A 288,358-nucleotide genomic window follows, 5' to 3' on the forward strand; every position below is an offset into this window, starting at 1 on the left:
CAAATAGATTACTATTGGTAATTTACATATCTTTAATTTTTCTTGGAGCCATTCCCTTAATACAAGCCAAATATTCACAAGTGATAGTTAATAAGATTTTATAACTGGGTTATTGATATGTGAGGGAATCTTAATTCTGGAGATACTTAAAAAATTAGAATCAAAGATAAGTTCTGCTAATTAGTTTCTTTTTGCAAATGTTTTAATGCAGAGTCCCACTACAAACATGTTGATATTCCCAGCAATTACTTGCTTTGAAAGAATGCGTAGTTAATAGAAACTGATAGGAAATAAAGATAACTTTCAGTCATTCCTCCTATGTGGTAAGCTTAAAGAGTAAACTCAAACTTTTGTACGAGAACTAGAAATAAAATCTGTGAAAACTTTAAAATGAAGCTATTGATACTGGTAAAAAGGTCAAGCATTTGATCAGTTTACGTGACCATCCGATACTACCACATTTTGGTTAACAGTACTTCCTGAAATACAATAATCGGATAAGTGATAGATACAGGGGAAAAGACAATTCTCTAGAAGATCATTTAAGTTCAAAACAAAACAGCTACTGGGGGGGGTCTTTTCTAGTTCCAAAAACTGAGGGGAAAACTCTCATTTGATAATTTCATTTTACTAATTTTCTTTTCCATTCAGCATAGACCTTGCTTTTACTTAATTTCTCAGCATTCTGTTATAACTTCTATTAGCATTAAAATACAAAATCTTACAGAGCAGCTGGAATGATAGGAAAGTCTCCAAGGATTTGTCCATATAAGAAAGTTACAAACACAGCTGTCCCAATATAGCTGCACAAACCAGCTCCCCAGAGGGGGCATTTTGATTTCTTATTTAGTATCTCAACAGAAAAAGCTAAAGTGGGAAGGCACTCATTCCAAAATAGATATTCATACAAGGAACTAGTGAGTGCGTCTATTTTTGTACAAAAGGTATTAAGTGAATACTAGGTTTAACAGGTATAAAACAAATAAATTCTAGTGCCTTAGAGGGAAAAGTCCTGTGGCAAAAATCTCCGTACTCAGTGGGCTAGAGCTGGGTATGGAAAGCTTAAAAATGCCATCAGAGAAAGGTCTTGATTTTTTTTTGCCTTTCTAGAAACGAGTTTCTAAAAATCCCTCTGTTACATCATAAATGTGTCCAGCCCATGGAGATTTTCTTCTTTTGGTTCCATAAAATCTGTAAGGGCTTTATCCATGCTTTTCTAAATTCTTTGAAAAATAAACACTTTTATTGCTGACCTCAGCTAGCCTTCCCTAACCAGCTATAATTTGTTTTCATGCTGAAAAGTCAATAGAGGGTTTAAACAATTATGATGTACTTAAATTCTCATGCTTCTTCCTCAAGACCAACTGCCTATGAAATTAGACCAATATAAGTTGCCACTACTGACTAGACTTTATCGGTCTGTTCTTGTGCTCTTTTTAGACACATCATTATCTTGCATGAGCTTACAGGTTTGTACTATGTGCACAGTTCAAATTGAAAATTAGGAGAAGCTCCATAGAGACAATTCAAATTATTACCACAAAAATCCTCAACATTCTTACCAAGTAATCTTTATGATGCAGACTACAGAAGCTGTGGAGATAGTAAGCAATTGTTCTGACTGAGGTAGTTCCTGTGGAGATGTTGTTACTGAAAAGCTTCTTGGTCATCAGAGCAGACAGGGGCAATCATATTTTATATGAGATACTAGGAATGTATATTATAACATGAACTTAAAAAAAAAAGTCCCTGCTGTTTTATTAAACAAACTAAAGTCCATACCATAGAGAAACCAGCAAGTTTGCAAAATCAGTTTTTCCCTCTTGTAAAATAAGTGGCCTGCTAACACAAAAAAGCCATCCCCTTTTCTTACGAAGCATGTGCATTTTCATTTGTAACAGGGTTCTTGGGACTTGTCAACACCTTTTCCAGCATATGCATTACGCCACTTATCAACTTGAACAGTGGGTCGGTTTTGAACATTGTTTTATGAAGCCTGAATATTCTGGCCCAGTCCTCACCTGATGCAGTGTAGAATAGCTCCACAGATGTCCTACTCAGGATCCGGTAGGATGCATTCCAAGACATGCATTTTCAATTACTTCTTGTTCAATATAGTTACATATTTCTTAATGGTTCAATGTGTTAACCATATTTTACTTCTGAACTTCATTGTTGTTCTCTTCTGCCCTGTCTCTAAGTTCAGGTTCCTTACATCCGCCTTGGAAGATTCAGTGGGTCAACTTCTTTTCCATTAAACAATTATCTCACTATTTCAATAGCATGTAGTTTTAGAGTAAACTTAATAGTATTCATTACTGAAAGATGACATTATTTTGATGCTTAATTATAGCTCTCAGGTGATTCTTTAAAAATAACGTAATAAAAACATCAGCAAAACACCTTCAATAAAAAATAATTATAAAACATTTTACTATTGTTTTCAATTTGACCCTATCATCAAAGATGCAGAAGAAAATGGACCAGCTGGTTGTCACTTGCAGTATCTATCCGCTTTCACTTTTGCTCTCCTATATGGAAAGAGTAATGAAACAAGATTTAGATTAATACCAAATATGATTACACCTGCGTGTTTTATCTGCCTTGAAGTGTTAAGGAAGCATTGAAAGCAATTTTTCTTAAACTTTACTTCAAAGCACATATAAAAGCCTAAGAACATTTTGGATTTATTAATTAACTTTGTTTTCTTAAGGAGCTAGAACTGCGATGTCTAAAGTTAACCTTGTCTTTCCCTTCAAATCACCATGAATTGCTTTTTGTCCACTCTGAGGAATGGAATTCAGATTCAGTGTGATTTCAAACTGACACTGAATCTGTGATGGCCCAGGAGTGTTCTCACATCACTTGCAATTATCAGAAATCGTCTTCTGCATTCCACCCACTGAATTAATGCAAATATTTATACTGTATACCAACACAAGAAATTTCAAAAATTGAAGACAGTTTCTATAGTCTCAGCTCGGGGGGGGTCGGGGTGGGGGGGTGGGATACATTTATTCCCACTAGACAACATGAAGACTGTTCCTAATAAATGCTATTTCTCTTTAAAACTCAGCTTTCCCCTCTCAAAAATGTTCCGGTGCCATAGGTATTGAAAATGTTAATTAGCTTAATTTTTGTGATTAAAAAGATTCATCCCTCAACTCCTCTGTACTAAAGAAACTGAACAATCTAGTTAAAGATTTCCAAAAGAATTCGTTTCTGGGTAAATCCAAACCTGCAAACTTCATCTAAAGAAGTGAAAATTCAGAACCAAAAAAAAGCCAACCCCAGAACTCAGGCAGAACACCGACCAAAGAGGAAATGCTCAACACCCCATCATCCTGAAATCTAGCTCTCTTTTGTACCCCAGGTTTACTGTAATTCCATCTTCCAGTAGTTTTTAAATCAGTATATTATTTCTTGTACTTTTAAGTACCTGTCAAGCAGCATTTCATGAAAAGTGCCTTCTTTCCTGGCTTTTCTAAGGGCTTTTGTATCTTCTTTGCTTATTTTAAGCTTTTTGTCTTGAAAACTTTGGAATTTCTTTCTGTAAGGGAGGGAAAAAATGTAAAAAAGTGTAACTCTTTTAAAGTTTTGTGTTTCAATAAAACAACAGCTATGACAAGAATCTTAACTTCTATTACACAGTAGATGACTGGCCTAATAAAATCCAGCAGACCATCATGGTATCAAATATTGCACCAAGACTTCTGTAGGTGAAAACTACTCTGGGTTTTTTTGGTAGTCTAAGTGGGAATAAGCCCCTACATGATTAGCATGACATGATTTACAAGTTCTAAAGAGTCCCTTCTTCAACTACTAGCATGATGAGTCAGGGGGTGAAAGTGTACTGGGTATAGGTGGCAAGGTGCTGGTAGTGGGGGAGCTGCAGGAGTGGCCTCTGTGAGAAAAGGCCCGGGGATGCCCTGTGCTGGACATAGTTGGCTTCACAACAGACCCACTGCAGGACACAGCCGAGTCCATCAGCAAAGCTGGTGGCACCTCTGTGAAAACATATTTAAGAAAGGGCAAAATGCCACACAGGCAGAAGAGAAGGGGGAGGGAGGGAATGAAGTGCAAAATGGCAGCATGACATCAAGGACAGACAAGGAGAGGGAGGAGGTTCTTAAGGCGTTGGAGCAGATATTCTCTTCCAGCCTGTGGAGAGAACCATGCCAAAGCAGGGGAAAAGTGGGAGACAAAGAGTGGCAGAGAGAAACCACTATGTATTGACCCATACCTCCATCCTGCTTGAGGGAGCAGGTGGAGGAGTCTGGAGTGAAGCTGAGCTTGGGACATTGGGGAAGGAAAGGTGTTGTTTTTAGTTTTTGTCTTTGTTTCTCACTACCCAAATCTACTTTAATGGGCAATATATTTAATTAATTTTTTACAAGTTGAGTCTGTTTTGCCTGTGACAGTAACTGGTACACAATCTCCCCATCTTTATCTCAACCCACAAGCTTTCTCATGCTATTTTCTTCCCTTGTTCTGCTGAGGAGAAAGCAAGTGAAAGGCTAGGTGGGAGTTTTGCCCCTCCACGAAAGGCGGCCCCAAACAGAAGTGAAAAAGGGTACTTGAGCCTGTTAACAGCTCTAAACTACGTACACATAATTGATTTCACACTGTTTAACATTTCCTTTGTCTTCTTGTGGAACATCATCTTTCTTCTTAGCTTCTCTTTCAGCACAAGTACGAATCTAGTCATTGAGAGAGAAAAAAAACCCACCAAAACCCCAAATCAGAAAATGCCAATTTTTTTAAAACCAGAAGTTACAGGTTAAAGACAACAACATATGCTTCATAACAGAATGAGAGTCATGGTGACTTTTTAAGTTCACAGCTTTCAAATTGGTTAATTCACAACTGGACACAACTGCAATTAAAAACAAGAGCTGCCTGAAGCATGGGAAATATTGATTGTAATCCTTGATACTACTGTAAGACATAATCCCCTCATCTCAAAGAAGCACCATTACAGATCTTAGTTTTAGCAGGGGTAAAATGCCTTTTTTCAGAGACTGACTTAAAAGTACTGCTCTGACTAGTAGACACCTATCTCTATTTGGAGGCACACATGTATTTTCCACATCCAGATAAAGTCAAGATAGTTTTTTTATATTCTCATACTTAAAAGATCTCTCCTTCTGCATCATTCTGGTAAACCTTTCTCTGTTCCTGCTTCAGTCATCATTCATCTCTTCTGTTCCAAGTTGTTCAGAACTATCTGGAATATGACATAGACTGTCTTGCCCCCCCAGTATCTTGCCCTTCTGTAGTGGTAAAATACCTCCCTATCACTTGACAGCTTATAGAAAGCTATTGTAACTGTATTAACAAGAAATGTAGCACACAGACATCTGGTTGTTTGAATATCCATGACAAGCCTGTATTAATTGTAGAAGTTATAATTACCTTTATCATTTCTTCTTCCCCTGCTGTTTTGCTTTTGGCTTCTATGTCTCCCTCTTCATTGCATCTAATAAAACGGCTATTTGCTGCTAGTAATGCCATTTTCTTCTGCAGAAACAATATAACATGTTGTTAGTACAAAGAGTTTGTATATAATCCTTGATTCATAACATTTATCCTTGACAATACACCAAAAAGCTCTATAAATGTGTTTTATTCTTTTATATATGGACACTTCAATAGCTAGCCAGCAGACTTGCTGGCTCCTTCATTCTTAAGATGCTTATAGCTGCCAAAATGCAGTAACTTCAAGTATTTTAAGAACTTCCAATTATAGTAAATGCAGAGTTGTGAAAACAGAAGATTAAAAGTTACAACATGAAAGAGACTGCAAAAGGCTTTTACTCCACAAACAAAGAACATCAACGTAGATTAACTCAAAATACAGTCAAATGCTAGAAACATCAAATGAACTATTACGAAGAGCTTACATCTTGGAAGACAGGTTCCCATTGCTCTCTTGATCCTATTGCATCTGAACGTCCAACAACAAGTCCATCTGAATTTATACCAAGGTATTTGCCATAACCAGACTTCAGAGCAATCCTCAAAGAGAAAATGCAAGAAAACAAAGAATGCTTTTAATTCAAGTAATTCACAGTATCCAACACATCACAAAGACATTATTAGTAGACAATGTATTTCAAGATAATATCAAAACAGGTATTCACATCAGAAACAAAGATAACAAGTATCAAAGCTTGTAGCATTGTTACAGTAATTACCTTGTATCAGACAACTTTACTGCTGTAAACTGTTCAGGAGGACTAGGGCCTTCATCATCTGAGGAATGATTTTTACATTAATTAGGTATGAAGTATTAAACATACAATATTTTAGCCTGTTAGTACTGCAATTTCAAAAACAATTAAACACCGGCCATTGCTAAATGCTATGGAAAGCTGCAACACTATTTCTTTAAAAATTCCTCATGTGCTCATTTACATTCATATATTTAGAGTGCTTAAAAGAAGACATAAAATAAAGACAAACCTTGTGTAAAGAAATTTATAGTTCAGAATGTTTTCTAATTCTCCAGGTGGCTTTGAAAACCTTAATCTCCTTGTAATGTTATTTTTTCTATAACAAAATATATTATGGTTCAGCTATGGTAACATAACTCAGTATCCTAAAAGCTACTAGCCTCTCCCTCCCTCAAAACCAAAATAAGATAATATTGCCATCATTGCTTTGATCTCATGCTGGAGGTGAAACACACTCTCAGTGGTCTGGAACAGTCCTTTTCTGACTGATGGCTCTCAAATCCAAAGTAAGGACAAGCTAATTATCCCACTGAGTTAGTAGCCCACTTAAGCAGCAACAAAACAAGCATGTTAAGATGAGGATGCAGCAGTAAGCCTTTAAACTCATCTGCCTTCAGTTTCACTCTTCAACTGACACCATAAAGACTTTATAGGATTTAATAAAAGTTATACTGCTTTTTATCCAGTAAGTGGTACAGCCTTTAACAGGTGATCATCTCCAATGCAGTTCAATTTATTGTACACATAAACCAGCATGAAATTAGGTAAGTGAAACTGATTGGTAGTCATTAGGTTTAAGTCATCTGCATGCTACGGCTAGGATTATTGCATTATTTGTAATAAACACCTTTTAGCTGTAAAACTGTTTGCCTTTAAGTGATGCTAGTTTTATGCCTTTTGTTACTAAAACTGCTTATTTCCAAATTTCCTGAAACAAACCTTTATGTGGTGCTCCAAGCGTAAACAAGCCGTTGTCAAGGGCATGGATGTAAGCACCTTTATCCATTTCTATAGCTATAGTTCCTGTAATTTCACCGAAATTACTGATAGCCCACCAGTTTCCTAAAATATAAAACCATGACAGTTAATAGAGTAATTACAACTTCTGATTACAGTAGTTCAAGAAATGATATTTCTGTGTCTTCTCCGAGATTTGAAATTCTAAAGATACAATTGCTATCTCAAGATCTTTGTGCGTTATTTTATAGTACAGAGCTAATTTAACGGCGTTGCTGCTGAATCAGGAAGTCCTGCTGTTCTACCCACCCTTCCATCCCTAGTTATGGGCTCCTGCGCTTCATCCCTTCTTTGTGTTAGTCCATAGAGAAAGTTGATCCATTCAGCTGATGCAGCAAAGACACATCTTGCAAGGAAGTTTTTTTTTTTTTCCCCCTCTCTGGACCAGCCTCCTGCAGTTTTGGGGTCATATCCAATTATTAGATTCTCCAACACAACAGAAACCGATAAATTATCTCATCTTGCTGTTAAATTACTTCATGTGAGCTGTAATCTTTAGACTTCAGTTGTTCAAGCCAATCTGTGTTTGAATATTTGAACCCCACAGAATTCTACCACAGTTAAAGTAGCCCTACTCACACGCATGAATTAGAATTATGACATTTATATTTTTTAAACAGTAAAATTTTCTCCTGGTATATTGTTTTGCAAATATTTTCTACCTGATTAAGACAATAACCATTTTTAATTAATCTGAATATGATGTCTTTTTTCCACATGGTAAATCTGGCAAGTCAATCTGCCTTGAGCAGAAATATCTTCCCTTATCTTTATACAACACATGGAGCTAATTGACTTGTCCTATACAGTCAGGGCTCACAGATCCATGTATGAATTTTCCAAACCTCTCCCACTTTTTGGAAATCTGGCTAAACTGAAGAATATAAAACATCTGTAACATTCTTCTAGTGTAGGACACAACAGCCCATTTTCTCATATATCATAATTTGTTTTCACACAGGAACAACAATAACTTCCCCTTGCACTGCTTTAGCTTATGCCTATATACACATAATAGAAAATGACATTTATCTGGTAATGTGCGCTGTGCTACACTATACATCTACGTCTCTCATGACTTTGTTGTTATTTTTTAGCTATTTTTGTTTGTGAAGTGAACTGTGATCAGTCGAGGACATGACAGTACTGAAGGGCAACAGTCTGTCAAGTTACCGCTCATGACCATAAATACCACGATCCTTCTATTTTATGAAAAAGGAAAAAGTAAAATTATATTTTCTTACTGGTTAATGTTTGTGTCTTCAGTTTCAATTAACAGTAGCAAATTTATAATGTGAACACACCACAGCAGTCAGGCAAGTATGTCAAACTAAAAACAAGTAAACAAACTAACGAAGAGTCTTCTCATTTTGAAAGGATCGAAGGTTTGCATGAACTAAAGAACCCAGTCAGCAAGTAACTAGTGGCAGAGTAAGAACAGGAAGCACAGGTGATCCAACCACTAATTTTCAAAACAATAGTAACAGAAGACTTAAGTTATTTACATAGAAATGCACTCATTAAATAACAGCATTGCAGCGCTAAAAAGATAGTCTCTCCTCCTGAAGCAAATATCACTGGGGAAGAAGAAAAAAAAAAAAAAAAAAGATATATTCAAGCTGATAAGTAGCTTGAGATTATATATGAGCATAGTTTAGCTAAAAAGGCGAGTGGAAAACCCATCCCATTGGTATTAGAAGTTCCATTTGGAAGATCCCTGCATACAAGCAACATGTTGGGAGAAACAGTTATAAATCTCTACAGGGACTACACTTAGTTTACAAGGCCCTATAGCAGTCTCTTCAGCTTCTGCTATCCCCTACAGTTTCCACACTGTCACATAATTCCTGGAAGGCGGCTCACCAACAATATCAAGTTGCTCTGCCGCATCCTCTTCCCTTTTCCTTTTCTTTTCCTTGTGCTTCTTCTTGCTGCAAAGGGAGACGCAAACAAGTTAGGTCGTGCTTCCGAGCCGGCCCTTCCACAGCGCGCTCTCACACGGCCTCGCTCCCGAGCCCCACCGCAGCGCGGCACTGACACCAGCCGGGAGAAAGGGGCTGACAACCGAAAACCCCTGCCCTCGCCGGCGTGCCCAAGCATACTCGCAGCCGGAGGGACGGGACGGACGGGACGGACGGGACGGACGGGACGGCCTGGCCTGGCCTGACCCCAAACAAACCAGCCGCCGACGCGACCCCAAGGCAGCGGAGGGAGCCCAGCAAGGGCGCCGGCCCCGAGCGGCCGCCGCAGACGGAGAGGCCGGGGCAGGGGTGGTAGCAGCAGGCAGCCCGCTCCTCACCTTTTCTCTTTCGCCCCTTTCAGGACGAGCTTGGTGGATTTAACGCAGGAATACTCCGCCATGTCGGGCTACGGCAAACGCGGAAGGACACACGCGGCTCGGCTCCGCCCCGCCGCCCGGACGGAAGCCCTGGAGCGACAAGCTTCTCCCGCCCTCGTTCCGTTATTTGCTGCGCATGCGCCCACCGCCCGGCTGCGGGGAGTGTAGGGGGCTGCGGCAGGGCGCGCGCGCGCTGTGGGCCGCGTGCCGCGTGACCCGCTGGGAGCGGCGTTCCCTCATCTCACGTAGCGGGCCCTGGACGCAGAATTTGAGGGGAAAAGTAAAACAAGGCAAGCTTAAAACTACGTTTAAGAGCATGTCCCCCTGCACCTTCCCCTTCTCGGTCTGGCTTTGCTCCACTGGTTGCTCTAGCGCTTTGCGGGACTGCGGACCCCTAGCACTAAAGAATGAAGAGCCTACAGCATCCTCTTGGCACGTGGTAGGAACCTGCTCGTGTGTGTACTTAAAAGCATATCTAATGGACACAGAGCAGAGCCCTTCGACCTGTGCCCTCTGCCACGGGCAGCAGGCCTTGCCTGAGTGGCTCAGTGGCGGTGTTGCACGACGGCCAGGCGCCAGGCCGTGCTGATGCAGCAGTGAAAGCTTCAAGGGAAGCCCATGAAGACAAGCTGGGGAAGCGAAGCTCGTAAGTCAAGCCAGTGCACCAAACTGGGCACAAATGAGGTTTATGACAATTTTTTCCATCTTGTTAGCCACTTGGTATTCCACAGAGTAACACCTACCTCAGGCTTTCCCCTGGAGGTATAACCACCTTTCTCTCATGCAGTTAACCTACAACCTTCTCAACAGGTACCACTACTGCTTCTTCTTTCGGGAACAGCCTTACTAATACATGTGTGATTAGACTCCCAATTGCAGCAGTAATTTGTATTTAGTCTTTTAGACTGTTGTTTCTACTTCACACTAATGAAGGGGTTTTGTGCCCAAAAGGTTGTCTGCTGATTATATTAGCTGGTCAAATGAAAGATACCATCCCTATCAATCTTGCCTTACACGTACACATACAGAGATGTTTGCATTGGATTGCTTCCTTTTGGTTTCTGATTTCATTACCTATCTATGTTTGCGAGTTTTCAGCACATCAAAGGTATCTTCTACAAGTAAGAAATGAGAGTCTTATACATGATTAAGTCAAGGCCTTTAAAATTGCTGAAATCATGGCCAGGTGATAAAACTGTGTTTGTAATGCCCCAGTGAATGACCCTGGAGTCTGTGGATGACTGCAGGTGTCTTCCACAGATACTTTGGATCCAGGACCCGACCACTTTTCAACAAAATGCTTTCAAATTCTATCTACATGCCTAACATGACTAACCCCATATTTTTATCTGTGAAGCTGGGGTGGTTACACCTGCTGTGTAAAATGCAAACAACAGTAATGGACTTTCAGGAGTTTTTGGCAAGTCCCCCATTTTGGAGCTTTGGGGAGAAGGCGGTTGGAAGGAGGCATGGGCTTGTCAGCAAAAGCAGTACTTGAATCAAGCTGCTGGTGTGTGTAAATTGAGAATACTTTTCTTGTGTGTTTGGCATGCTGCTTTCCTGCCAGTGTCTTCATCTGTTGCAGTTGTCAGTGAAAGTCTCCTTGATCAGTATTTGGGAAGTGGATAACTTGAAGCAGTGTGTTGCTGTAGTAGACAGTATGTGACTTTATTGATTTATTGACTTACCAGTCCCAGGAACTTGCATCTTGCAATTAGTTCTTCCAGTAAAAGCTGAAAAAATAGGCAGTACAGAAAGCTGCAGGCAATGATGGACAGCTTGCTGACCACTTCTGATCTCTGCATGGAGCTGCAGTCAGGGGAGTATTGTGTTAGCAGTCTTGTATCCAGTAAGGTTGTGAAGGTCCTGGGCATCGTACTGTTTGTGAAGGACCACAGAAGATCCAGATTTCCAAATAGAAGATTGAGATACCTCGCCAGACTACTAGCAAGTCACCCGTTGATTTCAGCCTCACCCTCAAGGACATTCTGTTTTCTGTTTTCCCATTTCTAGACACTATTGCCAGACTTCTTCTAGAAACCTTTTGATACTGTCTTCAAATTTTCCAACCAATAACAGAATGGTTGTTCCTTATTTTGCTTCCTTGTTTTTGGTGGTAGATACAAGGGCTTGTTCCCTGTTAAAACATTTTAATCGACTTATTCATATTTTGTTCTACATTCTCATGTCTCCAGCCCTTTGGAAATTAACTGAAGCTAACCTCAGCATCAAGCAATTTTAGCAAATATCGTTATAATTGTATTTGACTCTCATTTTATCATTAAATACTTTTTTGCTGGTTCTAGAGGTATGCCTGTAAGGCAGAAATTTTAGTAAAGGGAATATGAAAAATGAGAGAGCAATTATGTAGGAATTAGAAGAAAGCATGGAGGAAATAAGTGAGGCAAAAAGAATGTCTGTCAGCATACTGATTACTCAGCTTCATCCTTGCATGCTAAATTGTCCTCCAGTGTTTTTTTGGTTATTTTTTGATTTTATTTTGATTTCTTTCAGGCTTTGAGTCTATGGAGAGCAAATCTACAGAGGTTTTCTTAACTTTATTGTTTTCTTTATTGTTTTCTTAACTCTAACTTTAGAACTTTATTTGTGTTAGATCTTATTTTTTGACTGCTTAACTGTGCAACCTTAGCATTTGTGGGGTATTTGTATACTCTTGTCAAAGTGGGCCAGTGTACATTGATACACCATTACCAGCACTTCAAAGTATACAAGCACTTGCCTGAGAGGGAGGATGGGAGAGAAAAAGGTAATATTTTAGTATGCTATGAAATGAAGATGCCTTAACCACTTTTGGTTAAGAATATAAAGCATTTTCTAAGAAACATAATAACTTTGAAGTTATTAAGAATTATCCAAGTTAAATTGTTGGGTTTTCTTGTTAAGTTTTAAAAAACAGAAGCAAGTAAAAACAGTTTGTATTTTAAAATACATACATTTATATCATATGATGGAAGTGCACAGGCTTTATATTTTGCTGTTTGTCCACCAGATGTTGCTATAGCCACAAAAATAAATGCAGATTAAGAAATTTGAAAAAAAATGAGTAGTTTTATTTTCATTACAGATCACCCTTACATATCGTGATCCTGGAAAGAATTACACACATGCTTACATTTTTGCATTGGGAATAGTCCCAGTGAGTTCAATTAAGCAACTCATTCTGTGTAAAGTTAAGCATGTTTATAAGCTTTCTTAGGATGGGGCTGTATCAATTATGTTTGCTATTTTCTTTATTTGCTGTTTTGTTTTCTTCATTATGAAGAGAAAGAGGGAAAGACAGAAGGACAGAGACCATAAATTTCTAATTTTAAAGAAATGTAGACTTCTTTCAGGGTCCCATAATGTAAAATATAATTTCTTGTTAATGAATATAATTTTATTTAAAATTCACAGTTTAGATTTCTTCTTTAATTTAGAGACTCCAGCAACAAACAGGCATCACTACAGTATATACAGAAGACAGTAAAACCTTTTCCCGCAGGGTAAAGCGATGCCATCAATCAGAAAACTGTATCTAAAATGGTACCACTTTAGAAAAGCTATTTAAACTCTAATTTGCTAGTTAGTATTTTTGAAATTAAAACATTTCCAAAATGTGCTGGCTATGATTGTTTAAAAAAATAAAACAGTTCATTTTCTTTATGGCAATGGAAATAAATGGAGCCTTTGTGTTTGCAAATGTAAAAAACAAATCACTTTTTTAATGACTGGATTTTCCTGCCAGCTTGGAATTTGCCGCATGTGCACTTTATTTTGAATGCCTGAAGAGTGAAATCATTTGCCGTCTCTCATGCAGATGGGGCAGATTGGCTGAGGTGTCATTTGCAAAATGTGCACTTTCATCATTTGAGTTTGAAGGGAATCATTACAAACAACATTTCCTATAGACACTCAGGATTGATAAAAGTGGAGAGCTGAAACTGAGTGTCCATGAATATAGCCTAGTGTCTTAAGAGCCTGGACCAAAACTTGGGCACTGGAGTTTTCTTCTGTCTTGTTTATTTATGTTAGGAAATATAAAAATACCTCCCCAAACCAGAGAAACTTGAATTAGCTCTCTTGATAGCAGACTTGACAGATAGTTTATATGCTTTTTTTGCTTTCATTTATAAGTATGGGGCCCTTGTGAAATATCTAAGCTGCTGACTGATGTAACAGCCAAGATTGATATAGTTTTGTTTACTCATTTACAGAAGGAGTGAAATCTGATGTGAGTTAGAACCAGAACAACTATATTTTAAATTTTCCTCAGTGGGACAAAGTACATACACTGGAATGTTGTGGTGGTTTCTCATAATGTTCAGAAGCAGTTGTGTGAGAGTGTTGAAGCATCCCCAGGACATGATGGTGCATACCACAGTGATGTGACAGAAGTAAATAAAAAGCTAATTTGATTCATGGCATTTCTAATACTGCATGCTGAAAATTCTTTTATTGTAACTTCTAAATTTTAAATGTGACCTGAAATTACCTTTTTTAAAACCTAAAATGTTAGTTTTAGATTTTTAGGACAGGTAAGTAAATATTCTCAAAATGGCATTTCTACTATTCAGCTTATGGTATAGTAGTTAGAGTATTTGGAAAATAGGAAGGGTTTCTCAGCCTCTCAGGGGCAGGAGGGAGCCCCATCTCAGACTTGCTAGTCCTCAGCATCTGTTGTTCAGAGACCCTGTGTTGCTTGTGGCTTCTCAACTTCTTCTGCATTGCCTGATTACTCCCTCACTTTCCTCCTCTGTCATTCTGTAAAGTTATTGTGGCTAGGTTTTTGTAGCTGGCCAGACCTTCTCAGTGTCTGCTTCTCCAGATATTGAGACACTGCTCTATAGTTTGACAATGGAGGACAAAGCACACACCAAAATCCCTTTCTGTGGGACACTGAGGGAATGCAAGAGAAATGAAAAGGCAGCCATGAATGTACAGGGGTCTCACGCAGATGCCAACTCCATATGGTGTTTACTTGGGCTCAGGCCTTCTCGTTTCTGCTTGTCATCCCAAATGCCTTATCATGTGTACTTCTTCCTATTATATTATTCTTTTCCACTAATTGGTCTGATTTTTATCCTGATATACTAAGGAGGTTTTTTGTATGTATATGAACATGTTTGTGTCTCTGCCTACCAGTCTATGTTTCTTTATCAATATTTTTTAACTGGCTAGTTTTGTTCCAATTTAACAGGCAGATGGAGGTCACAACAATAATTGAGCTCTGGTGAGTTCTGAAACTGTTGTTAGGTAAGTAGGAAAAAGACCTATAACTTCCCTGATGGAGGGAGGGGTTGCAATATGAACTCCCATCTTACTAGAGATGGGAGAGAACCCTCACACAGAAAGGAGTCTGTGGGGAAAAACTCCTAGTAAATCATAGGACACTAATGAGTGAAAAATCAAACTGCATTATTTGATTCTGTAAGTTGAGTGTATTTGATGTTTTTTGACATTTCCTGACAAATAGCTAGCATGTTCAATGCAAATGTAGTTGAAAACTCCTTTTCTTATTCACTGGTACTGTATGGCAAATGCGGACTCAACTATAAATTAAACACAACAGGATTTTTGTGGCAAGTTACCTGCTTTGTACTATGTGTTCATACGCAGACTTCTCTCTCTGGGACACGCTTTTTTCTTGTCTCCAGTGAGCCTTGTTTCCCTTGTTATATGTGGTTGATTTTGTTTATCTCATTAGGAAAGCCACAGGATCCATGGGGAAAGATTTGCCGTTTCATGTATATGTAGCACTGTTGCAGTTGTTCTCTGTTAGCCTATAATCAAGTTTAATTTAAATACAGTTTCTAACTAGTGCTGTATTTTTTATTGAGTGTTTCAAAAAAGGTTTCTTCCTTTTTGTATTTCTTTTGTGACTTAGTAAGAAATAAACAGGTGGTTTTGCATGGTCTTGGAAGGGCGTACTCAGCTTCACAGCATTCCTTCCAAGAAGTGGCCTACCAAGGGTACACCCCCCCAACCACCCCTACCCTCCCGCCAAGAGTTTGTGACTTCCTGTTGGGCTATATATTCTTCTTACTCCATGTCCTCTGAGACTACATGGGTGTCCTTTATAATTTCAATGAGATATGAATTGGCAGGACTTAAAAGGAGAATGAATCCATGGCAGGGTGTTCATTTTCAGTGCTGCTGTCCTCCTGGCCATAAAACTGTACACTTTTTCTTTGTAAATTATGTTTCCTCTCCCCCAGGACTGTCATATCATTTCTTTCTGCATTTTTTTTTCTAACAGGACCGGAGCATTTACCTGCTATGATTGTTTTCATTGCCCATTTGAATTTGAAGAGCTCTTCTAAATGATTTTCCTCTCTTACCGTCCATAGCTCCTGATTCTGTGTAATTTGTCCTGAATGCAGATGCTCTTCCACAAAAAGGCATTTTTTCCTAATGCAGTGGCAGTGAATGTCTTGTAAAAAATGCTTTTGAATGGACTTAGCAATTGTGGAGGTGGAAGGGAGACCTGTAGACTATTACATATCGAATAGGTGTAGTCTAGGCAAAGACAGAAAAAGCTTTTTGCTCTGGAGGGAATTCTGAGCTGTTCATTATCCCTGTCCACTCACTTCCTTGTAAATGTGTAAAATGTAAGTGCCAGTGGTTCCACTTGTGGATTTTTTTTCCCCTTCTTAGGCCAAATATAGAAGAGAAATACACTTAACTCCTGCTCATTTGTGAGGATCTCACTCAGACTGTCCTACTTGTTTTTTCATCGAGAGAGCTTCCAAATAATGACAATATTTATTAGATTTAGAGATAGTTAAAGACATGAAAGACAAATGTAGAACTTCCTGATCTTCACCTTAATCAGGACTACCATCAGTATCTCATTGTACTTTTGTTTTTAATTTTGACCATCACCTATCTAGTAAGTCTGGTTTTCCCAGCTTTTTGTGTTATGCTTTCTAAAAGCAGCACAAGCAGAACAAAACAGGTTCTGAGTTTACAATCATCCCCTCCTTCTTGACATTAGGAAATAAAGTTTCTAACCCATAGCACAGTATATGGAGACTCTTTTGAAATATGGCAGCCAGAGATGGCAGCATTCACCATCCTAATGCAGCTTGACTTTTTTTTAAAGCTTCAGTAACTTGAATGAATGAATGACATCAGATTTTTAGCTTCCCCTGAAAAAATACAATGCAATCCAGAATTCCTGTCCCTCATGGTTATGAAGAGGACACATAAAGCCTGATTGTAAGGGTTTAAATATTTGAAAGGTAGAACAAAAGAAGACCATATCTATTGTTTTTTAAAATACTGCTTTTAAAGCCATTGTTGTGTTTTTTAGCCTGACTAATGATTGTTGAGTGCTTCGAGTTGGCAACATCTGTTGGCTTGTGTCCTGTCACAGCAGGTAAGTGCGTGGGAGTTGAAACTGCTGATCTTCCCATATTCTGATCCTGAGAGAAAAGGAGAGGGAACATTTCAGTATGTATCAGCTGCTTTCAGGCTGTTTTCCCCACAACATACTCTCAATGTACGTCAGTGCTTTTCTTACAGTCTAGGTGCAACATGAACTATTTTTTCACAATTAAGCTTTATTTTGCTGAAGGGGTCTTTCCTGCTCCTGAAAATCCCAAATCTAATTTGCCAAAGATAAAAATAGTCTTTTTGCTGTTACAGCTTCATGAAACTATGATGTGACAAGGCATGATCTGGTTTAGATCTTAAAAGGTGAAGTCTGTGGGACTGGCTAAGGTGTTTCAGTGCATCCCAGGATACTGGGTGGCTGGAGTGGAGTCCTAGGGAATAATGCAGGCACAATTCCTGGCATGTGCAATAGACGGGGTGTAATTTATACAATTAACTTCTTAATGGAGCACTGAGCCATATCCATACTGTTCTTTGGCCTGTTTTGGGGGTTTACTGCCTAGGGGTGTATATGAGGATCTGCTGTAACAGGTCCAGAGCGCTTGACCTGAAATTCTCCCAGACCTACTTCAGGTGTTTAGTCCTGTGGTGGGTAGGAATCATTCTCAGATCTAGTTACGCTGGGCTCCAGGGGAATAATTCAGCATTGGTAAGGTCCATTGTTGCTGTTGTCTTTGTTGCAGATGTCCAAGATCTAGCTCAGGTTTCATCGCTGCCTGAGGTATCAAGAATTGCCATATCTAGGAGGTACAAAATATCTAGCTCTGCTGAATCCATGAATGGGACATGCATTTTTCTCCAGTATCCAGTGGAAAGCCACAAGTAGTCTAGTTGAAAGAAATACCATACTGCCCAGGGCCACAGCAGTAGCAATGGACAATCTATGGATCTATGGTCAGATACATAGGCTATGCACACCATAGCCATGCACCTCATTTTCCCCTGGAGACAGATAGATTCACTCTGTTCTAAGCAAAGCAAGCAGTCTGTCCCAGCAAGTTCAGAGGCCCCCTCACGCAGGGACCAGACGCGAGAAGATGGCAAGTGCAGCTGCCTGAAGTTAGAGTGAAAAAAGAACAGAGCGATGTTTTTGAGTTGTGGGGTTTTTTTTCCCAAATGGCATGAAATTCAGGGAATAGGTTCATGTTGTTTAAATAGATCAGGTTTTTTAGTGTAAAAATAATTTTGGTAGTCTTGTGGTATGAGGCAAGAAGTGAGTCCTGGAAGCCAGGCCACTCTTAATAGTCCTTCAGTGCTCCTCTGCTGTGCTGGGACATTAAAAGAAGAGCGGATGTGTATGCATAGGTCAGGCTTCTTCTCGGGGGCTGATGGAGCATGTAAAGGACAGCCCTTTTTGGTAGCAGTGTATAATTTTCAAGGTCCACAACCACATAATATTTTCAAATATTGTTTGAAACTATTCACAGTAGTTTACTGCAGCAGTCTGGAAAGCTTCAACATCAGTTCAGACTTGCTGTACTCCTATGTCATACTTGGGTTATGGCCTAAGACAGATTACTCACAGGAAGACAACAAACATAAACACTGACCACATTGTGACCTGACTGTTAAAGGCAATGAGAAACAAAAGCACCCCGTGGAATCAACATGAGTCCAAGGCAATACAGTCATTAAAAATCAAGGGTTTGTAGCAGTGTAAGAGCCAGCTTACCCGTACCCATGCAAACAAATAAAGCATTTGTCCACCAAGTGACAGTGACAACTCTAAAAAGGGAAAAAAGGAAAGAGAGCTGTCAGGCTTTTGGATGCTATGGGATTGCTTCCTTGCTTTACCTAGCAACTATCTCATCCTTCAGACCTGAATGTGGCAGGTCTTTTCTCCCTCTGCTTCTTGGGGTGTGAGTGCTGATAAGACATGCTAAGAATATTTGGAGGTGCCATCTCTTGTTTCCTCTCCTGCATGTGGAGGCATGTGACAAGACTCCCCAGACTTGGTGCCAGTGATGTGTATTTTTGAAAGAACATCTAAAAAGCAGCTATGGCTTCAAATGTGATGCTAGATTGAGAAGCAGTCATCCATTTGATCAGTTCTGCTCTCTCCAGCACACAGATACATACTAAGACTGGATATCAAATCTACATTGGCTGTGGTGATCCTGGGTTTGTCCGTGTCAGATTTGCTGCCATGACTACAACTTCTAAAAGGCTGACTGCTTGAGTGTTTACCAGCTTTAGCACCTTACTCTGCTCTCCTCTGAAGTTGGTGAACTTCAGGGTAAATTAAGTTTAAGCCTTGGTACCAGTGATACCTTCACAGAGGGGCATGTCCATGTGGGAGTGCAATGCAGAGGAAAGTCATCTGGAGGTGATGTGGTTTCCTAAAGGTTGCCTGTGAGTCTCTTGGTAGTGGAAAGAGGAAGAGCAGCTGGAGGCATCTGTTTTTTCAAATGCCCCCTTTGATGTTCTTTACAGAGTGCTTGTTTTATCTGGATGCATAGTACTGTCTTATGCCTCCACAAAGCATCTCCCTTTAGAGAGGCTAGGGAAGAATCCTGGCTGAATTGGTGACATGGTTTTGGCTACTGCTGGGGTTGTGGTCTGCTCTTGCAGGAGAAATGAAATGTAGCCATCCTCTCGGGTGATGTCTGAAGGGTCAGATCCTTGGTCTCCTGTTTCTTCCTCCTCCTGAAGGGTAGTAAGATTCCCTACACAGGCTGCATGCTGTATGGTGCCTTCATTCATCCCTGAAGCATACTCAGCCCACAAAAGTTTTGCCTTTTATCTCTTCCCATCTCCCATAAAAGAGCTACAGGCATATCTCCGTTTTATTTTTTAACATTAATTTGGCATGGCTTTTAAATCTGTTACAATCCTGAGAACTGAACCAGGCAGTTTCTTCAGTTGTGTGCCAGTTTTTGGACACTATGACGTGTCCACCTGGCTCAGAGACAGATCCCTAGTGCTGGGATCACGCAGTGCCTCAGGCTGTTGTCTCAGAACTGTTAAATGGTATTGTGAATTTCTTTTTGAGAGGTTGTGTACTTTGCATGTACCATAGGATGTGATGGGCAGGTGGAGATGGAAACAGAGTGTCAAAAGTGAATCCATGCCCCAGCTCCGATTTGTAGGGAAGATATTGGCAGACTTTAAATGCTGAAGTCAGTGAGCAGGTGGAGAATGGAGTCATGAGAATACTAATGAAGGTACGTTTATGGGGCTGTTTAGGTTCCAGTGAAATACCGGTAATTTAACTAGAACATTACATGGAGAGGATTCAGCCCTTTAGTCATACCAGTAGAAATGACGTGGATCTTGAGGCAAAACGTTTCAACCTAGAATAGAAACAAGGAAAAGGACAGTATGTGATTGGATTAGTATTGCTCATATTTATGAGCTGCAGCTAGCAGCAGAGAAGTCCTCATGTAGATTCGTATTTTCTCTTAAAGAGAAGTTGTAAAGGCGAAGAAGTGTTTCTGAAGTGTTTTGAAAGTTCATGCAGAAGACTCGTTCGCCTACTGTATAGCTAACTTTCTAGCTCTATAATTTTATGCATCACATCATGATTAAACAGGGTAATGCAGACCTATGAATCAGCCCTATTTGTCTTTTCCTTTATTTCATTGACTGCACAGAGAGTGTATGTATTATGGAAAGTTCAGATCGAAAACCTATTCTGTAGCCTAGTTAGAACCCAGCCCCCTGGCAAGCACTCAGTATTTTGCCACAGGTGGTGCATGCAGTTGATAGTGGGCTGAATGGTTTGTAGTTCCTTGCATCTTCTCTTACCTCCCTTAGAAGACCAGTAAGGGCATTATTCTGTTTTTCCAGTGTTGTGCAAAGCAAAACAATGAATGTTGAATCAATAAAATAGTCCACGGTTTAACTGCTCTAAGGCAAAAAGAGGCAATTTAGAACTATAAATTATTTATTTTTCTTAAAGCATTTTAGTGGCATCATCTTTTGTGTTTTACTTGAAATATCATTTGGATCCCCTTTATGTGAAATGCTTTATTTGAAGCTTTTTTCAGATTGTTTAATAGATTAGTTTTAGTAGTGAGCCAGTTGGAGTTAATCAATTGAGAACAACTGTACAGAGGTTCTCTAAGCTAGGCTGGATTTGGAGGGTTTAATTTTAATCATAGTCTGAGCACTACAGCTGCTTCGTGTTTGTTTAGTAATAGAGTTGATGAGCGGCTAATTTGAAAGGAAAGCTCAGGCACAGGTGTGAAATTCCTCACAAGTATAACAGAACTGGCCCTGAATGTAGGAAGATGGTGCTGAACATACTGTTCTGCAGTAAGTCAAAGACTTGGGTTTTGTTTTTTTTTTTTTAAATATTTCTAAACTAGCACACTTGACATAAATTCTTTGACCCAAACGTCCTTCACCTTTTTATCATACCACTTAAGTGATCATCCAGTATGTCAGAGACCAGGATTTGATACCCTGCTCTGTCTGGTTTTGAATCTGTATCTCCTGGTTCCAGGATTTGAGGCCTAGTGACACCAGTGCTCTGAGTAGGGCTTTCATTTTTTCCATATGATGTTATTACAGTTTGCCTAGAAAAACTAATATCAATTTGATTTGAGGAGCACCAGTTATTACTGTCCATTCTATATACATATAGAGGATGCAGAGGTGTGAATCCTCACCAGGGCTGGTTGCCTCCATGGACCTTGGGGGAGGATGTAACTTCTGAAGAAAGTCAGAATTGAAAACATCTTCTCTGGCATTTCCGATGCACCAGGTTATGAGCTCTGTGGGCAGTGTGTTTAGTCCTAGTAAATTCTACTCTTAGGTTAGTAAAGGTTCTGATTTGTGATCCCTGTCATGCTTGCTGTGATCACTCTAGTGCTCCTTTAGCAGTTACTGCAAGTCATAGCTCACAGGTGAGGATATTGACTTTAACAACCATCTTAACATTACATGAGCATACAGGCTACCAAGTTGTGGAAGCTGAGGAGATAACACATGATTTGCTCTGTTCCCTATACTACAAGGTTGGTAAGCTCTGGTAGAGGTAGCTGTGGCAGATGAAGGGGCTGCTGTTCACAGATGTTGCTGTCAGCATTGACCACTTCTGCAGTTAGGCCTCGGATGCTTTCCATGGGGCAGGATTCTCTAGGAAGGCAGGATGTGTGAGACAAGTGTAACACAATTGCTGTTGCAATGTGGGAGTTCTTTTGTGCAGCCAGTCCCAAAGCTCCAATTTACAGCAAGCTAACATGGAGGAAAGAGCTGGATGAGATTCAAGAAAACGTCAGGAGAAGTTTAAAATAGTCCTAGCAGATTTTGACCAGGGTATATAAAAAACAGAGCTGGTTCTCTAGTTCTGAAGCCTGGGGACAAACCCATATAGGTGAAGTATTCTTCAAATTCACACAGAAAGCAGAAAAACACCTTAAAACTTTAGTTATTTTAATGACCTCTGCATTTTCTTTGTAAGACCACAAGCAGAAGTACAGTGCATTGCTATTCTAATAAGAATTTCCATGTGCTCCAAAAAGATGGGCCCAGTCTTGGAGGTTCAAAACCATCACCAGACTGTGTGGATAATAAATCAGTTCTCTGGCTTCTTTGAATGAATTAAAACTGAAGTTCTTAAAATGGTTTATTATTAATGGGGAATGTTACTTACATTTCTGTTAGGTGCATTAGATGTTAGTATCCATCTTACTACAAATGGTACACAAGATGAAGGTATACAGGGATACACGGTTATTTTGAGACTATGCAAGTCAGTGACAAGGTGAGGAAGGGATGCAAAAAAAAAATCTTGATTTTAGTATTCGAAATAATGAGATTCACTGTATTTCCCATTGCAAAGTCATGCAAGTTTGGAGTTCACTGAACATTAATATTAACTGTATTTGAGATGAAGAAGAATGAGGAGAAAGATATACTTTTTCAATTATAGGAACCTGAGTTGCTGCTGCTGCTAATTGATTTGGTTAAAAAATACTTGTCTGCTCTGTAAGAGCTGCTTCTGTGATTTGAAACAATGTGTTCAGATACTTTTCTAGCTGTGGGTTAACAAGGTGAATCATGGATTCCATAGTGCCTTCATATTGTCCAACACTGATAGAAGAGGGAAAAAATAATAATTTTTTTCCAGCTCTCTTGATACTGCTGGTTGTTACGGTTTTTGTGCTGGCACAGAATTGATTTAATTTCACAGAATTTCCTTCATTTTACAAAAATGGAGAAACTGATTTTGCTGACATTTTAGTTTCACAATGCCTGCTTTTCTTAGAGAAAACCACTGTGTTGTGAAAGGCATTGGATGCAGTAGGAAGAATAACATCCTGTGCCTGGAAGGCATTGTAAGCCACCGGAATCAATCCAAGAACCTTATCAAGTACAAGTAAACAATAAAATGAAACCCATTTATCTGAACCTGCAGTACAAATGTACGATATGAGGAGTGCTCATTTAACCCTGTCAAAGCCAGCACAGCAGCAGGAGAAAGTTGGTTTTTTTTTCCCTCCCAGTTTCTCTTGTATTCTTGTATGATGCTAGGCTTGCGGGGAGGGAAGGAGTGTGTGCATGTGTGTATGTCTGTGCACAGACACACATATAGGTGAACGTACAAACCATCTTCTGTTTCAAATAGAAAAATCAAAATCTTGTTTTTAATTAAGGTTTAGAGAACTAATGCACCAACACACACACAAAAAGGATTGTTTTTCACGTGATTTCTGACTGCTAGTATAAAAATAAAAAAAAACAATTTTGGGTGCTTTCTTAAATAACCTTGTCTGTGTGACTTCCTTTACAATAAGAAAGACTAGATGGAGCCTGTGTATTTTTGAATTAATATCTGAAAAGCAGCTATGGCTTCAAATGTGATGCTAGATTGAGAAGCAGTCATCCATTTGATCAGTTGTGCTCTCTCCAGCAGATAGATACATAGTAAGTCTGGATATCAAGTCTACATTGTCTGTGTTGATCCTGGGTTTGTCTTTATCAGACTTACTGCCATGACTACAACTTCTAACAGGTTGACTGCCTGAGTGTTTACCAGCTTTTGCACCTTACTTTGCTCTCCTATGTTGCTGAACTTGAGTCTAAATTAAGTTAGTTTAGATATGACTTGCAGTGACTGTGCTTTTACAAAGCCCCAAACATAGTGATAGGTTTTTAGATGCAGCACAGATGCTTTTCAGTATGCTGTTGGTAGAGTGGCTGTTTGGCTAGAGACTCTAGGGTCTGGAAATTTTTTTAGTTATGACTAATACTAGTAAACAACATTAATAAAAGTGAGTTTTACAGTATCTTTTATTAGTACTTGCATTCCAGGATGTTTTTTCTGCCTGATGGCACTGAAACAATAAGACATTGTGTTATTTTATCTTAATTTCATTGAGTAAGAGGGCATTGTGGTCCTGGGCAACCTGCTCTAGCTGGCCCTGCTTGAGCATGGGTATTGGACTCAGAGGGCTGGATCTCGAGAGATTCCTTCTGACTTAAACGATTCTGTGACTATAAAACAGGAGATCAGAGAAAGTAACTATGGATTAAGTGATCATTAGTAAATTTAGTTTAAATTCAATGGAAGAGTAATAGTTGTTTTTTCACTTTCAAACAGAAAATACATAGTACATTTAGCTATCCTGAAGAACTGAGGAACTTGAATATAGAGAACGCCTGTAATTGCTGAATGTATTGGGAAAATTTATCCCAACTAAGAGGAAAAAACTAAGACATTTAGCTGGATGAATAAGCACCTTGGAGAGAACTTAGAAATTAAGGGGAAGAAGATGAAGACTTACACAGGTGAAGATAAAGGATCCTGTACGTTTAGCACCCCAGAACTAACTGTGTGCTTTCTCAGTAAAAATAGTGACATTGAGGTGAGAGGGATAATTGAAGGAGAGCATGTAAATTGCAGTGCCTGTAAACAGGCTAGAAATTTAAGTTGTTAGTACACTCAAGTGGGATTGATGAGGTAATTTCCATCTCAGAATTCTCAGAACTGTTGTAGCTTCAATAGCAAATATTTTAAACAAAGCAAAGGGGTGTTCCAGAGGTCAGCAGAGTTAAAAATGAAGAATTATTTGAGAAGCAGGCAAAAGTCATCATGAAAACTGCAGGTCATTAAAACTGTCCATGATGGCCTTCAAGCCTACAGACAGAAATGCAGTTTAAAGATGTGGATTAAAATGCTACAGTGGTTTTTGAAAGGTAGATCGCATAAAATTAATGTTACTACTTTCTTTGACTTGGTACCAGATTTTCTAAATGAAGGTGATATATCAGATCTCATCTATTTGGATTTCATTACAGAATTTAATATAGTAACACGTAATAAATGATGGCTTAAATTAGAGAAGGAAGTGGTTAACCTGAAAAGTGTTGCTAATGTAAAAAAAGAAAGAAAGAAAGAAAAAAAAAGATAAATATCGGGAAGGATGACTATCACTGTGGAATTCCTGAAAAGGCCTTACCTGAAACACTGTGTGCAGTTCTGGTCACTCGTATTCAATAAAGAGAAAGTGAAAATTGAAAAAGTGCAAAGAATTGCTCTTAGAATAATGAGGAAAATGGAGGACATATAAGAAGAAAAGTGAAAGGGCTTGACTTGTTTAGCCTAGTAAAATGAAGGCTGAAAGGGGGATTTTACGGTTTTCTGTTAATATATCAGGTGGTAAGCAGAAAAGAGGAATTAGAAAAGGTAAAGTTATGATGAGAGTACGTGGTGATAAGGTGATCAGTAATAAATGTAAGTGGAAAGTAGAAGACCAACTAACTGCTTTTAGTACGGAGTTTGGAAAGTTTCTAAAAGACATTCCTGGTGGGATACCCATGGTATCAAGGGAATGAACTTAATGACCCTGGGTAAGTTTTTCCCCATTTGTGTTTACATACATGATTCTGATGAGAATTTTGACAGAGAAATACCTCCTTTTGTTTTCCAAATCAGTACCAGAAGGCAGGTAGGCTGTTGGGCATTACACGTTTGTTCTATCATTTTCACAGTTTAATCAGCAATATAATTTTGATCTGGTAACATCTAAATGTATGATTTTGAATATGCTATAACATTTGACTTCTTCAGAAAGCAAAATAGGTATAGCAGAAATTTAATTGTCCCAGCTCTAGTAGTTATTATTTAAAATGACATATCTTACTGTGTAATAAATTTTGAATAGACAATGGGAAGATGAGATTTTCTGGTTTTGTTTCTTGGTTATAACCAAGTCATAAACACTTGGAATGGGGATTTGGTACAAATAAAACAGCTTGTAAAATTTTTGATGCAGATGAGAAAAATAGTATATATCCATAGATCATCTGTATCCAATTACAGAAATTACTTAAAGATTTGGATGAAATGTTAGATGCTCGCTATTTTGTCCCCTCAAAGTAAGCAGTAAATGTAACAAACGTTCATTGATGATGCAGCTGTGAGTAGCATATGTATAATTATAGGTAAAGCTATATGGGAAAAATAGTTGTCAAATGATATAAATCAAGGTAAATGCTGAATATGTTCCAAATAGAAGTATCTAATGAATGGAAGAATATGGTGTGTCTAAGGAATATACAGTAAGTGCCATTTTTGTGGTTAATCTCTACTGCAAATGGAAAAGAAGGATCCATGATGGTGAAGTGTCCCAAGAAACCCAGTCTGTAAAAGTACTTAAGGACCTGTGGCAGGTTGACCTTGGCGACTGCCAGTTGCCCACCCAGCCACTCTTTCACTCCACCTTCTCAACAGGACAGGGGAAGAAAATAAGATGGAAAAACCTGTGGGTTGAGATAAAGACAGGGAGATCACCCGTTACTATCATGGGCAAAATAGATTTGACTTGGAAAAAGTTTATTTAATTTATTGCCAATTAAAAATAGAGTGGGATGGTGAGACACAAAGACAAAACTAAAAACACTTCCCCCACCACCCCCCTCTCCTTGCCAGGCTCAACTTCACTCCTTCATTCCCAACTCTTCTACCTCCTCCCCACCCTGAGTGATGCAGAGGGATGGAGAATTGTGGCATTGCGGTCAGTCCAACAGAGTTTGTCTCTGCTGCTCCTTCCTCCTCACGCTTTTCTGTCCCATGGGCTACAGTCCTTCGGGAAGAGATTGCTCCAGCCTGGGTCCCTCATGGGCCGCAGTTCCTGCCAGGAGCGTCCTTCAGTGTAGGTTCTCTGTGGGCTGCAGCTTCATTCAGGGCACATCCACCTGCTGCAGTGTGGGGTCTTCCACGGGCTGCAGTGTGGTCCTCCATGGGCTGCAGGGGCTACCTGCTTCACTGTGGTGCCTTTCATGGGCTGCAGGGAAATTCTGCTTCACCATGGTCTTCAGCACAGGCTACTGCGGAATCTTTGCTCCCTCCTTCTCCGCTGACCTTGGTGTCTATGGGAGTTTTTATCACTCCTCTGTCTCACAATGACTGTGCATTGTTTTTCATCCTTTCTGAAATATGTTATCATGGAGGTGCCACCAGCTTGGCTGATGTCCTCGGCTATGTCCTGCAGTGGGTCTGGTTTAGAGCTGGTTCTGTCCACAACAGGGGCAGCCTCTGGTTTCTCCTCACAAAGGCCACACCTTGCCATGTAAAACCAGTACAGGAACACCTCCTTAGGCCTCTGACACCTGAAAAAAACCCAAAAGCAACTTGGAATAATAGCCTGAAAACAAAACCAAACAAAAAAGACAACTGACATATGCAGGTGTCTTCTCTAGAGCTCCCAGCATTTTGTTGATGCTATCAATGTGAAAACCAAGAATTAAAATAATTTTGCTCTTAATATGGTCCTCTGTCTTAAACTTTGCCATCCATCCCTATTTTCTATACTGGCAATGAAGCTACAATACCTGCTATTGGGAATGTTATGGTAGAAAAGAATCTGGCATAAATTGAAGTAGTCCCCTTAACAGCAAAGAAAACATGCCACATTAGAGTAGCTCTAGAAAAAGGTGTTAAAAAGGCAATACACTGGATTACTGAACATTATTAGAGAAGTAAGAAAATTAAATACTTTCCCTGGTGCTTGTTTCTACAAACAATTTTTGGCATTAATCAGTCTCCATTCTTTTCTTTCCTGGCAAAAATTGTAGGTGATTTTTGTTTGTTTGTACACAGGAGTAGTTGTGAAGAGCTGTTTTATGTAACACTGTCAGAAATTGCTTCACAATTTGTAGTCTTTTCAAGTCTAGGATCTTCTCTTTCTCTATGGTGCTATTAGAATGTGTGGCACTTAAACATATAGCAATAATAATAAAATGAAGGGCTTGAGTTCTCTTCATTTGAAAGCTATTACTTTGCAAATGAAGTTCCATTCTCCTCCTGGTAACTTATTTTGTAGATGGGGAACAGCTGAGACCGCTGCAAGTGTGCACACAAACACTGTATGTAATATGTATTTTCCCAAACATATTGCAAATGGAAGAAATTTTATTTTTGTCCTTTTGGAATTATGTGTTTTGAAGACAGTTGGTATTAGAAGGCACTTAAAACTAATACGGGCAAACAGTGAGGATTTCACACTGTCATTTGGATAAACTGTATTTGATAAGTAAGTCAGTTATCATACTTAGTGAGTCCTAACAGTTTGAAACACATGGCTTTGGTCTCTTATCTACTTTAAGTAAACTCTAGTTTAAAAATTGCTTTGCATGCAGCAGTACTAAGTATACAAATTCTGAGTTAAAGGGAATAGTTGGTATTCTCGGGAGGGTTACCCCCAAAAGCTGTTAAAACTCTCTGCTATCTTGTGACACATCTGTTTTTTCAGTTCTGGGAATAAACTGAAATGTTTGGGCAACAGTTTATTTTTCAGAATGATTTGTGAACCTGAACTATAGAGTTCAAGTATAATTTTTATCTTTCATGCTTTTGTTGTGCTTAGGTACCAAACCAACAAAAATCACTGCTTTCTTTTCTCTCTGACCTTCAGGTGAAATAACTGAAGACATACAGAGATACATTAAGAGACTTTTAACAGATGTTTTAAAGTATTATTTTGCAGATTTTTTTCCCCTAACAAGTCAGTTTTCCCCAAGTTGAATGGTTGAGACAGAGGTATTTCCTTTCCTCTCTTATCAAGGTAGGTGGAAGTGATTAGAGCAAATTCTGTCATCAATTCCTAGTGTTATACTTTTATCTTCAGTCCCTAATAGGTTGGTCATGTCAGCACACACTCTAGGTCAGCCCTTGATCTCTTCAGGCAGCCATAGGCCACCCATGTGCTCAGAGAGATGAGGTGAGGTAGAAAGGTTTTTTGAGACTGATACAGCATTTCTAAATCTTACCATATCGGGTATTTTTCCTAAATTTCCAGCTTTAGGAGTCATTACTGTCTAAGCTTTAATTGTAAGTGAAACTTCTAGTCCCAGGAAGGAAAACTAATATTAGCTTTTTTATTTTTTTTATTTTTTTAAAATTTAATTGTGTTTTCTCGAACCTGATCCTAAGTTAATTCAGTGTGTTGAGACTACTACTGACCACAGTCCTCTCTGATAGCTGGGACACCTTTTCAAAGGTAAATAATTTGCCATGTCTTCTATCTCTCTAGAGAATAAGGATTTATGTAGTACTCCAGAGGATTCCTGGAAAGGAAAACAATTTAATATATACCCTCTTCTCTTAGAATTTCTTTATTAGCTTCAAATAACTTACTTACCAGGGTGCTCGTCTGGGATGATATTATGAGACATCTAACTTTCTCCTTGTGATGTATAGGCAACCTAGCAAACAACCAACGAAACTATTTATGTAACTCCCAGTTAAATCAAGGGAAGTCAGGCACTCCTTTGGTTCAGACTTTTGTATGGGGGATTCAGTACCAAATACTGCTGCACTGAAGTTCCTTTCTGATATCACTCTTTTAGGAAGCCAGTTTAATAGGGGCTTTATCATTAGTTTGTCATCAACTCAACACATTATTGCTATATTTGTGTTGAAAATGAAGTTGCAAATTTTGAGGCTGCCCTGAGACACAGCTTAGACATTTGCTGAAAGTGAAGATTTTGTTAGGGGGGAAAGGATTTTTTTGATGGAATTAAAACCTCCAGGTGAAATAGCTGCAAAATACAATAATTGTGCAGTGTATTTTAACACAGTGACAGATATTTGAAAGTGTTTTCAACAGATGATTATAAAAGGTCCATTATGTACTAATTACTGCATACAGTTGTGTCATACTTTTAAAAACATATTCCACAAATGATTGCAGGGAATTACAAATATCTGTAAAATACTAGTTTTAGAACTCTGATTTCAGTATAGAAAACTTAGAGCATCTGGGAACAGATTAGGCATTAATTTACATTGGTGATTGTAGAATGCACGTCACTGCTGCAGCTAAAATGCACAAGAAGTGGAGTTCACGTGCCACCATTTGCATTAGCACAGGCATGGATCTGTGTGAATGATGAGTTGCAAAGGAACCTGGTATTTGTTTTCTCCTTTTTGGTGCAAATTTTGCAGTTTTGCCTAAAAGTTCTGGAAATAGTGTTGCGAGATATAATATAGAAATAGAAATAATTTTAAATCTGCTAAGATTAAAAAGGAATTTTCACAGTTTGGAATAGTTCTTTATCATTTTAGATCCCAGTTATACATAGCCATGTGTGCATACACATGCACACATGAATTTCTACCATACCAGGAAAATTAAAATTATACTGATGATGGTAATGCCATCGGACATTATAGGGGCCCTCAGACTGGGTAACTTATGACATACATGCATGTTCCTTTTTCGCAAATATTTCTGCAGTTGCTGTTACCAGGCCGATGTACCTGATGACGATTAGAAAAAGAGGTGAAATACTGTTTACCCTATTCTATATGTATTTATAATTTATTCCATGTTATTTTACCTTCTTCAGCTTAGTGATCTCCAAGTGTAGGTGTGATTGTATTTGTGAAGAGAAATGCATGTGAATTACTTTGTGAGGTAACTTTGGAAATATATCTGATGCCTGCGCTGGAGATTCAGAGTAAACAAATATAGCTTTTTGGAGCATGTTAGGAGTAAGCCAGAATTGATTAAAACAGTTATGCAGGAAGGGCAGAAATAGTAAGAAGGCCAAGAGAGAAGAACCATAATTTGTTCAATTGCTTTGAAAGTTCAGTGTGTGTACTATAAAAGTAATATTTGTGAGTTCTTGGGCAATTCTCAACTAATCTATATGGTTTTACAGTTGACTTGCCAGCAGAGATATCTCGCAGCTACTTGGCAGTATATTAGTGGGTTTTGTCGCTCCAAGGAAAGGGCTCGGCACTGTACTGCTTCATCTGTAGAAGCAAGAGAAAAGGAGCTTGGGTGGAAACTGACTTGGGTCTTCAAATTTAGAATTTGAATAACTTTATTCAAAAAATCAAACCTTTTAAAGTGGTTTTAAGGAAAGCCTGTATTTTATTTAGCCTGAAACAATTATCTTTCAGATTTTCAGTTTGATAAATTTTTGCATTTTTAAAAAATTCCATTCAGATTCAGGAGCCATGATAAAGCTGACATCCTCAAAACCTTGATAGAATGGGAAAGCCATTTCACACTGTGTCTCTAGTAACTGAATAGTTGTTTTCACTTTTAAGAGAAAATATAGTTCTTCTAGTGTCACTGGCAAAAGACTTCAAGCTCTTGGGAAAGTCACGTTTCCTCTTGTGTTAGGAGGCACCTTGTGGAACTTAAAAGTGATGGGAGTTTGGCTTCAGGTTACACTGGGAGGTGGGAAGGCTTGAACAAATCTTGTAATGTCAAAACAGATGTTCTTTTGGTTTTGGGGGTAAGAAGATAAATTAATGAGAGTTTGGATATAATAACTGAGAGTAGTTCATGACAAATAGGATGATATACACCCTATAGAGAAATATGTAGGCACAAGAACAGTTAAAGATAGGGATTACTATTATGAATACATTGAGCAGGACATTAAAGTTGGAAAGAAATATAGCTAGAAATAATGGAATTTGGAAAATGAAGCTACTGCAGCTGAGAAGTATAAAAATAGGGTATGATCTGTGAAGATCAGATGATGCTTTGGTCCCATGCAAGATGAGCTAGAAATACAGATGTGCCTTACAGCTGTACATACTGTCACATGATGGTTTCTGAGCAGGTGTCCTGGACAAGACAAGATGCATTATTTGCATTTATTGCAAATTTTTTCTTCAGTGGGCACTAAATCTTGAATATAAATTGAAAAAAAGTCATTATGTTGGAATATTCCTGAAAGCAATTAAAGGCAAGAAAAGAAAATGCTAAAAAAGAATGGAAAAGGAGCCTGTGCAAAAGGCTTGTCTTTGAAATTGCATTTACAGTAGAAATCCTGCAGCTCAGTATTCTGCTGCTGTCTACTCCAGCTTTACTTTTCTATTAACCTACGGGTAACTTCTGTCAGAAAATTAAATGGGGAAGAATGAGCATTTAGAAATAAATCAATTTTAAAGATTGAATGTTTGTACTCATCAGAAGTTAAGTAAATAGACCATCCATTTCCAAGTCAGTATTTTGGGGACTTGCATTTAGGTAAACATTAGTTACAGGTTATTGTTATTAATAGTTGAAAGCCAACACTGTACAAAGTGCTTTAGTGAAAAGGACAAAAAAGTTTTTTTGAAACGCTTACTGTGTAGTTAGACAGTATAGAGTGAGAGGATGAATGAGTTACATTGAGAAGCATTGTAAATGAAATTGAGCGGATATTGCTTTAGAATTTTATGATTTGCTTTAGACTTTTATGTCTTTTTTAGTGTTGGTGGCTTTCATTTGTCTGCTGGTTCAGTCTTAACTTTTTTCTGCTCTGGAGTGCTATGAGGTGCAGAAAAGAGGGTAGGTGTTTCTGTGAACTTGTGAAAGATAAATATGAAGGAGGAGGTTTTATTTGTCGGGGTTATTGTTCATAACTTCCATCTAGTTGCAGCTTACTTTGTCAAATATACATAAATTTGCTACACTTCAGCATTCCTGGACCAATTTCAGCAAATCTGTTATAGGAGGCGATTTAAACAAATGGAGACAAGCAAGCCGCAGTAAACATGATATAGATTCAGCTTCTCTTCCGAGCTCCTGATTTACAGCCAGTACCAGCAGATACTTACGTGATAAGGTGAGGAAGGTTCAGTCTTTAATAGTAAAGTGATCCAGGACTCTGGATGGAAGGAGATTTCCTTTAAAGACTAAATATTTCAGTTCAGAGCTAATTCTTGCAACGAATCTGAGAAATTGTCTCTTGCTGATTTCTATTTGATAAGGATTTATCTTTTGACAATGAATCATCCTCAGAACAACCGTCTTGTAGTGCTGTAGCTATCCTTCGGAGTACAGTTAGAGCTTCTAAAATAAACAAATGTGGAATTTCTAAATCTTTGGTTACTTAAACACTGGCACTTTATTTTCTGCCAGGGATTTGGACAGTCCCATAGCATATGTAACAGAGCATCCCTGTCAGATTTAAACATTGCCAACATTTTCTTATGCTGGTAATCCCAGCTGTGTACTTTCAAAATGGAGCACACTGTGGGCCAAATCCTGATTGCTTTGTTTGATGATCAGCTCTGGGCCAACAGACAGGAATTGATAAAAGTCTTTCCAGAGTTAAATGCATGAACTGCTGCATCTTGATCACCAGGCTACAATTCTGCTAGTGCTACGGGGGCCTGTATGAACTCATCTTTGGATGTGACTGATGTGAATCAGGCACAAAAGGGCCTGGAAAATACACTTTCACCACTCATTCAGTAACAAGTATTCTAAACTGTTTGAGTAATACAAACAGGATTTTGTCTGTTGTTTACTTTTGTAGAACAATTTGAGTTAATTGATGTTAAAATGTCCCAAGGGTACATAATTAAGCTATTTGAGGAAGCCACATAGGCGATGCAATAGGGCGCAGGAGGGCTATGGACTCTCTGCTTCCACAGCTGAGTGTGTCTGAAAACAAAGAAGAAAAGGGGCAATACTTTGTAAGTGTAGGCACACAGACAAGCTGTTATGATTTTACCTTGAAGCTTGTATAAAGTGACTTTATTTTGTCACTAGGAGATCAGCTGTATAGCATGGATCTTGAAGTACAACTGCGTTAATAATGGGCAGATACTACGTAGCTGCTGTTGCCCGCGTTAAGTTTGCACACCAATTTATCCTGTGGTAATTAGAGTATGAACAGTACCTATATAAAGGGTAATGGTATGGATCACAGCCTGATAACAACTAGCTCTGTGAAGGCCGCCTCCCCTTTACCCCAAGTGCTCCACACCTCCTTTTGGTACATTGAAGAATTTCTGCTACTTAAGCTTTGTGCAAAGTAGTCTGACCTTCATCCCCTGTGGTCAGAGAAGGGCTATTCAGCCTATCCAAGTCTTTCAAAGATCACTTAAAAAGCAGCACTTTAGAAAGCAAGCTAAAGCAGTGATTGCTTCCGATTTATTCATTTTCACAGCAGCCTACTGCTATGCCCTGTTATTTTTTTCTTAGGCATAATTTGCTACTTGACTCAGGAAGCAAACAAAAGACAAGTTCTCTCATTTAACTTGAGGCACTGCTTTCAGGTGTATAGTACAGTGATGTGCATATGCCTGTAAGTGCATGCATACATCCACATCCTGCAAATATGTACAGGGGGTGGTTTGATACAAACTCTTTACCTGTTTAAGGTTACACATGAGTAACATGGAGGGGGAGACAGTTTTATTTAACTATTTATTTATTTAACTGGAGCAAAAGGGCCCTTTTCTTTGCCTAGTGTAACTCCTTTCCAAACTGTGCTTGACTTAGAGAAGAAAAAGCTGCAGAGAGAGAAGCTGGAAAAGGGGAAAAGCATGATGAGATCTGCTCCTTGAAATATGAACAGAATAGAATAGTTCAGTTGGAAAGGACCTTGTCCTGGTTTTGGCTGGGATAGAGTTAATTTTCTTTCTAGTAGCTGGTACAGTGCTATGTCTTGGATTCAGTATGTGAAGAATGTTGATAACACACTGATGTTTTCAGTTGTTGCTAAGTCATGTTTAGACTAAGTCAAGGATTTTTCAGCTTCTCGTGCCCAGCCAGCAAGAAGGCTGGAGGGGCACAAGAAGTTGTGAAGGGACACAGCCAGGGCACCTGACCCAAACTGGCCAAAGGGATATTCCATACCATGTGATGTCATGTCTAGTATATAAACTGGGAGGGGGTGTGTGTCAGCCTAGGGGGGATTGCTGCTCGGGAACTAACTGGGCATCAGGTGGTGAGTGGTGAGCAATTGCATTGTGCATCACTTGTTCTGTATATTCCAATCCATTTATTATTATTGCCATTTTATTATTGTTATTATTTTCTTGCTTTCTGTTCTATTAAACTTCTTATCTCAACCCACAAGTTTTACATTTTTCCTTCTGATTCTCTCCCCCATCCCACTGGGTGGGGGGGAGTGACTAAGCGGCTGCGTGGTGCTTAGTTGCTGGCTGGGGTTAAACCATGACAGACCTACAATGACCATGTAGTCCAACTGCCTGACCACTTCAGGGCTAACCAAAAGTTAAAGCTTATTATTAAGGGTGTTGTCCAAATGCATCTTAAACTCTGATAGGCTTGAGGCACTGACCACCTCTCCAGGAAGTCTATTCTAGTGTTTGGCTACCCTCTTGGTAAAGAAATGTTTCCTAACATATGAAGATGTTCCTTCCTAACATACAAAGATGTATTTCCTATATGAAGATATAGGGTGATAATGACTGGATACCCAGTGCTTCCACTGGGCGTTTTTATAGAAGTGGAAATTGTCAGGGAAGCTGGTGTGACTGCTGGTTCCATGTGGAGCCCTTGAAGAGCTTTGTATTCTGTGAACACATGAACAATAGCTACAGTTTAAATGAGCATAAGCTAGCATGTGGAGAGCAGGTGAAGGAATCAGTATAATGGTATTTATCACACTGAAAACATGTCCCAGTATTTTGCAAGAAATAAGAGGTATTAAGAACACTCTGCACCAAAATCCTGCACTTGTGTTCACCTAAACAACTTTGGTTTTCTTTTTTTTCCTGTGAAAATTTGTTCAAACAAATTCTCAGTTTAAAAAAGATTGGAAAGGAGGTCTGTTCATATAATCCCCAAGCATCTTTGCTGGAAGGCTTCTGGAAAGAAAGTGTGTGGAGGTTAATACTGAAATAGCAGCGGGTAGATGGCTCTAGTGCTTCAGTTGTAAAAAAAGCAAGATGGAGAAAGTTCTGAGTAATAGTGTGTGTGAGTGTTACACATACCATATATGCACATACAATTACACTTAGTATTTACAGAAATATTTTTTTATTGAAACACTTGTTAAAAAATTACACTGCTATAGGAATATCTGTACTTGTAGCATAGCAGGTATCCACATTCACTTGTATAGAAACTAGATGTATATATATGACTCTCTGTTGAGATGTGTTTTATATACTTGTGAGGCACTGTTGCATTCCCAAGTACGAGTACCCTCTTACAGGGTAAGAGCTTTCTTAGCCATGCATGTTCTATTATAGCAGGGTGGTGATGTGTGTGAAATAGGCCATGCCTTGTACAAGTCCTTTAAGAGTTCAGCCCTGTTTGTGCTAGCTATATTACATTCTTTTACATTTCCCCTGGATTAGGAGTGTTTTGAAAGTTAATGAATTCTTGCAAATTGAAGGAATGCTATATACAAAATCCTCAAAACATTTTGTTCTTGGTGGGTACTTGTATCCTTTTTTCATATTTATGCATATTTAGACTTTTTTTTTTTTTTTGTGTGTGTGTGTGTGTGTATGTGAAATCCAACATCTCCATTGATACCAGATTTTCTGAATCTACCTCTGGCTTGATGAGGCTTGAAAACTGAAAGCACTGGGAATGAAGATCACCTATTTATGTACAGAACCAATGTGAGGGAAAGCTGCTTACATGTCTCAGTGGCCTTGTAACTTTGACCATAACTTAAAGCTTCATCCTTTTTAATGTTGAGAAAACTGTTCAGAAAGCTGTAGAGAAACTGACTTATGTAATTGTTTTTGAGATACTTTTTTTCCTCTAAAGTGATAATAGATAATGAAATCCATTTTAGTTTGCTCTGTAGGTGGTACAAATCAGAAGGATAATGGGAATTTACTTGGTGAGCAATGTATAAGTAGAGAAATCTGGTGGTAAATGTGCAGTGTTGTAGTAGATAGAAACATAACACAGGATCTAATTTCAATAGAGCGTAAAGGGATATTGCAGAAGAAAAAAACCAAGAACTTTTATTTCCCCATAATATTCCTAGTTTTCAAAGCAATTTTTACCCTTGGTTTCTTAGCTCCTCCCTGAGTGATTTGTATTGCTTCCCATGTTTTGTTATTCTTCTCACCTGCTTCCCACTACTTTATGGGTGCATAAGGTTTGACAACATGGGAGGGTGCAAAACAGAAGACCAATGCAGCAGCAGACTGTAGGAAAAAAAACCCCAGATATAAATTATGAGAAAGCTCAGCTTTTTATTGTTCACTTGCCTATTCTGAGTCTTCAGTCCATCTGAACAGGGACAGAGCCAGTATTCCCGTCGCAGTCAACAATTCAGTGTTCATCTTTATTTTTGCTTTATAGTCAGTTTTCTTTTGTGGTGAATATGCCAACAATCACACAGTGTCACAAGCCCCTCTGATCTTTAAAAGGGGCAGGATAATGCCACTAGGAATCCAAGCAATCTGTCTTTAAACTGCAGTTTAGTTTTATATGTCAGGGACACTTAAACACTTCTCTTTACTGCTTTTTCTTCCTCAGAACAATGCAAACATCTAGATTTCTCATCTCTGGTACTTTAAACAAGTCCAAAGCTGTTATCTGACAACCCTTGTTGACAAGACCAATTGTTCCCACAGTTATAATCTCTCCTTGTTTTACTTTGGCAAAAGATAATTTTGGAGGGGAAAGGCTTTTATTTACTTTTCCTTTTTTCTCTTCTGCCCCTTTTTTCCCTTTTGCAGCACTTTTCCTTACCCCCTGCTTTTCCCTTCTGTTTGTCTCAAACCACAGGTAGGTCTGGGATTAGAAGTAGAATGGAATGGTTTAATTTCTGTTGAAGATTAAGGCTTGGGTTTGGATGGGAGCTGATAGAAATGGGCCCAGTGCAATTTTTGGTAACAAGTTCAGTAGCTCTTGTGCAGAGGTTATTCTACACCCTGTGCCTGGACAGATGGGCTATAGCTTTCTCTACAATGATGCTAATTTGTTGGGCATTCAAGACAAATTTATTTATGAAATCATCTGTATGGATAAAATACAAAAAATAGATAATATAGATAAATAGATAACAAAATACAAAATAGATTCTAAGACTGAAATAGAGATAGTGAAGAAAGTTTCAGATTTAGGTTAATGTTCCATTCTGTGTATTGATGTGCATGCTTATATGTACAAGAGATTCTTGTCATTGTACTTTTGATAACTGTGGTTAATCTTATTTCCCCAGCAAGTATTTTGAGGTAGTTACCAGCAGCTATAAGTGCCTGCTTGCTCTCTTCCCTGACACGTATGAGAGCAACATAAAACAGAAAGCAGTAGCTGCTTTTGGCATTAGATCTGTATTGTAGGCAGCTCATCCAGTAATGCCAGGAGATGATTTAAGAAGGATGTTCAGAAGCTCAGTATCTAATTTCACTCTGAATGCTCCCGTATCAACACTATACCAGTGTAGATCCATAAGCAGAGGCAGAGATGACAAACAGATGTTTGGTGAAGAAAATAACAGCTCAACCAGATGAAATAAAACCACAGGAGCACAAGTAGCATAGTGTCACTGTGAAGCTACTGCGCCGTCTTTTCACCTTTGCACTGGATCAGTCTGAGTTTAGTTCCAGCTAGCATGTTGCTCAGCATGGTTGGGTGTTTGGCTCAGTGCTAGATGGCGAGGCTATCAAAGGTCTGGCTGTCTGCTCCTACTGCGTCAGTAGCATTCTTTTGTAGTTTGCCCGGCATCTGTTGTCTGCACTATACCTGATTGCAGGTGCTCGCGCTTCATCCTCCTCCTTCCCCCATGAATAAATATTGATGCCTGGTGTTGTAATGTGCTCAGGGAGACAGAAAAAAGCTTTTCTCATACAGAGGTAAGTTGGCTCGACTAGCATTTCTTTGTTGTCTTACAGTCTAACTGCAGTTGCAATAAGAAGTTATGTGTCATCTTGGAGCTCAGAATCTCTAAACCCCTTGCGATCAATGCAGTCTTTAAGAGGCAGCAATTTGAAATGAGAGAATACATCTGCCTTCTCAGTTATGATGAAAATAACTTTGCAGTATTAAGATTTACATACCAGATGCAAAAAATAATAATAAGATATATGCAGAAAGTTGCAGGAAAGACATTAGTTTCTCTAGGTTAGGTGTTATCATGTCTGTACTCTAAACTGATATCTGAGATGGGTTTTGAAATGCTTTGGTTTTTATCTTTAAGGTGGATGACAATGTTCTTTTCCATGGGAGAGATTGCTTCATTGTGCTTCTTTTTTCTGTTCTTCTGCCATGATGGGCACACACAGATCTGTACTTTTGGCCTCTACATAATGAAAGATAGATTCTCTCTATATAGAACATAATACAACAAATGATAGATTTATTAGGTAGCTTTCTACAACAACGTCTTTTAAATTTTCAAACAAAGGAAGTGGTAGAATCATGTAGAAGCACTCAGTTCCCTTCACCTACAACAAGCTTTGTCCTCCACAGGATGCTAGGGGGAGCTTTGAAGTCCTGGGAAACATTATCATGCCAACAACAGAAAGAGAACGGTATTAACCTCCTGCAGAGATGCAATTCTTTAGGTACTAATGAACTGCTTTCGTATTATAATGCAACTAACATACAGAAGGTCTGTCCTTTTGTAAGAGCTATTTTAAGGTTTTAAACCATTACAGTCAGAAAAGATCTTTTATAAACAGTCTTATTTACGTATTAAAAAATAAGCCTCTCTCTACAGAAACAACTTGTTAATAAACGCATGCTATGCAGTCCTTTTTCATATATTTTGTGAAATTTTGAAACACTAGAGGTTGATGGAGTTAGTGCAGAGGGTCTAGTCCCCATAGTGGAAACAACAGATGAAAGAAGAACTTGCTTTTTTGAGCAAGAGGCAATTGGATATTCCATGTACGTTCATTTTGGACTTGGCCTGACAAGCCATGCTGTAACTGTGGAGTGATGTCTTAGTGAAAGACTACTTGCTAATTCACTGACCCATATCCTGTTCATCAGACATGATGCTTAAATGATTGTCTAGATGAGGATTGTTAATGAGCTCCTGGGAGCTTGGCATTATTAACAAAACAAGAGTAAGTACTGCTGCTTGTCGATACAGTTGTAGTTGTAATACCTAATTAATATTTAAAAATGCTATGGTCTTGGATTTGCCCCATGCCAAAAAAATAAGTTAGCCAGGGAAAGTGCTGTTTATGTCTGATATCAAGCACAAAAAAGCAGAAAGGCCAGACTGATGCTGACTGAATCTTCCAATTGTTTATATGCAATTTAACAGTTGCAAGGTTTCTTCAATATGGAAATGCCTATCAAAAGGCTGTTAATATACATAATACTCTCCAGCAAAATACACATGGGGAGTTACTGATACAAGGACAGGGACATGATTCAAGGATCTCAGTACAAGCTTAAGACAAAGGATGTTCTGAGAATTAATGTGTATTCTGAAGCTGAGCCACTTTGTGTCCTGCAGCAAAAGTAGTGATTTTTCATAAAACTCTCCAGAATACAGACTGTCCTGAACAGATGCACGGAATTGGATTCAGTACTTTATACAATGTCTTGAACAGAATTTTTTTTATGGGAATCACAAGAATGGATACTTCTTCGATGATCTTTTTGCCCCTTCTGCTTTTGACTCTTTTTATCCCCCCCCCCCCCCTTTTTTTTTTCCTGTGTGGGTATCCACCCCTACCTTTTTTCTTCATTTCGTCTTTGCAGTTCCACCTTATTTCATCTTGGTTGTCATTTTCCAGGGGAGGGTCTACTTCTATCCATTCCTCTGTCTTTTACCATTCTTAATGATAATACAGAGGGTTTGGACAGATATAAGTTGAAACTGGCAGTGTATAAGGTAGTAAGCTCACACCTTGCTCCCTCTACTGCCTTGGGTAGATTGTACTGTACGTACAATATCTCTGTAATATGCCTAGAGAGAAAACAATGGCAAACGACTGGGATGTATTCTTAACTACTACTCAGTCTTTTACTCTGTATGTGTTTACGAACATGGGGTAATAGAAAATGTGAGAGAAATCTTTGCTCCCCTCAATACTGAGAGACAACAACTAGCAGATAATTAATTAAACTTGGCTAAGGCTGCATTAATTACCACTGACTCTTCTAAAAAGAGTAACTAAAACCTTCATGCTCACATTGCTAGGAATTGTAATCTTTGTTCCATTCTTATCAATACTATTATTATCATGGTCTGTTGTGTTGCTGTGAATGTTATCTCAAACATTACCAAGGATGTTCTAAGTAAAGAAATAAACTAATTTAGGAAATATGAATTTGGATGCTTTAAGAGAGTTGCTAATGCTCCATAAAGCTTGTAGTAATGCAATATATTTGTACACAAGTTTGGGGTGCCTAAGATCTGGCAGATCTTTTCCTGCTTTTGAGGAACAAGTTCAGATACCACAACAGTGATGTATGTTAGTATATAGTGTAGACAATAAAAATCTTTAGTTAATTTTTAAAAGATGTTGTACTTTTAAAGACAACAAAGATCTGTTGCGCTCACTAGAAATAAATGATCTTCATCAGTGATACTGAAAGAGTGAGGAGTTTGTGGTGATTGTTTCTCTTTCTCCTGTGGTGGTTTACAGTGGATCTGTAAAAGTGCTTCTTTCTCCAAAAAGAGTGATTAAGGTTGTAACTAACCTGTGAGAGAAGCTGAAAACCATACTTTTTCCATGATTTCTATATTATGAATGCTTCTAACCTCAACTTCCATGGACACTTCTCAGTTTACATCTGGACCTGCACAGCTGTATATATTAGTTGAATTTGATTTAATTGAGCTATGTATGCTAACAGGGCTTTCCACGAGCATCATATATACTCTGTACAGTATGTTATTGTCACAGGTGTACTAAAAATGACAGGAACCTGATGGAGTCACATCAATCAAATCTGACATTAATATTCTCTATTTTTAGAAGTACATAAGTGTGTGATTTTGCAAACTAGCATGTTCATTCCTGTGTTAACATAACCAGTACTACCATAGGAACACTGTCATGATTTAATGCCAGTATATGTGACCCTGTGCTAAGCCAGAGGGACATGCATACCCCCAATGCCCACTGGTAGTTGCTGTGCTCTGTAATTCAACTCTGTAATTCAGTAACGTTTGAAAAACAACTAAATAGTTACCACATGGTGGAAAATTAGCAATAGGAGACTCAAGTTTTTGTGTGGTATTAAATCTGCACATGGAAAAAGTTAAATATCATCCTCAATGCTATCCATGTGTTTAGTCACATTGAATGAAATGCTTATAAAGCATGACATTATTTAATTTTTATAAGGTTTCCCACATCCAGTAAAATTTATTGCAGCTGCTTTGAAAAGCTTTGTGCAGGTGCCTTTTGAGCTGAGCTCACTCAAGTCAGAACATCACACACACTATGTGCAGCTAGTCAGTGGATACATAGTATGGTATTTAAGTAATCCCACAGTAAATTGATTTTTAGTAATCCAATAGTTTGGTGGGATATTGTGTATATAATTAACATGCAGAAATATTGAAATATAATCTTCAAAAAAGTGTGACTTGAGAATTTGCCATGGTGAAGAGTCTTTTGACAATGTGGAAGGGGGTCTGTTGTTCTCTGTAAGAGTGGTCCCATTTCCTAATTTCTTTTCTCATCTCATAGTCCAGGGAATTAACTTCAGGAATACCAACATCTGCACAGGAAGGTTACTAGACATTTGCTGATCTGGGTTCAGCACTATACCGGTAAGTGCCAGTACTGATACCTCAGGGATATTCATATCAGGAGTCAAGAGGGAATCACTTTTTTTCTGTTGGTTTTGAGAGTGTAGCTGAACTTTCCTTTTCTCTCAAAACTATCTGGTAAACTGAAGTAGCATAGTAATCTGCTGAGTATCCAGGGCTGGGATGGCATGTTAATCTGAATCTTGAAATCTGTTTATCATTCCTTGTATGGGATTTGCATGACTTCCTTGAGTAAGATTCCAGATTTTTCCTGTCACTGATGTGATTAACCATCACATAAAATACAATTCTCTCTCATGTGGGTATTCCTGTACATAGGTGATATTTGGGAACTTCTTCCTGATTTTCAGAGATTGAGAGCAGGGCTGTATGCCTACATGATAGTGTAGTTTAAGTTATTTTCTTCACAAGCAATTTGGGATTTGTTCCCAAACATTAAGCGCGGGGTGCTTCTGGAGCCTCAAACTCAGTTCCACTCGGATTCATATCTGTGACACTCTTTATTTCCCTCAGAACAAAAATAAATAAGGGTACCTGCTAAAGGACATTCTGAAGGTTATTTGCCCCTCTACAACTGAATCCATGGTAGGACACCATGCAAAACTGTCTATAAGGAGAAAAGTGAGGTTCATCTCCAGCCCCTGGATGACCAAACTGACTAGTGCATACTCAGTATTCCAAGTTAGGCTTTTGGTGAGGAATAGGGAAAAAGGCACTTCCAGATATCAGAACAAAGGCAAGTGAGAGTCAGAGCTGACTAAGTAAAAAAATCTTATGCTACTCTCAGTCAGAGTATTTTGCCCCTAATACTGTAATAATGGTTATCATGTCAATGTCTAGCCTGGTTAAGTCATAAGTCCCATGGCAGCTATCAACATTTGGTCAGAATTCTCTGCTTTGCTTTTGAAAGTGAGGACAAACAATATGTTGGAAAGGATGGACGTGGCTATTTAAATAGGTTAATGTATGGTAGACTAGGTGTGAATTTGCAGCGGATCTCTTGTATCATGGCAAGTGTTCATGTGACTTTCTTAGATACCTGAAGTAAATGTAGGTAAATTGCTCATCATTGGAGCACAGGCAAGTTATTTTACATTTGCCATAGGGAGCAAATACTTTCCACTGGGGCCATTACTGCAGAATAACTGATGAGATCCCAGTTCATGCTCTAGCTGACATTTCAGTAATTTGTTTCTCTATCCATTCCCTGAACCCCCACCTGTCCCCACGTCTCATCTTTGCCCACGGAAATTAAACGTTGATCAGTCTTTCCATTGACACCAGTGTGCTTTGGATCAGGATTTTACCCTTTCATCTGTGTTAGTTTGAGCCCTTGTTGCTCTGAAAATTAAGTCTGGTGATCACTTTCCATCAAGTTTTAGTAGCTCTGTATCTTTGTAGATATTCAGCTGCTTGTAGTAACTGGTTTATTTTTTTTCTGATGCTTTCTCTAGTATTTACTTGTAATTCTTTTACTGCAGATCTAGATCTTGGAAATCCCAGTAAAAAAAAAATATCTAAGTTGGCAAAAAGTAATTAAAAACAATGAGGACAGATTTTTACGGTTGTCTGTGTACTGAGGAAGAAAATCTGAAGTCTCAGAGGCACAGTTCAATGCACTGCATTATGATCAATCCCCCTTGCTACTCTTGTAGTGATAATATCTTCTTCCCAGCAACTGCTTTTGGCTGGGAGTGTTTAACCATATATCACCTTCAGGCAGGCGGCAGGTGATCAAAGCCTTGAAAAGCTGCTAAATGTAACCACCTAAGTGTCAGTGGTTTGGATTTTTTTTTTTTTCCCCAACCACAGCACTTTTTTTATTCTGAGTTTCTTTAATGTCAAAATAGAGCCAGAGCAGGAATTGTCAGAAAGCTGCACAGTGCAGTGACTGCACTTTTGAAGCTGTTTCTAAGATTTTTGTAATGCTTCTTGAAAGTCAAGCAACCAGAGATGACTTCACAAGCTAGGCTACAACAGCTGTTCTTCACAGGTAGTGTTTCTGCAGTGTACTGACCTTTTCACTCATTGTAGGCACACATAAATGAGGAGGTTATTTGCAGGGAAGTCTGAAAAGACAAGTGGAGATATAGTGACAATATTTTTTAGACGGTAGAGCACTTTTTCAGTACTCATTTTTTGCTTATTGTGAAAGACTTCCCAGCTTAAAATTTCCCATCTGAAAAAAATACGAAGGTTAGACATAAAAACTGTATAAAAAAGAACACAGTAGAATATGTAAAATATCCTGCATACTCACAACCCTTTACTGAAAATAATAGAAATCACAGACTGGTGGTTTGTTTTTTTTTTTTTTTTTTTTAAATCAAGTGGTCCTTCATGCCCTGGCAGAACAGGATATGGTGAGCTTAGGAAATTGATACATACAATGCAGGTAGAGAGATGACAACATTTGTTAACTACAGTTCCTTGTCATTACAGCAGTAAGTTTAGTTGTACTGTGCATCCTCATTACGAAAGTAATTGAATTGAAATAACTTTTAGAGTCCATCTCAGGGGCCAAAACACTAAAGAAAGTTAAAGACCTATAAAGTATACAGTGTTTGTTTTACAATTACAACACAAAGGTTTTTTTAGAGTAAAGACTTGCAAAAATTGTAACATTTGAATTCCCCTAAAAATCTTGTGAAGGAGACACAGAGGCAGAGATAATCCATCTTCTGGGTGAGTATTCTGTTGGACTGGTTACCACCATATTCACATTATTCATACTAACTGTTACAGTTTGGATTTAAGCCCTGAGGCATATGAATTCTTTTGAAGAGACAGCCTTGTCATACTGGATTTTTTGATCAGTTCCACTAATGCAGCCTTTGACTGAAACAAATGAAAATGAAAAAATTTGTATGACAGGCTGAACACTGTCATGGCTGTCCAGGACTTTGTGCTGGGAGGTTTCGTGTGAGAGCCCCAAGACCAGCATTGTTTTCAGTTGAACACTCCTTTCACACTGGAGTACCGGCTTAGAATAATTCTCCCATTCCTAGCAAATGATAGGAGTGCCTGTTGTCCACAGAGAGAGCACTGACTGCTGAGGAGGTGGCAGGAACAGGTCTGCTGATGTTTTCCACAATGCTGTGCTTATTAGTGTCTCTGAATTGCATATGCTGTGGAAGTTCGCTGAATATCTATTTCCTTTTTTCCTTTGCCCTAGACCCCCGTGGGTACTTGACTGAATAATATCCAAGAATTTGGTTGAAAAGTTCCATGGCAAGTGTTATGGAGGAAGGTGGACAGGCTGGAGCTTTATGAACTCCATGTGAAACTTTGTCTTCACTGAAATCAGTGGACAAAATGATCATGTAGTGGGATTGGAATTTCAACTTGTGCATCTGGGCTTTTTGGATTTCAATTTTCATCCTCTTATTTGTGGAAAAAGATGTTCTGTGAACCAGCAAACAGGTCTTCCTTTGTGGTTGAGCATGTAAGTAAAACTCGACCCTCCCACCCCCACAACTGTTTTTAATTGAGGGAAAAAAAAAAAAAGGTATTATTTCAAGTGTTTTGTGATCATAATGCCCTATTTCTTTAAGCCATATCTGTTGGAGGCTTATGTTTTGTAAGTGCAGCTCTTCAGTGACATATAACATACCCAGATAAATACATAGGGAAAGCGTTAATCCTAAAATCCTAATCCTAAAAGTTTTTCTTTTTTCAGGAAGTTGCCAGTAACACTGAAAAAGCAACACAAGCTGTGCCAAAACTCTGTCTATACTGCCTAATGCAATTGTTCTGAAGTGAAGTAGTTGTCTCTATGGTTCATCTTCTCTCAGCACCTGTAGGAATATTTTACAATGAGACACCTGTTCTGTATAAAAGTAATGCAAAATTGATAACATTTCGTTGCACTTGTGCCCACTGAAGTCTCCATTGAGGTCCAGAGGGACTCCACTCCTTTTAACGGCTGCTTGGAGCTATAAAGCTGTATGCCTTTAGTATTGCATGACTGGCTTCTTTGAAGCGAATCTGGTACTATAAAAAATTAAAGTGATCATTTAGACAAGACATAATTAAGTGAACAGAACTAATGAAACACTGCAGGAGTATCATCAAATTTGAAATTCCAAATGCCCCCCAGTGGACACTTGCGCGATGAATGACTACCCAAAAGCACTGGCCCCATCTTTTGAGAACACGTATTCATTTATTTTATACTTTGGATAACGGGGCATCCATGATACCTTTACATATTTCATTAGCATACATTTCAAGCTCAGAGTTGTTCACTAAGGAATCAAAAGTGGAGTCATTTTAGTACAGACATGATTTGTTCAGTAACTGAAAATCTGCTCTACTATTACAGGCTATTGTAAAGGCAATAGGTGCTACTGAGTATGTAGCTGAGCTCCTTTTGTTCATGTCATTCTACAGGACAATTATTGTCATGCACTGTTAGTAGCTGACTAATCCTCATCTTCTGGAAAAGGACCACTTGAAAGTACTCATCTCACCCACGCTTCTTGTGGAAATTAGTCTTTATTGGTGCACTACGGCTCTGTATCTGAGGAGACCTGGGAAAAAGTAAAGTTTAGATGATTCTGGGCTTTGCTCCACTTACATAAACTGTACCATGTCACAGTCAAGGTCTGTTAAATTGTAGCAGAATAACTATGGCCCAGCATTGGAGTGAAGCTGAGAAATAAATTTTTCAGTATCATTGTGATGGCTAAGTTTTCTAGGGGTTTTGCTTAGAGTTTTTATTCTAATTTACACACAAAACTAAAAAAAGAACCCTCAAATGCAAACGTAAGCAAGTTTCAGTTCAGCTCCTTCATAGCAATGTGATTATTGCACTCATCCATTCATCTTTGGTAAACCTGCTGCCGTGCTTACACTTCTTTCATTCTACCAGTATCATTTCCAACAGGCAAAGACTTTTTTTAAAAACAAAACAAAAATCCCCCAAAAACTTTTGGGAGCCATTTTGACTGTATGCTCTGCCTGTCAATAGGAACGTACAAAAGCATGGCAAAGAGTAGGACAAGCTGCATATGTGAACTGACACTTGGTGGTTTTACTTATGAAGGGAAATGCAAGGGATAAAAATATGAAGATGAACCAATTCATGTCACTCACCTGTATCTATGAATACAACTATTCCAAGAGAGGGCAATAGAATATCTAATGGCTGAGACCTCTTAGGACCTTTTGTTTCCCGAGTGATAGATCACAAGAGGAAGTAAAGGTCATAACAGAAGCCAGTTGGCAGCTATACCATGTATAAGCCTGCTGTGTATTTTAAAATGTTCATCTTATAGACACTATGAAGGTCCGTATGTGGAAATAATGTTAAACAGGACAACAGGAGTTGCATAAATTTTTCAGCATAGAAGCAAAGCCACCTTTGACTTTGTGGTTTGTAGTATAGTGGCATCAAAAGTGTGGAAATAAAGTATGTTTTGGTAGATGAGAACATTCTGTGGAGATGACTGTAGATTTAAGATGCATCTCTTGAGTGCTTATTGATGGTCACTTTTATGCTCTCTTGGTGCAGCTGGAACTACTCTGCATTCCTTATTCAAGCAGAACTGATGTTGTTCTGACATAGGATTTTACTAACCAAAGGGAATTCAGAAGCAGGCCTTTAAAAATCTGAACAGTAGAATTTGGCTGAGGAGTATCAAAAGCTGTAAGCATTTGTATTTAAAACTTGCTTTTCATTTTTAAGTAAGATCTCAGAGCAACATGTTTAAGAAGATTAGTAAGAAGTTTGTGTTCTTAACTTCAGGTCAGTTGCAAAACCACGGATGGAAACTAAGTATGTGGTATTTTTTGCATACATGCAGACACACATGTATACATGAAGAGTACATATAAATACAAAGTTTTCAGAAGTAACTACTGATAGAGGTGCTTCAATGTCTGCACACTCATGTTTTTTTTAAGCCTTGATTTTAAAGAGTGTTGTTAGGCAGTCTGCTTTCTCTAGGAGATTTCAGGTTGGTTTTGGAAGCACAGCATTGTGGGGGCAATATTTAGCACCAACTAATAACATCATACAAGTACAGGAATCTCCAGTATTAAGTCCTTCTGAAACATCAGGATTTACAAATCCTTCCAGATAGCAGGACTTTTCTCCTAAATATTAAATGATGCATGAGTTTTAATTGTTTGTCCACCAGCCCATGTTTGCTCTTGAAAACAGAGGGATTAAGTGCAATCAGCAGTATTTTAGTCTTCTGAAGGACTGAGGAGTCCTCTTCAACACTGCTTTGATGCAAGTGAATTGTTAGCAACACAGTTGACTCAGGGTTCTTATTTATTAGCACTTCGACTGTAGTGATAAATCTGCATGTCTCACCTCAAACATCCATTTTCAAATTCTCCCTCATATGCTCATATAAGCATCATTGTATATATCATGGAGATTTCTGTAATATTTCTGTGAGTATAGAGCTATGCAAACCTGTGAAGAGGTGGTGGGTATTCCTATTGGTAACCTAGGAATCTTTAGAAAAATGTTGCACTTGATTCAAGCAAAGAATCTTGCTTTTCTTTTGCTGAGTTTAACCTTTCTGTTGTGTATGACGTAATCATGGATATACGTAAATTTGACCCAGCAGTGAAACTTTCCTTTTTTAATGCTTGGGGTTTTTTTTTGGTTTTTTTTTTTGTTTGTTTTTTTTTTTTTTAGGAAAAAAGGAAGAGCACAGAGGTAATGAAAGGGCTAGATGGTGGCATTGTATATGAAGGGTGATATGTCTCTAAAATCGTGCAGGATATTGATTTAAAAGTCAGGCAAAACAGTTAGTAGTCCAGATGCTGGATTTTGCTTGTGCTAAAGGAATGTGGCTCTCTTACTGCTGAACACAAACCTCCTGGTCCCTTCATAGAAATAAAAGTAATGTAGTGAGAAAGTTAATTGATTGCTTGTTTTCTAGTTCATTATTACTGACATCAGTTGGCATTGAGAAATCCTTTAGGAAACTCGGTGAAAGATCTCTCTGCCAAAGAAGCTTAGAGACCAAATTAGGTAACGTGAAGTTGACTTAGATAACGTTAATAATGGTTTTCCTTTTATTTAAGTCTAGAGATTCCTGAATACCTAAATTTAATGCAGACAATAAGACAAAGATGGACCTCAGATATGAGTGAGTTGGGAGTATTGTGTATCTCAACATCTATCCAGACATGCAGGAAACTGAGAGCATATAAGAGTAAAAACAGAGCCTCCATCATTTTAGCACTGATTTAGCTGAGGAGGAGAGAAATTTTTCTTACTGTGTTTTCCCCTGAGTGGCAGCAGGAAGCACTAGTGTTCTTTGGGGAAAAGGCAGATGGGTTTTGCAAGAGATTAGTCTAGAGCAGTGCTTGCCAGAAATGTCACTTACAGCAGCAGAAGGGAGCAGCAAAAGGGGATTTGACACCAGCAAAAGAACAGACATTTCTGTCTTAGGATGTTGGGGTGTTGCAGAATGTCCTGTGCGATGTCAAACTGGCAGGTTGAATTGGAATAGCCAGATCAATTAAAATGTGAACAAGTTAGATTGCTTCCTTCCCAATCTTTGCTCTTGGGTCTGAATCCTTTCCTAGATTATATGTGCTATATCCCCTGCTTTATTTTAGAAGATAGGTTTGCATTTTCAAGTATATAAGTAAGAGGTAACAAAAGCAGTAAGTATTGTTCTGTTTTCTGTCCTTTAGAGTCTCACATGTGTGGACATACACCAACTGAATGTCTCCCAGTATGGTGACTTGGAAAACTTCTTTGTTGAAAACAGTCTTTGACAAAAAGAGATTAGTTTTGCTCTTCCCCAAATGCAAATCAAACTGTCGAAAATGTGTGTCTGTCAATGTGCATCTGTATCAGCCTCATTTGTCAGCTGGACTTATAGTAAGAGATTTCTGCAAATCAAATGAAGAAACTGGAATGTGGACAGTGTGAGATTCCAGAGATAGCTCTGGGAGTTGCTGTGTATGAACAGAATAGTTTGTCTTGCTAGTGGAGCCATAAGGAAGGGTTGCAGAAAGAATCAGATGGTTAGATTGACCATTTGATGAAAGAAATACAATGGCCCTGAGAAGACAGTCCTTGAAAGGGATAATGACTGATTATTTCGAAGCAGTGGGAATCAGTCACCTTTGAGCCAAGGACTATTCTTTAAGCCATCAGAGAAGATTGCAGTAAGGCATATATAGTAAGCAGAGGGAGGAGTTCCCACTGACATTTAGCTTAGTTGGAAAAAGCAGCAGTGGAAAGTGAAGAGGTGTGAGGTGTTAAGAGAGATTTGTTAATGTCAGAGTATGGAAAATTTTATTTTTTGTTCTCTCCAAAAGCTGAATTGAAGAAGAGAAGTGTGAAAAAGAAAGGCAGTACGGGAGAGGGGCCTAGGAATGTCAGCGGATTAGAGGAGGCGGTAATGTCTTCAGTGTGTTTTCCCATCTTAAAAATGAGGTGTCTGCAAGTGTCAAGCTTAACCTTTTGCACAAAACAACTGTGACTTATAAAAATGGTAAAGAATACGTGTTACAATGATGATTCCACAGTGGTTCGTGATATTAACAAAGAGTGCTGTAGAAATGAAAAAGTATAGATATTAGCTGTTTGTGTGCTAAACCCAGTACTACTGACTTTAAATGTTCTTCATAAGGCAAAGACAAGCACTAATTTCTTTTTCTTTTCAAGGGGCATGACCAATAGTGCAGTGATTGTAGTTGAAAAGCTAACCAACAATGTCAGTGCTACCAGAGTGGGGGAAATTCTTCCTTCATCACATTAAGGACACTGTATTTTATACTTCGGACAGCACGTGAGATCTGAAAAGAATAAATTACATAGCTTACAGCTGAATAATGGAAAGTTTGTTGACACTAAAGGGTAATTTATGCTTGAAAAATATCTGGGCATACAACATTTGTTTCTGTTGCATTTGTGATTTCAGTTGTAAATATTGCCATCAGAGTAAGGCTAAGTTCCCAGAAATGACAGAGATACCGGCAGAGGAGGTGACAAGAACAAAGAGAAAACAACTACTTGTCCTCAAGATTTAGGATCAACTAAAGAATTTAGACTTTGAACACTGTCTTGTCAAGTCTACTAATAAATGCATTTGAAGCTAGGTCAGGTATCTGTACATATCACTGTGTAGACATGGCGCTAGAAACAGGGAAGTCTTAAAATTTAAAGCTTAGAGCTTGTGACATGTTTATGTCTGTGTCAACAAGGAGTTATGGGCCATCATGAAAGTATGTCTGTCTACTTCTGAAAACAATTCCTCTTTTTCATTAAATGTGCTAGTATCAGTCATTTAGTGAACCACTAATGTCAATAACCTTTATAGAATTATTAAAGGTAGATTAATGGCTTTGAATTCTGTATCAGACACACAGTAATAGGACAGCCACATGTGCCACCGCTATTGCAATGTTAAGAACGTGACAGTCTGTCATGATTTTTTTATATGGTGCTCATCAAAATAGTAGCTGAATATTTCACACAGTTTTGAACTGATACATAGCATTTTTTTAGTCTCTTTTCCTGTATTGCTTGGTTAAAAAAAAACCCTAAACTTTTCTTTGCATGTCAGAGATTTTCCCGCTTAGGAAGTTTTCCCTTGTGCTCACTTAGTTTGTTTTATGAAGTGGGATTCCTTCTACTCCTTTCTTAGTGCCAAATTTCCTGATTAGTGTAGCTCCAAGTGCCAGGAAGAAAAGCTTTCTGGGGCCTCATGTGGTTGGACAGGATCTCAAAAGTTGTGTGTCAGTGTGGCTTTACTGTGGCCCTTTGGATTCAGTAAAGATGAGGGCATTACGGCAAGGCGCTGCCTGAGCACGTTGGCCATTACAGAGACCCCCCATTCTGGCAGTTGTCCTGCAGCCCTGTGAATTGCAATTATAGTTTGGGGATTGGTCTGAATGGAAATTCTGGTTTTGGGGAACATTTGCCTTATCATCCATGTGCCAAGCCTGAAGTTTGATGTGAAGAAAAGGATTTGCCTGTTAGTGTCCTACTTAGACTTGTAAGTAAACAAAATGCTGTCTCAAAAGAAGGCTTATCAAAGCCTGAATTTTGATACTACAGAAGTGCTTTGTGGCTGATGCACAATTTCTTCCTGACCCATTCCTTTTCATTTTGGAAAAAATTCTAAGAAAAGCAGTACAAAGTTTTGAAAACATATTTAGCAATATTTATATGAATTTCATTACCTTGAGCCAAAGCTAATGACTGTGTAGGCATTTGGTGAAAGGGATTAAAAGTGAATGGTACTTTGGTACTTGGTATGAACTTCACTTTGTTTCTTCTTAAACCAGGACTGAACGTGTGAAACAATACCAATGATAAATTACACAGGATTTGTTGGAAGGAGAGTATAACCTTCCAAATCTTCGGGATCTCATAATCTTGATTATAAAGTCTTTCAACACATGAGATCTAGCACTATTCTACAATCAAAGTGTACTAAAGACTTCATAATTTTCTGTGTACAACATGTTCACATTGTAATTAGTAACATTGCAGAAGCATCAAGTAATATGTTGATTAGTGATCTGCTGCAATATTCAGTGCCGAAGATGTTATCATATTGATCTCTGCATGCTTAAATTATAGAATATAGTGTTCCTTCCTGAGCATGTAGATTCTTAGTTAGAATAAATTACAGCCAAATGCAAAATCACTCTCAATCTGAGTGTGTGCTAAATTAATCACTGGAAAGAAAAACACCACAAACAACAAATAAACTTCAAAGACATGGCAACTGTGGGATCTGGTGAAATTAGGAAATTGGGACAGCTTGATAGAAACAAAGGAGATGGAAGTTGCTTTGATCCATTTCAGGTCAACTGTTGGAAAACTTTGGAAAGAAATCAGACTCTCCATTCTACCCTAATCAGATCAAACAAGGTCCTATTTGTATCTCTTTGGCACATTTTGAAAACTCAATTAAAACAGCAAAAGAGAAATGCAGTGACTATAAGATATGTATAAACACATGCACTTGTGGTAATATTGATTGTGGATGGTAAATTCTTTTCTGTAAGTAGCCACATGATAAGCTAGTAAACATAATAAGGCACTATTTTTTTTTCCCTTTTAACTGATTCAGCCTCATCTGCTAATTTTCTTCCTCAGTCACTATATTTGATGTACCAAAGTGATGAACAGACTTAAAGAACAAGTATAAAAAAGTATCTGATTTGAGGAGCCTGACTGCCTGTAATTATTTGCACAACTTGTCTTTGATGGAAATATGAAAGCAATTATATTTTAATCCATTTTAGTCAGTCAGAGGGTCAGAGGGCTTGGTTCAATAAGGAAGCAAAGCATATGCTTAATTTTAAGCACGTGATTAATCCTGCTTATATGCTTAAAGTTAAATGCTTTGCAGGTTAGAGCCTAAAGTAACTAGGCTGCATAGACAGAAATACTGGAAAACATAAACAAAGCAATGAAGGGACTGTGTGCTTGTTTGTTTTTATCCAAATACCTTTGCTTTCTCTAAGTCCCCCCTTTCTATGACCTCTTAACCTTTTCCTCCTCCAAATAGTGACAGAAACCCCTGCAAATTTCATAAGAATGCACCAGAATCAAAACGCCAAGGTCATGTGTAACACAAGTCAAATGCTTGCCACACTTGTGGCCTTGCTACTTATGAGCAAACACACAACTATTCAGAGTTTATGCCAAGAGTGCAATTGTATTTATGATTATTAGAAGAGCATCTGTTATGTGTGCTATTTCCATATTATGTATATATTAGAAGGTGATATGATAATATATGATATCTTACATTTGCATTTCATACCTCATACTCAAAAAATTCAAGGGAGTAAGGCTGTTTTATACTGGCCAAATCCTCCTGCAGATTACTGACTGCAGAATTAGCAGGCTCCGACTCTACATGCTGAGAGTAATCAAGGCAAGGACAAAGTTTTTTAAAAGACAGAGAAGAGTAGTGAAAAGGATGATGACAGAGGGGCAGGGAAGAATAAGGAAGGAGGAAATGTTGAAGAGCAATATAGATAAAGTAAGGTGGAGAGCAAAGTAAATCAGCAAATAAACTAAAGCTGTGAGCCCAAAATACTTGCAAAAAGCCAGAATAAATGTGGGTGACTTAAGGAAAGATGAACAGAAAAGGTGGAACATGTTGTTGCTTAAAATATGAAACTTGGTGCCAGAATACTGCGATGACGTTTGGAGTGTGAATTAGATCTCGGAAGGTGTGGCTGTGTTAGTAGAGGCCACACCTTATTGGATGTTTAATCATGGTTGTCTTGAATTCAATGGACAAGTTTCACAGGATTTTGCTCAAGGTATTACATATAAGAGAGACAAAGTCTTTATGCACAAGGTGTAGTTTGCTGTTACATTTTTATGTGGCTGATGTTTGGATTTTAATATCAAATTCTGAAATGACACAAAAAAGTAAAAGCTCTAATGGCTTTCAAGAAAATTAAAAAGAATAATCCTGGCATTTAAAATACTATAAATCTTAGAATACCTATTTTTAATGAAATTGGGTGAAGTGATGGTTCAGAAATTATTTCAAAGTCGAGTAGTTTGCCATCCACATCAGCCCACGGGATCAGAGAATAAGCAATACTTTGAGAAATATGAGATGACCCACATTTGGAAAAAGTTATGCATATTAGAACTGAAAGAAATAGAGGGACTTAGGCTGTGGAAAAAGTAGTATATGGAAGTTTTTGTTTGGAAAAGGAAATTATGCTACATGAATAAAATTAATATGAAATGTAAACTTTATAAAGAGATGAAAAATGATACATTTTCTAAATGCTTGATTCCAGCTTTCTATCCTTTACAAACACTTCTAAATTATGGAACAGCTGTTTGATATGAATGCTACCAAGTTTCTGCTATTCTGAAAAAGCTTAGGAGCTTGTTTCACTGTGTATCTCTCAATTACTTGCAACTGTGACAGCTTCATATAGTGTATTTCCTAATGAAGCCGTCAAAAAGTTTTTTGGTTTTCATACACCCGTAGATTCACACTCCTTTATCAGCCTAAATCAAACAGCTTCTTTTAGGCAAGATGCACAGATTAAACAAAATATTTCAGCACGGCTCTAAGGAGCTGCTGCATTGAAGAGTAGGTTGTTTAACAAACCCCAAATTAATACGGCCTGAAGAGGGCAGTAAAGATAAGGCTTTATTTTTCTTACCTTTTCACTGTTTTCGTTGTACATTGTATTCTGAAAATGCGTGACTGGACAGCACATATTTACAGGCATTACACATTTCTGGAGCTATGCCGCATAAAATATACTTTCAGGTCAATGAAATCCTTTGTTGGGATTTATCTGAGGATCTAACTCCTTCACATGACAGTGCAGAACTGGAAGACATGTCCATCATTTATGAAAGTAGCTTGCAGATAATGAATTGCATGAGCCAGCCTTACTTCAGCTGGGACATCTCCTTAGAACAAAACAACATTGAGTTCTGCAAGTGGGTTAAAAGAATAATTTTGCAGATTGCCAAAAAATGGGATATTTTTTTCATATTTTGTCTTAACCATTTCGGAGAGGCCAAGCTCCCTTCAGAAATGGACCAGTGGGATTTATAAGAGGAAAAGAGTTTTATACTTTTTCCATTCATCTGTCTTGGGAGCTTCCTGACAGCCAGGCTAATATTGAAACTTAGGTCATTTTCCTTGTGTTAAGAGGCAGTGAATTTTATATGGTAAAAAATTATGTGTGCATTGGGAGGAAACTGCAATTGCAGAACAGCAGATATCTAAATTGTTCTGAATATTCAGTATGGTCATTTCTGACTAGGTATTGTTATTCCTCAGGAGCCTGCTATTTGCTTTAAGCTCAGGAAATAACATACCTTTTTGAAACTGAAAGAAATGTATATGTTTGCATATTTTCTTTGTATGGATATATACATACACACATGGACACCATTATGAAACTTATTTTTAAAGATACTTTGTACATACAGATATAGTGGGCTTGTGTGTGTATATATACCCATACAGATAGAGTATATAATCCATACCCATTAGGAAATGTGTTTGAAGAAATTTAGGCAAGGCTAGGAAGAGAGCTTGTTTTTTCCCTTTGAAGCCAATATTAGGGATGAGAGTGTAGGATTCTTAACATTTGCTGACAGTCTCCCAGACAAGTCTTGCAACTCCCCCAAAAAGTAACAGCTGAGATTTTCCTTGGTTCCCGTCTCTAGACAGCAGTACAGGGACTGCCAAGTACTCTGCCCATTACTGAGTAGAGCTGTGTCAGAGGTGCAGAGGTTCTTTAAAGTCATGGTAGAGAAATAAGGAAGGAAAATACATGGTGAGTGGACAGTACTGAGAGCTGAGAAAGAAATTATTTTCCTGTTTGGCAGAGAATTCTGATTTTTCCTTTCAAAAATAGCAAGCTTAAAATTTAACATTGAAATCCTTTAGTTTGTGAGAAAGTAAATATTTTCTGTTCAGGCCAGTCTTAAAACTTGTAAATAACTGAATTATTTTTAGTTCAAAATTCAAACATTATTTTCTGAAATTACAAGAAAAGAAAAACATTTTGTTTTGGGGAAAGACAGCATTTTCACTAATATGCTGTCCTAACCAAAACTCCCTATCCTGTAGGGCATTTTCCTATGAAACGTAGCTCAGTCGTGTTCAAAGACCTCAATAGATTTTTTTTTTTTTCCCTAGGCTTTAGTAAGTAAGAATCTTCCTAATCAGATGTTGAAGCAGGTACTGAGCTGATACAAACTGGAGTGGCTCCATTGAAATACAAGCATCAGCCGGCTGAGGAAAGAGACCAGTACAGTTAAGCACATTAAATTGTTTGGAATGGCTTCATTGTACTTGAGATTTAGCATTGGAAAAATCATAAGGCAAAAGCTGAAAATAGTCCTTTTTCAGCCACAGTTCAGTGAAACATTTAACCATACACTTCAGTTCATGCCTATTTAATAATATACTTAAGTAATGTATTTAACTTTAGTCACATGCTGAAGTCCATTGCTTTCCAGGGCTTTTAAACAGAGCTTTCACTTTTACCCATATTAAAATGAGAGAGTTGTCCACTTGCCAATATGTAACTAAATGATATTTCTATTTTTAAAATGAAGTACAAAGACATAGGAATCAGTTCCTCTTCTGAGGAAGCATAAAATAACACTTGAGTAATTTCTTCACAACCCAAAGTTTCCATTTACTGTATTTATTGGCTGTACACTTCAGGTGCCAATAAATAGAAACAAGTGAAGATTTGCTTATAGTATTTATAACATACACATGCACCCTAGTAACAAGATAAACTTGTGTGACAGAATGGTATTTCTTCTAATGATAGAGTGTTAAGATGTGTTTTGGAGGAAAGTCTAAAAAGATAGCACATGTTAACCCACTGGAAATGGATTGGTACCTGTGAATAAGTTGACAGGCGTATTTTTTCTGAGTAGTTTAACCTATATGTTGCAATTGGCCTTCTTGGATTCTTTCCTCTTTTCTGAAATCACAGATACCACTTTGTGATGAAGATGTGCCTGGCAACAGTGATGATGGCAACACAACTCATATGTAACTGAGTGTACTAACCCTAGGCACATTGCCAAATTAGCCAAGATCCAATTAATCAAAATAACAGCTTTTTGTCCTGCATGATATGAGCCTGTTGACAATTTCTGTCTTTCACTTATGCTGTGCATAGCCTGTATCCTTCTGGATGGCATCTGCTATAACGTGGATTATTGCCAGACTGAAAATAAAAGTGGTTACTTTTCTTTTTAGCTGAAGTAATTTGCTGTTGATTATACTTGACCCCAGCAAACTTTCACTGTAGCACTTTTATGCTTACTATATGTCTGGTCACAAAACACATCCCTATTCTGTCATTTAGATAAAAAATGCACACATTTGAAACATGGAAAAAAGTATATGGACAGTCAGTCCATAAACTTACAGTTTACTTTATGATGCCATGCTTTTCATCATTTTGACTTGAAGTAATCTCCATTCATTGTTTTCACAGAAAATTATTTTGAAATGTTGTTTTTATGCAGTTTTCATTTAGAGTCTAGACTTTTATACACATTTTGTTAGAGTCATACTGATGATAATAGATACTGATATTTTATTAAAGACTTTCTACATCTAGACAAGTTTGTTTAGAGAAGTTAGGGCAAAGACATCCTAAAAAAAATCAGACCGAGTATCTGTTCTTCACTGTACCTTTCAAGACCTTAATAACAGTATTTCTTTGGTTCTTAGAAGTATAGCCTATACTGCTGTAAACCAAACTGGTCTCTGATGCAGTTTTCTGTCCCTTTTTGCATTGTTTCCTGGAAGACCGGACTTAGATAGCGTTCACCTGGTAAGTGTATACTATGTTAGAAAGTGTGGACTTCAGCATTCTGCTAGAATGTTTTAAAATAGGGCAGTAGGCATTCTTGCGATATGGCAAAGCCCTACCAGGCTTCAGAGAAGCTTTTTTTAAGATTAAAAAATTATGATTTTTTTTAAGCTCTCTTATTAGGAGTGTGATATGTATTTATAGTACCCTCAGGTTCTGCACAATAAAAATGGTTAAACCTTTAGTCCTTTTAGTAGTTCACAGTTTTATTACAGAAGTTATTTTGTAGATTTTATGCTTAGAGCAAGGTCAGTGTATTGCACTGTATAAATTATTCTAAGTAATTGCTCAGTTATTTTATAGCTTAGTCACAGGATTTTTTATTATTAAACATAGTCTTTTCTTTAAGGCTGGGAAGAGAAGGTCACTATAAATCACATGGCAGCTTGCCATTTGGGGTTTCAGCTTTACCTGTGATAAGGATTTAATAACAATCTGGCCCAGACACCAGTTCCCTCTCAATTACCTTTCCACATGGGCATTAGTTCACACTGTTTATTAAAAACTCCCCTTGTAGTTGTTTTAATGGAGTGTTTCAGATTAATGGCCCCTGTGGAGTTTAACTTCATTGCACTTCATTAAAGCTAGATTGTACAAAAGGTTACTTCAATTAAATCCAGAACTCGACCTTAAATCTGTATGGATTTTTTAGAAAATGTGGTAAAATTGCTATGCCAATCCTTTGAGATTAACAGGGCAACATCCTTCTTGGTGACTGAAGTTCAAAATACGTTATATCTGTTCTGAATTTGCTTGCAGATTAATTTTCAGTTTTCAGGAGATTAGAAGATGAAAGCAACTGAATGGTGTATGATCTAGAAATGAATTGGCTAAGCAGTTTTGTTAGAAATAGGACAGCCTAGGGAAACTTGAGTGCTTTTTCTTGTCTGTAAAAGCATTTGCTGGATGTTTCACAAAACTTTTGTGAAGAAATAACTGTTTATCTGCACTGCAGGAGAAGTGCTTCTATTAACAAAACCCTCATATTTTCTAAACACAAGCCCCACAAATGACTGTCTAATACACTACCTCTTTTGCATGAGTAAGCCTTTCAGTGCAAAAATCTTTGCTGTTCTCAATTGCCCATTTTCTTGCCAAATGTCTTTGGAACAGCAGGTGTTGGGAGAGGTGTCCCATAGTGAGGTGGAAAGAAAGCTTGATGCAGAACTTTCCTGGGAGTGAGGTCAGTCGGTTTAGCAGGGAGAGAAGGAACAGTGGAGTGATGCTGAGGCTTTCCTAAACAAGCAGTTAAGCTCACTAGTCTTTCTGAAAAAGACAATGGTTTTGATGTCCTAGGGAACAGGGTAGAGTTACTAAATTTTTTGGGGTGGAGAAATAGAGTAACCTAGGTTAGGGCATTTTAAGAAATCTTAGCTAGTTTTATTGATTTTACCCAAAGTTTAGGTAAGATTATTTTAAAATAAGCTTTATGTGTAGCATAGAACAAAAATATATGTGTATGTGTTCATATATTTTATGGATTTTATAATTTATAATATTGTTACTATGGTGGACTCCAGATACTTCAGTCTAGATCTGGCTCCTATTTTGTTAAGAATAATGCAAACTGTGAAATGATGTGAGATTGGCTTTACATAGTTTATAGAGTAGTTGAAGACAGTGTGCAACACATGTAAGTGGCAGGGAATATTTCTAATTAGTACTATTGGGAACAAGTGGCCTAGCTCTTGTAAACAATTGGTCATGTTGGGCAGTGGATATGGCCTCCTAGTAAATTGGGATAGACTTGATCCCAAGATCTACTGGCAGGTAAGTTAATTTATAAACTTTAAGGCAATCTCTTGGTTAAAGATGCCTGTTAAAGTTTTCTCTTCCAAAAAGTGATTTGGCTTAACCAGTTAGCTAGTGTATGTTAAAATATTTCTGTCCTCTATTGAGATAAATCTGCAAGTCCAGTTTATAATATTCCTATGTATAAAAAGAGATTTATTCTACATCATCTAATCTGGGTTTTCTTGAGTATTAGGAAGATTTGGTGTTGCTATTATTATCAGTTTTCCTTCTGAAATACTTTGTTCTAGTTCTTGTCAATAAGTTGTACAGTAAGTCTCTAGTTCAGCAGTATAAATGATTTTTGTACTAAGAAAGTCTGTAGCAACCTCTTGTTAAAGGAAATAAAGCAACAATTCATACTTCTATCATGATCTAAATGGAAACATTTAGAGTCTTGATATTTGTTTCTGTGTATATACAGAAACAGAGACCCAAGGCCTACGGCATTCCATAGATTCACACATACATCCTGAAATTACTGAGATTAAGCAAAGATCTGAATACTTAGCATTAGACGTTCTGAATTTATTTTTAGATCTGACTCATAGCAGTTATTAAATGTTATAGTTAAAGATATTTCTTCAGGCAATTTTTTTACATTTTAAAGCAACATCTTCTGCCATGATATTTGAGGGCTAGAATCATATGTTCCTTGGTAAGGGGAAGTGTATTTCAGCTGCAAATGATTATTAGACATGGATCTTATATGTATCACAGTTTTAAGACAGAATATTACCCAACCTGCATCTGAAATTGTGGGCACAAGAGAGCCAATGCAATCACATATTTCAGGCTTTCTGTTTCAAGATCATTAGTATTTAGGATGTTCTTTTCAACTAGTCACATCAAACACCTTTTCTCCTAACACTTTTAAGTAAGTTCATGGAACTAAACAGAAGAGCTTTTGGCATTAAATCTAAAGTATTGAGAGATCTCTTGGTCATGACCCCACAATCTGGGGTCAGACCATCCTGGTTAGTATTGTGAATTTTCCCCTGTAATTTTAAAAGAAAGAAATGATAACACATGAACCAACTGGCTTCCACTCCCCTGCCCCATCAAGTCCTCTCTAAGCCATCAAACACTGTCTCTCCTTAAAATAGCTGGTTGAATAAACACATACTATTTTTAATCAGATAATGTAAAAAGCTGTTCATAAAACCCCTAGTATTGTCTATATTCTGAAGCATTCACCTTCTAAATAAGCCAGATGGGCTGAAGGGTGAGCTGGTAGGACAATATGGTAGTATAAAATCATAAATGGTACAGATACAGGAAAGTCAATAAGGGAAAAAAAATAATCTGTTTCTCTCAGTATAGGAAGTAGAGGACATTCTACTGACAATACCAAAGGGCAGGCTTGATACAAATGAAAATAAGATTTTTTTTTCTCATGACCCATAGTTAGGTTTTGCAATGTGCTGAAATGTGAAGAATAAATGCATTTAGAAGGAAATTACACAAGTTCATGAAAGAAAATTTGAAACAACAGTTAGATGAAACTTTCAACTCATAAAATCTTCGAACTGTGATTGCTGGAAGGTAGAATTGCACAATGGGGAAAGTTTGTTCTGTACTTCCCATTTTTATGCTCTTCCCTATAGCTTTTGCTGCTGGCCTTTACCCAAGACAAGCTGCTGCACTGGTTACACTTGTGGCTCTCAAGCTCACTTTGAAGTCAGGGCTTGGCTATGGTTGTGGAGTGGCATTAAGATTATTTCAAGGATGGAATCCCCAGAGAAGAGAGCAGTGGGGTGTGTGGGGGGTTTTGTTTGTTTGTTTGTTTGTTTTAAAATCCTTGATCTTTCTGTGTGCATGTTACCTTTAGTATGGTATTGCTTCTTTCCTTATGTTTTGTTGTGATTACATAAAATGCTGAGGCTGGAGCTGTCATCACATGTAGGTGGTGAATTGACTGGTGTAGCAGCTGTCTTTTTGGCAGGACTACAGTTTTACGTCTGACATGCTTCTGCCAACTCTGTGGCTTCCTGCTGATCTCCATCTCTGCATGGAAGACATCTGCCTTCAGCTGAACACAAGCATGTCTAAAAGAATGCTGGTAAAAACAGGGTCCGGTATGTCCTCTGCAAAATGAATCTATTCCTGTTTGTCAAACTGCTCTGCCAACTAGGAAATTAATCTTTTAAGTCTCAAACCACTACACACAGAGCTCATGACAGAATGAGAAATGCATTTGTTTCACCTACAACTGATCAGAAATTGTTTATCAAATAGGAAATCTATCCTCACTCCCTCTGACTGCTTGAATCTGCAAAAATGAGGGATACTGTGCCAATCCAGCAAAGCTTTTAGGTATATACTTACCTTCAAGCACAACTTAGGCCATTGATGCTAGTAGTACTGTTTATATACTTAAATTAGAAAGTGAGTAAATGCTCACTCTGAACTGCAGTACTTTGGCACTATGCAAACTCTTGTTTGTGAGTGTGTACCTCTGACGAAGACTTGAAACAGTTTTCAAGTATTTTAGAATGTAACATCCTGCTTCTTTCAAAGTGCCAGCCCATTAGGGCACATCATATTGATACTCGCCTCACGATTCTGACTCCACAGGATGCTACGTTAAATTCAAGGTCATGGTGTTAATCTTCAAAGTCCTTCACAGAATTGGTACACGTTACCTCAGAGAATCTCTCTTTGTGACTACAACCTCTCCTGACAGCTGTGTTCCTCAGGAATTATGAAGCTGTCAACCTCAAGGGTGAAGCCTGAGAGGGCAGAAGACAAGGCCTCCTCAGCAACACAGCCAAAGCTTTGGAAATCATTATCAGAGTAGATAAGAATGACCACAAATCTCTCTGTCCTCTATGCAAAGTATAAAACTCACTACAACTTAGCTCCCACGGGTACAACTAAAGACAATAAAGATAGAGGGTGAAAAAAAGTTAACAGTAAGAAAAAGAAGAGCAAGATGGGAAGAGGAGAAAAACTGCTCTCACATTGCCCTCTCAAAATAAAAAAACTTAATTCTGATTTGGGGACAAATCATGGGAGTATTTCAGATATTACAGAGAAGGCATTTATATTTGTTCATTAGACAATATATTTTATTTTAAATTTTAGTATATAGGCATCCATTTGTGTGCACCTAAGCTTATTTCACTCTCCTTTTAATGTAATATTAATACATAGTTAATATATATTAGTAATGGAGTACATGCCACAACACCTGTATAAGGCCAATACAATGATAGGTAGTTCCTTTTAATTATTAAAAATATGGTTTTTGGCAAATCATATAAGAATAGGTCAGATTCCACTAGCTGTCTTACAATGCATAAAGGTCACAAACTGATTCATCAGGATGTGAATGTTTTATGTACTTGTAGGTAATAAACATATCAAACCTACTAACACCTTGTGATCTGCAACCATTATGACAACAGACTGGCCCTTTATCTTTCTCCATGTTTACCTGGGATTGTCTGCCTTTGACTTTAATCAATATGCATGGCTCTTGCAAGTATGAATTAAAGGTGAATCTTTTTTTTTTGTCCCTAATATTGGAGTAGTTCTAATTTAAAAACATATAAAGATGTTTTGTTTTCAAAACTATTAATTACTTAAGTAAATACAGTGAACTGGGCATGCCTCTACTTCTTGCCATACAGGCACACAGGTAAAATGAGGCTAATTGTTGATTAGGGTGCCCTAATCCAGCTACTGTTGACAAAGATATTTATTACTCAGAAAGCTCAGGCTTGTGTTTTTCCCTTCAAAATGGGCTTTCATGTTGTTAGGGTGAAAACATGAATTGTAAACTGATATGCTTCTGGTTTAATTATAGTGATGTTAAATACAGACTACAAAACCTTTTGAAATGATGCTTGGAGATAAGTTTTATCACACTAGAAAAAGAGGAGGGAAAGGCTCAGTCCCACAGACATCACTGGCAGAACATCCACCTGCTGTCTTGGGCATGGGACTTTGTTTACACCTGCACGTTTGCCATTAGTTCAGATGCATATAATTCATTCTTCTTTGCGTTAAAATCCTCCAAATGTTGGAAGTTAACAGAGTTCTCCTTCATCTTGGAGCTCTTCAAGCAGAAAGGTATACGTTCTGTTCTTACTGCCTAGCTGTGAAGTTCCATGTCATTACAGTGTTCTGCAAAAATGGCAACCATAATGTCGTAAATGGGCAGGTGCTTGTTACAATGTTTTAATATTGTGGCTATGCTTTTATGTAAAATAGTCAAATGCGTGACTATGGTTGGCTCTGTGAATAGTAAGGAAATGGTACTTGCTATGCTTTTCAATAATATGAAGTGGGTCACTTCAAAAGCATTTGCTGATTACAATACAACACTGGTACAGTAATTATGTCCTCTACAGCTGGGAAATGTTTGTGTAATTCTAGATAGTTGTGCATAAAATACTTGACTTTTTGCATCTTCATTCTGTGCTAACGCTTGTAAATCTGTAGTGCAACTGTACATCACAGAAAGAGAAAAGAAAAGGAAGCTTTGAATGTTAATGCTGTGACAAGGAGATCTATAGGAACAGGAAAAAATACCCATAAGTAGTATTTTTATGCAAAGGGGATCTAGTGGCAATTATCTGCTCTATATGGCAGTCTTCTGGATGTAAATACTATATATTTACTCTGCAGTCCGACACCTACTGATTAAAATACGCAATCTCTCCCCTCTGGTTCTTGAAACCAGATCTTTAGTCATCCCAATATAAGTGCTTTTAAGATATGCTGTTGCTAGGTCTCAACTTATATAAAACCTATGTTTCTGGTGACTCTTCCTTGTCCTTAAGTGCTGCCTTACTGAGATAAAGGTATGTAGAGTGTCTCTTGGTGCTTTAGTCCAGCTTTTTCCAGACATCACTGCTGCTTTGGACCTGCAGCTCATGCTTCTTATTGGCAGCAGTGCCAGTGCTATCTCTTGTGGTTCAAGGATATTTGCACCCATTTGGCATCCTCTCAAAGGTTATGTTGTAGCCTACTGAGTTGAATGGGAATGCTGCCTCTGACAGTATTTGGCTCATAGGTAATGCTGAACTTGATCCATTATTAAGGAATAACAGAGATAGCAGCATAAATTTAAATTTCTCTTTATGAACACAGAGTAATGCAAATTCCCTGCCTGTTACGATAAAACATAACAGAGTCAACATATTTTTTTTTTCCTAAAATAGCTTTACTGTTGGCACTATAGTTTCTGGAGAAACTGGCTGCTATCTTCTTTCATCTGCAGGCAAAACACCTGCTACTTGTAAGCAGTTGTTAGTTAAACCACTTAAAAAATTGGCATTTGTTTTAAATGGCAATTAAACTATTGCATTGTCACATTTGTTTCTACTGTACTAAAAGTTCAATAACCTAGCGTACCTTGATAAGTACCACATTTCATAGTTGCAAGCTACAGGTCAAATGTAAAGACACTGTAATAACAAGTAATAAAATACAGAAGTAGCTTGGCCTGTCAAGGCCTAGACATGCAAAGCAATGCAGGACTGCTGGGCTTGTGGCTCTTGCATTTCTGTCAGTGTGTTTCTGCCTGTTAGTTGTAGGTATTAAAGGCAGAGCTAGCTGAATAGAGAAACATATTTGTGACCTGCACTCCATTTGGCAGAAAGAAAAAAAATTTCTGAGTAGTTAGTATAATGACTATTTTTTTACCGCTTTCAAAATTGATTAATAGAAGAAAATGTACTTAGGAATAAATAGCTTCGCAAGATGTAGGAAAAATTAGTCAAACTATTCACAAATAATGTTCAACCATCTCAAATTCAGAGTGCTACAAACACTTATGGAGTGCTTTTTGGCTAAGAAGAAAAAGTGGACTTTATTAGGATCGCAGCTCCATATATACCCTTTCATTTTCTATACCTTTTTAAAAGGAACACATCTTGCCCTATAAGAATGCAAGAGTGCAGCTTTCCTGAAATACTTTGCACATCTCAAAGGCGTGTGGTATGAATTCCTTGATGTCAAGGACAGTGAGTGGTACAGAAAGAGTTAAGCATTGAAGAGGAGAATATAGATTACTGTGCTGCAGGCATCTATCACAGCGCTGGGTGAAATAAAGGAAGTTCAGGAAACAGACATTGCTTCCAACAGAAAAACAATCAATTTTGGATCTATATATAACACAGCGTATATATTATTGCACTAAAAAGCATCTGTCTTCCAGTCAATACTTTTATAAAAAATATGCCATAGAAAGGTTTCTGTAAGAGGAGGTGGTTTGTGAATTGCACTGTTGCAACTGGGCAGGGGTCTAAAGTATTTTTAAAATGCAGTTAGTGTTTAAGATGTACTCATTTTGATCAAAGAGGATTTTGGACAGACCATGTGGACACACATCTGTTAAATGTCAGACATTAGGTAGCAGTACCTAATAACTCCCGAAAGAATCATTTTACATTCCCCACAAGTCACAACTCGCATCATATTCAGCTTTCTGTTGCATAAGGATTTGTTCCTAGCAGGTTGTATATATGTGTGTGACAGCAGGGGCAAGAATGATTATGATGACTGTTGCTGTCAAATCATTATTATGCTTACTACCATAAACAGAGGCATACAGCTCTAGCATCTGCCTGATTGCTGGGATCAATTTAAATATATTCTGACAACAAGACCTAGATTAATAATTACTTGTTATAAATGCAGAGTTGTGGCTTGCTTGTCTTTTATGAATGTGGTGCATTAGTGCAAAACTCTTATGTTGGCTAGCAGACTCACTGTAAACAGAGAAAAAAGCCCAGCAGATGAAAATTGGTTTACTCTTTTCTGAGATTGAAACAACATCGAATGAACATTCTAGCAGCTGAGTCTTTCAAGGAGTAGCAAACACCATCGGTTAATTGGCCATTTTTTCTCTGTCACAAAGATTATATCAAATAAGATTAATTAGATACCTAATTCCAAATTACTGCCTGTGTGGGAGATGCAGGTCTGGTAGGTTTTTTCATGTGTTTGCAGGTGAAATACTCTGGGTTTTGTGTGAATGCTTGTGTTTTCAGACTGCAGTGAGCATATTAGTGGTAAAGGTATATCATTTCTCGTGGTATTAGATCTGTTGAGTAGCAATAAAACAGTGGTGAAAATTCTATATCCTGTTTTTTTAAAACTGCAGTTCTTTACATTTTGTTGTGTGACATCAGAACAAAGGCTTTTATAAACTTAATTGCAAAAAGGAAAGAGGAAAAAGGGACTGGGGAAAAGGGACAGTGACAGGTTGTAATTGGTCTTTTTTCTTCTTCTCAGTTTAAGAGACAGTTTCATTTCATGATTCTGTTTATCAGTCTGTGTTTTCCTGCTCTGATCAATCTGCTTTCTCTTATATTTTTATAAAAGAATTTTGTCTCCATTCAAATACTATAATGAATTAATAATTCCCAATGTCCTGTTTTTCTGCATGTATCTGTGATGAGTAGAAAAACTTGGCTGCTGTTGAAATACAAAGTGATACCCATGCACTGTAGTCCCTAGTAAATACGCAGGCACTGCAGTGGCAAACAGCGTGTTCACTATAGGGCAGCCTATGTACACTGTGGTTAACTGGAACCTTTGATTTCCACAAATTATCCTTTAATGTAACATTTTAAAGCTATCCTTTAACATAAATTCTGCTTGTGCTTAGAGGCATGTAATTTTCTTTTTGGGATCTAAGTTTGTTACATGAAAGACATTTGTGATAGTCTGTTGTGTAGATTTACTTTGATTTTTTTCTTGTTAATAAAATAATTGACAAAAAATCATGTTTACTGTTTTTTTCAGAGGAAATCACATGAATGTACTTTTGCAAGCATTTCTGCAGGAAGTAAAGATTTTCTCTTATCCTTTGGGATTAGAACTCTGGATTTGTTCTTCCATGTGGTGAATGTTTTCCACGCCACCTATGATGACTGATGTCTATCAGGGTCACAGTTTTACTGGTTTTTTGGGTTCGGGGAACTCATGGAGTCCATATGTTAGTCCAATCAAGAAGCATAGTGCTTTTATAGAGTCAGATAATTACCTCCTACAGTTCTGTTTTTACTGGCAGAAAGTAATTTTTAAACAATATTACCTGACCCCCCAGTTCTGGTAGTTTTTAGGTTTTCCATCGAAACCAGTCTGTTCCCAATCCCTGCTGCATGTAGTTAATTCCTCGGTTCTAATGACCCACATCTGTCATGGTGAATGTGACAGTAATTCAGAAGTGTTATAAGAGGCAGCAGTCACATTACAACTCACTGAAGATAAAGGAGCTGTTTCTAAAATTAGATCGATTACTTTGGTATTTAACTGTAGGTACCTTTCTGTGGAAAATCTTGCTTTTTAACCCTTTAAAATGAAAACTTATTCTCTTAGTTTTGTGGGATCTCTTTTTACTATTAAGCGCATAACTGACTGAGTATGTAGGGGTTGCAGTGAAAAATAAGATACAAAGAAATCTTACTGAATGGAGGAAGTGCATGAAGTGAGATATAATTAAGGAGAGGTAGTTATATTCCTTCAACCAGAGATTAAAGGGAGACAGATACAGCAATTTTGTTAACTGGTCTGTACATATGTGCTGAGATGTAATTTTTTTAACATTAAAAATTGCACATGGGAAAATTTTTCTTTGGAATGGAAGGAAAATTTCCTCTGCCAGAAACAAGGAAGTCTTGGTGGTAGAAAAAAACATGAAAAAGATTCCCTTGCTCACCAACCTTTCGTTTTTAAGCTGTATTAAGTTTAGATGAAGTACCTGCTGTCACTTTATAGAACCTTATAAATAACAGAAGTTAGGAAACCATTGAACTATTGGATAGGAGAAACAGAGGCTTAAGCAACATAGAAAAGATGTATTGAATCTCTGCCTGAAGACATATTAAGCATCATAGTCATTAATGAAAGATTTTCAGCTATAGATCCATATTGATCCATATTGATTTGAGTAACAAATACCACTTAGAATACCTGTAAGTCTTCTCTTGTCTCCCAAGACATAGTCTTAGCATATTGCTGTGGGTTTGTGGCAGCATGAGACGCTGAAGCCTGAAATGTCTAATTCTCCTCTCGCACTAATGCTACTATATTATTCTGGTAGATACCACTTCTGATTCGAACCAGTTTAAGGTATAAGTGACAGGAGAATGAGGCTCAGTGACTTCAGGAAAAGTTCACAGGCAAGATTACTGTGGTATTTAGTTCAGCCCCAGGATTTCTGCATAGGTCACTTATGTCACTTCAAGCAAGGGAAGTTAAAGTGCAAATGTGGTAATGTTAATTATCGTTCAGTGAGATCTTACTAGATTGTACAGATTGTTAACTTTCCTTACCAGAGAGCACTGCCACTCTTTTCTCTCATTCTAGGAAAAAAGGAAAGCTGTGAGGGCAGAAGACTAATTTCTTCCCAGCAGGTAAAACATCTCTTCAAAATATTTTAACAGGAAGTGATTGTCAAGGGGTGAGATGAGGGTCATGGGGAAAAAATGTAGTATGGAGTGTATTTCTTTGTCATTAAAAAACTATAGTCTCAGTGTTCATTCAGGCAAATGGTTTATCTTCCACAGCAATTTACTCCAGTCTCTGCAAACCTTACTTTTATATTTGGAATAAAAGAAAAAAAGACCAATCCCTCACCATTTAGAGGACATTAGATTTACTGGACATAGGTTTTTATTTTTCATGCTATTGTCTGTCTTACCAAACTTTGCTTTTATGCTAGATTCTGACCTGCTGTAAATGTACAATTTTAATAGAGCTCTGTCAGCATACACAGGATCCAGCTTTGGCTCACTCTTCTCCCAAGTACATCAGTAATTTTTATATATAGTACTAGTAAATTTGTTCATACATTTGCTGACGGCTCAAATTCTTGTCTATACTGAAACTATTTTATCTATTCTCTCAATGGATGGATGAGGCTATAGAAAACAGGCGTGATGTACTGTGATTTTGAAAAACATGGCAATTTTTCAAACTTGGGCTCATAATTTCAAAGTTCATTAGACTGTATAAGCAACTTGGACTATATGTTTACAGAAGATGTCAAGCACCCAAATCCCACCTGTTTGTGCTTCAGGGGCTAATTCAAAGTTGCATTACAAAACCTCTGCTCATCTTTCTTACCTAATCATGGACAAAAGTGCACTGACTATGTTTTTATGTCAAAATTTCCCAGGAGTCTGAATTTTTGCCCATTAGCCTGCCCAGTAACAGCCTGTACTGCTTTGGTCCCTGGAAGAAGCTTTCCTTCTCTATGGTATGTGCTCTGAATGTGCTCTACTAATTGGGAACATTAGAACAGACAGTGAAGAAGGTTTGCAACGTCCTCCTTCCATCATACAGTAGCTCAGTGTTTAGAGCTCTTATTGATTAGATCCTGTCTTGTCAGACAGGATCAATTCCTTCCTCTGCCTTGAAAGGTGTGAAGACAATTCAGGTACCGCTCATGTCCCAGAAATATTCCTTAGTATCTGAGCTTAATCTTTTTTCAAATGGAAATAATATCTTCTTCTCTTTATAAGTGAACATAGAGAACAGTTGACTGCCATTTATTTTGCAACAACCTTCTAAGTATTGAAAACTTCTAATTTTCCTTTTTCTAGAAGAAGTCAAAGAAGGTCAATCTCTTTCAAGATTTAATCCCAAATAACACTTTTTCTAAACCTGTTTGTATTTTTCTTCGTCTCCTTTTGGACTCTTTCGAATTGCTGTATGTCCTTGTTAAAGTCATTATCCAGGACAGGGCACATACTGCTTTGAGCCCTCAGATAAAAAGAAAGTAAAGTGGAAGAATTACCTCCCTAGTACAGATAAAATTACAGTTAATGTATTTGAAGCTGAATTTCACTATTTTACAGTGCGTTTTCCATTGTTAAGTCCTTGCTCAGTTTATGGTTGATTTGCTGCTTCTCCATAGTACCTAACTTAGGCAGATCTTCCCAGTTTCATATTTGGGCATTGGATTTCTTCACCCTAAGTACAGTGTTACCCCTGTCTTCATAAATTTCAGCTTCTAATTTTGAATAATTTTTGCAAATGTTCAGAATTATCCTGAAAATACAGGTGAATTCAAAGTGCTTGCAAGACTTTTAAGCTTTGTTATCTGCAATTTTTTTGTTTTCTATTTTCCTGGTTCTTCATGTTCCATGTTGCTTGTTGTTCAGATCATCAGTGAAAATATTGACTAGAAATAGGTTTTTTTGGTTGTTGTCTGTTTGAAATACTCTCTCACTTTGACACAGAACTGCTGAAAACTCTACTTGGGAGATTTTTTGAGCAGTTGTTCTCCCATGTTACAGGGAATTAATCCAGACCAGATTTTCTTAGCGTACTTATGAGACTGCCATAGAGAATATTACAAAAAAAAAAAAGTAATGTTAATGCTTATCACATCTATTGCTTCCCTGTTATCCATTAGCTCGCAACTCTGTCGAAGAAATAAATTATGCCGGTTTGATACAACTTTTTTTCTTGACAAATCCATGTCATATGTTTTTTATCATCTTATTGTTCTTGAGGTGCTTATAAATTGCTCAATAATATGTTCCAGAATCTTTTCAGGAATCAGTTAGGCTGTCTCCAATTCCCCAGTCCCTTCTTTCTCTCCTTCTTAAAGATGGTACCATGATTATTCTTCTCCAGTCCCCTGACACTTTCCAGTCCACTGTGAATTTTAGAAAAATTCATTAAAGTTTGAGAGACTGTTTCATCTGGTTCACTGGGTCCTCAAGACTGAATTTAATCAAGCCTTGCAAACTAGCATACATGTAATTTATCTAAATATTCCTTAACCTATTGTTTCCCTAACTTGGCCAACACTCCTGTTCACTCTTTAAATTTCTGGTTACAATTTACCTTAATTGTAAAGAATAAAGCTATTTGATATGTCAACCTTTTCCTTATCATCAACTTACCTGCCTTCCCTGTGAAACAGTCAACCTGTATTTTCCTCTGGTTTTGTCTTTTAGGATATTTATAGGATCTTCTCCTGCTCCTTTGTTAGTTGGTTGGTATCTCAGCCTTTTTATTTCAGCTCTGTGTGCTTGTGCTTTATAGTCATAGTACATTTTGTATAGTTCTTTTTGACTTTCAAAGTTCTTAAAAAGGTCTTGAAGTAACCATTAAAGTCTTCAGTATTTTTTCTTCTTATTGAATTAGTTGGAAAATGTGATTTTAATATAATGTCTTTCAGAGATTTCCATTGCTCTCGGTACAGTGGATGCAGTCCTTGTGAAGGACCAAACACAGCTTTTACTTTAAATTTTGCTGTGGAGAAATGTTATTTAATTGCATTTGAAAGCTTGAAGCCATGAGCTGTGTTATGAAGTGATAGCTTCAAACTGTCTTCCACTTTCTCCCATCAAAAACCTCAAATTAAGTTTTGATTAGATATGGGCCTTTTTTCCTCCTCTGCATTCTGTATGCAATTTCTGTATAAAAAATCTTGGGTTGAAGTAATGACTTGTGTGGCTTTTTCTGCATTAAGGAATGTAAAAAGATATATTTTCCTCAGTCTGTGTAAAATGAATCAACTGTAATACTTGGCCTTTACACAGTATCCAGGATTCACCTAAATTCCCGGCTTATGCTGAATCATCCAGTACTGGTTTGTTTTTTTTTTGTGGTTTTGGTTATCTGTAATTGCTTTTAGATCTATTGCAGAGCTCATTCAAGGCTTCTTAACAAGACAATCAAATTGAAATGTGCTGTCTCCAAACATGAAAGTTTTCGTTGGGACAATTCCTACTTGGGAAGTGGAGAAAGTAAGAAGTGGAGGTAGGGTGGGATTCTGTTTGAAAAGCCCTAAAAATGGTGTCCTTGCCTTTCCTGCTTCCAGGGAGTTCCCTTTTTATAGGGAATACAAAGGATGGAGGGGGTTCTTCATTGGTTACCGACACAAGGAATTCCCTCAAATGCTTTCCTTGCAAGTGGTATCTACTACCCTACATCCTGAGGCAGAAAGAGCTCTAGACAAAGTAGAAGGGTATAATTTTACTTCCTTTTGGCAATTGATTGTGTCGTGGTTTAACCCCAGCCAGCAACTAAGCACCACGCAGCTGCTCACTCCCTGCCCTCCCGCCCCCCCAGTGGGATGGGGGAGAAAATCAGGAAAAGAAGTAAAACTCATGGGTTGAGATAAGAATAGTTTAATAGAACAGAAAAGAAGAAAATAATAATGATAACAGTAATAAAATGACAACAGCAATAATAAAAGGATTGGAATGTACAAATGATGCGCAGTGCAATTGCTCACCACCTGCCGATTGACACCCAGCTAGTCCTTGAGTGGCGATCCCCCCGCCCCCAGTCCCCCCAGTTCCTATACTAGATGGGACGTCCCATGGTATGGAATACCCCGTTGGCCAGTTTGGGTCAGCTGCCCTGGCTGTGTCCTGTGCCAGCTTCTTGTGCCCCTCCAGCCTTCTTGCTGGCTGGGCATGAGAAGCTGCAAAATCCCTGATTTAGTCTAAACACTACTTAGCAACAACTGAAAACTTCAGTGTTATCAACATTCTTCTCATACCTAACTCAAAACATAGCACTGTACCAGCTACTAGGAAGACAATTAACTCTATCCCAGCTGAAACCAGGACAACTGTTTTAGGTAGTTTTCTGCTTGGCATACACCTGGTGTGGATTCAGCTTAGTCAGAAATATGTAGGTTATTTTCTTGTTACTTTAGATGTGCTGCAAGAGATTTCTCTGCAGAAATAACTATGGCATGGAGTCAGCCAAGCATATGAACACGAGTGTGACACTTGTTTACTACAAATAAGTGCTTTTTTGAAACTGGAGCCTGAATTTGTGTGCTTACCTTTTTGCAAACTGAGTCTATACCAATGACCATGGTAAATTGGATGAATCATAAATTTTCTTATGTTTATGCTTGCTGCCATTTTCTAAATCGAATAACCCAATACTTCTCTTGTTCTCACATTTCATTGTTAGACTGGCATTGTACACTACCTTTGCATTTTATTTTTTTTGTACATCTTCTTTAAAAGTGTCCTGAGTTTTCTTGGCTTGAAAAAGTGCTATACATCTTGAACTTGTTGTTGGGAAAACCTTGTGCCATAAAATTGATGTAGGGGTTCACTGTTTCTAAAGATTTAATTTCAAAGGGGTTTTTTTTGAAGATAAGAGGATATTAATACACTAGATTATGTTTATTGAAATTCAGCAACTATTAGAATGGCTAAATTTTCTTGGACATGATGATAGATTTATTATATCACCTTTACAGTGATTTCTCTTGCCTGCATTAAACTTAGATTTTAAACATTCATTTTGGGAAGAATAGGCAACTGTCCTTAGTTCCTCTTCACTACTGGGTGGAAAATTGCTGTGCTTATCCATTTTGCAGCTAAGGTCAACAAACTGTAAGGAAATTGTTAACTGATTAAGTAATTATCTTATGTGCATTTAAAAAAACCTAGACAGACATCTAAAATAGTGTGAGAGTTGGTGCTGACCAGATTCTTTTCTAAAATACTTTATTTGATATAGCATTAGAAGAACTCTTATATGTAAATGGAGACAGAGAGAAAGATCTGCCTGGGCAGATCAGCTTGAAGGGCTGAGGTCTGTAGTTCAGAACTTCAGTGACATTTTGGTTTTGTTAATTCAACTCCGCCAAGTCCACAAATAGTCTTCACAGACTGATAATCAACAAAACAAGACTATGCCCTTTTCCTAGGATTCTTCTCATGCTTTTACCAGTGGACACTGGATGATAAAACAAAACAAATGATCCAGTGTGAAAGTACTGAGAGAAGAATCAGATCTTTTCTGGTTCTTGTCTAAGACTATTCATGCAGTTTTATTTGGGTCATTACCTAGTAAGGACCAACATGTCAGAAATAGGAAATGTACTTCAGAAAAATTATCCAGCAAGACAGATGGAGACCTGAGAGAGCATGGTGAGAAGCAGGATCTCCCAGTAGTATCAACAGATATTGCACTTGTGTCAGCAATACTATGCATGTCCAGCTTTGATGGATTTTGCTCTTGCTGTTCCTGCCACCAATGGAGGTTGTGGTTGTTGTTTTATAGGAGAAAAATAAGTTTCTTTGTACAACTGTCAGCCTAATGCTTCTTGACACATCTATGATTTGCTTGTACTGAAGTATTAGAGGCTTTGCATGTTATATGTTGATATGCTCTTTGTCACTGTGCTTAGAATCTGGCAATTAACTGTCAGTTTGCAGCATCTTCATTTTTGCAGTTTAAACTGAAGGGAAGAGCAAAAGTAAAGACACTGTTAATAAAATAACTAGGTGAATTAAATATAGGGAAAGCATAGAAGAAAAGGGGGCAAGAGACATTAAATATTTCTGAACTCTTGCTTTATACTGCTTATTTTGAGGTGAGTTCTTTATTCTACATGAGTAGGCCACACACCATCCAAAGAATTTCACTTACACTAGTAGGTTTTGATTTTCGTTTTATTTAAGTAGTTTTTTTCAAGGACATCTGGGCTTTGTAATTTTTATACATCTAGGAGAGTGTGTAGTATGAATGGTTGTTTCTTCTTTTTTTGAAAGAAACTTACAGTAGTAAAAACAGGTGCAGATGTGGTATGCAGAATATTTAAACCATGTGTCTTATCCTGATTAATAAAAGAGTTCTATCTGTCAGTTTACCAAACTTCAGATTTTGTGTGGTGCATAGCTTTTGAGCAGTTTTTCTATTTTGCCTACATGCTAAGTGAGCTAAACTTGCACCTTCTTCAATGAGACCTGCAGGATAAGCTTTCAACCTCAAGTTGTCCTTTGCTTATACTGGTAAGAACTTGAAGTCAATTTGTCCAACACAAAATGTGAAGAGCCGATAAACAAATAGTTATATAGGCTTTTATTCCCCACAGCTCATTGTTGTAGATGCAGTTTTTATCAGGTAAGTATTCTGCTTCATGGTAGCTAATGAAAAGTCTGTATCCCATTGGGTAGAGATATAATCAGGAGCTCCATGAGGAGCTTATAACTAAAATAAATCTTTAATATACCAAAGGTAAGTTAACAAAGTTTGGAGGAAAGATTTTTAGAGCAAGAGAAAGATCTATAAGGTTCTCACTTAGGATACCACCTAAGTTATCTGATAATTGGCTGAGCTGCTTGAGGTTTTTTTTGCTGTTGCATTTCAGCTCAAGCCTTGCAGATTGGATGCAGGATTACTTGAATGCTTAATTGCAGGTACTATATTGCGTGGCTTACTGCCTAGTGTAACTCCATTATGGCTGAGACTGGCTTTGCCCTTATTTTACATCCCTGCTTGTCATCATTCCAGGTCTTGCAGCCTTTTAACCACCTCCTCTTTATTTCTAACATTTCCACTGTTTTCATTGCATTAAACTTTCAACAACAACAACAAAAATAACAGTGCCCCTTTGAGTACAAGGCTTTCCTGGGAGGCAGAGCCCAAGCACTACTGAAGCATTGCATCACCTAATCTGCTCAGAACTTCCACCACACCCAGTGCAGGACATGTCCAGAGAGGCACAGCAGCACTATCCTGTGAATGCTTAAAAATCTGGGCACTGTAGGATTACAGGGAGAAGGGACGGAAGGAATAGCATAGGTACAACTCAAATCAAGAAATCTGTAGTTACTAATTTCATCTTCACACTGCATCCTGAGAACTCCTTCCTTACTAGATTTTCACGGCCTCTTTTAAAGTAAATGTAACTTGTCTATAGTCAGGCCTAATAGTACAAAAACTTATCTTCAGTTTCACCTGAGGGCGGGGGGAGCAGCTGAGCTCACAGGATCCCATTTAACCCACACGCATTTGGTTAGTACTGGGTTAACACATCCCATAATGGCATTTGTGGTACTGGGCTGAATTAACAGCATTAACCCATTGCATCTTTCTAAGCATTGGTTTGCCTTATGTTGAGAGTGTCGTGGTTTAACTCCAGCTGGCAACTGAGCATCACGCAGCTGCTCACTCACCTCCCTCACAGTGGGGTGGGGGAGAGAATCGGAAGGGTAAAAGTGAGAAAACTCGTGGGCTGAGGTAAAGACAGTTTAATAGGGAAAGCAAAAGCTGCGCACACAAGCAAAGCAAACCAAGGAATTCCTTCACCACTTCCCATCGGCAGGCAGGTGTTCAGCCATCTCCAGGAAAGCAGGGCTCCATCATACCTAACAGTGACTTGGGAAGACAAACGCCATCACTCTGAATGTTACCCCCTTCCTCCTTCTTCCCCCAGCTTTATATACTGAGCATGACGTCATATGGTCTGGAATATCCCTTTGGTCAGTTGGGGTCAGCTGTCCCAGCTGTGTCCCCTCCCAACTTCTTGTGCCCCCCCAGCCTCCTCGCTGGTGGGGTGGTGGGAGAAGCAGAAAAGGCCTTGGCTCTGTGTAAGTGCTGCTCGGCAGGAATGAAAACAGCCCTGTGTTACCAACACTGTTTTCAGCACAAATCCAAAGCATAGCCCCATAGTAACTACTGTGAAGAAAATTAACTCTATCCCAGCCAAAACCAACACAGAGAGGAAGATGTTGAATGGCTTACAAATATTTTGACTGCAGAGTGACTATTTCAGGGAGCTGAGAATGTAAAGAGAACTGGAATTCCATTTTGAAAGAAACAAGAGAATTCTGCCAATTTTTTAATCAAGAGCTATGTGAAAGATATACAGGTGGATAGGTAAGTGTTACCCAGTAGTATGCTGGAAAAAATGGCATACCTTTCTCCCTCAAAACAGAACTTATTGCAGTAGAAAAAACGTACAATATTTGTCTTTTTTCCCCCTGCTACTTTTTGGTAAACAGAATAAATGGCCTGAATGAGGAAAAGAAAGTCACAAGAAAAAAATTCTCATAAAAATATTTTCAATAAAAATACCTTCACTCAGAAGGTAGGTATGATCACTAGTCTTTATCTAGCTCTAGTTTCATATTTAGGGGTCCCAATCTCTTCTGCTTAACACTTGCTGTAGCTCTTTTCAGTCCCATTCATCACTGTGCTTATATGCAGTAATGGTCTCTCTTCCTCAGATGCCTGAATTTTTTTTATGTCCCTGATCTCTTTCAGATAATCACTTCCAGGGCCACAGGTCTTTTAACAATATACCTTTACAGCATATATTTACTACTTTTCCAAGTGGAAGAGGTTGTCACTAAGCGGGAACATAATACAGTTTGTCAATTTTCAGTAGGTATCTTGGGAAATCCTTTTTTTGCTCTGTAGATAATGTGTGTCTGTTTAAGCAACAGTCTCCACCAGTGAAGCCTATATTCCACCTGATAATTCACTTCAGTGAGAATTGGATGTTCTGAGGAGAATGCAATAGCACATATCAGGCTTTATAAGTCTGCTACCACAGATGCTAGAGCAAGTAATAAAAACAGCAAGATGGAATTAGGGCAGGGTAAGTCCTATAATTTTCAGAATTTTCGGTATATTTTGGATTGATGTAACGGTGACAAAATTGTTCTAGTAAAGAGCATTCTGCTGTGAAATTAAAAAGGATGTTATTTTCTGAATGTGTCAGTGCCTTGTGAAAATGAACCCTCTGGAATGAAGTTGGAGTGTCAGAACTTCTTAGACGTCCTTGTTTTTAACATAAAGAGATCCCACTCTTGCCTCATGTTTAACAAGTGGGATTTTAGATGGACAACAGCTGACTTGCATGTTCTGAGGGGTAAGGAAAAATCTTTCAGAAGGGGAAGGAAAAATTAATTTTTAAGACCTCCCTGGGAATAAGAATTTAAAAATTGTCCTTAGAAGAGCTAACAGCATTGTCTCCTTTTCCTTTTCTTGAAACTTTTTAGAGGTCCCTGCAAGGGATGAAACTGCTGCAGAGACTCTTGGTGTTCTTGGGCTGTGGCACAATTGGAAGCCTGGCTGCATGTCAGTATTAACTCAGCTGGGAACATGCATGTTCATGGGGGTTTGTTGTGGTCTCACCAGAGGGGTGAACAAAGCATCAGAAAACCATATAGATTTGTGACTTTGAAAAACCTACATATTTCTCTAAAGAAATTTTCAAATGGAAAACTTTTTACTACCTTTACGTATGTGGGAATAGGATTGTCCCCTTACTCTAAAATAGGTGGACCAAATGTTACCACATGTGCTGAGCTGGCACAAGTGGCTGTCACTCTGACTAATTTCAGAGTAAAAGGAGAAAGGCTATATTCCTCACTAGTAATATGCCTTCTCTGTTAATTTTTTTTCCTAAAAGTTGTAGTCCCAGTTTTACTACCTTCAATTCTTACTCAGCTGTAATTACACTATATACTGAGCAAATGCAAAAGAAGACAGTGTGTCCTACTTTAATGAATGGCAAGATTAAGTTCTAATTTTACATTGCTTTCTTCAACTCTCTTTCAGGGACCAAATCCCCCTATTTTTGGATTATGGGTGCCCCTGTTTCATACCTCACTTTCAGTATTTTTGCATCTGTATTAACATAGAATGGGATGAGTTTGAGTGTCCTTATATTATCCTGGGTTATAATTAATTTACTAATCTGCCAAATGATTATCTTTTTCATGCTGGTGGGTAGCTTTAGTTCAATACCATATATGATTTAAAGTTTGCTCTGTCTTCTTTGTATTGGATGTACATACTGGCAACTGCTCAAGCTGAGACAGATGAAGGAAATTTCAATTACCTTGAGGGAGTTAAGATTGCTTTTTCAAACATAATAGACTATGACTTAAACTGGGTTGTTAGCCTTTCCATTTTATTTTTCAGAAGGATCAGCTCTGGGTTTTAGAGGATATTCAATTATATATTACACCATTATTATCAAGACTTACATTCTGCAGTTTGCATTCTGTCTTTAAATTTTGGCAGCTGTTTTAGATTTTTTAAAATCACTACTTTTTTATTACTTGATATTGCTGAGCTTGATATTTTCTAGCAGCTTTTGTCAAATACAGAAGGTAATGCCTTTCAGTTTTTTATTATTAACAGCTTTTTTTTTTTGCACATCCATATTGTATAATCTGGTATTTCTTCCAATGTTGGTGTTCAGTGAGAGCATAAGCAAACACCAGTTTTTTTTCTACCTGCCCCCCTGCCCCTCCTTTATTTTTTTCAGGTAGGTGTGTTGAAGAAGAAAACAGTTTTCCTGGCAGTACTATTGTATATGGCAGTAGAAAGGCAAAGATAAAATAATACACACACACCAGTTATTTGAACAATACAAGCAAAGAAACAATGAGTTTCTTTTAGCCGCCAGGGAGCAATGAATTTGTGTGATTTGATTGGAGGTAATATTTCTGATGTAGTCTTGGTTTGAAAAAAGATTTCAACCTTGGTGTCTATGCTCAGAGTTTGAGGTTTTGTGTCTTTCCCACTCAAATCAGCGTAACCTTTTCTTGGATCAAACAGTGCTAACCATAGACAGTTACAAACATGTTTGGAATAAATTAGCTCATAAACATTTTATTCCCATCCCTTAATGGGGAATGCTTCACAATGCACTGTCAAATATGATGAGATTTCTCATTTTATGGCTCACTTTATCTACAGTCTAGTAATTGCACTTTCAACGGCACGGTATTTGCGTGGAGCAATGGTGACATTCAGTGCCCAGATAGACTACAACGTGATTAATCCTCTGCATACGTTGCTTAAGGGTCTTATAATTCATATTCTCTTGTTTTACAATGGCAGGTATGAATTCAAGAGAGAATCTGAATATGCAATAAGTTCATCTACATCAAATATCAAGTTGCTTGAAATACTGAATGTATTTTCCAAAGACCTGACCGCATAACAATGATCTGCAAATATTTTTCCACCTAGCAGTGCTGAGTACTGCACCTGAGGATATGGGAGTTTATACTGGCTTTGGAAAAAATCTGGAAATGAACTGCATTATGTGATACGCAAACTCTTTATAAGCTTTTCTTGGTGAAGGGTTAATTGTAAAAAGCTTTATTGGTGAGCACTTGAGAGCTATCTAGTCTATCAAGAGTCATACACATGTGATAGTTATGAGTGGATTGTATGTTAAACATTATCATACAGAGATATTAAGGAAAGCTACATTTTAGCTGGGGAATCCAGTTCTGTTTCACTTAAACAGAGAAAGCAGTCCAACTCCTCTTACCTCTTGAATTAGCCTGCATAGTTTCTTGGAATTAGGAAGGATAGATGTGTATCACTTAGGCCTTCTTTGTGGATCTTGCATGTGGTAGTCTTCTAGAGCTGAAATCCCTCAGCATTCCAGGTAAATCTAACATACTTTGAAATGACAATACACTTACAAAACAGAGCTATGGGTGCTGCCTTTCTGAAATGCAACTATTGTTGTGTATAATATCCTCTTGGTTAGGATATTTGCTCAGTATTTGGGAAACCAAAGCTTAGTGCTTCATAGGCCCAAAGATACTCAAATCCCAATTTCTTACCAGCGTAGCATCTTTGTCTCAGACTATGTAATCGACGGAGAAGGGAGAACACTTCTTACTATGACAGTGTGCAAAATGTCTACTGGGCAGGAAAAAACCCAAATAACTTAGCTTCAAAAACCAATTTGAGAGCACTGACCTGTGTTTCAGTTAGGCTTGAGGACAAGAAAGGGCTTTGAGGATACTGTTTACCAATTTATTATCACAAAAATAGAGATTTTGATTTCCAGCTCTAAGATATCTCTTAAATGGTGTTTTACATTCCACCTGGGTTACCCTCCCTTCATTAAAACACCTTTGCATCCTTCAATCTTTGCTTACTGAAATATATTCAACATTGTGTACTCAGTAGCACAGCAGCAAAGCTAGAATATATTTACCTCATTAAGACTCTTCTATCAGGCTTCCCCACCCCACCCCACCCCCCCCCAACAGTGCTTGGGATGTATTTTACTTTTATCACACTCCTCTTCAGCTCTGCAGGCTAGGTTGCTTTGTTTCTGCTTTTTTTGCTAACTGAGGGCTTTGTCTTAAAGTCATGGTCTGGTCTGTATACTTGGATGCAAATGTCAATAGCCTATTAATCCCAGGTGTAAATCAATTCAAATCAGTAGAGGTAGACTAGTTTAGGTTTAGCTCCTAGCCCATGTTATTGGAATGAATTATTCTTTTACAACTGAGCAGCCCTGCTGATTTCCGTTAGGCAACTGAGGGCAGAATCTATTTCCTGAAGTCTGTTGGAGAGAGATGCAGCTGAGTGAGGTACCAACACCAGACTGCAAGTAGTGGACTAAACTTTCTCATGGTGTGATATGTGTAAGAAGGTGGGTCAGCCTCTATATTGTTTGGCTGATAGTTTAGTCTGGTCTTGCCGATTAGTTCTATTCTTGCAGTTGCAAAAGGCTTCTGCCAGTTTGCCACCACTTCGACTGCCAGTTTGCAATCACCTGAGTCGCCCATGTCTCACTGTTCAGCACCATCCCTCCTGTGTAGTCTAATTTCCAGTATAGTCCCCAGCTTTGTCTCTCCAGACAAATGCATTGGCCTCTTACTGCTGACTCCACAGCCTAGTGCCTAAATGCTAGTCCAGCCATGTACCCTGTTTCTGGGTCCATATGCAGGCTGCAGCATTTGTTTCATGGGCTGAATGTTATACCTGCCATAGGTGGAGAGTCTAAGTAGCAAGTGCTTTTCTCAGTTGTCTTTGAACTGGTGTTTTACTTTGAACATTCCATTAGTATCAAATTAGTTTACTTTAATAGCATGTGTTAGGATGTGTTGCTGACCTGTGGCTGCTATTGTATTTGCCCTACCCTTTTAAATAGGAGTGTTTATCTAGGGAATGGAAACTTATTGAAGCCTGTAGAAGACTATCAACTTCCTTGTAATTTATCACTTGTCAGTGAGAGAGGTTAATTTTGATGGCAATATGGCAAACATAAACAACAACCAAACAGTATTTGTATATTAGCGTTAACTACCATGATTCAAAGGTAGCAATTAGCTTAACTGACAATTAATAGAAACAAATTGTAACAGTGAAAATATGAACAAAATTCATTCAACCCCTCCAGTTTATTTAATGTAATAAAAATGTACTGACTTAATTGATCTTTAGCTGCTATAAGTAAAAACTAATGACATGAAATGGAGTTTAGATATTGGCTTCAGGGAATGATATTTTCTCCTGTAATAAAATACAGTGAGATGCACATAAGTAAATACTTTATGTTCACCATTAAAGGAATGATGTACATTTCACTGTGGCAGGATAAATACCTATAAACAATTAATATGGGGAAGTCTCCCTGTTTTTTAAAAGCATAATCTCTGGCAGCAAATACAATGGGGACTTATTGCTAAATTAAATGGTTATGGTAAGAATTTGATAGGGGATATTTTGTTTCTTCTCTGTTAACTCATCCTTCAGGGCACACTCAAACTGTCTTTGGTATCACCAAATCAAAGTATCTCTGTCTTGTCTGGATTTGTTGATAATCTGTGTGTCATTATTGATAACATGACCTTTAAAGTGTCTTAAGGGACCACTATTAATGTGATTTTTTTTTAAAGTTTTGTAATTCTATGTAAGAAACACTAACTGCACCAAGAAGACCATTTTAAATAACTTCTGATAAATTTTGTTTATGTCCTGTTTTCTGTTAATAGTTATATTTGTGATGGGGAAAAAGTTATTATTTGGCAACTATAAGAGATTCAGGCAGCCACAACCAACCTGGGCTATGTTTCATCACACAATGGGAAGCTGACTACCAAGGGAGGTGGTTAATTCCCATTAATTCATGTGTGTGTGTCATGAGATGTACTGGCATTTTCAGGAGTGTAAAGGAAGAACAGATTAATTTATTGAAAATTATGTGGCACCTAGATAAATTCAGTAATTTTATTTACACTCACAATTCAAGCACAAGTTGCTGTCAGAAAGAAAATGAGGAAAAAAAAATCCTCCATTCTTTCTGTGGCTTGTAACAAGCAAGTTGAAATTAGAACCAAACATATCATTAAACTAAAATCACTTTGTTTTTCATTAAGCTAACAAGAAATGTAAGTATTTTAAGTATTAACCAGATTCACTGTTAAAATTAAATAAATGAACCAGCAATGATATTAGATTGAATCATCAGGTGGGCAATTTTACCCACTCAATATTGTGGCTAACCACACTATGAGGTAATGACAAGAAATCCTTTTCTAAACTGAAAGTTAACTTGTTTCCCTGTAGTCTAACGTACCAGAAAAGTACAGCCATTAATGTCACTTAGTATATTTTTCACTGGTGCATTTATTTAGTTGATTTTTGAAACCTTTTATATTTAATTTTGTCTGTAATAGCCTGTGGCAATTAGTTTCACAGTTTATGCATTGTGCAATGATTTGATTGTTTGGGGGTTTTTGTTTGATTTTGGGTTGTTTTTTTTGTTTGTTTGTGGTTTTTTTTTTCCAGAACTGGGTGAGCGCTCAACTTGTGAGAAGACTCATAGCTGCTTGGAATCTCCTGGATGTTAGCACACCATCATACCTAATGATTAAAGTTTGAATTTACTCTTGAAAAGGTAATATTCGTTGGTTTTGTTTTAACTGAGGTTGTTATAGCATAATTGTTATGAGAATGGTTATTCCTCCAGTTTCTTCAAGTCTTATCTCTCCATCATAACACTTGTCTCTTTTATATTGAAAGTAGTGCCAGCTTAGTTGGCAGTTTGGTTTCCCACTATACATGTCCGCAAATGCAAATACTCATCTCTTTGGATAGTGGTTCTGCTGTATCTCCTATTGTTTTGTCATGTTATTTGCCAAAGTTTAGTCAAGAATTTTAGGAAGGGAGGTCTTTCTGTGGCCAAAATGTCTTTCATGTAACATGCTTTACTGAGTGGTGTAAATCTCAAAAGGAATCTCTACTGCAAAACTGTTTGGAGTAACACTAACACAAGATAGTTGCATTTTTTTTTTTTTTTCACCTAAAGGATAAAGACAGAATTAAAAACATCCTTGGTTGTTTTTCTGTGGTTTTGTTCTGTGAATGTATATATACTTACATCAGAACGCTCCTGCATAAGATATATTTGGATGAGGGTAACTGTAAAGTTAGGTTCAACTTTTTCTTTGAGCTGCTAATGTGGCATTTCGTCTTGTTGAGATGAAGATACAGGTTAACAGGTTGTCATTGTAAACCAGGAAGCATTGTGTGAAGTTAAGTGAAGCCATTACATTAGGCAGTTACAGCCCTTTCAAAGCTAGAAGCTTCAGTTTTTCCAGATGATGGTGACAATTCGTCTGTGCTCTAGTTAGTTTTATTGCTTCATAGCCAATGTCTCTCTTCTGGGATTGTCTTTGATCCTATTCCTGGAAGAGCTACATGTAGGAAAGTGTCAGTCATAATGAGGATAGACTAAAACCGAGGGCTCTGTCATGGGGGCACTAGTTGCTGGTTTGAAGCTCTCTGGTGTTGTTCAGTCCATATAAGTGATTGGAGCGTTTCAGCCCAGATTATTTTCCTTCCTTTTCTTCAGAAAATTTTGGATCTACTTTTCTATTGTAGAAACTCTGTGAATGGACATCTGATGGAAGACAAATTTAGCTGCTTTTGAGACTTTTTTTCCTTACAATTTCGTAGTTTCTTTCGAAGTACAAGAATAGCAATGTGTTCTGGTTTTGGCTGGGATAGAGTTAATTTTCTTTCTAGTAGCTGGTATGGTGTTATGTCTTTGATTCAGTATGAGAAGAATGTTGATAAACTGATGTTTTCAGTTGTTCCTAAGTAGTGTTTAGACTAAATCAGGGATTTTTCATCTTCTCATGCCCAGCCAGCAAGAAGGCTGGAGGGGCACAAGAAGTTCGGAGGGGACACAGCCAGGGCAGCTGACCCAAAGTGGCCAAAGGGGTATTCCGTACCATGTGACATCATGCCCAGCATATAAACTGGGGGGAGTTGGCCTGGGGGACAGATCACTGCTGGAACTAACTGGGCATCAGTTGGCGAGTGGTGAGCAATTGCATTGTGGATCACTTGTTTTGTATATTCCAATCCTTTTATTATTATTGTCATTTTATTATTGTTATTATTATCATTATTATTTTCTTCCTTTCTGTCCTATTAAACTGTTCTTATCTCAACCCACAAGTTCTACCTTCTTCCTTCTGCTTCTCTCCCCCATCCCACTGGGTGGGGTGGAGCGTGTGAGCGGCTGCGTGGTGCTTAGTCGCTGGTTGGGGTTAAACCACGACACCGTGCTATTATCTGCATTCTTCATCCAACTTCAGCCAAGGGTTATCATTCACAAATAAATTACCTGTCTCTTCAAGAAGTCAGTAAAAAAACTTTAGGTAAAACTGCTGCAGTGCTTTCCTTAGAGTCTCTACATGTTCTTCAAAGGGTTAACATAAGCAGAGGATATTGTGCATATAAAGGTAATTTACCTCATCTGCAGGTTCTCCCGAGCATACACACATTGCTGAAAGCAAGTGTGTGGATTTATATATTTGAATAGGCTTCCTCCTTATTTTGGGCTCTGCAAAAAAGTTTGCATTCTTAGGTTCTTTTGGAAGAGCAATATGGGTCATATGCATATATTTGATACAGACTTCAAGGCAAAATATAGCTGGTCAGAGGTAGATTAAACAGCTCAGAGTAGATGAAGTCACCTTAGATTCAGTGTAACATCAATTTCTAACAACCGAAGCAAATATCCAATTAGCAGGCTCTTGGCTTTTTATTCTAGGTAGATTCTTTCAAACCGTCTGGTTGGAACTGCTCCACTATATATAAATTATATATGTGTTGAAGTTACTACTTTTTTTTCTCATGTCTTTATAGTCAATCTCCTTCATTCTGGTCCAAGGAGCATTGAATTAAATTGTACAAAGTGGAAGAGCTCCAGCATGAGATGTGAAGAGCGTCTATAGAGGCTGGTGGGAAAACTCAGTTTAATGACAAAGCAGAGACTTGAGAATTTAGCAGAGAGAGTAGGAAGAGTATTTCTGTACAGGATTACTTCTGTAGAAAGGTACAGGCATTGCTCAAATATTCTCATTTGTCCATGCAATACCACAGGAATAGTCAAAATGTCATCACCTAAGCTTAATTGAAATGGGAGAAAATGATGTGACTTCCAATAATAGCTTAAAAAAAAGTTGTGTTTATAGTAATTCTCTGAATTTTTCAAAGAATGTCTTTTAGTCATTATTTCTGTGACGTTGACTCCCACACACTTGGAGGCCAGTGCTCTCTAAGTTGGGAATTGTAGAAACATAGTACTATGCAGCAGTTTCCTTTTCAAGTAGTACTAAGCTTTACCCTAGCTGTTGCATGGACACTTGATCATGTATGCAGGGCATTCCTGGTAAATTAGAAGTAGTGCATTTAGTTTCCTCTGTGCTATCTTGTGGTTTCCCTGACAGCACCCTTGCTGATAGTTTCACTGACCTATATCTCATGCAGTCATTGTATAAAATTGTATGTTAGTTGCCATAGTATGTGTTCCCTTTCCCAGCTGAGATTTTCTCCACCTTTTCACTCACAGTGGTGTGTAACTGCTCAAATCAGATCACATTGAAGCCTGAACTCTGTATGTTGTCATTTTGTAATCATGTCAGGCATCAATGGAGGCTTTTTTTTTTCAATAAGAACAGGATGAAATCTCGAGTTAGAATCAACTTACTTGAAACAGTTCTATTTCAGATTAAATTTTGATTGTTACAGCTCTTGTGCTGCTATTTATAGCTGAAAATAAAGTTTGATTTTTGTCAGTTATGTCAACAAGACCTTAAATACTCTCTAGTTTTGGCAAGCTTTGATCAGTGTTTCCCCTACAAATAAGCCGGAGGCTCACTCCTGGGCAAACTTTCCTGTTTTCCTTACTTCTGTTTCCGCGTACCCCTGTTGAAAGCAAATTTCTATTTGATAAACCAAGCTGCTTAAAGCTTATCCAGTTCTTTCTTAGGAAGTTGCCAATTTGCCTCTTATTTGAAAGTCCTTCTTTAAAACCATTTCTGCTTTTCTGGAATAAGATAGCAGATTTTCCACAGGAGTTTGTTTTTTAATCCCTTCCCTGTTTTCCAGCAAGCATATTTCATCAGCTTTAATTTGTCAGTAACCCACTTCTGACTCAGCTCTGCTTTATTTGCTTAAGTTTTCTTTTCTTTTGCTCTAGCATGAAGATGTAGAATCTCTCTCCCTTTAATTATAATAATGCAGATAATTCCCAATCTGCCAACTCCTTTTGCTCTTCACTATCAAAAGAATTTCTGAAAGGGGGTTGATTTAAATATAGCTTTTTGTTGCAATTTAATTGTGACTTTTCATACAATGATTATTAAAAAAGTTCATCATCTTCTATTACATTCTGCCTCCTGCCATGTAAGGCCCCTCTTGAGGGTGTTTTCACCACTGTATCTCCATGGAGGCAGCAGGTGGGAGTGCGTTTATTGCAGTCATGCACTGTGAGTCAGCTGAATCTGAGAGCCAGAAATTTATTTTCACATGGCACTAGACCTGAGCTAAATAAGCCTTGGTGGGTGCAGGATATGTTAGTTTAGGCCCAACATCTTGTTAACATCAGTAAGTAGCTTCTGGACTGCATCATCTCAGTGCCCAGATGAAGAAAACCTCCATCCAAGTGGAGTGAGTGCAACTGCTTGCACCTGGCTCTAGAAATGCACAGTAATTCTTTCAGTGATGGTGCTGGTAGACCACAAACTCTTCCTTTCCAGCTTTTCTCAGAACAATCTAAAGCAATTTCTAGTTATTCTGTTAGAATCCAAATCTTCAAAATTGAGCTGGTTCTGGCTGGCTTAACAAACAAAATTTGTTCAGACCAGGATAATTTTCAAATTGGAATTTCATCAAACTTTATATCAAAACTCAAACACAAGACTTGCTGCTTTGGATTCCTCTTCAGAGTATGAGAAATATTGTGAATACAGGACACCTCGCTCTCATGCCTGTCTCCTTTGAACCTCCTGGCTAGGCTTCTTTACAGAAGCAAGATCAAGCTGAATATGAACTTGAGTGTTCTGGTTTTTAAATTCTAGAAGTATATTTAGCCAGCCCATAACAGTCTCTTACACTTGATTAGACTATTGGGGAAGTCGTCAATTTTGAATTAAAAACTATAGTTTGTGGTCTCTTTCCCTCAAGAATCAAAATGTTTTACATTTTAGCAGCACAACGACCATTTTACAAGTCAGTGCATTTTTTCCAGACTTTGGAAATCTGGCCCTTACTGGCTTTAGCCAGACTCCTGACTCAGTGGAAATATTCCCATTAATTTTAATTAGAATCAATCCCAATAGATTACTGAATTAACACGCAACAAATTGGGAGAATGGGGCAATACTTTTTACCACCTTCTTGTAAGTAAGAACATGTTACATATTAACACTTGATAAAGTAAGAAGTTTTCAGTCACTAATAATAGAGTAATTCTGTTTTAGATGAATATCAGCTATAAGTATGGTATCTGAGATATGAATATGAGAGTGCTATTGGGATCAGCCTTAAGATTTGCAATTTGTTAAGAACCTTGGGGCAAATGTTTTGAATATGTCAACTAAGTTGTCAAAGCATTACTCAGACCTATTTTCTATAACACCTGGAAGGAGAGACAATGAAAATTTTATAACCTCGATACAGCAGGAGCTTAGCTGAAGTTCCTGTCAACCTTGCCCAATAAGTGTGACTGCAGGTTCATGGTACCAGGCTGGAAGAAATCTACTGGGTGATGTTTACTTGCTAAAAATGTCTCCTGACCGTTCTGTACACTGATTGTGATAGTTACAGTTCTCAATAAACATGGGATACCATTATAGCAAGCCTGTTACATATATATATATTAAAATAAGGCTTACCTTTTAAAACCACATTATGAATCCAAATGTTGAGGAATTAATGCTTTTGTAGCACCCTGAGCTCTAAAATTACCTTTCCTGTATATAGAACTTGTAGTGGAGGCTATTCTGTGGTTGCTCAGCACTCACTAGGCTCCTTGAGAGAGGGTGGAGGCTGTCTTGCAGTGAAGGAGAGCATTCCCAAGGTACTAGAAATGTTTTAAGTTATATGCGCTGACTCCACACCTATGGCACATGTGTTTTAATTTTCTTGCACACCCCTGAATTGGCATGATTTAGCTACCTGACAGATGAAAAGGTGGGGTTTTAACTGTGTTAGGGACAGGAGGTTGGAAGATTTGGGTGTTTTAACGCTGAGGCCTGTCATAATACCTGCATAATCCCTTTCAGCTGATTTTTCTGATTGTCCAGTTTTCCTCATATAAGTGAAAAATACATTTGCAGTTGATTCCAGGCTAAATTAATCCTTGTCTATAAATTGCTTTGAGATCTTTTGATAGGAACTATCCTAGAGCTACAATGCCCTTTTCTTGATAATTTAATTTTTATGGTTAATTTTCAGAAGCAAGATAAAACATTGCTTTTACAACATTTTTCTCTACAGTGCTAACAAGAGTAGCTAAGGAGAAAGACCTCAATACTTAATCATTGTTTCAGGATTGCTCTGTTTATAAAAGGAGCTTAACAGCTGAAATTCATCAGTCTTTACAAGTGTCTTAGAGCAATTCAGGTTCTGTGAGTGACATTTCTCTAAGGCAGGCTTTTCAGTGTGAGTCTGCAGATTTCACAGTCTTCTTGTTCTAGTGTCAAGGTCATGCAGCCTTCCTAACTGACATGTAAAGAAATTCTGGCACATACAAAATCAACATAATAGTTGTCTTTGATGCCTTTAGGCATTAGTGGTAGTTGGATATAGTTTTACATAGCTGACAATCGTGCCATTGTGAAGTCTGGGAAGAAAGCCTTTCTTCAGTGCTTCTTCCTTCTTCTTACCATTATTGTTTTAATCTTGTGTTATTGTAGATCGACCTTCTTTTTTACTCCATATAATTATTCTGTCACTTATTGATATTGAAAAACAATCCGTATGAGTACTGAATGGTAGCTTCTACTTTGTTGTGTATGCTCAAGGAGAGCAAATAGTTTTGGACTGTCACTGTGTTCATGATTGCATCTCTTTATCTGAACCATAACCAATCAGGAAAAAAAAAATGTCTTCTTAGTTGCTGCCAGTGTTAATCCATTCATTAGCTGGCAAAGTTGATGAATGAGTGGTCTCTCTAGAAGATGAGCATGCTGCCTTCCCAGTGTAGACAGCGTGACCTGGTTATAACCTGTGTGATTTGAGTGACGGTTCAGCTTGCTGCTGTAGTTCTAGAGTTGGACCAATGCTAATAAAGGGTGGACTGAAGAAATGTTATAGATGCAATAATGATCTCACCAAGGGCTTTCAGGGAGTAAAGAAAAGCACAGTTTTACTTTCATCACTTCTCACATATTAAACTGATAGCTGAGTCACTTTTTCTTTAAACTGGGAATAAACAGTCTCTGTAAGTGCACTAGGTACCTAGTTGGATTTACAATCTTAGCCTTAGTTTCCTAAAGACCAACTCTTAAAAAGACGACTAATCCATCAGTAATCCTCCGAAGTGGTACCTTCGTAATGCCTCAATCAGACACATCTTACGTACAATTAATACCCTAAAGTCAAGGCTATGTTTTACAAGATAAGAGCACTTGTGACAAGTACATGTATGACTTGCTATCTAGAATGCTCAGGGGATGATATATTTGTGCCCTGAAATGTAGGTAGGTTTATAATAAATTGTTATTGCCAGATTCAACAATCCTTACATATACACTGATTTCAATGCAATTATTATACAACACATGCAACAGAGAAAAATAAGGGCTGCTGTTACAGATCTATGCCATGATTAGCAGACTAGATCTAGTTAGGTAACAATTTAGGAGTTTTCTGTGCTATTCAAATTTCATAACAGCTCTTTCAAGGCTGTAACTTCTCCTTGTTGTCAAAATATTTCTATTAATGTGGTTCGAATGAGCTGCTGAGATAATACTTTTAGCGGAGAGAGTATGGTGATACCATAGTTGGTCTTAATTGTCTGCATTAGGTAATTTCCAGTGTGAAACAAGAAAAACATCAATTGGCACAGACTCTAGTAAAAACAGATACATGCCATTTCAGTAATTGTTTCAATTTGTAGAGGTTTATAAGGGTACATTTATTGTGTGACATTCACATCTATTTCATGTTTGCAGTTTAAAAATAAATAGAATCCAATACAATATCCTATTATAAGCACCCTAATGGATTGAAATAAAAAGGCGAAAATAGTTTCCAGCGTAATTACATTGAGTGCCATGGTATTTTACTGGAAATGCTCTGTAGAGTTCGAAGCATACAGAAGGAAATATGCGAAAAGCACAATAATTATGCAATAAATTTCTTAAAATCATCTACATAATTGGTGCTGAGAAGAAAAAAAATAATCTAACCCCTCTGGCACTGTAAGGCCCAGAAATAATGGCTAGTTAAGTTTTCTTTAAAGCCACTTGCATAAGAATTGGGGATTAAGGCACTGGTTTATTGTAGTAACAGTATCACCAATGCTTTTTTCCCACTTTTTTCTTCATTAAAGGTAGGAGAGGAGCAGCTTCTCTGTGTGAATGATAATACATGGGACACTGTCTCTTCTATATATTCCAGAGAAATGTAAACCACATAAGGTTGTGTTTTTAAAGGTAGTAGGATATGGCATTTCATGTATAAAGGAATATATTGAAGAAATCCCTAACTGGGACAAAGGTGCAATGAAAAATAGTTTGCATTCTTGTAATTAAGGACCATTTATAACAAGTACTGACATGAGACTTAATTTGGATTGCCTTGGCAAACTTTATCCTTGCATGTTTTAGCTTCTGATAGCTGTGTTTTGTACTTGTCTCTGTGATCAAAAAACAAACTATGGGAACTGCATGAAATTCTAGTGGTGGAACCAAATGGTACAACAGTGTGAGAGAACTTCTGGATCCAGCAGCTTCATGGACTAGCAATATAATTGTTCTTTTTGTGTCACACTCCCTCAAGTAAGAATAACAGGCACATGTTTTCCCTGGAGTTTCACATGTATTTGCTGAGAGTGAGGAAAACTTGCAAGGAAACTTGCATTATGTTCCAAATCTCAGGAAAATTGGTCTGTGCTAATTATCTAATTTTTGTCCATTTCTTCAAAACTGATCCTGTCTGCCTATGTCCTCTCCATGCTGTCACGCAGATTCCCCTTCTGCTTCTCTCCTCTCTACTTCTGTCTGCATTTCTCCCCCTCTACTTTCTATAGGTACTGCCAGCGAGAACACTGACAATACAAATCTCAGGCCTAGCAAGTCATTACTGTGTACAGTTGACCTATGCTTTTCAGGCATTCTAAGTAGAAGGTCTCATTCAGTCATTCAAGTTCTAGCATGAGCATGTCTGGTAGTGTGGGAGAGCTCAAAAAACCAGAGAATGTAGATTTGCTAATATAATAATTTGAGGGGCATCCAGTTACTAGCAAACTATTTTCCTTTTATTTCTAAAATACAGCCCCAATATAACAAAGGCTTTCTGCAGTGTACCTTTTCTCTGCTTTCTCTAACAAGCAATTTATTACAGGTTTAAAAGGAATGAAAATAGCATTAATTAATTAGCATACCAAGCCCTAAACTGAAACTTTAAATCTCTGTGTGTTTTAAGGTTTTCTCTGTTTTATAGCTCAACAGAATTTGGAAGCATTAGTTAAAACAATACGAAACACATAAAAGTTAGTTATAAAAAGAATTAACAGTTTAATTTAATTGGTTTCACCTTTGCATTTAGAAAGGCCATAGAGTAAAATTGTCACCTGAAATCCAATTTTGTTTACAAGTTAGATCATTTTCAGCTTGTACTACCTGTCAGAAAGGAGAAAAATGGAAGAAGGTAAGCAGCTTTTTAAAAATAAAATTTTATTTGAATGTCTATTTAAACAACATTGTGAATATTTTAATGCCTTCAGGATATATAATGGAATTTATGAGACATTGCAGCGTTTAGTATTAGTACTGGATTTATAGGCCATGGAAGAAAGAGAACAGTGGTTCATTGTTAAGAATGAAAAATACCATTGTATCACATTTCCCACATTTTTTGTGTACCCTTTCCTTCACCATCTCTTACCTTAAAAAAATTCAGTAACAGGACTTGTTAGCAAAAACTATGATAAAACGGATAAAACAGACTCAGAAATTCAATGCACTAATGTAATAATCTTAAAAATTCACTAACCTTGATTTCTTGAATTTTCAGACTTTCTAATGCAGCGCAATTTGGTCATCATCCAGGTTTCCATGTGTACAGTCATATGACCTGAAAAGCTTAAATTAGAATATCCTCTATCAGAAGAAAAAAAAAAGTAAAATCTTGGGAACCTGAACTTTGCCACCCATCTCCTGCTCGAATCTGGATTTAATTGCAATTCGAAGAAGTTTTGGTGGTAAATACTAACAGGTGTTTATTACTAAACAACAGGCAGTTAAGTGTTGGACAACATCACTTTTTGGTCCCAAAGTAAGAAACAGTTGCCGAATTAGTGAAGTTATCATGCTTCAGCAGAGCAAGAGGAAGTTCTTTTGAATTTCCTGTCTGCAACTGTTTCTCACACAAATAGAGTATTGGGTACACTTTAACTTTTGCAAGTACCATCATCATTCATTAGCCATAATGGAGTCAGTCATCAAGCAATATAACCTAAACATACTTCTCATGAGGCTGTGAAATTCTGAAGGAGAGAATATATTGTGCTATTTAGAACATTCTGTCTTCCTGAAACTTCAGACCTATTCATTTCAAAAGCAATGAAAACGATGTTTCTGCTTTTCTCCCATCTGTTCCACCCAATAGATTTTTGAGTGCTGAATGCCATGAAGCCTGGGTAATTACCTGAAAGTCTTCAGCAACCAATTGTTACTATTTGTATTTTCTGTGGTGTTTTAGAGAGTCCTATTTTCTGATGGGTGTGATGCCATGCTCCCTGACATATTTGGGGATATACTGGTATGTGCTAGGTACTGTTTAATAATGAATGAATATGATTGTTTCACACACAAGTCTTGCATGTTACCAGTAAGAACAGAATTTGATTTGTAGATTTTCATGTTCATTCTAATGCAGATTTTTCTGTTTTCATGAATGCTTTTCTCACCTATTGGTGAAAGGGATAGCAAGGAAAGAATGAGTATCTTGGGTAAGAAGATTGGATTTTCTTTTGATTCCTATTTAGAATATAAATTTTACAGAGTCAAGGGCATTTGTTTGTGCCATGGGACAAGTCTTAAATGAGGCAAAATTATTAACCGCTGTTAAATTTGCTGTGCTTTTATGGTAAAATTTTGAAAAGTGTCTGAAGTATAGATCCTTTTAAATTAGAACACATTGTATTGCTAACTATCTGAAGCCTGGAGGAGATTAAGCAGAGACAGGGTACACTTGTAAGCCCATCCTGTTACTATTCTGTACCAAATGTGGATCATGGTTGCACGGTACATAGTCCAAATGTAGTCTTATCCTAGAGATTCACTGTAATGACAGTTTAGATAGTAAAACATTAAAACCCACCTAAGCTCTTCATTATCACCTGGCCTAGTATTTAGCTAACAGGTTTACTCTACCACACCTCCTGTTTCTTCTGCCTCAACTGCATCTTTATACTCTAGCTGGTGTTAATAAGCTGTAATGCTAACATGAGGGAAGAATAGCTAACATGGATGACTGGCTTGCCAGAGAAGCTATATTGTTCTTTGTGAAGCCCTATAAATTCAGTGACTCCTGATGTCCTGATCCAGGGTTTGAAATGCATGTATGCATCTAAAAATTACATGTTACACTAGAGTTCCTTCTAGCCTGGCATATACTTGTACTGTGCTTGCTGCTGTGCTCCGTCAGTGTATTTCACTGGTGCTTGTATCCTGTATTCGCTAGATTTCTTGGGGTACCAAGAAGAAGCAACCGTTTTTAGAGGGTGGAGGTTTAAAGGATTTACATGCTTTGTCTTATACATGCTGCTATTTAAATATTTTGGCCAAAGCTTTTATTGTTCTTTGTTAGTGTTTAAAATAATAAAAAATCTGTTACTTTCATGGAAATGAAAGTTTCATTGCAATACACACTCAAACTGGAGGCATGCCAGCTCTTTATGCCTGAATCCTTGCTTTTGAAACATAAGTACTCTTCCATCTTTTTCCCCTCTCCAAATAAATTACACTGACTGTAGTGCTGTTTGTTAATCAGTTTTAAATTGTACTGGCACTATGTCTTGTGAAACCCTAGCTGTAGATTCTTGCAGTGATACACTGGCAACAAGAAAGCTGACAGCTGGCCCCTTTTCAGGAAAATATAGTCACATTTTCTGATCACTTACTCCTATGGCTGCCTTTCTACATGTAAACAGAGGGACAGATTTGAGTCTCAGCTACACCATTATAAATATGAGAATATCAGTGGGCGTCAAAGGAATTCTTTCGAACTCAGAAGTGTAAATCAATGCACATTCTGGTCATACAGATAGTTTTAACATAAGGGGAACAGTCAGAAAAATTGCTTTTTGTGAAATAATCCTGCAATGATTTTATATTATTTCAAACATAAATGGATGCTTTATCAGATATTTCATGGTTGAAACTGGGATTGAATATCTGATGCAGATTTTAAAGTTTAGTGATAATTCCAATATTGATTTAGGGGAAAAAAGGTTTATCAGAAAACTATGTACCCATTTGTACATTCATTCACACTTTTATCTTTGGATTAACATATAATATCCAGCTGGCTGACATACGATAACGTGGTGCAAAGTAATTTTAAAATATGGCTATATGATTCTTCAGTATTTTAGCGTTTATTTCATTTTCACTGAATGGCAGAAATGCAACTTTTAAGGGAAGCTCAGAACAGGCCGAGTTCATTAAATGGGGCACTGACAGTGAAATGAACTGTTCTTTGCTCCATATGGATTTAATCCATGCTTAGAGGAGAGTTCTTATTTTTTATTTACATTCCGGAACACTGCAACAAAGATGTCTGTTGCATATTCTTTATTCATTCTGCATGCAGAATTTGCATACAATATCAAACCCCAACTATATGTAATAAATTGCAAAACAGTTAGGAGAATGCAAGCCTCAGAGCAGGTTTTGGGGCGCATCATTTGTTTTAGAGCCCTATCTAAGTGCCTAAATAAATGCTTGAGTTTTCAGAGCTTCTGAGCAGACCTAATTTGCTTTGAAGTCATGGGAAACTGCAGAATGGTCTTGGCACACAGAAATTGATAAAGCTGAGCGCAAAACTGACTTCATTTCCTAACTTAATTCAATTCTTCAGCCACAGGACTATCCTTTTGTTTGTACTATCACACAATCAGAACCAAACGTATTAGATGGAAGTGTTGTACTTGAATAAATTAAAAATGAAAGGTGTTTTACAATTCTATTATTTGTGACATTGCCAGCTGCATGTTTTTGTACTTTGCTGTAATTTGCTTGCTTATAAGGCTGATCTGTGACAGCCTTCCTCATACGAATATCACTTTTTTTCTGCAAGAAGTCCTGCTGATTTGTAAAGAAAGGATGGACAGTGTGGGCTCTAGCAGTTTAAAATAAGCAGTGTCACAGAATACTGATGTTAGAGGAGATAGAGGTGAGCCATTTACAGCTAATTCATCAATCTGCTAAATGCGGTATAGAATACTTCCAGTACTTTATGGAGAGTAGTTGTACATGTCTTTTTTATGAAAAGAATTCCATCATTTTCTGTGGAAGTTATCTCACTTGCTGGTCATCTTATAGGCAGAAATAGATTGTAGTCTGTTGAAATAAGGAAATGAGCAAGAGGCATCAAAGTACTTTTTTTAAATGGAGACTTAGAGACAGGGTGAAAGGTCATTGATGATAACCAAATGTTGTTGTGAAATCTGTCTTCATGAGTGGAATAGTGACCCAGGAGTGGCATTAGCAAATGTTACTGTTCCAGAGTATCTTCCTGAATTGAGACAAAAAAGCACTGCTGTTTTGTTATCTTTGTGGATTCTATCTATGGCACTCGGTAATTTAGGGTTAGATGAATTTTGTGCTTTTAATCAGAGATTCAATCTCATGCCTGCTATAGAGCAGAAATTTACATTGATACAAATAGCAAAGATAAATAAGCTTTTTCTCCATGTGGGTTACAAAACAACTGCATTAAAGGGATTATATTAAGGCTGTGAAGTCCACATCTGAAAAGCTAGGAAATGCCAAAGTAAAGACTGCAGGTGCACATATTTGTGTCACTGAAGTGTGGTAATTCTAGAAGGTAACTTTGCAATGAAAAAGGCAGAAGAAATATTGTGGTACAGTATGACATAAAAAGGCTGGGAAATCAGTATTTGTTTGGGATGATGAGATGGATGATTTACAACTTGGACTACAATTTAAACAGCTCCCCAAAAACTGTCTATCATGCATATCTACTTTGAAATTGGAGTTTAAAAATCTATGCTGATTATGTAGCTATATATGTTTCAGGTAAAGTATTTTTTGTGAGTTTAAAACATAAGTAAACCAGCATGAAACTGTGTGACTGAAACTCATTGCATCTTTGCTTATTACATGATTTCTATATCAGTTCATGTTATTTAGACTAAGACAGGCTACAAAATAATATCCCGTGAAGAGTTTCATTGGATCCAGATTAAAAAAAATATTGCAGGCTTGTGCATCATATGTATCAAAGTATACTTCTCCATGGTGTCTCAAGCTGGACATCCAGAAGTTTGAATTCTACTTACTGAAATCTTGATTATTCTTTTTCTTCCCTTTCATTTCATTTTATTAATAATCCTAAAATAAGCATTGCTAAAATAGAAGCTTGGGGTTTGTCTCTGGTTGCTTCATATGTATATGTTCTTACCAGTGAACAATTTTTATTATCCTGTCTGTTGTTTTCATACTCTTCCAAGTGCATGCCTTGCTGGTATGATTTTCTGTTAATTTTCTGCCCTGCTTCTCATATCCCAGAAAAGTATGTTGCACCACTTTTCCCCTTTGCTAACCTAGCCTTCCATTTCACATCTCTGATAGATTTTAATTGCTTTTGGTGATATTTGAGTTCATTCTACAAAGCTTCTTACAAGGGATATTAATTACAATAAAAAAATCCCAGTGTACCAGTTTGACATAATAATCTATAATGCTTGAATGGGTTTATAAAGAATACTGAAAATATGAATACCGGCATGACCTACATGTGAGACAAAAGCTATTCCCTTAGGGAATGGAGATAATTTGCTTTTGTCTCATACATTATGCATTTCTGTTTTTACACCCCATTTCCATGAAAAATATTTTTTGTTATGTATCAAAGAGTTGTTAAAGTTGTGAGTGGAGCATTAGGCTCAGTTTGTTGGGATGTTAACATTCTGCTAGGATTTCTGCAGTCTCGGTTCTTTGTTTCCTATTACCTATTCCTAATTTCTTTTTTTGGTCTTCGATGCTTTTCTCCGAGTAGAGTTTTCAGTTTCCTTCTTTATTCTTTAAAGAGTGAATGCTGCTGATTCCTTTTTGTTGTGGGAGATGCACAGAAGTGGGAAACTTTATAAACAAAAACTATACTGTAAATGTTTCATTGGTGCAACCATGCCAGTGATTAATAACTAGCCACATTATGTTAAAAATGCAAACATTATTTAGTTCTCACTGACCTCTCCAAAACTTATGGATTCCTTGACAGGCAGAGAACAGGGTTGGCCTCTTATAAAGTACTGCATTGTCTCTTCAGACACTCTGCAGGATTTATGAGCAGAACTTGTAGTTAAGGGAATAGTTCAAGGTACAATGGATATTCAACCCTATAAGCAAGAAATCATCTCTGCCACAACACTTAAAGAAATTGTCCCTTTGTGACAACTGAGTTGATAGGGATGGATTTTTCAGCTGCTTTATACTGAGGATAAAAAGATATAGATTAGCACTACGCTAATTTGTTAGTGTCCTCTCCAATTTGTTTCATATTGCCTTCCTTTTTCAGGTTGTAAAATAAAAGAAATTGGGGCAGGGTCTTTGAAAGTCATAAATCTCTAATTCTGCATCCCCTGGTCTTCTGAATAGACATGTATTATGTGGGTTAAATAATAGAGAACTATACAGTTTTCTAGATAGGAACATGCCACTGATCTCTGTAATGGAAGCATAATATGGTAGGTTTCTTGTGTGTCTTTCTGAAGGTACTTATTTATTTAATAGAGACTTTTGCTGAGGTGCCTCCAAATTAAGTTTTTGATTTAAAACGTCACCTATGTCTCACCACCTAGGATACTGGTATGAAAATTAGTGCATGAAAAAAAATATTACGTAACAATTTAATAAGCTCTGCACACAAATGATGTTCAGGTAAGACAACTCCTCCTGAATGTCTATCCAGTTTACTAATTACTGTGTTACATATTTCATGGACAGTAATCTTTTTTTAGACAATTGTGTTTATGGTGTGTTTGTTCTTAGGTTATTTATCATTCATCATTTTGCAGACAAGGATACCAGTATAACTGGTGTATATAACTGTGGACTGAAAGACATTGAGGATTTCATTTCTCTTCTAGTACTATTTGACTATATTAATCTGGATCTCTTATTTGCATATTTACATTTTTGTATTAATAGGCAAGTATTTTTTTTAACTGTCAGCAAAAAGAGGCATTCATGTCACTTTACCTTGTACAACAATATTTATAGCATCTAATTTACCACAGAGGTATTGAGTTTGATCATTATTCAAATCACAGTATGACATGTTTTATAGCAAAGGACCCAAATGGGTTGTTATTACAGTGCCATTGGCTAACATGAATGCTTTAAAATACATCGCTTGTGTATTAACCAGAACATGAGAGAAAACACTGGATCATCGGCTTGCTGTGTGAAAATACAGAAGCAGCAACCTGACAGTGTGAGGAAAGAGCAAAATCAGCAGAGAGTGGCCCGTAAGGTTGTCAGATTCTGAATAATGTTTGAACAAGTGTGAAGCAGGAATATTGTTAGATGATGCATGTGATGTATGGGAGCCTTGGAAATACTGCTTTTCTATCAGATGAGTTACTGTGTGCATCTAAACCCTGAATATCATTCATCTGCACCACACTGTGTTAACTGTGATGTGCTGTATTTCCTGCCTCAGAAATTCTGATTAATATTTTATAGGTTTTTTTTGGTAGCTGAAGTTCAGTGTTTACTTTTTTTTTTTTCTTTTTTTTTTTCTTTTTTTTTTTTTCCTTTTTTTTTTTTTTTTTTTTTTCTTTCAGGCATTGCCTGTTATGGCTAACTTTGTGACTGGGATTATATGAGAAAAGCTAATGGGGGGAACAGCAGCCACTTTTCCTCTTGTGAGAATAAATGCAGTACCTACAGTGGCTAAACACATTATATTAGAAAATTTTTTTTCTTTAAGGGGTAATCCTGATTGGCAATGCTAGCCTCTAACAAGGTGTTAAATGCTACAGATTCCTGTTAATGTCAGTGGGAATAGAATTTAAGCCTTTAAATTGCACTGGAGCACTGGATGCAGAAAATCTGTGGTGTTTATGATCAGGAAGGCATATCACTGCTTTGTCCTTTTTACTGTTGAAGATGTGAAGTTCTTATTGAGGGATGTATTCTGTTCCCAAGTGTATAATTCCAGTGTTGTGGTGTTTTTTTAACTTGTTCAAGATTCTTGTTACTGCATAATCAGTCATTTTAACTGTGTATTTCTGATATATTTGTCTCTTTAGCTGTTGTGTATATCTGTTCCCCTGTGCTTTTTCACACTTCTCCATATTCTTGAACATCCTCTTTCCTTTTATGCCTAGCTTGCTCTCGTTCTTATTAAAACTTGTTGTCTTTGTCAACATTATTACAAGTAATCTATAATCCAGCCCTCTCTTCTTGCTCTTGGCAATTAAAACACAATGGAAAAAGAGACCACATAAAAAAAAAAAGGACACAAAACAAATGATAAGATATACTCACTTGACAAGCAATCACCTCTGAAGAAAAATATCCCCTCTATTGTTATCTCTTGTCCTTTCTTATTCACCACCATGCCTGTTGTGATTATTTATGGTTATTATGACTTTCAAATCCTTCAGCTCCTGTCTACATGAAAATAGGAGAGGTTTTCAAAGGCACAAATGGTGGATACACACCCAGTTCTTATAGAAAAGATTGATTTCTGCTTCTTATGGGTACACAAACAGCATGAGCATGTGCATCTCTTTCTCATTGTGAGGAGGGCTTTTGCTGGTTTGTGATACTAAACTTAAAGAAGATACCAATAGGAGAGGATGCCCCCCCCCATGTCTGTGATCAGTATCCATTGTTAAAGGCAGTTTGTTACTATAGTTAGCCAATAAATATATGCTGTTCTGTTTACGTAGATGCCATGGTTTAACTCCAGCGGGCAACTGAGCATCACGCAGCTGCTCACTCACCTCCCTCACAGTGGGGTGGCGGAGAGAATCAGAAGGGTAAAAGTGAGAAAACTCGTGGGCTGAGGTAAAGACAGTTTAACAGGGAAAGCAAAAGCCACGCACACAAGCAAAGCAAACCAAGGAATTCATTCACCACTTCCCATTGGCAGGCAGGTGTTCAGCCATCTCCAGGAAAGCAGGGCTCCATCACACATGATGGTTACTTGGGAAGACAAACGCCATCACTCTAAATGTCCCCCCTTCCTTCTCCTTCCCCCAGCTTTATATGCTGAGCATGACGTCATATGGTCTGGAATACCCCTTTGGTCAGTTGGGGTCAGCTGTCCCAGCTGTGTCCCCTCCCAACTTCTTGTGCCCCCCAGCCTCCTCGCTGGTGGGGTGGTGGGAGAAGCAGAAAAGGCCTCGGCTCTGTGTAAGCACTGCTCTGCAGTAACGAAAACATCCCTGTGTTACCAACACTGTTTTTAGCACAAATCCAAAACATAGCCCCATGCTAGCTACTGTGAAGAAAATTAACTCTATCCCAGCCAAAACCAGCACCGTAGGCCCTACTGACAACAGTCGTGCGAGAGCAGGAACACAATGTCTACCCATACAACTCTGGTTTTATGAGGTATTACTACTGTATCTGAGTTTTATTTTTAAGCCATTTGAACTACTACTCATATCTATGCTATCTTCCTTTTTTCCATGCTGTGCAGTAGTCTTATGATTTCCCTGGTAAAATGCCTCATTCTAGTAAATCTAGCTCTGAAAATAAAGTCTAATTTGTTGTTGATGACGGTTAATAGGTGTTGTGAAGCATTGCCAGATGTGGAAGCTACAGTCCTAGGGTTTATTTTGTTCAGCTCAGCTTGACTAGCCAAGTAGCACTTAGTGCAGGAGTTAGGAACAGAGTTGGAGAGGTGGAAGGTGACTTTTAGGATACAATTATGTTGTCCTGACCTCGGTTCAGTTAGGACTGGTTTGCTTCCCAGAATTATCTGAAACAGTTTCCAATCCACTTCTGCTCATCCTGTGCTCACAGGATACCTTCTTGGAAAGCCATTAAACTTTCCTCATCAGTACCTTCTTTTCTCTAGTCCTCTTAAATGCAACTGGAAAGAACTCCTGTTAATTTTCAAATTCAAAACCAGAGGTTAATTAGACGAGAAACTGGACAAATGGGAAGAAACATGGTGGAGAGTCACAGAATTGAATGACTGCCACCACCTTACCTTGAAATGATATTTCCATTTAGAGGCATCCATTTCCAGAATGACTGTAGTTGTAAAAGTCATGCAACAGTAGGCACTATTAAAAAGTAGGTGGATTGGAGCTACAACTTCAGCTACAACATTATTCTGAGGAGCAGCATTACAGCCCTATGACTAGGTGTGCTTGAAGGTGGGCCACTGTGTATGTGTGTAAAGAAATGTCAGAGAGGAATAAACTATGTGATATCTGACAGGAAAGGCTAAGAAGAGCTGGAAAGGATTTGAAGTGTTTGAAACCATCTCAGACTGCATTGAAAATAATTAGAAATCATTTATACTAATGCCTTTATGCTGATTTCTTAAATATTTTAGTGTGTTACCATCATAGTTAAAGTGGGAATGCTATTTTTAACATGATAAAACCTGACAGCTCACTTGTTAGCAGCAGTTACCATCTGATTAGGTGGTTATAGTCTAGAGGCAAAATTATGGGTCATTACATTTTTGATGAAAGTCCTCACCTATACTGGTGATCATTGTTTTGGAACCTGTTATTGTTGGTGTTACATTTGTTATGCTGGTTGCAGTGGTGCTGTCATTTGTGTTAGTATAAATCCATCAGTGCAAACCTATGTGTGTCCTTTTTGTGTTTGTTCACAGGTGATCTATTACCTAAAAAGGCTATCATTGTGTTTTTATCTATGTCCAATACTTTTTATGAAGCAGAGGGAGTGCAGTTATAGATTAATGTCAACTATTCAATTCTGACTGAATGAAGAATGGAAGAAACCTGTCCTGTGTAAAATACCTTGCAATATTCAAGCGTGAGTTGCAAAATAATAGCAAAATAACTGTTCTGGAAAATTCGAAATCAGTTGTGTGTGAACATACAACCCTGAAAATTGGACCAGTTTTAAATTTTTAAATACATTTTAAATGCAAAGAAACTGTGGCCTATTTTTATTTATTTTCCATCTGTACAACTTTGAAGACATCCTTAATGTGCTGTGGCGTGGTATGGATTATAGGAGAGAAGAAATCATAAATATGCATACTGCAGAATCTGCTTTGATGGGAATTTTTGCACCTGATACGATCACTGTGTTTCTAGAGCAGGATTTTACTGCTCTGTTGATGTCCTTTGTTCACTAAAGGACATTTAGTTTGTAGTGGTGGGAAGAAACTCAATGAATAGTCCCATTGACTATGTCAACATTACACCTTTGAGTAATGGTTCACCAGCAGGACTGAGACAGTCACAATCTTGTCAAGTTTGAAAAGGCTTGATCAGGGCAAGAACATGCCCATTATAAAACACTCATTTTACCTCATGCTTGTATCCCCTTAAGGAACATTACCTGCTATGTGTAGACTTCATTTTATCTTCCCAGCTTTAACAACCTTTGTAGTCTGCCTCTTTGGCTGAAATGAGATTGTTACAGTTGTATGTGGGAAGAACCTAAGGATGTTGGAACAAATGATCTAATGTCCATTTTAAAGAATCCCCCTTACTTGGAGTGTATTTAATATTAAGAAGTCCTTCCTACGTGCCATGTGACATATGTCATGAGCTGATGATATGCCACTTTCAGTCAACTAATTAGGTGTGTTTTCTCCTGCTCCTCAGGTAGCCTGAGGTAGCCATAAACTAAGTCCTAGTAATTGGTGAAGATGATGCTGACAGCATAAAATACTTAGAAAAAGAATGGTGTTCACACAGGTAGGAAAGCTTAAAAAATTGAGGTTTTCAATGGTTTTATATCAACTCAGTTTAGACAGAGCGCTCCACATTTGTTCAAAGTACTTTTTCACACTAATTGGATACTCTTCAAAGGCTTAATTACCATTTTGAAATTACTTTTGTATCCTGGATAGATACTGAAATGCTAATATCTTCACAACCATATCCTTTGTAGATGGGGATAGTGTTTTCTAATATTACAAATATAAAATACAGGGCAGTAGTTACAGATGTAAAAAAAGAAGGAAAAACAGGTCAGCATGATTTTATTACTGTCATTTCTGGTAATCTCCAGTGTGGTAGGATCTTGCTATAATTTTGACAGCAGTATTCTCACGCATCTCTGAGTGTTTAGAGAGGACATGAGAAAGAGGAAAAATTTTGTTCAGGGGATGTGACTGCTTTTTCACAGTTTCAATCACTGAAGAATGAACTGAAATCAGGAATAATAATAAAAAAGCCCTGTGCATATGTGTGTGTTTTTGGTGAGAGGAGGAACAGCATCATAAACTGTTGACTGTGAATCTGAAATATTTGAGGATCATTTTGACAATGTGCTAAGCATCTGCAGTAAGGCTAGGCATCTCTGTGTTTGAAGGAGTAAGTTTCTACCACTTGAACTGAAAGTTTTGTTTCTCTTAGTCATGACTCTAGCAGCTCAGGGCTGGTTGTAGCTGTAGTATAGCTGGACAAGAGGACTGTGCAGCTGTCATATTGCCCTAAGAGAGGAAAGTGGAGGAAATTATAACCATTTTAGGCCCTCTGTCCTTTCCTGATAAATCTGGCTACAGGCTCCTCCACAACTGATAGGTAGTTTTGCACCTATCAAAAGAGGAGAGGGCACAACAGTGAATAATTATAGGTAGTGTAGATAAAGTATTTGTGCATGACTTTATGTGCTTCTCTGCTTTTGGATCTTAGCACATAGAGTACATATGTTTTAATGCACATTTTTTCTGAAATGATCCACAAATGACGATGCCTGTAGCCAGTCAGAACAGATTACCCTGTGACTGTTTTCACAGATCACTGGTCTCTTTCTTTTAAGATGCCTTTAGAATGATTTTTCATCCAAATTTTGGACTAGTCCCATTCTTCAGCTTTTGAAAATAGTCTGATTTTCCTGCTAATATGTCTTAATTAAGCTTTAAACTTTAAAAAGAGTTCCACTTTATGAAATAGGTGGTAGGTTGCACTGCAGTTGTACTGCAACTACACTGTAGTTAGACAGTGATTTTTTAATCCTGCAGCTATTCTTCCATTTTATTGACAGGTTTACCATAAGACTGACTGTGGACTGCATGTGTTTGTAGGAATGACTCTAATTACCATAGCAAAATGAGGTTTCAAAGTTTTAGCTGGTGGCATCCTCAGTTTCTTTCTGGTAAGCATAACTCCTCCCTGGTTAATATACAGATATATGCAGTTTTGATGAGACATGCTTGTTGGTGGCAATTCAATTTTTAAGGCAACTATATTTTTTTTCCAAATGGAAGAGACAGTAGGCTCTCTAAAGAAGAAGAGGTAATCCAGCAGATCTGGGCTGTTCCTTTCAGGGCTTCACCAGAGCCAGTTAGATCTTAATTGCTTTATTTGCACTGCTTAGCAATTTACTTAACAGGTAGGTTATCCTGACCTTAATTGAAAGTTCTTAGAAAAATTTCCAAATCAAAGGAAATAAGCACGAGAGAAGGAGTCTGAGTGTATAGAATTCCTACACAAACAAAACAGGAAGTCTGGTACTCTTCAGCTTGCTTTTGGGGTCACAAATGGCCATATTCCAATACTTTTATTTCACAATGAGTATTACCTTGCTCAGAAATTGTCACTTTTAGAGGTGGAGTAAGCAAACTTTTGAGATTATTGAAAGTGATGAACTCTGGCAGAAAATGTATATTCAAGTTCTAGGAAATTCAGCTGTTTCATTAACTATTTTCAGCTACTTCATGACCTGTCCTAATTTAAAAAAAAAGTATTTATTAAACATACTTTGCAAACTGGGAAATGAATATTATTTGGCTGTCTAAATATAAATGTATCTAGTCCCCTTCAGTGTCAAATGAAAGTTATAGAACAGGAGGACCTGCAGGAATTGGCATTGCTACAAACCGTTAAAAATAACGTCTTCTCCCTGGAAATACCTTCTGCTGAATAAAGACTTTTTAATGAAGTTTCAGTTGCTTTAGCAGGGGCTGCAGTGAACATATTATACTGTGCCTACTATTTGGTGTGCAAGAGCTATACCTTGTCTGGTTTACATGGGGACCATTCTGTTCAGAGCTGTCAGGTAAGCAGAAGGCTGGGGATAGAATAGGGAATATTGGCTTGCGATTCTTGAGTAGACAGGGGGAAGGGGAAGGAGGAGGGCAGCATGCAACATGCTGCAACAGATGTAGCCCATCACAGGAGATTTTGCTGCAAGGTGGCAGAAGCTTATGCAAATAATGGAAATACTGAGTGGAAAAATAAACACTCACATTGAAGCTCTCTTAACAGACTCTTTGCAATACGCACAGTTTTTCCATAAATTATTGCATACTTCCTGAAGCACATGAAATGACAGAGGATTTTTGGCTGCTTTTTTTCTTGCGCTTCCAAAGATTTCCTTGGAGAATCTATGTAGACTTTCTGCTGAGTTCACATCAGCATTTTTTGCTAATTGTTCCTGATGCTTCTCCATATTGTGAACTTTTTAACAGAAAAGTAGCAGCAGATTGCCTTCCCTAGAGACAAGCAAAGAAGTCTGTTGATGTGATCTAAAAAGAGAAAGGGGAGAAAATACTACTTAAAATAAACGTTTCCATTTCAGTGCATTCAGAATGAGTGGCTAAATGACATCAAAGAACTTAGTAATTGAAAAAAAAGCCACATTTCTTTCACAGTTTCTCCTCTTAACTTGTCTGGCTTTTTGCTAAAACTGGATTACTACTATGAAATTATTTATCAGAGAATCTACTTTTGCAGTGATGCTGACAAATGAACTCTGTTTTTGCATTGGTTAGGGCAGTGACAAGCTATGACACTTATAAAACTCAGGTTGGTTGCCTTCTCCTCTCAATCTGTGCTCACCCGTTCTATCTGTTACAACAATATGTCATGAGGGCTGTAATTTTTCATTAGCAGGTTCTCCTCCTTGTCACATCTCTGTTCTCTATAAAGCATAATGGAGTTGCTAGACACCATTAAACAACAAAAAGTAATGGTCATATATTCAGAAGGAAGAAGAAAATAGGCCTGGAATTGTTCTAAGGCCTGAAAGAGGCTCATTGATCAGTTTCTACAAAAATGCTAAAAGTCTATACCTACTAACTATTCTGGTATTGATTCATAAAGCTGACATTTTATATATTTGGACAACATCAGGTTATGCACACTTTAGGAAAACAACCAAACAATTAGAACTAAGTAGGTGACCTGGTTGCTTCAGCTGAAAGCTGACCATGGGATGGAAGAAACCCTTTCACATCTGGACCAAAAAGAGCAAAACCAAAAGAAAAGCAGAATCCTTGTGACACTTTTAGATAAAATGCATGTAGATATCATGGCCAGAATTCAGGCCTCTGTACACACCATTTGTGAAGATCACTAAGTTTCAGAGACGTGTGGGATTTTGAAGTCCCCCCACCTCTGCCTCATTTCTTAGTGTTTTGAGCTGTAGCAAGGTCTGACAGCATGAGGTGGAGTTTTTGGGTCATCTTCCAAAATGCTTATTTATTGAGAACCTCCTGATTTGGGGTTTTGGTACCATTTCTGTGAGCAGCCAAATGCTTTACTGAATCTAATCCTCCAGTACACGCCTCAGTGGTGGCACGTGCCACTGCGTCAGGGAGCAGAAACTGTATGATACGTGCTACTGTGCAGATAGACCCCCCAGCTGGGTACAAAGCAAATTGCCTAGACCCAGGGCTGGGCATGTAGAATACTATTATGCTTTCGCTTCAGTTTCACTGTGCAGTTACTTTGAAGTGATTTTCCTTCTCAATCTGCTGGGCAGGGCTGCTTGTGCCGCTTTCCTCCTGAACTTATTTTGTGGATAAATTAAGAATTTTCCACTACAGTCTTGTGAAACCTTTCATGACCCCAAACGATATACCAAGTTAAAGCTCACGCAGAGCACAGTTTTATACATGTGTTTGGAGTCTCTTGGAGAACAAGCAATGCTTGCATGTATTTTTCATTTCTCCAGGAATCTCCCTGTGATAGGGTGAGTTGTACTATTTTCCTCTGATATGCCAATTTGCCAATTATTATGTCCCAAGAACAATTTTTCATCATCATGTTGTCAACTTTCATTTTTATGCTGACAGTACAGCTATGACTGTCTTTGAAACATGACATCTCTCGGTCTTTTTTTGTCTGGCAGGCATTAAATCATTAATGTTTCAAAATCAGATACCTCTGAACACTGGCAAAATGGAGCTGCTAGCTGACAGGTTTCTTAAATTTGCTAAGAAATATCAGTTCTGTTTTTCTAACCTTTGATGACCTTCAGTTCTACTTCAAACAGGTAGCTAGTGGTTACCTTTGACTGAGGATTGTTTCTTCTGGTTTTGTATGTATAAGGAACTGTCTTTTATCATTGAAATCTTGCTAGATTGTAGGTATTTCTCTTTATTATGAGACAGAGGCACTTTTCACTCCTAACATTTGTTTCAGTTTAGATTATTGGAATTCTTCATTTGTAGTCTTTCCAGAACCTTGAATATTCTGGCTGCAAAAATTTCCCTAATCGTCTTTCTTGGTTTTTTTTGAATCACGCAATACGTCAGTGCATTAGTTCTTCTTAATTAGTAATGATTGCCTAACTTAGCGTAGATTGATTTTAATATTTTTTTTTACATTTATTGTTTTTAGCTATTTTTCACCTGCAGGGCCTTTAAAAAACTTCCAAATTGTATTTACACTGTCACTTGCTGATGATAAACACAGTTTTTCTCTTCTTAAATCTTTAAGTATAAAATCAACTGCCTTATTCCATTATGATATTCAGAAATTTTATTAAAAGTTTACTTTCTCCATTTACAAAAATAGTTTAGTTAGGCTGGTTATTTGCATAAGACAGGCAAGAAGTGGAAGAGTACTCTCTACCCTTGAATAATCAGGGAGCACCTGCTAGGAATATATATCAGTAGGAATATTACAGCAATCAGATATTCATGTCCTGTGAACTCCACTGAGAAGCTCTCAGCTTTTTGATTAAAATGAAATGGAACATCTGCCTCTTTTTATACTAGTTCTCATCCATTTTTCCTTTCCCATTCTCCCCAAAACCTCAGTTTCCTTGTATCCCAGTAACTAGTTTATCTCTTGCATGTTTTCATTCCTACTAACCAATTTCTTTTCCTTACTTGACTCCTAGTGCTTGTTACCCTTTTGATTAGACCACCTCAGTTTCTTTTCAGTCTGTAAGACCTCTTTTTTTCTTTCTTTTTTTTACCTCTGGTGAGTCCACTTACTCTTGGCATTTGCTCCCAAGGGCATAGTTTTTATCTTTGGGCAAGTATACACAGAACCTTTTCCATACAGCTTACTTTGAGACAGCTTTGCGTCAGCAGCGAGTGACGTGGAAGTAAATCGAAAGGCAATGATGCCAAAATTCAAAGTCTGGTTTTGGCAAATGCTAGAGAATATGAGCTCATGGCTTCAATTTGTGAGAAAATCTCTCTCTGTCTGGCCTCCAGCTAGCAGAAGCTTCCCTATTCCTTCTCTACACATGTTGTAGTTAGCTTTACAGCAGTTTTCAAGTGAGGCCTGACAGTCTTTCATTCTTGCCGACTGATGCAAGGCTGTCGTCTTTAAATGGTTAACATAAAATACAAAATCCTTGTGTTGAAATGAATGACAGGAATTTCTACTGACTTTGCCAGAAGACTGTATAGGGATTGTTGTTCCTTCTGACTTTAGGGAATGCAAAACTGGATTCTGGAATAAAGAGAAAACACTTGTATACATTGTATGCCTTTCAGACCTTTGAAAAGCCAGAGCTTACTGATGTTCTTTTAATTACTGGACGATGTTGTACAGAAGTGTGAATCTGAGGTACTCATAGCCCTGGTGGGAAAGATGCTCAGCCAGCTGAAACTGATTTGTATTGCACTTTGAAAAAGCAGCATCAGAGCCAGCCTGGCTGTTGTTAAATCGCTTTCTAAAGCTACTATTATAAGTAGCTGGCTGTTCAGCTACTGAAGAATCAGTCTGTAACCAGGGATTCACTTTTATTTTCCTGAAACTGGTTCAGACAAACCTCTGTGATTTCCCTAGAGAAATCCTTTATGTTCATATTGTTCACTCCAGGTGCATGGCCACAGCAGTACACCTTACTTCCACACAACAATTTACTATACATGTCAGCATTGGCTTTGCTGCTGTGACTGAGATAATTTGTTTCTCATGAAAGGAAAGTTGAGAATCCAGGATGGTGGAGAGAATCTTTTATTACACTCCAACTAAAACCCATAGGGAGAGCTTAATATTATACAAGACTGTCTAATTCAGATTAAAAAAAATCTGTATCAATTGTAATTTTTCCCCCACAACAGCATCTATGAGCTATCTCACAGAAACAGTGTGATTCTCACTGGGAAGAAGAGGAAGAGATGGATTACTTCTTTTTGTTACTAGCTTTTGTGATTCTCACTGTCTCCTGCAATAATAATGATGGTAATGATGGTGACAAACCCCTGAGCTTTGAAAAGAGGCAGCTATGCTTCTGTATACAACATGGTGACAGCTTTGAAGTAAAACATTTTCCTCATGTTCAGATGGTACATTATGGACAACCTCTTTCTTGTCACTTCTCTTGCCTGGTCGTTAATGGGGTTTTGACACTTATTTTTTTTCATAAGTGAGGAAATATTTAAACATAACTGCACTTTGCCTGAGTGCAGAAGCTTGGACAGATAAAAGGGAGTTCTGCCTTTACAGAAGAGGGGGTTTGAATGTTTCTAGCTTGTTCACATTTATTTTAGCATGATGATAACAATGCTAGCAGAGGTTGTTGCAAGTCAGTATTTCTGGCTTCCAAATACTTTTTTTTTTCCCCAATATTTTTGTTATGTCAAATGTGAGTGGGGGATATGCATATATATACATCTATACATAAAGTCAAAATTTCCTCCAAATAATAAATAAGGAGAAAACTTGTGTTACACTCTGCAGCTCCCAAGTGGGTCCACTAAGAGCCAGATTTCTCCAGTACTTTTCAGATTTTGTGACAAACAGCCTGAAAGCTGGCTCTGGGCACGGGTAACCACGGACACCAGGATTCCATCTTCCTTGGCCCTATAGCAGTCCAGCTGGGCTATCGCCTGTGGCTTTTGAGGTCCTGAAGCACCAAAACTTGGTCCCTCTTCTCATCTCTGATGGCCTGTGATGACTTCATCATGAGTGCCGTGGAAAATGACTCAGAATGATGCTGAACCTGAAACATTTCAGCTGAATGGTTTGGGGTCAACACGGTAACATTTTCTAATCAGGTTTTAATCTGATCTGAGTCTTAGCATTTAAGCACTACGTTTCCTGAAGACTGGCTTTTGTGAAAATAATTAACAGTATCTTCAGGAAACCTGCTGTGTATCCTTTGAAAATTTCTGTTCACTGTGTATGTGCAGTGTAAAATTGAGGATAAAACTTTAAATAGTCATGGGCCCTCTAGTGGTATTCCTGGAGTTGCAGGTTTAGAAAACTGCAAGACTGAAATGTATCACCTGGTTTATGTATTCCAAAAGTAGTTGGTCATACACAGCACCATGTAGTTGTTTGGACTCCATTGTGTCCTCTGATTATTTATATTATGGAAAAAGAACATTATTAATATTTTCTATGTACTATGCCCATACATTCTTCTACAAACTTTATTTTTATTTTTATTACCGTTATTAAGCTCATGAATCTGAAACTTGTTCTGATGTTCCCTAAGTATAAAACCAACAAAAAACCTCTATGCCAAAGATCTTGGAGTCTAGATGTAAGACAAATGTTGTCAGTTGTTTTAGTCCATCAACAGTCAGCAGCCACATTTTAATGATTTTTCACAGCCAGCAATAAACTAGCACCACTGCTGAAAGAAAAAGTCTCACCTTCCCATTGTCCATGATCAATATTTTTATTGCTCTGCCATCATCTCTCTTGTACAGGCACAGTGGACTGGACAAGGAACTGATGCAGCAAAAAAAAAAAAAAAAAAGGACATAATCTTACTATAATCTTCTATAATACACACATCTGCATAAAGAAAGTACATCAACTTAACAAATTAACAGTTCAAAAACTACTCAAAAAGGTTGACAAGAGTGCTAACTGGACCTGAGTCACAGTTAACTTACATTTATAGTACTTTCTTATGAGATGTATGCTTGCAAGCATCCTTTTATGTAGAGATAACAGACTGCTGGCAAAGAATGATGATGTGATTAACCCTGCAGTAGGACTTTTCCATTTGATCACCTACACAAAAAATACCTTTCTTCCTACAATCCCCCCTTTTTTTTCTGATTCTGTTTGCTTTCTCCTCCCTCAAAGAGTTGCTGCCAGAGGAGAGTGCAAGAATGCCAGCTGTAGTAGAAAATTTGATTATGCAAATGGAGTTCAGAGTTTGTACATAGTTACAGAAGATTAACAGTGTGTGGTGTGAGAAATGAATGCAGCTTCTTTTTCAGGATGAATAACTGCAAGCTAATGTAGATCTGTGGATGAAACGTTCAGATAAAATCAGCAGTTGTAGTGTTCTGCCTCCCTCCCTCCAGTTTGCTTGCTTGATTTTTACTGAATACTCTACAAAACTCCCATTTTCCAAGATTCTGGAGGAGATGGTAGAAGAGTATAAAATCACGGGTGGCATAGATATTTGAACAGGGAACAGGGTTCGTTGTCTTTTTTGTACAGGACCTGGAGGGGGTGAAATTGTAACTGCAAGCGGCAGGTTCAAAGCAAGCAAAAAGTGATACTTCACACAGTGCATTGTAAAGCTGTACAGGCTTATTGTCCCAGGATTTTGGGGATACTAAAGGGTTCAAAAATTGATTAGATATGTTTATGAAAAGAAAATCTATGGATGCTGTTGCCTGTGGCACAGAAAGCCTGGAAGCCACAGATCATATGAATCAGAGAAAAGTATTCTAGAGAACTGTTTTTGTATGCTGCTTCTGTCCTTACATTCCTGTCTACATCTGCTACTGGCCACTGTCAGAGACAGGATGCTGGCTAGATGGACTTGGCATGATGTTCTTGCATCCTCAGAGAAAATCATGTTTTGTATGTTATATTTCAGTTTTGTGTTTCTTTCAGATCCCTCCTTCCAGACGAGAGTCAAACCACAAGCACTAGGTTATCCACCAAGGATTTCTTAATATCATTTCCATCATAGCTGAAACCAGAAGGAAGCATAAATTTCAAGGAAAAGTCTTGCCGAGTTCTTTCAGACCAAATTAAAACAACCAGCTTCCTCCCCAGCTCCCTTGCCTTCTGGAAATAACAAACCACTGAACGAAGACAAACACCTTCTCATTGGTCCTTAAAGATTTAAGCTTTTCCCTGAATGAAGATAATGGATCTTCCTTAGACAGGATATCTTTAGGTTTGGGTATTTCAGCAGGCTGCAGGCTTTCTTTGGGTACATGCAGATTGAACGATCTGTGTCCTTCTTGCTTTCATTAAAAATGTTCTGTGCTAAGCACAGTTCTCCACTTCAGCATCATTGTGAAGTATTATCTTTATACTTTTGTAAAGAATCAGTATTGTTTTAGGTGTCATAGTCCTATTATATTGTGCCATTCTTTCGTCTTCAAATCTCATAGGCTTTTACCTTCTCCCTCTCACTTTAAAAAAAGACATGCCTTGTTTTTGTTATCTGATTTTATAGGAAAATCAGGAATATTAGGTCCTGTTATGCCAGGAATGCTATTCATGTGAAAGCTGCTGAATCTTCATAAAAAAGGGTTATGGTCCTTAATGATAACATTTTTCTCAGAACTTGTCAAACAGTTGAGTAATATGAGTTGTAATAAAAACAAATACATGATTTTCAAGCAGTCTGACTAAAGCCCCTTGCTTAGATAGCTGCTGAGGTTTCATTTTTTGGTGTTTGAGATGTATTTGTATGAAGAAGAGACCATTCAAAACTATAATTCTTTTTTTAGAGTATAAAGTTTATGTGTAGTTGGCTTAAATTCCTGCCTAAAGGAGTTATATGATTCAAGGAAGACTGTCAGTGTAGCATGGCCATGGGAACTGTAGAAAGGAACCTTTTTGATTCCTGGTTCTTCACAGCTTTATGACATAGTCTTGAGGAAATGCTTTAATCTCTCGGTGCCTCAGTTCCCATCTGGATAGTAAAGTTTTTGATGATAAACTCCGTAATGATTGGAGATGCCATGCATGCCATGCATTCAGGCACAGAAACACAACGTTTGTTTTCACCTCTCATTGCAGGTTGCAGTTTTTAGTATCTGAATTCCTCCCTCCGTAAGTTCTAGAAACACATTTTTTCTATAGCCAGGAGGAGTACCTGATAGCAAAATTAATACCTGATGGCAAGTGGGACTCTTCATAGGGAAAGATTATTCTTGAATGTATTTGTGTTCATTTTTTAAAAATCCTTGTAGACTAAGTCATTATTTTTTCTGAAGGATTTCTGAAATGACATGAACTAAATCAGCCCTTCTCTGAGTTTTTCCTGCATGGTAACAAAAATTGCTAGTCCTGATATGGATCAGGTCCAGTATCTCCTGGATTTTATGGGATTTTTTGACATTCTTATCTAGTTGGAGAGATAAGCATGATGGTGCCCCTCGCCTGGCGTACGCTTGAGAAAAAAATGGCATGACTTTCACTATCTTGAAATTCATGTTGTCGTTTGAACTTATTGAGAGAGTATGTAGTGTTTTGGATAGGTGGATTTTCAAACATAGCCATATATAAAAGCTCTATGCATTTACAGGTGACCTTACTGTAAATATGGAGACTAGTGCATTCCCTATTCATTGTACTTAAAGCATATCTGCACACACACTCTAAGTTTGTTCATAAAACAGGTAGATCTTCTCCTATAGTGTTTGGGAAGCAGGTTACTGCTAGGATGTCAGTGTGCTGTCCAAATTGATAGGGTGTGTAGGACTGCACGTGTACGCTGTGATCAGTTGATCAGCCAGTAGCTCAGATTCTGTGCAGTGTTCAGTGGAACCGTACCACTTGATCCCAGGTGAGAAATGGCAGTAGTGTGCAGAAGTAGTCACAGCACAAACTGGTAGGGGAGGAGTCCCAAAATATCACATTTCTAGATCTTACTTCCATGACTGTTCCTGAAACAATACAAGCATTTTGCCTCCCAGCTAAACCATGAAAACAGCCCTGTGCAGCTAATTTCTAACCATGGTTGTTGTTTTGTTTCTCTGGGAAGCTTAGGCTATATCTTTGGTGCTCACAATTTAAAAACAATACAAAAAGAAGAACTGTGATAAGGAAACTTGGTGATGGGTTTGTTTTTGAAAATGTTTTAGAAGGACTAATGAAAGTAAAATCTTTACATTAATGTAGCACAGAGGAGTGGGTGAAAAGCTAGCAACATCAAAAGCTAAGAAACAGCTGAATGAGAATGGAAAACACTTGAAGAACTAAGGATTAGACAACTAGCTTTTTATTGTCTGTGAAAATATTTCATTTGGTATTTATGAGAACAGTTTAAATGGTCCCTTCACCATATGGAAGATTTATATGTATAAGGCCAAAGGAAGAGGAGAAAAGGAAGGAGTAAGGGTTTTAGAAAAAGTAGTCAGTAAAGTACAGTATTATGTTCCTCCTGCTGAGATAAGTAGTTGTTAGATTAAGGGGGTGTTAGTGAAATCATAAGAACACCTCCTTTACTGTATATGACCATGAGCACTCTTTTATTGTTACTATGCGTTCCAACAGCTTACACAAACCATTAATAAAAGGTTAAACACTTTAGAGGGCTGTATTTGTACCTCATGACTATCTTGATGATAGGGGGAGCTGTGGTCTGCCTGCCTTGAATAGTAAGAGATCTGATTCTTTCTTTCTTGAACTTAGCCCCTTCGGCTACTATGACAGCTAAATGAGACACTCGTATTAGCTCATCTGAACTCCTAAGTGCCTGCTCCACTGGGGAGCTGGGGCCGTGATAAGATTGGGTCTTAGATCTTCTTATGGCAAAGCATCTAGTCATAGGGTAAAGAATTTCCTGATAATTGCACATTAGGGATCTCATCTCTCCATTTTTCAATCTGTGGCAAACCCCATTTTTGTTTGGAGTAGTAATTTTTAAGGAGCCCTCAAATTGACAAGATTCCCAAATGATAGAAAGCTGATTAGGAATTAAAGGTGATGTTTTGAAAGGTAAAATATTTTGCACTGTAATATGTTTCCTAATGCATGCAAAAGTCAGAAGGTGTTGCCTGCTTTCTCCATTTTTTTCTGTATTTTGATTTTAACTATTTAAGTAGTTAAAAATTCAAATACAAAATACTTTGTTTCTCCTTGTGGATTTTGAATGGTGAGAGAATTTACAGGACTACAAAGTTCTCAGTAGAATTTTTAAATAATCAGTGAATTAATTGACTGAGGAATCAATGAGCAGGGATCAATGAACTGATGAATTTACATTTAACTATGTGGTTGTAAATTTTGGATTACTGTCTTTTTGGTTTTATCCTTTGGCTTGAGTATGTCAAAGATCTTATGCCATACTACTGACTCTCCAAAGGGAAGATTGAATTTGATATGCCCGAGATCTCAAAAGAAAAACTAAAGGGAAGAAAGGAAAAAAAAGTTCTCACCTTTTAATCTCTCTTTTAGGATTAAGCATAACCACAGATCTCAACCCTCCCAAATTTATAGGTTAATACATAACATAAAGGTAGATGGCAACCATTCAGTTCCACTGGCTATAAAATCCCAGCATGATAGGGTTATCTTATTAAATGACATTAACTGACATTGAGAAGTAGAGATTTAAATAAAATGTAGATAGAAACCACTAACTCACTTCACTTGAGCCACTGAAAGATGAACCTTTCTTTTGATCTTCTCAGTTGAAGTTTTATTCATAGATGAGAGTAAACCATGTCCCAATCTTCATACATCTGAACTTGCATTGTAACTAATGTTGTACTACTAACTAGTTTGGTAATAGCCACAAGACAGTTCTTGGCTACTTTTTGTCATGAATACTCTCACAGGAGTGCAGAATTTCATAGGCAATACTTCTTTTGCCAAGTTCCACAACAATCTTTTGCTATAAAACATAAAAATATGTCTGAAGGCTCTTCATTTACCTTATATTCAGAGATATAATGACTGAACCAAATAGTTTGGAAGTAGTGTCCAGGCCATTTTCTAACACATATTCCCTAGTTGTTCTGCCGGATCACTCCTGCAAAATGGAACTTGTGAACTGCTCAGTCTGTAGGCGATGACATCTTTTTTCTTTAATGTATGCTAGCCATACATTAAAGTTGTTCATAGTCTTTTGCAAAGCTTTTTGGAATTCTTTTTTCATAGAATTTTTTTGAGGGGGGGAGGTGGGGGTTGCTAATTGCTTCATGCAGTTGAACTCTTAAGTAAAGTCCACCAACATAATTTGACTTAACAATTACATTTAGCTTAACTTTGTTTTTAATAAATAGTAGTAATTTTAAATTCAGCCCTGCTTTGTTTGTTAGTGCTGCACTGGCAAAATTGATTTTAATTCTAATTATATTTGTGTTAACAGCTGTATGCAAGCTAATGCATATATAATGTGTTCACAAAGTATTATTGCTTATAGGATGCCAATGCTAATTTCTATTATTTATTTTTTATGCCATTTGAGTTGTTTGTCATCTGAGTAATGTGGAATTGTTTATGAATGGAAAGACCTCAAAGGAAGAAAACTGCCTTCCTGTTTGATTTTTCCATCAGTTAATCAAGGACTAAAATTAATTCATTGATAACTGAGAGCTGTTTGGCTAATGCTGACAATAGATAATATAGTCCTACAGAAAGCCATGACTGCATCTTATGAGGAAAGGCTTGCCTAGTCAGGTTGCTTTAGTGCAATCATGACATCCAGTTGCTAGCATTTTGCTAAGGCTACACGTTAACAGAGTCAGATAGGGTGCCCCGGGCTGGAATGTGAGCTGCAGATACACCTATTTTTTAAAATCAATCACATTTTATAAAATTCCTTGATTAACATTAACCTGAGTTTCAAGTCCTCACTATAGACACCAGATCACAGTTTAAATATTCAATGTCCATGTGTTATACAGTCTATGAAGTATTTGTATGTGCTAGTGGGTTTTTTCAGATGTGAGGACCTATTGTATTCAGAACAAAGTGGAAGACTGTTCTTTCACATAGGAGGTTCCATTTTAATAATTAATACAGACTGCCAAAAATGAAACAACTCAAATAATTAACCTATAATTTGTGTTAGAAAATTCCTTTCCATGACAGTGTGTAGAAGAGCGAAATGTTACAGCAAACAGAGATTTAACATTTCCAGTATGTTGGCTCAAAAAGGGTTACCAGGTGCTTGTTAACAATGTCTAGAATCTGGAAAAAAAAAATCATTACAATATCATGGGAACTTGTCATTGAAATAGTTCTGTATAGCACTAAGATAATGGAGATTATCGAATGGCAACATTTTTGGCAGTACATATTGATTAATTATCACCTTATAGTCCTTGCTGATAGTCGTGTTCATTATGATCAAATAGTAAGGTAAGTGACTATGGAATGACTTTGCAAAAAGCGAACGTTTAAGAGATAACGTTACCCAGTAAAATACCAGATTAAATGCCAGATCATACTTGCTAACTCTCTAAGAGTATGATGTCTGTGGTTATTTGGGGAATCTGTCCTTGAACAGAAAATCTTCAGATGTACAAACAGCTGCTTTAGTACTTCAGCTGTAGTAAATGAAACTATGATGACCAACTTACATACTATTTTCTTAGCTACCAGCTCTTGGAAGTTCATAATGATGCTGTGATGGTATCTAAATCAGGTTTTCCTGTAGACTATGTTATTTATCTAACTACAATAAAACCCAGAGGAGTGAGGAACTGAGTTGGTGTGAAATGGCACAGCCATCTTGACGTTAGTGAACGTATGCCCGTCTATTTTGGATGGGTGTGACTTAGGGGTTGCAGCTCCATTCTTTGAAATTTCTTGCACATTTGTTTAGGTATGAGGTGATGACCAAACACTGTCTTTTCAGATTTGGAGAATTTTATATCCATTTTTCATTCATTGTTTCATCCACCTTCCAATTAAAAGAAGTCTGCCTGTTGAATGGATTTGCAGTAGTAAAAGCAGAGAATTTTTTTCAGCAAAAGTGGTCATATTTGCATGACTGTGTTTGGAGAAGCCCAAGAATTACAAGCAAAGAAGCTAGTATGATTTTGCAAAACAAAGCTTTGAAGAAGGTGAAGAGGGATGCCATTTATCCTAGCAAGTTAACCTAGCAACATAATAGACCTGAAGCACTTACTATTCTTCTGCAGCCATTATTTCCTGTTCAGATTGCCCATAACATTGAATTCTTAAATGTGGAGTTAGGTGCAACACAAACTGTCTTACCTATTCTAGAATATTGGATAGTAGATTTGAGTCCTGCATCAGTGAAATCCAAAGAAACATAATTAGGCCAGAAGTCTAAGGTATATTGGATGTTGTTGCAAAATTGCTATAACAAATTCCTGCGCTTCATTTTTTTTCTCCTTTTCTTATGGTGCTAAAACTGTTTGTGGGTCCCCACAGAAAGTCCTGTACAGTTGGCCGCCAGTTGTAACGCTGGAGTCAATCTTCACCTGTGCTGCAACACATCAGACTCACTGCATACGTGCTAGTCATCTGTGCAGGGTACAGGAAGTCACACCGGTGTCTTGGACTTGCCATACCTGTGCTGATGCAATCAGCATTGATCCTTTAATGAGAAAAATGAGGAAAGGTTTGGTATTTGCTTGCTATTACCTGTACATGGCATTGTTGTAATAGTCTTCCATTCAAACAGTCTTAGAAGTAATTAGACAGTATCTACTTCAGAGGCTTCTCCAGTGATTGGTCTAAGTTAAATTCATTCTGTATATATATCAATGCTACATTGTCTGTGGAAATTGCCACTTAAAACAGTTTTCTCATGTCAGTGTATGTTACCAGTTTGCCTCCAAACATAAGTTTACTCTGTATCTGAACCTCAGTTTTATCCTGGACCAAATTAAACTAGAGATTTCTGGATAATAGATGATCATGTTTTATATAGCATTGGACTGCCATGTGTAGCAAAGCCAAAATAAACTATGAATTGTTTGATTACTTGGATTTTTCTCTTTAGTCTCATAAGTTCATTCTGGAAGCAGTGATATTTTAACACAGATTTTGTGGTTCCATAAATCATTGAATTTGATATATAGTTGTGTTTACAAGTTCTGGTCTTAATTTTCTCGTAGTTAACTGTAGATAATGATATGTAGCTCAGAGAGGACTCACTTGATGTTAAAGTTACTTTAATGTGTTGTGAGTTAGTCAAGGAGATACAACATATGTAAGTGTGGCTCTTTCCTGAAAGAAGATGCAGTCAAACTGGAAATGAAAACTGGCAAAATGACTGTGAAGATAAAACCTCTGTTAACATTCATGTTCTGAAAATATAGAACGTGCATTTGTGTAGCTCTAAATTTCATGGAGATGATGACTGTTTAATTACAGGAATTCTCCATTAATGAAATAGAAATCTGATCTTTAAAGGGTAAAAAATCAGTTGCATTTTAGAGACAATATATGTATGCTGTCTCTTGCAGCTAATCTGAAGAGAAGTGTATTGACAAATTCACACACAGAGATCCATTGGATACACAGAATGCAGCAAAGTACCTTTGTTAAACAAAAAATTATTTTCAATTGGCCTACCATATTGGGACTTAGTTTAATTCTTATTTTCACATAAAACACAGTATTTACTTGCTGAATGTATAACTTATTTTCAACTGAGTCATTCTTCATATTGAATGTGTGATTAGTAACCTTTCTGAAGATACTCGGGTTAGTAATTGGCATCTCATTATATACTTTCACCGAAGCCTTCATCGCACCCTGCAATGATGCCTGAAAAACAGGTTAGGTATTTCTGCTAATACAGGTAACTGATTTTGGACAGACATGACAAAGGCTTTTCCCTTGGTTAAGTTGGATGAACTTTCTTCATTGCTACAGTGAGATTTTTTGGATGGTCTCCAAGGATTTGCTTTGCCTGGGATATTCTTTATTTCTGCCTTGTTCCTAGATGTATCTAAAATATTGATTTGGTTATTATTATGCAGTGGTACCTAATAATTATGTACAATTCTTTATAAGTTTGGAAATTATAAATAATACCAGTTGTCAACAGTCCTTATTCAGGATGGATATAGTTATGAATACTTTGTATACTTTATGTCTCCAGAAGCTTTGGTTTCTGTTAGGGTTGTTAGGTTCATTTGAAGAACTTTTGCTTGGCATCTAAGTTCTGGTTAATGGTAAGAGCTTACTTCATTAATGAATACCTAGAAGTATAGTGAGTCAGCTGAGGATTCATGAGGTTCCTAGGATCTGAACATTATCTGGATGTGGTGGTTTGACCTTGGCTGGCTGCCAGACACCCACCCTGCTGCTCCATAGCTCCTCCTGCTCAGCAGGACAGGGGGAGAAAATAAGGAGGAAAAACTCGTGGGCTGAGATAAAGACAGGGAGATCACTCACCAGTTACCGTCACAGGCAAAACAGGCTCGGCTTGGGGAAAGTTAATTGAATTTATTGCCAATTAAAATAGAGGAGGATGGTGAGAAACAAAGACAAAACTAAACCCACCTCTGCCCATGCCCTCCTTCCCAGGCTCAACTTCACTCCTTCATTCCTGACTCATCTACCTCCTACAACCCCTCCCTCAGTGGCACAGGAGGATGGGGAATGGGGGTTGGGGTCAGTCCGTAATAGTTTCTCTGCTGCTTCTTCCTCCTCATGCTTTTCCCCTGCTCCAGCATGGGTCCTCTTCATGGGCTATAGTCCTTCAAGGAAAAACAGCTCCAGCATGTGCTCTCCATGAACTGCATCTTCCTTCAGGGCATGTCCACTTGCTCCAGCATGTGGTGCTCCACAGGCTGCAGTGTAGATATCTGCTCCGATGTGGTGCTCTCCACAGGCTTCACGGTCAACCTGCTTCATTGTGGTCTTCTCCACGGGCAGCTGGGGAATCTCAGCTCTGGTGCCTGGAGCGCCTCCTCCCCCTCCTTCTTCACTGACCTTGGTGTCTGCAGGGTTATTTCTCTCACCTTTTTTCTCACTCCTGTCTCTCGCAGCTGCTGCCCAGCATTTTTTTACCCTTTCTTAAATACGTTATCACAGAGGCATCACCAGATTCACTGACCAACTCAGCTTTCACCAGCGGTGGGTCCATTTTGGAGCTGTCTGGAACTGTCTCTGTCTGACATGGGGACAATCCGTGATCTTTTCTCACAGACGCCACGCCTGCAGCAACCCTGCTGCCAACACCTTGCCACATAAACCCAATACACAGAAAGAATAAAACTGCAGTAGCAGTGTACACTAGTAAACCCAATACACTAGTGAACAAAATTAATCTTAACATCTGGTAAAGAGCATGCTAAGGAATAGGCCTAAGATGAAGGAAAATCTGTTATATCTGATTTGTTGGAGGTGGAATGTAGAGTAGAGCTGGAGTAGCAGTGAGGCAGGTTTAAAAAGTGGAAAAGAAATAGCTGGTAGCAACAGCAGGTGCAACAACAGGAAGACTTCGAAGGGAGAATGAGATCAGGACTAGCTGTAGTTGAAAGAAGCTGTAAAGCTCATGATTCACTGAAGAAGTCTGCAGCTAGGAAGTCTAGTTGAAGGGACACAGTGTTCTGGAAGAAGACTACCTTAAACCCTAAAAAAAAAAAAGACAGAAAATAACATAGAAATGGTTTATTGTTTTGTCCATGCAAGTATATTGCATGTGCTGCCTGAAGAATGATAGGCCTGAGACTTTTTGCAGAACAGGCATACTTCAGGGATGCTTCTCTGAGAAAGTGAAATATGAAAGCTTCCATCCACTAGTCTAAAACTCTGGAAAAAGCTGTGCCTTAGTAACAATGCAACACAAATTTTTATGAATTTCTGAACTTGAACTTGGAAGGACCTATTGAAATCCATTAGAAAGAGTTATTGACTTTTTGTTAGCTTGTGACCTAATTAAATTTTTTAAATAAATTTTTCTTTTTCTTTCTCTGTCTCACTAGGAATATGAAAAAGGTACCAAATAACCCTTTGGCATATGGATTGAGCTGTACTTTTAAAAGCTGACTTGTACTTGCTCTCACTCATATTTTTGGTCTTCAGTCACTCAAGTATAACAACTGCCATTTTTGTGGATCAAAAGCTTTCTGTACCTTGAACTTTGTCTCTGTTGATTTTAATTGTTTTATGCTGCATTTTACAGTTCGTGCCTAGAACACAGATGGTAGATATTTACCATATATATAAAATTATTATTATGCTGCTCACATCATATGCCAGGCACCGCTGATGTAGTAAAGAAGGAATGCCTTGATCTGCATAAATTTGTTACATACATTTTCAGTATCTCTTAATATATTTTTTTTCACATTTTCTTCTTCTCTAGTTTTGTATCGTATTTTATAATAACTCACCCTGGATATTCACTTTTCCAGCTGTATATTAGCCCTTGATTAAATATATGTTGCTTTGACTGGATGCTTCCATTGCCAAAGCTACCTCATTTCAAGCAAACTGTGGTAGCTCAATTCTACATTCCAGTATGTTTGGAGCAGACATATCCTGATAGATATCATCTTGCAAGTACGAGTACTTTCAAAAGTAAAAATTCAGGCTTTATATAGTTTCAGAAAAAAACCTGTTGTAGTGTATGCACTAACCCAATGGCTCATAGGCCCTATATGTACATTTAGAAGTCCTAGCAAAAAAGCTGTTTGTGTTGAAGCCTGTATTCAATATGCATGTCTTATGTCCCCATGTATGTTATATGATGTACTGCTATCGTGTACAGGTCTGTTCCTACCTTCCATATTCTAGGGTGCATTGTATTGCTCCAGTACCTTTCAGCTACATCCATAATGCACCTTCCACCTTGAGTGCGTATTAACAAACATCCTCTCTCATGGTATTAAGTTTTTAGGATATGCACATCTGTCCAACCAGATGTGGAGAGAGACCAAACTACTGTAAATGCAGTCAGCCAAATACCTCATTGTTAGTAGTTTCCAGTAACTAAACGTATTAAGATGAGAAAGGAGAACAATAACAAAATGAAGTTCAGCCTTGTTCGTAGGGCTCATTTCATTTGGAAATAGTATTTCCAAGCAACTCTGGTTATAGCTGTCTGCTAACCAGCAAGTCCTTTTGAATTCCACGTCTCCAAAAGTTCCATATCTTATTGGTGCTGTAACATGATAGTATCACAAGAGTTATTAAAGCTCTGCTCACCACCACAATGTAAGACTTTGAAAAGCCACTGGGCACACAAAGTGTGCACTTTTGCAGTTATTTTATTTGTAGGATTTCTTTTTCGATGTGCAGCTTTACAGATATTGAAAAGTATATTTAAGCTGTTCAGTTGATTGTCTCTTGAGTTGCTGTTCCTATTTAGTGTTGCTACTTGGTTGAGTTTTAAAGCATTCTTTGTTCATGAAGCAGGACCAAAGCATTATGGAGCTAATATGATGTTATGAGCAATAGAAACTCTTTAATACGTGTTCACATTTTGGAAACATTGTAACTTGGATAGATTCTCATGGCCTAATTTTAAACTGGTTTATGTCACATGCTGTTCCATTGACTTGGCAGAATTCAGTTCACTAAATGAAATTATACATGTGTAACTGAAATAGAGTTTTTTCCCCTTTTGTCCTTTTTCTGTTCTCAGTTACTTGTGCATCCCTCATACAGCCACACGAACACAGAAGTAATATTGCCATGAACAGTTCTATTATGTTTTAAGAGTGGCTACTGAATGTTACAAACACAACTTGGTAGCTACATAAAACACATATAGAAATACTTAATGTGTAATGTTATATGTTGGTACATTGCTTTCCTGGACATCTGTGGCTCTATACCAGTTCCCATGGTAGAGAGAATTTTGCCCATTAGTTCCACTGCCATGCTCCTACCTTAGGACTTTTCCACTAGATTGTTCTTTATGCTCTCATGTCAACGCCTACGATATTGTAAAGGAGTTTAATGAGTGAGTGTCCTGGTTTCGGCTAGGACAGAGTTAATTTTCTTCCTAGTACCTGGTACAGTGCTGTATTTTGGATTTAGTGTGAGAATAATGTTGGTAACACACTGATGGTTTAGTTGTTGCTAAGTAGCGCTTACCCTAAGTTAAGGATTTTTCAGCTTCTCATGCTCTGCCAGCGAGCAGGTGTACAAGAAGCTGGGAGGGAGCAGAGCCAGGACAGCCGACCCGAACTAGCCAAAGGGATATTCCATACCATAGAACGTCATGCTCTGGATATAAACTGGGGGGAGTTGGCCGGGAGGGACGGATCGCTGCTCGGGCATCTGTCAGTGGGTGGTGAGCAATTGCATTGTGCATCACTTGTCTTTTCTTGGGTTTTATTTCTCTCTCTCTTTCTTTGCTTATATTCCTTTTAATTACTACTACTACTACTACTACTACTACTACTACTAGTTGTTATTTTATTTTAGTTATTAAACTGTTCTTATCTCAACACACAAGTTTTACTTTTTTTTCTCATTCTCCTCCCCATCCTGCTGGGAGGGGGAGGAGTGAGCGAGCGGCTACGTGGTGCTTAGTTGGCAGCTGGGGTTAAACCGCGACAGTGGGTGAATTATACCCAGGGTGACTAACATTTGTCTTTAAGGTAAGACCCACATATATACATACCTATATATGCATATGGTGGTAAACATTTTTGGTTTAATTTAAACTTACTTTCCATCAAGAAAATAGTAATTTCTTAAAATTTTTTATTTTGTTTGAAAAAAAATGACTGAGAGAAAATTGAGTGTTATTAGAGCTCAGTGCAATTGTGCTTGATTAAACTTTTGACATTCAAATCTGAGCACCTTTGGGAAAAAAACTATCTTAGGTAAAAATGAGTTTTGAAAAGTGAATTTCTTAGCATTTGTGTGGTTTTGTCAAAATAATTCAGCAACAAATATGGGAAATGTCTCAATTACTCCCTTCTCCCATGCTTTCCCGTAACTTACTTTTCATTACATCTACCTGCAGCTGAAGCAGCTGATCTAGGAAGACAACGGTTTTATTGCTAGCAATTTTCTGTTGCAGGCATCCTATTGTTTAGAAATTGCCTGTAGAGGAACCTAACATGTCTGGAGCCTACAACAATGACAGCCATTCAAATAGTAAAGAGTGGGTTGAAAATTTTTACTCCCAATATGTGCTGAGAGTTGTTCCTGTGTTCTAAGCAATATGGATGTGTCTACAAATAATACATTGCTTGAAATCATAAGCAGATCCAAAGTAAATGGACTAGCCTGGATGGTAGTAGTTTTAGTATAGTTAGGGCCTCAGTAGAACTTGAAATATGTAACAAAAGCCACCAAGAGAAGAGTTAGTAACTATTTGGCACCTGACCACGATTACTGCTATGACTGCTGTGACAGGACTGCCTGAGCTACCTCATTTGGATCTGTCTGCAGATCTTCGCCACTTTGGATCTGCCTGCATAAGTTGTGGTGATGTACCTTCAGTGTAGTTAACTGTGCATGATGATCATAGTTTATCATGAGTATATAGCTGTCCTTTATGCTTTTCTCTTTGTAAAGTCTTCCACTCTGCCAGATTACATCATGAGATAATACATGATACAAAATATTCAGTAAATGTTTACTTTTATTTTCACATGAATAGTGTTGATAGGCAGTCCTGTTCTGAAGTGGAAACCTGTCTCTTACTTGAGCAAACATCTATCTTGATGTGCCTTAGATTATCAAAAGAAAACCCTTACACAGTACATGCTGTTCAGGCAACATATAATCTTATCACCTTATTTGAGTACTTTGGCAGGGCTATTTAGTTAACACCATTGCATAGAAGAACAGGTTCTCCATAATTATGAACTTCTCTGATGCTGGCAGAAAGTAATCATTTTATCATGTAAGTGGCAGATAATAAGAAATGGCCAAAAATAAACATAGAACAGAAAGTGGTGCTAACCAAAAATACAATGCTCATTATTTAATATTTCTTCAATGATCACTGTTTTGACAACTCTACAGTGCTGCTACACATTGCAAAAATCAGAGCACATACTTCATGAATCTTATTTTAAAAAAATCCAACATGTAACCTATGCAGCTTCAGTTTTATTTGTGCTGATGCACATATCCAACAATTGGAGGCTTTAGGTGTTTGCAAGGTTGTACATTTTTATAGGGAAATTTAATCGATTTATGAAAGCATTCATTACTTATGGCAACTCTTACAGTCTATTTTAATCTAATTCATAATAGAAAACCCAGTTTCATACTTATATGTATATATGAAGTAATTATTTTTATAATAATTTATTTAAACATGTTTATTAGGAAATAAATTTCATATCTTAAAATATGTAAGAAAATATTGGAAAAAAATGGAATTAAAATAGTATTTACACTTCGTGTATCAGCATGGCAACAGGAGTTTCATTATGTATGATAATGTACACATGTAATTTCTTTCAAGCCTTTAGAAATTTTCCATCTCTGATTTATCAAGTATTCATTGTCAGATTCTGCAAGTTGCAGAAGTGGCTGTGCTAATTATTGGTTCATTTTTCCAGAGTAGAGTCCTTTGTGGAGATTATCTTACATTTAAAATGCAATGATTGAACTATTAAGCAAATTTTATTTAAGAAATCTCCTTTTTCTTTTGCTTTGTCACCTCACCTTTCTTTTTGTTTTAGAGCAATATTATCAACAATTTTTATTGTATTATCAACATCTGCTACAGATTGATACTGCTTTTATAAATAAATAATTGTCTTGGTATGGTGTTTTTCTGTGAAAGAGATCAAGCAGATTAAGAAGTACATTTAGGTTCTTTCTTGTTTAGATATGATTCACTATGTAACAACTTAGTGATTGAAATAAATCTGATGGATATAATATCTGATTCTGCAGTTATTACTCATAAGATAGTCAATGCGTCAAGTCATTTATGTATAACTCTGCTAATTTGAATGAATTTTTCCCTAAGAGACTACAGTGACCATTAATATTTTGTTATTTAATTGATCAGTCATGTTGCTTTATTGCATTTTATATAGACTCTTCTTTGCTCTCATTCTCCCATTAGTACCTTTTATTAATTTGTTGAGATGTTTATTTTCTTCTGTCATTCTCTCCTCTCCATTCTGCAAAACATCCTGGTTTGATAAGACTTTTCATTTTGTTTAGTTATTTATTTTTGCTTACGATGCATATTGCCATATCAAAGAATAACAACTGGCATTTGTAGCAGAATCTTTGTGGGGTACCTTCACCAGCTAGATAAAATCTGTTGGCTCCAATAGTCCTGTCTGCAGTAACTATGAAATTCATGGCAGCTGCAAGCACTTTGCACCCTGAATCATGAAGCCTCAAAGACATAGCAGGGAACAGTTAAAAAGATAGTTGACCAATATCTGTGTGAGAGCATTTGTTTTAGTCTCCTGAAAATAAGTGAGGGAATATATGAACTTCTGCAGCAAATGTGCAAGAAATAGACTGGCAGCTTGAAGTATTACCTCTAGCTTTTCAGCTGTTATAGTAAAATGCACATTTTTTTCATTGTACATTTTACTTAATGATTCTTTGCAGAAATGTCTGTGTAGAGTCTCTGCAAATACAAACTCAGAACAAATTACCTGACAAAAAAAGGCATAGCTTCCTCTATCTTTGGGAAGCCTTTTCTTTCTGGGGTTTATGTTATGTGATGAAAGAATCCTACGTCCCAAGATCTGTAAGTAGCCGTCTTCCACTTAGCTGTTCCAAAAAAGAAAAAAAAAACAAACCCAAGCCCAACACAGTGGGTACTCAGAAATATCTTTTGTAGTAATGATACAATATGTAGTTTAGTACTTTACTAAGGACAAAAGTTTGCCTGAATCACACTCCACATAATGTCAAAAACTATTAATGGTCAAACGACCATAATGTGCACTTTAGATTTGGAATGAATGCCCCAAAAGAAGATGTTTCTCCTTTAACAAGTAGTTAGTCAGGTATGTCATCCCACTCTCCTCTTCATCACAATTTATTTGTTTGGTATGATGGGACCAGGTGTGTTGATGGACACTGGTTTGTATAATAAACAAATAAACTTTGCTATTGGAAAACCCCTCCTCCTTTATTGCAGCCTGTCATCTACTTACCACCTAAAAAAGGTGGTTTCTTATTTTCTGGGGACATGCAAATAATTTTGATATGATTAAAATGGGGAGAATCAGGGTCAAGTACTCATGAAACCATTCAAATTCTGATTGGAAGAAGCATTTTTTTGTGTGTGCACTTCATATTATAGTGGTAAAAGTAAGACTAAAAGTGTGCATATTTTTCCAAGTGTGGGGATCAGAAAAAGGAATGCCGATTTTGGATTTGGAAGGTGAACTGAAAACCATGCATGTCATATTTCTTTTCCACTTTGCCCAAAGATATAACAAAAATAAAGTAGTGTTCTCACAAAATGGTTTAATGAACAAAAGGGTCTGAATTCCTATCTGATAACCATTTACAGATGGATGTACAAAGGCAATACTTCAAAATGTAAAAGATAATCAATGTGAATAAAAATTGGGCTTTGAATACTTTACTGCAATGTTATTACTTCCTCTACATGGTGTGTTTCCAATTTGGAAAAATAAAAACCCAACTGTGAGCAGGAAAAAAATATATCCTTCAATAGTGACTGCATTTGTTGAGAAGATCTAATGGTTTTATTTTCATGCTTAATGCCTGTGAAGTTCCACAGACCATAATTTCTAAATCCATCAGGAATACCACTGTAGTACTGTTGCCCTCAAAACTATCTGTAATGGATTGCTTGCTTTTGATTTGTAGAGTGACATGGCAGCCAGGATTAGCTTTCACCCCTCCCCCTTCAAACATGTATGTATTTTAGACCCCATTAAAAAAATTAAAAGGGGAAGTCATAACTGTTAGATTAGATCATGTTTTTGAATTGTGGACTCCAAGATCCATGCACCCAGGCTGTTAAAACTAGGAGATTGATACTTAATGATGTTTCTTGCCCTTTGTTCCTCTTGTCTAAGCTATAAAGCAGATTTGACAAGCTCTTTTAAAAAGTGCTTGAAGAAAAGGAGAAGACAAATGAGAGAAGGGAGGGAGAAAATAGGTTCTTAAGAGAGGCTTTGGCATCTGAAGACTTGGGGAATGAGTTCTGAATTTGGCAAGTCCACAAAAATATCTTACAATGCATGTATATAGCACACAAAAAAAGTATTCTTTTGATTAAAAGATCAAAGTTTGATGCAGCCTAAGTTTCATACCTAACTGTACACATATTTACTCCTATCAAAACATGTTTTCTTTAGGTGGAATCTTTGAAATTAGTAAATACGGAATATAAGACATCATTTCAGGCATGAGAAATCCTTAATAAAATGAGGAGCTCATCAGAAATAATTGTTTCTAAGTTTAAAAACAGAGTAGTACTGAATAAGATTTGGAGTGTTAGATTGCTTTTGTGCTTGATGCAACACTTATTAGTGTAATACATTCCATTATGATGTTTAAACGTTATTTTAAAAAATGGTTGTGGAGAAGAGTTAGGAAATGGATTAAGGAATTGTAAACAAATGTTTTGTTGTGTTGGATGTAAAGAAATCACAAATGCAGTGTCTTCAGTTTTTCACAAAAGACAATGTAGTGGAAGAATCTTCAGTTTAGCAAGGAAAGTTATAGTAAATCATATGGCTAGAATTTGAAATGAGAAAAATTGAGAATAAACTAAATACAGAGTTTTCATTAGAAATATTACTGTGAGCCACTGTGCATTCTCTGGCAATGAAAATTCCAAAATCAAGGGAGGCTGGGGGGGTAGGGGTTAGGTCATTGGTTTTTTTCTGAGATTTAATTCAAACACAGTTGCTGGACTTGAAATGGATATTAATTTAGGGAAGGTTGTGGTTTGCTTTATGCAGGTTAAAATGAATGATTGCATGAATTCCTTCTTGCCTTAGAATGTGTGATTTGGAGTTGATTCTTCAATCTGCCTCAGGTTTTTATGCTGGCATATCTTCATCAGAGGAGGTATTTCCTGGGAAGAAAGAAAATAAAAGGCAAAGAGGAGAGCAGAAAGTGCAGGTGAATAAATTAATCTATTGAAATGACCTTTTCTTTTGAGTGTGGCCAGGTGGAAGAATAGACTAAATGAAAACTTTTCAAATGGAAAAACTTAGCTATCTGAGCAATCTCTCTCCCTATGCTGAAAAGTCTGTTACCCAAAAATGTTTAAATGCATTAATAGATTTTTTTTCCCCTGCCTTTCCTTGTATGAAACAGCACAAGCTCAAGTCTACTGTCAGCAGCACTTTATTCTGAGAACTTTGGATTTTCCCAGTTGTTTCCAGGGTCTTAAATCTGCAAATCCCAGACTTTGTTCATCTCCGTTTTGTTTAGTTTCTTCTTTTTCTCTTTTCAGGTCAGAAGGCAGTTCTAAATTGCTCACTCAGATTTTGTATTAATTCTAGACTCCTTAATCTTTTCACATGTCCCACAGCTACTTAATATAGTATTTCCAGGCAATATTCCAAATCTTCAAAATGTCATCAAGATATGATTTTTCTCTGGGTTATCTGTCAGGCATGAAAATATAACTTGGTTATCATCCAGTATCAAAAGCTAATCCAGTTGAAATAATCGAAGTAATGGACTAACAGTGCAACATAATTGATTTGCATATATGCTTTTTTTTAAATCAAAAGTGAATGTGTATTTGGCCTAGATGAATTTACATCCCTGGGGCTGCAGACTTGAAAAAATGAGATAACCTTTTCTATACTATTAGTGAATCATTATAATACATCAGATAATTAAAAGTTGCTTTAATAGTTTTCAAGGGAATTTAGTAATGACCTTCTAAAAGGAGAATAATCTCCATCTTTTTTATAGCTTTCAGTGGGGTGTAAAACCTGGGCTACTTGAGTGGCATTTCAGTTTAGCAAAGAAGAGTAAAACTGAAAATAATTTAGGCATGGAAATGAAAAGAATTTTCCATGTTCCTGGCTGTCTGGTCATCGGTTCCCCTTCTGGCTGAAGGATAATTAATATATTAAAACAAGAACCAGAAGGATGAAAGAGATACTAGTAGTATCCCTACAGACGAAAAACCTGCCGTGCAAGCTCAGTCCTTATTAGATGAGAGAAACTTCACACATGATGGTGACTTCTGAATAACTCAGCTACAGGAAAAATTATCAGAGTTCATCCCTTAGCAGGCACCAGAAATTCACTCCTTGGTTGAGTCTTCTCCTTGCAGTTTTTCTGACATGAAATCAGATGGGAAATTCCCTTGTAGTTATGACATTCTTAACAGTATCTTTGATCTGATTTTCTGATGTCTAGAGGAGGATGACCTCATTCTGCATACTTAGTATAAATCAATTAAAATATCATGGAACAATTAAGCATAAATCTACTGGAGATGTGGCATCATTAATTCTGCTGTTTTTGTAACAAATATACCTAATTCAAGAACCACAAACAGCATTTCTTCAGTAACCCAAATCTGTTCCATGAACGCTTGTTGACTTTCTGATGATGTCCAGTCTACATGGGGCCTCTTTTAGTGGCGGTACTGTAAATTAGCCAGCAGTGTTTGGGGTTTTTTCCAGGTTTGTTATGTATAATTGGACAAGGACAAATTAGAATATGTAGAGAAAGAAGTCTAGGAAGGGGAGACTAGAAGGAAGCCATGTACCCCATACACTGATTTACTCCTTCTGGAAACATTCTCAGTGATAGTTTGCAAGTAGTTTTTACTGAAAAGGTTAAAGGCTTAGCCAACGTTGGAGTTTCAAACTCCTATGTGAAAGAATTGCAGAAATATGTTGAGGGTTGAACCCTAGCAAGTGAATCATACCTTTCAATGCCTTTCATTTAGAGACAAAACAAATGCAAAAAGCTCTCAAGATCTGTTTATTTTATATTTACAGATAGGATTGATTTTATTCTGTTTTCTCAGAGATAGGCCCAAATCGAGAACCTCTTTTGATGTATGTTTTAAGAATTCCAGAGCTCATCTCTGTTTGTTTCTTATTCATTTTTGTGCTTCTACCAGTCTTTTTATTAAAAAGAAAGTTTTTCCCCCTCTGGTCCTTAATGTAGACAAAGCCCTTTTATTAAATTTTTAAAATTTAAACCAGCTGCAGTATTAATGTTCTAAATGACAACTGCTGCAGGAGTGGCTTTATCATGCAGGTTGTTACAATATGTTTAAATGGTATTATGTGTGTTAAGATCCAAAGGAGCAACAATGGCATGTTGGATCACAGAGTACATTTTACCCCCCTGCCAAATGCTGCAAAAACCAAACACCCCTCCCCACCCCAGACCCCCAGCTCCATACAGATTTATGGGACTGTCCCAGAGGTCCTGAATTAATAAATGTAGCATGTGCACAAGAATGATAGATGGAACAGGAATGGCTTATGTCTCTGTTAAATACTGCGTTGTAAAAGTTGTACCAATATATGTTTGTGAGACAGGTCCTATTTCTCTTGCTTTCCTGAAGATTGCTAGTCTCTTGGGCAGATAAAGGTGGTAGCTTCTGAGGTTTTGGATTTTAGAACCCTGCAGTGTACTGCATACTTTGAAGGGAAGTCCTAAAGCACCATTAAATTTTAAAATGCAGTTCAGAAGTGTTATGTTTTCTTATATGACTGTATTTCAGATTAAGGAAAACAAAACACCAAAGAACAAAACAAGTGCAAAGCACCCAGGAGTGCGAGTGGGAGATAGGGATCATAGTGAGTCACTCTGTAATATTCTGTAGCTGAACAGAAAAGTGACAGCTGCCTTGTCACAAAGGCTGTTTTGCATTTAAAAGTGAAGATTATATAGACAACACAGGAACAGTCTCCTTTGCCTATTGAGCTCACAGAGAGACTCCTGTAAATGGGGAGGAACAAATTTGGGAAAGACTTCAAGTTTTTTACATTCCTCTTCATGGCAGGTAAGATAAAAAATTGTAAAATTTTGAATGGTGAAATGAGTACAGAACAAATAACTTCAGGCTGACTTAATTTCAATTTTACCTCTTCAAAATTGTAATCGTATATATTCTACAAAGTCACATCAAATGGCAAGGCACTATGAAATGGGGCAATTGTAATGTTTATTCCTAGAATGTCAAGATGGGATGTTTTAACATTGTTACAATAGTATTTATTTATTACTAAATGCTACTTAAACCTCACTGTGCAGTAAGGACAATAAACACAGATCACTTGGGGGACCAGGCAACCTGAAGAGTGTCTTTACCAGGAAAGTATGATAAGACTAAACTGCCTGACTATTCAGTATCTTGAAGGTAATTCCTAAATCAGTCTTCAGTCTCTGACTTAATTTGAATAGGGATTCTCAAGGTGCTGTTTCATCAAAACCTTCATGTGTGGCAGAAATCATTCAGCAGGATGGACTTGTGTTTGAAAAGAAGTTGCATTATTAATCAGCTACTGAAAACAGTAGGGTTTTGTAGCCTATTTTGGAGAGGTTGAGCTATTCTAAGACATGAAGACCTCAGGATCTCAGTCAAGCTGTCATATAGATGGAAACCTGAAAACACAGGGAGCAGGCGGCTCTTGGTGCTGTAGAATGGGACATGAAGGCATAAACCCCCCTCTGCTCAAACAGGCTTGTAAAGTCACATTCTAAAAACCATCCAGAGCAGTTAAGTGAATCTTCCTGGATTCAAACAATACAGGGGCTGAGTCACAGTAGCCGTTTGCTGGGTTTCCCTGCAGAAAGGTGGATGAATTGAAAGAATAATTTTTCTTTCCTGGAGAATGTGGTATTTTTTTCCAAGTGTCAGAGCTTTCTGGTAATGTGGCAGCTTGATCAGTTCTGTCATTTGGTATCAGTCCGCTAATGAATATCTTGATTGTGTATTTAAGACCAACCTTCAAGCAAACATGTTTCTGATGGCACAGGTAACAAGCTGAGATGTACAGAAGCTAGACATGTAGAACAGAGACACGTCTGTAACAGCAGTTTGTCATTTGTACGTAAGAAATGTAGAAAGTGATAGTGTTTTATGATAGGTCCTCACAGTCCATATTGAATGGTACTTTGTGCTGAGCAAGAGCTGCTGGAAATTGGCTAGTAGATTTTTCTTGCTCAGTATGACCAAATCTATTTTTGCTGAAGATCAATATGGGAAAGCAATGCCAGCAGGCATTAAAGTGTAATACATGGCAAGAGTGAACCACCCTTCAGACTTGCAGACAATGAATTAATGCATACTGATATAAGCCATGTAGTTCTCCTGAGCTCATCTACAAGCTGAGACTGTGTAGCTTGTACAACAGGTTGTAAGTGTCTTTCTAATTACATTTTTATAGTCTCACATGCTGTATCAGTTTAGCTTGAAATTCAGTATTCCCTTTGTTTTCCCTTTTCCATCCTTTAAACTGTTATCTCCCACACTACTGAAGTACTGGGCTTCCTAGGAGAACTGAATTACCTGCAAAGGCAGATGTGCTAAATGGCAATGCAAGGAGGATTTGTCGAAGCAGATTTGAAAGCTGACATCTGATACTACCTGCGGCACTGTCAAGAGAGGAGCATTGTCAACAAGCTGTTAAAAATGACTTCTAATAGCCTAACAAAGTAGATGAAACATCAAGAAAATCTCCTTGTTCTTACTGATTGCCTAATTTAATTGGCACAGTTTTATTGAATTTTTTAATAGAACAAAATGAGATTTTAATGTAATCTCACTGAGGTTGTTTTTAATTAGATATATTAATTTATTATGACTTTCTTGGTTAGAAGAACTCAAACAACTCATTAATTTCTTTTGTACAAAGTTATTTTAGACAAAGTCCCAGAACCTTCCAGCTATATGTAAATTCTTGGTCACATTGGTGGATACTTAGTTGTGAAACTATAGACTGTGGAAAGACCAAATAACTTACTTTACTTATTCTGCTGAAATTCAAACTCTAAAATGAAGTAAAAGTATTGAAAACTTCTGATGTTTTGTAGATACAATTCTGTAAGCTTCTCAGCCATTGATAACATCAGTGGTATCAGCCTCTTCGATTGTTGCAATGAGTGAGACAGGGCTGACTAGATTTCTTTACTTACATAGCTATTTAAAGGCCTAATCAGCTTCCAGTTTCATGTTGATTCTTGGTGACTTAAAAACCCGGATGAGAATAGAAGATGTTAGTTTAATTTTTTTGGATGACATGTTGAGGGAAGCGCAATACAGTGCATTTTTGCTTTCAGGCAAGCTGCTTGAAATATGGTTTTGTACATTTAACTTGGTTACTACAAGACATTTTGGATCACGAATAATCTTGAAGTTCTGTTGTATCATCTAAATTTGATCATTTCCTTCCAGGGTTTATGCATTGACTGCATAGACTTTATTGGACTTGAGGATTGGGGTGGAAAGTTCATATAGATTCAAAGGGGCTGTTCTATACTGAGTCTAGAAAGGACTTTGCTACCTGCTATTTGGTGTCAATTGTGGCATGGAATGTACTGGTTAGGAAATGCAAAGCTTTGGTAAAACTGGATATTTTTGGATTCCCAGTTTAAAATTAGAAATATCGCAGTGTTTTTTTATGTATTCATTCAACCTTAAAACTTTACACAGTGGCTAAACACCTCAAATAACAGTTGCTAGATAACTCTTGATTTTGGTGTTTTCTCCTGAACAGTGATTGTTATACAATATTGCAAAGTGCTGCAAATGTCTCTATTACATTTTGTAAATAAATTTGCTTCTTGTGAAAGGGAAATTACAAAAGTACCTGTTCCGACCAAGAGTCACACTGATACCATGCTATGGTACTTGAAAAGGCCTGAAGAAGGTTTTCCTTCACTTTATCTATGAAAATATAGCAATAAACATTAGCTCTCCGGTTTCTTTGTTCGTAGTATGGTATGAAACATCCACCGTAGACCATCCTAAGGCAAAAGAGAAGTATTTTAATCAGCATTTTGAGCCTCAGTTTTCAAAGTTAATTAACACAGAAGTCTAAAGTGGAAGTTATTCTATTTTGCAGTCTATCCTCAAACATCACTCTAAATATAAGTCCATTGTAATGCAACTGACAATAACCATATTTTCACAACAGTAACCTCCATCTCACATGGAAAGTATGGGACATACCAGTGAGTATTCAGATAACTCACACGATTAAATTGCCCACACCCCTCTGATCAAGAGACAAAAGAGCTGTTGAAAGAGAATAAATGAGGAATAAACTTTTTTCTTGTCTAGATTGGATAGAACGCCACCGTCTGAATGTAAGTGGTAGTTATTTTTTTTTTACAGAAAAGTTGAGTTTTTTATATGTAAAATTTCTGTGGTTAGTACAGCTTTGTTCATTTAGCAAGACATATAAAATGGCATTTTTATTGCCTTTTGGTCCTTTTTGAATGGAGCCAAATGGCTTAAGCAGAATTTCATGTTCAGGTATATAATTGTTCAGAAACAATTTCTCTAGAAGTTTAATGCAACAGAGGCATAGGCAAGGAATCAGATGTCTCTACCTAAATACCTGCTATGTAATTCAATTTCTGGAAATGGGAAATAGATTGGGAAAGAGAAAGGAACATTCTCTCTCTATGAGAGACAATTAACTTATTGTGAATGCTTGTTCTCCACATTCACTTTTGGAATGGCTGTTAGTGCACTGATAGAGAAATTACTGTTGACCAACGTATGTTAGAGAGGAGGATGGCCAGCTGGGGAGGTCATTAATTTGGAGCAATGTTTAAGGTATTTTTGTTGCCTGTTACAGAGCCGGTGCACAGACCTCAAGGAGGGTTCATAATTCCCACTCCCAAGCACTGTGTTAACTCTCCAAATCAGTAAACACCTGAGTGTTGAGGGTCAGACTGCTGTATCAACCAAAGCAGAGACATGTGTCTGTGCTGTGACATGCCATGCATAAGTAGCAAAGGAGAGAACTTGGCTCCAACTTTGTCTGAATCATTTTGGTACGCCTACAGCTAGTGTTAGGTATTGAGTAACACTGAGGTGGTTAAAGGACGTTGTGTAGATAAGGGTCTTAGTTAGCTTCTTTTGGATCAATTCCTGAAATGTAAAATACCAATAATAATAGCGGGCTAATTCCAAGTTTCATAGAGAGGTTGTCAGGATAATATGTTTAATAAGTCTGTGGGTATGCTAAACACATTAGTGTCCTAATAAGATGTTAGTAAGACTACAGCAGTGATCTGTTACATCTTTTTCTTTCTTGAATCTTAATTGCTTTATTTCTCAGCCTCACATTGATAAGAAAACTATGCTCTTATGATCTTCATTTCTCAAGTCAGATTTCATCCACTTTTGCTTGCAGAACATGTACATAGACAGGTAAGACACATAGAGAAATGGTAAGACTTAGAATTTTAGAAAGGAAGATTGTCCATTAACCCTTAAACTTTTTGTAGTCCTCCAAACAAAACTCAGAAAACAACGAAATACAGCTAAATATGAGGACTCTAGTTGGCAGTAGCATTTGTAAGCTGTCATTGCTAACATACCAGGAATGTGTCTAGATTTCTGGTTTGGTAATGTTTCACTGTACTGCACAAGCCCCAGCTGGTGTTTGCTTTTCCTCCTGCTCATGACTCTCTGGCTTTATTGAAACCTTCCTATCCTGGTTTCGGCTGGGATAGAGTTAATTTTCTTCTTAGTAGCTGGTACAGTGCTATGTTTTGGGTTCAGTATGAGAAGAATGTTGACAACACACTGAAGTTTTCGGTTGTTGCTCAGTAGTGTTTGGACTAAGTCAAGCCAGCAAGAAGGCTGGAGGGGCACAAGAAGTTGGGAGGGGACACAGCTGGGGCAGCTGACCCAAATCGGTCAACGGGGTATTCCATAGCATGGGACGTCACATCTAGTATATAAACTGGGGGGAGTGGGGGTGGGGGGATTGCTGCTCAGGGACTAACTGGGTGTCGATTGGCAGGTGGTGAGCAATTGCATTGTGCATCACTTGGTTTGTATATTCCAATCTGTTTTTTTAAATTATTATTGTCATTTTACTATTGTTATTACTATCATTATTAGTTTCTTCCTTTCTGTTCTATTAAACTGTTCTTACCTCAACCCACAAGTTTTACCTTTTTCCTTTTGATTCTCTCCCCCATCCCACTGGGTGGGGGGGGGAGTGAGTGAGCAGCTGCGTGGTGCTTAGTTGCTGGCTGGGGTTAAACCACAACACCGCCTCACTGTCTTTAATAGGTACTATTGGACATTGGTCTTATAGGGCATTGTTCTTGCTGCTTCCTTCTTGCAGTGTTTGGAACACAGTTTAGCCCTTTTTTTCCCCCATGTATTCGACTAGTGAAATGAGCCATATAGGAAGATGGCATGAGAAAGAGTTTGATAGGTAGAATTAGGAAAAAAATAATCCTTGTGGTTAGCCTGAGCTCTTCTTGCATGACACAGAGGCACCTTTCTGCTAAATCAGACTTGACTGAACACTTGCAACAGGCTGTGAATGCCCTGATGTTTGACAGCTCCTGTTTCAGGTTTCCTACATGAGAGCATGGTTCACTATCAACTGATCCACCCCTGAAATTGAATCTTAAAGCTTTCTGCAAGTACTATGCTACACTCTCGTCATGCGGGGGGGAAATAGTCTGTTGCTCATTCTGACTGTGAAATGAGCCAGTGCTATATGATTACCCTTCAGCTTGACTCTGGGAAGTAACTTGAACCTCATCAGATTATGAGTTGTTTGGTTTCCCTGTGTAGGTGTGCACTCTTTTCACAGGCTTTCTGAAGTGTTGCTGTAATTGCTGATTTCTGTTGATTTTTCTTTTCACATAACACCATATGCTGCAGTTGAGAGATATGTTCATAACTTGTTTTCACACAGACTAAGTCCCGAATCACACACACATTGTGTTGCTGCAATTTCCTTTGACAGTCAAGAAAGCCTGTTACAGTTGTGGACTCGTTAAAAAGCAGACTTCTTGTGAAAACCAGTAGACAGAGTCTATGTAGCCTAAATAAAGGTGGAATAATATAACAAATGTGTAAATGAACTTGTGATAGTTTCACATTTGTGTCAGTTCACACAGTGAAATAATGAAGGTTCTCTCAGAGAAGGAATTAAAAAATGCTTTAAGTGAAATGTTTCCATTTTCTTGGGGAAGAAGTGATATAGTAGTGGCAGTGGGAGAAAATAATTGCTTCCATGAAAAAAAATATAAAAAACTCCTAAACCAAAAATAGTTCTCATAAATTTGCAGGAGGATGAGTGTTAAGAATACCCCAAATGATAGGTAAGCCTTAGAAATGTGTTTGGAAATGATTCCAGTTCAAAGTTTTAAGTCAGTTTTAATCGGTAGGGTGAGATTTCTGTGTGTGACAGCTCACCATGTGTCTGTCTCTGCTGGAGCTTTAGAGAAAAATAAAGGACATATCCAAGGCTAGCCACTGTCAGAGATGGGACCTGAGGCTAGAGTTATATCCATGCTGACAATACCCACAATCCTATAGCTCTCCTGCATTCTACCATTCTCTTCATCATTGTGTAGACACAAGCTATTTTCTTTAAGTTGGGTCAATACCTTGGCCATTATCAAAACAACTTGATGAGCCTGAAAGTCATTTTACAATGTTTTTTCAAACTTAGAGAAATAAAGTCAATAAGAGTGCCTCAAATCTTTTGGGAGAAGTGACAGTCTAATCATTTAAGCAACATGTTCATTATGAAACCCCACAACATGTCTCACTGGGGGCAGGAGGAGATATATTTGGTTATTGAGCTTTCTTTTCTTCATGAATTTAGTCAATACCTGTATAGGCAGAATGAAAGTGTCCATTATTGTGAGACTTACTATGTAACCAGGGTGTGCATCATAAGGATACGAGTATACTTAGCAGTGGAAGTGATGTTGATACGATTGCTGTATATGCAGTGGTAATTTTCTCTGCCTGGTGTTTTAGCTTCCTTAAATTCACAAAGCTCAATTAATTCTTCCTGAGGTATGAATAAAAAAATCATTAAGCACAATTGGCTAAGGTCTTTTCAGTTATTTAATATAATTACCATGGTTTTTCCTTTTGAGTATGTCACAGTGATGCGGGTAGAGATGGTGACAAGAAATTCTGTTCCACTGGGGTACAACATTGCTGACCATTGGGAATGACGTATGGATGTGTAAAAGTAAACATAGTGATCGTATTGTTTACTTGTTAGGTTGTTAAGACGATATTTTCCACTGAAAGGAACTTTTTAGGCAGTTTAAAGCTTGGACTCCACTTTGCCAAATTCTTGTTATCTGCTGGTCTGATTCATCTTGTAGGAATGGGTGGTCTTTTAATCTCTGAACCTCCAGCTTGCTCCAGTGTCCTCACTTCTGGAACAGCTGAAAAAGTCAGTGCCAGTCTGAGTCTCCTCTACAGTGTGTGGCTGTAGAGCATAGGACTTATCCCTTGTTCTTTCTCCTTCTCTGAAGAGAGCCTTTTCTTGCATCTCAAGTGCAGTAAGGGAGAGAAAGGGCATTCCATTTCGTGCAGAATTGGGCTACTTCAAATCTTTTTTCCTTCTGATACAGAGTTAAAGCTCCAGCTTCTGAAATTCTCTGTGAAAAAATGAAACTGCTGCCTGTGGCTTGGAGTAGCTCTCAAGGCTCAAATTGTAGGGAGGCGGGGGTCCTGGAGAGTCGGGGAGCTGAGGAGCTGGGTGGGCAATGGAGAAGGCAGGCACTGAAGAGCACCAGAAGTGCCCCTCTTGCAGCAGTCTGCCACAGGGAGGGAGGCACATTTTTGGCATTTCCCATTACTTTCTTAGAAGGATGGTGGGTGCTCGGTGTATGAGGGTTGGAGCAAAGGTGTCTGAGGACATTCTTTGTCCCCTCCTTCTCCTCCACTCCCCTCAGTCCCAAGGGGAGAGTACCCAGATGTCTCAGCTGAAAAGGAGTTGTGATACAAGATTCCCAGTCACAAAGGGAGAGGAAGCCAGAGGCCTGGGGTTAGCACAGCACGTACTGGTCCCACAGCTTTGAGGTAGCATCAGATTCATAGCAGCCATCTTGCATGCGGGTAGTACTACATGGATGCATTTTTATTTCTGCAGAGTGAAACTGTATTCCCAAACTGCCGTTTTCTTCTCATGGTAGGTATTACTTATAGAGATAGTACTTTGCTCTTTATTAATTTCTTGTGATACTGTCCTTTGATACCTTAAGGCCACCTTCCTGAGTAAACCAGTTCATTTTTGACTTCCAAAAGGTGCAGGTAGGGAATGCCTACCGTCTTCCCTTGCCTTGTCCTTTTAGTGAACTTTGTGAAGTGACTAATTTAGCAGTAGCAATATAGCTAGTCATGATGGTGTTGTTTCTGACATGTTTCTGGTGTTTTCTGGCATAAGATAAGAGTTAAGGCCAGGTATGAATTGTCTCCTAAAATAGGAAAAGGCTTTTTAGGCATAATGTCTGGTTAGCTTTTTACTTCCCAGGAATTTATATGATGAAATATCTGTAGATACTGTAGCATACATACCAACTAGCCTATTATCTGTTATAATATCTGATAAATGCAAGGGCATGTAATGCAAAATCACATTCAGTCTGCAAGTTTATTCCAGATATTTTTGAGAAGAAATGCAATTTTACAACAAGATTTAAACAACTGACTTTCAGCTCCCAGTGAAGAATGTTGTTGTGCTTTTGAGAATTTCATATAATGAAAAGCAGAACTTAATTGCATACTAATGTCACATTAAGAAATTCTGATTAAAAATCATAGAAGTTTAGGTGTAGGAAGTGTGGACAGAAGTTGAACGTTTTGCTCACAGGACTTCTGATTTTTAATGCCATTGTACTTCTCATAGCAAATTTATCATCTGCTAGATAATATTGCATTCAGGGCTTTTCTAGTGCTCGATTTATCAAGGAGACTGGCACTGAATTATTTTGTATTTTATACCGAGTACCACGAAGGTAAAAGAGACAAGGTTTCTGTCATGGACTGACTACTGCCAAATCATAATTCATGACTCTGCTAATTTTTTTTTTCTGGAATTTTTTTGTTCTCTCTCTCAGCTTATATATTTTTTAACATTTAAACAGCTCCTTCAGAGGAAAGCCACCATATTTTCTTCTTGGCTTTCTGTATGACCTCTGGCAGTCACTTAGCTCTTCTGTTCCTTGGTTTAATTACATGTAGAAAGTGGAGATAATTACCCCCATTGAGAAATATTTTAAGAATTATCCCTTTACAAATAAAAAAGTTTCAAGGGGTTAGTGAGGTGAGTCAGAAGGGGGCCGGCCTGCTGATTAATGAAAAAACAAAAACCGACCCTGCCGGATTGCCAGCTGTGCAACTTCACTTGTGGTTTACTGAACTTTCCAGTTTGAGCAGAAGGTCATGAACATATGAAACTGTGAATGGATTTTGAATTGTATCTCAGATATTCTTGTCAGCTTCTGCTGAGACTGGATATGAAGGATCTAGTCACTAGTTCCTTCTATGGTATTTTGTACGTTTGTTACAAAAAGGGGACACTTCTGCTTTCTGTTTATTCACTTTACATGAACCAATCAGGAACCATCATAAACCAGTCTGAGCTTATAATTTTCCCTTATATTATGTTTAAGTCAAAGAGTGATTCAGCTGGATTAATTTAGCTTACATTTAATTAGAAGTTATGACTATATTTGAGGCTCTAGGGTAGGCTTGTGTCGAATTTGCAGCCTGAGTTACTGACAGTATAAGAGTAGAAGAGAAATGGAAAGCAACGATGAGTCTGTAATTTGTAGCCTTTTGCCATTTGTGTACCTGGGCAAAAGCAAGACACAATTTATGGCTCTAAAATATTCCTGAGAAAGCAGAGAGCTGTTGACTCTGCAGAAATAAGAGGCTTTTTTTAACATTTAGTTAGTACAGCCGTTAAGAGATTGGCAAAATGTAAATGATTGTTTTAATCCTGCTAAACATTTTCTTTGGATAATCTCATGTATTTCATGCTAAAATTGATTTTAAACATGAATATAAGCAGTCAGCTCCTTCTGGATCACTGCAACCGGTACCTTGTGTAGATGAAGGCATATACAGCAAGGGCTAGAAGAAACTGGGCTAGATACTGATTTTTGACTCTGTCTTTTTTCCTAATAATTGATCAAGAAGAAATGTGTGAAAAATTCTAATTTTAAGTTGTTATTATGAAGTACTTCTCAGGAAAGCACAGGAAGAAAATGCCAAAGAAAGGGTATATTTATTTCTTTATTTTTACAAATAATATAGAACAGCTGCTTTCAGATAGCAACCCAACCTTACAGACTCTTCCCAAGAATAAAATGTGTGTGGTAAGGGGAATATTTTGGGTGACATTTCCAAAATGGGCGTCTACCTTTTGAAATCCAAGGTTCAAGGAGCAGCTATAGTGTTCAAACTTTCCAAAAGCACTATATGACTACTATGCTTAAAGGGTCCAGACGTATGAACTTAAATTGCCTCTCTTGCCCTTGCAAAGTAGATACTGCCAGTATTTGACTGAATGTTCTTCCATCCTTCTTTGTAGACTTTTCAGTAATAGTATTTATTGAAGCTACTCAATGATTCCCCAAAGCCATGAGAAATGAGATGATAACTTTGCTGTGGTTCTAGGACTTTATTTGAGAGGACTTCTTCTGGAGGTCCTAGTGACTATGCTTACTGCTTCAGTTGTACCTCTGCAAAAGTGATTTGGGAAGTGGAGACACCTGTGGCTAGTGATCTGAGAGATGAGGATAGACTTCAAGGTCTCTCCATGTTTCCTAATGTGTAATGAACCTTGTCCAGGAGAAGTCTAGCTAGAACATCTGACAGTCAACTGAATATTCATGGTGTGTGGAGTTTGGTAATCTTCTGGAGTTCCTTGCAAAAATGTGAGTAGTAAGAGGAAAGCCTGCCTAAGGTAGCAGTGTTCAATGAGGCGAAAGTGATCTACTGGTGTTTTCTATTCTGTCTTCCAGAAAATTGAGAGTGACTTGTGGTTTGAAACACAGCCAGAAATGAACAACGTCTTCCTTGTGCTCCTGAGTGCATCTGTCATTTTTGGGGTCTCAAGGAAAACGTGCAGAAAGGTCTGTGCTGTATCTCAGATGTCCAAGGTTGTGTACCTGGCTATGGGGAGAGCTGGTGAGAATCTCCACTGTACTACGCTGTAGAGAAATCGGGAGAAGGCGTAGCTGGCAGTGAAAGACTGCAGCCGTAAGGATAACTGCATGTGGTGACTGGGCCGAGAGAAGAGACCTTCCTCCCGTAATGGCTTGACCACTGCTCATCGACTTAAAGGGGAGGTTGGGTGCATTGGGCGGCCAGGAAGACTGACCTGCTGGCTGGTCATTTTGATTGGTACTATAATGCAGTAGCCACTTAGTTTCATCAAGGCTTATCTCGGTCAGGCTCTGCACCCTATATCTGGCCAAGTACCTTTAGAGTTGTACCAGTTTGTATTAAAATACTGTAGCCTTTTTTTCAGCCAGTAGTTGTGCTTTTGAAGGAATTCCCTCGTAACCACCTCCCTGTGGTATAAGTTAATCCTTTTGAATCCCAAGCAGCCGTTATGACACCATGCCTCTTACTGTGACACAGATTGCTTTCACACACAAATTAAGCAAGTTACACAGAGTGATGAATGGCATGTTTTAATGTGAGTCTCCTGCTATGTTGTCAGACAGCAGTGCAAAATAGTAATTTACAAACTTCAAAAAGATTCTCCAAATCTAAGTAAGGTAATAGTAAGTATAGCTTTCCCACAATAGTTTTGGTCGAAATGTTGTTGGTAATCCACCTGCCGTGGGTGGATTTGAACTTGTAATAAAATGTGATGGTTTCATACTGATATTGAAACTACCACTTCACAGAATAACAAGAAAATGTTTGTCACTATTTTTGTTTATCTAAATAGAAAAATCTGTTTGTCTTGTGTTAGGATGTTGATTTGGTATTTAATGTAATGGAATATTTAAATACCTGATGTTCATTCCTTTACATTTTATTAGTGCCATTATGGTATGTTTTCTGAAACATTTATTTTGACTTATTTTTAATCTACACAAGCATTTACAGGATTTTGGTTATACATTTTAGCAAAACCCCCTGAACTTCAGTAGTACCTCTGAAACAGGCAGTGGATAATTGGTAAATTTAAATTACTTTACCAGTGTGTATTCTATAATGTATCTACACTGATCTTGTTTAAAGTTAGTTCCATGTGGATTTAGACTTATAAGCCCCTGGCAGCTGCTGTATTACCATGATTAATTTTTTCTTCTTTATTACTATAGTTACTATTTTAACATTTTAAGTTCATTAAAAGGCAAGTTTAAATTGCCTGGTGGTTACTGTGGTTGCTGTGCAAATAAACAACCAGGTCTTTTCCCTATCCCCTCCCTCCCTCCCACTCTCTAAGTCCAACTATGTGGACTCCAAGTATCTGTTGTTTCATTCTACTTTCCTGCTTAACATAGAGGATATTTTCCATGCCTAAGTCAACTGAAAAGTTTATGAGTATGACTGGGAGGCTGTACTGCAGTTTTGTCTTCCTATCTGAGTTGCACTTAATGATTTCTTTGGTGGACGAGGGTGTAGGAATCTAAATGCTTTTAATTTTGGAGCTAGATTTACAAAATAAAGAATTGCTTTCCTTTCTTTAGTAATCTGATGATTTAGGGAGTAGGAAACCAAAGGAGTGTCCTAGCTGGTGGTCTGTGGCATCCTTGATTTGGGAAGGCTCTTTCAAGCACTAAAAAGAGAGTTGACAAAAGTTTTTATAAATGTTTATTTATTTATTTTAGGTCACATACCAGGTCCCCAGATCTATAACTCTCCTTGTGAGTGAAGGATTTTGGGTCTCTAGGAGATGAAAAAGCTGATATTTTTAAAGCATTGCAATGGTCTTTGTGAGTGGAAGCTTTCCCTTTGCCGCAGCCATGCTTGGCTTTTAACGCTCATTTCGTGAGCAATTTAATGCTGACAGAGCCAGATTTGATGTGAGCTGCCTGTTTTGCTCTGGTTTAGGGAGTGCACATGTGCCCTGTGTGCTTTCTTGCTTGGAAAGGGCGACATGGCCTTGAGAACTGAAGCACACCAAGAAACTTGCCAAGGAGCAAAGCAGGGCAGACGTGCCATTCAGGTACCCCGCTGGAGACAGCCACACTTGGGCTGTGTTAGAATCATTACAAAGGCTTAGCTGGGAAGTCTGTGGCTTTTAATGCCATTTCATGGTAGTAAAACTTGTTGTCCCACCAGCTAAAAGAGTTGGTGTTTTAATAGAATAAGCATTTGATTAATGAAACAACGTGTACTGTACAGAAGAAATGATCATAAAAAGCTGCTTTTTAACTGCCTAAAGTACCTTTTGCAGCTTGGAACCTTTTATCACCTTGTAAATCGCCCCTTGAGATGAATAGTTGAAGTTAGACAAGGCACACTTCCATTACCAGCATATCCTCCTTCAGATATTATTATAGAGCTTGGGCTGCAGCTGCTTCAAAGCTGCCCTTCTCACCAACACATTTTTACATCTTGCTTTCATTATGCCAAGGGCGCATTCTGTGTTATTGCAGTGGCTTTGCTTTTAATAATCTTCTCGATGCAAACATTCAGACCTGAGGGAGGTCCACTATTTCTCCTTATGGTCACATTCCTTCTCTTAAAAGGTGGTGACCATTTTTTTGCCACTTTTGTTCTGTTTTATAGATAATGTTCAAAGGTGTTAGTTAACAAAGACTTAAACTTACTCAGGAGGAGAGGAAGATGCATAATAAAGCCTACTGTAACCTGAATATAGGAGAGAAAATAAAGTTATGTCATTTTCATTACGGAGGATTGAAAACTTCTCATTGCTTTCAGTGGGAGTATAAGTAGGAAAATAAAAGACATGACCCTAACAACAAACAGATGGCATTCCCTTTTCTGTGATTTTGTACACTTTTGAAGTTGTAGAGGAACCGCATAAGCAGTCATGCTTTCAATTATTTTCCCCACTAACAGAGGCAGACACAAAATTTATTTGTTCTTTCTGACTGATTACTCTTCCATTCCAGTCAGTGTGTCTGAGCTCTAAATTCTCTTCTGTGAAAGAAAGAGAAATAAACTTCAGAAACTTCCTGGCCTCAAAACCAAAGGAAATGTTTGACTAAGTTTAAATTCTCATTTTGCTAACCTCTCTTTTATTTTGCCCTTCTTAGGAATTAAAATGGAGGCTTCAATGATATGACTTCAATTTAATAGAGCTGAGCACTCAGAAACTCTGCTTTTCCATAAGAAGCATCTCTTCATGGTAAGAACGTAAGAGCCTTGCAATTTCTTTTTCTTTGCTTTCTCCATCCTTGCTGAGATATAAAACAAGCAGCCAGATTTAATCCTTTCTCTTCTCCACAATAATTGTAAGAAATCTGTTATCTCATGTTGCTACTAACCTGAAAGCATAGCCTTACAAGTAGAGAATATGGTAAATCCCATCAAGACTCTAAAATGGAAACACAACACAATGTCAAAACAGTCAAAATTAAAATAATATGTTCCCAGTATGGCTTCGAAATACCTATTTTGTTTCATAGTAATGACAAGCTTAGAAACAAGAGTATTGTATGTTTCCCTATACTTTCATGCAATGGTCTCAAAGCACTTTACAGTTGTAAATTAAGCAGTGTTATAGGTGGTGGGGGAAGAAAGTCACCATCTTGCAGACAGAGAAACCAAAATATGGAGGGCGGAATGTAGTGTAACCCATAGTTACAGGCAGAAGTAGGAAGACAAGCACAATTTTTTGATTCATGTTTCTAAATTCTATGAGCTTGACAGTCATCCCTGACAACAGCTATTTTCATGTAGATTCAGAAACTATTCTGCAACTACCTGTGCTGTTATAAATCAGTGGTCATGGGAAAGGAAATGAGATATTTCTCCTGAGTTAGATTTCTGACTCTGCTATTGATTTGCTACGTACCTATGTCTTAACGTAGCTCTGTAGTTTATTTGTCCTTTGTAAACTCATGCACTGATATCTTTGGAAGAACTAGATAAATGCAAACAGGTTTCTTTCTCTACTGAAGATGCTAGCTGATAGCTGTCACATCTCTGTGTGCAGGTTCTTCTCCTATATCATGCTCCAGAGCTGATGATTTAGAGCTGCAAGCTGCATGCTGTTATTTCAGAAACCAATGGGAGTTTTTCAGCAACTTTCGCTGGCTTTTTTTTTCAGAGCCTCAGGGTACAATGAGATAAGAAACGGCTATGGATATACTGTACAGGGCTGTGTGTAAAAAATATTACAGGAAGTCTCTTTGCAGCATGCATAATGATCTGATTATTTTTTTTTTTTGTGGACAGCAGGGATGGTGCTAATCTGCATACATTGATGAATACTTTTACATTTTAGCTAGCTACTATAGGCCTTGGCACAGCACACATCTCATCCTTGTCCTAGAATGTCTAGGTTAGGTCTGATGAATTGAGCCACTTCATGTCATAGAAAGGAAGACTTGGAACAACTGGCTCAGATGTGGTCATGTACACTGCATGTCTCCAAAGTTAGATTACTCCAGCCAGCTCCACTCCTGGATGGGATAGCTTACTTTTGGAAAACTGTTTTATCTATAGGCCTTGGCCAGAGGGAATTAGAATCCTTTTCCCCTCCTTTTAGTGAGTTTACCTGGGCAAAACCTTCAATAAAACATATTAACAGTCTATATCAAACATTGTTTCACACAAAATGCAAAGAAAATTAGTTAAATCTGAACTGAATGACTGTATTCCCTGTGCTTTATAGCATTTATAATTCTGCACTTTCATCAAGCAATGATTTAATAACCCAAGCAGGCCTGGTTTTTTGTTTTTTTTTTTTTTTAATCTCAGCCTTTTGCGTGAAGAGCCACTGAAACCTCCCCTTTCTTTTCTCTTTTTCTGTTCTATTAATTTCCAGGGTATTGCATCCTTGATCTTAGAAATATTTCCAAGAAAAACAATGTAGCAGAATTCCCTGCAGTGAATCTTCGGTGAAACCTTCCTGTCCTAGTCAACCACGGTTCCTAATTAGAAATAAAACAAAGTTTCACTTTCATTAATTTTTCAGTGCAGTGTTCTTGCTCTGCTCTTTATGCATAGTGCACTCTCTGAAGTTTCATGTTTTGATGATGACAAATAATATTTCAGTGAAATGCTTGCAGTTTTTTCTGAAATGTAGCCCTATTCTTCAAGCTTCAAAAATAACTTTTCACATGCTTTTAGACATTCTAGTAATCCGTTTGCTGTGTTAATGATGTTGGATTTAGAAATGGTCCAAAGAGACAAATATCACACATGGATGTAACGAGACTGAAATTTTGAAAGAGAATTTTAATTATTTAATTATCTTCTGAGAGAACTGAGGGACAACTTCTGTGTTAAAAAGGTTTTGCTAGAAAAAGCAGAATCAGAGGTAAGGATGACTAATGCTGCTTGCAAATTCAGTGTGTTCCATTGTTTGACACTCTGCATGTGTCACAGAGGGTGAAGATCTAAGTGATGGGTTTTGATTGTGGTGTTGCAAATGATGTCTTAGTCATAGCATTTCTTTTCAAAGGAATGAGTATAACTTGGCTATATCAAGAGGTAAGGTACCTCTAATAAACTTTTCTTTGTTGCTTTAAAATCCCTTTCATCAAGTACTGGGCATGCCAAGGACATTTGGATTTCTGTATTTGAGGATCAGGAAGAATAAAAAGAGGTAAAGAAATGGTATATATCTATTATGCAACAGTCCAGGTTTTCCCTGTTGCAGCTAGTAAGGTTGACACGAAAACACATGATAGTTGTAATCTAAAAAGCCGATTATCTGTCTAGACATGACAAAATTCATCTTGCACCTCTGAAGTAGCAAGCCACTTCAGAGACCTAAATGGAAGTCTTCCTATTGACTTAAGTGGTCAATGGATCAGGCATTTTGTACATATTCCCCAGTTTCTTTAAATACCAGCAGGGAAAAAAAAAAAAAGAAAAAAAAGTCTCTCTACAGCATGAATAATCTTTGTTGCTTGGAACCAATGAGGAAAATATTGATCTAACAATTTCAGGAATAACAAGAATGGAGAGAAACTTCCACAGTCACTGAGAGATTGATGGCTTTGGCCTCTACTGGGTTCTCTGTATCCTCTTTGGGGCTAGCTCACTCTTTTTGAAGCAGGTTGTGCTTTCTGATTATTCTTATATGGTTCATTCTTTTTTGTCTTTCTGCCCCTTTCTTTTTGGCCCTTGTCTTTTCACACGACCTTCCCCAGCATTGTTAGCTGAGAATTTTAAGGGAGTCGGGTGTTAAATTCAGAGGGGTTTGCACACGAGGCCACTGTGAACATCTCAGTTCATATTGTGTACTGTAGTCTTCCATTTTTTCACACTTCTCTTAACTCATTGCAATTATTGGTATATTTGCCCTTGTATTCAGCAGACACTTTACATATACTGAAGATGCATAAAAATGTTAGAATTCAAATACCTCTTTTTACTACCTCAGGAAATTTGAATGATGTTTAATGTAAGTGTTCAGTAATTGTTGTGTAAAGCAAAAATAATACATATTTCATGGTTTTGCTAGTGTATTTAAAAGCAGATTGCAGTAAACAACTAGCAGCCGGTGAATTAAGTGCTGTGATTTCTTTGGCTTCTCTGAGAACACGTATTTTCTTAGTAGCTGTCAAATGTTCATTTCATGCCCTTCTCTAGATTCTATAAAGAAAAATGGTGGAACCAATTTAAATTAAATTTTTGGGGGAGGAAAAATATATATTGCATTTGAGTTGACAGCTTGTAGAATAAGTTTCAAGCTTATGGGATTCCAAATACTTGCATTTTAATGCCTGTAAAATAGGGAATTTGTACTGGAAACAACCATGGGGCCAGAAATACTGCAGTGATGTTGCTGGTAGGACTGTAACTAACTGAAAGATGTTAGCTAATGCACTGATACATTATCGTAAAAGTACTGTGAACTTGTGACTAGCTTGTGTTTGAAATTCTGTTGTTGAGATCTGACTCTATTTGAGAAAATCATGGAATGTATCTCAAGAGATCTTTTTTTCTCTTGATCTCCTAGTATTTTGGGATGTTCTTTTGAGCTGGAAATGATTGCCCTAGCTCCCCGAATGTCTACAGAAAACCAGACAAATGAGTATGCAGTAGCTTTGGACTTGTAGCTTTCTCGTTAAAAAAAAAAAGTAATCTCTGATAGATACAGCCCTACCAAGGTTGACTGCAGCAGATTTAATTTGATCTTTCAGGCACGGATTAAAAATATTGTTCTTGTTCCAGTTAGAACATTACCACTTAAGTTTCAATACAAAAGAGGCTTTTTCATCATCCCGAAGCATGCACTCTCAAACATTTTAACTGACAGCGTTTTAGTATTTGCATTATCTTTTCCTGCTTGTGCATTTTTCACCAGTGACAGATGATAAGAGTTTATGTGAGGAAAGATCTGCAGTAACATCAAGAAAAGGCTTCATATTCTGTATTACTGGGGACAGCAGAAGAAAATGGTGATGGCTAGAAATTGCATTAAAAATTATTGCATTTTCCATAAGTGAGCATTTTTGCATATTTGGCTGATGCTGCTGTTTTGCAAGAAGGCATGCAGCATCAATCTTGTTTTAACATTAAAGCCAAAGTTGTAGAGAGTTGTAAAAGATTCTCCAAGATTCATGGACCTTAGGGGATGATTTTGCATGGATTAAATGTAGATTTAAAAATTCATCCTGTCTCTCTAAGTAGAAGTAAGTACACAGATGTAAGATCAATTATTTGAAAGGAAATAAGGTGCATAAGGCCAGACCCTAAATTTATTTACACCTCAGGTAGCTCTGCTGACATCCACGGTGGTGCAGAATTCTGGCAGTATCCAAAGAACACAGCAGCATTCTGCAGTGGGCATGGCTTCGTGCTTGAGGAGCTCACATAATAATCCTTGCTTTGATAGTGGGTTCGTACTGTACTGGCTGCCTGAGGGGGCCACTGTGTTCTGTTGTCATGCTCCATGTAAGGCAGACTGATCAAACTGCGAAGGTATTCTCAGCAGGTATTCCACTCCCCTTTCTGTGCGATCAGCTGGACGGGTGGGAAATGCGTGGAAGTGGCCAGCCAGTCTAAATACATCAGCTGTCTAAAGCTTGCATATTGCAGAGCACTGCTATATTTCACAGAATTTATTAGGCATTAAAATTCCAATATCTCATGCCTGTAGAAAAGATTGTACTGAGAACTAAAACAGCACTGTATGAAGATTGCTTTCAGTGTATGAAATGCTAATAATTTACCCCTGCCTAATTGTAATAGATCCCTTTGTCTGTGGGCTGTAATGACTAGTCCCACTAATCAAAAATGGCTTATGGTAGAAGCATCAAATCTGTCAGAGAAGTCATCAGCGTGATTGTATGGCTAAATTGTCAGGCCTGCAGAGAACTTTGTATGCACAAGAGGATGCTTGTGTGCTCTTAGCTTGTAAAGTCTCGATCCAAAATCCATCGTATTCAAGGAAAGAGCCCTTACAGCCTTCTGTGAGCAGTTGAAGAGAATGCTCAATGTGTTTCTGATAAGCTCTGTTCCTGGCAGAGGTGCCTATGACAATGGATCACTGAAAAGATTTGTTTCCTGCCTAGACAGAAAGTTTTCTATACACAAATTAAGGTCAACTGTCTGAAGTTGTTTGCCCATAGTTCTGTCCAGAGTATTACTCTATGTGATTGGGATGGTCTACAGCAACAAGTAAAGCAATGCAACAGAACTAGGTTTATAGAGCAGAAGAATTGATCTTGAGGATCTGACATTTATGCTATACACATTTCAGCAGTCTTAGATTGAATTAACTCATGCCTGTTCCATGGGTGAGAGTGCAGTAGGTGTGCTCCTAGACGTCTGTCTCCTCATTTAGTTCAACTGGAAAGGATCCAAGTGCTCTCTGAGACCACTCCGTTGTACAAACCGAGTTATGATACATAGGGAAAGTGTGAGATACAAATGAAAAGCACATTCCTGATACTGAAATGCTTCTTCAGTGTTGGCTTGATGTGAATTGTTACTTGACTGAACAAGTCAAGCCTCAAGATCAAAATAATTGATAAAAAATGGCAGATAAAAAAATAGCCATTTGCTTTACAGATTATGAAATTTTACTCAGAATTCTCAGAAAATTATTTCTGTAATAGTTTCAGATCCTCTCAGTGGAGAGTGTTCATCTTACTACAGGTGCTGGCAACATGTATTGTAGATGTACGTATTCCCATTTAAATGAGAAATCTGAGGATGATGCCATGTGAGAACACTCGTTAAGGCATGTGAGCTATGAAATCTGCTAAAAAAGGAACTGAGTTTATCTGGATATTGAGAAGAAGTACTTGGGAAAAATTTGGTGTGTTTGTAATGTGAACAAGCGGGCTAAGAAATGTTCAGTACAAAGCTCTCATATGGAAGTATTGGTCATACTATTTATTTGTCTGTCTTCCTGACCTAAAAAATTACGATCCCATTTCTCAGCTTCAATCTAATCTGACAGTAGTGGAGGTGTTTTAAAGGTACTAAGTCCCTACAAGTTCTGTGAAAATGTGATCTTGGGTAGAAGGAAGAGATGCTGTCTGAGCTGGGGGAAGGCTGCAGCTGAGCCCTTATTAAACAACAGAGGATCCACGCCAGAGGACAACAGGAGCTGTTTTGACCTAGGACCTTATCAGGCACAGTAAAATCCAAGCAAGCATAACAAAATGGTCATCAGTTATTTTGTTAAACATGAAAATTTAATTTTCATTAAGGTTTTTTTTTCATCTTTTACTGTGAAAAACTAAAATTAAGAAGCTGGAATTGTATTACCAAGTACCACTAGGCTATCTGTTCTCATTGATTTAAAAGAAAGCAGGATTGTTGCATTTTACTGTTCTATAATTTCTAGCCTATTTGTTTTTGTGGTTCACTGAAGCAAATACACAAGAGAAAGACAACTTAGTTACTGAAGCCATGTGTAAAGCACACTACCAGTAATTAGGAGCTGCAGTGACACTGTAACTGAAATTTACTATTGCTGAGAGATGCTGGATAATGCTATTGCAGGCTTGCTGTTTCTTTTATCTGCCCATAGCAGCAATGTTCTTTTGAAAAGAAGTGTTTAATGTCACCAGCGGTCACTTGACAACCCTGCTCTGCATGAATCTCAAAGTCAGTTTTAGGAACAGCAGGTTAAATGTTCACATTTGCGCAAGTTATTGGATAGTGCCAGCTTTCCAGAACTCCTGCAGTCTGAAGAGGTTTATGTTCTACTTCAACATGAGGATCTTCAGCCACCAGAACAGTTTCCTACATTGATTTCTTTGGGAAATATCTTATTCAGGCACCCTTGTTTCATTTCCCTAACAATTGCTGGCTGCTTTCCCTAACTTCATTAACACATATTCACCAAAAAATTTTAGTGTGGAAATAATCATAAGAATGACTTCTGTCTGGAGTGACATTGCATTTACAACTTGATTTATTAAATGCTCTGAAATGTCAACTTAGAAAGCTGCAAAGAGCATCTTCTGTAATAAAATATGTTCTTACAAGATAGCATTAAAAGTGTCTGCTCAGCTGGGGAAAGTCATACATTTGTAACAATGCAAGGCTGCCTTCCCAAATACATACCTGTGTATTTCCTGTCACAGTACAGGAACAGATGGAGATTTATCTCATTTTGCTTTTAGGCATAGACTCTCAAGATCAAAACTTTCCCACTCATTTATTGGAAGAAGGTACCATCTGTAAAGGAATTAATTTTTCTTGTAAGTATTGTGATTTATAATTTCTCAATGAGCAGGTGGCTAACACTTTATATTACAGTTTGCTTTATTTGCTTTATTTCACTAAAATATGGTTCCTCACTTGGGTACTCATCTGAAAATTATATCCAGGTCTGAATAGATCTATAAATATGAAAAAGTTATAGCACTGCCCAATACTTAGTATTAGTTTAGACTAGTTTGGACTGTGTGTCATAAACCTCTCAATGATAATAAACATCTGGTGGTCCTGATTCTGATCTAACCCGTTCTGGTTTTGCACCAGCTCCCCGACTTGAGTAAAATAACTTCTGATTTATACCATTATCATATCAGATTTAGGGCTTCTGTGGATTATCATAATTTAGTTAAATTAAAATGAAATTAATTATAACCAGTTCTGGCATGTTTTATCAGAACACTACATGCATAGTACTATTCTGTATTATAGAGTAAATTTCTTACCAAAATGAAAGAATGCAGTTTCATTGGTTCTAGCAGAGAAATTTTGCTTACCCTGGAGTTTAATTTGGTTAATGTGGAAAGCAGTGTAAAATTTCAGATACTTTGTGGACATTAGAAATTCTTTCTGGTACAGTGTGTGTGTGTGCAAGGACATGCAGCTCAGCTGACTTAGTCTTATGAAAGTCATAGTGAACAAAATGTATCCTCTTGCTACCAGTTTTCAAGGTTTTATGTATTCAAGTAGTTCTACAGAAGCTAGTGGTGCCATTTTTTATTAAGGACTTCAGAAGTATCCCATTATACTCTCAGTAGATGCAGGCAAGAATCATCATCTTCGTTTTAGAGGAGAAAACTGAGACAGATATTACAATTTTCTGAAGAGCAGAGAAGTCTCTTCTTTAAGAGGAGTCCTTTCTTGATTAAGTAATAAGAGATGTTGCTAAACATCCTCATTCATAGGCTCAGTATGTTTAAAAGTTAAATATTCTTTAAGCGTTGTCTACTGTTTGCAAACATCAAGCCCATCCGTACATAGGAAAAAACCTAAGGGCTGGATTGTACAGGGTGCCGTAAAGAAGATGACTTTCCACAATTCTGCCTTGGGTGGTAGGATGATACCTGCACTGGCAATGGTGCCTCCCTAGCAAACAGCAGAAACTTACAGTTTATATATAGGATATCACAGCAACAGAAGGATAAACTACGCATGCTGACTCATTTTTACTCTCCAATGACAGTCATGGGCTAGAGTGCTAAATGTTGTACTTGGATTTTAGACACTCATATTTACCCAAGTGCTACATTCTCTAAAATCTTCACTGAAACAGTTGAGTTATTCTTTAGTTGAAGAGAGAGAAAGATAGGAATAAATTAGATTTAGAATAGTTAAAACTTGATAGACTTGATAGACATAGACGTCTGTTTACCTTTAATCTATAGGACACTTTTTAGCTGAGAAATATAAAGTATTTTCTTATTCCAGTTTTAAAAATCCTGGTAGTGCTTATGTAAAGATAATTATGTTCACTTCATGGCTTATTCCATTTCATGGGTTGGAATACGCTGGCAGTGGTGGGCCTTTGGTCAAGACACATGTCTACGGGATGGACATTCCCAGACCTGATGTTGATTCGGTGTCTCAGATCTTTCTGTGCCTTATTTCACCCTACATCTATGAAATAAAGATTTTTTTAGAGTTCTGAGAATGATAGAATATGGTACATAGTATATGCAGTAAATACTGTGGTCTTGTGCCAGATGCTGCTGCCCTTACACCTACTGATTATTCTCCAAGGTTTGGAACAGTCATATTCAGATTTTGAGCAATCTAATAAGACTTTTTTCCACTGTAAAACATGTTTTACACTAACAAAGTCTCAGAGTGCTCAACAGTTGGCCAATGATTTTATTTAGTTTAAATCAAGGTTTTAAATGAACAAAACTATTTTGATTTTAAGTTTTGTTTAATTTAAATATGTTTTTCTAAGTCCACAGAGGTTATTCATTTTGTTTGGGTGAATAAAAACTTCTAGTCAGCAAAGTATGAGTGATGACAATTCAAATGCTACACTCTAAAATCCTCAGTGAAACAATGAGTTGTTAAGTAGTTGAAGAAGGAGAATGATAGAGACAAGATTTAAAATAGTTAAAACTTGACAGACATCTGTGATTTGAAATCTCTTGATAAGGGTTCAGATATGAATTTGAATTTTTTACCTGCAAGTATAAATGATAGATAAGCATGTTTTTGTCAGTGAATTTTGCATAATTGCTTTCTGATGTCATCAAATAGTACTGTTTAAACAAATCTGTTCCTATTAAAATAGAGATTGTAATCACAGCATCTCCTCTACTGGCAACTGCCAAAAAAAGACTAGAGATTCTTTAATTTTTGTCTTTGAAATTTTTATTGGAGTAAATAAAGTCCACAGTCATACAGGGGCTATATTTTGAAATTAATTTTTGTTGAATTTAAGATGGAAGATAGCTATAATCCCTGCTGCTATGTATTTATTTAAGAATTTCAATTTTTCTTTTAAAAAATGTTTACAAGTGCTAACTACCACTATGACAAACACAAGAGCACGAATATATTACCTGAGGTTCCAATATGAGTTGGGAGAACTGGAAAAATATTCCAAGTGTACTATATTCTGAGTGTTGAATTACATCAGATAATTACTGTTGCACGTGTAATAGAATATTAAATCAATTAAATCAGACCTGGCATAATTGCAACATTCTGATGGAAATATAAAAATCACAGCTTTCCAAAATTATTTTTTAATATCTACCTGCAGTTTTGTGACTTAAAGAAAACCCAGTTCTAACCAGATGTTTAAGCTGGTAGTGGTTTCCATTCAGGACTGGAGAGCTGGTCAAAGATAAAGCTGATGTTGGCACGAATGGAAGAGTCTTGCCATGTGTATGATATTCCAAGAATAAAAAAGTATGACCAAATGTGCTAGGTAGATGTTGTCCAGAATTTGATGCATCTTTAATAAGAGTTAATTTAAACAATCTTTGTATATGTTAATGAACACTGGTTTTCCTATATTTTGCTTGAATATATCAACTCATATAAAATTTATAGTTTTCTTGTTCTTCCCCCACTAACCCTACATCCTTAGGTAAGTACCACAAAGAGAGAAGGAACTGATGCAGAAGCATTATGCATTTTTGCATGCAGGCAGTGGCTTCTCTTAGCAAGCAGATGTAAGCTTTTGCTGGCACACGGGTGGAAATTCTGTTGTGATTGATGGAATAGCTTCTGGTTGAAAATTTCTTGCTATTTGCAAGATCATACAATTTTTGAATAAACTTTTCTTAGATGCAGTTCTGAGGTTTATTGCAGATTTTCTATTAAAGAAAAAAAGGGCACTAACTATTGCTCTGTTGAGTATTCCAATGGGCAGGATGCTTACATAAAATGCGAGAAAAGCAAGTTTGAATCCTCACCTTGCCTATGCTAGATCAGTGATGACCCTTGTTCTGTGTGTTTTGGGTAAATGTCCTGGCTGTCATGTTCACATCTATGATGTGGTCACTGATGTTCTGTAGTGAAAATCAAATGGTCTGAGTTTCATGCGAAAAGAGAATGGGAAAATCTCTGAGGTCTCAGAAAGCTCCCAGAAGGCCTGCAGGCCTTGAGTACCCAGGGAAGTTCATGGGGTGGTGAATGCCACCCTAATAAGTGATCAGCCCATGGAGCCTGCTCCTTCCCCATCTTTGCTGCAGTTGTTAAAGCTCAGAAGTAAAAGGACCGAGAAAGCGAGAAAGCCTGTGACACTGGAGAATGTTGAAATTCAAAGGAATGGTGAAATCTTTGCTTTTCTCCTTCTATCCTTTCTTCTAAAGCAGAAAGATAGAAAAACCCCTCTGCATTTGTGAAGGCAGCTTGTCCCAGTCATTTATTAATCAACCAGTGGGGAGATCCTTCCTGCTCCTTTGTGTTTTCCAGGGTTGAAACATGCCCTGTGTATATAGAAGACACCAGAATAGTGGGTTTTAATAAAAGGATTCTGGAACTTTATAGGTAAAGTTAGACCCATTTCTCCATAGTGCTATGATTCAGTTAAAAAAGCTAGGACTGGAAATGATGAGCAAGTGGTAAAAATTTCCACTAACTGCCCAATAAAAAGAAAGATCTCTATCATTTTTACATTAGTGAATCTTAGGTTATCATAAAGAAAAAATAATTGCATTAAAATCTCAGCTATTACATTTAGGAAATAATCTTGCAACAGAAGAGGAGGGAACAGTGAAGATTTTGTGAAGCAGGTACAATTTACTATACAGTTCCTGGAAAATAGATTAGGGTTTTTTTTAATATATATTAAGGCACTTTTTTTCAAACCCAGCGTATAATGTAGCAAGAGTATAATGCTAACTAACATCCTGGGCATTATAAAATTTGGAATCTGCTTGCCACTGCATAATTTCACACAGCAAAGAGAAATCAGGAGGGATTAGTTCAGTCCCTTTAACTTAGACTTGTAAGGTTGTTACCAAGGTCCCCTGTCAGCCGACCTCTCCTTATTCTTTACCTATGGGAGATAGCTGCAAGCAAAAAACACCTGGCTACCTTCCTTTCACAAGCCTATAGACTTGATGTGGCACCAATGTGTCCACATAAAATGGCATGTGGTAAGTAAACAAAGTCTAATGTATCAGGAGCTGCTGTTTCTTGTTTTAGGTTATTTATGAGAAACCAGGCTAAAAGAAAAAAAAAGCAGCCAACCAACCTTTCCATTCGTTGAAAGTTTGCTGGTAGCAGGGCTTGATTTGTTAGGTGTCTAATCTCAACCAGCAATATTACACTTGTTATTTCAACTACTTAAAAAAAGATTATTTTTTTTTTTTAAAGAAGACTCATCTAAAATTATATACCTGTAAGTATTCATAGTATCTGTCATCCTTTAGACTTTCATGTCATCATAGTGACAAGAAATGGGCAATCAAGAACTCCAGGGTGAGGTGTAGACATAAAAGGTTTTCCTACTTGTATATTGCCAGGAATGTCTGCTCTATTTTATAAGGACCCAAGTACGGAGGTGAAGAGAATTTCTTCCTTCAGGAGAACAGCCCACAGACTAATACCAGCTCCACGTGTAGGTAAAACAGTGCCCAGAGTGGTAGAAACCTATTTACTCCGTGGTTGATTTACTTCTCAGTTAGGCAGAATCCTGAGTCACAGAGTGACCTGAAAACACTTTTGACTGAAACAGCACATATTTTGCTAAAACAAAAGGCCTATAGGCCCTGGTAGCATCAGTTTTACTGCTTGGCTGTGAGATCTACACAAGTACTCTTCACAGTCTGCAGTTTTGTTTTACTTTTGGAAATAAGCAATTCTTTAGCTGGTTGTCCTATCAAATAGCCACTACAAACCTACATGAGAGTAGGAAAATGAACTCATTTTATATGCATATAATATTCAGGGGGTCTAGTTTTACCAAATAGCTTCATGTAAAATCTCTTTTTTTCCCAATATCCATGACAAAGGCAGTAAAATAATGAAGTCTGTTCTTCATCATTTTTACAGTACACTCATCACCATACTATTTACTATGCACTCAGCTAGCTAATCAGAGTATTGGAAAATTAATTTGGGCAGAGCACCGATTCAACAGACCTTGCTTCTTACATATGCATTTGGTCTGATTACTGAATTTGCAAAAGCAACTAGATTACTGTCTTCATGTGGACAGCAGGAGTTCGTAGAACATGAATATTGCTGTATATTTGCAATCTGTGTGGCATTGCAATGCTACTTTAAAAATGATGGTATGCTATCAGACAACTTAAGCTGTTATGCAGAAAATCAAATTAATAAAGGAGACTTTTCTGCCTTATAGCTGCTGTGTTATTTCAGTTATCCTCTGTGAGAGCCTATTTAATTTTGAAACTTCACACATCTTTTGCACTTGATTATTATATTACTGTAGTACAAAGACATTCCAAGCTAAGATCTGACCTGGCTGCCATCTGCATAGCAAACATGCTAATAGACGTTTTCATCTCCAGAGAGCAAGGTGTAGGTGAGTATTATCCCCATCTTACTGATGAAAACCCGAAGGTGTAGGGGTACGTCTGATAATTGTTCATGATTTCACTGGAAATCTGTTACACAACTGGAAAGGGAATCTGGATTTTCTGAGTCATTGTCCTGTTCCGTATTGACAGAACATGCTTTTTTTGCACATCATTCTGCAGTGATGTTTGTCAGTGTCTCTGGAAATCTCTAGCTTTGCTCTCTCTCTCTGTTACAGCACTGGACCAGATTGGCTGTTTAAAGTCTGTGTTAGCAGACTGGGAAGCAGGAGAAGGATGCTTTCTCTGAAGGTGAGATGCATATCTTGGGCCATGAGGGAACATATGTGAATGAGTCTACATTGGTTATTGCTTCTTGTGAGTCTTTTATGAACAAGATCGAAACATTTGCCTTCTGTTTCCTTGCTTGTTTTTCCACCAAACTTATCAGAATCTGTCCACCCTTCTTTCATCTTCAGCTTTCAAAGAAGGACTTTTTAGTGGTGGCAACAAAAAGTCAAAGTTTCTCTAAGAATCCTGAAATAGTACATAACTATTTCTGCTGAAAGTAATATTTTGCATTTCATTTCAGACATTTTAATGCATAGTCTGTTGTATGAACAGTATAATTTCTCCAGCATTTCTGATTCTGTTCTTGTTTGCCTGGACGATGGGACCCCAAAAAATTTCTGTCAATGGCATTTCATCTTTGTGGACAACCTCAGGAAAATAAGTTAATTGCAAGGCTATATAAAGAACTATAACCTGCGGAAAGGATTATATGTTTATTAATAAAATTATCACTGGTCATTTTTCTACAGTTTTCCCTTAACTTGAACTGATACAGAGCTTGACTAAAAGTCGTGTAGTACCAAAAGGAGATCAAAATGACTTATCCAGGAAAAAAAGTGTCTTTGTTTTTACTTACACATACTTTAACTGGTAATAATGTTGAATCATTTGATTTATTTTATGCAGTTGCCGCTTAAACAACTTCAGAGGCTCCAAGCTTCAATTTGCTGCAGGCAGGCAAGTGGCCTAGAGATCATCTTCAGTGTGATGAAAAATGCTTTTTAATTCCTAAAGCAGTTGGTTAGAAATAATTGTAAAATAGTAAAAATATTTGTAAAATAGTAAAAATATTTGTTAGCAGGTGGTGGACACAGGCTTATTGAAAATATATGTTTTAAGGGTAGTGGAGTTGTGTTTTCTTTTCTGTTCATTCATTCCCTAGTGTGGACTGCACATAAAAATAGTTTGCTTGCACAATTTCAAAGAAACCGTATTCCATAGAGTAGCTTTGTTTTGGCTGTGCATTGTGGCTGTTCTTTTACACTGTTTCCTATTACGCCCTCAAGCATTGTCACTTGCTTCTTATAATGTTAATTACCTCCATGAGATCCCTCTAGCCCTTCTTAAGAATATGACTAATTTCAAATGCATTCAAATTACTTCCATCTTGTGTGCATATATTAAAAATAAATACACTTGACCCAGGAATTAATCAACAAAGAAGTATGGGACAATGAAGCCTTTTTTTTCTTCAAGGCTGCATTGTGTACGTTTTGCTCACAGTGAAATGTTTTTTACAGCAATGGTAGTGCCATACACATGGCAGTAAGGATGTTCTCTTTTGATGGAAATGTAGCAGTTTAGACTGAAGGTTTCTTTTTTCCCCTAAATGTTATGTTTGCTTCATGCAGGAATTCAGGTTAGCCCTCTGACTGTATAATACAGGAGCTCAGAGCAGACCATCACAGAGGTCCTGTCTGATCCCCTAAACTGTACTTTTGTGCAACTGATGGATTTTAAATATAAAGGATGTTATTATGAACTTACTGAAATCAGTGAGTCTACATGTGCAGTCAGTAGTTCTCAGTGAGATGACAAGTGGTCCATGGAGGTTAGATCCTATCTCTTGGACATAAACATTAAGAAAGACCCTTCAAGCTCCTGAAGTCTGAGTCTTTCAAGGCACCCTAGGCCATTTCTTCGTATGTGATGTAGGACCTCCCTTTCTGCATATGGCTGAGCCGTCCACTGCTGCTCCGTTGGACTCTTTCGTAAACATTTTTCTTCAATGACATGAGTTACTGGACCCACCACCCCCTGCCCCTTGCTCCTTTGTTTCTGCAGGGTCTCCCTTACATGGTTCTCCTCACTTGGCTGGTGGCTTGGGTGTCCTCCCTGGCCCTCCCTCCTGCCTCTGCCCTCATTCACGCCTTGGAGTCACATGCGATTTCCTTGCCACCTTGGCAGTAACTGATCTGTACTCTCTCTTCTTTCCTTTGAGGAAATCCTGCCCTCAGGAGAGATTCAAGGATATAAAATAGCCACCTATTGCATAATAATTTAGGTTGTAGTTGTTAATATTGCTTTTGTCAGGACTTGTCCCAGAGCAGAAATTCATTCCTGCTCAGAACAAAATACACCACATAAAGGTTGGACATAGTATCCACAAGTATCAAGTTTGTTTGCCATGCTTAGTTTCAATATTTGATTAGTGTTTAGCAAAACAAATATATGGAAATGAAACTTCTGACTTTAAATTTAAAAATCATAGTACCCCTGACTGTAGACTTTAATGAAACCTCCCGGTGGGACTAGAGTAGACTGATACTCCTAGTGTAAAAGCCAGGTCTGCAGAATTGAACAATTCTGGCAAAGATTTTAAGGAACCAGGATTTCTTTCCATATATGCAAGGGGACAGAAAGAAAGAAACTTTCCTTAATCCTGGGAAGTAGGGGAAGGGCAAGGGGGAGTAAGCATAAACCTATTCTTCCAATATTCTTTACTTAATATTTGTATCGTAGAAGTGTTTTGAGGTCCACCAGGCCAGGTATCTGCTATGCACAAATTCTTCTCAGTTATTTAGACAAAGAAAGTTGGTACCCAAATACCCGCTATCTACAGTGCCTTGATACATTAACTGACTTGTGGGACTACATCTGTAGTATCTTTGTATAAAGAAAAGTCAGGTATTCCTGTTGTATCTTTCTACATGGTGAAGTGACAAGATGCCTAGTCTACTCTTCTTCTTGTGTACTGAATATAGAAGTTTAAATAACACTCCTTTAATTGGTTTACTGGTGAGGTGTACTAGGTCCCTGAGAAATTTTCCTATGTAGTGACACTGAGAAAGCTGGCAAAAGGATTACACACTGGTCTTGTTTCCAGGCTCTGATGTAAGTGGTGCCTGTTTGAATATGTTATGGCATGGAAATGTTCTGCTTAATAGGGAAATGCAGGAAGCAAAAATGAGATCATTTCTTGAAGCTGCTATAAATTACACTGGGGACAGAGGAGATGGTATACAGGGAGTGCACAGCTATTTGAAGTTAAATTTCCCTTGCACTGAACCCCATCCCCTACGTGCCTCCAATAACTGATTAAAGTGAGAAAGATGTGTGTAAATTATGGTTTCCAAAAGACATGTGAGATTTGGGCCAACTTTGGGCCAATTTTTGCCCCTTTTAATGTGTCTCATTTTAAGCATTCAACAGCTTCAAACATTCTTGTCATGGAAGATTGCATGCAGAGTAATTGAAAATCATCCCATTTATTTCCATTTTCAGGTCTCAGCAACAACATTTCCCTTGATTCTCTCCTGCCCACAAGATACCGCTTTCTGGAATAATAATTTTGTGGCTTCCACCAGCAGACACATAGGCTATTGCTTCCAATCTCTCATCTAAAATCACTGACTGACAGGTCTGACAGAAACAAATAGCAGGTGGGTTGATAGATACTGTGTTTGGATTTGCTTTAAAGTACTTTATCTCCCCTTCTCCTCCTTTTTTTTTTCTGGTTCGGCACCTTTTTCTATATAATCATTAGGATCACAACTTCCAGTTTGCTGGGTATGTAGTCATGGGTCACTATACTAATATTATCACAGCTGGGGATATAATTTCATGTTACTTCCTTTGGAATATCACATGCACTTGCTTTTTTTTTATGCCTCTATATCATATTCCTTTAATTCCTTTACACAGGAATGTTTTTCAGTTTTCTTTCTTTTACAGTATTGCAGAATAGACCAGCAGCATGCCAAAGGGCTTCTAGATCTCTTGCTATTTTAATTCTCTTCTCAATAGGTGCACTTTTGTAGATGCCAATAGATCCCATCTGTGCCCCAGCTGAAATATTATGAATGACACAGATTAAGACTATGTGTTAGCAGAAATACCTGGGGAAACCTGGGCAGTACTGCTTTTATAGTCTGCTGGGTTCTCTTCCACCCCAAGAGAAGGGGCAGCTGGGCGGACCACAAAGATCCTTGGCTTCAGAATTTGCCCCCACTGTGCACCAGCGTAGAGTTCAGATTTGGGAAGTGAGTTCACATTTATTAATATTTGTCTACTTTTTATGGCTACTTTGTTCCTGATCATAGGAAAGCTTGCTAGCAACATGATAGCCTTATCTCTAAAATGAACATTTTTTCCATGTATTTGCTGATATCCTTTATTAATGAAGGAAGTTCAATTGTATCAGAGATACTTTATGTTGAAATTAAACTTCAGAGGTAGGTGTGAGGCATAAACCAGTTACTCTAAGGCTGAACTAGGTCAAGAAAATAGACCTTTTTTCTCACAGTTGCCAAAATCCATGTAAGATTATAAAAAGACACAAAATATAAAAGAATTAGTAAGACCTAGTAGTAAAATCAACTAATTAGATAGCACTTTTTTGCAACAGCTGGTGAAAGACCTTACCTGGAATTAAGGATTAGTGTCTCCATTTTGCAGAAGGAATTAAGGCGGAGAGCATTTAACTAGTTTCTTCAACATGACAGAATAAATCTATGACAGGAATTGAATGCGGGTGTCATCCAACACAGACGTCTGGCTCTATGCTACTGGGATTTCTGAGAGTGGAAATCTGCCATAGAATGAAAATGAAATCTTGTAATTTTGTGATGCTTGGAGGTAATCATGGGCTTAGTGCCTCCATGAGAGAGAGAAGAAAGGAATTGGAACATGCATCTTGAGCCAGTACAAGAAGATTCTTTTTACTTGAAGTTTCCTATGTATTCATGGAGAAATTGCAGTTTTCTGACATGAGTGTCCATTTGGGAGTCTGTCTGTATGTTATGTCATGTCCTTTTTCCCCTTGTCGCTCCTTCAGCAAAAGCCAGGAGATGCATGAGGGACATGCTTGTGAGTTGTTTTGGTTCAAATTGCCAGCAATGAGGAAGTTACACTCATGTATTTTTCATTGCTATTACACTGATGGATTACCTTCTGCTCCAAATGTGTGAAAAGGTTATTTCAGAAAGAGACCAGTTTTTTTCTAGATGTTTAACAGTGCCAGGCATACCATATGTAACAAAATAAGTATTCTTCATCATCATCATCAGGATGAATCTGTGGATTTTAGCTTTGTAAGAGAAATAGGCTCGAATTGCGATTCGAAATAGTGCAGTCCTTTGCGTGTGGCAGAGGGGAGGCTGCAGAGGAAGCTCTTGGGGAGCCTTGGTGGTTTGTTTTTCTTTCCTTCCTGCTTTGCTTCTGTTCTAATTGGAAGGCTTGGCATGTCTTTGCTTTTTCAATTTTAAGGATCATTTAGTGCTCAAAGTGTTAGAAGTTTAGTTCTAAAAACTAGAGGCGAGAGGTTAGGGAGATGTAGCAGTGGGTTTATGCTGTCCTGTCAAAATCAGATGGAGGGGGCATGAAATGGAAGAATAAGCCACCAAAACACTTTCCTTGGGGATGGAAAACCTGCTGAAGTAGGGAAGTCTGGCTGCCCCATAGCAGCTTCCTTGTCAGCCTTCTCCCTTTAAGGTGACAGATCCAGGAGGGAGTTAGACAGGTCAGTGTGTGGTAAGGTAACAGGGAATTGTAACTGGGAAGAAAGGAAGACTGAAAGTTTGTTGATGGGGTAAGGAATAAAGAAGCACAAAGTCTAGATAAGGATCAAAGTTAATATACTTATCCAAATCTCTGAATCTGCTGAGAGTTCACCGGCAGTTCATCTGTCAGCATCTGCCTAAATCCCTTTCTAGGAACTTTCATTGGTATAGATAGAAGTTATGTTAACAAACATGGCAACATTTAACACTATGAGTATTTGTAAGAAAGAAAATTCACTCTGGGAAGAAGCTGTGGGAAGCTGTGGGAAACTGTGGGGTACTTGGCTCTGTTGGAGAGTCAAGGGGAACAGGTTGTTTCACTTCACTCAGTTGCTTTGAGACTCCCAGGAGGAACTGCTACATTATTAGTAACCCACTCGCAAAAAATCTGACATTAGAAGAATTTTTTTAAGATAGCAGTGCTGTTTAAAAATAGCTCTGTATAATACCATTCTCCCTGAAGGAGAAGGGAGGATGTGGAATCAGCAATTGCAGAAAGTGAGACCCTTATGCGATCAAATGTTGCTAAGGAGACAAAGGGCATTTGTTTCTTCATTCTTTACACTGACATCTTACTTTATGTCATTTAGAAAACTGTCTGTTATAAACTAACTATATATGGGTTTGTGAATGGAGCTGGCATAGTTTGAATACAGCTATTATTACAAAAAACAGTTGTTGTCATTAAGTCATAAGTATTAATGGACTCAACAGAAAGGTGAAGCATAAGATGGACATACTGAGAGAGACCTACTAAATATTCTGTCCCTTATAACCAATTCCCACAACCTGCTTTGAAAAACACATTGGATACTCCCTCTGCTGTGCTTCCTAAGACAACAGGGTTAAATAGTCAACCACTTCTGTCTTCTTCAAGCAAAACACTTAAGCTCAATGTTTAATGTTATGGAGAAAGTAATACTGAATTGGCTGGATTCACCCCATGATGTGCAGTACCTTGCTGGCCAGAGGATTTCTGTTGTCTGTGTGGTATTCTAGACTTTTCCATGGTGAGTGACATTAAAATAGCACTGTAGAAAGAACTTTGAGGTTTTCTGTTTATTTATTTAAAAAAAAATAAAATTCTTAGGCTGCAGTGTGACTCTGGGAATCTTGTTTGAATGTTTGTTTCCATGATCATTAATCTCAGGATCTGGGAGAGATCGATAATAATGAAAGAATATATTAAATCTATTGTATTGTCATTAGACTGTGAGTGTGTATATACATCTGTGTGTACATGCATGTTTGTGAGTTTAACAATTACTAGACCTTTTAAAAAATGTTAGTGATCAGAGTCTCCCATTTTAGTGTCCTCTTTTGGCACAGAAAATAAAAGATGATACTAACAGGTTCAGAGGATAATAAGGACTCTAGATCATAAACCATCATATTCAAAGCTGAAATAAAACTTCAAACCAGAAACTGCAACATAAAATAGTTAATTATTTTTAAAGTACTTTAGACTCCCATAAAACTGTATAGAAGTTCTCAGGAACAATATAGAAGTTTTTCTTCCTTTGCTAACAAAGATAAACATTTGTATTTAGTTGCTTTGGCATTTTTGCCGGGCAGTTTGGGGCCATCTTATTAACTAAGATTGCAGTCAATTATCTGCTTTATTGAGTATTTGTTTTCATTTGAGTGATCTTTGTACTGCTTGCCGGATAATTTTTATGTGGTGGGGAAACTCATTAGAGCTCTTACTGTACCTGCTTGCTACAGTCTTACTCGTCTGAAACTGAAAAATCCAACTAACGTGATCTGAATTTGATTGGAGCTGTAAACCAGTGCAGCTACCTTTGCTTCATTAAAATGTGGAAAAGCACGTGTGTAGCATTCGCTACATATCAAGGTGCCACGCTTAGATCACTGGTCGGCCCGGACCAGGGAAAGAGACAGATAACACACGCAGTGTGAGCGCCAACTTCCGCCTTTTATTGCGCAGTTAATTCCTTTTATACTAACAAGGGGAGGTGGGGTTACAGGTACATCACAAAGCTGCGACTAACCCTCTAACTTTCCGTGACAACGCGAGATCTTCCGAACGCCGACCCCTACACACGTGCTTGTTTTCATTATAATTTATAATCACTTCTTTTTTTTTGCTGCTTGATGCAAATTGGAACTGGCCTTTATTCTGACTTAGAAGATGCAGCATCAAATCAACAACTTTATTTTATCGCATGAAACAGATGGTGAAGATCACGGAGATTTCCAAGAAAAGACAATGTAATTTCAGTGCTAAATTACACTTGCTGAAGGGCCTTACCTCCAGGAGTTGATAAGGAATACAACTTTATGGTGTATTATTTCTTGTTCAAGTCTAGGCTTAGGTCACCAGAGTCTAGGAAATATTGAATCTTTGCTTCATATTGTTGTTTAAAGTGTCAAAATCAGGCCACGGTGTAATCATTGGGAGTTGCACAGCTGATTTTAGTGGGTCTTCATTCACTCAGTGATTTGTGCAATTTATTACCGTGTATAAAGTAAGTGAAGAAATAAAGTGATCAGATGGAAAATTCGTGAGATATTGAAGCCAGTGACAAACCTTTCCCTGATATGCTAAGGATGATTCAGCCCTCTTCCATGCTGTAGTATGACAATCATTCTGGGTCTTCAAAGGTATTTCTCATTTTAGGAGATAAACAATAGCTGCTTTTCCTTGGGGACAAACAGGAAAGCAGAATGTGTACACCCAGGCTTTAATGACAACAGAATGTAAGTCTTGCATGCTGTGAAGTGCCTAGAATCCTGATCATAGAGTAGATGGAGTTTGTATTTAAGCATGTATTTTTGGAACTGCTAGGAAGGACAGGCTTTAGTGCAGTCTGGCTGTACCTAGGTTCCTTTGTTCCTTTGTTCTGCAAGTCACCTGGAAAAGTTAAAAAAAGGATAAGTGTTTAGACATAAACATCCTGGGAAAGTGAGAATTGCAAACTGTACAGCAGTTGATAGTAGAAACGTATTCTACAGCCTCACAGAAAACCAATCTGGTCCTGGGAAAAAATAAAGTTGCTTTTTAAGGAGAGGACCTAGGTATTGCAAGTCCTCAACTGCTGCAGAGGACATGCAGGCAAAGACCATAAACCAGAAACTAAACATGCACTTTGTTAGATTTGTGCTCAGACAAGGGGCCACTGTGTGCTACAGAAGAATCAGTTCAGAGTCAGGTGGGCACCTGGTCACAAGATGTTTTCTCTTAGGTGCCCACCAGTCAGGCGTGTTTGTCAGTAACTGGTAAGAAACTGTCAAAAACTGTCAGGAAACTTGGAGATACCACAGCATCCAGTGAAGTCAGCCTGTATGCACCAGGCTGGAGTACTGTTTCCAGCTGAGAGTGTCTGCAAATAATTATCCTGAGGAGAGGCCAGGTTGATTTAAAAACTCCTCTGATGGATTACTACTTGTGGTTTGTTATGCATCCTCTCTTAATTGAAGTAGCATGCCATTTTCAGTAAGCCAGAAGCAATATTGGGTCATGTAAATATAAAAATAAGAACGCACCAAAGAACTTCCCAGCGGTCGTTTGTGTGTTGGTGGCTCAGTTTTTGACGCTGTTCCAGCTGAACTTTTTAATCAGAAACCTGCCGGGGCTCCCGCCAGTTCTCCTGCCCGACCTCCCCAGCAGGCTGCCTGTCACCACTTCGGAGCGGAGGATTCCAGGTTTCCAGGTCAATGGTTCTCAGTGGTTTATCCATCACTTTTATATTGAGAGGTTGTAATAAATTGCCACAGATTTATAGACTGACTTAATCAGGATTTTCTGCTTTATACATCATTTTTTGAAACAGAGTGAAAGTTACATTTTTTGTTGCATCTAATTATAATTAAGATTGGCTTTTAGAAGTCTGCTGGGGATCTCTCTACATTTGCTTAAGTGCAACACCTTTAAGTGCATTTATTTTTCTAATTTAGAGAGTGTGTTCATGACTTTCCAAACTTAGTTTGAATTTATCCAACTTAAGTTTAGGCAGCTAATTGAGACACTTAATTTAGGAGTATCTACCCATCTCATCAAGTTACCTTTCTGGTTAGTATAGACAGAGTCCAAATAACATCTTAATTGCCTTCTGTATCTCAACCCCTTTCCTTATAGCAGGGGAGAATCAGATTAAGTGGCTGAAGTTAGGAAGCATGAGACTGTGCCTAAAATCAAGTTCTCGTGTTTAGATTTAGATACCCGATTTGTTAGTTTGATTTTCCACTCTGCTGAGAACTCAGTGGTTCATAGAGGTCTTATTTTTCTGTTCTGACTAAATCGGACAAACTGTTTCATCTAGTTGCTTTGATATTTCTGCAGCAAAGCTGTGAAGAATAGGTGGCAGAATCACCACTTTTGAAAATCAGGCCACTGACCTCTTTTTAAATGGTTTTATAACCTTAGCTTTAGTCATGTTGCTTGGAAAATCTCTGATAAAGTTGCAGTTAGTATGTGTAAAGAGGATCAGATTACATACAGGTGTGTATACAATCACATTGAGTTGAGCAATAGTTTCTTTAACCATTTCTTTCAGTGGCAGGATTTCGTTAAATGAAGTGTGAAGTTGTTCTAAAAAATTATTTCCACCTTTTGCTTGACTTCATGTGATGGAAATAAAAAGATGGCTTGTAGACATTTCTAATACATTAATGTTTTCTGTAGTCTTTGTTCACTTGCAAAGGTGACAGGGTGGCCAGTTACCTTACAAGTACCTGGTCCAGTTTCTGTATCTGTTAATTTGGAAATGGAACAAAGTCAACAACAGGACTGCTGTTGGAACTGCAGGCAAACATAGTATTTAATGCTGTATATGCTCCTGCAATGTTCTTAAATAATATGTAAAGTTTTAGGGAATAGAGGATTGATTTAAAACTCCTGAAGTTGATGGGAGTTTTTCTATTGACTTAACTGCATACAGTTTCAGTGACTGAATGGTAGTGAGTCTGCAGTAATGAAAGAGTATGAACAAGTCTGTCTTAAAACCAATCTGAACTACACCTGCAGTCGTTATTCCACTCCCATTCATCATAGGCAGTTTGCAGTGAGTAACTTTTTTTTGTTTCAGCGGGACTTCTTGTGGAATGGGATGTTTAAATTGTAGAATGATGGCAGCGGTTCTCTCCAAGTTGCTACCAGACAACATGGTTGCATAGTTTCAAGGTTGCTATTTGAAGGAGATTGAAGCTTCACAGAAACTAAAGGGAAGTTTAGCATTAACCTCAGTGGGGTCAGAAGTTTCTACTCCATTCTTTAACTTTTATAACAGCTATTCAGTTTATCAGTGATTTTGATGAAACTAATGACGGACCAGAATTCTAACAACTCTGTAAGCTATTTACATTAATATTGCCCTTTTCTGTCCTCCCTGTGAGGCAAAACGATTAAGTCAACCATTTTTAAATTACTGCAGCTATGGAGTCACTGCAGTTAACTCCAAGGTTGCATGCTATAGACTTAAAATGGCTTGTTAGAAAAAAAGAAAAAACAACTACACCAATCTCTTAAAAGGGACTAATGCATTACACTGTAACCAAGTCCAAATACATGTACTTTTATGGGATAATTTCAACAATAGGTACCATCTGCTTAATGTGTTCATAAAACCAAATATTAATTTCCTGGTAAATCAGTTGTAAACCAGAAAGTATTATTATTGTTGCAATAATTTGTGCATAAGATAAATGTCTCAGTGGCTCAGAAGGTTAAAGTTTAGAATAAGACCTGGCATTTACTTTTCTCTGCAATTTGGCTAAAATTAAATTGCCCGATCATGAATCCAAGTCATATTTTATCTTTCATTAAAATAGAAAAGACCTGGAAACAATCTGTAGACCACCAGGATGTCTGAAAGTTATTTTCCAGTTATAAAAGTAAACTAGCCTTGAATTTATTCACCATCTGTCAGTCTTCTCTTCCTACCAAGGAGCTGAATTTTCAGACGGGTTACTTGCAGGGGTAAGGAACAGCTGTAGGAAGCCAGGATACCAAGATTGCTCTAATCATATTAAAACACAGAGCGGCTTTTGGAAATTTGCAAGAGTTCAGTTACAGTGTCTGGGGAGGGATTTAATGTTTTCAGGATTCTCAAGAATGCACACATTTCCTACTGTGTCTGAACCTCAAAGGGTTCATTCAAAGGTGATGGAAATTAGCAGAGTGACCTTCCCTTGCTTAATTGTCCTCTGCTTCAGAATCTGTGTGCAGGGATGGGACCAGTGCAGGTGAAGCAAGAGACAGTGTTAATCTTATTAAGGTAATGCTCGGTGGCAGGAAGAATGTTACTTTGCCATCATAACCTTTGGGGACCTACTGACTTTGACTCTCTTATTAGTGGTATGCTATTCTGTTTGAGAAAGTGAAGCAGAAGGTGCTTTTTAGTACATGAACGAAGTGATGATGATTGTTTGCAGGTGGGTGTGCAGTGTCACATGTGTGTACGAAGAGTCTCAGATTTAACAGCAAATTCTCTCTCACTCCCTTCAGGACACGTGTGTAACAAGATTAAAGTCACCTCTATTGCAGAGAGGGATGTAATCAACCTGTTTGTATTCTGAGGTTCTTTTTCTGTTATAATTATTGTAAAGATATGTCAGTGTTAACGCACTCAATAAACATAGGGGTAACTGCATTTGAAAAAGCCCAAATCTTATTTTGACTGACTGGGATTTTTATTGACACAGATTGCTTGTTCAAAAGTGGCTTCTCCTCTCAAGAGCGAAACAAGCAAAGAGAGAGCTGAAAGGCACAACAGAAGAAGCATCTCCACCTGTATCCCATAATGAATTTGACTTCAACATAGTAACAAATTAATGAGCCAAAAAACTTTGAGACCAAAACTATCTGACCTTAAGCTGTAAGAACGGTGGGTCAGATCTCCTTGGAAACCATTAGAAGTGTAAATGGAGAGCCTATTCCTGTATCACACACTTACATAACAAACTGAAGAAAATTGCTTTACAGAAGGAATGAAGCACAAGAGTAGTTAAGGAATTATTTGAACAATATTTTCATCTTGAAGATAAATGATTTTTGTATATGTCTTTCATCTTTCTTCTTTTATTTGAACAAAAGCAGCTTAAAATTACCATGACATATTCAGGAAACTACTGAAAGACTTCAGGACTTGCTACACCAGAATATGGAAGGGAAAAAAGGAGACATGAAGTATGAAGCCATGATGTCTGTCAGACTTACAGAAAGACCAGGCTGTGCAGCAGATTTATGAAACAATGCAAATAACTTCCTTACAATAAAATTGGAAGGCTACATCAGATTTTTCCTAAACTTTGTAAGTATGCTCTTTTCCAAAGCCTTGCAGCACAAGGCTGTCAGTTCCACAGCTTCAGGTACTGTGCAATTGAAAATATGTATGAGGAAAGGCTAGATGGCTGGCAAATAATGTATTCTTATAGAGTTCATTTGTGCTACTGCTACTCATGGTTCTGCTATACAGGTTGTCCTGCTCAAAGCAGAGGATTCCTGTGAGTATGCAGGCACAAAGGCTGAAGAACTGGATGCCTGACATTTTATAAAAATCTAAGGAGACAAGTCATTATTAGTACATTAGAACTACATCTCTGTTCTTCAGTCCCCTTGATATTGCTGCTTGGCATGGAAATTCTGACCCTGTTAATACTGGCTGAGTCTGAGGTTTATTTTTGGAAGCTTTTAAAAAACAGCTGGGGAGTATCTTTCACTTTGGCTTCTTTTTCATGTCTTAAAGTTGAAAAAAATCCCAGGGCTCTCCTTGGCCTTATGTGACTTCCATATTAAAACATCTGTGTTCCTAATCTTATCTACTTTTTGTGGGAGATAAAAGTGGCCAAGTGGTACCTCTATTTGATAAATTTCAAAAAAGCTTTGTTCATATCCCAATCCCTCTTAAACTAACCTTTTTCAATTTGAAATTTTGGAGGCTTCACTACAAAATTAAAAATGTGTCCTCAGTCTTCATATTGTGTGCAGTATTTCATGACAAATGTGATGCCATGTTTAGTTTATTGCTCAGTCTTCAGGTGTTTTATTGTGTAAGACTTTGGGGCAAGGCTATCTGAATTTCTGAGTATTGTACTACAGAAATCCACATTAAAATGCAGATATTCTGTGCTAATCCAAAAGATTTTTGCTGCTTCCCCTTAGAATTTCCTTCAGGAAAGAAATAAATCACTATGTTAAAACAGGACCTTTCTTCCTGGAGTCTTATACTCACAATTCAGGTTCATTCTTTCAGCTGCTCTCAAACCTCATCCATACTTGTGTGTCCCGTATTTTATTTTTATTCTTTACATTTATAGAAAAAACAAGTTAGATCAGTTCATGTCTTGTGGTAGGCATGGCTGTCAGGTTTCTGTATCTTCTCAGTTCCTATTCTTGTTCCCTACTTTCTGGAGTGCTGCTTCTAAACTGTTATGCATGGCCAGACTACTGCACGTACAAGTCTTTCCTGAAGTATTAAAAAAATGCATTTTTCTTTTTTTAATAAAAGTGCAAAAATCTTGCTTCAGTAAAGACTGGTCTCAAAGTATTATCAGCTGGTGTGTGCTAATCCTAGAAATTTGAATAACCCTTAGAGTTATCATCTGATTGTATGAAGGTTACCTATTAATAATTAATAAATTTTCTTGGAAATACTTTTAGCAACACTGCTAAATGGGAATTTGTCTTACTAAAAAGAAATAAATAGAACACCACAATCTCAAAGGAACAAAGAGTTCCTGGGGCCAGCTTGCTGGGAAGCAGCTGAGCAGTAGCCAAAATTAATTTGTTCTTTAGATCTGACTACTCTTAAATTCCCTTCCACTCAAGATTTCTTTAGTGATATTTGTTGTCTTTTAACACACCTATGACAACTTCAGATGACATTTTCAGTGATGATAAAAGAAATTAACTGCTCAAACCCCACTAAATTGTAATAGGAGCTTTGGGAATCCAAGTGATTTTTTTCAGAAAACAAGATATTCTTTATGAAAGCTGCCCAGATTGACTTCACTCTTTCGAATTGTTCACTTTTTTTGCCAATAAAAGAATAGGGAAAACCTATGTATTTCAGTTCAGTTTTGTCAAAATGAGATATACCTACTTTGGTTTTAGAATTCAGCTTCATTTGAAATAATCTAAATTTATTTTTTAAAACAGAACGGACAGTTGTAACCCAATATCTCCTCTTTAATTTTAACAAATGTTTCAAAGTGTTTTGTTTTATTTTATGGGATCAGCCAGAAACCTCCCCAGAATAGTTATTCACACAGCTCAAGGAATGTGTGCCCAAGTCCTTTAGACTCACTGCAAATGTTCCTGGACAACAGTAGCTGCTTTTATTGGAAATGAAGTTACTGTGTAAGGAAAACAAAGTTACTGTGTAAGGAATATTTTTGATTTACCTTAATTTGGTTTATGGCCTCACTTTACAGAAGGAAATGAAGAAGAGTATAAAAAAATCTCTATGACATAGCTGGCAAGATCAAAAGACCAGTGACTGGAAGCCTTTCCTTAGAGAAGGAACACATGGATGACAGTGAAAAACAGTATGTTAATGTCATCTGCTTAGAACTTATAATAGAACTTTTGGAAAAGAAGTAGTAGAATTTATGGGATTGAAAGTAAGTCAATCAAGATTAGGCAATGATTTACAGTTGGACCAATAGCTTAAGACTTGATTATCTACAATTAGATACCTAAGTCCATATTTTGGACTTTGGTCACTCTTAAATATGTAACTTGATTTTCTGGAATGCAGAAGACTTGTAGCTGTCATTTAAACTATGCTTTGTAAACTTAGGCTGATACTGTAATTGCAATAGTTTATTATTACTAATGATTTACTTTGATACAGCATTTGTATATGCTCCATTCATGGACACTTGTTTGAAAACAGCTGTAGTGTGCACAGTTACTGAAAAGGAGTAAAGGAGGAGATTTTTGGTAGAACTGCTAAGATACCAGCCATCTGAATATAAAGTGGTAGTAGGATATCTGTAATGGGAATCCATAGAGAGGCTGAATTTTCATCTGGAAACATCCAGACTGAGGTGGTAAATCTGTGGTCTATCAATCAAGGAATTATAAAAATGAATAAGACTATCAAGAAAAAAAAAAAAAAAAGAAAAAATAGGGACTGTGAACAGAGTTTTAAAAAATTGGTTTGAGTATCCTTTATTTTACTTTGTATGATTTTCATCCGATTAAAGCAGCTCAAATCATTACTAGTTAGATTTAATAACCATACATTTAAATAAGATGAGAAATCACAGTGTAAAGATAGAGTTGAAAAAAGTCGACATCTCATTTCAAGAACACAAGTCTGTACCATTCTACTGTTTGCATTTGGTATTTACACATTTCATCATTTTTATCTTGCAAAGTTTTTTGTGAAATAGAACTATGCCACTGTTATGCAAACATTTTTAAAACTCGGATTAATTTTCAATTCATATGGTTTATTCATTATTTTAGAGATCAATGTCATTCTCTAACCTAGCACTCTAATAAAGGTTAATAGCAATAGATCTAGAAGTGATAGTTCAGTGACCGTTTCTGACTTCCTTTTCTACTTTGTTCCTCAGAATTTGAATCATTCTAGAGGAATCATTTTTACCTGTCCTCTGGGGGAAGTATTTCCTTGGGAGTCTAGAGGAGTGGAGGCTGTGGCTACCTCTTGGTTAATTGTAGATAAGTGAATAGACTGTTCTTGAACAATTGTTCATATACTCTGCTGTGGTACAGAATCTGGAATTTCAGAACCTTTCAAAATAAAACCTGACTGCTGGGAAAATAGGAAGAAAAGCAGTGTTATCCATGTGAATCTTTTGAGTATTTTAATCCTCACATTAAACTCATGGAACGAGGATAATGTTCCCAAATCCAAGCCGTAGTGAGGCTTGAATTCTTCTAAAGGACCAGACCTGCGGACAACTGACACACATACGGTATAAATTCTTGAGTGCTCCTTCTGTTTTCTAGTTCAGATATCAAGCTCCTAGCCAACTGGCAATGAAGAAGAATTTTCAGATAAAGCTTTTCTATGAAATCAGTGCTCAGTCAGATGAAAGCAAGGCAGATTTCTGTAATGTTCTGAATCAATAACTTGTTAGATCATGTTGGCCAGCCCTAATTTATTGCAACATTTGATCTGGCGGAGTTTATTGCAAATTTTTTTCTCTACCAGCTCCTTCAAAAACATATTTCTATTGACTGCACCTTTCTTCTGTTTGGGTTACATAGGCCTCCAGCCACACTCCAGGTGAAGTACAATTGGCTGATGTTATAATTTACAGTTGGATTTGACCTCAGCAGCCTTTCTGGTTTGACACTTATAGTCCTAAATCTCACAAGTAGGCATTTTGATGGAAAATAACATGAAGCAGAAGATGGAAAAAAAGGCTAGAGCCTGATACACAGTCCCAGATTTATTCTGAGCTGAGCCAGATAGGATACTATGACTAGTTTGTGCCAAGTATAATTTTATATACTTTGTCAAAAAGTGCTTCCATCAGCAAATGGTGTAGTAAACTCCATATAACCAGGTATTTTGGAAGATTCAGCTTTGCAGCAAGCCTGTAATAATTTTGTGGAGAAGTCTGATTTCACAGTTCACACTGAACTGTGGGTAAAATTCTTTCTGTAGAGTATATTATTACTCACTCAACACTGAGGTCTTTGATAAGCGTGTTGAGAAACCTAGTCAGGATGGGAAAACACATGAAGGAGTATCCTGCTGCTGCAGAATAGAAATTTGTTCAGTCAGAAAAGATTGGCCAGCTAAGCCATTAAAATGAATGCACTCCCATAACTGCCTGGGAAAGGTCTGCTGTTGCTTCATGGCATTAAAGTGTTGTAGGACAGTGGTCTAAATCAAGGGCATAATAAAGTTTTTACTAAGCTTGTTTTAATGAGATATTGTTAGAAGTGAAGTACTTGATTTGTTGCTCTATTTATACTTTATTGGATCCTGTCCTACTACAAGTAACAAATTGACAGTTGCTTTTTCAGAGGAACAAACAGTTAATTTTCTTGTTTCTTCTCACCATCGTTTTTTCTTTGGCCTCCCTGCTCAGTCATTTGGCCTAAGATCAAGAAATGTATGTGGAAGATATTGTTCAAACTGGGACTTTCATAAGAATGGCTTAAGGAGGAAATAAGGTCCTGGCTTACAACTTACACACTTCTTGTGGTTTAACCCCAGCCAGCAACTAAGCACCACACAGCCACTCACTCACTTCCCCCCCATCCAGTGGGATGGGGGAGAAAATCGGGAAAAGAAGTAAAACTCGTGGTTTGAGATAAGAATGGTTTAATAGAACAGAAGGGAAGAAACTAATAATGATAATGATAACACTAATAAAATGACAGCAGTAATAATAAAAAGATTGGAATATACAAATGATGCACAGTGCAATTGCTCACCACCTGCTGATTGATGCCCAGTTAGTCCCCAGGTGGTGATCTCCCCACTCCCATTCCCCCCAGTTTATATACTAGACGTGATGTCACATGGTATGGAATATCCCCTTGGCCAGTTTGGGTCAGGTGCCCTGGCTGTGTCCCCTCCCAACTTCTTGTGCCCCTCCAGCCTTCTCGCTGGCTGGGCATGAGAAGCTGAAAAATCCCTGACTTAGTCTAAACACGAATTAGCAACAACTGAAAACATCAGTGTGTTATCAACATTCTTCTCATACCTAACTCAAAAACGTAGCACTGTACCAGCCACTAGGAAGACAATTAAGTCTATCCCAGCTGAACCCAGGACAACAGTGAACATAATAGTTATAATCCAAAGGAGAGATTCACTGATGCCACTAGTTGATTGCAATCTCCATATATCATCTTTCTGCTCTGAGATACTTTCAAATTTGTCAAAATCAGTATCCCTTGTTTGTCTTTCTCTTGACACTGTACTGCTCCCTGTTAAACTTCCATGAGGAACTGATGTTGGCTTCTGGAGGTGATGCTTTTCCTTTCTTTCCTTCTTTTTTTTATTTTTTAATATATTTAATATTGCTGAGGTGAGGCAGAAAGACTTCCATGCTTTTGGAAGCTGTGATTCAGTTGTGCAATTTTAAAAAAGAAATCAACCAACTGATTTGGACAGGAAGACAATGAGAAATTATTGAGACACAGCAGGTAATTTAATTAAAAATAGGATTTTTATGAGCAGTGTTAATGTGTGCTACCTCAGCTAACCTGACAATAAAGGTTTTGCGAGTTGCAATGACATCTGGCACAGGATCACATGTAGAAATTATGCAGAGGCAATAAAAGGCACTTAATTAGCATTGCAAATAGTATTCCAACATTTATGAGATGTCTGCAAATTTGCATACAGATACGTAATTACATAATTTGCAGCTGTTGTGTTTGTTCCATAAGACCTTGCCACTTTATTAGTAGAATATGTAAATCAGGAATTAATCCCTTTTATCATCTACTTTCTTAGTAGTCCATAAATATGTGGCAAATCACGGGAACTTGCTACAGCTCTTTTATGTGGACTTTCTCGTCTTGCCTCAGAAACAAAACTGTACCCCCTGGCTTATTTAGCTCTAACAGTCTTTTAAGAGGTTTGTAAATGCATCTCATTTATTATCAGTTTTTTACTTCCCATTCATCTCTGAAACCTTAGTTTTCAGGGTCATGCTGCAAATCTTTTTTGATTTATTCTCTTCCAGTTTTAAAGAGATTTAAGTTAATATTTGTTCTCATTAGTACCTTTCTGATAAGGGTAGTTATCTTGTGTTACAAGTAAACAGAGAAGGCTGAGAGGGAAGGATATCTGACCAAACAAGAGTGCTATATAGGTAGCCTATTAAATTCAAGGTGAAGCTGGGCAACTCAGATGCCTAAAAAGCAAAACTGGACCAAATGATTAGCTAGAAAAAATATTGCTCAGTGTAACTACTTATAAATCCCCGGTGTATAAGATTTCTTTGCCCCGATAAGCTTCGACAATTTTCACTTACTTACCAACAGACAAAGACATGAAAAATGTTTATCCAAACCACCTTTCTTAAAATATATTTGAATACTGACTTTTATTGTGTTGGCTACATTAATACTTTTGTAGCACTTTTCTTGTATTTGGCTCAATTAACAAAAGGTAGTTCTGGCTATAGATTTTGAACATACTGTTAAGCCAACTGAAGTAAGGAATAGAGAAGTTGTTCTTTGTTTTTATTTTTTAACATGTTTTCCCTTGTGTGTTTTGAAAGTGCTTTCACTATGTCATGGTTTAACCCCGGCCGGCACCTAAGCACCACACAGCCGTTCACTCACCTCCCTCACAGTGGGGTGGGGGAGAGAATCAGAAGGGTAAAAGTGAGAAAACTCGTGGGCTGAGATAAAGACAGTTTAATAGGTAAAGCAAAAAACGCATATGCAGCAAAGCAAAACAAGGAATTCATTCACCACTTCCCATCGGCAGGAAGGTGCTCAGCCATCTCCAGGAAAGCAGGGCTCCATCATGTGTTTCCCATTACTTCAGAAGACAAACGCCATCGCTCCGAACATGTCCCCCCCTCCCTTCTCCTTCCTCCAGCTTTATACGCTGAGCATGACATCATATGGTCTGGAATATCCCTTTGGTCAGTTGGGGTCAGCTGTCCCAGCTGTGTCCCCTCCCAACTTCTTGTGCCCCCCCAGCCTCCTCGCTGGTGGGGTGGTGGGAGAAGCAGAAAAGGCCTTGGCTCTGTGTAAGCCCTGCTCAGCGGTAATGAAAACATCCCTGTGTTACCAACACTGTTTTCAGTACAAATCCAAAACATAGCCCCATACTAGCTACTATGAGGAAAATTAACTCTGTCCCTGCCAAAACCAGCACACACTATAATCATGCCATTGTGCATTCCACCTCATGTAAACTTCCACTTATGCTTGAGTCCTGTAAAGAAAAAAGATCAAAGCAACAAGGGAGTTCAGAACAAGAGGGAGGAAAAGCATCTTAGAAAACGGCAATTGTGCTTTCCCCTAGGAGGACTTTGTTGTATCTAAGTATAATTTGTGTTTGGAAGTTGACTGGATTGTGGACTGCCAGTTCCTTTAACACTCTTCCAATAGATGAAAGGGGTTTACAGTAATATAGCCTAAAGTATATTTTTGTTTATTGACTATGTAATGCTTTCTCATTATTTTTTCTTGTAATCTAAATGACAAGTGCTAAATGACAATCTGTTTATAGAATAAGTATAATTAACAATGGATATATCTTGAAGAGTTTTGTTGTTGTTTTGTCTGAGTGTGATAATGGGAAGTGCAAATGAAATCTTTCTGCCCAGAATGACTGATCTGCCTTACAGGCATTGCCAGCAATGTTTTTTTATGGAGGGAAGGAAGTTGTAGTAACTGAAAGAATAAAATAATGAACCTGCATAAATGCACAGGACAAAGAAAGGAGCAACAGATGTTTCTTTTTCTTTAGACTGAGTGGGTGAGCACAAGGACGAATGTTGTTCTCCTGCTGACTGCTCCAGCAGAGGGTTGCTGCTGGTAGTAGCTCTACTGAAAACAGAAAGAATGAAAACAAATCTTGCTTCATATTGCTCTAGCTAGACCCGGTTTCCTACAGTTGATCTTTACTTTTTAGAGGGGAGTTCATAAAACAGAGGATAAGCTGGCGTCGGCAGCGCAGATGGTTCTGAGCTTTCTCTGCACCTCTCACTGCAGAATGGGAAGTTGTGGGGCACTCAAATTCAGAAACAAAAAATCCCCATGACTCAAGCCTAGTGCAGCCTAAATAGTCTAGGCTGGCTGCTAGCCGGATGTAGGTGGAGAAGGCGTCTCTTAGCTCAGTGTCTCTTTTGCTTCTGAACACAAGCTGCTAAGGCTGCATGGTGTCCCACTGGGCCCCAGATTTACCTGCTGGGTCTTCAATACTTACACATCTCCAGATGAAACTGAAACCTGGGTGTTGTCATCTCCTCTGTCCTGCTCCATCAGCTGCACCTCCTTACCCGCCTGGAGGTCTAGTGCCCTTTGTGTGGATTCCACGTGCTGGGTCTTGAATCATCTGTAAAACACCTTTTGCCAGAAGAAAAGTGGGGAACGGTGCTCTGTCATGGAGAGAGAGTTGTTGTACAGAAGTGGCAGGGCTTGGGAGTGCTGCAGACTACCCAGGCAGGGCCTGACTCTGTGTTTGCCCGCCGTGCAGGGCTAAGGACACAGGCCTCGATTGTGGACCAGGCCTCCACCCTGCTGCCCTGACACAAAGAAAAGGCCAGAAACATTCCTCGATGAATTTGTGTGGCTGCGAGTCTTTCCCCTTTTTCATGTGAGGTGTGACTCTTCCGTCACCAGATAGATGGTGATTAAGGTTAGTTTTTCATCTAATGGTGCTTCCGCTTTTGTTTTCTGGTTCTTTTAGCTACAGCTACTAGTAGCTACACTCACAGAGGACATTCCCTTGAACTAAAGATCCATGGCATTTTTTCTCCTAATTAAGCTGTGCATTTTTAAGACGTACAGCAGAGCTCTTTCTTTTTAAAATGTAGGGCAGTTCTTAGTGGTTCGATCCATTTTCTGAACTTTTTTACAGCTTGAAAAGGATTCTTCTGAAGATTATAACTGATTTTTTGTCAGTCAGTGCCATGCCACATTCCAGATCTAGGCCAAACCAATTAGAAACATGTATCTTTTGTCAGCTTTTGCCAGCGCAACAGAGTGGAAGCCTGGAAACTCAGACTTTTGCAGGCAGCAGGCTGCCTAGAGAAAGCAGTGATAAAACATCCTCTGCAATGCTGAGGCCAGACAGGAGTTGGCTCACAATCTCTGACCATATCCCTACATTTCTTAGGGCATATTTTGAAATTTCAGCTTGACAGAGGCCTATCCTGTTCTAGCCATGGCTTTTTTCCCCGCTGGATGTTCCTTTGCTATTAATAGTAAAAGAAATAGTATATACGAAGTCACTTTTTATTGAGCTGTTGAAAAGAAACTGTAGTTACATATGTTTCTGCAGCAGCTGGCACAGTGCTGGTCTTGTCTGTCATCTCTAGATACTCTTGTTATATGAAACACTGAACTCAACGTTATGCGAGCCAAAGAAATAATTTCCTTCCTTTCAGTCAGGAATAGATGGTGGAGAAACTCCACTATCAATTTAATTCATCAGCTTCACTGGCTGTATTTCAAATTTAATAGTTTTCAAATATATTTCTAATTTGCTGCTAAGAAAATTAAAATAAAATTCACAAACGCCTTGCCAAAGGCAGCATTCAATACAGACTAATCTGCACCGCAGGAAGGGATTCATTTTTTTTTGTCCATAACTGCACATAATTAGTGTGTCTGCAACAAGCATGTAATTTTTATTATCTGTGAAGAGTTTGGCAGGGGGAATACATCATTACCTGCACATCTAATAATGTGCAGTGCTACAATTCATTTTCTGAGATGCCATGTGTACTGAAGAAAAACATTGACTTTATCTCTCTTTTTGTTTTTTATAGGCATAGCAGAAGCCTAGCAGTCTGAAGCAGATAAAAATAAGGATGGACAATATGTTGGAAAGACATTTATATAAACAGTGAACAGTAGTCAACAACAAAATCCAGTCCCAAGATCCAATGAATGGCTGCATGTTTCTAAGACTCTGGGAATGTCAGGCAACAAAAAAAGTACGTTCTGGTCACCATCCAGCAACCTTGAATATGGATCTGTAAGTATTTTTACATATATGCTTTTAAAATAGCATAAAAAAATGGCAGAAGACTGGGTCATGAGTAAACATACCATTGCTTTTTACTGTTGGCCTTTGGGCCAACATTGTACAATCTCTTAAACATGCAAATTTACTATGAAATAGGTTTAGTTATCTTACTAAATTATGGACGTAACTGTGGACAGAATCATTTAGAAGAAGTAGCTACAGACATAAACCAGCACTGAGAACTGCTCAGATGCATGTAGTTACTTGAAAAAAGGAGCTTTTGATAAGGAGGAAGATATCAGCTTGAACTGGAAAAGGGTTTGTGAAGAGGACAAAAATGAAGAGGACAAAAACTCCTTGAGGAGATGTTTTCTGACAGTAACTAAGAGAAGAACTAGCCTTGTAATTAGAGAGTCCCCCTCTCTCTATTGGGCATGATACTTCAAAACACTGCTTTGAGGGACCAGCAAGCAAGACCTATCTGGCCTTTCAGACCTTCCTGGCACCAGATTTATTTTTCCTGCAGTCAGTGAAGCCTCAGGTCTGTTCCTGAAAGCCCACCCATACTGTGAGAAGCCCCCACATGCAGACTGCTTGTCAGCTGTGAAAAAGCATCTGTACAAACTGGAGGGTAGGTGTGCCAGGAAGCACACCATGAATATGGCTGTTCCTGCATTCCCTTGAATATAACATACATCCACACTTTGAATTTGAGCCATAAATGTAATTTAAGCACAAAAATGCAATTCAAATTGTTCCATTCCTTCTATCTGAAGGGAAAACAGACATTTCTGGTGCTGTTCTTAGTTGATTTTAAGCATTTCTTCCTCACAGTTGCTCTGAATATGAAAAAGAGGAGAGGAAAGAAAATGTTCTGAGAATAAAATGTGTCAACAGGGCACTTCCATAAAAAGGAAGTTCTGTAATTAAATACTTGAGATGAAATACTAAAAACTCTTCAGTTGTTATATATCATGTATTAAACTTCAGAGCTGGAAGTCCCTTCTTCAGGTGAGGAAGTTCAGTAGGTCCAACTGGAGCTTCATGAGACCAGTGGTGGAAACTGATCTTCCTTACTGAGGGGAATGTGGATTTCTCCCATAGACCACGACTGTTCTGCAGGATCTAAGGTAATGTTTTTTGGAGGAACATATATTTTATTCCTTTGGGTTGCTATGACTGTTTTTAGAATATAAACCAAATTCTGCAGTTATCTTACTAAGACTGCAATCAAAGAGTGGGAATTTCCCTTTTCTGTCTTAATGGATGCTAAAATAGTATTTCAGTGTTTATAGGAGTACCAGAAAAAAATCAATTAATAAGTTTATCCTGTCTGCTTAGATGAATTGGCCACTTCCTTCCATGATTTACAATGGGAAGAGCTTGTGACTTTCCAGATGTGTAAATGGTCCCATATTCTCTAAGCACTTCAGACAGAGAATGTAGCTATTCCTCTGTATATGATATACATGATAATGACTGTTAATGTATGTTGGATGTGTATAGTGTAACTTTTTTTGTTTTGGGTAGTTTTTGTAAAATCTGATCACGTAGCAAAAGAGAGACCATATACAATAATATTGTAAGATAAATATCCCCTTTAGCAACTTACACTGAAAGCTTTAAAATAAAAGCATTATGCAAAATTTGTGGTAGAAGAACCATTTTTTCAGGAAAATATCTTTTATGCTCATAAGAAAATATTACCTGATTGTCCAAAATCCTTGATTGCTACTACACGTGTACATTTTTCTTCCCCTATTAAAGCCTCCATTTGCTCTTCATATTCATTTTTTATTATGGGTATCACTTGGGAATAAAAATACAAAGTAATTTTTTTGCTGCAGTTTTTGGGAATTTCAGTTGTGATGCCTAAGCAACTTGATTTTTACGGACTGAATGTTTTACACTGGGAATTAAAAAAATTGCAGTACTCCAAATAATGAGTTGCTATGTAAAATCATTGCCTTAATTCCCATTTCTCTTTACTCTTTCAAATGTTGCTTTTCCTTTTCATTGACAGCAAATGTTTCCCAAGTTTTGTCAGGGATTGAAATTGTGCTTAGGTAATAAAGAAATAAAGAATATTAAAGCTATATTTATTAAAACAAAAAAATCCTAGAGAGCTCTGCCGTTTCACCTTTTTTTTTTTTAATTTGCTCAGCTGATGCAGTAATGAAGAATAGAAAATGAAACATCCTTAACTAAAGGAAACCACTACATATTGAAGTTTTACTAAGGGAAGTTCCATAACATTACAAATGCTAAAGGCTTATCTGTAACTGGTTTTTTCCATAATTAATGGTCATTTATCCATAATTAGGTACTAGATACGTTTCAAGGACTCCAGAAGGTACATTTTAATCTGAACTCTCCGTAGCATTACCTGGAAAGGGAGCAGTTATTTTTAGGTTTTGGACCAAACACAGTGCTTGAAATGAACTGTGTTATTGCAGAAACAGTAACTACTTGTAAAACCTCTCAGTCAAAACTGAAATCCAGGGAACTATGTAGTGAGATAAATACCAATAAACTACAAAATTACAGCCCATTCCTCTGAGATTCTATGCACCAACAGTTAGTCTTAAGTGATTCAATCATGACTAATTATATATTACCGCTCCTGATCTTTAACATTTCAATCAACCTTTAGTTGTGCTGTTTATACATAATTTGTCCCTGTTTATGTTTTATGTGATAACTGTGACAATCTTAATTTTGTTAAAATTGACATGGAGATGGTGGAGGCTTTGCCACATAATTTTTATTTTTTAGATACATTGATATAGAAATTAACTGCAGACTTGAATGTTGAGAAGTGCTGAGAGCTTGACTTCAAGGCACAGTCTGTTTGAAGGTCCTCTGTGGCCAATACAAAGGCTTCCAGTGATCCTATGATGTCACTAAACCCCCTATTTTCTTCAATGACAAAGCCTGGTTAAGATATTCCTCTCTCTTTCTTTGCTCCACTTCCTTGTTTTTGCTCTCCAGCTTCTCCTTCCGACTGCCTCTGTGTAGTTAACTGTCTTTTGTTAAGCTGCTGGGAAGGAGAGGGGAAACCAAACATCTCTGCATTCCAAACATGACCAGTTGGGTTGGGCAACTTGGAATAGTGTGAAGTGCTGAAGTACGTGACGTAGCTGTGACCAGCAGTAGGGCAACTGGACACTGTTCAGCTGTGTCAGCCTCATGCTGCATTTGAGCTTATGAGACATGCTGAGAGGCACGGTTTGTTACCTTGGATGGTATTAAGCCAGTGCTATTGTGACTGTTCTTTCTGGGATCTGGGAAAAGATTGCACTGTGCTTCCCTGTCCTCTGAGACATTCCAGTCTCTTTGTAAACAGCTCTGGGATCAGTGGATCATCTTCACTGTGTGGAGCAGGTATGCCCTTAAGCTGCCAAACCCGTGGCTGTGAATTAAACATGCAGAGTCCTCATACAGTACATGGGAAGAGCTAGATACCACAGAGTGACACCAATAGGAGCCACTAATAGAAGGGGGGTTTGCAAAAACTGGTAACCCAAGATGTGTTATTCATCTGATTCTCTGATTAATGAATCAGAGTTGGGCACCTTCTTGCATGTGGGAGCCCTCAGACAGGGTTGCCCCTCTTGGAGTTAACCTTCTAAAGCATGTCTGCTTTCTTCAGTAGTCCGTGGCCTAGAGATGCCAAATTTTCTGTTTCTTCCTTGTGAGCAGCATCTCTTTTAGTTCACCATTCATTTCTCTAGCTTCTGGCTGTGGTTTGTGCGGGTGGTATATCCTTCTCTTCCTGAACAGTGTCACAACTGCACACTTCTTTGGATGAGGCTGATAGACATCAAGTCCTAAATGTGTTTGGGCCATGCTGACAAGTTCAGACTTTTTCTGATGAGATAGCTGTTGCCAGTCTAGTTAAATGTGGTAGAGGAGCCTCTAGACTGTTGGTTTGTGCTACAGCTCTGCACAGCTTGTTAGGTGTGGAAGGGAAGTTTTAAAAACACCAGACGGTAGAAACAGAGTGGTATAGAAATCCGGGGGTATAACACTGGCAGAAGACACCTGAACTGCAATTTTCTGTTTGACTTCAAGCATGTTTACATTTGTGGGTGCAAAATTGGCTCTTGTTAATTCTGGATGGAAAAGTGCTGAGTGGCCTGGTGTGCCGACTCTGCTCCTGACAGCATGCAAAGCTCATAATGCAAGTAACTCTGCTGCTTAAGCTACTTCTGTGCTGTGCTCTCCCATTCTTCATGAACTTGTGTCTTGGATCTCTGCTAGTTTAGGGAGCACTGTGCTGCACTCGATTTCATGATGTAGAAGTGCTGCCAGGATTGTCTGTCTGTGTAAATCCAGTCCAAGGTTTTTCTTTAAAATATTGAGTCCACATCTAGAGCTAACCTTTTTGTTTTAGACCCCTTTTAGCATCAACTGCATGTTAAGTATAGTCTGAATGAATGGCTCCCAGCTGTGAATGTATCAACTGCAAGATGAACCCTGAAGTAATTTGCTGCAAGTTTCAGGCAGTATCTAAGTTTAGCTGTGGCAAAAAGCCCCCCCAACAAACCAACAAATAAAAAATGTTTTCAGTTTTCTAATGGCAAAGATAACCTCCCACTAGGGGTTGAAGCCATGCTTCTTAATCCATGTTTATGTACTTGAGTCATTGGCCCTGATTTTCAAATATCTTCTAAAAACATCAGCTCTAATGGGAACGGCTGGGTACTGAGCTTTTCCAGACACACTCTGCAATATAGATTTCTGATGATAGGTCAGATATCCTTTAAGAAAAAATGGCCTATATTTTTGCCTTTTCTGACTATGAAGTTACAAAGCACATATACTATTTGAACAACGTAAGTGCAGGCATAAAATAATACCAGATGATTACTGATAGAAACATTTCTGTCAATATTTGGGGCAGGACACAAAATGCTTTCTACTTGGGAGTAACTCACAGTTTCCGAGGTTGTTCTAAAAGCAGTTTGTTTTGACCTCATGAGCTGTTTAAGCCCAGTGGCTCTCATTTTTGAGTTACCAATAGATAGGAAATGATTTCCTTATGTAAAAAAAAGATACCGAATCCTTCAAGGGATGCATTTTGAAGTGTTAAAATAACTTTTGAAAAGCAGTAGTTTGTGCTTTTGCAGCCCTCTATCTCTCAGCTACTACTTTTGTGTGAAGACAGCTTAGGCCAGGTTTGTTTTCCTTTCAGTATGCTTGGCCAAAGCCCTCTGTGCTAAAGAAATGCAGGAAGCATATTGTGGTACTCAATTTCACAAGAAACTTCTGGAGCTTTGTACTGGCCTTTCAAATCATAGCAAAACTGCAACAGGGCAGCCACAATTCGTTCTTCAGCATTTTACAGTTATTAACACTAGATTATACATACGTATTTGTGGAAATAATAGGGACTTGGCTGCTGAAGCAGCCTGTTTGTTTTTAGAAATAACAGAGATGAGTACTAAATGCCAGATTATGCCAGTTCCTAGATTTTTTCTTTTGCTTACCCTATTGAGGAAAGAAATAGTTTATAAAATTAGGATCCTAAACTACATTTTTTTTCCTTAAAAAAAGAGATATTGATACATTATACATGAATGTGAAAAGAGGTGCAACATGTTGTAAACAGTCTGCATTAAACTTCACAGTTAGTCTGTATCAGTTTGCTGGGGTGTAAAGTGATGGAAAAATGAATTTTGTTTGAACTGATTTTAGTTCACTTATGAAATTCCTCTTGGGGTAAGCAAGTGAGTACCTAGAAACTTATGTTTGCAGAGCAAGTGGGAATCTGTTAGAAATTACCTCTAGATAAGGTGTATAAGCTATGTCATGAAATACTTTCAATACTACAGAACATTTGTTTTTAATATAAGAGTAGTTGGACATGAAGATTGTCTCCCTAAAGTAGTGCTTGGGCAGGTGATTTCCTGCCAGTAAAAAATGTTTTCTAAATTTTTATTGAATTGGTTTCCAATTCCTGCAAACTAGTTGTTCTGAGGTACGAAAATCAATTCTGACGTTTCCATTTTTAACATTTACCTTAACATCTATTTTGTAAAAAGACAAGCAGCAATTTGTGCATGCACATCTCTAAAAATTCTAAAAGCCTAGTGTCTTGTCCCTGGATGTGGTGAGTAGTGGATGCTTAGGGGAAAAATATGAGGGGCAAGACAAGTGTGGATTGGCTCTTCCTCTGGCCTAACAACTTCTGGCAAACAGAGAGAGAAGGCAGTGACGCTGTTCTTTTGAATAGCCACCAATAGACCTAATGTTCGTGAAGTTTTTCTACCTTTTTTAGAATGAATGTCTATATTCATCTTCCACAAAGTTCTGTGGCAATGAGGTTCATTATGAAGTGTGAGTGTTGGGTGATAAAAACATACTTCCATTTATTTTTTTTGTTCTTGAGTGTTCTGTACCTTGTCGTATGCTGAAGAGTGAAAGATAGTTCCCTGTTCACTTTCTCTACACTATTCATGCATATGTAAACTTCCTTCATATTCAATCTTCATTAATTTCCTCCCTAATAAATATAAGAGCATTGATCAGAATAGGAAAGGAAAATGAGAAGGCTCAGAACATGCACTGGAGTGTTGTGTGTTTGGAAAAAAACCCCAAACTATAGAGTTTTGTGGCCAGCAGTATCACAACTGCCCCCCCCAATTGACCCTAAAATCTATTTGTGTTGTGTCTAGTGAAGAAAATGTCTCTTCCAACATGAAATTTGACTGCAGCTATACCATAAGTGTATTACCATAGTTTTCTTAATAATTTTAATCACATAGAAAAGGTTTGAGAGACTAGTGAATACAAAATTGAAAATTGTCTCACTTCATATGAGACAGAAAGTTTATCAGCGCTGAGGCTGCCTGTTTAGAATAAAATCTCCAGTAGTTAGGTAGCCTACTAGATGTCACTAGAGAAAAATCCTAGGTCAGATCCAAAAATTCCATAATTGCCCCCAGAAGGTCAGTAAGTAAAAAAGACCAAACTCAAAAAACATTCATTTCTCAGTCCTGCAGGGACTTATCACCAAAAACATTCAATCAGTCTCGCCCAGATCTGAACTAACAAACCTGGAAAGGTTGGAAAATTAAGCACAGTGAAAAGGGTTATTCAGATAAGGACAATATTTTTAACAAGTTCGTTCATTGCCTAAATTAATTTCTTGATGGAAGCTTTACAAAACTAAGATAAAGGGAAAAAATTCCTCAGTCATAAAACTTTAAAATTTAGCATTCAAACTTAAAGCACAGTTTTCTCCCACAATTCATTTATGGCCTTTCCTCTTCACCCAGGAGATGTATGTGACAGAAGGGAGTATCTTTTCTCTTACTGAACTTCAATATCTTAAGCTGGTGACCTAAGTTGGGCTTGTGCTAGCGACCTGTTAAGAAATAAGTTAAGAATCCAGCAGGATTTCTTAACCACCAGTCTCTTTCTGATGGTCAACACAAAACTCTTGACACAGATACAGAGACTTTCAGGCTTGCTTTTCGTATTACAACATGCTCTTATTAAGATGGTGTGGCTCAGAATCTGAATCTTAAATCTTCTGTGTCAACCTGGAGAGCCAGAACTGTGGTCTAGGTCACTGGCCTGATTTTCCAGGAGTGGCAGAGTTTAAACTCTAAAATGAAAACTTCAGGTGAGATAGAGACCTTTATTTATAAAGGCAAATCAATAAAAGTGGCTTGAGTTTTTCACTTAGACATAGCATAGTTTGAAACAAATAATATTTTTCAATTTATTTGCAAGGCTGGCACTTGCAAAGGATCCATTACCACTATAGACCTGATATACATAAAATCAAGTGCAAAGAAGAGAGAAATGTGATTTTCCAGTGTATTTGCCTCCAAAATTCTTGCCAGGAAGACTGAAAAAAGGTCCCCAGTTTCCTGATTCTATCAGACATTCAATGTTGTTCCACCAGCTAACCTAGATGGTTCAACGCTGGTGTGTGTTGAAATCACCAGAGTAATCAATACTTACTAGAAAGCTCCTGTTTTATTTTGTCATATGAATTGGTGTCAGTGCAATAGTGACTTTATGTTTTGAATTCTCATGCAGAAGAACTTAAGAATAGCATATCAGATGGGCTTCTCAGGAGATACGTTTGACAACCAGTCGGATAATCAGTAAAATGCAATTCTATTTATCTCTGCAGATACAAAGAAATATAAAACACTATTCTGATACTGCCTGTTCCCTTCCTTCAGCTCAACAGCTCCCCATTTCAGTCGAGTCTCCAACCACACAAGACCATATGGTGGCAAGCTCTGGAGTATTTTACTACAGGTCCACACAGCTATTTTGGTAGATTTTTATACTTGAACTTTAACCATAGATAATGCTGTCACCAAAGTGGTTAGGAACACAGGAATGGTATGCATCTCCAAGTCATTGAATCCAGTCCTCTGCCGCTTCAACAATAATATAATCTAATTGTACCTGAATTGAAGAGATTTTGTTTAATCCTACTTCCTGCATTAGGAAGTTGTACCGTCAGCTCACTCAGAGGTACAAAGCCTCTGTCTTCCCCTGACCTTTCTGCTATCTCTGCCCTGAGTCTGATTAGTGGTTTGACCATGGATGGTAGAGTGTCACTGATCCTGCCACAGTAGTGCAACTCTTAATTTTTTTCCTCAGTTCTCTCTTGGAAATGTCTCTCTCACACATTCCACATTTGCCTGTTGTCATATACAAATAACGTTGCTGTCTCACAGTCCTCCAATGATTACATAATATACTCAGGTCTTTTTCCTTATTATGTAGTTTCAAATATAAGATGTACCAGCCTCTAATGAATAACAATTTTCATTAGCCCTGAACTGTATAACTTTGCATGTTTTCCTATTACATTTTATCCCATATTTACTGCTCCAGTGCTCAATATCATTCAGTTCTTCCTTTATGCCATTTTGGTATCTTTTTGCATAGGCAAAGTTTTCCTAACATGTTGTCATCAAATTTCATTGGTACATGTCTCTCCTATCCCTTTTTGTACCAAGTTCATTAGTGAAAATATGAAAATAGGAGTGATACTCTGAGAATTCTGTTGATAATCTTCTAGCCCTATATATCTTATTTCACCACTACTTGTTACCTCAATTTTAGTAATTCCTGTCCCCCTGTCTTCCTTAATTATTGTATTAATCACTCTGTTTTCCTGCTAAATTAATAATTATCTGATCTAATTAATAATCTCATCTCTCTGGACTTGGCAGGCATTTGACTTCCTGCTTAATTATTAATTATTAATTAATTGATAGATCTACACAATCTCTGATGGGATATGAGTTAACTTGTCAAAGAAAGTCAACTTATCAAATAAAGCTTTCAGATGAGGATGATATGATCCAATTTCAATAGATTTGCTACCTTTTGTTCATCTAATGCAATTGAAGACAGCTCCTTCAGATCACTTCAATCCAGGGTTTCCAGGTTATGCACAAGCAAGGGGCAATGGAGACGTGAAAAGACTCATCAAAACTAAAGAGACATAAAACTGAATTCCCCTGTTTTGTGTATTATTTAGGAGTTGCAAACATGTCTTTTCCCTCTCTTTTTTTAGTAGTTATTTCATGGACTTTTAGAGAGCTGTTGTTTTGGTCTTATAGAGTAGAGTCCATTCAAATAGAAGTCTTCATATATTTTGCTCAAGGTGATACAGTCAGCGTGTTTTTCTCCTCTATGATTTCTTTGATTTTAAGACATCTGCCCAAGTAGCTGTGAAGCATGCCAGTCCTGAAGGCATCAAAGGCATAGACATTTTCTCACTAACCTTTTAAAAAAGATGATGTTCCTTAGTTTTGGCCTTTCCTTTTCCATCTGGCCTATTTTTGACTTCTGCACCATTATCCTCACATAAAATAATTGGTTTCAGCTGTACTGATCCCTCCTCATACACGAAAAAACTTCCTGGCTACTGTAAATCTTCATCACCACGGCTAATTCCCTTATAAGTATGGAGCTTCTGTTTGGATTAAAGCACTGAACAACAATTAAACCCACTTATATTTATTCATTCTTTTGGCTTCTATATTCCAATCTAGGAGGCAGCTTTGGAAGACTGTGACTATTTTGATAGCCTGTCATTATATTGTTTTGATCCCTCATGTACTTCAATGCTTAACCTGATTATTATTTATGTCAAAACCAGTAAATGAACAGCTTTGCATTCATGCTTTTAGGACAGCTTTTACAGTCTGACAGCTCAGTCAGTATTCATGATTTCCCTCTCCAGAACACTTACTCAAGTGCTTATTGAAGGGAAATTCATGGTAAGTTAGCCAAGAAAATAAATGTAATGATAATGGCATGATTTCTTCTGAGGTAAGTTTTCTGAATATGTAGGTTTAATACTTTAAGGTGTTGGCTCTCTTGACTCCAGTAACTTAAGAGAGATTTAAGACTCAGCTCTCCAAAGAAGAGCCCAGAAACTTGCAGAACTGGAACCTGAGTGAGCATTGTTTGATTTTCTGTGTTAGGCAATTTATTCTCTAACTTTTTGTTTTCTTCATTGTCTTCTTGTCTGGATTACCCCACGTTGTACTCTCAAATCTCTTTTTATTCTAAGCAAGAGTCTGTGTATCTCAGAATATGTCTCCAGAAAATACATCTACTGACATAACCGTGTCAGCTAAGACTCTGAAATTGTGTAATCTCTGAGGCCAACTGGAACTCCTAGTGTAAATGTTGTTACAACAACAGAAGTGAGTTAATTTCACAGATATGTGGGGCTTGTGCTGTGATACAAAGCATAGCTTTCTTGGCATAACTACAGTCATGCTGGATGTGCTCTGGTGGTATAGGGTATTGTTATAATTCCTCACCTATAAAATACAGCACAGTCATTGCTCTGATGGATTCTGCCCAAATCAAATAGTCTGTCTCCATAGTCTGTCAGTAATTATTCCTTCAGTCAAAACAAAAGGTCCAGAGTCATACAGGCCTGGGCCTGTGAAATGCACCACTCTTTTGGAGTGTGGAGACTTAGCAAAAAGTTTACTCCATTCCCTAGCAGGAATCCTAAGTAGATGCCATAAAATTGTTGATACTGGCGTAAGAGACCACAGTGGTTTACCAGCACATTAATTAGTACCAGAAGATACGGGCATGTAAGCTCCTAGGTCTATGATGTGGTTATGGTTTTGCAAAGGTCCCTGTTCAGTGCTGAGCTTCACCACACCTTCGTGATGAGCATCTGTTAAAGAGAAATCTCTGGTAAATTAATATTAATATGTGAATAATAATCTTTTGGGAATGATAATGACACTTCCATGTATTCTCTAGCAAAGTGAGGGTATGTAGCTCAGCTGCTGAGGAACTAGTTAGACCTTTCTGAGCCTTCAGGCAGTTCTCTTTACCAGTGCAGCAGTGGGCTGGGACAGCTCTTTTCTTAGCTCGGTTTATTTCCCCTTATTACTTTCTAGTGAGCCAAACTCCTCTAAGAATGACGCACTGTCATGAAATGGATGGTAGAAGCTTTCAGCAGATGATCCTGATACATGTAATAGATGGTGATCCCCAACCAGCAAGGTATCTCACTCTTCAGAGCCACCTGAGCACCTGCTGTGTGGGTGTGTCACAACTGAACCCTTCCTGATTTTTTCAGCATCCAGTGCATTTTATTATTTTCCTTACGCTTATTTAGATTCTGTGCATAACATAGGCAATAATATTTAGTTGTTGCTTCTTCTGCCTCCATTTCTAATGCATTCCAGTCTGACCTCTCAGAATGAGCAGTGTGAAGTCATGCGTTCCCTAACAGCACCTCACCATCCCGGTTTCTGCTATACCACCACACTAGGTTTGCCTGAAAAACACCTGTCATGTGGAGCTTGAAAGGTTAGTGGCTGAGGTTAAAGTATTTGTTAAGAATTATACTGTTGAAAACTGCTGCCAAATACATTTGCTTTAAGAGGTCCTCAGGAGCTGGACAAAGTTCTTTGATTCAAGTTGCATGTTGTGTTTTCATTGACACCTCATTAAGGTGAAACGAAGGGACATAGTCGATACTTTTGCACATTTGGTGTTAAAGGCTCTGTAAAACTGTCTGACTGCTGCAAGGGTATGTTGACTTATATAAAGAAAGACTCACATAATGCAGGATATACAGGAAATGGGATTACTGGTCTAGTGGCAGCTGAGTACTGATGGACATGTTGTGGAAAAAATTCTGAGATTATTTCACTGTACGTGATGTAGAGTGTAACAGGGGAGGCAAATAGGCCATGGCAGTATTCCAGAGGTGCAAATTTAAGAAGCCTATATCTCATAACAGTGAAATAAATCAAATGAACCATTCTTTAAAAGTAATGCTTCCCATAGTGTTATGAAACTATTAAAAGCTGTCAGTGAATAGAAGATGTGATGCTGCCATGATCTTCCTTTAAGACTTTAAGACAGCATTTACCACTTCTTCCTTCCTTTCTTTCTTTCTTTCTTTCTTTCTTTCTTTCTTTCTTTCTTTCTTTCTTTCTTTCTTTCTTTCTTTCTTTCTTTCTTTCTTTCTTTCTTTCTTTCTTTCTTTCTTTTTAACCTGAGCTTCACTTGTCCTTCTTCATTGCTGAATCCATTGTAGTCTGTGGATAAATATGTGAATGATGCCATAGGAGAGATCTGTGTGAGTAAATAGAATGAGGCCATGGCACCAGCTTAAGCACTGGCCTAAGGCCCTGCTTATTTGTTAACACAATTCCTGGCATGGTTTTTGGCTATGCCATTTAGCATTCTCCTAGATAATGTGTGAATATAATGTGGGCCAGTAGAGTTTTTTCAGTAGGCAGTTTGGATGCAGCCACTCTGTCTTGGAAGAGAAGAGAAGCATGTGCATATCAGCCAGACCACAGTGCTTAGTCTCAGAGACAATGTTCTTTAGCTGATTTTAGTTATTTGTAAATATGCAGACCCTAGTTCCAAGTCAAAATCAGACAGAGATCTGGCTATTTTTGCAGTGCCTCTTCTCTTCTTAATTGCTCTAATCTGTAGTTGGAGATCTTGTCTTTTAAAGTTAGTGGTAGGAGAAGAGAGAGGAGACCAGGTTTACAGAAGAAGAGGCAAGTGATGTATACTTCTCCTCTCATCTATCTTTGTGGAAAGTTCCAGGAAGAAGACAGGAAATAGCACGTGGTTTTTAAAGGATGATGGGATCATACAATACTCCAGATTGTAAGAGACCTCAGGTTCCATCCAAGCAGGACCACATATGAGATCAGACCAGGTTGCTTAACATGACCCTATAGTGCACACTGACAGCTTTATCCAATCAGGTCTTGAAAATCTCCAAGGATGGGAACTGCATAGCCTCTCTGGGCAACCTGCTCCATTGCTGGACTGTCCTCATGGTGAAAAAGATTCTTCTTATATCCAGTCTGAACCTCTCTTGTTTCAATTCATAATTATTGTCTCTCATCTTCCCACTATGCACCACTGTGAAGAACCTGGCTCCATCTTCTTGATAACCTCCCTGTGAGTACTGGGGAGCTGCTCCCCAAAGCCATCATTTCTCCAGGCTGGAAAAGCTCCAGTCCTGCAGCCTCTGCTCCCAGGATGAGTGCTCCAGCCACTGCCCAGCTGAGTGGCCCTGTGCTGAACTCACTCTGGTTTATCAATGTCTTTGTTGCACAGGAGAATCCATAATGACACAATACGTGATGACATCTAATGAGTGCTGAGTACAGTGGAATAAATATTACCCTTGATCTACTTGCTGTGTTCCTGGTAATACAGCCCAGGATGCTGTTGCCCTATTTTGCTGTCAGGGTGCACTATAGGGTCATGTTAAGTTCACTGTGTGCCAGGACCCCCAGGGCCTTTTCTGCAGGACTGCTCTCCAGTCAGAAACCTTGAAGAGGGTTGCTTCTTTCCAGGTGGAGGTTTTTGCATCTGTCCATGTTGAAGAGGCCTTGAGGCCCATTCCTCCAGTCTATGTGGGTTTCACTGAATGGCAGCCCTGACTGTAAGTGTATTGACTGCCCCCCAAGTCAGTGTCATCTGTAAACTTGATAAGAGGATACTCCATCATCTCCTCCACCTCACTGATAAAGACAATGAACATGACATGTCCCAGGAGAGATCCCTGTGGTCCTCCACTTGTCACTGTCCTCCAGTTAGAGTATGACCCATTAGTCTCTGTCCTATGAGTACTATCATCCCAAAGGTACTACAAAATCTCTGTGCAGAGAGAACTAACTTTTTTTTGTGTAATTGCAGGGTTTCTGGGAGACATTTTCCGGTTCAGTTCCAAAAGTTTAAGTGAATAGATGAATGTTAATCCATCATGCCTTCCCCATGGCAGGTGGAAGTGATCAGAATTACAGAACTATGTAGACCTATCATGAAGCTGTTCTGCTTGAATGGGACTTGATTCTGAATAATCACTGGTTGCATTGAGTAGTCTCTAGTGAAAGTCATTGCTTCATAATGTTTTTAAATTTTGCTGTTTATCTCAAGGTGGAATGTAGAAAACTAGATTTCATCCTGCTTTGGAAATAGTATGTGTTTGTAGCTGAAGGATGTTTCAGAGAAATGGTTGCATTGTTCAGTCATTGGCATACATTATGCTGTTCTCTTCAATTTTTGCTTGCCTTCAGGACTTCTGTTTTAGAATTCATATACTTCAGAAGTCTTAATTCCAATCATTATTACAAAACATTCTGTGAAAAAACAAGAATACTTGTTATTTCAGCATGCATGTTATTTTTCACTTACTGCAGCAATGGCTCCGTTCTTCCTTTTAATGATTATCGGAGAGTCTGTTAACAAACAGATCCATCTGCTTCTTCTTGAGATGAATGGCTTGATAACAGCAATTCGATTTGAAACCAGGGCTTGCGTACCATATTTACCTTTTTAATGTTTAGTCCCACTTGTTGATGTAAGTAAATTATGTAATTGAGAGGCAGGCAATCTATGTGTTCTTTGCATAATCTTTTATGAGCACACCATGATGATCACATATTGCATGAACAAAACAAGAATTGTTATTAAACTATAGTAATTTGAGAACCCATGCTTAACTGACTCCCATTTTGCAGCTATCCATGATAACAAACCCATACAAAGCCTTTTGAAAATACATACATTGACTGCTACTTCCCCCCTTTCTAAACTTGTCAAGAGTTTTTCATTTCCATCTATGATTAATAATTCATTCAGTTTCTTGCTGGGTGTTGAAGGAAGCTCATTAGCTGTTCAGAAAGCAGTGCTTAGTATTATAGGGGATGACAATATAGTATTGGTATAACTTTCTAATCCTTAGCTGTCTCTTGGCTACCTCTTTGTGTGTACATAAATACTACTTTCAGGAAGGAGAATAAGAGGAACATATTTGTGTTCAAGAAAGATGGATTAAGACTAGGATAGCTAAGAAAAAGACTACTAGGGAAAAATGGAGAGCACACAATAAGCAAGGAGGCTGAAGAGTTACATTAACCTAAAATGAAGGGAGGAGATTAGAAATGATTTGTCTATCCACATACACGCATATAATATACAGGAAAGATGAAGAAAAACTTAAGATAAATGACAGTGTTGGCACTTGAACAACTACATTATTCCTGGATATTAATACACATTATTTCTGGAACTGTCAGGTGTTCCAGTCAGAGTGGTAGATCAAACTCATGTTTGATAAGACAGAACTTCAAAACAGACTTACCATATTCATATGACATGGTTGTAAGTAAAGTTGAGGGGCTGGACTATTTGCTCTTTTGCATCCTTACAATTGGAAGTTATAAAGTCAAGAATATGAAGGGTGGAAAAGGAACATTTATGTTACCAGGGAAAGCATAATTCAGATCCCTTGTGTGTCCTGAGCATACACAGAATGCCTGAGAAAAAATGAAGGGAAAAGGCAGTAGATTATCTTATTTTCAAAGATAGTGTCATTGTGTATACAGATTAGATGGCCAGGTTAAGTTTTCTCAGGCAACTGTAAATCATCTGGCAGACATAATTTTGCAGCCTAAACCTTTCATTTTTAAATCAAAGTCATCACGCAGTTTTACATTGCTATTTAAAAAAAAAAATAAATCTTTTACAGAGCAATAGCTACTTGTCCCATGTGCTTAAACTTCATCCCCAATTGTGAGGTGATGAAAGAAGACAGACAATCATCATGCTAAGAGCAGAGATGGGGACCAGCTTCTTAGTCTGGGAGGTGTTTGGGGAGCTTGGCATAGCTCAGATTTCACTACTCCCACTTGCATCTTGCCTTCAGAAGAGGTAGTTCTAGGTGGCAAAAACGGGGAAGTAGTGAGGGCACCAAGCACCTCTTTAAAATAGTCTTGTTGTAGACTGTCAAGATTTTTTTCTGGTCTTGCAAGTAAGGGAAGAGGAAATGATCACAGACATACGTATCAGGAATATCACTGGAGAAAAAAAAAGGCATTTCCTAAAACCTAGGAGGTTTCTTCCTCCGAGATAATGAAGGCAGGTGGACTTTGAAAAAGTGTACAAGAAGAAGAAGAATAGCAGGCAACATATATTTTGGAAATGTGCTACCAGTCCCATTTCTAATCACAGAAAATTTTTTAAAAATATACTATGTGCCACTGAATGCCAAATTTTAGGTCAGTTTGCATTTAAGAATGATAATGGAATATGCCTTGTAATTGATGAGAAATATTTTCAAAGCCACAAAAGGAACCTACACCATTTCCACTTCCTGGAAAAAGAATTAAATATTCAAATCCCCTGGAGGGAGTAAAGACCTCAGTTGTTTTGATCTCACCTAAATTGATACATTTTGGACATTTTGTTTGTACATCTCCTTTTGCAAACTGTTTAATTTTAATCTTTAAAATTGGCACTGTATCATTGTCCTATTGCCTTCCTCCTTTTCTGCCTCTCTCTCCCCTTTTGATTGCATACCCTATACTACTCAGGGTAAGCTAGTTTTCTGGGCAGCATTTACCGGGGGAGACTATCCACTGTGGACCTTTTTTTAATATGCATTACGTTCTGGGTGACATGTCAGCTGATAAGTATTGCTTGAGATCAAAGGTGTCTGATTAAAAAAAAAATCTAGTAAGTGACACAGTGCCCTTGACTGTGGGTTAATGGTACTATCTAATCCTTGTCAGTGAAGGCAGTCATAAGGATTTGTAAGAGATGCAGTAGCTGGCCGAGAATGAAGGCCACAACAAAAATGTATGTGGAAAAGCCTGAAAGAGAAATTGTGTTTCTGTCACGGGAAAAGAAACAAGCTTTTTAGAAGCAAATTGAATAAATCTTCCTTAGTGTCCTGAGAGAGCTTCTGAGATGTTTTATTTACAAAAATGCACCAGGTCTGCTCTTTTTGGTTCCCAAGTGTAAAGAAAATTAATGATAGGAAGGCCATTCTATTATCTATAGGAATCTTGATAGGTATATGATCTAAAATAATGATGTATTTAGCTGTTTTGTTCCTTTAATTGTTATAGAATATACAGGGTTCAGCTTGGACCATGTGAATCCTCTGGCATAACATTTCTGTTTGTTCTCCACGTGGAGTAATTGGACATGTCATCCAATGCTGCAAACTATGGCTGTGAGTCACCTAACAACATGGGCCAGCTCTGTCCCTGTAGTAACTCCACTGAAACTAATACAATTAACTGTCGGGTGAGCTTTCCTATTGTGTGTAGCCCATATAATTACTTCACTAGATGATAAGGACTTAATTAACTGACTTTGAATTTCCAGCATAGTTTCTCTTTCACTTCAAATAGCTTTTCTGCTGATCCCTAACACGTGAACATTGACCATGTATTGCTAAACTCCATCTTTCTCTTTTTCTCTTTCTTACATGGCATCCCTTTAAATATCTAAAGCAAAAAAGCATGTATCAGTGCATCTAATGTGACCTCTTTGTCCTTTTGTTCCCTTCCTCACACAATCATTTTGGTACATTCTGTCCTCCAACAAAGAAACGTGAGGCATAAGCATCTCCTTTAGCCTTGATGGGAGAACAAGTAATACCCATTAACATTAAAGGGATTTCAACATATGGCTTGAGGTTTCCCCAGAGATACTATAGAAATTTAGTTGAGGTCATCATTAATTTTGATCCTTTCCTTCAACTGAAACCTCGAGCTAAAACAACAGCTTTCTCTTTGAAATTCCTGATTTCTGCAGATGCATGTATTTCAACTGTCTTTTAATTAATTTTTTTTTTCCCCTGATGAAAAAAAGTATGAATTGGAGGGAATGGGACCATTTAATCAGTGTAAATAAATACATAGCATACTTCTGAGCTTGTGTGAGGACTGTGTGGCACCCTGGATAGTCAGCAGTTAGACTGGTGGATTTAACTGCAGTGATTTGAATCTTTACTGTTCCCAGTTGTCTGCTCTGTCTGTCTGCCAGACATCACCACCTTCTTGGAAGAAGTGGGAGAATGGGACATTTGCCTGTGCTTCAACCAGTCCAGACTACAGTTCAACACTTAACGTTACTGATGGGTGCTGTTGGGCTGGAATGTGCCCTGGGGATGATAAGGTGCAGTAACAACTTCTGCCTTCGTCAGAGTTCAGAGTACTGTAGTTGGAAGCAAGAACAGGTAAGGACTCTACCAGAGTCCTTTAATGTACATTTGCAATAGTAAAGAAAAAGGAGTGTTCTTAATTTGGGTTGGCAAATCTGAGTTAGCTAACGCAAGTAAGAACAGCAGAGTAGATAATAAAGGTAGAAGTGGTAAAATTTATAGGGATGTCTGGGAAAAAAAGTAGGCTGCCAGCTGAAATTAAAGCCAAGTTGACCTAGTTTTCATTGCTTTTTTAGCAATTGCTAGTTTACTTGGGTTAATCAGAGACTGTGAACTAGTTGGGTTAAGACTGAGAATGTTTTGTTTTGGTTTAGTGTACACATACATTTAAAGAAGTGAATTTGCTTAGTTTATGATGAAGATATTTGACTTCCTGTATAAAAAATCTGACTAATGTTGTATAAGTATCTCTTGGGGTAGAAAATGTGTAATAGGAAAAATGTCTTTAAAATAGCAGGTAAAAAGTTTATAGTAGAAAGCTGAAGCAAAACAATTCAAATTAGGAGTATGATTTTAAAGGAAGGGTGTAACTAATGACTGGAACAAAGTGCTGTGAGAATTGATAGATTTTCAGTTTTCATGTCTTCAAATCAAACTGGATGTTTTCCTGGGAGATATGTTTTAGCCCAACAGAAGATGTGTTTTAGTCAAGTGAGAGTTACAGACAAGCTTTTTCAGTAAAAATAAGTTAATTGGGTAAAATTTAAAGGCCTAGTACATAGAGAATGTCACAGCAGATGAGCTAATGGGTTATTCTGACATCAGCATCTATATATGTGTGAAACTACTTAGAAAATAGGGCAAAGAAATGAGAAATTATAGCATTTACACTTTTAGGAATAAACACCTCTGTTTATGTTATGATAAGCCTCTCTGAAGTATGTGCAGCTGGTCTACTTCTAATCTCATTTACACCCATTAAATGAACCTGTTTTACCCTCTGGTGAAACCAGAAGAAACCCTGTTATTCCCTGCTGATTTTAATAAGCATCTCCCACCCTATTGATGTTGATGATATAGTATTGCATATCAGATAGGCAGGGAGCATTTGGTATTAGTAGTTTTCAAGTAACACTTCCAGGAAGGTAATTTCAGTAAAAAATTTAGAGTTTGCATGCCATAAAATGGACAGAGCAATCAATACTTATATGTGTTGGCTGAAGCTGTTTTTCGGTTTATGGGTACTTTCCTCTCCCTGTTCAACATTTCTGAATTTTCATAAGTATCTGACTCATCCAGGATTACACTTATCAGTGATGCCACCACCCCAGACAGTGTTTCATTTCCAGCATTCGAGGGTTGTTGGAGTTGAGGTTTTCTATGTAATTTTTACAAAAGACATATTTCATCTGATTTCATCCACTGTACTGTATAGAGAGCTGCTATTGCCTGGCAAGACACACAGTTGGCTCCTAGACGTGCTCTCTCATCTCCTACAGTGACATTATTGTCATGAACTAAATATCCCTCAGCGGGCAGATCCTTCTAGTTTGAGTTCCAGATTGCCACTAGTTGGTACATCACAGCTATATTAGCTCTGCCTTGGATCCCAGCTTGTGCCAATGCAGGATACTGATGCCCTTGCTTGTGAATTGCGACTGTAACTCTTACAGTATGCTGTACAGCTGTATATACTGTACAGCATACAGCCTAAATGTGTAGTATGTTATTTTTTATTTACAAATAGTAACCAGGCTTGGACATTTAGTATTTTTGATGGAATAGTTCGCTTCTTTCTCCTTGCTTCATTCTTAATTGGGTTAAGTGGGGTAATAAATCTGACACTTGTAATGATTTCTAACCTGTTCGTGTCACATTTTCTGGGCTGAAGTACATGTAAGATTTAACTGTTTAAGAAACAAATCAATCCTGGTATTACACAAATTTCTCCAAATGAATCTCTTATTTTCTTAGATTCTCTCTTGAAAATTTGATGTTCTAGGTTTTATAGTCTCTTGCTTTGTCAACTTATTCTGAAGTTTATGAATGAAGGACATGAAAGACCACGATTACATCTTATCATACAGTTCTATCAAGAGAAGCAGAAGTAATGGATTTGCAAAAGTATCTATGAGCTCACAAAAGCGTGGGCCATGCATCAGGCCAAGGTGGGGCAGCAGTATAGATAAACCTTGATATGATCACAGACATTGGGAAACACTGGCAGGTGAGCTCTGGTCAATGAAAGCTGTGGAACTAAGCATGCTGGGGGTTTGTGCCTGTGTCTGTTCAAACTACGAATAGTGTCTTGTCCAACTGCAGGCTACTTTTCTAACTCAGTCCAAAGCTTTTTTTGGTTTACTTAGCTCTGTACTTGAAACAAAAAAACTGAAAGGGTAAACATTAAGGCACATTTTTAAAATGAATTAGATTAGAAAGGAATTGTACTCGTATTGAACAAAGATATTCTATTTCTGAATCAACAACTAAGTGGAGAGATGTCAGGTAAATATTTCAACCTTCTTTGCCTCAGTTTACCTATAATGTAAAGTATCATAATTTTTTAGAGCAACAGTTAGTTTTAAGGACATTTTTGAAAGCAGTTTTATATGATAAGGTTATTTCTTGTCTACAGTGGATATGTTGTGGATAAAAATAATTAAAAAATACTAAGTGGGAATTACCTAATCTAAAAGAGACTGATCTAAATGGGGCTAATGGATGATGGTAAATTTCAGTCTTGCCTCTCCGATGTAGAGACAAGGATGTTGTGCGGGACAGTGTCAAACGCTTTGCACAAGTCCAGGTAGATGACATTAGTTGCTCTTCCCTTATCCACCAACGCTGTAACCCCATCATAAAAGGCCACCAAAATTATCAGACATGATTTGCCCTTAGTGAAGCCATGTTGGCTGTCACCAATCACCTCCTTATTTTCCATGTGCCTTGGCAGTTTCCAGGAGGATCCACTCCATGATCTTGCTGGGCACAGAGGTGAGACTGACTGGCCTGTAGTTCCCCAGGTCTTCCTTTTTTCCCTTTTTAAAAATGGGGGTTATGTTTCCCCTTTTCCAGTCAGTGGGAACTTCCCTGGACTGCCATAACTTCTCACATATGATGGATAGTGGCTTAACCACTTCATCCGCCAGTTCCCTCAGGACCTGCAGCTGCACCTCCTCAGGTCCCATGGACCTGTGCACCTTCAAGTTCCTTAGATGGTCTTGAACCTGATCTTCTCCTACAGTGGGCGGTTCTTTATTCTTCCAGTCCCTGCCTTTGCCTTCTGTGTCTTGGGTGGTGTGGCTGGAGCACTTGCTGGTGAAGGCTGAAGCAAAAAAATTGTTGAGTACCTCAGCCTTCTCCATGTCCCAGGTAACCAGGTCTCCCGTTTCCTTCTGGAGAGGGCCCACGTTTTCCCGAGTCTTCCTTTTATCACCAACATACCTATATGCTAATAATCAGTTAACTGACTTAACTGTTTTGTCAGCTGATGCACTCAGTCTTCACCAGTGAGCTTCACTCAAGATGAAACCTGTAATAGTGGAAAAAAACAATTTCAGGTTATTTCAACAATTGGCTACAGTGAGTAAAATGGTTTAAAATGTCTGTTCTTGCTTCCTCACACACTGCAGTCTCACAGTAGGACTAAATGAATAGATGTGAAAACACACTGTACTTGTTGTATGAGTGAGTCTGGACAGGCTGCCAAAAAATTTTGGCAGAAAAAGTCTTAGTCTTTCGTATAGGTCAAAAGTCAGTTCTATTGAACATTGTAACACATTGCAAAAAGCTGCTGTCCTTTAAAATTTCTCTTGAATGCTCCTGTAGCCTTAGACGTTTTAATGGTCTGAATAAGTGAGTAATGGCATAATAATTAATTACCTCTTATGTAAGGTATTTCAGCCAGAGATTTCAAAGTCATGGTTATGTCAGAACCCAAGTACATTAAACCCCAGTGTGGATTCTTTCTTTGAGAAGTAAAGTAGCCTGAAATTGCCAAGGCTTAAACTAAGAAGGATTGAACTGTAGAGAATCAAGGCCACTTTATTTCTCTATGAGAGCACTGAGAGAAGGATGTAATGCGCTTTAGCTTGTACTCCTTAACTGCATACCTACAGCGAACATATTTTAACACTCCTGAATGCCTTGTGGGACAAAGAAGCAGAATACTATCTCAAAGTAGGGAGCCTGCTTCTTTTTTATCTGTGAATAATTCTGTAACAATTTGTTGAGCGTAAGCAGTTTGCATTCAATTTTGGTAGATTTTCTTTTTTACAGTCTCATAAGGAGGTTCTATGAGTTAAGAACCATCGATTTCAGTGCTCTAACAGCAGTAGGCTCACAAGGCTTGCACATGACAGATTGATTTAAGGAGTTATTAATGCTTTTGTAGAATCAGAAGCATTGTGATTTAGTAAGATAATATTGAAATGTCCTATTAGTGAGTGAGCGCAACAGAGTGGGATAGACAGTAGTATATGAAATCAAAAGCTTCTGAGAAAGTCAACAGGTTTTTTTGTGTTCATTTCAGTGCTGTTTGCTTTTGTTCAACTTAATAATTTAAATGGAACTGAGATTTTATGTAATTCTTGTAAAATATCCTAACTAAAATAAATAAATGAAGTATTGGAGAAAGACCCTCTAACCTTTAATGGCAAGTGCCAGCATCAAACTAGTACTTTAAGCACCACAGTAAGAGTATACATAATCCATCAAAACTAGGTGAGAATTCAAATCTCATCCCCATATCTTATTCCTACTTCTGTTTTTCCCCCCGAGAGCAGAAATGAGTCAAGTACAACAAACTAAACAGTGTTACATTCTTCAGTTTTCTCAGAAGACTGACTTTACAACCAGGAACTTTCTATTGCAATATAAAAAGTTTATTATCTCCAGAACACAAGAATCTGAATGCCAAACATGCCTTGTGTAATGGAAGTGTATTTTTGAAGAAAACAGATGTTGTTTCGGTGAATATAGGGTTATCCAAACTTCCCCCAGATACTCCTGCAAGACACAGCTTATTTCAGCTTTCTCCATGGAAATTGTCTCCAGCTACTGCCAGTTATCTCTTGGCAGCATTTATGATACTGTGATAACTTTAAAAGGCTGACAGTGTATGTAGTACTATGTTTCTCTCTGTCCTGCTGTAGAGAGACACAATTTTCATGTTTGCAGGGAGGCTTTTAAACATACACATGGAATGGCTGACTTCCTAAAACAGTTTATTTAGCTTGCTTTCTGGCTAAAACAGCAGAATACCTTATTTAATCTTTGAATTTCCATGAAAGCAAAGCCTAAGTATACCTTGAGCACACTTAAGTAGACACAGATGACTAAAACATGATAGTCCCATTCAAGGTTGCTGGTCTATAGCTTATTCTCAAGAATAAGAAGTCCATCTCTTCTGATTTTTTCCACACTAAGATGACTTCATCTCATATGCTGAACAGCTACAGATCCCATTATCCTGGATTATGGATGTTCTGTTTTGAACACCATTTTCCCCAGCCTTGAAGGTCTCCTCAAGAAATGGAAACCCTACATTTGAAGACAGTTACAGCATGCTTTTTCCCAGCTGGCAATGTATTAAAAAGGCAGCCTCCAATATATGTATAGTGCAGAGCTATGAGAATTTATGACAAATGAATTTGCAAGTGCTTCTAAAAGAAGTGCCACAAGAGGTTTCAGATATGATGAGTGTTAAGCCTTTCATTGCTTTGTGTGTAGTCTGCTGTACTGAGGAGAAGAGGATGAAGGGATGAAAATCATATTCATTTGTGTAGTCCTGAATGAAAACCTTTTACCTAAGAATTTGTAGGCAAGAGTATGAACAATTTAAAACTACTTAAAATGCTTTTCCAAGGTTTGCATGACTGAATATCAGTTGCTTAAGAGCAGAAATCAGTATTGTTTGTGAGATGTGTTCACATTCTCTCTATTTTGCTAGTTAAGAAAACACAAATCAATGTGTGTAGTGTCTTACACCAGCAACTCCTGTGAATACTGTATGTGTATTTTGCCTACTTGACTCCATCTCTCTCTTTCCTCTTTCTAAGTGCTAGTAAGGTCATGGTTGTTCCAGGACGCATCTTTCCTGACATATACACCAACAGAATAGAGTGGATAGAGCAGATAGGGAGACATTTGTCATAACTTCTTTTTTTACTGTAAGTATATACAGAATTATGCTATAAAACTTACTGCAAGCACAGACTTCATACTGATGTAGCCATTCTTCCGTAGTTACTTCTAATTTATACTTGTGTGAAGCAGAGCAGAAAGCAAAGCCAATGGTTTAGCTAAAGGATATTCAATTAAACATGAATGTTATTTGGCCTCTGTCAGTCTCTGAGTCGTGAACAAAACTATTTGACCACACAGTACAAAGTTGTTTTCAGACTTTTTGAGAAACCCAGGATTGGTGATGTTTTTCCTGTCTTAGAATCTGAAAACATAGGGGTAAATTATTTATTTAGGTTACAGAGGAGGAGAAAGACACAAACTGATGTTAGTTGTAGGTTTGTTTCTGCTTTAATTCTTCCTTTTACAAATGCAATGCTGGATTAAGTAGCAAGCTACTTGCTTGGGAAGTTCTGCAGTTACTGAAGAAGTACAGCAGAGACAGCAGCAGCAGCATTTTTGCCACAATATTCTGATAATCCCAGCAAGGTTTTGGCAAATAATCTTTGATGTATTAGGTTGAGTAAAAATTTCCATGTTTACAAAACAATTAGATATCTAAGTACTCTGCTGTGGCAGATACTGAGTGCTAGTACCATGTTTTGTTACTCTTCTGGAAGAGCATCGAGGTCTTTTTGATTCCTGTGCTTCAAGTTCTCTAAGTCTTATCTTTATGCTCCAAGTTCTCCACACTTGAAGACCATGTACAACATGTAGCATTATCAAGGAATAAAATAAAGCTTAAAATCATATTAGTAATTTCAGGATAGAGGGCCTTCTTACAAGTTTTTTTTTGTTCAGTCTACTTCCAGTGAGGTCAGTGAGTACAAACCTCATTGCCTTTACAGTGAAAAATCAAACCTTTTTCTTCACCTTGGCATTCCCAAAGCAGCATTGTCAAAACAGAGTAACATAAAGTAAATAAAAAGCTGTTTGGGGAAAGATGTGAGAAATGTATGGGCTTCTTTTTGTGTTCACTTTAATTGGAGTGTGTTGGAACCTTGCATGCTGCAATGATGAACATGTTACAAGACACGGATGTTAGGGGGTTATAGGTTTCCAGTAAATCAGACTTCATTCTGTTCACTGAATTTGTAGCTTTCTTGCTGAGCTGAGTAACAAAAGTATCTGTTAGTGTTAGCAGTAATCATTTTTGTTTTACCAAGACTAAAGATAAAGGCCTGCTTAGGCTAAATCAGGAACCGAACGAAATTGTCAGTGTTGCTTGCCACACATCAATCAAAAGCTTTTTGCGGTTTGTGAAAAAAAGTATTTTTTGTTTTTCTTATAAACGGAGTCATTGTTATTGCTATTCTGTAATTCTTCATTTGTATAGATTTCAGGAATCCTGAAATAACATGTGTAAGGCTAGTCTTGTGATTTTAGTTAACCTCTGGTGGGAAGCAGTAAAAGCCTGATGTAAAGAAAGGGTTCTATTAATTTGAGTCCAGTTTCAAGAGCCCTGGTGAAATATGCAGATGTCTAGTTGTGCAGCGTGCTTACTGACACTTCAGTCCAGCCTGGTCATTGCAGGCTATCATCCTTTAAAAAGAAGCCTGAGGAATGATTACAATCTATAGGCATATGTCTGATCATGAAATTAGTAGACTAAGCATAAAATAGGCAAATAAAAATAGGGGAGCCGTTGGTTTAGTGAGCAGGGTTTGAGGAAAGATAAAGACTGCTTAGGCACCTCTTCACAGAGGAATTTGAAGGAAAGTTAGTCACTGGGTCTTCTCTTGCAGGAGGGAAAATAAAAAGCCGTGACTGAGATCATCTGAGCAGAGGTGTGTGAGGAGTTCTGCAGGCAAAGAGAACAAAGCAATTTTTAAAATTCTCAGACACACGGCAGTGTAGCTCACTCAACAGGGCCTTTTTAAAACTTGAGGAGAAAACTGAACATTCAGTTTGTAGACTTGTAGGAGAAGATAACTAATTTGAGAGTTGAAAGAGGTGATTTCTGATTCCTATCTTCCTGTGATCCAAGTAAGAACAGTTCTCTTGTAAATAGTAAGAGGTATGTGTTTGTGATTGCCAGGAAAAGAAAAACTGTAGGTGATAAGTTGTAGTAATGTCTGTTTAGAGTAGTGTTGTCTCTCTTACACTGTGTTTATTCAGACCAAACTGGATCTGTAGCTATTTGTACTTAATAGTTAACCTTAATTGCTATCCTTTTGTATAGATTGAATCTAAGATAGCTGGCATACCAGACTCATCAAAGAATGGCACAAACCTTTATTTTCTTGAAAACTAGTTTGAACAATAAAACATTAAGTAAGCATTCATCCTTTGGTTTTGTATTGTTTCCTTAGGCTGTAAGATTTGTGAAATCTGTGGGCATGTGCGCATCAGACAAGAGATATTCCAGAGCCATTGGTGATCTGTGCCATTTTAAACTGGTACATCTGCATGACTGCGCTGCTTAGAGAAGGTGCCAGCTCAGATCCCAAACATGAATAAATATATCAAGTCAACACTTTGCCTCCGCTAATAAGCAGGCACATCTTGCTATTCTGGCATGAACCCAACTGCTGTTTGCATGGATGTCTCAGCACTGTGTTCTGTTGTGTGGTTTTGGCATGTCCTTCCTGTTTCTTCAGGCCTGAAAACCATCTTGCTTAGTCAGAAATAAATTTGCATAAACTCCGGTAGAATACAGGGGAGATACAGCATAGCTATTGCTATTTGGTACTTGAAGCACAAATAGGTAAGTTTAGAAATGGTCAAACTCAAAATGAGCAAATTCTGATCGTTGTAAAACAATTTTTGTTGGAAAGTTAGCGTTTGGAGTTGACAGTTGTGAACTGCTCAAGCTAGCCAACTGTGTCAGCTGAAATGAAGGCTGAGGTATTTTACTTGTATCTTGCATTAAAATTTGCCAAAAATAAAAATACCAGGAAGAAACCAGCTGAGCTGTATGACCTATACATCAGGCATGCCTTGTGAACTTGTTTTTTTTTTAAAAGACCTGCACTTAATTTTCTTTTGCTTTGACTTAACCTGCTCATCTCTGGCAAAGCAGTCTGCCCATTTGAAGTATCCTTGCCTTTGATGTACTGAAGGAGCAGACAATGCAACAGAAGATGAGAATTTCAGCGTATTCCATTAATGCACATTACATTAAAACTCAAGGAACTCTTGGGAAACTGCTGAAACCACATGCTTGTCCATGCTGGATCAGAGAACATATGCAGTTTCCCCGTGTCTCTCACCCAATCAAAAGAGCAGCATCAATTTCTACCGACAAGAAACTAGGTACCTTTTGCTACTTTATTATTAGTTTGTTCATGTGAATGGAATGCTTCAGAGTAAATTAGTAGCTACTATTTTGTAAAAACTCTTGAGCATGTTATGTAATAGTGCCAAGACAAAGTAAAATGGTAGTGATTTGTGTGAATGTATTTGGACAAAAGAAGTAGTAACATGAACTATTTTATAAGTATTTGAAAAACTTCAGCTAATTGCTCCTTCATCATATCCTATTGTTTTTCAGTTTTATGGACCTTGTATTCTATGTCTCTAATCAAGATGACTTTCATAGGTGCTGGAAAATGTTGAGAGCACTTGTATTTTGGATCAAATAGGAGGAAGAATATGAAATAATTCTCAAAAGGCTTGTGAAATTTCCAGCTCAATTTTGTAACTTCACTGTTTTCATATGTTTGGATGAATGTTTGGAATTTTGAGTGCCTAGATGGACTAAACTATAGTTCTGAACCTTTCTGAAATTCATTTGCACAGAAACAGTATTTGCCCCATACTGTAAACCATGTTTCAATCTTATAAAAAAATCTGGAAAACTATTCCTTTTCTTTCTAGCCTTAAAAAGATAGCATCAACCCCAGAAAATTATTATGACATTGAGAAAATCTAATGTTTCAGGTGGGAGTTATATGAGGAAGAAGAAGTGGTTTGCAGAGGCACATTGCATAAAGAGTAAATACATGCTTAAGCAAACAAATAAAGCTAACTTTAATGTTTATATAGAGCATCCACATAATAATGGAAACAAAGTGGTATTTTGAATATGTAAGTTTGCCATTTTATTCACACAGCATAACAATGCCATATCATCAGCTCTTCTTATGAATAAGTCTCTTCTACTTTACAGATAAAACACTTATGCGCCATTCACTGTGGAATTGGTCCTTATTTACAAAAAAGCTTTTTATAAAACTATAAAAATGATGCATAGCCTTTCTTTACTGTCCAGTCTGATTTCAGCGAGGTATATTGCTGTTTCCTGGCATTTTAATCACATTAGAGTTCTTCCAGGAATCCTCATCTTATTTTTGTCAATGGCAAAAGGTGCCCATGACTAGAAAAACAACATTGTTAATCTGGCAGTGTCTATTATAGTATCCTAATTTTTGACATTTTCTGCCAGACACATATTTCTGATTCAAGCAGAGATGGTGGAAAGATCATAATCTGCCATTATTTCCTTTATTCCCTTCTGTGACTTTACTACCTTCTGGTTTTTTGTTGTAACCCATGCAGTATATATTTGCCTAACTTTTATTCCCTTCAGGGTTTCCTACATGTCTCAAAATGGTTTGGAGATCAGACCCCCCCATTGCCTTCACGTTAGCATTATCATTTTTGACAGAGGTGCTGTGGAGTCTCAGAGAAGATGACTTCAGTGAATGGAAGCAGGTCCTTATGCCACTGTAGCACAAATAATAATCAAAAAATGAAATTAGAATCTGTCTGAGACTGAAATTGCAGTTGTGCCTCACTCTTATTTACAAGCAATACTTCCATTTCTTATACTTTATGAAATAAGATTTTAGTAATCCACATGTTCTATATGGAACATTACTATATAATCTTCACAGTTGTGACCTGCCCTATACTTCGTATGTTATAAACAGCTCTACTCCTTTCCTATAAATCAGTGAAACTGCAAATAGGGTGGAAGAAAAATGGCCAGCTTGCCTAATTACAGAACACTGGGAAGATGAGAATAGAGTCGCTCTTTAAATGGAAGGACATAGCATTTAAACTCTGATTGTAACAAGGTAGCATGGCACATATTTACCCTTTCCTCTTGACAACCATTGTAAGAGGGATGAGAAATTACAGAAGCATTATCCATTCTCATTAAAATGTGCAAACTTTTATATACTTTCTGTGAGTGCAGTATTCATGTATACTTACAAATCATTACATCAGCCATTTTACAACATTTGAATGACAAGTTCAGCAAAGAGGTAACTTATTTTAATATGACAAGAAGATGATCATTAATGAGCAACTTTAAGGACAAACATTTTCTTATTTCCCCCATTTAAAAATCTGTTTTCCCCAATAACAATGCAGGAATGATCTGTAGTATTGTAGAAGATTTGCTGTTACAGAACTGTGTGGGGAACCATAATTCTGTACTATATAATGCTCAGATTGTGATAAAATAAAGAAAAGGAGTTTAAAATTGAACTATTACTCAATAGTATCAGATTATCCCATGCTCAGGAATTGCTTGTGGATAGAAGTGGCAACCTGAAAATGTGAGACTGTTCTTGGCAAAACCTCCAGGGTAATCCCCAGGTTAGAGCTTCTCACGCTTCCTGGCATGATTCCTTCTGGTGCAGCAGAGTTTGTTTTTTCACCACAGAAAATCAGGTGATCACTTCAATTCCATGAGGGGCCTCACAAAGTTTCCCTTTTTTTTGTAGTCTCAGGATAGCACTGGCTCAGAGTGCTTTTTTCGTCCAACCATAAACCTTTGGCTGCTCTGTATTTGTAAAAACCAGGCAGGTTTGGCTGCACTGTCCAGCTGGCTGCCCCTTCTTCTGTGTATGCAACTGTCTAAGAGCAAGGGCTCCAGTGGGAATGGTGCTGTTTAAGTGTGGGGGTGCTTAAGAGGGCCTACAATGCTCATGTTAAAAAATATTCTTGTGTCATGGTTTAACCCCAGCCAGCAACTAAGCACCACGCAGCCACTCACTCGCTTCCCTCCCACCCAGTGGGATGGGGGAGAGAATCGAAAGGGAAAAGGTAAAACTTGTGGGTTGAGGTAAGAACAGTTTAATAGAACAGAATGGAAAATAATAATAATGATGGTAATAACAATAATAAAATAACAACAACAATAATAAAAAAATTGGAATATACAAACCAAGTGATGCACAATGCAATTGCTCACCACTCACCGATCAATGCCCGGTTAGTTCCCGAGCAGTGATCCACTCCCCCCAGCCAACTTCCACCAGTTTATATACCAGGCATGATGTCACACGGTATGGAATATCCCTTTGGCCAGTTGGGGTCAGCTGTCCCAGCCAAAACCAGGAAGGACATCCTGGAGGCCTACAGTCTAAGCACATGGCAAAGATGAATAAAAATGGGAGAAATAAACAGTGGCAGAGGGAACGTGCAGGGTGAATCTGTAGTGCCATTTTTCTATCTTACAGGTTATTGGTAATCTGATGAACTTATTTCTGATAAAGGCCTAGTTTATTAGCTCATAACTGCAACAGAACAAACAGCTTAGACTCTCTCCCTTTGTGGTTACATTTCTTCTTCCCATCTGTTCAATTGGCTATTGCTTTTTCTATAATGGATCCTCTGCAGTATTATAGTTCATAGTTATGTGAAGGAAATGAAAGACATTATGAAAATGGCAGAGCAATGAACATCTCTCTTGGCTAAAACAGAGTTTTAGCATTTCCTCCATGACATGAAGAAAACTTGCTTTATTTTCATCTGCTTTGATGCATTAAAGTTATGGTATGGTAGTAGGAATTCAAATTTCTCCTCTTTTTAAGCACTTGAAAAAAAAGAATAGAAAGATTTTTGGATCAGTGTAATATGTGCTACACCCTGCATTATGAATGATTTGGATACAGCAAAAACTTTTAAAGCTTACAAAATGTTCTTATGACATTGTTTATATATTTATTTCTGAAAGTACCACCCACGAAGCACTCTTGTCATATTGTCAGACAATGTTAAAGTATTGGGGGGTTATATGTAGTTCCACAGAAATAGCGTTTTTTCTGTGTGAAAAAAAGTTTTATCATACAATGTCTATAATTTTGTAATTGTGTAAAAAGTGTGTCTCATTAAGGTACACCTTATTGAAAAGTAAAGTGTAGAGAATCATTTTTTCTGTGTGATTTTCTTATTGTGGCACAATTTAGCTTATGGTTGTGACACTATGTGTGGGATTGGTGGACAATAGGAAATGCCTAGTATTTGATCTGTGCTACATATCCAGAGTTAATCTATCAGTAAGATACTTCCTTTCATATAGGCTAAACAAAGTTGAATTATTTCAGATTTGCCATAGGCTAGAATGAGGCATCTGACTTGTGAGGGTTTCTTAAGCTTGTTAGGTTGTGTGAGACTCTGGGAGATCCTAATGTGGTCATCCAAGATGTATGACTGTGATTTCTTGTGTCAGTGATGCCAGACTCTGTGTGAATTCCCAGGTCTCCAAGGCAAAAAGATGTAGAAGAAAGAGCAGAAAATGGCGCAAAGAAACTTTCTGTGAGATAAGGAGGCAGAATAATAAATCTTGAGATTTGTAGCTGGGGCAGTGTCACCTGCACAGAAGTACCTGACCTTTCCATTGTGCTCCCTTCCTCTTTCTCTTTTAGGTAAGTATGTTCAGGAGATTCACTAAGTTCATGGTCATGCAGACTCCCTCCTGTGAGGTAAATTATGCTGCACTCTACAAAAATGGACCTGTTTGCATTTAATGCCTTGCAATTTCCCGGCACAAATACTGAGCAGTAGTTGTGATGTATTATAACTACTTAGCAGTTTTTCACTGTATGCTATAACTAGTTGTCCAGGCAAAGGTGAAAAAAATATTTTATATGAATATATTTTAATATTATATGATGACATATCCATTCATTAGTAACCTCATTTTTTTTTTTCCTAGGAAGCTTATATGGAAAAACAAATACATGTACACACCACTGTACACAGTGAAGTAGAATGAGTATCAAGTTGTAATTCACTAGTATGTTGAAAATATTAACTGAAATGGCAGAACATCAGCAGTCTTTTGAGGCACAGCAGTATACTCCAGCTAATGAGCTATACACTTTAATTTGCTGCATGGTAATATATTATTAATTGGTGATTTATAATAAATGCATACTATCAAATTTATATCAGCTAGTCATATAAATGTAATTATGTTTTCAAAGTATGCATTGTTATGAGTTTACGTTTTGTGGTTGTCTCTGTGTACTTGTCTATATTGGATAAAGCTCTTTGGTGTACAGTACCTGGTTTGAGCTGTACTCCCCTGATGGTAAATTAGCTGTTATTTATTTATGGTTTAATCATTAAGCATAGAGAATGTGCACTAGGTAAAAGTCTTCATAGAGATTCAAATAAGAATCTATACAATGATTTCCCAGAAATGATGTTAACTGAGAACACTGTCTCTCTTGCCTCCAGTCCTTTTGTAATGATTAAGGGTTTTCTTGAGACCATTGAAGAAATAAGTCTTACAGAAAGAGCTGAATGGGAAAAGGGTTGAAAGATTGACTTACTGTGCCTTGCTCCACCACTTAGGTACTCCATGTTTAGCAGACAAGATGGGAATTTTTTTTTAAAAAGATTTGGAGATGAAAGCTCTGCAGATTTTCTTGGGCATGATGGCAAAACAAAGAAATTTATATTTAACTTTAGAAGTTTAAATTACACATGGCAGAAGACAGAAGGATTTAAAAAACAAAATCATGTGGTATGATTGGAAAGGAAGATATCTTAGCAAGTTAGTTTTGATTAATTGCAACAGAGCAATATTGACAAGCCTAAAAATTCAAATACATAAGGCCTCTCTGCAGGTGCCCACTGCAAGTTGGATCTTTAAAATAATAACAAGTTTCAGAGATTTATCATTTGCCTTCTGATATTTGGACAACCAGATTTCAAGCTTTCAAACACATTTCATTTATTGGAGATAGTTCCAGTACCTTTTAACTGAATAACTCCTGGTCAGCCTCAAGACCTCTTATTTTCCCCGTTAAGCTTCTGGGTGCTAGTATTGCTCGGTATTCTCTTTACTTAAATCAGTAGTTCCTCAATGACCAAAAGTGCCTCCATTTCTAGAGAGGGTCATCCAGATTTATGGTCCGTTGCTGTTAGCCCTGTTTCAACACTTGTAATTTCTAGCCACGGTGGAAAGAAAAAGACAACAGAGAAGTTTGAATAGCTTTACAGCCAGCAAGGAATTTGTAAGGTTTCAAGTAGAATATCATAGACTAGCATAACATAGAATAGTTCCTGTTGGAAGGGATGTACAGCAATCATCTAATCCAACTGTCTGACCACTTCAGGGCTGACTAAAAGTTAAAGCATATTATTAAGACCGTTGTCCAAATGCCTCTTAAACACTGACAGACATGGGGCATTGACCACCCACCTCTCTAGGAAGCCTCTTCCAGGAAATACAATCACTGGTTCATAGTATCAAGCCTAGTTCCAAAACAGTATATGGACTAATTTTGAGAATTATTCCATCTTCAAATTTGCTTCTGAAGGACAATAAGACAATAGCATTTTTACTGCTTAGTTCATGTCTCCTGGTTACAAAACTAGGAAACCATGCATACATGGAATGCTTAGACAAGCAGAAGGTTTTCTATGAACTTTCTTTTCACAAGAAAACTTAAAACACATGTGCAAGATATAAGGAAGCACATTCAACTAAAATTTTCCAGTAGGTCTGGAGTAATGGAGAAGTACTGAAGAATCTCCACTTTTAGCTTTGCAGATGGAATTGGGGAAGACAATAACACTGGGATTTTCTTGTGAAAACAAGTAAGTTCTGTCTTTGATAGAAAGTCCATTTACATCTTTGTGTGTGAGCCTGCATACATTCACACAGGCACTGTTAGTCACCACTCTGTAGTTACATTTACTGCAGATTAGGCTTTATAATCATGCCTATAATTGTCTGTTTGAAATAACTGTGTGTCTCAATGTGATATCACCATCTTTAAATGAAATTAATTTTGTCTGTGTTATCTTTATATAAAGAAAATGTACACAACTGTTGCCTTCATTTAATGCTCTCCCCTCTTTGTTTCCTTAAACCTAAAAATGAAACAAGAATAGCAAAATTGTCCTACAAATTCCAGATTTAGTGCATGTAGCCAAGGAGTGTCCCAGATAAAGATTATTCCTTGACTTCTAAAATTACACATTACAAACATTGCTGCTTCTATTTAGATTTACAGTTTTGAACACACTGATATGTCCTTGGCAGTGCTGAGATCTATCTGACCTTTAAATTTTCAATGGAAAAAATTAAATCAGATTTTGCAAAATGGTTCCCAATGTTGTTCTTTTTCCATTTTCTTGCCAGTTTTCTTGACATTCTCAGTTGTGCTTTAAACATATCTTTAAGGAATCATGGAAACCAAGACAAGAGGAAGGAGGGTGGTCTTCAGGAAGCTGTAGACAGCAGACAGATGGAATATGAGAACCTTGGGGGACATTAGAGAGACTTTGCCAATCAAGAAGTTTGGCAGTTACATCAAGGTCAAGGAGAGACATGTAGCAGTGTCCCAAGCTAAGATATTCTGCTCTGATGCACTAACACACTGCTGCCATTTTTGAATTTCTGTGTACTCAGACTGTGGTACTGTGGAAGCTTGTGATGCCTTTGGAGCAGAGAGTTATTTGACTTTCCAACCAAATCTGTATACACAGGGAACTGACTTTCTCCTGGCTATGCGTCACACAAACAAAAGTCATCAAGATATTTCAGAGTGATGATATTTAAAAAAAAGGAAGAAAAAAAGGGGAGGACAGGTAAGAGCATGAGAACCCTGTATCTATCATCCAAACAAGAGAACCAAGAACATTAAAAGGGGAATAAGCTTAAGAAAAGATTGTCTAGGAATTACAAATCATGCTTGCTCAGTGTGTAGTTGTCTAACAGCCTTCATTTCTTTTTTTCTTTTATTTTCTCCTCCCCCCCCCCCTTTTTTTTTGGCATGTGACAATTCCCATTTGTATGGAAATTGTATCATAAATCCACAAAAAGTTTTAGAGAAGTTGCTCACTGCCTTGTACACAGACACAGAATTTACAAGAAAGCATACAGGATCAGATTTTCTTAAGGAACTCATTGCTGATTGACAGGAGCATGTAGAGGAGTAGGATCATGCTGCATTTACTTCATGCTCCTCCATTGCATGTGTACTGTTGGCCACTGATAGACACAGAAGACTGGGTTGGATGGATCTTTCATATGAGACAGTGTGGATCTTCTTATGTTATTGAGCAATATATTCCCTAGGTTTTCACAAAACCTGGCATTTTTTTCCAAAAACTGTGATTTTTAAAGATTGTGAAGAATCATTTGTAAAAGGAAGTACTATAAAAATACAAAGATACTACCTGAAATTATATGATCTTTATTCAAGTCCAGAATGTGCCCTTTTGATCTCTATAATCTACTGTGATGTACCCATCCATGGTAAAAAAAAGAAAAATTATTTGAGAGAGATTTCACGTGCCATAGTAGCAATGCCTCTTTCCGTTGGGCTCAATGAAGATTTTGTTGGGATCCACTGATGTGGTGAAGGGGAAAACAAAAGGGCACAGCTCTGTCTGCAAACCATGGAAAACACTTCCATGAGCTATGGCAAAAAGCTGCCTATTTTCCACAGCTTCTGTGTTTGATGAGAACTTCTTTAAAGGGTGTTTTTAAAACTGGATGATCAGGGCTTCATTAGGCCTGGTATACTAAGTGTAAGACCAAAAGTACTGCAAAACCAGACATCTGCTGTACAGGTTCAGGTCTCTAAAGATTTCAAGGTCTATTTTTTGTAGTCCTTTGTCCATTGCAGAAGTGGGAGGACAACCCATTGATATGAAGTGAAAACTTCTTCCTGCTTTCTCTGTCGCAAAGGTGACATAAAATGCTGTGATTCTGAGCTTCTAATCTGCCTTTGGTCAAGCAAAATCCCACTGACTCAGTTTTGCCTGAATAAAGGCTAGAGAGTGGGCCAAGTTGTCTTTGTTTATTATATAGCCTCATTCTCCCATTTAAAAACATGCAACTTTGAACCTGAAATGGCCATTCAGAATAAAGGGCTTAGAAGAACAGAACAAATTACAGGAGCAAAAGAGTGTGGCTGAAAAAAACCCTATGCCTTTCCAACTGAAAGGAAAGGCATGCTATCAGCATGCTCTTTATTAAGACTCGTGCATTTTCTGCTGAGGGAAGATAAGACGTGGGGGAAGAGAGAGTAGAAGTTTAAATTAGAATTGATATCTGATGCAACGATTAAGTATTGACAATTTTTCAGGCTTTGGAATGGTTCCCATTTGCAGCTGCAAGGCACTACAGCAGCTTTAGTATTTACGAGCACTTGGTGAGTACTCTGACAGGTTTATTATTTGTTGGCTTTCTCCAGCATTGCACAGTAAAAATTGTTTTCAAAGAGTATTCAAAAGTGTAGCTGGCTGCCACTGTATCAAACCCAATCAATCCACCAATGTATTTCACATTCTTGATTGATAACTGGCTCAGTGGTTTGGCATTTCAGGGAAGGAGTGGAAGGGGAGCAGGTCTCAACGGTCATTAATCCTTTTTCCCTGAGCCTCCCTCGGGCAGCTGCTTGTGCCATTATCCACATTTCTTACTGCTGATTTCCACAATCCTGTGGCTGCACAAACCACCACAAATTCACCACTGTCCCTTTCACTTACCTTAGACCTTTCATCACGCTGGCCTCAGCAGCCCTCCTGGGCTGATAGTGGTCAGGGGAACATCTCTCTCTCTCTTTCTCTCTCTCTCAAAAAAAAGTTGGCCCATTAATTTGGTTCCCTACCTCAGTCTCCTTTCCTTCCTCTAAATTTATGTTTTTCCTTACTGAACAGGAACATGATGGTATGAAGGTACTTCCTTTAAAATCTGATTGCGTGGGTTGGGGTGAGAGATGTCTTATGGTAAATAAGGTAGAGATTCTGTCTGCCTGTTCTTCCACTGCTGGTTGAACTGGTTATTCATGATGTTTTGCCCATTGTGATCTGTGTTACCACATAGCTGAATAAACTATGTTAGCTGCTGGGACATATGCTATTTATTTATTTATTTGTTTGCTCATTTATTTATTTAAATGCTGCAAAATTGTGAGCAAGCTCACAGTGTGCTGACTGAAATGTCAGAAGTAATTAAGCCAAAATGTTTCCAATGGAAAAAAAAGTCATATGTCATTGTGAGGAGCAGATATCTATAATTAATTGGGAGCTGGAAATTTTAGGAAGAAAGGAAAGAGAAAGAGAGAGAGGGAGAGAAACTCCACATTTTTCTCATTTTTCCTGTGTTGGCTTCATTGTATCAAGGGTACTGAATACTCCAGATGGGTTTAAAAAATACAGATTTGAGCTCCCCACTGAGTATTCCGGGTAAAGTGTATCTGTCATTTGCCAGCAATCTGCTGTTACGTGTAGCTGTGCTGCCGGGAGCACTGCCTTGCGTGTATTTACTATTATATTAAAGCACAAATGTCTCCTCCACCTGTCCTCTAAAGAGCAATGTGTCCTGGACAAATCTGTTCATATAATCTTTATTTAACTACCCTTAGCTTTGGAGGCAGAGTCCATGTTAGGAAGGAGTGAAATATCCAAATGGAGGGAATTAATTGTGTGAGGAAAGGGAATTCAAGCGATGAAGGCAGTGAAAAGAATTTAAAGGAAAGGAAACAGAGACAAAGAGACAAAGAATCTCACTGGGAAATTATGAAACAGAGTCATATGTTATGAAAGAATTGAACACGCATAGGGATCCTCCAGTGTCTCTATAAATCGCAAACCAAAACCTGCCCCTGAAAACCTGCCCCCTGAAAGCCTTTACCCATGTCAAAGGCTCCACTGAGCCCGCTAGAATGACTGTCCCTTAATCAAATTTGTGTTAACAGTTTACAGGTCTGGGGCCAAGTACCTCAGGAGATCATTATTTCAGCTGACAAAAATATTGTGTTTTATGAGGAGAAATTAATAAAGAGCAAATAGTCAAACTGTTAATGCATATGGACAAGAAAAGGTTTCAGGTGGAGGCTGGGAGCTGCGTCAGCTTGGGCAAGTTATTAAAAAAAGGTGATCAGTATTATATGGGAGTATTGCTCTTAGTGAAATAACCTTGATTCTGTGGTAGGAGACAGCTTGATTCCCCGACTTAGCAAAACACCAGACTACCTGGGGAAATGGGCAGGATGTACATGAACTTCCTCTGAAACTGGAATGCCGCCCCCAAAATAGGTTAGCGTTTAGGCAGCGCTGGTGTGAGAAGGGTCTGTGCTTTCTTGAGCAGTCTCTGCAAGCAGTATTGCTGCAGAGATTTGGGACAGCTTGAAAGAAGCATGGTAAGTTTAGCAATTTGCAAAAGAACCCAGTTGCTTTGTAAGGAGTGGAAAGTCTGAAGCTTGGCTTCCTATGGGTTCATATCCCAAGGTGAGTCTGTTGTGTGTATCCTTTTGTATCTAAAAGGAATGAACTAATTTTGTAGCCTGTCTGCCAGTAGAGGCACTTCAGAGTTTCTTTCTCTCTTCTATGCTATTGAATTTTACCAAATTTACAGGTTTTTTAATGTATTTGAGATCCTCATCTCAGCATAATTTCAATTGGTGAAAGGGTACAGAAATTGTTGGGGTCCGAAGGGTGAGGAAGCTTACAAAACTGAATTAGTGTTTAAATAATAATATGCAAACAGGATCTTCTGGGGAAGATTTCTGTCCTATTGACTGATTTCCTGCTGGTCTTTATCTGGTATGTCCCTGAGCCAGTAGGGCAGGATGAGACCTTATTTCTTTTTTTTCCCCTTAGGAGAGAGTAACACAAAAAAGGAACTTCATTTTTCATACCACCCTCCTGAACAGCCTTTCAGAATTCTGGCCAAGCTGCTCTAATACTCAGATTCCCTTGTTAGAGATCCCTCATCCTCCAGAATACTGCTCTGATCTGAATTCTGCCTTGCTATTAAATAGGCCATGGGGCAGATGATATTGAAGACCTTGGCTGTTGGCTGGACTGCTTTAGAAAAAAAAATAAATAGTGCACCATAACACTTTGAATACATTGCAAAATTCTAAAAATGCTGGATTTAAATTGATCTGTGTCCTGCAACAATGAGCTATATGAAAATACAGTCTTCTCAGCACATGTATGCATTACTTCCCAAATCTCGTGGTTTGAGAATTGGGCTATTGCTTGGACTGCACAGTAGCAAAGATAATGAGGGAATTAAACATTTGCCTTGGCTGGGTGTACCCAGTGGAAGGTCCCATAGTTACCATGCATTTACTGCTAAAGCTTGAGCCTTTAGCGGCATGTTCTGAGTATCAGGATGTGTCAGAATATTCACAGTTTATAAGTGCCAGTAATACTGACAGGTTCATCAAACTCATCTTCTTAGAGCTAGGACAATTTATTACATCTTTTTAACCCAAAGGAGTTTATATAATTGATGGATTTGGGTTACATTACAGATACGAAATAACCTTGAGAGAATTGGTGTTCACTGCTGGAGTTGATTTTGATAGAGCTGAAGTGCCATTCACCTGGGGCTTCAACAAAACTGATAGCTCTAGGTTCTATATGACCAATTTAAATTGTTTGCCTAAAATTACATTTTCTGTCTTAAATATAGGACATGCTGATTAGGTTTGAGGGAAAGGGGGTGGAGAATGTATAAGTTAAAAAAACCCTCCCAAACCAGCAGAGATTCTTACCTTAGGGCTTTTTTTCCATTTTCCTTTTTTCGAATGTTAAGTGATGGTGATTCTAACACGCAAGTAGGATGATCAGAAACCAAACTCAACATTTCCACAGTGGAGAGCTCTTTATTTTCCACGATGACTGGAGTCTATGCTGTCATGCATTTGTGTAAGTTTTTAAGAGAGCTATGTATTAAAATAAAGCATGTAAATTAATGTGCATCTGCAGCAGTTTTTATTTAAGGGTTAAATAGTGCTTTCCAAAGAACAGCTGGGAAACCAAGAGATTGAGTGACTTGACTAAGCTCACACAGTAAGTCAGTGGCAAAGCTGTGGCTAGGCTGTAGACTGCTGGGTCTCTGGCATATGGAGTTGGTGCTGTTTACTAAACCCATTTCCTTCTTTGTAGGTCTGAGTGTTTCTTCAGTCCTGGCTATGCCTTATTACACTTGGGTATATAGTAGAAATGAAATCCAGGGAGAAAACAAAGAAGAAAAAATGGAAATTTGAAAGCAATATGTAAGATCATGGAAGGATAGCCGTATTTTCTGTTTTACTGTTTAAGTGGAGTAAATAAATTATGGTGATGTTCCTGGTGTAAAAGCAGGTTTTGAAACAATGGTGGAAGGTTGGGGTTTTTCTATTATTTTAAATAAAGACATCATTTTAAGTTGAGTAAGGGAATGGAGGTGGAGAGTGGGACAAGAGTGAGACTCAGGAGCTAATGAGGATGTGGGAAGGTGATTCTGAGTGTCCTCTGGTTCTGAGGAAAAGTTTAAGCAGCCAAAGGTTTCCAACAGAAAAGGGATTGCGAAATAAATGAAAATTGCAGCAGGCATAGTCCTGTATGGAAGGGAGTTCCCTGCTCAGCTATGTTAAAGATTGGTAGGAGAAAGATGCTGTTAAATGACTCTTTGTTTCACTAAATCATCCCCAGCAAGCATTTCCACATCTACTTGTTGCTACTCTCCACTGCTACTCTCCACTCAGAAAAAAAAAAAAAAAAATTACGAATAGGACTCCTAGACCATGATACAGAAGCTATCCACACTGAGTAGTATTTTCCTTAGCTGGAAACTCGGGTTCTAGATATCTAGGAGCCTTTTCCTGAAGCATTTTAGCCTTTTCCCCAACCTTGTAATCTAAGATATATTGAACACATTTTGGAAATGGCTTGAAAAAGAAGTGACATGCTGAATGATCTGAGTTCCTCTACCCGTTCCATTAAATATAGATAAAATTCTGAGAAGTGGAGCCCTTCATAACACTGTAAAAGAGGTCCTGATGGCCAGTGCAGGACTCTGAAAAAGTATATTTTGCTCCATTTTAGGGAATGTCTGAAGAATTCTCAGTCATTCTTATTTTCTTTTTTGGATATTATTTCCCAATCTATTTTGTAGGTGACTTTGTTATGTTGAGAATTTTAAAATAGTAATAATAATAGTAATATCCTTTCCACTGTGACTTTAACTCAAACTTATCTACACAAACATTGGCAGATGTTATGGGAAAAATCCCAACATTGCCTTTGAAATGGACTTGAGTGTGTTTTTTCGTGATAGCATTAACATTTATTGACATAATAATTACAGTAGCTAAAGAATAGCTAGCAGGAGAAGCAACTAATGTAAATCGTAAAAGCCTTCTTAAATGTCTCAGTGGATTAAAGTGATGTTTCTCTTTTTAGGAAGCTGCATATACAATGAAGAGACAGATTTTCTGAGTCAAGAAGTTTCTGTTCTTTTCATATGCACTACAATCTTTATTTCAAAATAAGGGAATGCATTTGAAGGTTAGTAAAATTAAAAGCTACCACTGCTCTTTGTGTATGCTCCCCACTTTACAGAAAACCCAAGGAGGCAGTCGTCTTGAAATCTTTACTTTTTCAGGGCTTTGTGAACATAAGCTAGAAAGGCAGTTTGGGGAGTTTACCACGAAAGGGAGTTCACTGGGAAATTTTGTCTCAAATGCAACTCTCAGATGAGGCGGGGGAAGACGCTTCAAGGGACTGCAGCATACTGAATTTGATCATACCCCAAGTGTCTTAGCTCTCATCCCAGTTGGGTGGCAGAAAGGGCTCCTCCTCTGAAACATAACCCATCCTCTTTTTGATGGAAGCGGTGTGAATATGAAACTGAAGGTAAGAGAGGTGATCGGTTCTGTTGAGTGATGTTACCTATTGGGATACACTCTATACATGTCTGAAATGGAGAGGTAACAAGTGTAATATATCAACTATTTATTTTATGAATTCCACATTCATGTCACCTTGCTGGGATGTGCATATGCAAAGTTTTTTATTTTGGAATGTGTACAGTTTGCTGTTCTGTTCTATGTAATTTTGCCTAGAATAATTGCTAGCCGAAAGCCTTATATTCAAATAAATTATGTGTCTTTTTGCTCTGATCCTTGTTAATGTTATTGTAGCTTTTTCCCAAGACTGGAAACACTTAGATGTCTATCTTAATATTCTAAGTACAGGTCTATTAAACATAAGACATGTTATCATAAAGCTATATTTTGTGATGACGTATAGCACTCATCTACATGAATGTAGCTGTATATATATTTATATGTATATTTATATATATAGGTATGTTAATATTCAAGTTAAATGATCATTTGTTTTCAAAACTCCCCGATTTACTGTAATTGTCATATTATTCTCTCTTTGACGATTGTGTTTCTAGTATCAAGTAATCCTCCGAACTCCTCATGCCTGTCATATTTCTTGCTCTGCTGCCTCTCCTGTATCTTATGCATAAAGTAAATCTTTCACATATCAGGCAGTTGTGACTATTACAGGCAGTCTGCCGCACTGGGTGGCCAGAAACAGCAGATGAGGGTGCTTTTCTAGCATTTCCTCTTCCAGCTAGAAGCAGGCCATAAGGGTGCTCTGCAGCCTGCGTTGCTACCCTGGAACAGTCACCTGCACTGCCGCTCCTGCTGCTGCTTGCTCCTCTCAGTGAAAATTTGCATGGCTAACCAGGGAAGGGACTGCTGTTTACACATCCTTGCTTTGATATAATTACAAAGCACTTTCCTTCTATGTTCTTTACTCCCCAGGAGGCAACCTGGTCTATTGTGTGACTTTCCTTCCAAACCTCACACAGGTATTGTAAAGAGAAGCATTCTTCATTCAAAACAGGATTTTGCAAAACTGTGATTCAGCACAGATTGTGTATGAAATGGAGGCTGCCTGTTTGATATACAGATTGGAAAAGTTGCAGATTTTGTTTCTGTTTTTACCACCTTTTTCTCACTGTTGCCTTTCACAGCTGTGGTAGGTTTTTACTAGTTCGTTTAGGGATTTTTTCATCTGTGCTTATTATGTCATGGGAAAGAGACTTCAGATTTTTATGAATAAATCTAGGTTTGAATTTAAGCTCATTGAAATTGCCATAGTTTGTAGCATTATATTTTGTTACCATTGTCTTCCTTTGTTTAGAAAAAATCTACAAATTATCAGAAGTGAAAGGACACAGATTCTGCATATTGTAAAATTCTGGTGAGGCTGTAATTCCCATACAAATAAACAACTGAGTGCAGTACACTTTTAGCTTTTAACTGCACCAGACCAGTTTTTAAGTGATGGAATGATAATCTTGATGTCCTGGCCAAATTAGATCTGAGAGCACTAAGTTTTCCCTGTCAGTGCTCTCCTGTGGCTTCAATTCAATATGCTATTTTCTGACAGTTCAAGTCCAATGGCTTTTGACCTTTTCATGCCAATTGGATTTTTTTTTATTGACTTACAGGGTTCCTGAATCATGATGCTTTTAAGAGTATTGTTGCCCAATATTTTGAAGTGATACTGCTGTGAAGTAGTAATTATTTCTTGCTTTGCTCCCTCTCATTTCTGTATGTAGGTATACAAATATGTAGAGAAGGATAGTATGATTGCAGTCTACTTTATGGCAAGGTAATATTTTTACTAAAGAGAAGGTGTTCCATACAGATGAGATAAACTGCAATACAGATTGGCAGATTTTATTTGCATTTGTTGACAGTACCTGATATATAAAGATCCTGTGCTGCTTCATGGCTTGCAGGGCAGGGAAAATAGCACCTCATCTTGTATAACAGACAAATACACACTTTCACACTCTCTGCACAGTAATAAGTCTTTATCATGCCTTGCTGTTGTAGAAGGCATTTAGCTATCCAGAAAATATCTTCCTTAACCCAGGGCAAAATCCCTAGAGTACTATAACTGAAGAAAAAATTCTTATTGACTTAAGTGAGCCTTGGATTGAACCTATAAATGCAAATCTTAATCATACTCCTAAATACTAGGAATATACTACAAACGGATGCTGTATCCAGAGCTACAGAAAAAGCACTGAAGTTTTCTTTCATACATTTTGAAAGTTGGTTTTATTGATATTTCTTTGTCCTCTGCTATTTGCATTTGTAGATGAACTTTGAGAACAATGTAAATTATTTGGTTATCATCTTGTGACTTACCATCCATTTCGTGGGTAGCATTTTTATTTCCTGGCCTCAAAATGCAATTATTTCTGGTTCCATCTATTACAACTGTAGCCATGTGATCCTAGGAGAGGTCAAACCCACATTTCGGCATTTTTCCTCCTTCAGCTCTTTTATTCAAGTTTATGGTACTGATATGTTCATTGTTTTCAGATAATGTACAGTCCTGTCAACAAAACAATGCACAGTGAATATGTTGTCTAATGTATCATTGAGCTTTTAGTTCTCTGGCTACAGAATTAAATGCTAGGCTTTTTAAAAGTAACCTGTCAGTATTTTAGTGGAGCCTTTAGGTAGTTACTAGTGCTCTGAAATATTGAGTGTTATGCTACAGAGGAACTTTGTTTAGCCATTAGTAAGGTAACAGTAATACTCTGATAACTTACGAGATAATAATGCCTGTTACCAAGCCCATACAACTGAGTGCAGAATCTGACACAATACGTTGATTTTTCTGGTTATGTACTTCTGCGACTTTAATAAGAATTTTGGCAAGTAAAGGACAAAAATAACATTTCCATGATTTATACATATAAGGTTAAAATTCCTATTGTAAGATGAGGTATGTGATGTTGCAGGTACTGTAACAGTTATGACGTGACTGTATAAGCAAAGACAGTGAACAAAGTAGATTCTAAGCTACTGAAATATTGATGTTTAGACACATGTAATATAGTTAAAGCTGTATCCTGGTCTGATTCATGAAAAATTCTGTGGGCCCAAGTTGCTAGTTGCTTTTTTGCATTGCAGCTATAATTGTTGCAGACCAGTGTGAGTTGGAACTGGACTATCAATTTCTTCCTGTCTTTTCTGAATTCTTCTCTGTTTCCTAATAAATGGAGCATATTGAGCTAATTTCTGTTCATTCTGCAGATTTTAAAGGTTAAAATATTCTTAAGTGTGGTAAAACAAAGAAACAGTATTTGCCAGCATTAAACAGTTATTTCTAGTCTCTTTGGAGATACTATATATTTTATTTGTAAATCACCAATATGTATCTATAGTGAAAAGCTGCACTGTAGTCTATGATACGACTTTAATTTTTATATGCACACTGTGTTTTTATGCTAGCTGTGTATTTGTCTCCCAGTTAACCTCTCCTTCATAAACAGTGTAAGAAATCTGTATCAAAAGATACCAGAATATAGTGAAAAGGAGGACACAGAAAACATGCTGGCTATGTTACACTCAGATGGGTACCTTTCCTATATGCTCTGCAGTTGTCCCAGTTCATCCATAGTGTATACTGTGAAGAACAACTTAAATGTTTGTGCTGGCTTCTAGTTTGAGAAAGCCATTGACTGAATGGACTTGAAAAGGGACAAAAGAAGCTTAGATAACAATAATATGTGAAAAAAAATGTTAGCATGTTTAAAGCATTGAAGAAGAAGTAGTCTAAACAGTAGTGCTCCATCATGAATCTCCAAATGTCTGCTAAAATGTCAGGAGGAAAAAACAGACTGAACAAGAAATATGCCTTTGAGCACTGGATGGAGATGTATGTATGCAAAAGAGATAAAGCAAGTATAACAATGGTGTCTTTAAACAACTGATTTACAGTAGGACCTATCTTTTTCTGAGTTACTGGAAGACACCATTGCAGAGCAGTGTGCTTCAGCTGATGTACTTTAAATCCAATAACCCCCCCTGACTTACAACCTTTTGAGAGAGAACTTGAGTAATGAGCGGTAAATGAGAGTTGACCTCTGGTGACTTAATGCAGAGAGAGATAAAAAAGATAATCTATACCAACTCTGCAGAATGAGGAGGAACATTCAGCAGCTTTCAAGAGACATATCCACAGAAGCAGCTGCAAAGTCAGGAGTGCATGCAGCCTTGGTGTTCTTACAGAGCAGCTTGCCACTGTTCTCCCTGCTAATGAACTTGGTAGTCTGTCTCCAGGGTAATATTGGACAGTTCAGTCTGACAGCTAGAGAAGTGTGGTAGAAAATAATACACAAGCCTGAGTCACACGTAAAAAAGTGCAAGACTTTTAAGGCATTGATCTCTAATTATTGCAGTCCATAAACAATGAATCTCTGCAACTAACGTATTTCAGATAACTCCATACTTTGCTCCTCCTGTCAGCCTCATTTTTAACATTTAAATTCACATTGCAATATATAACTTGCAGACCATGTGTTATTGGTGAGCTATGAAATGGGGATCACTGGGTTAGGACCATTTAAAGGGAGGACAGCAGGGGGTACAGGTAGACCCCAGGTAGCAGTTCTAGCAGAGCAGAGGTAGTAGAGCAGCCAAGAAATCTGGGATGGAGCTTGATCAGTCCTTCAAAATAGTTATGGTCAGAATGTTAATGTGTGAAGCCTGGCATTAAGATGGAAAGAAAATTTTAGATACTGTTTTCTAGTCTTATTAACTGACTTAGAGATTCTTGTTCGAGAGCAGAGATGACTGACATGAATATGAATATGTCCTCATCTGAGGACATGAATACATCCTCACATGATGTGATTGCAAGAGGTCATACTGCTGAACAAAAGGAAATGACCCTGTAATGACAAAAAGCTTTAGGCTATTCCACATTTGTTTCTAGTGCAGTAACAGGTATATGAAATACTGCTATTAGTTTAGGACTAACAAAGTTGGACACCCAGTAAAAAGCTGAAAGAAAGAAAATTCTGAGGATATATGGGAAGCTGTCCAAGGGGCCAGTTTTCTCATTTGTTGAAAGGGAAGAGAGAACTGATCATTTGCAGTATGTGGATTCTAATGGTTTTCTCAGGATTATACTCCTAAAATAATACTGTAATAGACAAAAGAAATGCAGGTGTCTGCTTTTGGATGCATTTCAGGTTCCTGCCTAATGTTGACCTAAAGGCAAAACTATCACTTGCATAATCTTTTATGAATACCTATAAAACATTGGTCTTGCTAGTACTACTTCCCCCTCTGGGTTAACACAAGCCAGTCATTCAGAAGAGTAGCTTGACGGGATTGAGCGTAACCTGGCATGACTCCCATACTTGGACTTTCAGAAAGCATTTTTAGTTAATTCTGTGGTGAATTCATTGGCAGTGTCCTATTTGCAGAAAAGAAAGTATTTCCAAAAGGAAAAAAGCCATGCATTAAGATGCATTTATATTCATACTGTAAGCATATGCAGAAACTTTCAATAGTACAATGTGCTTTATGAGTGGTGTCTAAGTGTCTGAAGGAGTAATGAAATGATCTGTTATTCTAGTTTTAAAAAGACTAAAGTTCTGTTCGTGCGCCTGACATAGTGTAGGCGTAAATAAAGTAGGTTTTCAGCATTGTTCTCTCAAATTAAGGAGGTGGCATAGATAAATTAATCTCTGTGCTCTGTCAGGAAGCTCATGCTTACTCTTTTCATGCCTGCTGTGTGTGAGGACTGTGACACAGGATGACAAAGACCCAAGTCTTTGCAGTTCTAAAAATGGTATCATTTGACTATTTTTTATGAGAAAGTAGAGAAAATACCTTACAGATTTAAGCAGACTAACCATTTTAAAAATGGATATAGTTCAAGTTTTAGGTCTCATATATGCCAATCATTCTGCTGAGAGTCTGGTGGGACTTCCACTGGCTGGCTCCAGTTCTAAACCAACATTAATCAGATGGGAAGCCAAGCCATTATATCAAAACATACAGCAAACAACAAATCATACCAGTTTCAGGCCAGCATTGTAACTGAAACTATTCTGGCTCATGATGTACATGCGCTCTCCTGAGCACCCGCTTCTCATTTGTCTGGACTGAGACGTTCACAGGCAAGAATGGGACCTCTTCCGCTTCTGTGCATGGGGAGCAGGAGCACGGTTGCTCTCTCAGGGAGCAATTACGGATGCCTGATTATTGCAGTAGGTGGAGCTTGGGGATTGAACCCAGTGAAGAAAAAAGTCTATTTTATATGGTGGACAAATGCAGCCTTTTGAATGAGCTGTCCCAATAGATACCTTTCAGAGCTGTGGCAAAAGTAAACCTTTATGGCTTTGACATCTCTATGGAAACTGTAAGAACACTAAACAGAGCATTATAAACGTAGGATGCGATAGGCCATTTTATACAGCAAAGACTGACAGGTTTTAGTAGAATGGAGAATAAGACTTAGTAGAATGGAGCATAAGAATTAGTAGAGCAAAATAATGTTTGTGCAGTATCTTTGATTTGAAAGGGTAGGACTCCAGGGGTGGATTGAATATGTGTCAATAGTTTAGAAAGTCTTGTTAGAGAATTGGAAACATGAGATATGAACGAGCCTCTGTGTGCTGACAAGGCCAATAACAACCTAGTCAACAAATGGGTAATTATTGAGGTTAGTGAGATGAACTGATGCAAACATTTGGCTCATAAAATGGTGGATGAATTATTCATCATCAATTGGAAAAGCATTAGAGGGAAATTCACAGCATGGACTGTATCTTCTTAAATTTTCTTTCACTGCACAGTAGAATGGTGCCCAAATCTTACCAGATGATGCCTAACAAAATATAAGTCTGACTGATAAATAAGGTTTCCAAAGCTAATACAGAAATATACTTAGCTTCTATAGGGAGATACTCTGTAGCAAACAAAGTGAAAGAAATATTTTGTCCTGGTATCAAAGACTGAATTTTAAGTAGTTTATCAAGGATGTGTGGGACAAGCTTAGATGCCCTTTTTGCTTTTATGCAGTTTCTATTTGTGGTGAGTTGACCCTGCCTGGATGCCAGGTGCCTACCAAAGCTGCTCTATTACTCCCCCCCTCAACTGGGCAGGGGAGAGAAATTATAACAAAAGCCTTGTGGTCAAGATAAGGACAGGGAGATCACTCAACCAATTACCATCACAGGCAAAACAGACTCAACTTGGGGCGAATCAATTTAATTTGTTACCAATCCAATCAGAGCAGGGTAATGAGAAATAAAACCAAATCTTAAAACACCTTTCCCCCACCCTTCCCTTCTTCCCGGACACAACCTCATTCCCAAATTCTCTACCTCCTCCTCTCAGTGGCACAGGGGGATATGGAATGGGGGTTGGGGTCAGTTCATCACACATTGTCTCTGCCCTTCCTTCCTCCTCTGGGGAACACTCCTCACACTCTTTCCCTTCTCCAGCAGGGGTCCCTTCCATGGGCTGCAGTCCTTCCGGCACAGACTGCTCCAGTGTGGGTCCCCCACGGGGTCACAAGTCCTGCCAGAAAACCTGCTCCAGCGTGGGCTTCCCACGGGGTCACAGCCTTCTTTGGCCACCCACCTGTTCCAGCGTGGGGTCCTCCCTGGGCTGCAGTTGGATATGTGCTCCACCATGGACCCCCATGGGCTGCAGGGGGACAGCCTGCCTCACCATGGTTTTCCCCGTGGGCTGCAGGGGAATCTCTGCTCCGGCACCTGGAGCATCTCTTCCCTCTCTTTCTTCACTGACCTGGGGGTCTGCAGGGTTGTTTCTCTCACAAGTTCTCACTCCTCTCTCTGGCTGCAGTCTTGTGTTGTGCAGCAATTTTTTTCCCTTCTAAATATGTGATCCCAGAGGCGCTACCACCATCACTGATGGGCTCAGCCTTGGCCAGTGGCAGGTCTGTCTTGGAGCCGGCTGGCATTGGCTCCACTGGACATAGGGGAAGCTTCTAGCAGCTTCTCACAGAAGCCACTCCTGTAGCCTGCCTGCTACCAAAACCTTGCCATGCAAACCCAATACACTATTATAGATGAAAAAACGATACCCTCTTAGGTGTGATATTCTTTGTTAACTGTCCCAGAATGCTAGTCAATAATAATATTTATATTAGCTCTCTATTTTCTCTAAATTTAGTGGTAACTGTTGCAATTATACTTCTGTCTGGAAATAATTCAAAGGTATTTCCCAGCAGTTGGTGAGTCAGAATGTAGTTTAGGATGCTTTGGGATCTTCCTGGTGAAATTTAGTATACACATTAAATAGATACTAATAAAAATTAACAAGAAGTTATGACTTAACATAAACCTGCTTATACTACTGGTAGACATCTCTGTATGCATGATCTATCAGCATCTTTGAATCCTTCCAAGTTATCTTTGGAAATATAGTTGGTCTAGTGGAGAATGGAAATTTGAGGTATCTAGACTACAACTTCTGTAAGGTACTGAGTCAGTCCAGGTAAAGACTGTGACAGTGATCTTATAGAGCAAAAGAGAATTTTTAAATAAATTTCTCTTATGAGGAACAAACAAATATTGGGTTTGGGTTTGCTTAATAATTCATGTGAAAGATAAACATAGGAACATGGATATGTCTCTCACAAGGGAAACCTTCAAGGAGCTCTAGCTGTGTGTTATTAAAAATGAGCTTCTCTGTGAAGCTGCAGAGGCTTACAGTGCTATTTAGTTAAAAAGCATCAAGAGAAGAATCTTTTCTGATTCTTAAGTAACTGATGCCAGCAGTGTGAAAAAAGAAAATTAATTACAACAAATAGTGTTAATTGTATTCTATTAAAACAACAGGTCAATTTGGTTAATGTACAGTTTTTAAGGACAAAGGTTATGAGGGTGCCATATACAAACCAACTTGTTTTATCTTCAGCATTGGCAGACTGCTTGTCAAAGATGCTGCATATTATTAATAATTACATAATTAAAACAATACAGTACAAACCAGTAAATTAATACTTAATAAAGTGCTAACAGTTAGAAGGATCATGTCAGACACCTCTTTGTGTTCAAGATTCTGAGGTGAGATTGTCACAGGTGTTACACAAATATTAGATAACTGGAAATCTTTAATGATATTTGCTTTTAATGTTTTAAATGTCCTTAGATTTGCCAATGTAATGGTTACCAATTTCACAGTAAATCAATCTTCTTCAGTGCAATGGATTGGAGTGCCTGTCAGTAACTTGAATTCCTGTTATGCATTCCCTAACTTTTCCTATCTCTATTTTTCTACTCATCTCCATTGCTGCCTTTACACTATCCCTTGTCCTTGAATGAATTTCCCATGTGCCTTTTTTCAGTTCTTTTATTCCTGTCTTTAAAAGCCTGCTTGTCCGTATTCTGTCATTTATATGAGATCAGTCACAACAAATGATTGGCACCACAGCCAAGTTTGGCACGGACAGAGATTTTGAAGCTAGCATCGTGCCTCTCAGCTGCAATGCTGTTTAAAATAAATTTGGTAACAGACAGCGGAAGGGTTTGCTGTCAGGGAGCTAGATCTAGCTGATAAGTTTTTTGAGTTTTCTTGTACAGCAAGTTCATTGGAGGACATAGTAGTTTTCTAAAGCATGCTCGTACCTTGTGCTCCTGTGGAGCTACGGGGGTAATTATACATTAGGCTTGATGAAGTACTGAGGAGGGGTAAAAGAAAGGGACAACTTTTGAAAATCAGGGGACGCTGCAGTTGGTGCCACACTAGATTAGTTCATTATTTCCAGGCTGTGTAACAGACTTCAGCATTTGAGGCACAGGAAAACTAGTGCTGTAGCTATCTCACTGCTGCGCTGAATAGAAAAATTTTAAGCATTTGTATGCACTTGTGGGATGGTTTTCCCAGATGATTATATGATACCAATGGTCTTCGTAGCTTGCAGGCTTAGGGCTAACAACACTCAGCAAGCAGTGAAAAGTAGGTGCTGTTGTACTCTGTGCTCGGATAATCTGATAGCATTACCAGTCTTACCAACTTCTTATGGAAGTGAACACTATCGCAGGGTCATGTACTTGACTGAATCCAGGCCAACCAAAGCTTCTGATAAAGAACTTGCCCAGATCAAATTTAAATATTTAGACAAGAGATGCTAACATTTGTTTTAAGCAAACCACTTGGGGAGCTGCTGGCTATTTCACATTTGAGCTTTTTTCTAAATTCATTGAGCAAAGATGCTCACCTGTATTATTGTTCTAAGTCAGCCTTGATATGAATGTTAAACAAAAAGCCTCTGGTAAACTTTCCTGCCTGCTAATTTCCACTGTTGACACCTTCCCACTTTTTTGTGTTATGGGACAGATCCTGTTCTTGTCACGAGGCTTTTTAGTGGGTATCACCAGGGTACTGCGATGCTGCTGACTCCCTGGGGGCTGGTGCCCATTGCAGTGTCCCCAGCACAGGAGCACGGTAGCTGGGGAGCGGAGGGGGCATCCAGGGCAGCCTCAGCCACCATGGCAAGACAATGCCGTTGTGGAGAGGCCGGACACAGGCCAGGCACAGGCCTGCCTGTGACACAGCAGGGGCTTTAAGTGCTTTAAATGAAAAAAATCCATCCCTTGATTTGTATATACATGTTCAGAACTATATTTTGCATTTGCTGGTTTGCGTATAGCATGATCCCGAGTTTGCAATCATATGATACAGATTTATTTTTTTTTATAGGGGATTATTTTTACATGCTGTATAGATATTATTTAATTGTATTTTCATGTTGGTTATCATAAGGATTATAAACTGTTGCCAAAAGAAGAAATTTTGTTATTCCTGTACATATTTCCACTTAAAAAAAAAAAAAAAGGGGAATGAATATTTTCACAAGTCTTGAGCAAGAAGAGAATATTGTTTAGACTAAAAAACTGGAACTTAGTGTTTGGGGATTTTTGTCTAACATACTGCATAGCCACAGTGCATATGTACTACATTTCTTAGGAGGTACTCAGTTCATCCCCTGCAGCAGATCCATGGCAGCGCCTCACAGGAATTGTAGCTGTCAGGCCTGGTTTCATACACAGGATGTTGCTCAGCCCCAGGAAGTCCCATGTGCCTCATGGGAAAGTGAACTAAAGAGCTAAATCCAAGTAAGAGTTGGGAAAGAATCATGGGGAGTCACTGTTTCCTTAGGAGAACATGGGGTATATTCCAAAGTGAAACATTTAGATTTAAGACTCGTTGATATTTCTGGCTCATGTGACAGATTTTGTTTCAATTTTCAACATTTTCTTGATCTCATTTAAAATATCAATGCCAGCCTAGTTTTTACTGAAAAATTTTTGCTTTTATATTTTTACCAATTCCTAACAAAACTAATGCTTTCTTTTAAGCAGCTGAATTTCCCACATACTAATATGATTATAACAAATGGTAATTTCAGAGAAAAATATAAAATATTGTGAATAACATATTGTGGAAAAGCAGAAATACTGAAAAAAGAATAACCCTGACATAAAGCCTATTTTCAATGCTATTTTAACAAAAAAAACCCTAAGCGTGGGAACCTCTGCACTTATCTGGAGAGGAACAGTGCATATCAGTTAGGATTCACAGTCACAGGCATTTTTGGAGAAAGAGAGCCAGTGTAGGTGAGGGCAAACAAACTTATCTCTCTAGAAGTATGATGTGGTAGCCTGCAGGACTTTCTTAATTTAACATTTGACTGAGATACCACTGCAGCAGAATAGATACCATGTACTTGGAGATCAAACTGAAACCAGTCTCTAGTTGCACTGACTAGATGGAGACATAAGCCTCATCATTTTCTGATAAAGAACGCTTATCTGCATTATATTTCTGGAAAAAAACCCAGTATTAATCCTGTCCTTTAATATTGCCAAGGCTTATGGTTTTTTAGGTTCTGGTCTCTTTTCTCGCTATTTCCCTTTAAGAACATTACCCTTCAGAGTGGGCTGACATTCATCACAACAACTCCTGTTGTCAATGTCATACCAGTTATAATTTCAAATGGCTGAAATCCTGGTCCCCTAATAGAATAGTTATCACATGAATGAGCAGATGCTGACATGGGGAGCATCTGACACTTTATAAATGAATGCCATCCAAGCAAAACATCAGCAGGATTGGATATGTTTAGGTAGTTAAACATCTGCAGAGGTGACTTGTTTGCAAATCGTTAAGAATAAAAGCTTGTTAGTTGTCAGAGATCCTTGGCATACACATGATGACTCTGGGTCTAGACATCCTTGGGATTGTGTGTTAGCATCATGGATGTGCTCCCAAACACTTTTGGCAAGGTGAGCTCCCTGAAGTTTAGCGTAACACAACAGATCTAGGCACAAATCCAGCATCAAAACACATGCTGTGGAAATCTGAACCTCGACGTCTCTAATTACCTGGAGGTAGTTTGAATAGGTTCAGGTCTCCATGTTTATACCACCATGTTCTTGTTAAAAAAGAGGGAAAGTGGAAGTGCCCCGTCCGTACAGGAGACTGCAATAAGCCTTCCTGACAAACAGAAATATTTGTTATGAAGCAAACATTATGTTGTGGAAATAAACATTTGTAAAGTTTGTATGTAGGCTGTGTTTCCTAATTAAATTATTCTGTCTCTGTCCCCAGAACAACACAATTATTTCTAAGCCATTATATACATCTGGAGACCCCTCACACCTCTTCCTGAGTGAGCTGCAACAGACCCCACATCATATATTCTTGTTCAGGGTAGGGAAAATAATGGCTATGGGCAGAAAGCAGATCTGAGGCTTTCAGACCAGTGCTCTGGCACTGAGGTAAAACAGAAGGCATTGCAGATTTCTGTTTCTAATAACTACTGAGTAAAAGTTGAAGACAAACCAAACCTGAACTGGAATAATTAACCCGGGAAATTCTCAGTGGGAAGATGGTACACTGACTAATCTGTGAGCAAGCTTTATAAATGAAAGGCTTTAAAACTGCCTGAGGCTGACTATAAAGAGTGAGGCATTGCTTTTTTTTCAAAGGAAACCAATTTGCTGAGGGCTGCTTCATGGGGTTGAAGGGGTGCTTCTTTCAGGTTGCACATCACAAATTAGAGTTGCCTTTTGAGAAATAGAAGGTGTATTGATAGTAAACAGGTGGCTCCTGTTCCAAGGAGATTTGTTTGGTACCATTTTATGATTGAGCTGATGCTGTGACACATTAAGTGGAGCTTGTCACTCTCCCATCTGGTCTACACAACTGCTGGAGGCGGAACCCATTTGGGAAGTTGCACATTTCTTGCAGCTGTTCTGAATGTTTCATAAATAACTAACAGAAACCACTGATTCATTTGGCTTTATTAAACCTATCTTAGGGGAATCATGTCATTGTTCATGGAGAAAATTGTACACGTTGCGTGGCATTTAAGGAACTTGTTATCAAATTACAGCTCTTTAAAGCCTTACTTAGTGCTAATGGGAAAATTGTAAAGTACAGATCAGGACTTCTTTTGGCCTGATTATAATTTATCTAAATGACTGCACTTGATAAAGAGTCCTTCATGCTAAGTAAAATGCTTTTTGCCTGTGGAACCCAGTGGTGTCTTGTTTTCATCCCCCTGTGGATGCAGTTTATCCTTGGGTCTTATCTGGAAGAAGCAGTTGTTGCAGAATGCTGTGTTCACTTCATACATCATTTAAACTGGTTTTGTTATTGATGAATTGCTTTTGTAATTCACAGATGAAAGTGAACATTATAAACAAGGCATTCCCATATTAGCTTTTCAGTGCTTTGCCCAATGGGCAATTTAATGCGACATCAAATGCGATAGTAGCTGAATGACAAAAAGAACCTTCCCCATGCTTGTTGGCTTCTAATAGCTTGGTTTCATTTTTAATAGGCTGTTAATCTTCAGTTAGTGTTTTGCTCTGTATCAAACGTTTCACTGCAGTAAGCTGGGTTGTTTGTCTACTTTAGGTTTGTGTTGTGTTGTTAACACTCCCTTTGGAAGGCATTTGGTGCGCATAAGATGCTTGAGATTGACTTTGCGGTAGAAAATTTTGACTCCCCTTGACAAAACTTTTCTATCTGTCATGATGTGACAGGCTAATAAAACTATTCATGTGCTAAGTTATAATGATATCTAATATGTTGACAATAAAAGACTAGCAGCTATTGAATTCAAAGTAAGCAGCTGCACAGAAAAAAAGAGACACTGGTTGGGTGTAAAGGAGCTCTTAAAATGTATTGCTGTCTAGCTTAGTGAAAAAATTAAATACAGTGAGCTGTCTGACCTGAAGGATACATGTTTATTTCAGGTACAGTTACTGTCCAAGGAGCCTGTTATGTCCACAGTGTGTAAAGAAAGGCTGTACAAACTGCTGAGAACTTTGTGAAATTTATGCAGATCTTTTTTCTAGATGAGCTAGGGAACAATGTCACTGATAGGTTTGTATTTTGTTAAAAGACAGAATTTTTTTTTTTTTCTGCTGGTCTGGATTCGGATTTATTTTGGATACTCGCTTGATACCTTTAGGTACTAAAATTAGTCTCCTCTGAGGACTGTTACTAGCCAGAGATATCTAAGAGTTTGAACAGGCTTCCATTCTGTGATGTCTCAGTATTTTCTTGATTGAGAAACAACTGTCAAACCACATAAGGCACAAGAAAGTTCTCCAGAGCCTCCCATGCTGCTCAGTGAGATTTATCAGAGCGTCTGGGAATCTTGTCTGGTGAAAACTGGCTGGGTGCCAGCAGGTAACGTTCTGTTACTTCTTGATCAGGTGCTGGTGCTCTTCATACTTCCAAGGATTATTTCAAAGCTTAGAAAGGTTCCTACAAAGTACAGAGACCTTCTGACTTACCAGGTCTAGTCCCACGCAACTGCATAACTGACAATCATAAACTGATCAGTTCCGCTATGAAAAGTATGTAATTGGGCAAAAAAAAGAAAAAAATAGCTGCTGTCAGAAAACTGCTCTAGAGCCTCTCCTGTCCCCACCTTCTCTGATGGTTGATTTCCAGCCCACATTTATTAAATAATAGCATACACCTGTTTGTGTCCTCAGGCGAAATAATTCTTTCTCCTGCCCAGTGCTTACCTCGTTAAAGAGACAATTCATATGCGTCCTCAGGCTTTCATTGTGAAATATGTGAAGAGGTCCTCACCCTGGTGGTCAGCTGAACTGGTAAGCTCACAGGGGCTCAGATTTGTTTTACAGCTCAGATCTGGGATCAGTGTCATATGAATTCATTATACTGCTTTGGACCAAAGCTGGAAGCATGAACTAAGGATATAGATGTTTCTCCAATACATATCTGTATGGCTAGTGTCTTCTGTAACAATACAGTTCCTAGCAGTATTTCTTTCTCTAATAGCGTTACAACAATGTCTGCTGCTGGATGACCATAGGCGACGTCTAGCTGTGCTGTGTTGGACCATCTCTTACTATAAGTCTTAAAGTTATTTTAAACCAAATCAATTCAGCTTGATGCATGCTACCTCTACTACTTCTTTTCAGTGGAAACGCTCCATTCAGTGTTTCCTGTATGACCTTTCCTTCCTAGACAATATACCTCCATTCCAGCCCTATTGTGTTTTTGTTGTCTCTGCATAGTTAGCTTTCTGTTGTACATCAGTAACATTTCCATTTTGTTATTCTTCTTGCATTGTATAGAAAAACTTGATTTTTCTCTCAAAGCTGTGACATATTTCTGAGCCAGATTAGTTATAATACTTGCTTCAGCTCTCTTGCCTAGTGTTAGCCTATTTTTTATCCCTTGTTGTCTACCTCTAACATTTCTTTATTCAGTGCTGAATCTCTCTTTATCCCAGGTTCTTCTACTATATTTAAAACAGGACTTGAGGTTATCTGAGTTACTTCCACCTCTTCTCTTCTTTTCTTAGTATAAGAAACTCTTATCTCATTATATGCCTATCTTTCAGCATGTCTCAACAAGGAAGAAAATTTTTTATTTCTTCCTCTAGGTCTCATTAATTAGTGTTCTCTTCTAAAAGTATTTATACAGAAGATGAGATTTCCTTGTCTTTCTGTTGTGTGGTGGGACTATTGATAAGAGAAACCTACTTTGCTGGATATGAAGATTATTTTTACATGTTCACTTTGCAAAGAGGCTATATAAAAGTAGCTGCTAATTTTCCTGATGAAGTCTTAAAGGACCTTTAAACCTTATCTTCTTACACAGTTAATCTAATGCAAATAATAAATCCTACAGAAAAATTGGAGTACATCATATGCCTCAATTTCTGTACCTGTTTGAACAGGTTATCATCAGTGTCAGAAATAGCAGTTGTTTTTTCCTACTTCTTAGTTCACAAACTGCTGTAATTTGATAGGTCCCAAAGTTTAGTGATGAATGGACAAAGTGAAATGATGAAAATGTAGGTATTTAGACTTTGTTTGGCATTGATTTAATTCCAGAAGCCACATGTCAAACTTCAAGATTTGACTTTACTTGAGGCCATTTTAGACTTCACTTTAAATCATGTATGGCATTTCAATGGGTCATAAAGAGTAATAGTTTTCCTTGTCAAAGCATTTTTCAAACAAATCTGAAAAAGATAGTGGGCTTTGAAATGGAAAAATTCAGAGCTGGTTTACAGATGCTTGAAAAAACCCTTATCAAAGGAAAATGAAATCTGCAGTACAGAGAAATATATATTCTCCAGAATATATTAATCACTGATAATTCCTGCTTTATCATTTCAGGAGATTTCCTCACAGAAGTGCAAATCAGGGCTGAAAAAATAATTAGTTTCTGTTTCAGGGCTGGCTAAGTATGGTTCGTGTGTGTGCTCTGACCAAACGTGTCAAGAATTATTATGATAAGTTTTGCATGTAGTTCCTCTAACAAGGTCTGTGCAAGGGACTAGAGTTTAGCAAACAGGTTTCCATAACATCTTCTAAAAAAGGACTTGAACCTGGGTGTGCTTTCGTACAATCCTTCTCTCATTAGATATTTTGTGGATAATTTACAAAATTATTGTTTTCTCTGGTTGCATTTCACATGTGGTTGTCTGGTTTGATTTCACTGATTTCTGCTAGATTTGGTCTTCATTCTGCTGCTTAATTATTGTCCTAATGAATGTTATCTTTCTCTTTTCTCACTCATTTTCTGTTGTGGTTTTTTTTCTGATTATTTTAAAATATTATTATAAATGAAAACTCAGATTTTAATTCAATTACTGACTTTGTATGCCAAATAAATAGATAAATAATCCCAGCACATCTGTAAATATAGATTTATTTTGATTCTCTTTTGATTAATCTGCAGTTCTATTTCAGTAATGGTTTGCTAAACTGATTTTGGTTTTGTCCTTATTTTCAGTATTTTACAATATGCCAGCATACACAATATGCTGAGAAATTTAATATGTGCAAACAAAATTGGAAAAAAGAAACATGTCCTTTCATGTTGTTCCCAATAAAATGCATCCTACCTAAATATTATCTAAAATGCTATGTAGGAAGCTTATTTTTTCATTGGAGAACAATGCCATTTTATATTATGTCACTTTCTCCCCAAATATAACATACAAAAGCATTTCACTTGTGTTAAGTGAGGTAACCAACCTCTCTTTGCAATGCTAGCCTTGTAGCTGCAGCAGATTTCAAGAACTAGGATTCTTTCCATTAGAATATTTTTGCTTTGCATGGGTTTCCAGAGCATGAAAAAAATTGGATCCATTAGTAGAAGCCAGGCACCAACTAATAATTGGCTTAAGAACATTAAATATAAGCAAAACAGATAAATCTTCCTTGCTTTTCTTCTGGAAGGAGAAGCCTTTCAGAACGATGTTTTAAAATATTTTTTCTGCAAACATAGCAAATAGGAACTCTTAATTAATAAAGACAGTTATTACATTATCACTTTATCCACATGGAAAACCTCCAGAAACAATTCCTCAAGACTGTATCCTTAAAATAAAACAAATCAATTTCCATTCTAAAGGGGTATATACTTTTCAAAGTTTTTCACCACAGTACATCTCCACTAAGTACAAAAATAAGGAGGAAAATAAACAGGGCAACAAGGACTTTGACAATCCTTTTCATGAGTCAGGTACACATATGGCAGTTCATTTTGTGTGAGAAAGATTTCCTTTCCCAGAGAGCTGCTAAAATTTATTGTATGTTCAGCAAACCTTACTTGTGCAAATTTGATTCAATTTTGGTATGGAAAAAATTACAACTAGTAAATATTTTTTAAGAAGTGGACTAATTACCTTTGATATAACATGGAATTTGTACAGCCAAGCTTTCATTTGGATACACATTTTTCTTGATTATTCAGTTTCATTCTTCATTATCTCTCTGATGGATGAAAGTATTGCTAAAAAGAAGTGATCTGGAAAATAATGCAGAAGTCCAAAAAATACATAACTCAGATGAGAAAATGAAGTTGGTTGGTTGTTCAGTTTGCTCCCATATTTTGTTTGCTGCCTTGGACTATTCCCATCTTTGTCAATACCTCACCGGTGCTGTTGAATGTCTGCTTTTACAGTAGCACTTGCTAGGTAAATATGACTGACAATAAAAGTCTAATTGTGTAACCTTAGATCCCAGCTAGATAAATGGCCTAAAGATCAAAACCGCTATAATTTCAGCAGAGTTGTCATGTCTCGCTCTGCCGAGGGTCATGCCCCAAGGTGTAAATACCCCTGGGCCAAAATGCATAGGATCCCGTGAGCTTTCAAGTGCTGTGCAGAAAAAAGACACCCTGAATGCTTGAGTGAGATGGTGCTCTCCCAGACTTCTTTAACATTTGACCAAGACCTGTACATTCAAAACCTGTTGAACTGTTGTAAATTTGTCACCGAAAATGACATACTTAGTACTTCAGCATTGCTGAAAGCCTTGCTCAGGCTGTGCAGATGCAATCTCAGAGTATGTGTACCTTCAGCGAGGGAAGCGGACTGTAACATACTGGCTGTGTATTGGTGTCAGACTGCAAATGCTGTGCTGTTGATCAAGCCCGTCTTGAGTTAGGGATCTACCTCACAATACACCCTTCATTTTGGACTGTGACCACTGCTGTTTTGCTGTCTTGTTTGTGAGGAAAGACCCTGAGGCTATATTTATATCTCCAGTCCATTTACAGGAGCCTGGGATTTGTTCATATAGCCAGGCAGTAAATGTGAATTAGGATTTTCAATGTCCTTGTACCTCTACTGATTTCAGTAGAATTGTTTCCATTTTACGCAGTTGAGAGTGCTGTTAGCATCGAGTTTTAGACCTTTATGAATCTACTCTCCTAAAGATAGTTTTTCAGTTGCTAAATGTGGTCAGGCTTTCTGAATTAAAGTATATTATCCAAGAAAAAAATCCCAAACACCCCAAACTGTATTATTTAAAAGTCCCGTGTTTACTGATCATTCTTACTTAACTAACGATTATATCAAATCTAAAGTTAGTTTTCCAAGTTGCTAGTTCTTTCATTCTTAGTAATACAAGAAGGAAATACTTTGTACTCAAGAGTTCAGAAAAGAAATGTAGATAGCAGATGCAGACCAGCTTTCTCCTAGCTCTGGTGCCTAGCTGTCACTGCACGCTGAAGTGTCAAGGTAGAAAGCACAATTTCATTTTTGTGATGAAGCCTGTAATATCAGGGAAAAAAATCAAATCGGGTTGCTTGCTGTGTAATCCTAAAGGAAAAGCTCTCTTAAGTTTTAAGACAGTTTCAGTTAAAGCAGAGTTTCTTATCGGTGGCTCAGCTATGGGCAAAATGCCCAATCTTGCATTAAAGACATTTCAGAAACAGAATCAAAGTAGTTCAGCTGGTTTCCCTGAAGCTATGTGGATGAATACTGTGAGCTAGATTCTGATCTCTGTTGCACCAGTGTAGTTCTGGGTAACTTGACAGTCTTTCAGAAGAGCTATCTTGACTTGACTGCAATCAGCTGCTGGTGTCCCGGGATAAATTCCCGGCTGCTCTATTTCAGGAGATCCTTTGTTCAAGTGGGCCACACCAGTGTATGCTGATGACTTTCTCTTGGTCCTAATTTTTTTCCTAGATGTCTTTCTAAAAATCTTATATCCTATCTGATTACACTTCTTTCTGTATGAAACCACCTGTTTGTTTAATATGCTTCAGGCTAACAGCACTGGGTTTTACTTATTAATCAGCATGATCTACACCTCATAAAAGCCTTGCATATGCCCAGGGGTTGAGTAGCTGTTGTCATCCTGTGCCGCTTTTAGCGGAGGAAGAAATATTTTCTACTATTCTACTATTTCTTCTTTCAAGATGTAGTCATACTTCTGGGTCTGAAATTTACACAGCCTTTTTGGTTCTGGAATCCAAGAAGTATGAACATTAGGCTGTCTGCATAATATCCTGTCTTTTCATGTGAGGAGTTGTTTTGGAGGTGTGAACTTTGGTTCCTAAATCTTGGCATGTTTAATTTTCACGATAGATTTATAGCTGTAGAGGTGGTGATGTTATGACCTGCAAGTAGCTGTTAATGTGAAATCTTGCACTTTTTCTAGTCTTCCATCAGTTTAGATCATTAAACCCTGGAGTTTTCAATTTGCAAGCCAAATTTAAAGGCTCCTAGATTACAGAGTTTGAAACAAACTGTTGTCATTGTGCTTGAATATATCACTGGAGTACTAATGGTCACTGAAATCGTTTGAGCAGTTAAAGTTTCATAGAGGGCATTGTCAGTCATTATGGATTAGTGAAGGAACCGTAAGGTACATAGATCACTGGCCTGTGGCTTCTGTTAATGTCTTTTTTAGAGACTTTTATAGCTGTCATATTTCAAAGGGATGTTTTATGGCACTTTTTTGTAAGATCTCATATGTATGATTTAAGCAGTGCTAACTGTGATATTCTTGGTTTCCTTTCAGTCACAACCAAGACTGTTTCTTCCCAGTTGCTTTATCCCAGGTGGCTTTCACCTTCTTGATTATGCATCTTAATGTCTTCTGCCATGTTCTCCAAATGTCATTAATCACATCAAACAATAAGATTACATTCATGCTAATGAATTTATTTCTAATAACCTGCAGTCTGGCTACAGATGATTCAAACCGTGAAGTGAAGTTTTTACTGTTCTGACTATTGGCTGTTCCTTCTGGCACCTGCCTCTTGCACGAGCTATTGTGTTAGCCACCATCTGGGGAATATTGGCTCTTTTAACACTTTGACCCATATTTGGCACTGAGATATAGCTACTCATTGTTCATAGCTGACTGCATGTTCTGAGTCTCACCTCTTGCAGGGACCAGACTTGCTCAGCCTTTCCACAAAGCTTGACCTGATGCTGTATTTATCAGACATGCTTAAGTGTAGAAAGTAGCAAACCTGACGCTTCATGATGTGGCAACACTTGGTGGAGTCCAACTGTTCAATAATCAGAGTCCAAAGCTATTAGTCTGCAATATACTTTGGATTTCATCTTCATCTTCTAATTGATTATCCTGTGTCTGTCATTCATTTTCAGTTAATTACTTTGTCCATATGTTAAGCATGTTCTCAAATTCTTGTCATTAGCAGCACCATGTGTTCGCTTCCCGCTATACAACTTTAGGCTGTGTTTGGACATTTCTAGATCTACATATCTCTTCATTGTATAAATACCACAGCTGTCACCTGTAGATGTTTGTTAGTCCTTTTATGGACTACAGGCAGCTCATTAGTCTGGTACTTAGCTGCTGACCAGTCACACCAGCGAGTTACCTATCACTTTAGCTGTACAGTTACAGCTGTTTGATTTCTTCCCTTCCCTTCCCTTCCCTTCCCTTCCCTTCCCTTCCCTTCCCTTCCCTTCCCTTCCCTTCCCTTCCCTTCCCTTCCCTTCCCTTCCCTTCCCTTCCCTTCCCTTCCCTTCCCTTCCCTTCCCTTCCCTTCCCTTCCCTTCCCTTCCCTTCCCTTCCCTTCCCTTCCCTTCCCTTCCCTTCCCTTCCCTTCCCTTCCCTTCCCTTCCCTTCCCTTCCCTTCCCTTCCCTTCCCTTCCCTTCCCTTCCCTTCCCTTCCCTTCCCTTCCCTTCCCTTCCCTTCCCTTCCCTTCCCTTCCCTTCCCTTCCCTTCCCTTCCCTTCCCTTCCCTTCCCTTCCCTTCCCTTCCCTTCCCTTCCCTTCCCTTCCCTTCCCTTCCCTTCCCTTCCCTTCCCTTCCCTTCCCTTCCCTTCCCTTCCCTTCCCTTCCCTTCCCTTCCCTTCCCTTCCCTTCCCTTCCCTTCCCTTCCCTTCCCTTCCCTTCCCTTCCCTTCCCTTCCCTTCCCTTCCCCTCCCTTCCCTTCCCTTCCCCTTTTTTTTTTAAGGCTTGGGTGCCTTTAAACCAAACCTAGTAAATTATTTCTTTGTTCTGCTCTTGCAGAAGTTATCCTGTCAGCTTCTAATGCCCTATGAGAGGGTAAGGTAGAAGAAAAGGAGGACCAAGTTTTACAGAGCAAGGTCTCTCCAGATGCAGACATGTTTTAGCAATTGGCCTGCTTGTCCCTACAGATAGCCATGCTGGTGCCGCCTTCCATTTTGATAAGTACAAAAAAAAAAAGAAAAAAAAAAAAAGAAAGAGCTCGGATATAACAAAAGAATATAAGACAGAAAGAAACAGAGTACTCATAAAATCAAACAGAAATTCCCAAGAGGGAAAGAGATTCTCCAAATCTTCCCAGAAGTGCTTTGGGAATACATTTTTCAATGGTTAAAGGTTTCAAATTAATAGCAGAATTCAGTGCATGTGCCACTTCATGAATGCAAATAGCTTTACATTCTACGATGTCTCAAACTGTGCTTCTCCTTCATGCATCTGCCTCGGCTTTGTGATTTTCTGTTTATTCTGCAGTCCTTGATGAGCTGTCCCTTAGACCAATGGCAGGGGGGTACTTGCTTGAACAAGGTTTAGGATCATTAATCGCTATGCAGCAGATGGAGAAAGCACTAAACATTTCCACCCATCTTTGGTAACATTAGTTAGTTACTCACTTTATGCACTGCAGAAGTTGCTAAAATGCATGCAGTAGACTACAGTGCAGCGGGAAGAGAAATACAAGAGCAACTGTGTATGAGGAGACTTTGATGTGCTGAAGGAGTATGTTCAGTGTTCACTGGCAAAGCCCTTAACTCAGAATGAGAAGGGTCACCAGGTGCCATTCTGTCATAAGTGTGTGACAGTTGTACTGCAGCTTTGAGCTGCCCGTAAGTTGTAAGAGTGAATTCTGACCTAATTATCTCATTTATTTCTCCTATAAAGTCCCATTAGATTACACCTTTGAAGAATAAATTTTGTCCTTAGGAATTTGGTGTTGAGAAATGTCTCATTAGGTTTTTATTTGAGGATCCTATGCAATAATGAGACAATAGTTATACCTCATCATCGGCTTTAACTATACTGTATTTCATGCTATGAATTCCTAGAACAGCAGGAATAGCACTGGAGTTTTGGGACTCTTTTGAATGCTCTTTTGATGTGTAGGGAGTCATGAAGCATTTTCAAGTTATTTTCATGGGACTTTGGTTGATATGAATTGGACACAATGAAAATTTCATCTGTGTGAAGGTTTCATGGACATGGAGTAAAAACTTGCCGATACGGGCCAGTTTATTTACTGAATAGGAGGTTTTGATGTACAAACACTAAAATACTCATCTGAATGTATTTCTTGATCCGCTCCTAAGGAATGCTAAAAAGAAGAAGAAATCCATGCAACAGTGCAATCTGCTTTGTTCTGAGTGTTCTTTTCTAATTCTGGAACCTAATCAGTCGATGCAATGATTGTCTCAACCTAAACACAGTTATTGAATCCCTATGTACAGTTTATGCAAATATGGTGTTTCTTAAAATATGCTAACAGTATATTCATTTGGAGAACATCAGTTTTATGCCAGGAACTAAACTGAAGGGAATTTCATGATAAAATATGTGACAGAAGGCTTTTCGCAGCTGAATTTGACATGATTATGTGGTTCTGTGGTTGCATAATAATGTTTCTAGTATATGAGAAACGTATATATTTCCCATATATATAAAAGTCTTAACTGGGAAATTGATTGCAGCTTAAATCACATTTCCTACTGCATTTCAGAAGGCCAGAGGTTTAAGTACATTATTCTGCCATGGGCTTGATTTAAGCTAGTGCAATACCTTTTTCAATTTTCATTATGCTCTTTGCCATGAAAAAAAGATTTGTCAAGAGAACAGATTCATGTCATGTCAGTTTGTGTCCCTACTACAAATTGTGATAGGAATGAATGACCAGATTTTAACTACCCAATATGTTACGTGCAGTGTGCCAAGCTGGTATGCCATTTTAGCTTCTATCATGGTTTTTTATTGGATAGATATTTTACTGTCACCTACCTATTAATTACAGCTTGAATGAGGATTAATGGAGGGCTTATCAAATCAGAAGGAAGCACATTGAAAAGGTTGTGCCATAGAACACAAAATTTTAATTTAGGGAAAAAGAATGTATTATCTTTTAACATAAGGAATGGGAACAGGAAATGGCATGATCAATCCATTTCTCAAAATTAAGCTTGTTTAAAAATGGTGCTGAATGACAATTCATAGAAGGGGTGAGTACATGATGACAGACTCCCCTCAAAACTCTTAGATACTCCTATCTAATTACCTGTGAATGACTGGGATGAGCAAATTGCTATGCTATTAATATTCAGAATTAACATGGTATAATAAAGGAGGTAGCCAGAGTAAGAAAGAGTGGCTGAGCAAAATGCAGAGGTGACTAGTAAGATGAGATAAACTAGACACCTGAGTGGCCAAATGTATAGGCAAAGGTGGACATTAGACCCTGTAGCTGAGGTCTGGAGCAGAAGGAGGTTGACTGTAGTCCACCTATTGGCGGGGGACAAAAATGGGGTTTCAGATCTGTTTTTCTGGCACTTGTGTGCATTTTGTGTTAGTATTTCATGTCTGCCCAGGTAAGTATTTAACCCTAGGCTGATGCCTTCTGTCCATTTAACAAATGCCTGAGCTGTTGATGGTTGCAAAATGGTTCAGCTTTAACTGAAACACATTGTCCTTCAGGCTATGTCATGATGTAGTAGTTATGATACTCTTCTGGTTTATGCATGATGTAGCTTCATGAGCCTAGACATGAAAAGACCCTTCAACAGAAGAGTCCTATCATGTCGTATGGAAGATTTAGACAAACTCACATGGACTGATCGCTCTAACTTACATTGAACTGCTTAAGGGACCTTAAACTGATGAGGAAATGAATTTTGAGGGCAGTGGTCTAATAGCTTGGGCAATCACAGAAGATGCTATTTAAGGCATCCATGCCATGGTGGCTTTAATGTTTTAGACAGGTAAAAAGGAAGGAACAAGCTTCTTTGCGAGGCCAGCTGCTGGTGAGGAGGTTTAGTAGGTGTTCTCAACCTTACTGACTCATGCTAGTCACTTGTCTTCACCTCAGGAATTGTTTTTTGTATAACTATGTCATTGAGCTAAATGCCTTTAGGGAAGATTGAAGAAGCAAGTTATTCTGACAAAATGATTCTTATTCTAATATTAATCAAAGGATGTACTAGTATACATCTATTTTCAGGTCTTCACTGACATAAATACATTGGTAAAGGCAGCTTGGATTTGTTTTTTCACATTCCTAATAGTTATGCTGACAAAACCTTTACATAGAGAACAAGTCTAAATTAGCAAAGAGCTAATCCTCATGTAATTTATTTGCTGAAGTGCTAGTTTAACCTCCTTTTTGGCTTCATGGTATGTAAGTGTAGGGAAAAATGAGTGAATATAGTGTGTGTGTATATATATATATATAAATATATCTACTCCTTGCCTTCTTGCTGTCAATGGGACTGTTGTATGGAACTTTTCAGGAGCCCACTTGCAGAACTGAAGTAGGAACAAACAGCTATGTTGGAGTCTCAATGACCTACTTATTTAAAAGATGTATGTATATAAACATTTGTCTAAGCTGCTTCTCCTACCTACTTACTATTCTCCAAAGGATTAGACTCCTGCAAAGTTTTTTTTCTATCTCTTTCCCGTCATAGTTGAAACTGATAGGATGTGCTGCCAGCCTCCCTGATTCTGTATTACCTGAGATCTGTAGAAGGGGTTTTGGCAAATGAGATTTGACAGAAGAGCTCTTCAGTCTCACATAGAATCATGGAGCATGCTATAGGATATAATTACTGCCACCTTACACACTGCTTCTGAAATTGATCCCTCCTGTCTGGCCCAGTTCTTGCTCCCAAAGCCTCACCCCCAAAACCATCTGTGATAAGGTACAAGTAAATGGATAACTAGGAGCTCACTTGCAGCTCTGGCCACAAAACCATCTGCTTCTCAAGAAGCAGTCAACATCTTTTAGGATTTTTTAGGTGTGTATGTCTAACTGCTACCAAGTCAGATAGAGAAAAAGCTAGTGAAACAGAGTTATGATAGTTTTTTATTTCTTAGACTTTTTATGAAAGCCTGATGTTTGGGTTCAAATGAAAAGAAATGGCCGCATTAATACCTAATGAGTAGTAATTGCAGGAATTAGGGTAATTATTATAATCCAAATGGTAATATTGCATATGGCCATTAGTAATTAACACGTGAGACAAAACAGAAGACGTGCAATTATTTGGCCTGCAAATGTATTTTTGGATTATCCTTATTATCCATTATCGTTGAGGCATTATGAAACCATGTAAGTAAGGCAAAGAATCCTGATATGTTAAGCATAGGCAGATATGTAATGGAAAAATTGATTACGGTATAATTCTGAAAATGTAAATGTAGATAATCAGAAAATTATATTATTTCCACCATTTTTAAACTGCACTGTAGATGTAATACAAAATATTGCTGAAAAAAATGCATAGGGAATATTTAATAATTAGGTAAAATATACAGTAGAGGAGTCTACTAAATTTACATTCCATTGGCTCAGTGGGTGAATAAACTCAGTGCCAGACTACTGAAGATATACACAGCTTACTACAAACTTTGCCCGGCTATAACACTCTTTAAAAAGAAACTGCTTCCGTGTAGATTTAAAGGGCTGACTTGTAATATTTGAACTTAGAGAGTTGCCTTAATCTGTAAGACATAGAATAAAACTAAGATGTGAAAACCCCTAAGATGAATTCCTCCTTTCAGTGGAAGAGACCTGGAATAATCTCTTCCCTGCCTGCTTGGGCAGAGCAAGAAGCCTCACACTAGTTTGGGGAACAACCTTTCAAGATCACTCCCGTTACAGGTGTAAGTGCTGTGTACCATGAATACTTTCTCAGTTGATATTTTCACAGCTGCTATTTCAGTTTTCCATTCTGACCAAGGAAATGTTTCAGGACTTGTCCTCTAGACATTGTCATCCCCGTTCTAGGAAGTCAGGCTTACCTTTCCTAACTGAATCAGTGACTATTTTGCAAAGTGGAAAGGACCTACCAGAGGTAACACCATGTAGATATTAATTGTGTTTAAAATTTTTAGGTATTTCCTTTTAATCAAAGGTCCGTTAGGGCTGCTAATATCTACATCCATCTGTGGCAAGCCTGTATATTGTCTGGAAATGGAACAGTCTGAAATACCTATTTTTGAGAAGTAATGTGGAACCAGCAGAGGTAGCAACAGCAGCATATCTTGGAAAGGAAGTGGTGGGGTTTTCAATCCCAAATTCAATCTTAGTCTCCATTGCAATACACATCTGCAAGATGTATGTGAAACAATCCCTTCAATTGATACCTATCACACTCTAATTTATACACACCGAGGAAAAAAAGCACACACCTACTTTAACTGCTTTTATGTGTCAACATAGAGTCTCTTAAAACTGAACATCAGAATGAAGTATACCCAGATAATCTTTCTGATGATGGCTAAATGCATGTGTGGTAGATCAGCACCTTACCCTGTGAGCTAAATAAATCCCTTCATTAAAGAAATGAAATTACAACAGGGGTGAATTTTGCACTGTGCTTTTTTCTCTGTGCATGCTGTTCGGGTCTGTTCTATATGAATGTGTGATTTCTAACATGAAGAGGAATGCAGTCTTGAAACTTCTCCTAGCATGAGATATGAGCCAGACAGCAGGTGCAGATGATTAGATGATGGATCCAAAAGTAATTAAGCTGGCAGCACTTTCACTGCACCTGGGCTGGAATAGATTCACCTGTGGTCTTGTCAGCTGGCCTCACACTGGACTCGGATACTGTGCCTTCTCCTCCCTCACTCCCTCAAGCTTCAGACTTCTAATGAACATGATGTAGACCCTTAATGGACTTATCTCACATGTCCTCACAAATCTCTAAAGCTGTATGTTATATGCAGTTGCAGGATTTACCCTCTTCCCGCCTCCCAGTTCACATGTAGTTCATCATAATAAACTGCTTGTTTTTATCCTTTATATTAAAAAAAAATGCCATGTAGATCTAAATATAGGTATAGATCAAGATCTACTCACTATAGAAAAGTATTTGCTGTGGGAAACTGTAGTATTCTCTTTGATTTTAGAGTAGTAGATCAAGAGCAACTTTTCATCTAAGACAATCCTAGTGTGCTTGAAGTAGGAGTCCGCTTTCTGTCTCCTTTGACGACAACCAGCTTTCAGATCCTGGGACAGGATCTTTGTGAAATGCTGTGCTGAAGTCTTCAGTGCGCCAAAGTTGAGGATGATGTATCTCAACATATTGTAGACCTTATCCATTAGTTCCAGACTTGGGGAAGGCAGAGAACTACCTCAGATTTTTTACGGAAGTTGCTTGCCAATTCTTGGGATGTTCTGACTTATTCCTTAATATTCTCATTTAACTGGCTTCGTCTTGTTTTGAATATGTGCTTTTATGTTTATATTTTTTCCTCACTGTATATCCTTTCAATTTTCATTAATTTTAATGGAAGTTAAATATGCACAGTGAAAAGAAAATTACAACATTAATCTGGAAGCACCTAAAAACAACCAAGCTGTTAGCAGCCTTTTCAGCACCAAGCATGTCTTCACATTAATAAATTGACTACAAGAAGAGATCCCATTTCAAGTGAGTCACCCTGTCAAACAGTTAAATCACAGCATAGCAGATTAAAACCTCTTCACAATGATGGGAAAACTGGTATCAGTTCATCTAGCAGCTTTGCTAGTACAAAAGGAACAAGTAAAGGAATATTTCAGTCCATCTCATTTTCCATTAGTGATCAAGTCCAGAGTGTTCAAACAGAAGGTCCGATACACCTTTACAGTAAAGTTGAATGGTGTTTTTTTCTTTGCTGTTGACAGGAGAGCAAATATGATGACTGTTTCAAGATTAAAGAGAAACTCTCTCTAAAGATGTCCTCAATTTGAAGGAAGTGACACTGACTCATAGTGATACTTTGAAAGAATAATGGCCATATAATGTGATTTTCAGTCTGGAAAGTTCAAAGAAAAATGAAGGTGAAACAGCCTAAAAAACTTGATGGAAATGGAATTTAAACTGTTTTTGCTTTTGAAACAGCTCTTGCTGGTAGAAACTCTTTATTAGTCATAGTTATTTTTGATTAAATATTTGTCCTCTAGAATGTCTACAAAATTTGTAGACATTTTGTACAAATTTTATAGAAAGATTTTGAAAGTCATATTGCACACAGCATGTACAGAGATGTATCCTTGAATTATCCCTTCTGTCTCTCCTTGAGGAGGGACAACTGTATCTGGATCCATCAGGAAGGCAGAGTATGGCTTTCTGATTTTGTTGCCTGATCCATGAAGCCCTGGTGCAAGTGAGAGTACCTTGAAATACCAGGCAGTATGGAGCCTAAGGAACTGATGCTGCAACATATCACACTTTTTTCCCCACTCTTGTGTTTTTAAATCCACCAACTCATTCTTCTGTGGAAAGAGAGAGACTTTTGAAATAGAAACTGGGCAGAAAATTTTGCTGAGAGCTCTGTCCTGCTACACAGGGAGAGAGAAGGAGCTGATTAAGGAAAAGAAAGTAATGTTGTATCATGCACTGTATTTATATGGTATGATTTTTGAATGTTGAAAAATACAAAGTACAGCTGTACTAAACAACGTTGACTTTGCAAAATTACAAGAGTATTCTTCATCATTTTCTAATTATGATGATCTTAAAATATTGATATGTAATTATATCTACATTTGGTCACTGAAAATGTAGCACCTAACAGTACATTATCCCAGTAAATTATGAGGAGATGCCAATTATCTGTGCTAACATCGGGCAGTATTGCCTCTTCAAACAAGTTTGCATCTATTGCATTTTGTATAAAATGTATTGTGAAACAAAACTGAGCCTGGGTTAAGCTGTTGGCTCAAAATAGCATAAATACATAAAAATGTCAAAGTCCTGAAAAATTTGATTTATGGTTTACACCTTGGGCGAATACCAGCTAGACATAGAGTTTTCAAATTTTTCTCTTTCTCTGCAGGGAATTTTATTTTAGTTGCTAAGGAACGACTAACTGAAAATATATGGCACTGATGAAGATTTAGCTATTTCTTATTAGCTCTTAAAAGCAATCGTGTTATTTTGATCATTGTGCTGCAATGGGAATCTCAAAAAGTAGTTAATTTTATTTAAGCAATTACATTGCCACTTCCATGAAATCTATACATATTTCTGCAACAGAAGGTAGAAATCAAAAATAAGGATCACAACTTTTTATGATTACAGACGCCTTGAAACTGGTGAAGGTTTACATTTACAGAAAAGCGTTATGATACTGTAAAAAAAAAAAAAAAGCAGCTGATTTTTAATGCTCTACTCACTCAGTAAAATCCTTACTCCAATAAATAGGCCAAGTGCACTTGCTGTGTTTCTCTTTGTGAACACAGCTATGTCTTGAGACAGGGCTGTGAGAGACCCCACTGGGGCTTCCCCTCGCCCTGGGGGGCTCTGTGGCCCTGCTCTGCTCACCCCTCCTGGGGGTACAGCCCTGCGCCCCGGCTCATCTGCCAGCCCCGTGCTTCCTTGGGGGGAGAAGCAGAAAGATGATTGAGGGAGTGGGTGGTAGAAATATATGAACCTATGAATGTACTAGGCCAGTCAATATAAAATTACTTGTTCGATAACATGCCAACTGGGGCGCAAATATGATTAGATGGAAAAGAAATGTTTTTCTTACACTGTATATATAAATCCTGAGATTCATTGTCCTAGGATCATGGCTTGAAATATAATCCAGAGAATGTCATTAAACAAAAAGGTGGGGATATAGTTTTTGACACTGCATGTTTCTGATTAGTTTTCTGGAGGCAGAGGGAACGATATTAAGAGAAGTATGATTTCAGCTTGCCTCATATTTTTTCCTAAGCAGCTGCGGTTGGCCACTTGCAGTCACACAACCACTATGGTCTGCCTGGTAGGTTGTTCCTTATGTTCTTCTTGTGAGATGATACTGAAAAGCTAAAGGTTTAAATGATTTTCCATAATTTTCTACCAAAAGATCAACTATAGTCAAATGGCTTGTGACATTAGTAAAAAGTGAGGACAGGGGAAATGTCATCCCCTTGAATAGAGAAGAGAAGGAGTAGAAGTACTTAGATAATTTGCATAACAAATCTGTTAAGACAGACCCCAAGTGACAAATAAATAAACTGACAGATAAATAGAAGCTAATTGGTTTGAATTTCAACAAGGAGGATTCAGGTTAGATGTTGGAACAAAAGTCTCAACATTTGGAAGAACAGACCAATGGATTAGAGTCCCTGGTGACAATAAGGGATGTCCATGCCTGGAGGACTTTTAGAAAAGGTTAGATAAACACCTATCAGCACTGACATGGGTACAGTTTGTGCATCAGGGCAAGAAGCTGCGTTGATCAATCAGCCTGTACACCACAAAATATGAAAAGCTGGTAAGTGAAATGATTGTAACACAAAAGCAAACCCCATACAAACCTATCCTATTATGCATAAGTAAACTTTGGAAAAAAAATCAAGATATGAATAGCAGTCAAAAGTTCTACTTAATTTTTTTCCCTGTGAATTAAAAAATACATTATACAAGGTGATGCACAGATTTTTTTTTTCTCCAAAATGTTTCAGCTAAAAGTATAATTAGGTGAGCTAAATAATCTCTGAAGTCCTTTACAAGCGTGTGGTTGTGTAACCTATACCCCCAGTGTCTGTGTAGTTAATGGAGACATATGGTGAAACCCAGCAGGGGATGCAGCCTACCCCTCATCCTTCTGTAAGTGGCTGTCATTCTCCTTTGACTATAAAATGAGACAGAAGTAATATTTTGAGCTTTGGTACCCAGGTACATCTAAGGTTTGGACACAGATGACCCATGAGGAATGCTATGGGTTAGTCTACAGCTTTTTTGGTGGGTAGCTAGAGGGGTCTGTGATTTGGATATGCTAGATGATAGCTAGAACAGGTTAGTTATTTTCCAAAGGGAAGGAAATCTATGGGCATTACTATTTATGTTGTATTATAAGCATTTTATTATTAATTTAAAGCACACATAAATTGCATAGACATCTGGTGAAATGGAAGGAATAACTTAGTCAAGGTAATTAAGTAAGTACACCCACTGAAAAGCTATATTCCCAGTAGAACAACAATGTGCAAAGAGTTTGCCTGCCAAGTAAAAAGAAAAAGCTAACTGGCAAAATTGAGAACACAGAGGTAGATCTTGCTGCAGAAAATTAAAAATGTGAATTTTCAATAAAATGTTAATGGGAAAAGAGTTTCTTTTACCAACAAATTCCAGACTTTTGTATGTGAGAGACAAACCAAAAATTCCTATAGGAAATGTGAAGAAAAGCTCCTAGAAAATAAGGAAGGAAGTTACTCTTTTCCTTGTTATTGTTATACTTTATTTCAACCAATCTATATGCATTGTTATGAGGTTCAATTCATCAACTGATAGCAATAATAGACATGGCCTTTGTAAAGGGCAGTTGTGAGTATGTGATTTTGCTAACTGAAAATTTATACCAATTTTTAGCTCAGTGCTGGAGTTGCTGATATGCTGTTCCCACCATAGTCAGTTTAATTCACTCTCCCTTGTAAAGAAGGAAAAAATAGGTTTTGCAGAGATACAGGTAAAACAGCATGTAAAATTTCTGGAAGGAGAGTTTTGCAAAGTCTTTCAGAAAATTTTGCTATGTGGCAATGTGGCCCTCAAAACTCCTGTCCCACCTTTACTCTAAATAAGTTAGAAACTGTTCCCGAGGTCCACGCACTCCTGTACCTGTCTGGGCTCCCCTGGGCCAGCAAGGCAGCGCAGAGGCATGTGGCATGGGCTGTAGTAATTGGTTACAATCCCTTGCTTGGAAAAATTTCCTGTAAGCCAGATCCAGCTTTTCTTTTTACACCAGGTTACTCAAGAAAGCAGATCATGGGAAAACTGACAGTTCTTCAGTTATGTTTTTGTTATGGATTCAGATCCCTTAAGCTATATTTGGGGCTATTAAGTTAAATTTTCATATTCAGCTCAAAGACTAAATCAGCAGGCATTCTGGAATATAAAGTGAGTAATATACTTCATAACAAAAATAATGCTTTCACAATGATTTACATGTTTACAGCAATAACATTGGCTAATGTGCAGTAAAGTCAAATTTCAATAAAAATGAGTTAATTAAGTCCTATTTTAATGCTAAGAATAAGAAATAAGCATCATGCATGGTTGATATAAATATTAATTGCCTGCAAGATGACATATAAAAGCATAATACTCTGTTATGATAATGAAGCAAAACCTAAAATAACAGACTACTGTTCACCACTGTGTATGGCATTGTCTATACAGTGTCAGTGTGTGGGAGAAAGCTGCAGATCTTGTAAATAAGGTCTTATTAACTGGGAAAAAAACCCCTTTTCTACTTCACAATTCCAATATGCATCAGAGCACTGAAAATGCCTTTGTAAGCTATCTCTGTATGTGTGTGCGTGTGTGGAGTGAAAGAAAACAGTTCCTCAGCATCTGTATTGAACCACGAACTTCTGGTCAGGTTTTTTTTGATAATGAGATAAAATGGACCTCAAGAAAAAAAAGAGACTTCAAAGAAAATATAAATATTAAATAATTCTTTGTTCCTTTCTATCAGACAAATCTTTCTGTGACATAACCTCAAGTGAGGGACGCATACTGTGCATTTGTCCTCTTCTTGCAATTTCATTAATCTTTCTGTTTATTCTGAATCCAAAAAGCAATATTTTTTGGATGCTTTTGACAATGCTGTGCTACTGAAAGAGAAGAATGTTACAAAGTCAGCTTCAGAGTTTCACTGCTTATCTTTATCTGACACAGGTTGATATTGGTCATTGGAAAATCATAACATTTCTTTGGACTTGGACTGGTGCAGTGGTATGCTTGCATGCCTAATACGATAGGATGATGGGCTAAATGTAAACCACATGCTCTCTGTAAGACATTGGGAAAGGCTTTTTCTTCTATTGCTCTACACACTTATATAAAGACTCTTGATCAGCTTCTCAGCTGATGTAAGTTGAAATAGTTCTGTTGAAGTCAACTGAATTAGTGGGTCTCTGCCAACTCATGCCTGCACAGGATTATGTTCCTAAAGTATTTACCAAATTATTGCACCAGCTTTGAAATTCCAGATGTGATAGGAATGCCATACATCAAATGTAGCAGAATGACTTGCTTTCAGAGCAGTTCTACTGTCATCCAAGGGTCTGCTTGAAGAGTGAAGTATTACTCTGCATGAATAAGATAGTCATGATTCAATTCTTAAACCATTAAGATAAAACAAAAATGCACAACTGCAAAGAAAAAATCATGGCAATTGGGATTCCTTGACTGATTGGGTCCTGTTGAATATCACTGATGGATTCCCATGTGCAAATGAAAATACCAGGTAGGTGATTAAACGTCTTTGTTATGCTGTAGCTACACAAAACAAACTATGCTCCTGCAACTGCATTCCTTAGAGGGTGATTCTGATCCCATTGAAAGTATTAACTGTGCCTTTGATATACTAATTTCTTCTACAAACATGTCCAAATGATAATTGTGTGATGGATCTTCTGTATAGTATAATTTTAATCACCTGTGCCCAGTGAATACAAATTATAGAATCTTAAACTGATCATAAAACCAGACTTATTTTTCAGGTTTATTTATATACTTATACTTAAAAATGTAATTCTATTTATCAATCAATCTTATAAAACAATCACACTATTTATAAAATCTGATAGAAGGAAAAAATCTACTAGTCTTTTAAAATAGAAATTTGATTCTAATAATCAAGTACCTTCAGATAGATCTTTCCTAACAAGGCAATCTAATACATACACATTATCAGCCTTATTTTTTTTAAATACTCTCTAGCTCCTTGTTTTTAAGACATTCTACCTATGAGTTTTGTTGCTGGGCTTGAGGTCCAGATAGAAGTTGCTTAGGCTTTTAGATAACCTAGGGATGAGTGAAATACAGCTTTGCTGCCTTTGAGTTCTCTGCCAGAAAACACTCTTTTTTTTCTGGATACTTCATTAGACTGTGGCTTTTGCAGATTTACAAAGGTGTATGTGTGACTTTCATCAGCAGAGCACACACACACAAAGTCTATAACATTGAGGAAACGGAAGTGATTAAATATAATGATTAAGTACAGGGTAAGAGAAGTACATCTGGATGGGTCCCATATTAGACTTCTGAATGACAAACAAATGCATGGTGACAGCAGTAGGAATAGAAAGTGGAGCGTGGGTGAGAAAAATCTGGAGGTAAAGAATTAAGTTTAAATTCACCAGTCTGTCAGAGCATGTGTCTTCTGCAATTTTTGTTTTCTTCTCTTCTTAAATTCTAAATACAGACAGCCGTGTGACAAAGATGAAACAGAAAGTCGCATTCATCTAATACTGAAATTTGTAAAGATAAGGGAAGAAGTATTCTCTCTAAAGCCCCCCTGTTTCAATCCTGATTTGTTGTATAGCTTTTACTTAGCACCTCTTCCAACCAAGCCTGATTTCTGGAGGCAGATGAAAAGCAGCAGCACACACATGCTAGCAAGTTTAGTGGATTTGCCAAAAAGTTTGTTGAAAATAACTAAACTTTGAAGTTGAAGACACTAGCACCGGTGTGATTTTGCAGCTGGGGCTCACAGCTAGGCTTCACTCTTTGTATCTTTGAAGGCTACTAATGAGATAGAGGTTTCTGTGAAAAGTAAACATGGTGCAGATACACTGCCCAGTTGACCTATGGTCAAAGACTTTTTTGAAAATCAATGTGTGGTTTTCTTCCTTTCAATTTCTTTCTTTTCTGATAGCAGCAAAAGAAAGGGTTTCAGATGTACAAATATTTTAGTTTTGTGTATTCTTAATCAAAAAGGCCTTCTCTGATACCAACCAAAGATGCTTAAAAATGAAGTAATAATAGTAAAAACGTTTATCCTGTAGTCTGTTTCAAATCTTAAATGAGAACATACTGCTCTGACTAAATAATAAGCAAGGGATTATCTTGGAGTTCTTGGGACTGAGGAATCCGGGAGAATGACAACCTCAGTTACAGAATATCAAAAATTCAGAAGGAGGTACAGGAGCAAGTTAAATGGGAATCGTTGTGCTAGTGATGGGTTACAGTCTGTTGTACTTCCAGAAATCCCTTTTTGAATGCTGATAAGCTGCAGTGTGCTGCTATTGCTCATTGCATTGACAGTTACACACCAATTACCTGTCAAAGGTATTTTCAAAGCAAGTGTGCAGCTTCTTGGTTTTTGGCTTTGCTACTCCTACAAGACAGAAAAAAAGAGGTAAAAAAGGGGGGATGTCTGAACCAAAGTGCATTTTTTTTTCCAAATGAAGAAAAATTATAATTATTATTTTTCACATTGAACAGAAAGTTTAACTTTGCTTGCTTGAAGCATTTAATCTCCAGCATTTGTACAGAAAGCCAAATGGTTGGAGCATTCTTTAAGCATATCCCCCTCCCCTGCCCCTCCCCAAGGAGGCACTGGGAACGTGTGTTGTGTACCCTGGCGCAGTGCCCCCGCCCCTGCAGCTGGGGTGGCAGCAGAATCCTGCCTCTCCTTCTCTTCACTCGTTTGGGGATCTGACCACAGAGAAAAAAATCTGAGCCAAGACTTCCAATGTAGTTAACATAAAATCATTATTCTTATTATTTAAGTCAGCTGAAGTCACATTTTTGGGTACGTTGGCATTCACCAAAAATGTTGTGTCTGGCTCTAACTGTAGTGCAGCTGTCACAACTATCAGAAACATTTCCCTGTACAGGCAAAGGATCATTCACTTGCCCGTTGCTGTAATGCCCACTTATAATGACAGCAGAAATCAGCCAAGGACAGACCGAGTATTTAGGTGCTGCCAGCATGTTCCCATGAACACTTCAATGGGACAAAGACAGAGAAGGACAACAATGTTCCACAGTATCACAGGCAGACGGTCATCTCCACTGGCTTGTGCTGGGGACTGGGCAGAGGACTGGGTTTATTCCAGCCTCTGCACTGGTGACCAGCTTCTGGTAGGAGGGGAAAGAAACTCAATGACGGCCCCATCTGCTCAGCTTCTATCCAGGCTGGTCAAACAGGGGTGGAGAAATCTTGATTCTCTCCTTCCCTCCAACTCTGCACCTGCAAAAGGGCTAATCATAATCTTAAAGCGTGTTACTGGGCCAGGAAGAAAACAAAATAGAATATTGATTTTAGGATCCTAAAGTTGAATTTTGTGTAATATTTTCCTATGCATGTAATTAATATGCCTCCTGGGGAAGTGCAGCTGGGAATTCCTACATGGAAAACTCTCTTAAAGACACATAGAGTTGAGATATGCTAATCTAATTCAGAGTTTAAGACTGAAATATAGATAAATTGATAATTATATCTGTATAAATAACACAACTTTAATTGGATGTGAACGTCTGTCGCAGTTTAACCCCAGCCAGCAACTAAGCACCACGCGGCTGCTCACTCACTCCCCCCCATACAGTGGGATGGGGGAGAAAATCAGGAAAAAGAAGCAAAACCCGCAGGCTGAGATAAGAACGGTTTAATAGAACAGAAAAGAAGAAACTAATAATGATAATGATAACACTAATAAAATGACAACAGCAATAATGAAAGGATTGGAATGCACAAGTGATGCGCAGTGCAATTGCTCACCACCTGCGGATTGACACCCAGCTAGTCCTTGAGCGGTGATCCCCTGCCCCCACTCCCCCAGTTTATACACTAGATGTGACGTCCCATGGTGTGGAATACACCGTTGGCCAGTTTGGGTCAGGTGCCCTGGCAGTGTGCTGTGCCAGCTTCTTGTGCCCCTCCAGCTTTCTCGCTGGCTGGGCATGAGAAGCTGAAAAATCCTTGACTTGAGACTGAACATTACTTAGCAACAACTGAAAACATCAGTGTGTTACCAACATTCTTCTCATACTGAACTCAAAACATAGCACTGTACCAGCTACTAGGAAGACAATTAACTCTATCCCAGCTGAAACTAGGACAATGTCCTAACTGGCATGTGAGATGCAGAGTACTGCCGATTTTTAATTTCCAGAAGAATCAGCTACAGCTATGATTCCTGCTGTGAAAATTTGTATGTTACTGAATACGTATTTTTAATGAACCCAGTAGTAATCCAATCAACAGAAGTTCATAAGCTTAATCCTGTTCATTGAGGTTTGTGAAGATCTGAGTTTGGCATTCTGCTATGTTAAAGGAAACAATGGAGAGTTTGGAAACATTCGTCTGTTTACCGTATCACAGTTAGTTTGGTGGTTTCTGCCTTTTTAGACAGATGATGTGGCAAAAGCCCCGATTCTGCTACCAGATTAATCTGGTTGATTGTGCTTGGTCAAACAGTCCTGGGAGTGCTCAGTGTACCTCTAACGTGCTCACCACACCTCTAACGTGCTCACCACAGCACAAGGTTACTGATAAAGGATAGCACTGTGGTGCTGGAGACTTGTTTTCAGACTTCTAGCAGTATGTTTTGATATGAGGCAGTTTTTAAAAGGTCTTTAATCAAAATTGTGGGTAAACATATTGCCACATGCAAATTAGGTGCCTCTTTTCACCTGTATAGGAGTGCCATGTCTAGTCACTTTTGGAAATCCCAATTAACTGTCTGTTTCTTTAGTTGTGTATCTGATTTTGCATACATGGCCCAAAAATTAAGGAAAAAACAATCAAACATAAATAACGGGGAACAATTTCTTTATCAGAAATCCCTTGAAATACATTCTGTTCTTAGCAGGCTGCTTGGATTTGCTTCACACTGCCCTCTTAGGAAAGTCTGACCTGTATAGTGGCTGTCATCCAGCTCAGAAACAGCCATCCATCCTGATCCTCTGAGGCACACACACAAATATTCTTAAGGCTGGGAGGCCTAAGGCGTGTACAATATCTTCTGATGAGTTGAGGAGGAAGGAGTTCTGGGAATGACGCACAGGCAGGGGATGACAATGTCACCTCAGAGACCTCATCTCCGTTTTGGGACGGTGGCAGGCTGGATGTGAACTAGTTTCTACAGCACCCAGCCTCTGTAGTCAGAACTGTCTTACTTCTTGCCATGTGTAACAGCCTTGGACCACTTACCCATGGATCATTACATCTCCGATGCTGCTTGCATGATGTACTTTTCTCAGCTGCACCTGAACTGCCATGCTGTGGCTCTGTTTCTTTAAGGTTCAGTTTCCCCTCAGACTACATCACATGTTCCAGGAACCCAAAGAACTTGTTGCACCTTCCATTCCTCCTTCTGCTGTTGTTTTATCAGCCCTTCTCACTCATATTAACATTATTTTCCTTTCTAACTGGAAAGGGAATATTTAGAGAATTTTTTGCCTCTTTTGGAGGTTAATCAGATTTAAGTGATTCAGTGTAAATAAAATATGAGGGCTCACATTTAATTACTAGAATTCATTTATGTTGGGAGAGAAATATTATGATGAGAACATTTGTTATTTAGCTAGCTAGTATTGAGGTTTCTTTGCTGAGTTAGTTAGAGAATATTTTAGAAACCGTATAAACTGATTTGTCACAACAGAGCAAAGCGGTTAATGAATGACATCCTTCCTGACTGAAGACAAAAATCCTTTCTTCCTTAAAAGACCAAAGAATCTGTAGCTGTCTCAAGGCAGCAGAGGAAATGGAAGACTGCCCTAATTCCCTAAAATACCAGTCAGGTGGCTATAGAGTTCAGCTATTCCCTGCGTGATGGAGTTTAAAGCCAGCATGCAGTTGCAAATTTGTTTAACTCTCAGCTTGTTCTGAAACTTTAAATTTTCCATCTGTACCTAAGCTTTTTCCAGTAGATTTTTAAATTGGTGACGAACCTGCCTATGGCACAGGAGACTATATTGTTTCCCAGGCCCATTCAGTGCTCCTTGTAGCACAAATAATCGCTGTTGAGATAAACCTTGATCTTCTCTTATTCTTGCTATTCTCTACTGTTTTTCATACTTCAGAAATGTATTCAAATTCCTGAGTTTTAAAGACAGTGCACATCGTACCCTTAGGTACAATCAGGCAGGAGAGGAAGCACAAAAGTAAGGTGTAAAGTATGAAGACACTGAAGAAAATGAGAGTGAAAAGAAATTAAGTAAATCACATCTATATATATGTATACACACATATTATCTATAAGTATGTCTTAGAAAACAAGAGCCCAGACCACAGCAGGAGAATGGAACAGCAGCGCAAGAAACACAAGAGACACACACAGTGTCAGTGCCCCATAAAAAAGAAATACCTCCTGGAAACTAAAAGGGAAAACTTGAAGCTTCAGAGTAAAGGAAATTGTACCAGATTTCCTGAAAGACGGCATTTTACCTCTACTGCAGGAAGACGTGAAGTACTTTTTGACCTTAAAGTCTGCTTCTGAAGTGACTATATAACAATGTCATTGTAAAGGGCCCTCTTCATTCACTGTTAATGACTTTCTTATCAAATTTTTGCAGTTTACAAGCTGGAGGATGATTTTTGTAGTTGCTTGTGCTCCCAGCTGCTCTTGGGATCTAGGAATCAAGATGGTTTTTGTGCCTTCTACATTACCACCAGTAATAAAGAACCTGCAATTTGACACAGCAGAATTCATTCCACTCTGGGAGCTCTTTGCAGTGCTAGCTGAGGCAAAAATCTTGTTTTTATCAGTAAGTTGATAGGACTCTGAGGCTCAGAGAGTAGTGATATGCAAAAAGGTGATACTTAAAAACTTGCTTGTTTTACAATATTTACATTGACTTTATTTTCCTTCTGTTTATAATTTCTTGCTGGCTTATTTAAGATGATTGTCTTCCATGGAAAGGAAAAAAATGATATAATCCTAACCAATAATCCTGCAGCCTCTGGATGCAGGAGGCTTTACTTTATAGAAGTCTACTGTGTGTTGGTTGTTTTGTGCCAGCAGTTTCCCTATGACTTAAAAAGTGTTGCGTTTTCATGCACGAACCCATGTCCTGGATTCAGGACATGTACTTGGGTTTCAGTTTCTGAAAAGGAACTTGGGAGGCAGTATCATTTAAAAGAAAGATTCTGTGAATATACTTACAAATGGATATATTCAAATATATGTGTAAGGGTTTCCTTTGGTAGTAAAGTCACTTAGCTTCACATGGAAACTACTTCAAACATAAGACCCCTGAGGTTTCCTTGTTTGAGTACACATTCCAAGGAATTTAAAGCTATGTAGGAGATACATGGTTGGGAGTGCACATCACAGCTTGGATCTGGGGAGTAGGAAGAGACCCAGCCTGGCTTATAGAGATCCTTCACAGATCTCAGCATCCACCTAGCTCTTAAGAGGTCTTCTACTGACAAAGTGGAAGGATAAACAACTTCCATTGCAAGAGCATAGCAGAATTACCACAAGAAATATTATGACTGCAGCATTGTTGGACAATATTGCTATGTAAGATAATTTGTTTTTTTCTTTAGGGATCTTCCCAGGCTTTAGATGAGATCTTATATGAAATAGCTCTGCAAAACCAGCAGCCCATAATTCCATGCATCATCTTTATGATTCACATGCTCCGGCAATGTGCCCAGCTCCTGGAGCTGCTGTAGTCTTTCAGCAATTGTAAGCTTTGCTCTCTCCTTGCATCCCCACTATGGGATGCCTGCAATAAAATGCCATCAGAATGTCTGCAGAGAGACCTGCTTTAAAAACAGATAAATGTATTTTGCAAACCAAGCTAATGACTTCAGCAATTGAGGACTAAATTGTTCCTAGCTTTCCTGTAAGTTGTCTGATAAAGAGAAGTAGGTAAAATGCTTTTTAAATTACCCAGGGCATCCAAATGAATACATTAACTAATAACATCCTCATATGCCACATACATTCATTGGAAGAGCTTTGTCTGATTGTTTTGAGAATCTTTTCATTTCACGATATAGAAATTGATATTAAGAAGTAAATATTTGTGTTGTTTGTATAGTTATTTCCTTCTCTATGAATTTCAGCTAAATAAAAGTCTTACATGTTATTGCTGGAACTTAATTGTCTTTTGCATATTGTGAACTTTTTGTGAAGTCTAAATGTAATGGAAGACGTTAATGTACTTATTGTTTTTGTTCACTGACCTTGCTTACAATGTGGTTTTTTGCTTTGCAATACACCAAGAAGGTAAAAGCAATGTATTTTTCCACTAAGTGGTGTTTTTTTTTAATATATATGTTTCTTTGTAGTCATTGTGAAATGTGTCCAGTAGTAATTTGTAAAATTTGCTATCTACTGCTCAATACCTACTTTGAATGTCAAAATAATGAGTAAACACTTCATTTTCTTATCTGAGTGAAGCTAACATTTGGTGTGTGTATGAGGAAAAAAAGTTCAGAACTTCAGATAAAATTTCTGTTCCATCTTCCAGTAATAGAGCTTTTTTCTGTCACTGAAAGAAAATCCACTCCTTTGGAAAAAAAATGAACTTAACTGTGAGAGAGACCATTATTTCTATTTAAAGTGAGTACCTCAGGAATATCATACAGTTTTTAAAGGTATAGTAAGATTTTTTTCTGAAGGCTCTTCCTCTAGTATAATTGTGATACTGGGGGGATTTCTTCATTCAATTTTCATTCATGTTTTCTGCCAATAAATGCTTCTCCTATCATACATTTATATTAATTATTCTGCTGGCTAGTAAAGTTTGTGTTTGCTTTTACATATTGGTAGGTGATGGCCTAAAACTATGCCTTGGTGTAATGGGTTCCCTACATTAGAGTCAAACACCAGAGGCAGTTTTAGTGTCTGAACCATAAATACCTTATTCTTCTGAATATTTGAGGAGCAGAGTTGGAAAAAATAATGTGATGCATATATAACACCTGTCATTTTGAGGGATATAAAAGTGTTTATAAACTGCAGTACAGGTTTAGAATTTCCTTTACCCACTACTAAATGTGATTTTCTCAGGGCGGGCATGGGGGTAGAGAAAATAAATGTTTAACAATGCACAGCATTGGTAGACAATGTTTAAGGAACTAATTAAGGTCTCCCCCAGTGCGCACAATAATATGTGGGTGCTGTGATGGCTCAAATCAATATGAGCAAGCCCATCTTTCAACCAGCTTTTTCTGGCTGGTTGTGCCTTTTACTGTTCCATTTTGATTTTGCAAATGCCTCAAAAGAACTGAGGATTAAGAAAACAATGCTAATTTCTGAAATCGGATGTAAAGGACCTGCTCAATATTTTGGGCCTGTCTGAGCACTGTAAAGCTTTAGAATATCCTGAGGCTTATTATCACAGTTGCACATTTCTCAGGAAGGCTCAAGGAGGGTGGCTGCAAAACATCCCCTGTGCCGCGCACATACGCACTTGGATGATGCTGTAGAGGCTTCAGTCTGCTCATCCCCCTGCCATCAGTACACAAAAGCTTACATGCTTTTGTGCCACGGGTTCTTATACATCTGTTGGAGCTGAGCTAAGCCATTCACCCAAACTGTGACCTTGAGTACACAAAGCTTTGTAACTCCTCTTAGACACTGCTGTTTACTTGTTCTGTTTATGATAACCGGGTAGAAAATTGCTCTATTGTACTGCTGAAGAGCGGATCAGTTTCAAATTACTCTGAAAGGCAGCCAACAGAACAGCTAACACCGTGGGGCCACATTTTTAAATGGCCTTCAGTCTAGCTTTCAAGTTTGTGTTTCCAGGTTTGCACACTCAATCAATTGTAGAAAAAAAAATAATTTCTGGCCCAATTATCTGTGAACCTCCATGTACCAGGTTTAGAGAAAACTGAATAAATTTATGATTGAAAGGACAGTGGGAAAATGAGACAGCACTTGAAGTTGCCCAAGTGCAATCGGTTTGACTGTTCTTTTGTTTGCCTCAGATTGTATGGTCTTTTTAAGTTACAATAGTGTTGCATGATGCCAGTGGCAGCACTCATCACTGCATCTGTAAGGATGGGAAGCATCAATATAATATGTAGTAATGCACCAAACTCTGCCAGAGGTTGAGCATGTTTCTCCCTTTATCTGAGTCCGTGGTAATATCCTGGATTGAAAACCAGGTGTCAGTATCTTCAGGTAAACTGCAATTTACTTGAGCCAAGATTTCAACTCCAGACAGCGTAGGTGGGGGGATATGTGGGGCGTGCCACACAAAATTTAATATCAATTGTCATTACAACTGTTAGAATCTTGTTTTGTTCTCCAGGATGCTCCAGAACTAGGACCAGAGAACAACGACATGCCAACGAGAGACATGGTTTGGTCCGGAGTGCGACAAGTTTCTGTGCAAATATTCCAGGATCTTGTGATGCCCTGAGAATAGTGAGATTAGTTTTCTTGCCCTTTGCTGTGCATTTCAAGATCTTGCAGCCTCTCCCACTAGAAGAAGGGGAAGAGACTAAGCACATAAGGAATTGAGAACAGCGTGGTTTTCAATACAGTCTGTCACCTAAAATCATTTCCCCCCTGGGGATCAATACAGTCCTAATTAAGGTCACCCTAAGGACTGATGTTCTTGGCAAATTTCCTTTTACAAAGACAGCTTTCTTAATGAACTTCTTCATAGGTCTGTTTTGTCATGATTACCAGTACTGAGCTTCTCACTTTTGGCTGTGAAAACAACTATGAAAACTCATGCTTTCTGATAGAATCAGTTTACCAATAAAACTAGTATACTATATGAGGGATCAAGCTGAACCTCTCATACAGCAAAAAGTCTGTGGGAAGTGCTGTATGTACTTTTCCTCTTTTCTTACACTGACAGACCATTGCTTGTAGTGGGTAAGCACCTCATGTGAAGAAGCAGGATTTGCTTAACATGAGGAAAAGGAAGTTGAAGTCTGAAATTTTGCTGCTCCCCAGAAAATTATGTGAAAGTAATCCAGAAAATCTTTCACTGCATTGTACAAAAGCTGTTAAATTCTCTTTGGAACAGTTTGGCTTCAAGTCATTCTGTCTTGATGGCTACCGAGAGAAGATGGACATGTCTCTCAGATCTTGAAGGTAGAAATCACATGCTCAGCATTGTATTTCTACCCCTCCTCTGGAGAAAGGAGGAAATGTACTTTGCATAGAACAGATATCTAGGCTCAGGACAGATGGCTGCCTTTTTAAACTGCAACATTTCAAAATGAGTTGACCCTAGTAGGGGGTGCTGCTGTACTCTATCGTTGTCATGAAACTGAAGCCATACGCTGCCCTCAGGGAAGCTGGCTAATATTTTCTTAAAATACACCTGAATCTTTAAACATGTGTGACATAAGACATTCTAATTTGTGAGAAATGTTCTTTGGTTTTGTTTTTGTCTTCTGTAGCTGACAGTTTATTAGGATTTATAACAAACCAGCAAGCAAAGGAAAGCATCCCCTTTGTCAGAGAAGCTTTTTTTTCATTGCAGGAAATGTGTCACCAACTTGCTGTAAAACAAGGAAAAAGGACATAGAGAGGGAAGTTTATCATAAAGGCTGAGTCTTTATGCTGATGGTCCATAAGGGTGTGAGCTCCATTTAATGCATCCTTAAAGTACATAATGAGACATGTTTCTGTCCCCTGATGTTCTGTGAGGAAGGTCTTTCAATCTCTCACAGCCATGATCCTAAAAAACGCAAATCAATCTTCTTCCTTCATGGAGGTGTGATGGTTTTGCACAACACAATGATTGCCCTCACATTCCCAGTGCAAAGTCTTAATTACAGCCTTAGGGAACACTAGCAAATAGCCTACAAACACATGACAAGACTCTGAATCCTGGGTTTGGCAGGAGCTTTTTCAGCAGAGGCAGCCAGAGGCCTTACATTGGTCACTTCAGTCCCTAGCTGCTATCTGACACATGTGCTGCAGGGAACAGCGTCAGGCTGTTAGCAGTCCTGGTCTCCTTGGTAGGCTTTCAGCCACCAGATGTGTGATGGAACTCACAATCTCTTTAAATCAGAAGAGCCTAATAAATAAAGATGATGTTCCTCCAGTCTCTGATTAGTTTACTATATATGGGGAAGTAGAAAGCAAGCAATTTTTGCAGTGACATTTAAGGTATGAAAGAGCAGTTCAAAGCAGGCTAACGTAAACACTAAGTAGATAAAAAGTTTGAGCTTCTTGGAACTCTCATGGGAAGGGAAATAAATACCCTTCCCTTTGAATACAGCTATTTTAGGTTGATTTCAGTCCATCCTGCAGTGCAGCTGTAAAGGGTTCCAGATTCCCATCTCCATGATGCAGTTACAGCAAGTCTTAAGAGCCACACAGCATGCAGGACTCAGGCATGTCCCCATATCCAGGACGCATTATGGGAATACAGTTAACCCTTGTTCCCTAGACAAGTTTGAAACAATCCTGTAATTGCATCTTGGGACAGGCAGGTTCAACTGCAGTTCCCTGACCCAATTATAGTTGTAACTGACAAAGCTTGGCTCTCAAAGCAGGTTAAAAAGCTAAAGGGACAGATTCATGTTACGTGCTGAGCATGAAAGTTTCTTTGAACCAGATCCACAGTGGTCTAACCCAAAGTTCAATAGGCACTGCGCCAGTCCCTCTGCTGTATCCCATGTGAACTTTACATTGCTTTGCTTATTAGTGGCATTCAGAACGCTTGATGTATTTTTCATCATTCAGTCAGTCTTGTGGTATAATGTAAATCATACAGTCCCTTTCCTTAGTGGAGGGGCTGCTTTCTCCAACTTTGAGAACACCAGCTGCAAAATACTTTACTTTTACCAGTGGAGGTTAAACTTTCTTTTGCAATAAATAAGTTCTGTTTTTCCTGTTTACTTATACATCTATTACTCATTGCATTTAAATGAAGAATTAGCTTGCTTGACTCAAAGCCAAATCTTTTTAAGCTATGCCTTGTTGAAGGACAGTATCTAAGACTAAAAGGTGGAATTGATCTGCCAGCAAAAGTCTCAGTTACCCCTATCATAAGAAAACAGTTGGCATCTGCTTCAGGGACATTTCTGTAAGAAGGTACATGTATGCTTAATATTTTGCAGTTGAGGGGAGCAGGTGTTGAATTTTCAACTTACTGGGCTCTAATGCTTCCTTAAAAGCCTTTTGTTTCCTTTTGTCTTCATCATATGAGAAGTCTGACTAGCCCTAGAATGGCACCTCAGGTTTCCTTAGGCAGAATTTGGGCTTCACTGGCATTAATCAAAGTTTTGCCATTGTCTTCAGCATAACAATTATACATTTGCTGCTCAATAGCCTGATTTTAGTGCCATGCCCCATATTTTCATGCAAAGCTTCGTGGATATTTTAAGCTCACTAGAGTGAAAAGCTTTTGGTTGTCAATTCGTTAAAAGTGTTAAATTCTTTAATAATAGGTACTCATATAATTGTTACATACAGTTGAAAGAAGTGAAAAGTGGGAAGTCTGAAGACTGTAAGAACAGGTACTGGGGAGGTACTCCTCAACGAAATAGCTATTACTTGCACTAAAGGTCTCCTAGGAAAATGCTTAATTCTGGGTACTTTCTTTGATCCCACACATTGATAGTGAAATATGAGGCTAGATGGGCCAAAGGAAAAAGGCAAACATGGTACAAGCATACTGAGGCATGTTTGGAAGGAAAACTTGTGATACTGCAGTCATGAATATACCTGTAGCTGATCTAACTTACAGACTGTATTCAAATTGATACAGCTAGCTCATGTATCAATTACAATGAAAATATGGGCTTTAGGGGCCTGCCAAAAACTCGAGATGTGGCCACTCATCTGTTGTTTGGGCCAATGCACTGTAATTAATACCTGAGCTAAGTAGGTTCAAGACAGATAGCATCTATATAACAGATTGCACTGTTGTGTAGCGATAGCTAAACAATCTTAAAATAAGTTAGCATGGGCACTGGAAACAGCCCTGGAATGATATGCAGAGCTTAGGGTGGGCTAACTTAAAGGACTAGGAAAAAAAAATACATGTCAGTTGAGAAAACAGAAAGCAGTGGGGGAAAAAAAAATAACTAGCACATGGCTAACATCTTGCAGAGCTCAGGGTGTGCTAACTTAAGGGACCAGGAAAAAAAATACATGTCAGTTGAGAAAGTAGAAAGCCGTGGGGAAACAAAGTTTAACTAGCACATGACTGAAATCTTACAGAAAGAGTCAAAAGGAAAAAAAAAAGAGAACAAAAGAAAAAGAAATAAAACGTTGAAAGGAAGAACTGTATATGCAAGAAACAAAACCTGGGAACTAAAAAACCCTGAAGCTATCAGAAAGGAGCTGTAGGACTATTATTAAAATGGACGAAAGGGAACAGGTAACAGAAAGTGAGAAATATGGAAAGGCCATGTAAAATAAAGAAAGATAACAAGGAGAATTCCAGAACGTTGCGAAAAGCATTTTCTTGTGAGTGTGCTTTGCTGCAGGACCTCAATTTTGTAACTTATTTTCAGCGTCTGTTGCTGGAGGAGCCAAAGCTTAAGGGCAGGAAAACAGGAAAGCATTCCATTGAAATCAAATCTAAATCCAGACATGAGCCTGGTTTTCAACTTACAGCCTAACTCTAAATCCCTTTAAAGTTTGCTTGTCACTTAATTGCACTACAAAATCTTGGCAGCCTCCTCACATCACAATTCTAAGCTGTCAAAGTAAGTAAAAGTAGATATAAAAGCCCTCTAACGTCTGTCAACTTTTAGAAACCATTTTCTAGCTGTAATTATGTACCAAGCAATAAGTTTGTTGTGTCGGGTCATAAGGCCCAACCTAGCAAATTAAGGTCCGTCAAACTTACTTGGGCCTTGCTTTATTAGGTGGCCTTTCTGGGACAATAAAACCCACCTTTATTTATCATATCCGGAACTAGAGTCTTTGATCTCAAGTTTCACATAATGCAAGTTTATTTGAACTGACATACAAAGAAAAAGATAATTAAAACAACTAAAAATGCTCTCAGTTCACCCTTAAGTGGCAGAAAAGCTCTCAATTACATGCATAGGCAGTGGCAAGCTTCTTAACTGGGGTATTTCCTATGGACGTCTGGGGTATATATAGCAACATGTAGCACTATAGTAGTCTCATATCATCTTCCTGACAAGCTATTGTAACCAATGGGCCTCATGAAGGAATAATAAGGTCCCAGATATCTGCTATGACAGTGCCTGGAATATTGTGGCCTATGTTACCTTGTGGGTGTGGTGCATTCAACTGTAATAATTGCACAGTAACTCAAAGTTATTTTGCCATTGCATTGAAATTTTGTAGCATAAACAATGCCTAGATACTTTACTGTTGAATAAATGAAGGAGAGTATGGGAGAGGGGGATTAAATAAGGGAAAGTTTTCTATATTTTGGTAAAAAATGACATTGAGATTCAGGTTGGTGATTACTGTGCCACATATCAATAGAAATGTGGTTTCAAAGCAAAGTACTTCATCAGTCATCACTGTAATTAGTGAATAACAGAGTGGGCTGATTGAGGTTTCACACACTTGCACTGTACCAACAGAACACTGCTGATTTTAATGACATTACCTCTGCTTTGTGGTGCTGCTTATGGGACTTGCACTGTGCCATTTACAAATACCTAGCATTATTTAATATGCTTGCACCACAAAACATTCAGTAGTCTTAAAATCACCTATTAGCAGTTTGCTGAGAACGGAGATGCTGAGCAGAGGCACAGGCCTGATCCTTATAGTAAGAAGAGAGCTCAGTTCAGTGGGATTTTGTTTTTCAAGCCTTTGTCTTTCAACCCTATTTTTAAAGGGTAGTTGTTCAAACCTGGAGAAATTCAGTCCTGGAAATAAGGATATATATATATATAAACCTTAATGTTTTCATAGAAATAATGGTTTTCTTCCCTATGTGCTTTTTGAAAGAAATAGTTACAGGTACTTATATGGGTTGTGTGTTGCTATGGAAATGTTAGGAAGGGGTAAGCAAAGAAGAAGGACAATTCTGTCTATAAACAAAAAAGAAAACAGGTGAAAGGAAGAAAATATAATTATCCCCATTTTACAGCTGAGAAATTCCAGCATAAAAAAAGACAAAGAGCCCAACTGTTGTGGAAATCTATCAATCCTTTTAGGTTCACCTGTCATTTAGGCATCGTTCTGCCTGCAGGGTATTCACAGAACATCTACAAATCATTACCCTCCCCTCACCCTCTACCTTTTACCTGCTTCTGTGTACAGATGCACTCCTTCATCATAGCTGTCAAAACTCTTTTGTAAAAAGACCCCAGAGCCACCCCACCACCCCCACTTCTAAAGAAATATTGCAAGGCCCAGCGATCAATAGGAGAACTCAGTACAGAAAGAAAAGCACAAGCACTACCAGCAATGAGACATTGCTTTCTGGCCCACTGAATGTCACAGTGTGGATGTGGGCCATCTATTCATAACATGTCACAGGAACTATGCAGCCTGATCATTTTTGTTGTTTCAGAACTGAGGGTGGAGGAAATGGGTAGGTCATATATCTCTCTTCAGACTTGACAGTAAGTTCTGCACTCTCTGATTGTCAATGCTGAGAGTCAGAAATATGTCCAAGCCACTAGGAAGAGGTTAGAACTGAAAACAAGTTCAAATTTAAATACAAAACCAATCTTAGTGACATGGCTACAGCCTTCCCATTCCCTGTCAGGCATTCCTGATCCTTGCACTCTGCAGCTGATCAGTGCCTGGATCTGGATTTAAGCTGATGTTCAGGGTCAGCAGAAAATGGCTCAGAGGCATCAGGAGAGGGGTGGGGAAAATACAAGAGAAGGTGGCCAGCCCCATTACATGTGCAAGAAATCAAGTACTTCACGTACCAACCCAGATGGTTTGGTACCACAGCCTGAAAAATAAAATCCAACAAAAAGCTTGCTCTGTGTCAGAATCCAGTCCCAGTAGGTCAAAAAGAAAATTGTTCCTCAAAAACAGAGTAGAAGGAACAGAAATTGTTCCTCAAGAACAGAGTAGAAGAGGACCCTCTGCCTATGCTCTTTGCAGTTGCTTTGCCAGACAGCCTATATTCAGCCTGAGACAGAGGACAAGCTCTTTCTAAAGCCAGAGAATGCATACTCTGATCCAGGACCTGGTAACTATAACTGTGGTCATAACAGCTATAACTGCGGCATAACCAACCTATGATATAAGTGTCTGTACTTCCTCTTCTGAACTTTTGGTGTATAGCCCCCGGTGTGAAAAAATTGGTGGAAAAACCCCACCTGACTGAGGATTCTGGAGTCATGCTACAAAATGGGCTGCTTCTCTCTTTGGTCACAGGGCTGGATGTCAAGAAGTGTCTAGGAAGAAGGACACACTAACACCACACTTAGATATGATGCTTACCTGCATCTCACTCCCATCACACTTCCACACTACAAGAAGACAGTCAGCCAGCATCCTGATATTCTTTGATCTCAGCTGAGTGCTCCTCCCTTCTCTACATGGTGTGTATTTATTTTTTAATAAATCCTTTGTTTTCTTGAACTTCACTCAGTCTTAGTCTTCTTACCAGAGTTGTGTTCATCTTATCTCTTAGGAGAAAAATGATGGAATAGCCATCTAGTAGAGGGATTGGCCAGGAGGAGGGGCCAGATATCATCTAAATAACCCAGACTGAGTCATGGACTGAGACCGAAAGAATGCTTAGAGCCTTTTTCACCTAAAACTTGAGGCATGTGAGGCTTTTTACATATTCAGCAAGGAGTGCATCACAGAAAAGATTTCAGAATGTTCATATGTGAAGTGTAGGAAGCTGGAGTTGGTAGAAGGTGTTTTCATTTCTCCCCAGGACTTGTTAGGTGGCATATGTCACTAGTGTATTGGCTTGCCTCGGGGGCCTGTCTCTCATCTCTTGCTACACTTGTGGATAGAAATCCGCAGTACTGTCATACTCCCTGTTTTAGTCCTGCCCCCACTGAAATCAGAAATCCCTATTGCTTCCTTTCTAACTCCCAAAACTATCCATAGCCTTGCTCTTAGTCATAATCTAGGGTGTCACCTACAGCTTCCACCAACCATCCCTACCCTAACAGCCGCTCCATGCTGATGTCGTCTGGAAAAATCCTGCACTTGTTATGTCATGTCTCTCACTGTTTACTAATTTACCAGTCAAGACAAGCCCTTAAGGAATCAGTGCTTTCATCTGGTGTTCAAGCCTCCTTTCTGCTTCAGGAATGTCAGATTCAGGAATGTCAGATCTAATCTGGTAGGCTAGATTAATTATAATTCAGGTATAACCAAAAATAAGGACTTTAAGGACAGCAGCAGAGGAATGTAAATGTCTTGGAAGTAGGAGAAACTCTATGATAGGGCTTGGATGCAAATCTGAGATGTCAAGGTTGTCAGAGTTTTGTGTGCTGAGCATGTGTGAAGGGTCACCTGAGAGGTGCAAGAAGCTTTAGACTTCTAAATGTAGGTGTCAACATAATATAAATGCCAAATGACTCACAGGAGCATATGAGCATATGGGGAAGGAGAAAAGAGGCAAACAAAGCTTGGATGCCAGCACAACCTGAGATGTGTAACAGGGCTGAATCCCAGCTTGAATGACTAAGTTATTTCCCAAAGTCAGTTGAAAAATCTGTAATGCAGCCAAGAACGGAATCTATCACCTGAATTCCAATTCTTCATCTTCTACAGCTGCAGCCTAAGCCTACTTCAAAGTCATCCTGTAGACTGTCAGGCCTCTTAGGCAAGCTACTATAGCTGATAACTTCCAACAAAAGCTAGTCCAAGACTATATACAGCTGCTTACATGATATATGTTTCTAGTGTTGTCCTTGAAAAAAATAAAATTACTTCAACCATGGAACATGTCTATAGAGCAAGGTGTAGCCTGTTCAAGTCTCTGACTCAGATGAGAAAAATTTCTCCTTGGAACTGGGGTAGCCTTGTTGTCTTCGCTATCATTGAGCCTGAGTCTGTGCTGCTGTGGGGAGGCAAGAAAGCAGCTCAGGCTTGCAGCTGTGCAGCTTCTGAGCCTGAATTGGCTTGTTTGGCTGAAGTGCAGGCAGCAGGTGTGCATGACTGGCTACACCTGAATAAATAGTCAAGCATCACTGAAAGAAAGGCTGTAAGAGTTAAAAGGATAAATCTTGCAGGTAGGTGTGATTCCTAATTTAAGACCTAATCTAACTTCCTCAGTGAGCAAAAGTCAGATTCTTAGTCCCAAATACTCCATATTACTGAAGTTGATTATGGGGGCTGCAGCTTACACCCCTTGATCTAAGAATACATTGATGTAACATCCAATAGGAAAATCTCAGGATGTTTCCAGTCATTTTCTGAACTCTGGTGTCTATTATGCTTTCTGGTTATTATAAGATAGAGAAGAAAAGGATGAAAAATAAAAAGGATGAATAATACCTTGAAAATACCTTTTAAGTCTTCTAGAATGTTAAAAAAAATAAGTTTGATTACATTTCGTGGGCAATACATTAAGCAGGCTGTTCATTACTCAGCTACATACTGATTTTTCTAGCTTCTGGCAATCAAAGAATTTAAGAAGAAATACTGTCTTGTGATACTTTTTTCTGTTGAGATTACTGATAATATATAGTAACTGGTCCACCACCACTGTTTTACTAATGTCACTAGGAACTGTAATATGGATCAACTGTTGGAACAACTAATGCTGCAATCACTATAGCAGGTGAAAGAAAATGCACAAATCACAGGAGTCTATCTATGTGCATGTATGTGCTTGCACACCTAGACATGGCAGGCAGGCATAATGCAACTTAAATAGGCAGAAAAGGGGGAGATGGCTGTATTGGTTTTGTGTGGCAAGGTTTTGGTAGCGGGGGGGTTACAGGGGTGGCTTCTGTAAGAAGCTGCTGGAAGCTTCCCCTGTGCTCGAGAGAGCCCATACCAGCCGGCTCTAAGATGAACCCGCCGCTGGCCAAGGCCGAGCCCATCAGCGATAGTGGTAACGCCTCTGGGATACATTTTTAAGAAGGAAAAAAAGTTGCTGGACAGACAGAAACGGCAGCTGGAGAAGTGAGAGCGTGTAACAGAAACAACCCTGCAGACACCAAGGTCAGTGAAGAAGGAGGGGGAGGAGATGCTCCAGGTGCCGGAGCAGAGATTCCCCTGCAGCCCGTGGGGAAGACCCTGGTGAGGCAGGCTGTCCCCCTGCAGCCCATGGAGGTCCACGGTGGAGCAGATCTCCACCTGCAGCCCGGGGAGGACCCCATGCTGGAGCAGGTGGGTTCCTAAAAGAGGCTGTGACCCTGTGGGAACCCCGCGCTGGAGCAGGCTCCTGGCAGGACCTGCGGATCTGTGGAGAGAGGAGTCCATGGAGCAGGTTTTCTGGCAGGACTTGTGACCCCGTGGGGGACCCGCGCTGGAGCAGTGTGCTCCTGAAGGACTGCACACCGTGGAAAGGACCCATGCTGGAGCAGTTCGTGAAGAACTGCAGCCCGTGGGAAGGACCCATGTTGGATAAGTTCATGGAGGACTGTCTCCCGTGGGTGGGACCCCATGCTGGAGCAGGGGAAGAGTGTGAGGAGTCCTCCCCCTGAGAAGGAAGGAGAGGCAGAAAATAACATGTGATGAACTGACCGTAAACCCCATCCCCATCCCCCTGTGCCACTGGGGGGGGGTTGGTAGAGAATCCGGGAGTGAAGTTGTGCCCAGGAAGAAGGGAGGGGTGGAGGGAAGGTGTTCTGAGATTTGGTTTTATTTCTCATTACCCTACTCTAGTTGATTTGTAATAAATTGAGTTAATTTTCCCCAAGCTGAGTCTGTTTTGCCCGTGACAGTAATTGGTGGGTGATCTCTCCTGTCCTTATCTTGACCCACAAGCTCTTTGTTATATTTTCTCTCCCCTGTCCAGCTGAGGAGGGGAGAGTGATAGAATGGCTTTAGTGGGCACCTGGTGTCCAGCCAGGGTCAACCCACCACAATGGCTCATCTCAGAGAAGTGTGATTTGCTGCAAGAAGAAGCCATTCTATCTATGATGTTTAGTTTTAAGCAAAATGAAGGGATCCTGGCAGTTAAGAATCTTTGATGTGGGTTTGGAGCTTGTGTAAAGTATCAGTAAATCTGTAGGAGCCACTAGAATCATATCAGTTTGGAAAGGTGCATGTAAGAATTTAAATGCTGTGTTTGCAGAAATGATATACATCCCTATGCACTACAGTTGAACAAAGATGCGGCTTCTTTGGAAAAGCTTAGCCCTGCTCTCAATTTGGTTCAGTTGAATTATACTTTGTGAGCAAACGGAAACACCAGACCTGTGGCTCCAGATTAAATCTTTCCAGTGTCCAAAGCCATATATACTTAGTTTATTCTTTGATATAAAATGGTTAACTTCTATATAAGATGATTAAATTATCATGGTCACACCTTCCTTTGTTAGGTAATATACTCCAAAAGAGAGTTGAGGGAAAACCTGAACAGAGTAGGAGTCTTTTTGCTAACTCTTGCTACCAAGGTCTGCTGGGGAAGTTCGAGGCACAGGAGTATCAGGAGGAATTTTGGGGTGCTTAGCACAAGAAAGCATGAGGATCAGACTCCTTTTTGGCATTAGCACAGTTAGAAGAACTTGAAAGGTTAAATAGACATAAATTCCTGAGAAGTAACAGTGTGATATGGGACTATAGAGAGTATAGCAATATGATGCTAGAATATTCTCAGCAGTGCTGTTATAGAGCATTTGCTGTATTAACACTACCTTATACTATAAATCGATGTATCTTTTGCTGTATTTTACTAGGTATTTTAGTTTGTATTTGTGTTGTATACTTCCACTGTGTATTCCTATTGCATATTTTAATAAGATATATAATTCTGCCACAACAAAAGCAGATGCAATAAAGCTTGACTGATTGATGCTGCTTGTATATTTTAGACTGGCATTGGGAATCAGCCTGAATTTGCAATTTGGCAGTAAATGAATATTGATACAATACCCATTCATGTAACACAAAGCTTGTTACTCTATATTCTAGTAGTGTTTTCTTTACTTGTTTGGCTGCGTTTGAGATGCCTCTTAACCCATCTAACTGGGAGAACAGGGGTAAAAGTTGCAGCATGCAATGGTTCTGAATGATTAAAAATAGAACAACAACATGAAAAGCTATTCTTTGGAAGCTAGATTTTTTACTGTTTCTGCTTTATGTCCTTTTAGCATGATATCCAATGTTACATGCAAATTTTACCTGACGACAGATGGCAGAAAGTTTCTTGAAAATAAATGCTTCCTTCTCTTTTACCATCTATGAGAGAGAGGGATGGATTCCACTTCTTGGCTCATTTTATGTAATTGTATGATATCAAAGCGAGGGTACCCTGAGATGGGGAAAGAGAAGGATTGTGTCTTTCCTTAAAAAGAGGTGTGGTTTTCCACTTTTAACTTCCTCCTCAGAGAAGCTAGACAATGTCAACTTCCCTAAACCTATGTAGGCAGCACTGTTTGTTATGAGATGCCTAAGAAGATGTACTCTTAAGGGCAGGAAGAAGGAAAGCTGTACCGAAACGCTTCCACAACAGGAAAGGTAGTAGCATCTCCTGAGTACATTTTAGGGAAATTATGAAAAAATGAACAATAGTGATAATAACATTAATCTTAGAAGCCCCTTTGAAAAACATTTTACAAGTTCCCCTCTTGGGTTACAGAACATTGTGTCTATGACACTGGTCTGATATAATAAATAGCTTCCTGACACCCCCACAAGGGTTTCTCTGTTCTTTCTCTTTACTCATAACCCTCAAAAACCCCTGCTGTTATTTACTAATAAATTTCTTTGATGGGCAGTGATGTGTATCAAGAGTACTAGGTTTACATTTGATATAAATCTCTGGAGCCCTCCATTATTTAAAAAGGCATTCAGGGCTTTTTCCTTCCTCAAACACTGGGTTTTGAAACGTGTCTGGGTCAGGAGGGACACAGGTCTTTCCCCATTAATAGCAGCTGCCTCCTTTGGAACTCCTGTGCTCCCCTTCCTTGCTTGACCATTTCAGACCTTTCATTGGTTGAGTGCTGAATGAGCAAAATGACTGAATTAGATAATACTCCACGATGTACCAGGTTTCAAGTAATTAGGAAAAAATAGACATGAGATTCAGATAGCACACTAATACTCTTTAAAAGCATGCTGGCTCACATACTAGAAGTCATTTCTAACACTGCCGTGCCCTCGGAGTGAACAGTAACAGGCCTATGAATAAAAAGAGGTTGATTAGCTATTCCTGAAGAGCATCCAGTTATTGGTTCAGCTGATATGGATAAGGCTAGCATACAGTTCTAACAATTCATCTTCATCAAAAGCAGCATGGTAACTATAGGAATATCAATGAATTGAATCAAATCTATTTCATTTCTCCCTCCTGAATTAGAAGTTCCTTAAGAAGTTTCAGAAATATTGTAGTATTTGGAAACAAAGAAAAGTTGCATAAGATGCTTTGAAGAAGAGCAAGGGTCCCTAGAGCACTGCCTTTAATTTGGGAGATCTCTTGAGCACTTCTAAGTTGCATATCTTGCCCATGTCTTAATTTCTTATCAGGGAGAGCCCCACCAAGGTGCCAGTCTCACATCTTCTGCACGAAAATCAGACTTTGATGACACACATGCGTTTGATACCTTTATAGACAGTATACTTTCCCATCAGGTCCTCAATCTATGTTATTGGACCAACAAAACATGGCATGTTCCCCAGCTGCATACTTAAGCAGTTAAAGAGAAGAAGATAGTTTTATCATGTTTTATCTTTCTGAACAGTTAAGATTTTTTCTCAAGGACCGAGAAGGGTAGCAAGAAAGGCTCACTAACCTTACCCAGATGTTTGCATAAAAATGAGGGAAAGAAGAAAGTTCTGATAATTGATGAAATCACAGCCCAGAGGTCTGATAATTGATGAAATCATAGTCCATTTCTGGCACCTGAAATGAAAGGACTGGGAGACTGAATGCTGATGATGGTGGCCATAATACATCAGGGGGTGACAAATCTTGATTTTCTTAGTTAGCCTCTGCCATGGCTGATAGCAAGAAGAGACTCCTAAATCAAGTATTAAAATGAAACCTTCATACTTTGAATCTTATAAACTATTTGCAAGTTGTGTTAAAA

At 38.0% G+C, this 288,358-nt stretch overlaps 1 protein-coding gene and 2 long non-coding RNA genes across 5 annotated transcripts; 2 read left to right on the plus strand and 1 right to left on the minus strand.

The window, feature by feature from the left end:
* Positions 1–2,404: 2,404 nt before the first annotated feature.
* Positions 2,405–9,692, minus strand: FRG1 (FSHD region gene 1). Its single transcript, XM_075027051.1, has 9 exons — positions 9,553–9,692; positions 9,117–9,184; positions 7,176–7,298; positions 6,198–6,255; positions 5,904–6,018; positions 5,416–5,520; positions 4,609–4,700; positions 3,440–3,550; positions 2,405–2,531 (listed from the first exon to the last, which is right to left on the minus strand). Exons 1-9 carry the CDS (start codon positions 9,612–9,614, stop codon positions 2,495–2,497), a joined length of 771 nt encoding a protein of 256 aa, XP_074883152.1. The 5' UTR covers positions 9,615–9,692; the 3' UTR covers positions 2,405–2,494.
* Positions 9,693–9,762: 70 nt separating this feature from the next.
* Positions 9,763–189,401, plus strand: LOC142037292 (uncharacterized). 3 transcript variants are annotated; one of them, XR_012652335.1, is made up of 7 exons: positions 9,763–9,881; positions 85,303–85,411; positions 150,602–150,693; positions 164,419–164,491; positions 167,756–167,913; positions 176,695–177,302; positions 187,450–189,401. It is a non-coding gene; the product is annotated as an uncharacterized LOC142037292 (long non-coding RNA). The 3 variants fall into 3 exon arrangements; XR_012652337.1 differs by having other exon boundaries at positions 9,799–10,237; XR_012652336.1 differs by lacking the exons at positions 164,419–164,491; positions 167,756–167,913; positions 176,695–177,302; positions 187,450–189,401 and adding an exon at positions 152,338–152,582.
* A 33,147-nt stretch (positions 189,402–222,548) lies between these two features.
* On the plus strand, positions 222,549–228,701 carry LOC142037302 (uncharacterized). The gene is made up of 3 exons (XR_012652338.1): positions 222,549–223,077; positions 224,583–224,648; positions 228,400–228,701. It is a non-coding gene; the product is annotated as an uncharacterized LOC142037302 (long non-coding RNA).
* The last annotated feature ends 59,657 nt before the right edge of the window (positions 228,702–288,358 follow it).

The sequence above is a fragment of the Buteo buteo genome, chromosome 1 (genome assembly GCF_964188355.1).
Source record: "Buteo buteo chromosome 1, bButBut1.hap1.1, whole genome shotgun sequence".
In the NCBI taxonomy this organism is placed as follows: domain Eukaryota; kingdom Metazoa; phylum Chordata; class Aves; order Accipitriformes; family Accipitridae; genus Buteo; species Buteo buteo.

Excerpts from the sequence above, each read along its gene's own strand:
- FRG1 (XM_075027051.1), bottom strand. The coding sequence starts at position 9,614 with ATGGCGGAGTATTCCTGCGTTAAATCCACCAAGCTCGTCCTGAAAGGG. Across the intron at positions 5,521-5,903 it reads GGGAACCTGTCTTCCAAGAT|AAGAAAATGGCATTACTAGC; the intron begins GTAAGCTCTTCG and ends TTGTTTCTGCAG. Across the intron at positions 4,701-5,415 it reads GGGAAGAAGAAATGATAAAG|ATTCGTACTTGTGCTGAAAG; the intron begins GTAATTATAACT and ends CTCAATGACTAG.